The sequence below is a fragment of the Aphelocoma coerulescens genome, chromosome 10, assembly GCF_041296385.1.
Source record: "Aphelocoma coerulescens isolate FSJ_1873_10779 chromosome 10, UR_Acoe_1.0, whole genome shotgun sequence".
In the NCBI taxonomy this organism is placed as follows: Eukaryota; Metazoa; Chordata; class Aves; order Passeriformes; family Corvidae; genus Aphelocoma; species Aphelocoma coerulescens.
In genome coordinates this window covers 5,046,291-5,327,722 of record NC_091024.1, presented here as the reverse complement: position 1 = coordinate 5,327,722, position 281,432 = coordinate 5,046,291, and the positions used below count along the sequence as shown (strand labels likewise).

Here is a 281,432-nt window from a genome sequence, read left to right as displayed (position 1 = left end):
GCCCTGTCTTACAATAAAGGAAAATGTAAAGAATAGTCAAAGAGATGTTAATAACAGAGGGTCTTGCAGGGTTTCTTGCAAGAGTCTTGCATGGGATCCCCACTGAGACCCTAAGAGTATTGGAAAGGAAGGATCAGCCACCAGAGGCAGGGAATGGATGTGTTGGGGGTTTGCTGAGGTTTTAAGTTCCCATTAGAGGCAAAGGGAAGGAGATGCCCAAATACTATTGAGTCTCTGTGCTTGCCAGGCTGGTACTGACTGTTCCCTGCAGCCAAAGCTCCATCAGCAAAGCGGCAAATCACCGGGGAAGGAGAAAACAGGCAAGACAGAGCTGAAGGGGGCTTTGAAATGGCTACATTGGCAGGGATCTATGAATTCCCTTGCTTTTTCACTCAGTTGTCTCACAGCTCCTGCTGGCCTCTGCAGAGTAAGTTGAGGGGAAGAGCCCAGAGGTGGGTCTCGTAGCAAGGTCTGCCCTCAGCTTCACCAGGTTAAATCCTAAGTGAGGATTTAATTGCGTTCAGTAAAAGCTGCCCAAATTTACAGCATGGAAATGAGAGCAGAATCACGAGTGTCCTTGTTTCCTTTCACCATCAAATAGATTTTCTCAGCCTTGAGTTCTGCAAGCTGATCTCTGTAGGGTTTTATTTCATTCTCTGTCTTCATTGCCCTATTAAAACAACAGCTCTGTCCCCAAGTCCCTGTGTGTCGCTGTGTGTCGAATGCTTATCCCTGTGTATTGGGGCACAGGAATGTGGCAATAAAACTGCTCACAACCACTTGTTTGGATAAAAAGCACAGATTTGCTTACTTGGCAGTAGTTTCCCTTTTTTAAGCAGAAATGTTTGCACAGGTGACTTTTGTTTTGTCGCGATGGTTGTGGGAAAGAAATTTTTCGCCTCATGTATGTTCTTGGGTTTCTGTGTGACATTTTGCCCGGCCTTGTTTATAGTAATGTCCAGGAATCTCCTAGCTTTCCTCTTATGGAAAGCACACAAAGGTCTAGGGGGTGGATCCGACTGCAGGAGCAGTGTCGGAGGAGCAGAGCTACCTCTGCCCACCAAGGCAGGGCTCATGTGGGTTTGCATCACAGCTTTTCTCTTCTCTGACTAAGCTAAAGGACAGGAATAGTTCTGTACTCCTAAGGTGCATCTGTTTGTGTAGGAGGATGTGGGATTGTGGCATTTGGCTTTGCAGCTTTCACTGGGCTCCTCCACCAGGCTTTCTTTGGGTTGATATCTGCTCAGATTGGGGGGAACCTCTGGGCAACATTGCATCCTGCATTGCACAGGTCCTCACGTGCAAACACCGTAGATGTGCGGAGGTATCTGGCTTTGTGCGGGTCTCAGAGCCAGCCTCTTTGAGGTCTCTTTGTTTTGTCTCCCTCTGGGTATCTTGTGTGGATGCATTTGCATATATGGAAAACGTTGTCATCATCTTCTCCCCCTCCCCAGCTCCCGTTCCCGTTGCTCTGCTGGCTCTTGGGCATTTCCAGCTGAACGGAGCCTGCCAAGGCCAGCCAAGCGCGGTGGGGCTGGGGGCGAGCACCCCCCATCTGAACCTTTGCTATTTCCTTCTCCAGGCGTGCCTGGGGGTGGTCAGAGCATTGGGGCATTTTTCCCTATTTTTTTTTTCTCCTGGTATTTAATAACTAGCAATAGGCAGACAGTGGGGTCCTGAAGGGAGGCTGGTCCATCCTCTGAGCCCCCAGCTCCAACACCCTGCTGCTCTCCCCCTTTCTTCCTGTGCTGTAGCATGTCTGGCAGCAGCACCAAAGAGAGCAGTCCAAACTGTTGCGGTGAGGCTGCTCACTTGCTCTAAATCCACGAGGCCAGGTTTAAGCACTTTTTGTTCCTGCCTGAAAAAGCCTTGGAGTGCTTATACCAATAAATCTCTTGCTCCTCCATGAAGATGTCCTTCCCGGGACATTTTAAGTCCCTAATCCTCTCCAAGGCATCTCTGGCTCTATCTTCTCTTCTCTAACCTGTACCTGCCCCCCTGCTGCCAAAGACTTGAATGCCCTGAGGCTTCATCCATCCGGTCTGCCTGCTCTCTGTGCACCTCTGCGCAGCCCTGCTCCCACTCCACTGCCCCGACATCCTGCTGCCCGCTTCGAACTGGGGACAGGCTGGGCCATTGGAACGGCTGGGGGCGGAAGAAGGGGGTGGAGGAGAGACGGGGCAGCTGCGAGGCTTGTGTTAGTAAACACTTCCTTGGGTTCACATTTTAATTCCTTACCCCCCTTCCACATCTTCTCCCCCATCCTTTCCCTTTTCTATATGCTCACACAATGAGACCATTGTCAAGGGGTGATTTGAATGAGGGGTCTCCGGGCATGTTCCCAGCATTGTCAAACAGAGTGGGAAAAAAACCACAACTCCAGCCTAGCCAGGAGGACCAGACCAGACTGAGACAGATGCCTAAATTAGTGACAAAGCCTTTTGAATGTCCCCCCTAGACAAGGGTTGCCTTGTGCATGCGTGCGTGTGTGTGTGCATGCTCGTGGGTGTGTATTTGTGGCTGGGTGGCAGCTTGCATGTCTCCCCATGTTAATTAGTTTTGCATGCATGTCTGATAAGGTGCCAATGAATATATTTGTACTCCTTCCATTGGCGAAAGCTGTCTCGGCGGCGGGGGAGATGCGGGGTGGTGGGGGTGTGCTCAGTGCAGCCTGGCAGCCTGGGGTAATTGAGCTGTGCGGGGCTGGGAGAAGGGGTGAGGGTTGCATCGCCGGAGCTCGGCTTCCCAGCGATGAGATCTGCTGCTTTCGTTGCAAATCATGGAGAGTTTAAAAGAGAACTGAGGCTTTTTTTGGTTCACTGGGTCTTTCTCTTCATCTTGGCTGATTGTCTGGCTGAGGGTCTGTAGGCTCTTTCTTTTCCTCTGCCCTGTGTGTCTTTCTCTCGAGTCGCTTAAAAGGTGTTTATTTCCAATGGATTTGTATCCATCTTTGTATACACACATACACATGCAATCACTCACACAAAGCCCCAGTAACAAAACCTCCGCCTCCTTCTCCAGAAAGGGAGTCAAATCTGCTACCAGTTACAAAATATGGGAGGGAAGTGAAGCGTGTGGGTGCCAGGGGTGGAGCAGTGGAAACAGGCAAATGGAAATGCAGAAAGGAGTTGGAGAGACAGAGATAACGTGCTCTATAAAGGATTTATCAACATTTGCTCAGGATAGAGTTATTAATTACCAATGCAGAGAAAAGTCTTTCTACATCCCCAGCGTATGGACCAGCACATAATGTCATTCCTAGACTGCTGTTACCATTCATCCATCCATCCATCTGCATTCTGTAGGTTCGCACAAGAATTCATTGTATGTGTAGGGATGTAAACATCAGTTCACATCTAATTAATTTCCTGTCTAAATTAATTTTGCATCCTTTCCCTTAAATCAACAAGACTTAAGAGCCCACATACATTTCTTGAGCAGAATGGGAAGAAACTCTTGAACGGGCCAAGATGTCTTTTCTCCCTGTGGTCCCGTCTGAGCACTGCCGGATGGTGAAAGAGCAGGGATTTACGTAGCACAAGGCTGCTCTGAAGCAGAGGTCATTTTGGGAAGTCTTACTGGAGCACAGCTTGCCTCCTGTGGAGTTTGGTAGCACCCAGCTTTGTGTTGGCTCCAATTTGCTTTGCCTTCTCTTCCGTACTTGGGTCCTGGTTCAGTGAAGGAATGAAGAGCAGGAGCTGGAGCTGATACACGATGGAGTGGGGCTGGACCTGCAGGGAGCCTGGGTGGGAGATGCTTGGTCCAAGCAGCAGAGCATGGGGAGAGGGAGAAGGTCATGAACAAGATAAGGTGGCCATGGGCGTCAGCAGGGTTTGGGTTGGGTAGGGCTGATGCCTCTTCCCCCACTGACTTTGCAGCGGCACTGGGCTTTCCTCTGGTACTGGGGAGGAAGCTGGGGGGTGACATGGAGAGATGGTAGAGTAGCCAGGAAGCGACAAAGCCACCTGCCTGGAGGAGAGCTGACAAGTCCCTGGCAGGGCAGAGTGGGCGGCAGGAGGAGCAGCTCTCCTTTGTGCTCAGAGAAGTCCAGGAACACAGGCAGGGCCAGGCTACACCTCCCCATCGACCTGCATGGGACATCTATGAGGGCCAGCCCAAAGAGTGCCCCAAAATCCTCACTGCCATTCCAGCAGTAGGTACAGTGGGCAGCTCATCAGTAATGTGCAGGGGAAAAAAGGGATTCCCATGAAATGGAGGTCTTCCAGTTGGAGAACAAAGGCAATTTCATGTGACTTATCAGCGGTGCCTAATTGCACAGGGTGAATAATGAGCAGCCAGAGAGGCAGCACTGCAGTCCCTCTGGCGGGCTGCAGCCGATGGCCACGGCTGGAAACCCCAAGTCAGTGCCAGCAGAGAGTGGGCATCTTCAGAGAGGTGCAGCCCCAGCACTCTGTGCCCATTTCAGAGGTGTTTGGGCTTCTCCATTGCAAAGTAATTGTGTTAATCCCACATGGATGTAAGAGGGGAACCTGCTGTTGGGAAAAGTCGCTCTGCGGTTGCTCAGACCTTTCATTTATGCAGAGGGTGAATGTGTCATCCATGCCTGACCCAGATGCAAGGTGGCCTTTAATGACAAAGAACCAGGCACCAGCATCCTGCAAAGGGCTTGTAGTTCCCTCCCTGTCTCGTGCCTCATCTCCGAGCAGTGGCCATGCTGGGGACCCCTTCCAGCTGATCTCCCACTCCTCTGCTGTTTACACATCCCTATCTCTCCTTAATTCTGCTCCCAAACTCTGGGCAGGGCTGTGGAAACCGCTTTGTCAGAGCTCCTCGCCAGGTTGATCTGCAGAAGGGTTTTTTTTTTCCCTTTTCCCGTTGGGATGACTATTCCCACACAAGCAAAGCCTCTTAATGAATCCGTGGCAGCAAAGTAGGTAACGTGCTCGCCCTGCCAAGGCTGCTTGGCACAGCTGGAGTCACGTAATCAGGCTAGGCTGCCAGCCGGGGACAGAGTGGGAAGAGTTAAACTGAGGACAGTGCAGGGACAACTAATCCCCAACAGGAAGAGTAGCAGAGACCTCCCTGTCCTTCATCATCCTCCCCCTCCATTCATGCACTTTTCCTCCCTCTCCACCACATCCTATTCCTCTCCCACATCCTCCCTTTACTTATTTCTTCTTCCGTCTTTCTCGCCCTCCTCTTCTCCGTTGCTTTCTCACTCCTCCCCCTTGGTTTCCCTCCTGCCCCCCCCATCACCAGCCCAGTCTCCTCTCACATGCTCTGTCATGTCTCCAGAGCTGGTTTTCGAGTGGGACTGAGGGACGGTGTATTTGGGCTGTGGTGGAGGTCACAGCTATATGGGGATTGTTTAAAAGAGATTTGCCCACATCCCAGCCCATGTGACCAGCCTCAGCTGCAGGTCTCTCTTTCTTAATCTGGAGATAAGCGTGATTATCCGAGGAAGGGCTGTTCGGAGCTTTGTAACTGTGACAGGGGAGCTTTCAAGTCGCACTTTGCTGGCAGAGCAGCGTTTAAAGCCGGGGAATCAGATTCCAAGCGTGGCTTTGCATCTCTTTTCTGCTGGGAGCATGGTGCAGGGCTGGCAGTGGGGATGGGAGCTTTATTAGGACTTTGCTTATGATGCGGAAAAGGCGTTAGGGGAGGAAAAAGGGGGGAAGAAGGAGGTGAAAAAAATCCCAATTCGCCGTTTCCCCATCAGTGGTGGCGTAGGAGAGATTGGCACTGATTCAAGGGGACAGGCCAGCCTGAACCCTTGTGCAGAGCAATAAGGTTCATCAAACCTGGGGTCTGGCTTATTTTTAGCCTGGGGTTGTGTCTCCTTGCTCTGCGCTACCCCGCCTCGCTCTGTTGAATCCTTCACACAAGAGGTCTCTGGGGCCCTGTTTGGAAATGAAATGCTGTTTTAGCAGCTCCCGTGGCACAGCTTCCCCGGGAGAGATGGCAGGGCCAGCTTTGCTGCCCGATAAACACATCGGCCCCAGTGCTCAAGGCAGCCAACTCCCTGTCCCTGTCCAGAGAAATATTTGCTGGAGATGAGCCCTTGTGGAGCATCTCTGCAGCCAAGGTGGAAGTGCAGGGACATACAGCAATTGTGTAGTTCGGTATTGTATCAGTGTCTTGTATTGCTGGAGGTTGAAATATTTAACATCTCATACAAGTGACACGGTCCCAAAAGATTTCTTTGGCCGGGACAGGCATCAAAATAGGGTTTAGTGGAAATGTTCAGCTCTGGAGCAGGCGCTGCTTTGCTTCTATTTGTAGACTAGAAACTCAGAGCAGAGACTCATAACAGCGCTTCTTTTGATGGAGTTGGGTCAAGGAGAAAGGAACCTGGATGCATGCCAAGGGCGGGAATCTGGGGCGAGGTTGAATCAGGACGAAGTGCCAGCGCTTTGGACCGTCACTTGGGCAGGACTCACTGTTCTTGCTGTATCCTCCTTGGAAATGGTTCAGCTTCCAGCACAGCAGCTGAGGCCAGCCTGATCCAAAGGACACCCTGAATCCCATCTGCTTCCCCCACACCACCCATTCCTAGTGGGTGGGAATTTGCAGTGAGAACACCAAACAGCCCCTTTGCCTGGGTTTGTTCGTGGAGGGGCAGTTTCTTGCCTGTGTCAGGATACCAAGGGACAGAGTACGTCCCACTTCTTCCTTTCACATGGAGGCACATCTCGTTTTTGCATCATGCTGCCACAGGGGCCAGCCAGCCTGAAAGCAGCCCAGGACAAATTCCTGTGCCTGAAGATTGAAATGTGTCTCTGCAGGGCAGGCACAGTGTACCTCCAGTGGTTGCAGAAGGGAAGCGGTTGCAAATGCATCATTTTGAGAGCAAGCTCTGAAACATCTCCCACGTTGCCTGCCTGTCTCCAGAGCCCCACACAGCTGCTCTGTGGGTGGAAGCTCTGTTTTCCTTGTGCCCCCGTGAACTTTATTTTTTGCTATTTTTCTTTGTATGCTGCTTAGATGAATCCTCTTCAGTGCCTACAGCTTATTCCAGGGCTTTACTTAGGATCTGGCCAACACATGTAGCCTTACTCCAGGGCATGGCTCTCGAAGAAACTAAATGAATACAGTATCTTTTTAGTCTAGTGACTGTAAGACCAAACAGCCCGAATCCCAACCTGCAGCCGTGCTGTGCAGATTATGCCCGTGCCCCATTGGAGAACAAGAACTCCCCTTGAAATCCCACAGCCTTGGATCTGGCAGCGGGAACGTGGGCAGGAGCATGTAGGTGTTGGCATGTGCAGGCAGGAACACGTGTATGCCAGGGCAAGCGTGCCCATCTCTGCAGGCACAGTCCCACGCCTGTCTCTGTACCAGCCCCTCGCATGTACTGGCCTCACATGAATCTGCCCCCCACTTCCCTGAAATGAGGGTTTGGGGACATAGGGCTGATGGTAAATTAACCAGTGGTAAATGGAGGGAAGCACAGTAGATGGGATTAATGGAGAAATCCTTTTGGGATGCAGTAAGGGAAGGTTTCCTGATGGAACAAAAAGGAGAAGGAGCTGGAAAAGGGAGCAGTGTGGTAGATACGGGTGTGAGATCAAAGGCTGTGACAGGGCCAAGAGAGATGAGCAGTGGGAGCCAGGAGCAGTTTGTGTTCCTGGGTGTGGAGCAATGCTGAGGAGAGTGAAGGAAAAACACTGGCTGCTCTGAACAAAAGCCACGGAACGGGAAGGTGGGAATGGCATGGAGGGGACAAAGCAGGAGTCACAGAGCAACAAGCACCAAGCATGGGGGTGAGTGGCTTTCCTTGCTGAGTGAAAGATGGGCTGGAGAAGGGGTCTTGCACCCAGTGAGGATGTGCAAGGTGGTTGTGGCCCATGACAGGGAGCCAGCAGAGTGCCACAAGTTTGAGGCACAGAGCGGCTTTGGGACAAAGAAGCTGTCACAGTGACAGGGTGGGTGGTTTCCCCAAAGGTGGCTGGTGTTTCCAGGGTAGGGAAAGGGAGCTCTAGACCTGGGTTGGGAAGAGCCGAGTCATTTTTCCAAACACAGTGTTAGGCCAGATGCTGGAGTCGGAGCACAAGCTGGGCAGTAACACAAGCCTGGACTGGAATGCCTGCACAGCATCCTTGAGCCATACTGGGCCTGCAGCTAACCCTGCAGCTAACCCTGCAGCACCAGGACTCTGCAGGGTCCAAGGGAAAGGGAAGAGCTCTGGCAGTTGCATTTGGATTCTCCTTTCACTCACCCAAGCAGCCACCATCACTGCATGGGCAGCTGAGACCCAGGGGCAGTTTGAGCCCTTGCTATCATTGCTGTTGATCAGAGCCTTTTCTTACAATGCCCTGGCATCTCCTTACATGGCTCTGGTTTTTGTGACTGATGAAAAGCAAAACTCTTGACCAAAAGCCCATAATGTTTGCTTGCACCCTCATTGCTATAGTAACAGAGGACACCTCTGAAGTAACTCAGGAAACCTCTGAAGTAGGTCACCATGGACCCCATTTTTCTATGTCTGCCAGTGCAGCACAACTCCAGAAACAGGATGCACCCACCACAGTCCAGCTGGGCATCGTCCCGGCACAGCCCAGACCCTCTCAGGGAAGGCCAGGCTGGAGAACTGCCCTCCAGTGACAGCACCCAAGGGTACAAAGGGCTGTCCTGCACCCAGTCGCAGGAAACTTCTGTCCCTCCTGCAGCCCCAGTGCCAGCTCATGGTGTTCCCCAAGTCAGGGCTCCCTTCCAGCCTCCTGGCTCCCCATCCCCCACCTCCTTGCTGCCTCCCTCCCCCCTTTCCCCCAGCGCCTCTCCTCCTGCTTTGCATAATTTTCCATTTTCAGTGTCCCCTTTTCTTTTTCTCCTCTCCATATGGTGCGTCCCCCTCTCTGCCTGGCGCAGGAGCCATCCTTAACAAGCTCGGCAAAGCCCTCTCTCAGGGGCTGCACATGAAAAATGCTCTGTAAAAACAGAGGCTGGGATGGAGCTCCCCCTTTTTTCCCCCTTGATTTATATGGGGCTGGGATGTGGGAACGTTTCTGGGTCGCATTTTAGAGCTGCTGGGTGCTTGTGCCTGTTCTCTCCGGCCATTCAGTGCAGACCCCTAAGGCCAGCTCGTCCCCAGCCTTTGATCTGCAATGCAGAAAGAGCATCCAGGGCAAGTTTGTGCCTCTCATCCAGCCCCTGCCCTCATTTTGGCTGGCAGAGAGGGATGCCCTGTCCCACCACACCGGGGGGAGGCCATGCCCTTTCATCTCAGTGTCCGGTGGCCTTTTCCAGCTGGCTACTTTGGCTCCCTCCTACATCCCTGGCACCATGAGGGCGTTCAGACTCATGAGATCCAAGGCGCTGGGTCATGGTGAAGCAGCAGGTCGTGGGATTTGTGGTACACAGCGACTCTGCACGCCTCTAACCCACCCCTGCCCCTCTCCAGCTCCGCTGCAGATACTGGCCAGTGAGCACCCAGGTGCTGGAGGGTGCTGGGGCTGAGCAAAGGGTGCTGGGGCTGGCAACGCCTGCCCAGCATTTGATGGGTTAAGCCAGTCTCTAGCTAATTTCTCCCAGCAGCTCCCCTCCTCCTCCTCGTACTTCTGTATGCAGCAGGCAGGGCCTCAGCGCAGGTTCCTGCACTGAGCTGTTGCCAGGGGAGTAGTTAGGCGAGTCTGAGCTATGTGGGGAAAAGGCCCGGCCTGTCAAAGTGTCTGAGATGAACCATAGCCCGGTCCCCCTGCAGCTGGGCCCAAGCATGCATCAGCCCTTGTTTGGAGCCTGGGAATGGCAAAGCCCAGGGAGGTTCAAGGGCAAACTTGCTATTCATTAGTCAGGGGTCCTTGACGTTCCCACTCTCTGTCTCCCTTCTTCTTCTTCTTCTTCTCTTTTCTGTCCCTCTTTTGACAGATTCCTGGGTGCTTTTGGGGAAAACTCCCCTCCTCCTCCTCGCCCCAGCAAAAGCCCTCCACATAAACTTCCCCAGCAGACAAGGCAGGAGGACAATAACGTCAGGGCCACGATGCAAACGAGAGCCAGCGGAGCAGCCGCATCCCCCGGGTGTCCTTTCTCCCCGGCCCTTCCCGCGCTGCTGCGGGAGGCTCAGCCGACGCATTCATTTCGCTCATCTTGCCCATCGCCGATGTTTTATTATCTTGATGCTTGCAGGAAATTGTAACTTGAGATAAGGAAAATGTCAGACGCCTTCTCCTCTCTCCTGTAGCCCAAAGCGCCGAGAAGTTGCTCCGTAGGAAATGTAAATGCTTGCCCAGGTGCAGAGGATGAGCACGAGATGGAGGGAGCCTCGAGAGGCCGCGCGAGCATCTCCGTCAGGAGATAAAACTCGCGGCGTAGGCGTAACACGGAGCCTCCCTCCCGCCCCGCTGCACAGAATATTTCATAGCTCTTAGAAGCCGAAGCTCCCTTGTAATTATCCAAAGCAAACAGCACGTGTTATTAGTTTAAAATGATTTTTTTTTCCCCCTCCCCGGGCCCCTGGAGCAGAATGGAGGTGTAATTGTGCTAAGGAGTTAGCAGGGGAGAGCACAGCTTTTGGTCACATTCAAGTTGGAGGGCTTGAGCCAGGGAGGCTGGTATGAAAGGCTGGTATTTGCATAAGCAGCGTGCATCCCTACAAAAAAGAAAGATATCAGGGGCTTGCAAAATTCAATCAAGGCTGGGAGGGAAGAAAAAAAAAGGGGGGGGTGGAAGGGAGGGGGGAAAAAAATTGACAGTGAAAAAGGTTTTTCTAAGTAACACCCTGTCGAGATTAAATTGTCCAGAAAGTTTCTCCGTGTGAGCCGGTGAAGCGGAGGCTGGGCTGAGGGCAGGGGAGGAGCGGGGTCCCTCCTTCCTGGCCTCAATAGGGGACAGGAATCTGATTAGGCAGAGCGTTCTGCATCCATTTACCATTATTTGAGGTTTTTTTTTTTTTTTCTTCCCACCGCCCAGAATTGCTGTGGCAGGAGAGTTTATCAGCGTATAAACCTCGGTGCTGGCTTTGTAAGGGCACGAGGAGGTGCAGGAGCAAGTGTTGGGGCAGAGGCTGAGCTATAATTTCAATTATTTATGCAGTTTTTAAAAAAAAGATGGACAGTAAATCCACACGGAGAGGGATGTTTTCCCTGTGCAGGGCGCTGGGGAGGGAAGGCAGTGTTGGGCTGGGATTGGGTCCTGGTGGAGCCCTATTTTTGCAGGCACCTTCAGTGCAAGGCTGAACTCTGCCCGTAGAGAAAGTTCATGCAGGAGATTTGAGTTTTCCTGAGGCTTATGTCAAATCAGTCGGGTTGGTCCAGCCCCTCCTGCCCTCAGTTACTGAGTGCCAGAAGTTTCAAGCCCACCAGGCAGGCAGCGTGTGATTTCCAGGCTGGATTGCTGTCTGGTACCAACGAGCATCCTCTCTATCCACACTACAGAGGAGTTTCTCTGAGGCCTGTCCCTACAGCCTGTCCCTACAGAGGATAGGGGCTGTCCCTGCCCAAGACAGGGGGCCTTACCTGCCAGGTAAAGGCTTTTGCCTGGTGAGCACAAGGATTCAGCCACTTCCTCCTCTCCTGGGCTTGTGAAAACACCCACCACCATTCAGATCTCATCTATCCTGACCTCAACAGCCTTGCCAGCCTTGGGGGAATATTCAGGATGACTCCTAATTTCACATAGGATAAAGAAGTGCTGAGCCTTGGCTTTTTGCAGCCTGGGTCTCCCTACACACATGCCAGCATGGGGTCTGTCCTCTCAGCCCCCAGAGACAGAGACAGGCCACGGTCCTTCCCCAAACCCACGCACTTGGGGTAGGTTTGGTCTCTGCCTGTCTTAAGTTCTAGGCTTCCTTCAAAGTTGCGGAAGGGAAGGGATTTTCCTTGGATTTCCATCAAGTGCTTTATGAATATTGCAATAAAGGGGTTACAGAAGATCTATTTTTAAGAGAGAAAAAAAATACCCATGAAAATTGCAGCCTGGACCCCAGAGTGTAGAGTATTTGCACAGTTCAAAGAGTTACGGTGGTTCATCCAGTCACAGCCTGGGAACGTCGCGGTGCGACCTACAGCAGATCACATGCCGGCTACTCCCAGGGCGGCTCATTAGAGAGCCACACAGAAGATTTATCTCTTAAAATGGGCTTGCAAATATTTTATAAAATTTGCAGTATTTTATAAAATTACAATTTGGTGCAATAAAAAGAATAAATTAGCCGGCTGATGGTTCCTTTTGCAAGTGTACTCAAGGATTTGTTATATTAGTCTTTACTCCTTCCAATGTAACAGATGATGGGCAAAGCAGAGGGAGGACAGGAGAAGGATGGGACTGGTTTGGAGGCTAGGGAATACACACTCAACATGGATAAAGTGTAAAGGAAATAGAGGGAAAAAGTCAGAAAAAAGGGAGTGGAACATGCTGCAAGGTGCAAGATGTGTGGGGCAAAGCACAGGAGGCATGGGGAAAGCCGAGAGGGGGACTTTTGCTGAGTGTCACAGCTTCGGCTCCAGCTCGGTGGCTTGGTATCACTTTCTCCAGCCAGGCAAGGGCGCCGAGGGCAGGGAAAGTTAACACGAAGATTAAAACATCAGAGGGCTGTGCCTTTAGTGGCTCTGACATGCAGAGTAATCCCATGCCCCAAAGCCTAGGGAGGAAGGACAAGCGGTGAGCCCTCCCCTGGCTGGCGGTGAGTGGGGCAGGCAGAGGTAAGGGATTGAGGAGGGCACAGGGAAAGCTTGGCATCTTGGGGACCACAGTTTACCTCGTAAGGAAGAGGGTAAGGTGGTCCAGAGCCATGAGAAACGTGTGGTGGGAGGGAAAGAGGATTGGAGTTCTGCTCCATCAGTGAGACAAGTTGGTCTGTTCTCAGCCAAGCACTACTGGACCATTTCTCTGACAGAGATCATAACCACTCCATTTTTTTTTTTTCTTTCCTTCCTAGATCCCAGTGAGTGGACAAGGGACTTTTGAAGCCTGTGAGTTCCTTCTTGCAGCTGGCTACCACCTGCCCGGCCTTGACATCTGACTTCTCTGAGTTTCTCCAGGAGGGTCCCAACCTGCTTCTCCATGGGCCCAGAGAGGAGACAGCTTTGTCCTGTGAACACAGTGGATTTCTGCATCACTTCAAAACACAGCGGTGCAGCCATGGGGAGGGAGCCAGGGCAGCACAGGGAGCCAAGGGATCATCCCACATCACTCCTGTATGTTGCCTTTGGTGCCCTCAATATCCAAGAGCAGGACCAAAGTGCTTAGGCAGAGAGACCTGAGCCAGCCACTGTTTCACCTGGTGAAATACCAGCTGTGTGAAGTTTGGAGGGAGATTTTTGGAGGCTTTGCTCATGGAGCAGAGCTTGGCCCTTACTGCTCTTTATCCCTGGGTCTGTGGAGCTGTGGGAGTGCAGCCTTCCCAAGGGCACTGTGCTTGGGACTCAAAGGACCATGAGCCTGTCCAGGCCAGGCAGCCCTGCTTGCTGTTGTACTGCACCCTTTCTGTTCCTGTAAGAGAAATGTACTGCCTGTAATTCTCTCCCATTCAAATCCCCCCCACCCCATGCACTGTTGAAAATAAAACTCTCCCTTTTGCAAAAGTGAGCGTGTGATCTGGTGCAGTCTCGAGATGGAGGAGGCAATGGGCACAAAATAAACCCCGGCAAATCAACAGGGAAGCGGGAGCAGCCGAGAGCCAAGCAGCCGGGCTGTGCCGTGCCCCGCATCAGGCATATTTCCCTGAAAGCCCGAGCGAATCCCTCGCCGCTCAATGATCTTTATTTGGTCTGAACCCCGTCTGGGAAGTAACCGCTAAACCCAATGCAAACAGACCCCCGTGAAAGAATATAATGAATATGTCTCTCAAATGATTTGGAGCCCTTCTGCCTGCAGAGCAGGGTTCCCCATTGTGCCCCGCTCCCGGCGTGCTCGGGGCAGGCTGCGCGAGGTGGCCGCTTTCCCAGCTGAAATCCGAAAAAAGCAAACAATGGGTCAAGGCCGGCATTGTGCAAGCCCAGGCAGGCAGAAGGAGCGCAGCCCGGCATGGCCAAGTTCAAGGCTGGGCAGGGGGCCGGGCGCGCGGGGATGCTAATGGGGGCTGCGCGGGGGCTGCGGAGCAGGGGGGCCGGGGGCTCTGCGTGCTCTTACTCTGTGCAGCCCCGAGCACCCAAAAACCACCTTGCAGAGGGCCAATGATTGCCAAGTGCAGCGAGGGATGCTTGGGGGCACTGGCGGTGCTGGGAGGAATTTGTGTTGCTGGGGGGCTGGTGGTGTTTGGGGGATGTGGGGGATTAGCGTGGAGGAGGACTGATGCTGCTGGGGACAGACTGGTGCTATGGAGGTGTTGCGGGGGAGATGGTGTTGCTGATGGATATTACTGGGGGAACCGGTGCTGTAGGGGGGCTGCAAAAGGAGACGATGGCACAGTGCAGGGCCCTGCAAGTGCAGTGGGCGTCGTGGGGGTGATCTGGGCTTGAGAGCCTCGCAGAGGATGCAGCCTCTTTGGGTCTGCCTGGCGCTCCAGGCCCGAGCAGAGACCCCCCCACACCCCCTCATCTCCCCGCCGCTCCCCCCTCCCCGGATGAAGTGTGCGGAGACAGGCGGAGCGGCCCGTGGAAAAACACCATGGAGGGCCTGCACAAAGGGGGTTTTATTCAAATTTGTTTAGAGTTTAGCGGATTTGCATGAAAAATGTGTGAGAAAAGCCGGCTCCAATGACCTCATCCCCAGCTGCCATTAATGTTCAATTAAGTGCTGAATAGTAGCAAAGGGGGGACCGGCCGGGACGTGCAGAGAATCCAGGCTCGGGCGCAGACTGTGAGAACCGGGCGGCCCCCCCGACCGTCTGGCCCCGGCCATCCCCGACGGGGTCCCCCCGCCGCCGCCCCGCTCTGCACCGGGAGGTGCGCTGAGCCCGTCGGTTCTCAGCCCGTCTGGGTTATTCCCCGCATCACTCTCATCCTGAAGTAGAGTGCCCCCCCGCCCCGTCAAAGGTGGGTGTTTGGAGGGGGCAATGCCCCCTCTCTGCGTTGCCGGGGCTGTTGTCACTCCCCCCGCAGCCCGCCTCGCCCGGCCCGGAGCCGCTCTCCGCCTGGCAGACGGTGTCAAAGCCCAAGTTCAAGTCCACGCCGAGGGGCTCTGCCCTGGGATTCCCAGCTCCTTTCCATCCTCCGCCTTTTGTTCGCTTCTGACAATTGCTCTTTATTTCTTACACACCCCCAGCCTCCCCCCCGCACCCCCCTCCCTGCCCGCACTTGGCACCGTTTAGCTGTCTGCCTGCAAACTTAACAACCCCGGTTCTTGGTATAAGCACTCAAATTACCCTTCTTTCTACATATAAACACGGCCCGGGGTGTGCGGCTCTCCCCGGCCGCGGGGTCCCCCCCGGCACAGCCCGGCTCCCCCGCACCGCCCCCGGCCCCGGCCGGAGGAAGTTTCTGCTGCGGGACACGGCAGGAGAAAACGAGCCGGATACAGAACCCCCCGCTCTGCGTGGCTCCCCCGGGCCAGCGCTCAGGTAAGGGAACACACACCCCATTTGCTTTTGGGGGGCTGCCTCTGCTTCGGGGCGTGATGACACGGCAGGTTTTGGGGAGTGATAGGAGGGTGTCTCTCTGCAGGGGTTCCCACACACTCCTGGCAAAACCAGCCCTGCCTCGGGCACGCTGATGAGGAGCCCCAAGCCGACCTCCCCCGGGCGTGCGGACCCACCCCCGGCCGGGGTGCGGCGGGGACACTGCCTGGCGGGGGCAGTCGGAAAGCCAGGGGAGGTGGCCTTCCCAAACCTGCCTCTGCCCCGGCCTGCCTCTCTCCGCCCCCCTCGAGAGGGGAACACCCACCCGGGGAGCGGACCGAGGAGCTGGGGGGCCTTTGAGGGCCGGCACCCCCAGGGCTCCCGAGCACCGACACCTCCGGGCCCCTTGCCCTCCGGGACGGAGCTTCGGGGCAAAGTCCGTGCCGGGGGTCAGCGGCACCGTCCCGGCTGGGTCACACCTCCCTCTGCACAGGTGTGATAACATGGGGCTGGGGAGGCCATAGGGTGACGGAGGGAGGTGCTGACTGACCCCACAAATAAACCCCCTCCCAGTACCTGCGGTTGGGTAGTGCTGGGATAAACTGGTCGGGACAGGGCGAGTCCGGGGTCCTCGGGCAGATTTAAGTTTTCGGCTGGTTTTATTTTTCTCTAAGACAATTTCGGGTGAAGGAGGGGGGGATAAACATACATGCCCCTCCACTTCCCGGGGCTAAAATAGCGATAACGGACGGAAGGAGAGAACACACCTTCACCGGGGAAATGAACAAGATTTGGGGGAGTGAGAAAAGAAAGGAGGGGATAAGAGGCTGAGAAGGGACTGGCAGGAGCTGGGATACCGGGTGGGGTGACAGGAGGGAATCCCCCGAAACCCGTCCTCTAGTCCAGCGCAGCGACGCGGGCGCCCTTCACCGGCGCCTCGGGGCGGGGCGGCCCCGCGGCCCGGGGACAACGACGGGGCCGGGCCGTGCCGAGGGCCGAGGGCTGTCACGTCGCATCGCGTCACGCAGCATCGTGGAGTATAATACGGCGCCATAAATGATAGCGGAACACAAGAATATATGTGTTCTTTACATATCCATAGAATGGAGGGCACATAACGCTGTATGGCATTGCAGTCGTGAGCTGTCCCCAAAGCCCCGTGGGGTGTGGGGAGGTCGCACCGTGCCGCGTCCCCGCCGAGGGTGCGCTGGGGTCGCCGCATCCTCGCTCAGAGAGCGGGGACAGAGCACTCGCCACTCCCCAAAACAGAGCTCTTCTCTCTCACGTGCGTGTTTGAAAATAGCGGCGTGGGCGCACCTCGGGGCCGTGGGAGAGGCTGCGCTTTTTGTTTTTTTTTTTTGGTGGCTATTTAAAAAACCCACACTCGCACCGATGCCTCCAATGTCCGTCCCTTCCGTGGCGTGAATGTACACACGGCTGCTTCTCCCCACTAGTGCCCGTGGACACCTCACGCCCCTCTCAGCAGAGGAACCAGGGCCGAGCCCCTCCGGGGCACCCACCCGCGGCTCTGCGCCCACCGGGGGCTTCACACGGTGCCGGCGGACCCACAGAGGTTACAAATTGCCGGGGGCTCAGCACCCGGGCGAGAGTCGGAATGCCTTGGAAGGATGGAAAAGACTTTTCCCGCGGTCGGTGGGAAATCAAAAATATCCCCGCGCGTGGAAACAGTGAAGATTTGACTCTGGGTTTGGGGAAAGCGGGACGAAGTGGGGGGGAAAGAAGGGATGGAGGTGAAAAAGGAATGGAGAGGGATTAGGAGAGTTGAAGGAGAGGGTGGAAGGGCGGAAAGGGAGAAGGAAAGACGGAAGGATGGAGGGGGAGAAGGACGGATAAAGGGTAGAAAAGAAATGGAGGGTGAAAAAGGAGGGATGAAGGGTAGAAAAGGAGGGATGATGGGTGTAAAAGGAGGCTTAGAGGTAGGATAAAGAGATGGATGGAGTCGAGAGAAGGAAGAATAGAGTGGAAGGAGGAATGCAGGGTCAAAAAGGAAGGATGAAGAGGAAGAAGGAGGAATGGTGGGTGGAAAAGGAGGGATGGAGGGAGAAAGGAGGGATGGAGGGAGAAAGGAGGGATGGAGGGGGGAAGGGTACCGCGCCCCCGATTGGCTGCTTAAGCACAAAATCCGGAGGTGGGTTTGCGGGGAGGGGGCGCGGAGGGGCCGGGGACTGCTGGGGGGCAGAGGTGGGTGCTCGGGAGGCTGCAGGGCCCCCCCCGGCAGCCATTTTGTGGCAGTACCTGCCTTGGTGCCAGGGCTGGGCGGTGGGGCCGGAGCAGAGCCCTGCCCGACCCTCCCCGGCCCGGCGGGGCGGTGAGGGGCGCGGGGCGGGGGGAGGCCTCCACGCCACGGTGGGAAACGTATTACCGCGCCCGCCACGCTTGCCCATTGACAGAGATAAACATGCAAATCAGTCTCTTTGCATGTCATTAGCATACAGGCAGATTGCGGGGGGAGGGGCCGCAGTGTGCGCACTGCAGCGTGCTTTAATGCAACACCCAAACAGCCATTGCGGGTCTCTCCTGCCAGCAGCACCTGCGGCTCCCCGCGCCCCCCGCCGCGGGCAGTGGGACCCCATCACCCCCTCGCACCCCCCGGCCCGCCGAGCCACCACCGGGGCTGTCCCGCCGGGCACCCGGCTCGTCCAGCCTGCCCGGGGCTGCAGGGCACAAGGATACGCAGGGACAAATAAAGCCAAACCTCTTTGGAAGCGGCTCTTTTGGGGCTATTTCTGTGCTTTCACCTTTTTCTGTGTTCTTTCACCTTGCGCAGGGAAGGAAGCGGGCGGGGGGCCCTGAGCTGCCGCCTCTTGCAGCCCCGCTCCCGCCGCCGCCCTTAATTGAGTGGGTTGGGTGGAGGGGGGAAAAGGAGCGACAAAGCCGACCAGTTTGGGGAGGGAAGGTGCAGGGGAATGGGTACCCGGGATAGGAGGGCTCCCGGAGCCGGGGAGCGGCCGGGGGGCATTCTGCGGGGGTGCGTTTGCAAACGACGGGTGCGAACCCGGTGTCTGTGTCCGTCTCTGGACACGGGTGTGTCCGCGACCTCTGCGTGTGCCGCCCCGTGCGTGCCCGCACACGCGTGTTGCATCCCCGCGCCGCACGCGTGTCCCCACTCGGGTGGGTGTGCCACACCCGAGGGTCACCACCCGGGGGTGTGCGTGCGTGTCCCGCACACGCGTGTGTGCACCAGAGCGGAGGGTGTTCGCACACAGCCCGGGCACCCTTGGGGAGCATCCCTGCCACGGGAGAGCACCGCACCCACGGCCGGGGGGGTGCGGGGAAAGGCCGCCGCCCCTCGCTCGCAGCTGAGACGGGGGATCCCTCCCGGCCGGGCTGCCCCTCCATGCCGGCCGTCCTGCGGAGAGGGTGGCACCGCAGAGGGCCCCGCCGTCACCCCTCCGGGTTTTCGTTGAAGGGGGAACAGCTCTCCCGTCCTTGCGAGGAGGGCAGGCGAATAGAGTGCGAAGGGCCTCGGGGCAAGGAAAACGCATCCGTGGGGCAGTTCAACCTCAGCGGGAAAAGGAGGGCACTTTCCCGGGCACCTTCGTGCCTCGCTCCCTCCCCCCCAAATCTCCGCACATCTGCGGTGAGAGAGCGAGGAAGCGCCCTGGATGCGGGGCTGGGTGCGGGCCCCCGGCGCCCCTGGCAGCGGCAGCTCGCAGCCGGGGGGGACCCGCTGGGGAATGAACCCCAGCCCTATTTAGGGGGCACTCGGCGGGGAAGGCACCCCCTTTCTTCTGCGTGCCCCCGAGACACGGCACAGCCCCCCGTCCCACACCTCCGAGAGCAGCGGGTCCTCGCTCTGCAAAGAAACCGGCTTTTTGGTCTCGCAAATAAACCCGATTTTCATTCCTGCAAAGAAACACACTTTTCATTCTTCCAAGTAAATAAGATTTTTTAAAAAAATCTTGTAAATAAGCCCGATTTTTATTCTAGCAAATAAGCCAGCTTTTCTCCGCCTCGATGGTTTATTTCTGGCCGGGAATGACAAAGCCGGGAGAGGATGCGGGGCCGGACCGGGCAGTGTTTTGGGGAGGGGAGAGCCCAAACTCCGGCCGGCGTTGAGAAATTAAATCGCCCTGGCTCACCTCCGTGTCCCACCACAGAGGAGATAAAAGCGCCGGCGAATTTGTTTTCCAAAATAATTTTTAAAACCCCGAGTATATCCTTTCCCTGTATGTCCTCGGGAGAGCGAAAATTCACAGAGCAGCCCCGTAATGAATTTTTTTTGCTGAAAATTCCTCCCAAACCCAGTTAATAGATTATGATTACAAATAATGCCGCCTCTTTTTTTCAGCGACTTAATATACAATTGGAAATTAAAAACACCGTTGTTTTGGCATTATTATTATTATTATTATTATTATTATTATTATTATTATTATTGTTACTATTATTTATATGGTTTATTTTGTGTGTAAGGAGTGTTTTTAAGTTTGGGGTTTGGAGGTTTTTTTTTTTCAAATGTACCTGAAATGTAATTTTCTTAAGCTAGCAGCCTTTCAGAGCAGCACTCTGGACAAAATTCGGAGGTTCTGCTTTTTAAAACGACAAAAGTGTTAGGCGAAGGTTCTGGGAGAAGCCCCGTGGCACGGACAATGCCGAGCGGGGATGACTCTGTCCGGCGTGTGCCACTTACGGGAATCATCCTTTTAATTTCTGTCTCGAGTGAGAGAATTTCAAGAGTCTGAAAAAGTGATTTATGGAGACCCTGAGACCTGCGGCCGCCGGGGCTGCCCCGGCAACCCCGGCCCCGGCCCACAGCAGCTCCCGAACCCTCTCTCCATCTCCCTGCACCCGATGCCTCCAGGATCAGGACTGCAGGGACAGCCTTGAGCTGCCGGGCAAAGTTTGCAGCGCTCGGCAGAATTGCTGCCAGGGCTGTGTGGGGTGCAGGGTCCGGCCCGGCTCTGCAGAACCGGTCCCGGTCTCGGTCCGGGGCTGCCACCGTCTCGTGCCGCCCACTCGAGGCACAGCCCTCACCCGGGGCATCTCTGGCTCCGGCTTTGGGGCCAGCCACAGGCGAGGAGGAGAAGGGGGAATGCGGTTAACGAAAGAGGGCTGTATTTCTCGCAGCTCTTTGTCGCTAGGACCGGGCAGGGCTACCCCGGGTCTCTGCCACCCCGTTTCACCGTCGGGGCACGGCGGGGAGTACACACCATCCCCAGCACCGGGAGCAGCCCGCATGCCGACGAGGGCGGCGGAGGCTGACCGAGCCGCTCGATATTCATTAAAACAGCCCCTCGGCTGCATTTGCGTCCCCTATGCACGATTTCTGCGCGCTGGCGGGTGTGGTTGCGTTGGAGTGGGCTCCGACCGGTGCCAAACCGTGGCCCGTCCCCACAGCATGGCCCCGGGGCTGGACGGCCTCCGCGGAGGGTGATCCCAGCCCGGTAACGTAGGGAAAAGGAGGCGAGAGGCCAAGATCGGGCCGGACCAGGGAGGACCCCTCTCCCTCGGCCCGTCGGGACGTGGCCGGAGAACGCGAGGGCACCCGGCGGCGCCGCGCCCCGACGGCGGCCCCGCCCCTGTCCAGGGTCCTGAAACAGTCTGGGGCCGCCGAGTCTGCCGAGCAGCCGACGGGGCGGGCTCGGGGCGGAGGGCGGCGGGACCCCGCGGGGTGCGGGAGGGACCCCTCTGTTGCGGGGAGGGAATGCTCGAGTGCGGGGCGGGAGGCGTCGCTGTATGGGGCGGGAGCCGGGAATGCCACCGAGGAGACGGTGGCTCTGACGGCGGCGAGACGGGGCGGCAGCTGTAGGGCCAGCCAGCGGCCCCGACGGCGCGTTTCCATGCGCTATTCTTCCCCGATTTACTGCTTGTCACCGGCAGCTCAATGGGGGTCCCCCGTCTCCGGGACCTACGCTGCCTTCCCCCTCTCCCGCCCCCGCCGGCCCCGGGGCCGCGCAGGGCCGACCCCCCACCCCCCCGGCACACCGCTCTGCCCGGCGGCCGCTCCCCTGCGCGGCTTCGGGGAAGTTCAAGAAGTTGCCTGGCCCCGCTCCCTCCGAGCAGAGCCAGCCCAAACACCAGCGCCTGCCCCGGAATATTTCACCGTCGGGCAGAGGGAAGGGAGGGGGGCAGACGGCTTAAATCCACCCCCCCAAGCCCCTCAGGGTCTAATCTCCCATGCATCGTTACAACTGTCCGCAACGAGGCGGGGGAGGCCGGGCTGCAATTAGCTATAGAGCCGCTCGCCTTGCAAACAGAGGGGCTCGGATTATTGCAAATTCATTTCTATTTTCCAGGCCAGCGCTTGTATTCTCTGTTAGCATAAGAATAGAGCCAGGCCCTGTGAACTCCTCCGACCTACTGACCCCTCTCCCCAGAAATGAATAGCAGCACTTTCCGTCCCCCCCCCTCGCCAGCCTCTCCAGCAGACTCGAGCCACGGCCTAAATTCCTAATCAGGGTAATTTAATATATCTTAAGCCCCTGGCTGCTTTATTTTCACTCCTTTTTTTTAGTTTGTTTTAGGCATTCACTGGCTCTCACCCCGTCATTAGAGATCCTTATTTGACGGATATAAGAAGCTGTTATGAGACTACAAGTCTCTTTTTATCTTCTAAATAAGCTGTGCTTCCCCGTAATTAGAATGGTGTTCCCAGCCTTTGAGGCCTTTCAGGGCCGCCTAACAAAAAACTTGCAGGAGCTGAATAATCCCGAAGTACAGACTCCCCGTCCCAAGCAAAGAGCCGGGACAGAGAGCCGCGCCGGGCGGAGCAGGGGGGGCGGGTGGCGGCGGGGGCACCCACGCGTGGGCTGCCTCGGCTCCGCCCGCAAGTGTGCAGGGGCGGCCTCGCCCGCACGCCCCCGGAGCTCTGGGGTTTTCGGTGGGACCGGGACAGCCCCTCGTCCTTTGTTTGGGGCTCTTCTCCTCGCGCCTCCACCGCTCTGTGAGGGTCTCGCCCCCTTCCCACACCCCCCCACTTGTGTCACAGCGTGACCCAACCCCACCGGGCAATCCCGGCACCCCAGCCCTTCCCAGTCCCCGCGCCCCGCGGGTGTCACCCCCTCCCCTCGCCGGGGGATGCGACCCCAGCGCTCCCGGCGGGGCGGGGAGGTCCCGGAGCGCCCCGCGGGAGCCTCGAGCCGTCGAGGGGATCCCGGCGGGGCCGCGCCGCCCGCCCCTCATTGGTCAGCGCGGGCTGACGGGCGCGCTCGGGGCTGGCGGATTGGCTGGCGGGGGAGCCGGGCTCGGTGTCGTCACGGCCGCTCGACGGGGCTCCCCCGGGCGCGGGGACGCGACGGGCGATGGGCGCGGGCGGCCTGGCCCCTGCCGTGCGCCGCCCTGCAAAGCGGCAGCCCCGGCTGGCTCCTGAGAGTACCGTGTGTCTGAATATAGACATACATAGGTGTGTGAAATAGATGTGGAAACGCCGGCAAAGTGGCTTTGGGATAATTAGCCTTCTTGATGTGGTTGGAGAGTTATCTAATCCAGAGGAGCCTAAAGGCATCATTACGGAGACAATATTTCAGGAAATCCAATTCATTGGAGCAAAAATATGACATTCATTTTGCTGGTTATGTTATTACAAATATCCTTCAAAGCCGACATTTCACACCCCACCCCACCCCCCCCCACCCCCCAGAAAAAAAAAAAAAGTGAAATAAAATAAAATAAAATGACCAGACTAAAAGCCCCAAAGCTATGGACTGGGTACTGGGAGGAGGAGGCCGACGGCAGAGGGATCAGCCCTTAGCTTCCAGGACCCGAACGCAGCGGGCTGGATGGAACACGAGGGTCTTTGATGCTGGAGGGACCTCCCGGAGGGGCAGAGGGTTGTGGGGGGTCAGACAGAAACAGCCCCAAACACCAGACACCAGCGCTGCGGCTGTCGGGGGCTGTCGGAGGCCGCCCCATGCTCGCCTTGCGCTGGGCTGCGCGCTATTTTCAGCTCTTCCGCGGAGGAACTTGCGGTGCGAGCGGCGGGCAGCGGCGGGCAGCGGGCAGAGGGCAGCGGGCAGGGCGGCTCTGCCTCGTACGACCAATCTCGGAGCCGAGCGGTGTAAAACCACGGTCCCTCCGGGCACGGCTTCCCCTTCGCCGGCGCTGCCCGGAGCTCCGATGCCCAGGCATGGCCAGCGCCAGTGCCACTGGTGCTACTGGTGCGACTGGTGCCCGCCGGGGAGCAGCTGGCCGGGAAATGCTCTGTCGGGGTCTCCCTGCCCGGATCAGACCGTTTCCCACCTCTTGTGTGTAGGGCCGGGGACAGGTGCGGGGCCGCATCCCGTGAGGGGCTGGCTGTCAGTCGGTCTGCATCTCCCCAAATCCCCCTCAACGAAATCCGCCCCTTGGAGTGTCCCTCGCCTCTCCCCCGCGCCTCAGACCGCCGGGCACCCGTCCTGCTCTACGCCGGGGCAGGGACGCGCGTGGGCCTCCGCCGTCGTGCTGCGTCCCGCGCATCTTTTTGTAAAGAGACGGCAAAACGGGGAAGAAAAATGCTGTTTCCCGGCCCTGGCCGGCAGTGCCGGCGGGGAAGCCGGGCCGCCCGTCCAGCCTCGGCTTCCCGAGCCACGCCGGGCTCCGAGCGGCCGACGTGGACTCATCCCGGCGGGGCGGCGACGGGTGTCGGTCCCGAACCGCGCCCAGCCCGGCTCCTCCAGCTGCCGCCACGTCCCCGCTCCAGCTCGCAGCCTGGTTGTTTTGTTTAATTAAACTCAATGTCAGTGTTAATTTTCCGCCTGGCCGGGCAGCCCTGCCTTTGCCGGAGCTGGCGTGTTGGTTACAGATGTCAACGCGCCCCATCGGGGCTGCGCCGAGCCCGTGGAGACGCGCTGCGCCGGCCACGCGTGGCCACGGCCGCGGGTTCCTGGCTGTGGCCGTGGGCTGCGGGGCCGGGAGAGGGCAGGGGCCGGACTTCCCCGGGACCCACCCCCGCCACTCGCGTCTAGGTCCTGCATGGGCGAAGAGGGTGGGCACTCATCGCTGTGATGTGTGTCCTGTAAAGACCTGTCCCTGTGTGTCTCGCGTGCATTTCCAAGGAGAACAGGGTAACTGGTGAGAATCCGTCCCGGCGGGGTGGGGGCGAGACGCTGGGAAACCTGGAGGTGCATTTTGGGAGCGAGGAGATCCTTCCTGGTGCTACAGCAAAACAGTCCCCTGCCGAGGTTCATGCCTGGCTCTGGAGGGCAGAGATGCTCCAGGGACAAGTGGAGGATACCGGGCCACGCCCAAAGCCATGTCAGGTCCGGAGATGACTCACTCCGGCCCCAGAGGTGTCTCAGGCCAGGCCAGGGCACAGGACAGTGATAGGGAGGGGGCACTCTCTCTCCTGCTCTTGCCCTGCTTTCTGCAGAGCCCTCAGCCCCAGCGCGTTCATTGCCTTTCCAGCAGCCAGGCACCTCTATGCTCTCCCCGATTACCTTTCCAACCCCTCCAAACTTTTGGTCACTGCCAAAGCAGCTTCCTGTGCCAGGCAGGACCGGGAAGCCAGGCAGCTGGAGCACCCTAGCCCCTCTTTCTGCAGGCTGGACTCTTTAATTCCTCCTCGGGCGGCAGCTATTGCCCAACTCCAAGATGCCTCCTGGCCCTGCCCTGCTGCCTCCCCAGTCTTCGTGGGATGCCCTCAGTGAGGCAGGGACCCACACGGCACAGGGTGAGCCTGCTCCTCACCTATCTCTGCCCTCTTCTCTGGTCTATCTTGAGTCATTCCTGACATGCCATGTGCCTCTTGACTCTTGCCAGTGACCAGGCTAATCTTTTCAATATCCATGTCTTGGAGAATTCTTCCTCCATGGATGTAGCTGTTTCATTGTCATGTAGGTAATGGATTTATTTTCTCTGTGCTCAACACTGAATTCCTCCTTCCTTTGAAGGCCAGGTTCATTACCACGATGAGACCCTTCCACAGCCTTCTACACAGTGCCAGATTTTATCATGTTGGGGCAGCAATGGATATTGTCCTGTTGCCACTTCCTCCCTCCTCCCTGGCACTTCCGAAGGCTCACACTCCTGCCTGCTGCGGGGGCTCCGGCACTGACCGCTCTGAGCTGGGAACCCCTCGGGTTTGTTATGCCACTTTGTCTCCTAACTTTTAACCGGTTATTCATTCCCCAGCTGCTTTTCAAACTTCCCTTCTCGGCAACAGGCTCGGTCTTATTTACCAAACAATCAGGTTTATTGCTGTTTCTCCCCATTCTTTGTTACCATTTCTATCTGTTTTCCCCATTAAACTCAGGACGTTGTGGTTTTCCGGACCCCCCGTAGAGCCCTTTTGGGGAAGTTGGCTATCCTCCATTCCTATTTACAAAGACCGATTCACACAGGAGGCTAAACTGCAGCTACTGAAATAGCCATTTCATATTTAACTTCTTCTAAAAGCCTCGCCTAAATCCCATCTTTTCTCACTACTTTTTTCTGTGCACTTGATCAAGCTGTTTTGCAACCTCTCCTCCTGCTATCGGGGCCACCAGGGCATCCAGGCCCCCAAAAGACTGGGGGGTTTTCTTTGAGGTGGTGGTAACAGTATCCAGTGTGGGAGAGTCTTCCACATAGGATTCATCCCATTTTCCTCTCCCTACATTTTCTTTTCCTGCAGATTGCAAGCCCCCAGACATCCACCTCTGGTGTTTTTTATTGGTTTATTATTGGCAAGTCATTCCTAAAAATTCCCTTTGTCCTGCTTTTTTGTTTTATGTTGGTGCTGGGGAGTTCACCTTGGAGGGGAATTCAGGATGGGATCTGAGGACTATAGGGGGCCACAGCTCTGACACAAGTGACTGGTGGAAACAAGCCACCATATGCCTACCCTGCCTTGGTGGGGGGGATTTACTTCTACCACCTGTCCCTAAAACTCCCCAAACAGATCCCTCTCTTCTGGCAGTTGCTATGGTCCAAGCATCCCGGTCGTTTTTTCCAAGACAGGCATCACATCCCAAGAGACAGAGGATGGATGATGGTGGGCCTGAAACAGTAGAACCCGGAGGGGCTGCAGAGTTGGCCAGCACTGGTCCCTGAGGAGATCCAGCCCCCTGGCATGTGTCCACCCCCTGCCTTGATGGAGGTGCAGGTGTGAAGGAGATAGAGGAGCAGAACGGGTGTGAAGGAGATAGAGGAGCAGAACGGGCCCTGCCTTATTGGAGCCGCTCGTAAACAAAGCCACTTGAGTGGAGACGATTCAGAGAGCCCAACAGCCGCAGGAAACTATAATTACGTTTAAATATTGTTAGCATCATTATCTTTTATCCGCCATCAGATTAAAACAATTATGGCATTTTCAGGAATCGTCCTTGGCATTCTCTTGACCGACGTTATCTGTCAGGCAGGAAATGTGATTTTCGCTTGGAGAGGTGCCAGCCACCGTGCGGCCGGTCCCACAGCCCCTGCGATGGGAGAAGCCAGCAGCCAGGGTGAATTCCAATTTTATGGAGAAACCCGCATTCATCCCATTCCCTGTGGCCAGCCATCAGTCACTCCGGCCTCGTCCCCATATTACTCTGAGTTTCTACCAAGTGGCTTTGGGATTGCCGAACGGTGGTGGCAAGGGGAGGCAGCGGTGGGGACACCAGCCTGTGCCATCACCTCTGCCGGTGGCTGTGGCAGTGTGCCGGAGAGGGTGGCCTTGGCAAACACGGCTCCGTGCCTGAAAGCTGTGGTGAGTAATTTACCCGAGGAACTCATTTCAGGAGATCTAGTCTAAGTTAATTAAAGATGGCTGGCTGGGGTCATCGCCTTGGCAACAATTAAGGGCAGGAAAGACGCCTCATTAGTAATAGTTTTTAACAAAAACTATAATTTTTCATATCAAGACAATCCTGGGCACATAAGACGGGGGGCAGGAGGATGCTTTCTATCTGGCTTTCTCTCTTTTCCTACCCTGTCTGTGGGTTAGCTCATAAGGCAGGACGGAGAGATGGGAAAACAGGAGTGAAAGGGAAAGCCCCTTTGCAGATCTGTGTGCTGGTGAGGCTCTGGTGGCCAGTGGCCAGTGGCCAGTGCCTGGGCAGCAGCACCAGAGCTGTTGAGAAAGGGGCACATGGATAATGGGGGTTATGACTGGAGGGCAGCAGGTGAGATCCAGTTTCTTGGGAAGGGGAGAAGCCAAGAACCGGCCATAGCTGCCGTGCAGGGGCTGCCTGCACATCCCGACCCAGGGAACATCGTGCCAGGCTGCCACCCCCAGCCACCAGCGATGGGGTTATTCCTCCAGCTGTGCCTTTGTTTTTTAATTTCCCCCTTGTACTCCAGAAATCTTAATGCCGCTGCCTACTAATGCCAGGCTGGGCAGAGCAGCTTTATTTTCTACTTAATTAACTGTCATCCAGTGATTGATCAATTAATGATGGAGCCATCATGGTAATGCTCTGGGAGCTGGTGCGCCGGGGCCAGGCCAAGTCATGTGCTTGCCTTCCCACTCCTACCTGCTCCGGCACCCGGCACGCTCCCCCCGGCACCAGGGCTGTGCCGACTTCTCTCCTGACAGCAAAGGACACTGTGACAGATGGAAAATCCCTCGCTCCCGGGAAATTTGGCCATTTACAGGGCAGCTGCATGAGGGACTGGGGACCAGTGACTGGGGACCAGGAGTGATGCTCCTACCCTGCCATCCCTGACCGGTGTCTGGGAGTGGCAGAGGGGCCATTTCCCTGCTGGACACAGTGCCTGCTGCTGTGTTAAGCTCTAGCTCAAGTATTTCTGCAGCTTTCCCTTGCCTTAATGACATTTTGGCTGAGTTTGACCACCTGGGTGATGCTCTCACCGCTGACTAAAAGGAGTCAGGGTTCAGCAGAGCCAGCAGCAGGGCGGCTCTGCTCTTGGCCTCCTCCTTCTCCTCCAAAGTTGCACACATGGCTCAAACGGGAGAGATAAATATAAACTCCATTCAGATATCCATAGAAACAGAGCTGGAGATGGAAGACCCCATGCAGATAAAAACCTTTCTCCTTCCCACACACTGCTATTCCCAGTGTTACACCAGAGCATTATACAAAACCAGTGGAGCTGGGCAGGGACCAACAGAAATGACCAATAAGGTGTTAGCAGGAAAATCCCCGAATGGGGGAAACACTTTTTCTGCTGAATAATTTATCTGTTATAAAAAAAAACCAACATCAGGACCGTGCTTAAGAAGGGGTGAGGCTGCACCTGGAATAGTGGGGCCTGCCAGCACACACGTGCATGGGGCTGAAAGGGATGCAGCGAGACTCCGGCGCGGAAGTGGTGTAAGTCCTGTCGCTTAATTACTGTTTCCTCTCCGCGCCGTGAAAAGTGCTGAGATGCGGATTTGATGTGCTGAAAAGCGTCTGGCATCTTGTCATGCACCAGCCCATCTCCAGCATTCAACAGCTGGAGAATAAACCTCCCCACACACCCCCAGGTGTATTCCTGCACCTACAACAGCACCGCCTGTTTATCTACGGATCGGTCCCGATGATAACCTGTTTGTTCAGACAACTCTGACGGCTGCTAGAAAAGAAACCGAATTGGTACCAAAGGGAACCAGCTGCTGCTCGGGGCTGCGTGTGCAGCTCCTCCTCCCCACCGGCTCCAGATTGAGCTGTTTGTCTCATTACATCCCTGCACACACATCCGCACCCACACACCGACACATATATAATCCCGTGCGTACAGCCAGGAGAAAACCTTATATAGTATTATAAACATCATGCTATTTTTTGAATTAAAGCTTAAAACTGTTCATTGGAGATGACACACGCAAAGCGTTCGAGCCCAAGAATAGGTTTGGAAGCAACTCGGGAAAATATCAATATTCTCCAGCGTTTCCTTATATCCCAAACCCAATCCAACATAATTTCTGCTATCAATAATGCATGTTTACAGGGAGAAGACATTCAAGGAGGCCCATGGCTCGAGCCCTGCCTCCCTTTAGGGGTGATGTTTCTGCATTTCCCTGGGCTGGGAGAAAGATTTATTTCACCTATCCTCATGGCAAGGAGGCTGTTTGCTGAATTAACCCCTCTGGGAGTTTTTTGGGTGAGGAATAGAGCCTTTTCTCTGCCTGCTCGGTGCCTGGAGGTGCACGGTGGTGTGAGGTGTGGTGTGCCAAGAGAAGCTTAGGCAGTCCCTGGGCTCGTGCCGGCTGCTGAGCTCCCACATGTCGTGGCCATGTGGAGCCTAGAAATAAGCTGAGGTTTGGGTGGCAAGGAGGGGTTTGCAGTGTGCCAAGGTGGGGGATAAAGTGGGGAGTGGGTGGCAAAGCAAATCTCCCCCATAGTCATACAGAAGGGAGCAGAGAGCTGGAGAAATTGTGAATTCATTTGGAAAAGTAATGGCTGAGCACCCTCAGCATCTTCCTGGCTCATCTCCCCATCGGCTGCATCCGTACCCTGTCTGAAACAGGGGGAGCTCAGCAGGTCTTGGGGGGCTTTGTAGGACTGACCATGGGGTGGAGAAGGAGGAGAGGCCACAGGGGAGGCGAGCTGGCTGCTCACCCGCATAAAGGGGCCTGGCCAGCCGTGCCCGGCATGCCCTGACCCCGTGTGGTGCAGCCAGGAGGGCACAGACATATTGTGGCCAGCTCAAAAAGATGCTTCAAGGCAGAGCTGGAGCCATTTAAAACCAAATAATAACTGTAAACTGCCCTGGCCCTTGCTGTTCATTAGGCAACCACAAAGAAACTTTATTTTAGAGTTGCAAGTCCTCTTTTTTTTTTTTCCAGAGAGAAACTTTTTAAATATGTAATTGGCTCTGGGAACCAGGACCCAAAGGGGTTGCAAAAGCAAGGGAAGCAATTGCCTTAATCAGTCCAAGATCCCTGATTTATTTATGTATTTATTTCGATTTCAAAGCAGTGCTGCTCATCATATCAGAGCCTTTAGAAGCACAATTATTCTCTCGACAGAAGAGCTAACCTAGGCTGCGATTATTTGCCTTTCTGAAAGGCAGCGGTTCCCCGTCAGCCGTCCTTCCCACGAACACAGTCCCACTCCTGCATCTCTCTGAGCGATTTTAGCATCCGAGAAACATTCCCCCCAGCCTTCCCATAGCCACAGCCTGCCTGAACACCCAGCCTTTCTGCCGAGCTTCCCAGCTTCAAAGAGTGGGGCGAGCATTCACTAAATAATGATTCTTTATTCCTGTTCTTTGGCTGCTTTTCAAGCGGTGGTCGGGAAATGTGCTCACGTCTTTATGGCTTGTAAAAGACACTCGAGGTCACAGGTGGAAGGAGCTGGGCACCCCCAGGTGGGTTTTGGACCACGGGGGTTTGCTTGTGCTTCACCCCTGAGAGAAGCTTTATTTCCAGGCTGTGCCTGGGGCTGGGTTCGGAGCGGGATCGGGGTGGAATTCAGAGGCGATGCTCTGCTGGCCTGCAGAGACAGAGGGTGTTCCAGCAGAGGAAGGGAACAAGTGAAAAGGCAGGAAAAGAGGGATCTGTTCTTCGAAAAGAAACCTTCTGGAAGCTGCAGTGGGATGCCCAGGGTTGGGGCAATGTCCCCAGCCCTGGCTGCCCACCCTGGGAACACCCATCCACAGGGTGAGCGGGCAGGTCAGGGCTCGGGATGGGCAGGCTGCTTCCTGCCAGGTCAAGGGGGCCACCTGGATCAATCCTACTCTGTTCCCTCCACCAGCTGCAAATTTTGCCCCATAAAGGGACAAACCCCTTTTCAATGACCGCCCTGCAAGGATCCCCATCTCAGGGGGCTCAGCTGCCCCATCCCTGGAAGGTTCCCTTGGCAAGCAGTGATAGAGCACCGCATCCCCAAGCCACCACGGGGCTCCTCCGCGGCAGCACGAGCCATCCGTGGGCTCGGCAGAAATCCTCGCGTGTTGTTTCCCCCCCATCCCCGTCCCCACAATGCATATTTTGCGAAGGTTTAATTGGCAGCAATTATTAACTAGCACGGACCCTGGAAACCTGCCAGTCAGGAAAATAATGAACCGTTTTAATACAAATTCAGCCCGTAAACAAATGTGGCTGCCAGAGCCATTGCGGCCGCCTGGCACTGGGAGAGGCAGCACAGAAGATCAGCAGGGAGACCCAGGGCAGCCCCACTGTCCTTCTGGCACTGGCTGAGAGTCTGTGTCCCCAAGGCCAGCCCGTGTCCCTGCGGGAAAGGCCTTGCCTTTCCCTGGGGGCTCTCCACGGGACCCTAACACTGCCCTGAAATAGCAGCATCAGCAATGGAGCTGGGACCGAACCCATGCAGATTTAAGGTGTAGATTTGGGATAGTTTTGAGGGGTAGCACTGGGTCTGTGCATTGGGAACTGAGCGCAGGGGGTGCCCAAGACTGAATCCTGCAGAGCATCCTTGCTCCCTGCCTTGCCCTGCATCCCTCCCTTGGTCCCACAAGCCCAACTGCGGTCCCAGCGCCTCCACCCCCACTTGCACAGTCACAGGGGACAAACCCCCTCTCCCCTGGCTGATACCTCCTTTATCTGCCAACAGGCTCCCCCCAGAAAGGGTTTCCAGGGCATTCAGGCAGTGGGCAAACAGCCTCCTCTGCCCGCTGCAGGTGGAAGAATGAGATGTCGTGTCCCTAGAACATCGCTGGGGCACTGGCATCCTCCAGCACCCCTCGGCAACCCCCTGCTATCCAGCATAAAAAGGCAGGGCCCCCCTGCTAAAAAAAAATCTGTGGGACACAGGCTTGAAATCTTTCACCCAGGGAAATATTTCTGCCAAGGAGCCGCTTTAGGTTTATTCTACAAGGGCTACATTTTTCCATGTTATATTTTAATTTTCTCTCTCTCTTTTTCTCTCTCTCTCTTTTTTTTTTTTTTAATAGTAAAATGAGCTGATGGTTCTTTTAACTTTCAGTAATTTGTGGAAATTAAAAAAAAAAAAAAAAAAGAAAATCATTTGCAACGCGACCCAGATTTAAATGGCACTCTGAAATGGATGTCGCCTGGCTTTGTTTTTTTTTTCTTTCTTTTTTTTTTTTATGAACTCACTCCCAGAATGGTGAAAAACCTCTCAAATCTAGATCATGAAAGTGTCATGAATTGTTTTCCTAATTTTTTTAAGTGTTACTGACAAATAATTATTCTGTATCTGAAAGGAGATTAAAATAATCTTTGTTTTGCACGTAGCTCACAGAAGCATATTTTACCACTGGAAAATAAAGCAAAATTGTATAAACCAGAGAGACTTAAAATATATAAATTAGTAAAAAGGTGGAATCAGCTCTTTCCTCAGGTTCATGTGTTTAAAAAGGCATTTTTATATCTTGCCTGAGCTAAGACTATTGCTGCCTGCCTTCAGAAGTGGTTTCTTCCCTGAATTAAGTACCAAGGTAGTAAAGATACAGTATTTATAAGCCAAAAAATAAAGCAGGCACAATTTATTAAACAGCTACAATGTGACAATAAATAATTTTAATGTCAATCAAAATCGGATTATTGTCACTGAAATTTGGATTGAAAAGATAAAAGCCTGAAAGGGAGAATTGAAATCCAACGCTGGAGACGATTCCAATATCTTTGTTCCTCACAATAAATATTTTGGGTGAGAGTTTAAACCAGCTCATTCTTAATTTGGGGGAAAAAGGTTGAGTGTGGTAGACTTTTAAGAAACATACTAAGAAAATATATTCGTGCTTGGGATTGGTGAGAACAGCTTTTTTTGGGATTTTTTGTGGAAGTGAGAAATAAAACAATTTTATTGTATTTTTTAAAAAAAACTGCTTGGGTTTTAATTTTCTTTTCAGTGTCAGGCAGTGACGGGAGAGGGATGCTTTTCTTGACCTGGTGAATATTTCCCCTCCTTCCTCCTATTTTGGAAAACTCAGACTCAGCACCTCTTGAATTAATCGGCCAAAGCAGCCCATGCTTTGGGACAGGCATTTTTTGGTGCAGCCGCTCTCCAAAGGCCAGGGGAGCCCTGGCTGCTGTGGGGTGGCTCTGCTCCTGCACAGCCCCAGCCCCAACTCCCTGCCTGCCGTGCTGGGGCCTTGGGGGCAAGGGCCCCCTCTGAAAACCCTCGCTGAAACGTTCCCCTTTGCTCCCAGGGATATTCAGAGAGGCAGCATGTGCATCTGGGGAGAAAACAGCCCTTCTTCAAGGCAGTAAAGAACCCCAGTAATTCCCCTGGTGGGGAGCAGGGCATGTGGGAGAGTGGAGGTCAAAGGCAGAGCTCTAGGAGAAGCATCCTCATCACCTATTTTTTAACCCCAAAATGAGGATGATGGGGATGCTGGGGTGCAGGCGAGGCTTCTGGCCTCTGCTTGACTCCCCTGAGGGGCTGAGACCATCCGGGCAGGAGAAGGGTCCTTTCTCGATCCCCTTCTGGACAGCATTGCCCAGCTGCCCACTGGCCTCGGGCAGCGGCTCTGCCTTGGCACCAAGTTCCAACCGTGCCTGAACCGGCAAATATTCAACTGGAGTGGCCGAGGCAGAAACACTGTGTGTGTCTCTAGGGCAACGTGTTTGTTCTGCATCCCAATAACGCCCAATTCCTCCTTGAGACAAAGCTCCCAATTATTTTTACAGGGATTTGGGTGCATGGCATAAATAAATACACCCGTTTTTATATATTTAAATGTGGATATGTGCACACCAAATTAATACCCAATATTGGTTTAAAACCCAGGGTGTCAGAACATGCAGGGATGGAGGTGTGGGCTAGGAGTGGGACGTCTAAGTTTGTCCCCAGAGCAGCTGATGGATGGACAAGGAGGAACTGGTGAGGGCCGGGTGGTTTTAATCAGTGTGTGTGTGTGACAATAGTTGGGTGAAGAAGGGGACCTGACACCGGCATCCTTGATTTGTTATAAATCACACACATAAAAATTGGGGGGGAGGGGGGGGGGGGAAATTAAATCTTGGGGATCACGGTGCCTTTAGTGCCAACTCAATCCCCAAGCTGGAACAAAGCTTTGCCAGCCCTGAAATAAATGATGCTTCACCTAATGGCTCTTATCCCTTCCCCACTGCCTCCGACCAGGCAGCTTTGGGGTTTTAACGATGCCGACGTGATGAGAAGCAACGTCTGGGCCTGGTGCTGATCTTTACCAGCAAAGGTAGCCCTGCCAGGTGGGGTGGAGGCCCTGGGGGAGTCGTGGTGGGGAGGGGAGGCTCGTCCCCATGTCCCCAGGTCCCTGCTCGGCCGTGCCTTCGCTGATGCTCCGCAGCCGCCGGGCTCCTCTCTCTGCTCAATTGCACAGCGCGCAAATGGAATCGCTCTCCTCGCTGTGTTTGTGGCCACGGGAGTGGAAGAATTACATTGGGCTGAAAATAGTATTTACTTTTACTGATTGAAAAATAGATGTTAGGAAAAAAAATAAAAAAAAAAAAAGCAAAAGCAGGAATTGAAACTATAATTACAACAAACCATATGTAAACTCCCAGGTAAACACTGATTATACTGTGTCATTTCAGCCAGACTTTATTAGCGAGGGAAGAAGAGAATCTTCTTTCTCTCTCCGCCCGCGGCGGATGCAGCACGCAGGATCCCACTGCCTGCCATTTGCAGAGCACTTTTCACCCTAAAAAATCTCAGGTTCGTGGCCTGATCCTGCATAGCTCTCATCAGCTCCGTTTCCTAGGTGAGCCGTGCCATTCCCCTCACGTGGCTCTGCTGGGATGCTGCTGTGGGTGCAGGTCTGAGCTCCCCCGTGGCATCTCCTCTTCCCTGGGGAGAGGCAGGGAAGGGACTGGAGTGTGCCAGGAGAAGAGAAACTCAGGGCATGGGACCCAGCCTGCTCACTCCTACAAGGTGTCGGGATGGGATGGGATGGGATGGGATGGGATGGGATGGGATGGGATGGGATGGGATGGGATGGGATGGGATGGGATGGGATGGGGTGGGGTGGGATGGGATGGGATGGGATGGGATGGGGTGCCCCAGCTGCAGCATGCCCTTTCTCTCAGGCAGTTCACAGGCCCAGGTGCAGAAGGACAGGGCTGGCCAAATACATGCTTGGAGAAAAGCTAGAGGAGATGAGTGGCTGTAGCCTTGCCAGGCCCTTTGCTTGCTCCCCAGCAATGGAGCTGGACCCCTTTTGTCAAGGGAGTTGCATCCCCAGAGCCCAGCACACCAAATGCAGGAGAGGAGCATGGCTGGAGTATTGTTCCTGGACATCTGTGTTACACAGCATCCCCCTCACTCACCGTCACGGCACAAGGTTCCACAAAGCCCCCAGAATCTCTCCTCCCGGCCAGGTCTGGGGGAGACAGAGCAATGCCATCCCAGTGTTGACCTGTCAGTCTCCTCTGTGTCACTCTCAGGACACCTCAGAGCAGGTGGCAGCATCCCTTCCTCTGCCCTGCAGTGCAGGGGTCACCCGGCAGCACTGTCCCCTTCGGATGAATATCTGGGGGGCTCTTGCCGCAGTTTCCCTGCGGGGTGGATGAGGGGAGATGGGAGCGGAGGGGAAGAAGGAAACCACGAGTAACGTGGGTAACGCCAGGTATCCTTACACAACGGGGCTGCGGGCCCGGCGGCCTTACAGCTTTGCCATAGTGGCACCCTGTGGCAAAACGCATTACTACAGCTGGCAGGGGCTCCGGAGGGGCCACACGGCCTGGGGGGCCCTCGCCCTGGGGGCTCACACCCTTCGGGGACACTCGCTCCCCACGCATGCAGGGATGGGATGGCGGGGGCCGAACAGCGAGTGGTCCCCTCCACCGTGACATCCCAGTCCCCCGTGGCGGGTACCACCCATCTCCATGGGGTCAGGCAGGATGCTCATCCAGCCTCGACATCCCCTGGGATGGTGCTGGGATGCTGGCAGGCTCGCTGGCCATTGCACGCTTGCTCGCTTTGGGCTTTCTGGTGGCATCCGTGCGGCCGGGCGGCGCGGGCTGAGTGCTGGTGTGGAGCGGGGTGTGTGCGTGTGTTGGTTTTCTCCTCCCGGAGCAGACCCGGAGTGACGGAGCGAGCTCTTTGTCTGCCTGCGCCTGCCTGTCACGGCTCCCGGCGTTTCCCAGCCACCTTGCACGGCGCGCAGCCACTTTGGCAGGAGCTGTCTCGGAATTTTAATGCGGCTGATTAACGCGCCACGATGTAATCGTGGAGCCAGCCGTACCCCTTCCCTAGCCTTGCCTTTTGGGGGAATAAATAACCAAACCCAACCAGGCACCCCCACCCACGGTGCCTCATCCTGCGCTGAACTGAGCTAGAGAATGGGACCGAACTGGAGGCAGGAGGTGATCCCAAAGGAAGAGATCCTGATGCTGGTCCTGTCTCCGCCCAGAAAGCTGAGGGGTGTAACAGCGATGCCTCTGCCATCCTGGCCCCAGGGTGGCAGAGCTGGTTTTGGGGCCGGCACGGGGATGTGTCAAGGGTTGTGGCACTGCATGACACGACAAGGAGTTGTGGGAAGGGTCACCTCTCCCTCTGGGAGCAAGGGTGAGCAATAGAAAACTCCAGGCAGAAGGGGAAACGGTGAAGGGGGAGAGGGGGGAGAGGAAGTCTGCCTGTGGAACAGGGAGAAGATGGGAGAGCAGATCTCTGTGCCGCCCAGGAGATGACGAGGGGGAGTTATTGACACAGAGGACACATTGCTAAATTTTCAATCTGTCCCTTCCTTAGGTGGTGTTGACAGAAGAGGATGGGTAGGAGATTTCAATGGCAGGCACACGTGTTCCAGGAGAGGGTGAGACACCAACAGAGACAGAGCAAGAAATGAACCTTGGACAGCTGCAGGAGAGAAACCCAAACTTTCTTTGGAAAGTGGGGTCACCTGCAGGCTGGGGGCGCCCATGGAATACCCATCCCTCCAGACATCCTGGAAGATCGAGCAGCCGTCGGGATCTGGCATGGGTCCCATCGGCATTGGGACAGGTGCAGGGCTGAGCGAGGGGCTGGGGGAGACCCCTCCTGAACATCAGCTGCTCTGGTGGGGCTGTGCCAGATCTCCACTGCAGCCAAAAATGATCTGGGGAAGAACAGACACCAAACTCCTCTGCAGCGGGGTGGGACTGCAGGTGCCTGCCAGGCTCGGTGTGGGGACGCTCCCAGCTCCATTGGCCCTCCCTGTGGTACCCACAATTCCCATGCAGGCTGCCAAGCCGAGCCCAGCAGAGACATGAGCAGCCAGAAAGGGAAGGAAGGAAAGCGGGGGCAGCCGAAGTGACAGGGACCACAGCCTGGGCATCCCTGTGCTGTTCGTGTGCCAGCGACTGGGAGCAGTGACGTGGTGCATCTTCTTATGACACGGACATGCAAGGCAGGGTGCTCCTGGAGCAGAGCAGAGCCATGGGGAGAGGGTGGGAGGTGCCACTCAGGACCCATCACGCTGCTGGGATGTGCCCACGGATCGATGGGGAAATGTGAAAGGGACAACAAGGAACCAAGGGAACACCTAAAGTAAAGGGCTGAAGACTGAACATATGAAACAAAGGTGGTTTGGGCTCAGATGGGAGAGAAAATCCGTATCTGGAGCATGTCCTTCGGTGGGAGATGATTTCAGAGGGGTCATGAAGGTTTGAACTGGCTGAGGGTTTGCTTGGGAAAGGTTGGGCTGAGGTTTCTAGTGTGATTGCAAACAAGCCAGCTCTGCTGGGGATGGTTGTGATGTTTATTCATGGCGGGGAAGGAAGGGAGCAGCTGACTTTTAGATCCCCAAAAGCATAAAGAGGGGGAATGGGCTCTTTCCCATGACCATGGACAATGATCATACCACTTTCACCTCAGGGCTTTTCAGACGTCAGCCACATCCCAAAAATTAAATGATGAAGAAAGAGGGAATAAACCCCAATGCAAGCAAGGCAGCACAACCTCCTCCCCTGCCTTAGGGCTTACTCCCCTGCCTTTAGTCCTTACTAAAGGTTCAACTGACCCTGGTTTTGGGACCTGAAAGGTGAACCCCAAATGCAGAGCAAATATCCCTTTTTGGGCATCTCTCATTTCACCCTTAGACCAGAGATCCCCCCATTTCCACAGCTGGGTGCAGCCTCCTGGTCCAACCATCACAGCCTTTTGTCCCATGCAAGAGCTTCTTTTGGGAAGGCAAATTCATTCCCATATGCACCTTCCCTGGTTTTCTTTGGGTCTCTGTCCCCCCCCTTCCAGCATCCCTTTACCCTATTAATATCCTTTGACTGTCCTCACACCTGCAGACAATCTGGTCCCAAACCACCTCCACCTCCCCCCTTCCTCAAAAGCTTCCCTCAGCTGTCTTTAAGTCGTAGCTGAAATCTGCGGTATGTAGGAGGAGAAATTCAGTCTGACAGCAGTTTAAAACACCGCACTACTTGGCAGATTTAAATGCTATTTTAAATATAAGCTATGACACAACGGACAAAAATAGCATTGAAAATACCCTGTCATGTTCCATATTGCGAGGAATAGGGAAGCAGACCAGGCTAGAAAGGAGCAGAGAGAGGGGCCAGATGGAGAGGAGAGGTTATTTTGTTTGTTTTAAAGAAACTGGATAAATGTATTTTGTATGTGACTGAGTAAATGTGTTTTATGGAGCAACGAGCCAAAAATAAATAAATAAATAAACCTTCTCATGAAAAATCAACATATTTGATTTGATGTGGGATCTGCCAAAGCAGGTTTGCTGGTGAGAGGATATATTTGTTATCAGGTTGTTTTGGAGATGCTCAACATCAGCAGTCACCAGCTATTGAAGACCACTTGGTCTCTGCTGAGCCTTTTTCTTCCCTTTATTTATCTATGATTTAATAGGCTTTTAAAAGAAAAAGCCATCCTAAATACCTGGAAGTGACTTTTCACCTGCGACTCCCAGCTTGGTGACCCTGCATGGTAGGAGCTGATGAATCACAGTGCTTGGCTGGGAGTGTCCCTGCAGGGTCAGCCCATGGGACCAGGGAGGGATGGAGGGATGCAGTCTGAGCCGCCGCTGATTTCCCAAAGTATGTGGGGGTGTGGCTGGAAAATCCTGGGAGCTCACCTGACCCTGCAGCACAGTTGCTTGCTGGCATGGGTATGAAGCACCTGGAGCATCTGGGCCCTGAAACTGCAGGGAGAGGTTTCTTCATCATTCTTCTGAATACAACCATGGCTCCAAGCTGCTCTCTCATCACAACATCTTCCTTCCCTGTCCCCTACACACGCTGTAGTACGAGGCAGGACAAACATCTGTCCACTCTTCGGGTTTGTCTCACTGGGGTGGGTTTTGGCTCCTTCCAATCCCCCCAGTACAACCAGCAGTAAATCTGGTTATGAGAATGACCTAAGGTGAATCCCAGGGATCTGGGGAAAGGTCAGAATGTGAGCATGTCTCCGGCTGCAGCACCACGGGACATACTGGGAAGCCTGGAGATAAGGGCTGGTGTTCCACACTAGACTGGCCCTACCTGGGACAGGCACAGGGTTGGCCTCCATAGCACATCGGTGCCAGATGCCAGTTGTACCCCAAAACGGGGTAGAATTTGAGGTTCACTCCCAGTACATGATCTGAGCAGCTCTGCCTCTGGCTGCCTGATTGCAATAGCAATTCCCTGCTTGTGCTGGGGTAAGGATTTGGTCCTGGCAAGCCCCTGATGGCACAAGTTACCAGGGTGGCCAAGCTGCCAGTGCTCTGATGAACCCCTGGCAGGAATTCAGGGGCTCCCCAAGCCTCCTGCATCCACTGCTAATCCAGCAACAGCAGCTGAAACCAGGGGCAAAGACACAGAGTGAAACATTTTTGTTATCATCTTAAAAAGGTCTTTTTTTATTTTAAACCCAATATATTATTATAATAGGAACAAACAATTTGAAGAGTTTAACAAAACAGTTCAACAAAGCCAGGTTAGCATTAGAAATCAAAGACTGAGATCTTTCAACCCCTTGCAAATCACTGTGGCCTGGGAAAATGTGCCCTCCAGGCAGATTTCTCTGACCATCCAGTGGTGGATGCAAAAAAAGCAAAAGCTTTTTATTAGGAGAGAGAACAGCCCTGAATCTGTGCTCCCATCTCACCTGCTCACCACTGGGTGCCCACTCCTAGCCAGGGGCTCATGGCTCCTCCTGACCCTCTGGCTGTGGCCACCCTTGGGATTCCTGGGGACAGCAGCTCTGTGGGCACTGTGGAAAGAACTGAGACTTCAAGCACTGCTCACAGTGCCAGAAAGCCTGCGAAGCTCCCAGCTCATCACCACAAACCTTGTCTGGCTCTGGACTAAGGCGAATGACAGAGCAGGACACCCACACCTCCACATCTTGATAAAGATTTTAAAGACTCCCGGTTGTCCTGTCTGCTGCAGGGCAGAGTCAATAGGCAGCAGTTTCAGCATGGAATCTGGCTCCAGACACTCGTGCCAAGTGGGATGTTCTCACTCAGCAGCTCTCAGCCCTTGTGCACCTTGCAAAGGGGGGTGTGCACCCTTCTCGGCACCTCCCTGCACATACAGAAACCCAGAGCTAGAGGGAAACAGGAGAATCCCTGGTGAGAGGTGAAGGAAAACCCCTGGTAGGGCCAAGAGAGGCTTTGCTGTGCTACAGACCAAGTAGCATCACTGCTGCCAGAGCTGGCACTGGGCATTCCAGTCATCGACTGATTTTCGTGCCCCACTCAGAAAAGTAGAACCATTGCTCTGTAAAAGCATCTCTTTTGTGCTTCTTTTTTATTTCAGATGAAAATAAAAGCATTTCTGTGTCTTTTGATCTGCCTCACTTCCTTACTGACACATTCAGGATGCTCACAAGCATTTGGATATGGTGGGTCCCCATATCTCAACAAGGTCCCAAGATTCCCTGGGGAATTGCATCTGTGCAAGTACAACCAACAACAGAGAAGCAAAGCAAGGATGGGATGTGTCTCCAGCCCCCCTGCTTTTCCCTGGCCGTCACCCCCTGTTGCAGTATGAGCCTCAGGGTGCAGTTACTGATGCTCATGTACGTGGCAGGCCCAGCCCTGGGGGTACGCCGGGCTCCTGCCCACCTGCAGCAGGTATTGCAGGGCCTAAGATGCTCACTGGAGTGGTGGCATTGCAGTCCTGCCTCCTCTTACCGCCCTGCCCAGCTGCGACAGCAGCTCAGCTCCCTCCCTTGCTCTTTGTTAACCACTGAATTCATCTGACAACTCAAAGAGAGAGAGAGAGGGGAGAGACCCTGCGGCCCGCCGGCGCGGTTCCCCGGCTCCCCCTCTGCCCTCATTTGCAATGCTTGAGTGGGGATTTCTCTATTTACTAAGCTAACAATGTGGGTTCCCAGGGCCTGGGCTGATGATGACATCCCGGCGCTGGTGGGTGGTGGGGCCGGGGGGGCGGTGAGGGCTGGGGGGGGATTGCATAATGCCGAGGCAGGCGTGGGAAACCACAGCATCTGCGAGAAAAGTCTCTGCCAGCCGCTTTGAGCATGGCTCAAAGGGCTCCCGGGGAAGCCACGGGGCAGAGGGAGCCCTGGGGACCCGGTGGCAAGGGGAGATGCTCAAAACCACATCCCACGACCACGGCCCTGCTGGCACGTCCCCACAGAGCGGCAAATGGCCCCGCTGCCACCGCCTCCGTCCTCGGAAGGGTTAACGCGGGCTGCCACGGGTCTGCTCATTACAGGGTTAAGGGGGAGATGGCACTTGCAAATCCCTCAATTACCCGGGCCAGAAGGCTGCTCAGGAAGAGCTTTATTAACGGTTGCCGTCTTCATTAACCGCTTCTCCACAGCTGCCTAATTACGGCCGCCATTAGGCTCACTGGGTCTCCCCACCACCGCCCTGATCCCCGGCCCCCTGATTAACCTTAATTACACCTCCATCCTCCGAACCGGGTGCTCACCTGAGCGGGGCCACGGCCAGGGGCTCAGGGCTGCCTAATTGCGGGCAACCCCGGCGGGGCGGCGCGGGGAGGGGGCCGGGGCGGCCGTGGCCAGGCGCCCGCCGCACGCCAGATGTTCGCTGCTGAAAAGGCGAGGGCTGCCCTCGCACTGAGCTAAGCGGTGGCAATGAGATCGGTAGCAGGGCATTGAGGGAGGCGGTGAAAGGGTTTCCCACCTGAGCCGATGGGGCTCTGCTGGGAGGAGAACGGGGCTTGCCGGCGAGGGAGGGCGAAGGGTGAGGGTTGGGAGATGCTGTGGGTGCTGCTGGTTGTCGCCCAGAGCTCATCCTTGCCGGGAGACTAAGCATGCTCGGAATGCGGTGGTTGGAACTAGATGATCTTTAATGCCCCTTCCAACCCAAGCCTTTCTATGCTGATCCTTCTGGGTTTCCCCCCAGCCTTGTTCCTTTCTGGTTAGGCTATGGGGTGTCTCCCGGGCTGGATGCAGCGCACGTGGGTATCTGTGCCCGGATGTGGCGGTACGGTGCATGCCCAAGCTCAGCATTTCAGGCAAGGCCACAGATGCTACGGAGGGTAGCAGAGATCCCACTGCCCTCCAGCTCTGCTGTCCCCAGGGTGCCACCACTGCTCCAGGACAGCGGCAGTCTGACGTGCCACCCTGGCCTCCTTTCACAAAGAAGATGCTGCTGCTTTTCCTCTCTCCCTCACTGACGAGGGTGAAGCTCAGCTCCTCAGGCACGAGGAAAATGGAGCCGCTTTCTCCCTCTCCCATGAGATGCCCCTGCCACTTTCTTCCCCCTCCCCACCACACACCTCCCTTTTGGGAGGAAAAAAAAAAAAAAAAAAAGATAATAAAGTTCTTATTTCCACCACATTTGCCATTTCCTGGTCTAAGTAAAGAGTGTCATAAGAGTGACAAGCTAAAAGCCACTGATTACTGTGGATTCATGGCATTTATTCTCCTCGTGAAAAGAGCAAACATCAGAAATAATGTGGTCCGGCCTGCCTCGGAGCCTAACCCTGCAATTAATCAGCATTCATGTGCAGAAGGTGCACGAGCATCTGATATGTAGAGAGGGAGTAATTAAAGGCAGATGCAATCTCTGCTTCCCGCAGGCCTGGGGAGGGTAACCACGCTCCCCCCTCATCGGGGTGCAGCCCCCAAAAATCACCGCTGCTCCCCCTTTCCTTTGGAGCAGCCGGTCACGCTATCCCCATTCGCCTTTGCTGGGTGCATGGGAACAGGCTCTGCTCCCTGGAGCGAACGGGGCGACAGCGACTCCGCATCGCTCGGCTGTCGGCAAAGCGAGCAGGAGGGTTGGGGATGCGGTATTTAGGCGAGCTTCCGATGCCTTGAACCCTGACATGGCTCGGTGACACCGCGAGGTCCCCGGAGAGGGGGATTGCTGCGGGCTGGAGCTTGCCCGGGACTATCACTGGCCTCCTCCCGCCGGGGTCTGCCCCGCTGCTCCCGCTGATCCTGTCGAGACCTTTAATCCGTGGGGGATCAGCAAATTAATCCACTAAAGCATGAAGGGCCTGAGCTGTGTTTAATCGCTCCCTTTTGTGTCAGGGGACGGCTAAATGACCATACAAGAGAAAAACCCACAGAGGGGTCAGAGGGGAGGCGGTGGGCGATTAACCCCCGTCACCTCCCTCCAGGCTGCGGCGCGGGGTGAGACGGGGCCGAGCCCGCAGCCGCCGGTCCCGGCACCAGTTGAGCTGGTGTCCCCTTGTGCCCCGATGTCCCTTGGCACCCATCAGGGGTAGCACTGCGGCCCATGGCGCTCTGTAGCCCCCCCCCCCCCCCCCCCGCCTGATCGGAGCTGCCCCAGCCGCGGGCAAGATGAGCCGTCCGAGGTCTCAGCCTGGCTCGCAGCAGACAAGATGTTATCACGGCAATTACCGCCCAAAACATCCTTTGGGAGCTATTCTGGCCGAGGGGTCAGTGGTGCTGACAGCGGCCGAATGCTCCCGTTGCTCCCGGCGGAGGAGGAGCCGTGCCGGGGGAGGCTGAGCACAAGCCGTCTGCCTGCTCCGGCACAGATTGTGCCAACGCGTGGTTGAGTGCGGCGAACGCTTGCAGCCAGCACCCTTCAAAAATATCACTCGGGGAACAAATGACACCACCTCCCCCTCGCCATCCTCGCACACCAACGCCCTCGCCCAGGCAGGGGCGGCCACGCCAGCCTGGGTGCTGCGGCCCCCCGGTTTCTCCCCCTCCCATTTTCTTCAAAAGGAGAATAACCTGCAGTATATATATATATATATATTTTTTTTTTTTTCCTTTCTGGAAACTAATGGACTCCTTAAATAGCAAAAATTGCACCCTGTAATTAAGATCTTGCTTTTTAAATGATTAATCATTCTAACCCCTTCCAGCGGCATCCCACTTACTGCTGCTCTCATATTGAAATGCAGATCTGAGAGGGAGGGAGCCGAACAGGTCTGTGGAGAGGAGCAATTAAATCTTCCAGCTGTCGCTGGTCCACCCCATCCTCCATTTTTTTCGGGAAGCCCTGGGCGTTGTCCGCCGGGCTGGCTCTGTGCCCTGATCCACATCCCCCTTTATCATCCTCTCATCTTCTTCCTCCTTCCCACCTCCACCCCTTCTTTTTCTGTCGTCTCTTGGTTTCTGGGCTCAGTGACACCTTTTCACTGCAAGGTCTGACCTTCCTTTCCTTGGAAGTGCTGTCAGCTCCCCAAAAATCTGCCTGTACCCCTCTTCCCAGGTGAAAGGGGAAAGGATGTGAATGCATGGTAACATCAGGCAGAGGCCTTGGAGAACCAGCATTCCCAGTTCAGCCCAGAGCAACCGGATGCCTGTTCAGGTACTGCTTCTCTGCATCTCTGCCTAAGCCAGCCTTCGCAGCCCTATGAGGCTGCACCCTCCTGTCCTTCCCTTGGCTTTCCTCTGAACCACATCCTGCTGCAAAAAAACCAAATCCTGCAAAAGACACCCATGAACATGTGCCACTTCCCTGAGGGGGGTTTCCACAGCCTTGGCACAGCACCTCATTCACACTTCCCCAGGACCAACTACAGATTTCTCAGGCTGCTTCATCAGGAAAACTGCCCTGCTGTGTATAAACCATCATCAAAAGAATGTCTTCTGGCCTGAATACATCCCATAGATTCTCCTTGGGTTGGAGGGTATCCTTCAGGAGTTTTCCAGAAGCATGCTGTTGGTTTTTCAGCCCATTTCTGTGAAGCCACGGGTGGATGGAAAAAAACCTGGGGAAAATATATCCCGTTTCAGTCCCCAGCAGTGTCAGATTAATAGTTTGGGAGGGGCAGGCTCCTTCCTAATCATCACCCAAAGGGGAAGGACCTAGGATGTTCATTTCTGTTTCAGTGCTCTGAAATAAATCCCCCTTTCTGTCAACCCTGCAAGCCAGTCCCATGGCAGGTCCGTGAGATGGATGGGGGCACAACTTCTATCCCCATGGGCCAAGGAAGAACCTGGCACTCTGGGTCTGTTGAAAATGGACAAGAGTTCCTCCAAGAAAGCAGAGAAGGGACTCTCTGGAGTTTCTGTGTCTCTCTGCCAGTTTGACTTTTCTGATATGGAAACAGAGGAGACAGGAGTGTGTACTCATATGAGATGTGGGAGAGCAGGTGACAGAGAATAAAAGAAGAGGGGTTAGGATGGGGAGAGAATGATCCCCCAAGAACGGAAATGAGAGGAGAACACGCTTTCCCAAGGGAGCAGAATGGAAAGGGGGTTCCTGTGCTGCCGTTACCTTTAAAATACTCACCTCTCCTCTCAAATGTATCCAAAATAGAAGATTCCCAGAAGATCTGGGGAAAGGAGGGAGATTGGAGCTCCTCTGGACCATTCATCCACAGTCACTGCATGGCACATTGGGCCAGCGCAGCGCTGAGCCCCAGGGCAGAGCATGGGAAGGATGCTCCATAGTCTGGGGGGAGTGAGCAGTGAGCCTCCTCCACAGCACACATCAGACAGCGAGCCCTCAGCATCTGCACTGCTTCCACTCTGATTTTCAGGCTTATTCCTCATATTCTGGGTTGCAACATCTGGCTAGGATATGGCTATACAGCAGGACATGGCTCTCCCCACCAGATACTGACCTGTCCCAGGGCACAAGACAATATTGCCAATGAGGCCAAGGGGAGCTCCACCCCTCCACCCTCAGCCTCTTGACATGGATGTATCCAAGAGGAAAGAAGGTCCTTGCGTACTTTGTCTTGTCTGAAGGGTGTTTTGGTCTCTGTGGTCACCAGCATGTCTTTTAATGGCATGGACAACACTGACCAGGGGCTTCATTCCCCCCTCACCCAGCTAGAGCTCAGAGGCTTTTTTCCCATGGCAAAATGGAAACATCAACAAGCCACCCAAGCAACAGGGAGACACGCAGAGCATGAGCTGCCCTTCCAAAAGGAATCATTCCTTGCAGCCTCCAAACTGTCCTGACACCCTCCCTCCTACAGTCTGGATGCTCCAAAACAGCCAGTGATCCTCCAAGATTTTAAAGCATTGAATACCTATTTTTTTTCTGTTTTGGCTTTGGTCTTGCTGGGAAAAACATAGGCAACCAGGCTTGTATGGCCAGGAGCACCACAAGGGTTAACCAGTGGGAAGCAGAGTGGGATACAGATGGGTCTTGATGGGACCAGATTCCCAGAGCATCATGAGGAAAGCCAGCAAACCCCACGAAGCTCTCTATTTATGGATCCCTACTCCTCTGCATGGCCCCTTTCTTCCTCCCCTTCGCTTTCCCCTTTTTACTCCCTGCCCTGAGTTGCAAGGCGCAGGACCCCGTCCCGTCCCCAAGCCCCCTTCGTGCCGTCATTTGCATTTTCACCAGCCTTGATTAATGCCAGAGCCTGTTTATAGAGTTACAATCTCCAAATTAGGTTGCCGAAGGCATCCCGGACCAGCCCTGGAAAAATCTCGGTGGCTGAAAGGAGCCATAACTAAGCCTCAAGCAGACGTCTTTATTCAGCTGTAATTGACGTTTAACAGACGTCTGTAACTTCGTCTGGACTTATAAAAAAACCCGAAAGAAAGTTCTCCCCTCTCTTTATGTTCCCCCCTTTTATCCAGCAGTCAAAAGTGTAAGAGCCCACCACACCGGCCCCACTCGGTCAGTGTGCAGCAGGGGCCGTGACAATAGTGGGGCTGAGACAAAGCCGCAGCCCACGCTGCACACACTGGCGCCTTGTATGTCTATTTACCTCCTAGAGTGGTTTATGCTAATTTATTGGCGAGCAGCGACCACTCCTGCATACTGATGTGCCGCCTCTTCTTTCTGAGCGGGGGCCCTCGTCTGCAGGGAGGCCCGTGGGGGGACCCCCTTCCCCGCCGGCAGCGCCCCAGAAAAGGATGCTGCGATGCTCGAGGCTCCCCATGTGCTCCCAGACCATCCAAGCTCCCATTCGGATCCCATGATGGCTCTTTATTTTGGTTTCCTTTGGACATGGGGTGCTGATGCCATCCCTTTGCACAGGGATGTTCCAGGCGCTGGAACCAAGCAGGGAAAGCGAGCCCACAGCCACAGGAGCTGAGGGCATGGAAAGAAATGCTATAGATAGCTGTGGAGACAAACGGATTTTCATATAAATATATCTCCATGGTGTTCTGCTGACATGTGTGAGTATGGAAGGGTGCTCACAAGTCAGGAAGACACTAGAAATCAGGATAAAATTATTTTCTTCTTTCCTGAGTGCTTACATTGTGTACTATTCTTTGCTGCACAATGGTTTATTTCAGCACTGGGACATGAATTCTCAGATCAGGTTTTACCTGCTAGCTCTTGAAGGCAAATTTTCCTTTCTTCCTCAGGAAGACATGGTGCTGCTCAGCCCTGGTCATGGAAGAGCCCCTGTGCCCTCCTGCAGATGATCAGACCATCAGGAGGACAGTCAAATCTCTCTCCAGACCACATCCTTCCCAAATAAGGGTTCTATAGAGCATTTCCAATGTAGAGACTGCCCAGAGTTACAGAGTAAATGGGATTTAGTGGTTCAGGATTCTCCAGAGAAAAGGGAAGCCATATGGGATGCTCCTGCTCTCATCCACAGAGCACCTCCCATCACCTGCCAAGCACAATCCAAGGCAAAGCCAAGGCTTGGAAGCAAAACTTGCAGACACAATCAAGACAAAAGGAATAAAGTCAGGAGCAGTTAATTCTGATGCTGTGGACTTGCTGTATGTAGCACATGGAGCTCCTGAAAACCTGGTCAGTGCCACGACAGTGTGGAAGTCGGGGGTAGTCAAACATGGGTCTTCATATCCGTGGTGTGAGCATCGAGTCATTGTACTGCAGATGAAGAAGTCAATGAGTCAGAGAGTTTATCCAAGAGGAACAGAGGCCATTTGCAGGTTTAACCAAGCAATGGGCCAGGAAGCTTTAAGATGTATGTCAAAAGTCATTCATCCGCCCCAGGAGAGGATGGAGTTGTGCTCCAGCTCCCCTCCAGCTCTCTTGCTGCTCATTCACACAGGTGATTCCTGGCTGCAGAGCAAGGCAGGAGACCTGTCTGTGCCGTGGAGAACATGACTCATGGCTGGCAGGGACGCACAAAAAGAGTGAGAAATCTGGCCTGAAGTACCAGAGGAGTGCTAAGGTACCAAAGCTGAGAGCTTGCCCATGCCAGAATGGCCAACAGCCAGGAAAAAAGCATAACAGAGACTTAGGTAGGACTGTGTGAGAGCCTCAAAAGTCAGCAGACCTTGCCTGTGCTTTGCTGGCTCAAGCCTAGAGAGATTTGAGCATGTCCTTCAGAAATTGCGGGCTAGGAGGGATTTATTTGGGGCGAGTGCCCTCTGCCAGGAATGGAAAACAGCCCATGCAGCCATTGCTGCCCATGGCAAGCACAAACTGATAGAGCACCTGCACCATAAATCCACCTGCCCCCAGAATGCCAAATACAGGTACTTCTGTTCCCAGGAAGACTGGAGAAAGTCATCATGCCTCTGGTGTGACATAGGACAACCTCTAGGCACTGGGAAACCTGTCCCATTGCCCATGGCACTGGAGGTGGCTGTGACATCAGCACTGGTGCTGCCCCTTCAGTCAGCGAGTGACCCTCCACAAACTGGAGGAGAGCTGACTGGGCCAGAGAGGACAGCTTTTCAGTGGCTTTGTGCTGCTAAAGATCCAGAAAGGGGCTGGATCACAGCCATGGATCCAGCGTTTTGTGTTTCAAACCAAGAGGCTCAGGGTTTCTTTCCTTTCTGTGCTGCTCAAAGCAGCAGTAACTTTTGCATCCCCTCTGGCATCTTTCCCTGGGTTTTTTTGCACCAGCTGGGCACAGGGCATGGCTTGAGGAGAGGGAGCAGCTTGTGATGCCGTGCCAGAGAGGTTTATCTTTCCCGTGGAAAAGGAAACAGCCTCTCTGCATGTCTCTTCCACAGTCCTGCACATCAGTGGAATGAACCCTGGTCACCTCTATCAGGAGATCAAGGGCTTGCAGGAGTCTGAGGTCAAGCAAGACTTCCCGGGCTGAGGTAGGAGTGAGCGGGTTTCTCCAGGCTTCCTACAGCGGCGGAGAGGGAGATTTCCTGCACAGGGCTGCTCACAAGGAGCCTGAGCTGCCGTGCATCAGTAACACTCAGGGATGCCTTTGCTCAGGGCTGGCGAGGGAGGCTCGGCAGCAGCACTAGAGAGTCACTGGAGGGGTACCTGAAGGAAGGAGAGCCTCCTTCCTCCCCCCAGCACTGTGCCTGCGAGCGAGGGCGGGCAGGGCAGGCAGGGCAGGCAGGGCTCTGCGAAGGTGCCAGCCCAGGCCCTGGCAGCCTGCAGTCCTGCCTGCACCGCTGCCTTGCAGGAGAGGAGGGAGATGCGAGCACCATGTCTTAGGCGAGGGCACCTCATGCTGGCAGCTCCAGAAATAGCCTGGAAGCCTTTGTTTTAGTGATTTCCCTTCTTTCTCTCAGGGTCACACGGCTGGTGCTGACTGGGTAAGAGGGTGCTCTGGAGCAGAGTGAAGCTGCGGAGACTAAAAAAGCATCCCAAACCTGGAGATCACCCTCCTGCTTCCTCTGTCACACGTTCCCCTGCAATACCATGCCCAGAGCCACCCCTGCATGAGGCCGAGCCAGGTTTTTGTTGGACACAAGCACCAGGCATCCTCCAACGCGACATCCCCAAGCTCCCCCTGGACCCAAACTCACCAGGACATGGGGGCTGTGGGGTGGCTGCCCTTCCACAGCCCAGATAGGGACACCCCCATGTGTGGTAGCAAACCCCAGACATTCAGGGCTGAGTGCCTGACCCCAATGCCCCAGTCTGCCCTCCAAAGGCATCTGCATTTTCCCTTTCCTCCCAGGGCAAGCTGCCTCAGCAGGGGCATCCCCGGGCCTCGCCAGCGAGCTGTTATTTGCCAGCCAGAGATGGGTAAGAAAAGAAACACCCTCCCTAAAATACAAGATGTCTGGTGTGAATATCCTGATCCTGCTAACCCGAGGGCTCGGCTGGAGCCGGCCGCGTGCAAGCAGCAGCCCCGGGTCTCGCTTAGCAACAGGGCATGGAGCAGCCCGTGGCTGGCAGGGAGAAAAAAGGGTCTTTTCTTGTCGGTGAAAGATTCATCGCTGGGCTGAAAGTGGCCCCTCCCCTCTTTCAAATACTTGTCAGCAGGGAGAATACAGCTTAGATACTGGGCTGATCAGATCATGGCTAATCTGTTATTCCCGGCCATGAAAACTGCCGGAAGACTTTCAAACAACTTCACTGGGAGCGTGTGCGGCGGGAGGGAGCGGGCAGGAGGTGCCGAGCCACTGGCAGCCCCATGCCGGCATCCTGAGGGCATCCCTTGCTTGTGAGGTGTGCAGGGAGGGCAGCACTGGTCCCCCACCCCGTGCTGACCGGGGCATCCTCAGTGCCATGGGCAGGGGCAGCAGAGGGGAAGGGGTCAGTGCTGAGCAGTAGAAGATGGACTGGCCAAAATGTCCCTGTGGTGAGAACAGGCTGTCCTGGTTGCATTTTTTTTTTTTTCTTCCAAATGAGGTGGTTTGAAAATGTTTGTCACTGTTGAAGGACATTTGACACTCATGTCTGGGAGCCTCCCTGCTGCAGAGAGTACCAGAAAAAGACAGCCAGCTCAGAGAATGGTGCTTTCCTCCCTCTGGGCTGGGATGTTTGTAAGGAAAAAATCCAGACCAGACAAGTCAGACAATTTGTGTACTCAGTGCTTTGCAGAAATTTCCCATGGTGGCCCAGATTCTGTCCCTGTACATGAAGGTACATCAGAGAGATGCAGTATCCTACAATATCTCCTACAAGTCCTGCTATGCCCAGCACTGGGTGGCCAGCCCAGGGAAGAGTGGAAATACATCCTCACTGCCAGAAACTCACTTCTCCCTACAAAACCAGGGTAGGTGGAGCTGCTTTAACCACTGCCACTGCACACACAGGTAAAATCTGATCCCCAGGCCTGGCACACAATGCTCTGTCTCTCCCCAGATGCTCTGCATGCCCGTACATCTTGGCCATGCACCTTGCCCTGCTCCCCGGCTTTCCTGCTGCTGCCTTGTCCTGCTGCATTCCACTGTCAGTTTGGTTTTAGCCCTAAATCTGCCTCTTCTGGGCTCAGCAGTAGCCCGGGTTATTGTCCAGTGCATGCCATGAAGATGGACCTTTGGTGGGACAGCTCTGTGATAGAGAGGAAAACTACCCTGAAGTGGCCCAAACTGATGGTAGCCTGGTGGAGGGGGATGGATGACCAGCAAGCCTGGGGACTGGCCTGCACCTTGGCAAGCTCCTCTTAGTCAGGAATAATTAATTAACCTTCTCGAGGATCTTAGCTTCAGCCCTTCCCTGCTCATGCCCCAGCCCAGGAGAGGAGGGAGGAGGAGACGGCAGTGAAGAGGGTAGAGAATTAATTGGACATTGTGTTGGGAATCGCCTCCTGGTTGCTGTCAATCTTGGGAGTGAACAGCCTCTTGTCTCACTCAATAGGAACTTTATATGCTCCTTTAATCCTTCAGTCTGTATTGTCAGAGCTTCCCCCCTCCTCCTGTCTCTCCTTCCCACCACAGGACTTTTGATGACCCCAGCTGTCTGAGGCAATACAAAGAAGCCCCTTAACTAACACCCTGTGATCTACACAGGCAATAAAGAGGGTCCCCTTGACAAGGATTTGCGGGCAGAATATATGCAAATGCTGGGAGGTGCACGGGTGGGGAGGTGTGCCGGGAAAACCACTGTGAGGAGGGCACGGCTCCTGGCCCTGGGGATGCCGTGGCCCGAGCGGGCATGTGGTGCAGGTGAGGGGTGGCCAGAGAAAACCAGGGGTGTCTGGGGCAGGTTGGCCATTGCACACCCTGCCATGGGCTAAAGTAAACAGGAGTGCCCCGTTCATCAGGGCTGCAAGGCCAAGCCATCCACCATGGGCACCTAAATGGGGGACTCCTGGCCCATGCACCTCTGTGCTTTGCTCCTTGACGGCCACCTCCCGAAGTCAGGAGGCCATGCTCCTTCCCACATTAGCACATGAATGGGGTTAGGGGTGGGGGAGAGGTGTGAAGGGGGGCAAGCCCCCACTGTCCACTCAAGCAAACAATTTGGCTAGCAAATTGACATAATTACAAGGGACAGAGAGAAAAGAAAGGCGAGCCCCCTCCCCTGCGCTCCAGAGGGCCCGACCCCTGCCGAGTTACTTAGACCCTTTGTGCGACTCAATGCTAGGTACTGATGAGGGGACGTATGCCCTTTTCAAGGGCCCTAAGCGACCGGCTGCCCTAATCTGATTACAATTTACAGCGCTCCTTCAGAAGGGGCCGGAGCGGCGCTCACGCAGGCGTGGACACGCCGGGCCGGACACGCACGCGCTCGCTCCGGCCCAAAGGTAGGTGGATGTGCGTGGCCAAGGTGGGGAGGATGTGCACAGTGGCACCACGGCCAACGGCGTGTGAACATCACCAGCAGCACCCCCAGCGTGGTTTTCAGCGTGCCAGTTGTGCGAGGTCAAGAAGGCTGAGGGCACGGCTGTGGGAACATGCGGCTTTGTGCACGTGGGCACTCTGCCAGCAGCAGATACGCAGCGGCCAGGGGCTGGGGTGTGCAATGTGTCCATTTCAGCCCAAACCTGGGGTTGGCACCATGTAGCTGCACTCATGCACACCAACACACACATGGGCATGGATGCAGTAAGCAGGCAACCCCCCTTGTCCCGGGCAGATCCACAGATGGGGCCCCTCTCCACCCAGAATGGGGGACAGCAGAGGTGAGCAAAGGCCTTCTGCCAAAATCTCTGCAGCAGCTTACAGAAGCAGGAGTGCGAGCAAAGCCCACCACCTGCCTATTAAAAGAGGGATTAAACTACGCTGTTCCCCCCCCCACCTCCTCCCTGCTCTCTCTAACATCATCCCCTTGGGGAAACCACCACCTTTACATGAGATTTTCTCTTTTTTTTAACCTCTTTTCTGCTCCGTGCCACACAGATCCCAGGGGATTAGCAGCCAGGCTGGGCCTTCCAGCCTCCTTGAAGGCAGGTTGTTTCAGCGGCCCCCCCCCATGGGAACCTGCCCCAGGACAACTTTGGTCAATGCCTCCGGTGCTTCCCAGCCAATTTGTACCACCTAATCCCCACGAGTATCTACAGCCCCTTTCTCACACGTTCTCCCGCCTGCCAGAGCAGCCCAATCCTCTGCTCTCCACGCTCCCCTGTTGAGAAACCCTCTGTCCACTGCTGGGGCCGCGACTGCACTTCAAACGCGCCAGCCCGATCCCAGCATTGTTTGCCAGGGAATTAAAACTGCACAGCCAGCCCCAGAGAGTGATTTAGGTACTGAGACCAGACTGAGCCCCGCAAGAGCATGGGCAATAAAATGCTTCGCTGCCCAGCAGCCTGGGCAATTTAGGTGTCTTCCCATGAGGAGGAAGCAGAGCCTGGAGGGACAGGGAACTGGGTCAGGGCTTCTTCTTCCAGCACATGCACATGGGACCATCTCCCAGGGCTCACAGACCTGTCCCACAAGAGATGTGGGCTGAGCACCTCGCAGAAGCAATAAGGGTCACCCAGTCTTTGCCATTACTGAACCCCACAGCCCCTTGCAAGCTGCTGGGAGGAAAGATCAGAGGTCACGAAGGTTGGACACACAGATTATCTGGGACACAGACAGAACTCAAATGGTGTGGGATGGAGGGACACCAGTCCGGTGACACAGTAGGAAATGCAGTGCCCAAAAGGTCTGCTGCTGCTTTCAGATTTTGCAGACTTGGGGGGAAGAGTTTAGAACTCCCTTTTTGAAATGACATCTACGGTGCCTGTCAGTAAACATCCCTGTGGTGGTTTCTGATGCACTCTCTGAATGGAGCTGTGAGCAGAAAATGGCTGTTACATCCCTTTCCCAGTGCAGAGAAGCTGGGAGGAGATCTTCCTTCAGGAGATCCCTGCACAGGGAAAACTGCCCTACATTTTCCCATCCCTGTTCTGGAGAAAGGATGCAGCTCAACGTATGCTTCAGCCTCTGCAGGGATCATTCTCCAGAGACCATTTCTAACCCCTGTCAGTCCTGCCTTTGCCATCATAAAATAAATACACAATATACCACTTGCTGGCAAGAGGGCTGGAGCTCCTGATGGCCCAGCTACGATATTTCTGAATTTCTCCTTTGCCAACCAGCCCTTTCCCTGCATCACACACTGCTGTCATGCTCGAGACCAATCCTATGGAGGATTTTAGACCTTTTATTACTCTTCTTTTTTCAATAGTGAGGTTGTTTCAGGCCAAATGGAGGCAATGCGTGTACAGGAGAGAGCGTCTCCCGTGCCTGGCTGTCCCTGTCCCCGCGCCATGCCAGGGGAACACAGTGTTTCGGCACCTCCTCCTCTGTCACAATGTTTTTCAGCTCCACCAAGCAAAGTGTCCAATTAGAGCAGAGCCTCTTGCTTCCATCTTTGCCGACATTTAATTAACATGCTGCTGCTGGCAGCCGCTGACAAATTCCAGAAACATGTTGTAAAGGGTTTTTGTCTTTACTCAGCATGGAAAATGAGGGTGTCATATCCCAAGGGGATGTGAATAGCTACTTTTGACTCCCCCCCTCAGGTGTAAGAATTACAGCTAGATGCAGTGAAGAGACCTATCAGCCCTCCTACCTCCTTCCCCCCCTCTCTTTTCCTTTCCTGCTCCTCACATTATATCACCCTGGAAAACATGTAGGATTTTAGGCCTGGTTTTCATCCCCGTTTCCTCCAACTCCGTCTGAAGCCTGATGGTCCAGCTAAGAGAAAGGGAGTGTCCTCTTCCCATCAGAATAGCACCAGTAAGTGGAAGGAGCCATCTGATGACACTGGTAGAAATGGCTGAAGCCAAAAAAGAAGAAAGGATCCTGTCAGTCTGTGCTGTACATCCTAACAAGGTTCCCAGGGAGCTGATGGAGGTCTCAGTAGGGCAGTTCAAGGGAAGGTGATGGCAGAGGCCATCATGTAGGAGTGTAGTTGGACTCACAGCTGGCCCTCACACCTGCTGTGGATGGCACGATGAGTGCAGGGACAGCTGCTGCACCCCAGCATCCCCTCCTCAAAAAGAACCAGCCTGGCCCATGCTTCCCACAGGGGCTCATCACCTTCTCAATTGTCATCTCAAGGTGCCAGCTCCCAAACCAAGCGTCTCCCCAGCTTGCACTATCCAATACAGTATCTAACTAACACACCCAGCCTGTATTGCCACCGTTCATGCCTCCACTTTGTCCCCGAGGCACCAGGAGTGTCCCAGCGCCTCCACTTTGCCCAAGGCAGCCAAGAGCTCTCCCGGCAGCTGCTGTACCGCTGGCGGGAGAGACGGCTCTGGGCGACATCCCACCCCGCTCGGCCGCTGACACAAAGCAGCACAGGCCTGCAAAGAAGAACACGTCTTTATTATACCCACAGCAGCTCGTTACAAACGCGGCAGAGTAGGGCAGAGCCCTCGTCGTCACGGGCAGAAGGCGATCCTTCGGCCCCGGCAGCGGGGCGAGCTCCGGCGGCGGGGGAGGCGGCGGGGCGCGGCTCAGGGCGAGGCGGGCTTGTCGGGGTTGTGCATGTGGTACGCGTCGCTCTCCTCGTCCTCCGGCACCTGCGGCAGAGCCCCCTGAGCCCCCCGGGCCGGGCCGCGGGCCGACAGCGCCATCTCGTGCCCCCCGCCCCGCTCCCGCCCCGCGCCCCCCTCACCTCCCAGTACACGTCGTCCTCGAAGCAGTTCTCGGCCGCGGCGTCCCCCCAGATGGGCAGCTTCAGGATGCCCCCTGGAAGGAGGAGGGCAGGGCGGTGGGCAGGGGGCCGTGAGGGATGCAGGCGGCGTGCGGGTGGTCCACCCAAGGGGGCAAACGCAGCCCTGGCGCATTGCTCGGTGCCGTTCCCCCAGGATGATCGCCCCGGCCATGGAGAAGGAGCAGACGGATGCCTCTGTTTCAGCTCCGCGCTCCCCTCCGGCTTACCCACAATGGCACCCCCAGCAAATGCCATCAGCAGAGACACCACAATGCCGGCCGCCTGGAACCCTCCCTGGATGCTGGGTGTCCGCGTCTGGTACGCGCCGGTGAAGTCAAACGCCTTGATGAACCTGCCGAGGGCAGAAATGGTGACAACAGCCCCTGGCAGGAGATATTCCCTGGCTCCAGAGGAGCCATGTTGCCCTGCTCTCCTGGGAACTCTTTCCTAGCCCCATCCCTCTTCTACAATTGACCAGGAGAGTTTTGCAATGACCAAAACACTGCTCACTTCCTTCTCTGGCCCTGGCAAAGCTTTACCAAGGAGGAGCCCAAAATATAAACATTCGCTTTGTAATTCAGACTTTTAGCCTTACCTGACCCCACAAAACAATGCAGGGAGGAGGGAGAAGCACTTCCCTACCCATTGTGGCCCAGAATAATGCCAAACAGCAGGACTGTGGCTCACTTTATGAGGCCACCAGGAATCAGCTGCATAAGATGCTGCTATGTAAGATGGACTACAATTCTGTAAGCCCAACGCAGTCAGTGCACCCCATGTTTTTGAGGGACAACTCTGGGCAACTCTGAACTATTAACAAAAGCTCTTAATTGCTCCCTGCTCCCAGCCCACAGAGTTTCAGGTAAAATGTGTTCTCAGGGAAGATTTTCAAGCCATCTTACCCTTCCTTTCCATATACATCTTCCGTGGCTGCGGCTGCTGTGATGGCCCCCACAATGCCCCCAATAAGGCCTGGCATGGCATGGAGGTTGTGGATGCCACATGTGTCCTGAATGTGCAACCTAGACTCCAAAAAAGGCTGAGGGGAAGGGAAGTAGAGACAGATGAGGGAGTTGAGCGTGGCCCTGGAAAGGATTAGTTCCTTCCATGGAGGACTGGGATAAGAAGAGAAAGAGGAGTGATATTGTGTCCCAATAAAGAGCTAAGGGCTTGTAGACAAAGATGTGAACCAAACTCAAGGTAAAACAACAACAAATCCTCCAAACACACTCCTGTTGGGAGTATGAAACTTCCCGAGCACTTTGGGGCGGCAAAAGGAATCAGAAGTGCATCTCATAAGGGATTCTGGAAAGCAGGAACCATCAAAGGGAAGTGAATCCATTTCTGGTCTCCTCAGCAGGACCAGGGCTGCAGACCCCTCGAGCAGCACTCACCGTGAAGTAGACATACCCCACCGTGGACACGATGCCAGAGATGGACCCGACAATGAGGGAGCCGTATGGAGTCAGCATCATCTCAGCGCTGGTGCCCACGGCCACGCCACCGGCCAGTGTGGCGTTCTGGATGTGGACCTGCAGAAGCAACCACCCTGCCTTGGCATCTCAGGGAGATTGCAATTGCTCAGGGATGGTGCAAATGGCAAAGTGGGAGAATCAGCTCTGAAAATGTTTCCAGAGGAAATATCAGGGCACATTTTCCTGCTTGGTGGTGAAAAACAAGAAAAGAACAGGCGGCTTCTGTCTGTAGCACAGGTGCACATAGACTCCCACTCCCCGTACCACACACGTTCTTTGCATCCACAGATATGGGTGGGGAGTTGTGATGAGATGGAAATTGTCTCACCCGTGTGTCATGCAAGCTCTGCTGTCACAGAGACATGTCACCCACACATCTAACACGTACAAGTCAGCCCCCCGATTGCTCACGAGCTGCTGCGCAGGCCTGGTTTGCTGGGGAGCGCTGCCAAACACGCCCAGCAGAGCAAGTCTAGTCCCTGCTGTGACTTGGGTCCACCACAGACAGGGCATCACCCCACACCTCAAGCCCCGCAGGACTCATTCCCACTTTCTTATTTCAGAGTTTCTGCCTGGATGCTGGTTTCACCATCATGCCCTGAAACCCTGCATCTGTTCAGCAAAGCACAAGTGCCAGTTGTTTCCTGGACCCTTGATCAACCTCATTACATGTCCCCTGGGCAGTGCAGAGATCTCTGCTCCCATCTTACCATGTCAAGCTTGCCCTTCTTTTGCAGCATGCTGGAGAAGGCCATTGTGGTGAGGACACAGGCGGCCAGCGAGCAGTACGTGTTAATGGCAGAGCGGTGCTGGGCATCCCCGTGATCAGAAATGGCTGAGTTAAAACTGGGCCAGTACATCCACAGGTACAGGGTACCTGGTGGTGGGATGGGGCAGATGGGATGAGGAAGAGAAAGGGAAAAGAGAGAATACAGGGACTGAAAAAAAAACTCTAAAGAAGATACTTTTGCACAGGGGGAAATTGCATCCCATAGTCCTGCTTCCCCCGAGCCGCACCCCGCATGATGAGACCAGCATCAGGAAAGGCTGGCTGAAAAAGGGAACCAAAATGCATCCTTGTCTTCCCAGGCATCGTCTCAGACCAGGCACTGACGAAGGGAGCTGAGTAACTCTGAAAGCTGAAAGCCCTCTGGGATGCAGAGCTCCTCAACTCCATATCCTGGCTTCAATTTTTCCCAGAGACACAGGAGGAACCACCCTGTGCAGCCGAGTGGTCCCCACGCAGCAGCACCCCCGAGATGAGGGCTGACTCACCGATCATAGCAAAGAGGTCGGAGTGGTACACGGAGCCCTGCTTGTCCTTACTCTGCTCCAGGTTGGGTCTGTACAGGATCCGTGTGACCGTGAGGCCAAAGTAGGCCCCGAAGGTGTGAATGGTCATGGAGCCACCCGCATCCTTTACCTGCAGCCATGGGAAAACAGAGGTTTGCTTCTGCAATCGCCACTCATTCTGGAGCTGAGGCCTGATTTGAATCGTGCCCAGCTTGTCTGCGCACTTGACAGAGGGACCCAGTGCTCCCGAATTGCCAAGCTCGTGTAAAACCCCAGAAGATCTCCCTTCTCAGGGAAGTACGACCCACTGCCCCTCTCCTTCATAATCTGTCTACTTTTGCTGCCTGAATTCTTGCATTTTAAATGCTTATGAAGGCAGTGGCTTGGTGGAGCCATAGCAAAGGGAGACAGTTTGGAGAGGTGCAGAGAGGAAGGAGCAGAACAAAGCAGGTACTACCTAAAGCCTTACATGAAGAAGGTTGAGGAGGATGTACTCATTCACTGAAAAGAGTGTGACTTGAAACAAAGTCATGACAAGGAGCTGGATGGGGCTGGTTTTGCCCAGGATTGCCCCAAAGGCGATGCACACGGACCCCACGCAGAAATCAGCATTGATCAGGCTGGAAAAGGGGAAGGAAAATTGTGGTTCAATAAGGAAATACTCCTCTGTGAATCACTCTCACCTTCACCCAGCTCTAGAGATCCCACCTGAAGACAAAGAGGTGATTAGGAGACATCCCTGGATTTCCCACCGACCTTCCTCCCATCCTTACACACCCACATTATTCAGATAACGTGGATGATACGTGCTCTCGGCACTGACATCCGTGGTGCTTGGCTTGGCACTAAGGGGTGACACTCATCTCAAATCTCCCTTTGAGCAGTACCACCACAATGGCAGGTACCTTTGGACTAACAGGTGGAAAGCAAGTGGACGTATGTGGAGGGAAAACAACAGTTTAGAGACTGATTTGACGTAGGTGAGGGACAGGTGTTGCCAGCCGCTTGGCTTTCATTCCAGCTCTCCCACTGGCCAGGCAAGAGGTGCCATCCCAGAGCCCAACTCCTCCTTACTTCTCCACTCCAATGAGGATCTTCCCGTTCTTGAAAGAGTGGAACCAGCCTTGCATCAGGAGAGCCCACTGGATCCCAAAGGCAGCAAGGAGGAAATTGAAACCCACAGCTCCGAATCCATAGCGCTTGAGGAAGGTCATGAGGAAGCCAAAGCCCACAAAGATCATCACATGGACGTCCTGGAAGGCTGTGCAGAGGGAAGGGACTGTTAGCTCTGTGAGGACAGCAGGGCTGAAAGCGCCATGTGCATTTGGTGTTGAATAGAAACTAATTACATCAGAAGTAGTATGGGGGAAATTCAAGCAGAAATGTGTGTTTTCCTCATGTCCTCACATTTCGAAGTCTAAAAAGGGCTCAGCTTTTGGAAACTGGCTTTTGGGTAAAAGGCTCAGCCTTTAAAGTAAATGTTTACTAAAAGCTGTGTGCAAAAGAAGACCTGAGAGTAATGGAGTGTACAGAGGAAACCATTTTTCTGTTCAGATCGTTTATTCCCCTTTTGTAAAAAACTCAAAAAATATCATGTGAAATGAACAGTAAAGTTTTGTTAAAACACGTAAGTGGTCATTTTGGGTAGGTCCATTCATTGCAGGGTCCTGGTGACGGCTCAGAGCAAGGAGAGCACAAGAACAAGGAATGTTTACAAATACATTTTTAAATGCTTTGGAAATCAGCGGCAAAATACCCTTGAAACCAGAAACCCACCTTGTGAGATTTTTAGTGCTTAAACCAGAGAGACCCAGTTCTTCCCACTAATGGTCAGACCTGCTCACTCGAGCCCCTCAGATGCCCTTCCCCGGGGGAAACCAGATCTGTGTGAGCCTCTTGAAAGACCTTCTTGGTGCAGTAAACCCGCTGTACTTTTTAATGCTGCACGTTTCTATCAGATAAGCATCGCTTTGCAATTAAGTGAGCTGAAACGCTTGCATACTTACAAATTGAACCATGCAAACCCTCACACTGCAGGCCACTCAGCCCATGGAAAGAACAGGAGACCCAAGGCTGGGATCCCCCCTGGGAGGCTCCCACCAGCAAACCCATGCTGTAGGACAGATAAACACAGCACTGATGGAGTAAAACCAAAAAGTTCTGCATTTTGCAGTGCACAAATCATTGTATCCACTATATCCAGCAACATCTGTGCACCTCAGAGAGGATGTAAGCTCTGGGCAAAGGAAATTCAGTGACTGCAAGTCTGCTCTACCCCGAACCTGTGCTGAAATCCATCAGCCCCTGGTCCATTTCCACAGAGCTTGTGTCTGCTACTTCCACTGAGGGCTGGTGAAGACTTGCATGAAGTGCAGCTCTGCAGAAGCCATGACTTTCATCCTTTTGTGCTTTAGAAGACTTTGCAACTTGTTTAAGGATGAGCATTTGGACAGGCTTAAGCCATGTAGTGCCATGCTAATCTGCTTGCTCTTAAAAAATACCCCCCATGCCTATGAAATCACTCTGAAAAAAGGAAGAAGGCGAGATCTGCAGCTGGCACTTTTCAGCAGAGGTCACTTCAAAAGCACTTCTCCACATGTCCTAAGAACCAGCCTTCCTTACTCTGGTTTTTCCACACAACCCACAGACTTTCCCTCTGCAGCTGTATTTATTTCCCCTCTCTCTTTTCCAGTGTAAGCAGCACAATATACTGCTAGAATTATCCACTGCCATTTGCATTACATATTCATTCTTTCTTCCTAAAAGCAGAAATACACACGTCAGACTTAAAGCTGTGGACTGTGTGCCTTCCAGAAGCCCAGAGGATCCCACTGTGTGTTAGACCCTGTTCGAACTCAGGAGGAAGAGCAGATCTTTCTTCAAACCGCACCCAGACTAAAACATTTTTCTAACCCTTGCCTTTGTTTTCCCTTAGTAAGAATAACACTGTTATCACTGAGAGGCAGCACAGGCATTGCCGTGCCCTAAAGGTTTTGTAAGCCCACTTTTGTGGGAGGACAATTGCCATAACTATCAAGAAGAAGTGTTTGGGCTTTGGGAATGCTGCCCGGGATGAAAAATCGAATTTCTTTTTCCCTAGAGAGCAGATGAGTCACCCATTATGGAATATCCATGTGCAATCCAAAATGAGAAGGAATTGTCACACTGACTGGACCTGGCAATGGGCACCACTGACACAACCACGCACTGGCTTCCTGAAACCAGGACAACTTCCCTCTGCCCGCCTTCCCAATCATCTCTGGCTTGAAGGACCTGTCAGTTTGTCACTCCTATCCCTCTGCCATTGCAGACAGGTCCTGTGGACAGCAATGATCGAAGATATGTGGGTACAAGTGATCCTTGGGTGTTCAGCCACCACATTATTCTGAGCAGCACTGGATGGACACAAGGATTAAAATTCCAGGGCTTGGCCACCTTGTCATGCTTGTCCGTCTTAGCAGAGAGAGAATATTTCTGATTAGATAAGGGAGAAAGAACAGCTGCGCTTTTGGGCATGTGAACTCTTCCTCAGATCTGAAACAAACGTAATTCAAAGCTAAACTGAGCAGTTGCCCTTAGATTGACTTAGTTGTGTTGAATCCATGCAGCCATTTGAGGGGGAATATTTGGCACTGCAGAGCAGGAGTGGGATATGAGGACAGAAGAGATGTCACTTCCTTAGCTCCTACACGCTCTTTCTTGGACTCCTGATGTCCTCCCAGCACACCAGTGACAAGAGCAGCCCTCAGGCATTGCTTCTGTTTCGCACCAACCTGCGTGGGGCTGGTCCCAAGGGCAGATGTCCAGGGAGAGCCCAGGGCAGCCATGACCGTACATGAACCTGGAGGCTGACTGAGCAGCAGGTTTCTGTAAGCCAATCCTTTTCTGAACTAGCTAATCCTCAGCAGCCACAGGTTGCTATAGCTCCTTTGATTTAGCAGGTGTTTTTAATGGAAATGTTCTAAATAGATGCATGACTCAGGCCTGTTGCTTCCTTGGAAACAATTGCCTACAGAAGCAGCCTGTTCTGAAAGGCTCACAAAGATGACCAGCCCTGGAGATCAAAGCCACCCAAAGGCACTGCCTGGCCAGAAGGGCTTTAACCTTCTTATTAATTTCTGTGTCACTACAACGTAGAGACCCAAGAACCCTGGGATCCTGGCAGCTTAGGAGGACTCTGGCATTGAAATGCCAGTAGCTAAAGGGTAATTCACAAGTGAGGGGGTGGACGGAGGAAGAGGAGGAAGATGTCACAGGATCTCGACAGCTGTTCCTCTGTGTGCACAGAAAGGCTTACTCTGATCCAGAGCTGAGGGAGGGGGCAGCAAGCTGAAACTTTCGGAGTGCTGGGAACACGTCAACCCTATTCCTGGAAAAAATACATCACGATACCCTGCTGACAGAGCCCCAAGGCACTGGAGGGCCATGAGGCTTTTCTCTTGCTCTTTGGTGAACCCCAAACCAGCCTCAAGGCAAGAGCGCGACTTTCCAGCCATTGGTGGAGACAGCGCCTATGACAGGCTCTGCCACAGGACAGGATGGATGGGATGGGATGGGATGGGATGGGATGGGATGGGATGGGATGGGATGGGATGGGATGGGATGGGATGGGATGGGGACCAGCCAGCACAAGGATTAGGCTCCCAGAATACTCACAGGGGTATCGGAAGTAGAAATCATTCTCTATGTCACTGGTCAGGTTCATCTCTTGCTTCTCTTCCTCCCAGTGTGCATCAGCTTCGGCGCCGAAGTGCACGAAGACCCCAAAGAGGATGATCATGGCCACCTCCCAGAGGAGGCACACGAGTGGGAGCCGCCAGCGCATGTAGGTGTTCTTTGCCATGCCTTGGTGCCTCGGCCTCTCCATCCGCAGGGATTCCCGGGGGACCGTGCGAGCCCGTGTCCCCCGTGCCCGCCCAAGGCCGGTCACATATATAGGTCGGAGAGGGCGAGGTGGGGCCCAGGGAGGTGCCTCTGGCAGGATCACATTTCAGAGCACTGGAGCTTCAGCAGGGCTGTTTCTCTAAACCCACCTTCCTCCCTGGGAGGAGGGACAGGCTTCAGTCCCTTTCCTCTGAGCTGCTCCGAGCACCTCTGAGCCCTGCCTCCACGGGGACGAGAAGATGTGGAGGCCAGTGCGAGTGGGGAGTGGAGGCAGCGTGTCCAGCCCCCTGCTCTGCCCAGTCCCACACCCCTTCCCGGCCCCTGGCAGGAGCACCCTGATCCCCGCTGTCCCCTCCCTCCTGGCTCTGGGTGCTCCCCTCACCCCCCTCCAGTTCTGCGAGTGCCCTTCCCCTGCTGGCACTGAGGGTGAAGGCAGGGTGCCCTTTGCTCCAGCTCTTGGCTTTTGGAAAACCAACGGTGCTGCAGAACTGGAGGAAGAGGAAGGTGTGTGCTTCAAACCAGGTACCAAGATCCTGCATTGAGTGCACAGACACGCGACGGCCCCGCCAAGGCTGCCACAGAGCTGTAAGGATGTTCAAGTGACACATGTTCCATAATTTCCCAAAGCGATTTACCCAGAGCATCCTCCTGGCAAGGCAAACTGAGCTGGGGCTGCATAACCAGGGCAATACTGTGAGATGGTGCTGGAGGCCTGAACGTCCCCTCCTCTGGTATGAGGTTTCCTTTAATTAACAAACATAAACACAAAACTCCGTTTTTCCTACTGTTTTGAATTATGTTCTCTTTCCCCAAAGAGCCGGGCAAGTCCTTCAAACGGATCCCAGCTCCTTCCTCTGCCTGCAGATCCCTGGGTTGCTTGTCAGTCTTCAAGAGATGAAAGACTGCAGCCCAGGCAAGCTGCCCAAATTTGCTGATGGCATCTAATTGTGGCCCGCAGGCTGAGCAAGCAGCGCTGATTTTGGTGTTGATTAGGCAATAATTTGAGTTTATTATTTTTTCTTGTGTGCTTTCTTCTCAAAATGACAGATGGCAGAAAAATGCTGTGGATGGTCTTGAAGAGACTGACGGCCACACAAAATCGTTCCCCAACCTCATTTGAACCCCGTGCAGGCAGCAGGATAGAGACAGTGTTGGGAAAAAGAGAGAAGCCCATCTGCCTTAGCCCTTACCCTGCATGAGCAGAGCTCTGTGTGACTGGGGTCACTTTTTGGGGACACCTAAAGCAAGTGGATGTTGCTGTTATCGGAAGGATGAGCTCTCCCTCAAGCGATGCTGCTCAGGGTATGTTTTTGGGTCTCCCATTACACAGGGTTTCTGCAGGGCAATCTCAGCTGTACACACAAGGAAACAAAAGATCGCCATCTAGAAAGAAGCTGAAATCCCCAAACAATACTCGAGCTCGAATTGCTGGAGCACTGTTGACAGTTGCATGTTCTCATGCCAGCTATGTGGTAAGACCAGTATTCCGCCCTGCCCTAGAGCAGCCCTTAAACACCTCGAAAAAGGCAGCACAGAGGAGCATTTTAAAACAAAAGGGAACTTGCTAAGGTACTGTATCCACCAGCAGCTATGCTCTGTGATTATGGTAGCAAAAGAGTAACCACAGAGCTTTTCTAATCTATGGCACATCACTGAAATGGCAGGGTGTGCAGAAAAGCAGCTTGCAAAGCCCTTGTGCAGCCCCAAGAGGCAGCAGTTCTGCCCCTCCTGCTGTCCCCAGCCCCTCTCCCCATGTGTGGAGGCCAGGAACAAAGGCTAATGGTTTTTCTGCTGGCCTGATAGGCTCACTTTGTTGCACTGCCTGGCGCTGCCCCTCCTTATCAACCCGCAGATCAGCACTTTGTCACTGCAGTCCCATCATGGCTGGCATGCTCTGCTGGCTGTCCATGCCGTGAGAGCCCGTTAAGGGACCAGCTTCTCTTCAGGCTCCTCCTGAGGGCCAGGATAACACTGGGAAGGCTGATGGGGCTGTGCCAGCACCTGTCTGCAGCAGTGCTGGCAAGAGCACTTCCTGTGATGGGTCAGACCACCATTGCATCCACCCTACAAGATACCCAACTGTGTGGTAGGACACACAGGGCAGGTTTCACCATGCCCCAGTCATGAATACCAAGGTGCTTAAATGTCCTGTTGGAAACTCCAGGCTGGTGTGAGCTTGCTCCACCACAGAATTTCACTCATCACATCCAGCACCCAAGAGTTGCAAGGTTTCCCCAAAAAATCACTGGGATGATGCTGGGGGAGAAAGAACATTTGCCTTTCTGCTTAAGAGGTGTGGGACTAGGCCTGGCAGTGGGCAGGTCTTAGGTGCCTTGGGTGAGGGTTGTACAGTACTGGTCCCAGCTGGGTCTCTCCCAGTTTCTCACTTTTATGAGCACTAAAAATATTTGAAAGATGTAGAAACAAAATCAAAAGCACACAGAAATCCCTCTCTCCTGCCAGGAGGCCTTGGGGCAGCTTCACCCTGGATAGGAGGGAATGGGTGCTCCCCAGAATTAGTGGTCAAAGCAGCCACTACCAGTAGCCTTGGGGCACACGGGGTGGAGAGGGCACTGGAGAATGAGGATATGGGGAGGTTTGGAAGCCTTCATGCAGCACAAGGGAGACCTGGGCACTGCCCAGTATCAAAGATGACTTGTTGCTTGTGCAGGTCCTTGAGGAGTGACCTGAAAGCAAAGCATCTGAGTCAATACAAAACAAAACTTTTTTTTTTGGGGGCTGGCTCAGCAGAAAGGCAAACAAACTTTCCACTGGGGCAGGACAGAGTGGTGGTATGAGGGGAGATCAAACAAATTCACTTAAGTCTGGGCTTTCTCAGCCTTTTTTTTTAGCCCCCACCATTAAGTATCCCTTGGAGATAAATGCTGGAAACAGGATGAAATAAAGCGAGACTTTTTTAAGTTTAAAAAAATCCTATCTGGATCAAAGTGTCAACCACATGTGAGCCAAAGTTACAAATGGTTTTCCTTGCGCCCTCTCCTTCTTCCTAAGAAACAGCATTTATCAGCAAGTAAATGATTGTCCAGAAAGAACCCAAGGACTGTTTGAGAAGGAAGTCAGTGTCCTTGTGGAGCAGGCAGAGAGGGCAAATGTCTCTGTAAGCAGCACAAACACGGGACAGCACAAGAAGCAGAGGTGTGAGCAACTCTGGCTGTCACACCGGGAAACACCATCACCTGGGCTCAGCCAACACCTCTGCTGGCTTTCCCAAGAGCTGGACAGGCTTCTAGAACAAATACACTGTAGTGGGCAGGAAAGGAGAAAGGGTTCAAGTAGCCAGCAGCAGTTCCTGTGTTGGAAGCTGTCAGACTTTGCTGGGAAACTCCCCTTTGCCCTGAGTTTGTTTCTGGTCCCAGGTGGACTGTGATAAGGCAGGTTTTGGTCACACTCTGCTAAGTGTCCTCAGCGGGCTGCTGGGACAGATGCCAGTGGCTGGACAATGGCAGTGACATGGTGTGGTTGGCTCTTCTTCAGGGCTCAGACAGCAGTGATATACTTGGCAAGCAGCACAAGATGTCAACCCTCAGGCGGGAGAAGGGACCCGCGGCTCCCCAGGGAGCCCACATCCCCAAGGCTGCAGGCTGCCCTCTGCACTTTCACCCAGGGAGAGCTGTTGTCCTTCTCCTGCTCTTGGTGGCAGGTTACTCCTGCCCACCCGAGTGGATCAGCTCCTCGTGTTCCAGCCCATTAAACCCACTTGTGTTCACAGTCACCAGCAGAGCCAAATGGGCAGTTTAGTGCCCGCTTGTCTTTGTTGCTTTATAAATATGACTGGCTGCTGGTGACACTGGTTTGGGCTGGGGCATTCAAGCTCTGGAGGCGAGGGTGGAGCGGGCAGCTGGGTGGCTCTGCTCTTTGGGGATTCTTCTGCCCTTACCCAGTGTGATCACACCTTAACCACTGACACCATGGGGCAAGATGTGCTTCAAGCCCTGCAGGGAGGAGATGATCCTGGCCAGAGCAGCTGATAACAACCCAGGGTCTTTGTCCTCCACAAGTGTCAGCCCCTGTCCGGGTGCCCTGGCCCTACACTTTTTCATAGAACCATCAGGGTTGCAGAGACCTTTACGATCAAGTCCAACCATCACTGTAACCCCTAAACCACACCACCCAGCGTCAGACCCAGATGCCTCTTGAACACCTCCGGGGATGCTCTCTCCACCACTTCTCTGAGCAACCTGTTTCAATGCCTGACCACCCGAACACTGCATTTTTTTTTTTTTCTAATATGTAATCTGAATTTGAATTTCATCCATACAGGCCCTGGGCTGTCTTTGCTGCCCTCCAGGGAGGCTCGGGGAAGAGGATGCCGTATCGGCAGGACCCTCCAGCCAGGCTCTGTCTGCCGCTGTCCCCGTCCCTCCTGCCCGCGGGCGGTAGCGGGGATGGGGAGGTGCCGGTGCGCGGACAGACGCAGACCTCCAGCGGCACCAGAGCAGCCTGCCCGGGTGCAGGGTGGGCAGGATCGGGCCGGGGCTCGGCCCCGGGGTCGCGGCCGGTGCCCGGCGAGCGCTGCCACGGCCGCTCGCTCCGCGGGGTGTCCCCGCCCGCCCCGGTGACGTCATACCCTAGCACTCGGTGACGTCACCGCTACGCGCGCCCCGCCGGCTTTAAATTTTAAACCGGTGGCGGCGGCCAATCGGCTCGGTCCGCGCGCTGGCCCCGCCCCCCCCCCCGCCCCGTCTCCGGTCCCCGCCAATGGGATGGCTGCGCTCGCCGCGCGGCCGGCCAATCAGCGCCGAGCTCCCCGCTCGCCGCCGCGCGGCTCCGCCCTCCGGCTCTCCGCTCTCCGCCAATGGGAGAGGGAGGCGCGGGGAAGTGGGCGTGGCGGGCGCTCGGCGGCAGCCAATGGGGGCGCGCGCGAGGCGAGGGCGCGAGCGGCCGCACCGGGCGGGCGATGGCGGCGGCGGCGTGAGGAGGCCGCGCCATGTCGTGCTCGCACAGCGCCGTGTTCCTGCTGGACACCGCCGGCCCCGCGCGCCGCGAGCGGCTCCAGCGCGGCGCCCTGCGCCTTCTCACCCTCCTGGGCTGCCGCTTCGGCCTCTCCCGCCTCCGCTGGGCCTTCCGCTTCTTCGACTCGCTCGGCGGCCGCGGCGGCGCCTCGCGGGGCGGCGGGTTCCGCCCGCCGGGGCCCCGCGCCTGGGAGCGGTTCGAGGAGGAGCTGGCGGAGCGGCTCGGGGCACGGGCCCCCGCCGCCTTGCCCGGCCCCGCGCCGCGCGCTGCCCTCACGCACAGCGGGCTCAAGGAGACGCTGCTCGACTTCCAGTGGGACCGCCCGGAGATCGCGTCCCCCGCCAAGCCGCCCCGCAGGAGCCGCAGGACGGGGCTGGCTGCCCGAGAGCCCCCGGAGGCGCCGCCCGAGGGCTTCGTGAACGCCGTGTTCCTTTTCTCCCCCTGCCCGCACTCGCGGAGGGAGCTCCGGCAGTTCGTGTCGGGGAACGATGCCCCCTCCTCCCCTGGAGAGCCGCCCACGGCGCAGGAGCTGGCGGAGAAACTCCTGCCCAAGAGTGTCCAGGAGTTGCTTGCGGAGCAGAAAATCACCCTGTTCTGGGTGGACACTGCCGACTGGGCTCAGGTAACGAGGTTACACCGCACAGCTTTCAGCTGGGAGCACTAGCGGGATATGCCACGCTACTTTCTGGCATAAGTAATCTTCGGGTGGTAGGGAACCGCGCCAAGGTTCGCTTACTGCCACACAATCTTCAGCAAGGGACTGAAATCTGGAACGGAATCATCCACGTGCAGGCTGAGATACATCTGCAGTGGAGTAGCTGTGCAGTGTTTATTGATGGGATGTCTTGTGCTTTGAGTCAGGGGGGTGTTACAGCTGTTCAGAATTGCAGATGAGCAGCCTGATAGTTCAGGTGTGTAGACACCAGATTTTAAAAAAAAAAAAGCTTGAAAATATTGCTAGCTTTTAAATCATTGGGAATAGTATAAACTTTGTTAGGTTCCTGTGAAGGCTGATAAAGTCCATAAAAACTGCCAGAAAGCACCGTGTTTAGATGCTTTGGATATGTTTCATATACCAGCTTTTCTGAAAACGTGCAGTCTTTATTTGTTTACGTGGAAGTTCTCTCACTGCCAACCTTAACTTGAGACCTCTCTGTTACTTTTATTTCAGCTGATCGAATGCCCGGATCATGGTGGCTACTGGACAATGTTCGAAGTGATTTGTCAGATGGGAGGCACCATTTTGCCAGCTGAAACCTTGGTGCACTGTTTGAGTCACCCTAGGGCAGATGTTGCTCCTGGCTTCCTTGGGGACTCCGGGTTCCCAGTGCCACAGGCTGTGCCTTGGACCACGCTTCTGCCTCTGGATGCGACTTTGAACTGCTTGTTCTCGAGGCCATCCGTGTATCGATCAGTGTTTCCCCAGCAAGAAGGAACGTTGTTTCTCAGCATGCCTGGTAATAAAAAAAAAATGAAAGAAAAATATAGATATGTATGATAGTAACTGATCTTTCATGCAGGGTCCTTGATGAGCTTCCCTTTGAATAGTATGTATAGAAGTAATTTCAGATCTTTAAAAGCCTAGGTGGTTTTTTTTTGTTAAAGTTCTGCTTGTGCTCTATTTCCGATCTAGCCTCTTCAGTTTTCCATGCTTCTAGAAGTTTGGATGAAGAGCTCTTTGCTGGTCCCACCTTAGAGGTGTACTCCCTTTTTTCCATACGATTATTCAGTTTAGCTAAAAAACCCCACAGATTAAAAGCCCCTTCAAAATAAAAGAGATCAGCTTTAAAGCAGCATGCAGTGTGGGTGGGGTCTTTCTTTAGTGGTCCTTCCATGCACTCAGCTCCTTGAGAGCTTGGGAAGGAGGTCAGTTCTGTAACACACTTACTGCAGAGTATGTTCCTCGTTTAATCTTGGAGCTCACTTTTTTACATTGAACTTGTCTCTTCACCTAGATGGAAAAACCTTTTTTACTTGCTTTCAGACTTTGTTTTTATCCTATCCTTGCACAGGAGGGAAGAAGCAGGAAAGCTGTGCCGTGATCCTGGAACCTCTTGCTATGAGCCAAAGACACCTGCAGTGTCCAGTCAGCATCTTCCTGAAAGGAAGCTTGACAGGTTGGAGCTTGGCACAGGCTGGCCACTTCCTCACAGAGAGCTGGATACTGCAGAGCTCACAGGCTGAGCAGGGAGAGTGTAACACATCTCTGTTTCATCAGCTGTTGAGGAGTCTAGTGGCTGAAGGATTGCACATGGTAAATCTTCCTCTTTGCCTTAAACTAATATCTGCTCTGAAATGAGCTGTGACAAAAAGGGTGGCAGTATCATGTTGGGAAGACAATAATAGTAATAAAAGCTGCACTGCAAGTTGTTCATTTGAAGCTAAATTCAGAACATTTTCTCTGAGATCGTGTGACTCTACAACCTGCTTGTAAAGTATCTGTGCTCCTTAGGGCTCTGTATTTCCAGATAATGTAAACTCTTCTCTTTTCCCCTTTCTTTTTCTTTTAAAATGCAGGTTGCTGAGGTATCTGTGTCTAAAACGTGGTGCCCCTGCACTGCTGTTTTGTCACCACTTTCTGAGGATACTGCAGTTCTGACTGTGCTTGGTCCTGAGAAGACTGCTGAAATTCAGGGATGCAGCCTTGAAAGAGCTGTAGTGGAAGACTCTTCCCAAGACTGTGCTACTCACCTGCCAGAGATTGTGAATAGTGTGTTGAGTAAAATTGACATGTCAGTGGAAGATTCTCTGGCCAGTCTGGGTAGGTGTCAGGAAATGTAAAACTTGCCATCTTTTGATCATCTCCAGATCTGCAGTGGAAAAAATCTAAGGTTAATGATTTTGTCCTTGAGGGGTCTCATTTTTGGGACTTTTTCATTGTGTCATCTGTAGCTGAGGCCTTGTGATGTGATGCAGAAAGAAATCTGCAGGGGTGTAGCTTTCTGCTTTCTGGCAGAGTGTTAGTTTCCATTAGCTTGCAGCTAAAGCACAGCTACATATGCCTGGGGCCATGTTTTCAGAAGGAGGCTTCCTAAAATGTGTCACGTGGGCTATCCCTGGCCAGGAAAGCCTTTGGATGGGACTGCAGCAAGAAGGCTGCTTTTACTTGTGTGGTTTGTGTTCGAGTGACTCTTTCATCTTCTGATGTGTTAGCTGTGCAAATGCCTTTCCAGGATCAAAGGTTTGGGAACCTCTGCTTTAGAGCCTCTCTGAAGCCTGGGACCTTCTGCCACTTAGTTCAGCTTTTCTAATTGTTATGTATGTCTGTGTCTGCTTACAGGAGAAGAAACTCCAGTGCCAGAGTGGGTCCAGCGGGAACTGTCCCACACAGGGGGCTGGCATCCTTCAGTGCTGGAAGCGTGGTATCCTGCATCAAATGCTTGTGGAGCAAGCTCAGATCTGATGGAGTCATTCAGGTATTTTTCTGAATGTCTCTGAGTAGTAATCAAGGATTTCTGCTTCCAGTTAAGGGAGTATGGCTGTAGCGTTGCTTAGAGTTCTGTAATTAAGTGCTCTTAATTAGTAGTGCTTTTATTTCTGTACTCAGTTTACTGTTGGCTTAAATCTTGGTGTATAGGCAAAAGAAACTGGGAACAGGTTGTTTTGGATATCAGTTTGTGTGGATCAAAATCTTGGTAGTTTCAGGAGTTACACAGGTCACTTAAAATGACCTTAAGCTTTTTGGGAAATTACAGACTTGAGCTTTTATGGCATGGTAAGATCCAGTGCAAGATACTGAAGATGTGGTTGTGTTCTCACAGTTGGTATTTATTTGGAATGAATGAGCTTGCTTTCTTCAAAGAGCTTGCTGAGTGAAACAAGAGAGCCTAATGCAGGGTGGTTTAGAAAGCACAAAGCTGCTGATTTAGTTTTGTGGTACAAGTCAGTGCCATATCCATTGTACATTAATGTAATGCTTGTTTCCAGCTTGCCGTGACCCTTCTAAGAGGGTGCTTTGGGTTTTTTGCATCTCCTAAGTGTGTTGGGGAACAGGTGCTGGAAGAGTTACGAGTGTGTGCTACTTGCATTATATTGCTGCAGAGTGGAACCTAGAAAAACCTTGTTTCTGTCCACAGGGAAGAAGGGATATGCCTCCTATTCCCACCTTTTTTTGATAACTGTAGTGTTCTTTCATGTAGGCTCCTGCAGGCTCCTTGTGCTAACAGGAAGGATGATGCAGACCAATCTGATGTGGAGCTCTCAGAAAGTCTATCTGAGCTGTACCAGAGAAAATTCAGTGAAACTTCTGCTGCAGCTGGACCAGGAAATAACAAAAGAAGACGTATGTATACTTGGGGATTATAAGTGCATGTTGTCAAAAAAAGATAATGCATGAACTGCAGAGAGTTAAGTAGTAGCATGCTTTAGATTATTTTATTTAGGGACACTCTCATTTATCTACTAAGTATTAGGTTTGTCCTATAGTAGAACTTGAATTACTGTAATTCAAGGCTGTGCAGGGACTGACAAAGCTGTTAAAAGCAGCATGCAGTTTAATTAGCTGTTGAAACAGGGACTGCTACAACTGCTAGTAAATATTGCAACCTCTCAATTTTGTTCTAATTAGAGAAATAGAACACCTTCTTCTAGAAGAGTTTAATCATTGCATTTCTCTACACTAACCATAGTTGACTTTACCCTAGCCTCATGTATCTGCAAGTCCTACTCTGTCAGCTGTTTCTATTTCTGTGACATAAGATCGCTTCCTATATATATAAATTTGATTAAATCTACCTAAGTTCTTATGCAGAGCAATGTGCACCTGCTTTTTATTTGGAGAAGCAGCTGCCTACTGTGCTGCCTGTATGCTCATTTCATGAAGAAATGTGAACCTTTTGGGCCACGCTTTCCTCTAGGAGGTTACTAATTTCACTTCACAGTTACACAGAGTTTAGTGTTGTGCTCTACCTTGAATGGAGTTCCTGTCCCAGCATGCCTGATGGTAGAACACTTTTTTGTGGCATTGCAGGTGGAGTTCCCCGAACTCCAGTCAGGCAGAAGATGAAGACCATGTCCAGATCCCTGCAGATGCTCAATGTAGCAAGACTGAATGTAAAAGCTCAGAAGTTTCAACCTGATGCTGTGCCACCAGCAGTGAATGAGAGGGTTCCACAGAAGCTTTCAGCAAAAAGATTGGATGAAAAGGTGGAAGGAAAGGAAAAGGCACTTAAAATATCAATTGGTGTGTGTTAAGTCCTGTTATCTTTCTGTCTTGATACATCCCATATGAACTCTTGATATCCTGACATAGGAATCCATGCAGGATTTTTATGGAAGGGAGAGCAGAGGATAATAATGGAGTATTCAGTGCCAAGGAGCAGATCATTGTTTGGGTTTCTGTATCTTCAGCATGGCAAACAGTAGACATTTTTTTCCCGTCTTTCCCCCATTTAGTTTCTGTCTCTTTACAAACTAGTGTTACAGCTGCTTCTGGGGTTAGTTTCTTGCCTTGTATCCATCTGAAAAAAGCAGTAAGGATTATACTTTTTTATTTTTTTAACCAAAAAAAATAGAGGGAAGCACCCATCAACGTGTAACTGGAAATGCAGTCCTGTTTACTGATTAGGTGGAAATAAAGGGCATTTGACTGCTACAGTAGCCTAAAAGTTTGCTGACCCTAAGCTAACTTTGTTGATTATAGGATTGATTTAGCTTGTAGTATGTCAAGGGCCTGGACCTGGGACTGCTTCTGTTAGTGTTCTGTGGTCTGGATGCATCCTTGCTGGAGAAAACATTTCTTATTACTTCCTCTGTTCCCCACTTCAGCTGGGGTGAGTATTTTATCGGTGAGGTGTGGGGAACAGGCATTTAGTTAATGTAGGCCATTTCCTTGCAGACTTCCAAACAGAGGAGGAGCTGCAGTCCCACCTCACTGCGAGCTACCAGAAGGCTGTTGCTGAGGGAATTCCCTCACCTGTGTATGCCCAGAATATGATCATGGCCATTAAAAGGTTCTTGAAAATACAAGATGCCAAAGAGAAAGAGGTAGGTAAGAGCGTGTGAGCAAGGTTGTTACTGATCTGGAAGTCAGAATTTTTACTGTTTTGGGCTACCTTTCCTTCATGTTCTCTGAAGTTTTATGTGCAGTTGCACCCTGATCACTGACTGCTTCTATCTGTGAGGACTCAATAGTGAAAAACTGTGGATGGTTGTAAAGAACGTAGGAAAATCCAGTTCAGTTATCAGTTTACAACTTTGCTAAAGGTTGCAAGATGTCTTTTCTTTATATTGGCCTCCTTAAAAATTCTAATTTCAAAGACAGTATTTTTAAAAATACATTCTTGCAAACTGTATTTTAAAGAAGGTGCATCTTTTGTTTTTCCATTACATGGCAAATCTAGGCCTGGCTTTGCCAGCAAAGGGAAATCGTTCAAGGTATTTCTTACAATCTTTAGCACTATTTACAGGCTTACAACAATCTGAAACCAAAACTGGTAAACCTGTGATTAATTGAACAAAAATACCGTGAGAGACAAATCCAGAGTGAAGAAGGCCTGAAGCTACGAGCAAGAAACCTCTGTGATTTCAAGCTCTAAGCTGTTCTGTCTCATCATAACTGTGCTACTGAAAAGTAATTCCTTTCCTTGAAAGAAAAGGAGAAACTGAACTACATCCAAAAGAGTGTATTGGGTTGGGGGGATAACTGGGGGACAAGGGAGGAACCTGCCCTTCAGACAGGGAACAGAGTTGAAGTTCTTGCTGTCATTATGTGTCTGCAGGTGGCCTGTGTGGAAAGAGTCAGAAACCATCTCCTGAAGACCAGCAAAATGCTCAGACAACAGCATGGCGCACAGAAGGAGACCAAAGTCAGAGAGTATGGGACACTGTATTTACTTCAGCTTCTGAGATACTGTGGAGTTGGTTAGCAGTTTTTAATGGTGGCTTTTTTGTACAACTGGGAAAGTATTTTCATGGGGCACATGTTTCAAGGAGAATCTCTGGTTGCAGTAAAACCGTTTCATTAAATGCAAATATACCCATGCTGCGTGATAAGCACTGCAGCCTGTATCTGGAATGAGACATCTCCCTTGCCACCAAAATGAAATGCTAACTAAATTTTGCTGTCAAAAGGAACCACTTCCCTTCCCATTGCTTTTTTTGAGCACACCTTTTGCAGTAAATATGCTGTTCCCATTAGAAAAAGAGGTGGTGGATAATTACTTGTTTTCTTAGGTGCCGACTTCAGGTATTTTTGCGCCTTGAGTTGTGCCTTCAGTGCCCTTTGCTGCAAAGCAACGCTGAGGAAATGGAGCAGCTGTTAGAAGAGGCAAGTAAAGGATAAACCAGGTTGTGTTTCTGCATGGCACTGGAAATGCAGACCTGGAACCTGCTTTTCCTTTGATTTTACACTAACACTTTATATTCTTTGCTAAAATACCTGGTGCTGCAGCTGTCACACCTTAATCCATTTTCCCACCTGACTTTCTCTTCCAGATGACAGATATGCTGCGCATTTTATGTCTGACTGAAGACCCAGCCTATCTTACAAAGTTTCTAGAGGAAATATTAGAATTGTAAGTTCTTTAGCATGACTTAACGTGTTGCTGGGGACTGTGGTTTGGGTTGGATGTTGTCTGTGAGTAGACAGCAATCAATAGCTTTGGTTACTGCATCTTTGTAATACCCAGAAATTTACATGTGTTCTGTTTGTTATATTTTGATTAAAGAAAAAGTAGCTGATAAGCAAGTAAACTAATTAAAAAACCCAGTTGATATTCAGTTTGTTGTTTGTTTTTAAATTGACATGTAAGAACAAGGATTTAGCTCAAACCTTAGGATTGAAACACCAACAGTTTTGAGGAGGAGTGTATTTGATGTGGGTTCTCTCTGATGCTCCAGGTATATGAATTCTATACCGAAGACCCTTGGAGATATTTATTATGGTCTTGGTACACAAATACCTCCGAAGCTGGCATCTGTGCTGCCTTCAGACTTCTTCAGTGATGACTCCATGACTCTGGATAGCAAATCTCCAGGCCTTCCACCCTCTTTATCATCTGTCTTAACTCCCAGTGCTGTTTGCAGTGAGAGTGATCAGCTGGAGGAGCTGCGCACCAGATCTGCCAAAAAGAGAAGGTAATAATTCCAAACAGGAGGCAGCTTTTTGTTGGCTATAAAAATACAGTCTTGGTTCTCTATTTGTATCTTATGCAAAAATAGAGTTCAGGAGCATTGTCCATGAGAGGAAAAGCATGTTATGGTGTGCAGTAGCTGACCTATATTGTTAAAAGTGATTTACTGGAGATCTGTGTTGGGGATTCTGTGTTCGTATTAGCAAATTGTGAATGAGTTCCAATACCAACCTTAGATAGGAATAGCTTTTTATATTGCAAGTCATATCTTAGTATAGTAAGTGAGTTATCAATGCAGTTTGCAATTTCAATGTAGGTAAACACTTCCTATGTCTCGAGTCAAACCCGAATTTAATTGTCAGTAGGTTGATACCTGTGCTTCTGATCTTATTTTAACGTTTGTCTGTCTTCCAAAGGAATAATGTGTTAGCCAGACACAGGAGCATGACAGAAGCACCACAGAACTTGCGTCAAATTGAGATTCCCAAGGTAGCCAAGAATCCCATCAGAAAGGTAAAACTCTTCCAGAAGGATTGTGTATGAGTTGTGATGCTTGACTGCAAAAACTCTTGCTCTGTATTCCCTTAGTAAGTGTGCCCTGTAGCAGCTGTACAGAGATAAAATTGTTTCAAAGGAGAAACTGAAATAATGTGTGGTTCAGAGCTTACAGTTAATATTCATACTTAAACATAACATTGCACTGCTGCTGAGGCTGATTTCTCATTTGTTTCAGGAGAACTTGCATTCTTACCTTGCCACTGAGAAGTCCCAGCAGATGCCTTTGTTGCAGAAAGAGGCAGTGCAAGGTATATTGACTTCTGGCTTGTTCATGGAAAGGTGCATCTTCAGCACATGTTGTCCCTGTAAATTTTACTGAGCCATGATGAAATTATGCTGAGGCATGCTGGAAATCTGAAGGAAGTTTTGCTGAGTTGTGCAAAAACTTTGAGGGGGAAAAAAATACGCGATATTCTGTGTACTCATACACAGAAAACTTAAATTCTTTGTCCTCAAAAGAAAACCTTGACTCTTGAAATTATTTCCGTCTTCTCTGTCCTGAAAAGAAAATGGGGACAAGAATGAACTGTATCTGAAAATAGGATATATCCCCACAAATACTTAATAAAAATAAATCTCACGTGTGTTCTCTGAACCAAGATGTGCTTTGGTTGAGATTTTGTAGTACACCTAATATTCCACATGGGACACACTGACTGTCTGCTTTTTCTGCTGTGGCATCTGCTTGTAGCTTATTGCTGCAATAAGGCAAATAATAGAAATTCAGGAGAGAAGGCTGGAATGGATTTAGAGAAGGACATGTTCCACTAGCAGAAAAAACAACTTTTCAAAGCGTTGTAGCCTCTAAAAAGTTGTCTTTCCATGCTGGTAAATTGTTCCTATCCCTAGTGGCCTGGCAAAATTAACTTTGTATGGTTTTTTTCTTCCTTTCTTTTTTTTTTTCTTCTGCTTTTCCTTGTAATCTGATTTTTTCTTGCTTTTCTTGCCTCACAGAAGTTACAAAGGTAAGGAGGAATCTCTTCAATGAAGAGATACTTCCACCATCAAAAAGGTCGCTGAAAAAGATGCTTAGAAGCCAGTCAGTATCTGCTGTGGAAGGCCTAAAATACAAATGCACCAGTGAGGGCAGCAAAGGTAGGATATGACTTGCACATGTAAGATTGTTGTGGAAGAGCTTTTGCTAAAATTCATATTTTTGCATTCTTAGTTCTATGAAACAATTAGGATCTGTTTTTAATAAAGGAGGAGGTCATCGCTGTGGTGCTTGGGGAGTGAATAGTGATGGTGTTGAAACTGAAACCTGTTTTTTACTGAACTCTTTACATATAAAGAAAATTAAGATGCTTGGTTGAAAAAGGACCTGTGAAATAAAGATGAAGAATGAAAGTTATCTCAGTAGGTTAACTGTGTCTGCCATGGTACTATTAATAATATTGAGGGAGTGGGAAGGAGGCGTAGACACTGGACTGAAATAATGATAGCTTGTGAGTGCTGGGAGACAGCACAGTGGTTCAATATTGACTGTCATTCTTAAGCTGAAGCCTGCATGAAACTGTATTTATTTATTTATTTGTTCCAAGTGCTTATTAATTGTGGGATGTTACACATCTTGCATGATTTTTAGATCATCGCAAGTTACTCACCAGGAGAGTTGCAGAAACACCACTACATAAGCAGGTGTCCAGGAGACTCCTACACAAGCAGATCAAAGGCCGGTGAGTTCCTTCTGAATTTTTCAGTAAGTATTGGGTGTCTAATTAATGGATGTCTAATTAGTGGCTATGAGCAGAATTATCAGGTATCGTTGTGGTCAAAGATCATCTTCACTTAAGGCAGCAGGGGAACCAGCGGAGGCTAAATGCCACTGCTTAAGTGGGGGAAATACTGCTTGCTTCATCATGTAAGTCAGGCTGCTTTAATTCCTGCAGCTAATCTCTGTTTGGGTTGAGTTGCTGATTCCAGGGCTTCTTCAGAAAAGGTTCCTGCTGTATCTTGTGGACTCCAGGCTGAATTGTAGCATTTTCTTTCATGTAGAACTGTTACCTGTACAGCTAGGGAGCTACCCATACTTAATGACATGTTAATAGGAGGCAAAGTGCTCACTAACTGCTCACTTAGAGTAGCCCACAAAGCAATATATTGGTGTAGAACAGAGTACTGCTTTTCAGCCTCTGTGCAAGTTGTGTTGCTGTAAATGTGCTCAGTATGCTAAGCCCAAAATGTCTGTTGTTTCTCAAGGTCCTCTGATCCAGGTTGTGACACTGGTGTTGTAGAAGAATCTCCAGAGAAGGCCATATATGGTAAGCACTGATTTTTCATTAAAGGTGGTTTGGCTGTGTCATAGCTCGTAAAACGAGTGTGCTTTGATTTAGCTAATTCATGAGAAATCAGCCCAAAAGTGTTGTACTGTTCTGTTGGTGGAGCACAGCTGCCTCTGAGAGAACCACTTGCTGCTCATTGCTTTAACAGCTCTGTACAGTAGAGGTTAAGAAAGAGAGGTAGATAGTAAGTCTGTTAAATGAAAAAACATGAAGGACTTGAAAGGTGAACAAGATTCCGAGCTGCTATAATTACTGTCAAACCAGCACATGCTTATTTTTAATGTAACTTCACCATGTTGTGCTGTGACCCTGCTCTGATTTCTGCTGTAACAGACAGCCACTTGGCTCTGGGGAGTGTCTCTTATGTTGGCTACTGCTGTTCCTTATCCCCAGAAGGGAACAAAAAGCCAGCACGTCTGGGCAAGCAGGAAAATTAAATTGGTAGTAAAAAGAGACAAGAGTATTAACCCATCTTTTAACCTGGATATAACTTGCATTGAACATGGCTTTTCTAGCATTCCTTTCCATTTAATTGCTAAAGAGGAATGAGTGTAAACATGACTGAGAGGAGGGGGCATCATAATTTAGAAGAAGATTGGTATGCATAAATATTCCAAATTCTCAAGAAAACTGAAGCTTTTCTTTACCTGCTTGCCTTGCTGGGTGAGATAGGTATCTGTAGAGAAGTTTATTCTGAGAGTATGTTCCTTGCAGTTGGGAACTGTTCCTGATGATGTGCCCATTGTTGAGGGGGAAAGAAGGCTCAATCTCCAATGTCCTTGCCTTTGCAGAAGCAGGTTTGAGAAGAAGTCCACGCATCAAACAGCTGTCTTTGAATAGGACCTGCTCTGGTGCTTTCTATTCCACTACACAGCCCAGCTCAAAAAATTCAGAGCACCTCTGCCAGAGACAAGAAAAGGAGAGCTGTAAACTGCAGGATGTAGAAGGTACTGAGTGGGATTTGAGCAGACTGATACTGCTGATCTGAAAAGCTGGCATGGATAGCTCTGAGTTTGATTTGATTTGGCTCTACAAGAGACTGTAAGAAGCTAAGAGCTGTCGTGTAATATCTTCTGTAGACAGAAATTCATCCTCAGTAATTATTTTTTTTAATTGGTAATCTGAATTTTGAGGATGGTAAGGCAGCTATTTCTATGATGAATTCACTGCCAACTTAACAAACCAGTCAGGCCCATCTAACAGAATACCACTGATTGTCAGTCTGCATTCCTTACATGCAGTGAAATCCTTGTAAAATATGGGACAGAAATCCTATAGCTTACTTTCAGTCTACTCTGTGGCAGCATAAAGCAATGACGGATGGGATCTTCTTTGCAGGCTTTCTCAGTAGGATTATCAGCTAAAAATGGTGACACTTAGTTCTTTATATTCTACTTATTAGAATCCTTAGTCATGAACCAGAATTATCTAAAGCTACAAGCTATAAATAGAATAAGAGGCTGAGGTATTTTGTACCTTTTTTTTACCATTGGAGCACTCTTCCTACAGATGGATATTAATTTCGTAATGGGAAATAACAATAATTCTGATGAAGCTTTAACACTTGGCTAGAAAAGCACATGCCAGGGATATGAGCTTTTTACACTACTTTTCCACACATCTGATGTGATTCAGACAATTGTGGCACGTTATTCTGTATTAGTTAAATTGTACTGTTCCATATTATAGGCCTTAACCAGCATTCAGAGAGCCCCCCTGTCCAGACTCCCAAGAGGTTTTTCTTTGGTGCAGTCATTGACATGTGTAGTCCTGCAGTGAAGCATTCACCTGGAAGGAGGAGAACAAGAAAAGATTCCTTACACTTAGAGGAGGTCACCTCATGTCAGGTAGAAACAGTTACCTCTTTCTTCCCATCCTTGTTTTCTATTAATGTTTAGTCAGACCTATGCATCTTAAATGTAGTGTTCTTTAAGTCTAATCCAATGGGTTTTTTGTGTTTCAAATCTTGGGAAGTAAATATGAAGATGAGTAGATGATACTGCTGGAGTAGAACAAGCATGATTCTTTAATTTAATTTTCTCCTGCAGACTCCTAGGAAAACACCTCATAAATTTGCCCAGAAGCCACTGAATTCTGCCAGTAAACTCCCAAGGAGATCGCCTCGCATTGTCCACAGGACGCCACAGAAGCTGGAGAAGACACCTGGCAAAAGTCCAGCAGCTAAGCAGACTGTAGCTAAGTGTTTGGGAAAGTACTTTTCTCATCCTTCACAAAGGGTCAAGTCTCCATCTGTGCTAAGTGACAGCAAGAGGGTTCACTTACTGCAAGTAACTGCTGAGGACTGTTGTGCAGCACAAACACTTTCCCCTCCTTGCAAAGAGTCTGGCTTGCAAACACCAAAACGTGAAGGGTTCGCAGTGCTTAAAGCCTCAATATTACCTCCAACAGATTCAAATCCAACTGCTGCTTCTTCCCCCTCTGCCATCCAAGAAAGGTGTTTTACAGAACTTCAGACTCCAAGACGTTCCTTGAGATACCTCTCAAAATTAGCATCTCCAGGTAGCGCTCGGAGGCAAATCCTCACAAACGAAGTTCAGGTGCAGTCAGATCCGTTACCTCGAACACCTAAAAGGACTCCCAGGAAACTTGAAGATCCAGGTTCAAAGTTATGTATCATCCCACTGAGTACAGAAATACCTCAGCTTTCTGCGAGGCCAGAGCCTTTCTGCAGTTCTCCGCTCCGTGAAAGTTCCACAATCACTGAGACAATCTGCTCTCCTTCCCACACGCAGGCTGGGGAGTCTGGTGCATCTAAACCATTTTCTCAAAAGACTCCAGGCACTTCACTGAGGTCCCTGCTTCACACATCCAAGCTGGCCACACGTGATCCAGGTTCTAGAGGAGAGAGCCTCACACTTAAATGTACAACGCTTTCAGAAAATAAGGACAGTCATCATGATACTGGTGGTAACTGTTCTGTTGAAAGCCTTCAGCTTCATCAGTCTGAAAATACCCCTGTATTGGAGAAAAACAAACAGATGGATAGAGTGTCTCAAAAGTCTCCTTCAGGGGAGGACTTGGAAAACCATTTGTCTCCAAAGCCTTTTGCTGGAGGGCAGCAACATTCACAGAATGCTGAGAGAGACTGTGAGCCATCAGTTAAGGGGGAGAACTGCAGTGCAAACACCTGTGAGTCCTTCCTAAGTGATTTGCAAACAGTTAGTGATGACTTGGAAGCCAGAACTGTGCTGAGGGAAGAATATATGGGGCTGAAGGCTCCAAGTCTCAAGAGACGCTCCAGATTTGCCCTGAATACGTCGCCTCCTATGCAGAAGTCTGCTCCTGCCTATTCCTTACGCTGCACTGCAGACAGGAGGCAGCGGGAGGCTGCGGCACGGATGGGAGAGCCTCCCTTTGTAGCCAAATTCTCGACTCCTGAAAGTCGTTGCAAACTCCCTTCTGCCAGCCCACCGACGTACGAAGTGGAAATTGAAATGCAAGCTTCGGGCCTGCCCAAGCTTCGCATTAAGAAAATTGGCTCTTGCTCATCGTTGGAAGTTCAAGCTGAAGCAAGTGCCAGCAAACTCAAGGGAGGAGAAAGCCCCTTCGGTGATCTTGCTATGACCTGGTGCAGCAAGCACCCAGGAAAACTAGAAGCTGCCTGTGTTTCTCCGTCCTGCTGTCGTTCTTTCCACAGTACACCTGGGAAAGGTGCAGGACAGACGTACATATGCCAGTCATACACCCCAACAAGCTGTGCCTCTAATGTCACCTCCCCATTTCCCTTGGAAGCAGGAGTTCTCCAGACACCTTCTCCAAAGCAGAAGGGGAAGACTACTCCTGATGCCATCAATGACTGGCCTCGGAGGAAGAGAGCAGCAGGCAGCACTGCTAACGGGAGCTGTGGTCAGAGCGAGAGGAATGCTGATGAACGGACATGGGTGTCAACAGGCAGAGAGAGAACAATGAGGATCTCGGAACACTGCAGCAGCAAAGTAACAAATGCTCTTGGGGAATTTGAACTGGAAGGGATTTGCAGGCTCCAGGATCAGGCATCTCCTAGTGACTCTGAACCGAGGGCTGATGAGGACTCTGCCATGGGAACTTTTGGCTTGAAATCTCGGAAGCGGGTCTTTACTTACCTATCACCAGAAAAGGAGGAGAGTCACGGTGCCAAGAGATCACGTGCTGATAGGTGCAGCTTGGATCTCACTGACTGTTCCACAGATGAGGGCAACAGAAGCAAATCAAGGACAGACTCTGTACTACCTGAGAAACCAGGAGCATGTGCTCTCAAAGCACTGGAGCAGCACAGTTGTCTGGGGGATGATGATGTCTTCCTTTTGTCAGGTAATTAAGCAGCATGAAAGACACTCCACTGACATTCAGATGTGGTTAAAAGTGGAGGTTAGACAAAAACAAGAACCCAGTTGTTTTCTGTGTAATTATCTGAGGGAGAATGAGGTGAAAGGGGAATGGTTTGTAGATGACATGGAAGATACTTATGTGGAGAGGCAGACTGGATATGAGTATTAATAATGGAAGAGATATCAGAGAAATATGAAAGAGCAGGAGGCTGGAGAAACTAAAAGGAAAGTTTGAGAACTTGAGAGAGGATTCCAGTGGCATCCAGCTGGTGATTTGTTCAGGTTTGTGTAGATGCCACTGGCTGTTTCTGCCCAGCATCCAGCTCTGACGCCAGCAGTCTTAAGTTGAAAGCTTGGCTGCTTCAGTGTAGACTAGAGTGTTGGTGGGGTTAATCCTGTGGGGATGTTGGTGTTTATTGGTGCTCCAGTTGCCTCTGCCTGTGGTGGTGGGCCCGTTGAAAGTGGCTACCAGAAATGATTCCCTTGCTAGCAGTAATGCTGTATTAGTAGGTGTATAGGTTTAAGCTGCCTCGTTGCTTTTGCTGTGGGTACAGACGATTCAGCTGACCATGGTGAAACAGCTCTGTAAACCAGGCCTTGTGAATTTCAAATACTTAATCCAGTATTGTTGTAGAAATCACAGGGGCTTTGGCAGGTGTTCTGTAGTCATTGCACTAAGCTTTGGTGTCTTTCCTCTTGCAAGGAAAGATCTGTGTACAGAGACAGTGTCTTACTCAACATTATAACACAGGAAAAAAGGCCAAACCTTTAAGCAACATTAATCCATATTCAGGACATGAAATAATAGCAGTGTTTAGCCTCAAGATGGTCCTGTAAGAGGCATTCTGTACCTACAGACCTTGTGTTTATATTTCTAGATCATTGTGGTTATAATAGTTTTCTTCCAGGACATGTGAATTACCTGTGTTTAATACAAGTGAAGTGCTTTTCTGCTAAAACCAGCCAAGAAAATTAAATGTGCTAAGAGCTGATTCCAGACTGCCATTTACCTTTCTTGAATGCCAAAACCCCACTGTGCCAGCCTAGAGTTTGCTTCAGATAAAATATCACTTGTATTGATGGCAGTTTTGAGGTAGCATAAAGGCTGTGTGTGAGGCTTAGCACATGAGTTGAGTGGTTTTGCTGCAGCATCTCACTGTGCTTCTCCAGGCTCCACACCACCCGTGGAGAGAGGACTTTCTGCCAGCAGCCTTCTAGCCCTGACCCAGTCTCCACTGCTGTCCCCACCACCAGCTCGGAGAAGGCGTGTCCAAGGTAAGCACAAGTGAGGAAAGGACTAAGTGAGAAGTGCAGCTTCCAGTTCTTGTTGTCTCCACTTGGTATTTGGCTTCTTGGAATCACCAGTGAACTCTGGTAAATTGTGGCTCTCATGTATTCTTTCTGTTTTTGTAGAAGAGGAGTCTGATGCTGTCCAAATTACTGCCAACCAGGAGCTGTCTCCATTCCACATCATGGTTTCCAGGAGGCATCCCCTTAGCAGGACTTACTCACGGAAAAAGCTGCTCAGCTGAAGTTTGGAGCCAGGATAGCATGGGAAACTTTGTATTATCCCAGCTGTACAACACACCTTTTAACAAAGACCTGTATTTGGTGCTGGACTGGAGCTGGCTTGTGCTGGTAGGAGACTGGATGCAAGCACATGGCAGTAGAAATAAGGACCACTCTAAAAATTTATGGTTTCTTAAACATCACTTGCAGCATCTCTCCATCCATTCAAAGCCTGGCTCGGTCTTTCTCCTTGTGGAAGCTTAGAATGAGTTCTGCAGTGAAGGTTCAATTCTCCCAGGTCAAGAGGGAGAATTGTCAGTTCTCTACAGCTTTCTTGTAAAATAAACTGATATGAATCTTCATTGTGTCCCTTGATCCAAAATCTGTCTTTGGCTTCAGGGATGGGGGCTGCAGGAAGGAGGATGCTGGAGGCAAATGGGTACAGAACAAGCTGCGTGCTCCTGCTGTGTCTTGTCCTGATACTAAATGGATCCCTCTGTTAATTGCATCCAGTTTGCCACAGCTTAGTGGGAAAATAACAAGGGAATTAATTAATTAGCCGAGTGCCAAGAGTACAGAAAAGGGGAAGATAATTTAACTGGGAACATCTTTGTAGATCATGAACGGTTTGGTGTATCCGCTCCTGGCTACGGCTGGATAAGCAGATGCTGATGGAATGACTTCATTGTCCTTTTCTGCAAACTTGCAGTAAGCAAGAGAGAATTGGCTGGGGAAGTGTCCTTGAGAAGTAAAACTTGGATGGAATAAGTGGAGATGTCATTTTCAAGACTACTCTTTACCAAACCGAGTCATGGATTAAATAGTGATTTAGTTGCCCGTGCCACATTTGTGTTCTAACCCCGTGAAGAGAGCAGGAGCTGTGGTTCAGTGCCTGAGATGTAGCCTACAAGGGGCTAAAATAGTGCATAATATTGGAAGTGGTGACTTTTTTCCCTTGGGATAGTGATCTGTTTGTGCTTAGCAGGATCTTGGGGAAGTCACCCCACTGTGTCTACGGACTGCACAGGAATTGGAGAGCTATGAAGGTGGTGTGAGGTCATCCTAAAACAGGGCATGGGAAACCAGAGGTTTGTTAGGTTGCTTTAAGGCTTTGAGGGGCTAGATGGGATTGAGTGGAGCTTGTTTCCTGGACACACTATTCGTTGCAGGAAAGCTGTTCGTTTCCTGCTGGGAAGAGGGGTGGAATCCTGTGCTTAACAGGGATTGTTTTGCTTCTGGGAGAGCTGCACCTGCTTCAAGGACGTCGAGTGACAAGCATGGAGCTCTAAATCTACTACTTACTTCCAAGTAGGATGGATTTGTTATTTTCCCTATTGAAGATCTTTGTTTTCAACAGCAGGAAGTAAAGTCTCTGAACTTAATCTTGTGCAGCTCAGCCACAGCCAGAGCCCTCAGTAATATCCCCCCCTCACTGTGACACCACTACAGGCAAGGTCAATGATGCAGGAGATCAGAAGGTGGTTCTTAGAACAGATGCTGGCTTTTCATGTGCTGTGTTACCCCTTAAGTAGTGGTTGTGGTAGCTGTTCTCATGATTTCAGGCTGAAGCAGTGGCTTGTTTTTAGGGTCAGGTAGTCAAGCAGCCCTTTGCCCCTGCCCCTTGCCCTTCTTTAAGCAGATCTCTGGGCTTTCATTTCTTGCTCTGCCAGAGTTAAACTTATGTCCCCCTTCATGAGCTGTCAAGTGTTAAGATGCAGGATTATATTTAGTCTCCCTTAAATCCAGACTGGAAGTTCTCTCCAGAATATTAAAACCCTGCTTAAAAGTAGCTTACAGGCTGCAACAGAAAACCAGAACCACTGAGTTACTTTTATCATGGATGTTTCAGACAATTCTGCTGCTGGCTGGAGATGCTCTTCCTGTGGCAATTTAATGTAGGAGGCCTACTAGATCTGGCTGGGACTACTTAAAGCAGGTATTTAGACATTAGGGCAACACTGTGACAGCAGCTGACTTCCCATGCAGTGAGATTTAAATACAACTCCTTTCCTACATAGCTGGAGTACGTGGCCCCTCTGACAAGTGACCATTTCATAAAACTCACTCTGCTTTATTAGAAAAGTTATAGTAGAAATGTAAAAAACTCAAAGTTACTACAAAAATCTATGTACAAATTCTGCAGGACTGCAGAGCATCTCCCTCTGAAGCTGCCAGGGCTGAGCAAGCCCTTGAGCTGAGGATTCCAAATTGTAAACAAGTTTTTAGTGTTAAGAGGCCTGGAAGGAAGGTGTCTCCTGCTTCATAGTGTTTAAGCTGCTGAGGGAGCAGAGAAAAAGTCCCATCATTGCTGCCTGGACTGGCAGCACTGTGGAGAATGTAGGCTGGTGCTCCCACACCTTACACCCTCAACTCCCTTAGGATGACAAGTCCCATCTTTCTCAGGCCTCTGAAATGTAACAGGGTCGTAGTCAGGCTGGCCTGTGGGGTCAGCAACACCCGCTGCTCCCTGCCCTGTGCCAGGTGAGTGTTAAGGCTGTCTCTAGAGCGGGTTTTTCCTCACATCTATCATGGCTGGGTGATACGGCACCGGGCTCATGTTCAGGCTGGCTCTGCGCAGCTCCCGGCGGGTTTTGGGAGCAGGAGCCAGGCTCCACGGTGGGTGCAGCTCGTGGGGCTGCCCCGCTCTCAGCGCGTGCTCTGCGTCCCTCTGCCGAAGGTCACCGGGGCTCTCGTTGGGCAGCGAGGAACGCCTCCAGGTCGAGGGCAAAGGGGCATGAACCAGGTCCCTGCTCTCATCCCTGGCCCGAGGGCTCTCTTCAGCGACAGCTGGAGGCACGGGCTGTTCCCTGAGGCTGGATTCCTCACAGGTGCCAAGCTCAGGGGCAGCTCTGTCCCCAGCCCCATGAATGCTTCTCTCCATCCCTGCTGGGAAAAATTGAGGGTACAGTGAGGTGAGTATCAGGATCCCTACTTTCCTCATCAAAATTGGTGGCTGTATAGCAGTTGCTAAAGGACCTATACATGCACTGCTCTGGACTGCTCCAAGCTCTCACTGCCAGGCATGGGAACTGAAACTCCGTTTTAACTTGGCAGGAACAGCAAAGCCCTAGCCTATGTTTCCTCTCACCTTTGGTCTGTCCAGGATGGGGGTTCATGTTACTTAGTCTCTGGTTCAGCTCCTGGTTTGCCCACATGTAACGGCTCAGCTCCTTTTCCAGCACCTGAATCCTCGCCTCATACTGCAGCTTGCTGCTGGCCAGCCCCTCGTCCATGTGCTCTACAAGAAAAAACAAGGCTATTCCAGCCTGGGCATCCTGTGAAAGACCAAAGCAGTGGCACTGCTGCCTGTTTGGGCAGCTGGGGGTTTACCACGGCTCTGCTGCAGCAGTAACTGCATGTTCTGCTCGTGCTCCTTCTGCTGCAGGGTGAGCTGGCGATCCATCTCCAGGCGCTGGCGCTCCACAGCCGCCTCCAGCCAGTACACCAGCTGCTGCTGCTCCTCCAGCTGCATCTCCAGCTCTGAGAAGGCAATGTGCTGTCTGTGCTGATCCTCTCGCAGTGTCACCACCTGGGCAGGGCCCAAGAGGAAGGAACACTTCAGCTCCTTCATGCCTGGGAAGATTTCCTGCCCCACTGAGCCCCAGTCAAGTTAGTTTTTTGGTACAGCTTACAAAGGTTAGTACTGCTGGGATGTCAGAGCTGCCTCGTGGAGGGAAGAGCAAGATGTGGCTGGATGTGGCAGAGCCACTGCAGGGATCCATGCATTCTATGACTAGTTAAGCCCCTCTCCCAGCTGGGGGTCATGGTGCTGTGGCTTTGTGGCCTGAGTTTACAAGGCAAAACTACAGTATGATGCAAGGAGAAAGCTTGAAACTGAGGAAAACAAGAGTTTGGTCAGATCATAGTTTCTGTTAACAAGTGCTTTCAAGCTGTGTTAATTTCATTATGTGCTCTGGCTGGCTAATAATGTAATCACTAAAAGCCAGTAAATGAAATACAGCTCCCACCAGCACAGAGGGCAGTTGTCTCCCACCTTGTCAAAGTACTTGCAGAGCAGAGCTCGTGTCTCAGAGGAGGAGAGGTAGCTGAGCTTGGCCATGAGGTTCATCTCACACTGGGACAGCAGGCTGGCCGAGGCCCGCAGGACTCGCTGCCTGCACGTGATGGACTCATTCTTGTACTCAATGGCTGCATCCAGAGCCTCGATTGCCTCATCCAGCTGGAACAAGATCCGTTCTTCCTGCCAGGGCAGAGCTGCAGTTACTAGGGAGCAAAGGGTTTGCTCTGTTTCACCCTGCCCTAACCTTGTCATCCCAATAGTGATGGTGGGAAGCTGGGATATGCAGCGTTTGGGATGTGGGGGAGCATCTGCTAATGACCCTGTGCTCAGGTTTTTACTTCTCTCCTACAACCTCGTGCTCCCCAGCCCCAGCAGAGGTACCTCTGGGGACAGCAGGGTGCCCTGACGCAGCTTGTTGTCGAGCTCCAGCCTCTGTTTGAGCAGCTGGTCCTTCTCCTGGCGCAGGCTGTTGATCTCCTGGCGGATCTGCTGCTGGTCGTGGGCACTGCCGTGACGCAGCTGCCCGTTCTTCTCGCTCAGCTCCTTTTCCAGGTGCTCCAGGCGGCTGGACACACGCACGATGTCATCTGTCAGGGCCTGCAGCAGAGGATGCTCAAGGGGAGCTACTCTGAAGGCAAGTTGGGCCCTCAGCCCCGTTCTACTCCCTCTGTAGGTCAAGTGACCCCCAGGCAGACATAAGCCAAGGACTACCAAACCAACGAGCTCAGAGGCACAGCACAACCAGTCTTCCATAGAGACAGAGTTCCCACCCACTTCCCAACACCACCTAATCCTGGCCTGCAGCCCTCTGCCAGACCCAGGATGGCACCTACATCTTCCAGCCTCCACCTCTGCTGGAAATGAAGCACGGGGTTGAGGTGTCACACTCCTGTCCTACCTGGCTGGAGCGCAGCCGTTTGCTCTCCAGGCCATTCTTCTCCTGCAGCAGGGCTTCCTTTTTGGCCACAATAGCTTCCCGCTTCCTCAGCTCATCTTCCAGCTCATCCAGGGCCCGGCGCTGCTCAAGAACTTTATCCATCTCCATGTCCAGCCACTTCTTCTGTTCCTCAATTTTCTGATGGAGGGAGAGGCAAAAGGCATGTGTGTGTGCAGACAGCAGCAGCAATGCCCAGGACTGCTGGACTGAAGGGCAGTGGGGTTGAGATCAGAACAAAAGTCTCGATTTCATCTCTGCTAACCCCCACAGCCTGGACTCTGCTGGTTTTTATCCTTCCAGCTCCTCCAAGAGGCAAAGCTAAACTAAATTCTCAGTTGTCAAGGAGTTCTTGGAGGGCACATCTCCCACCACCCTTCTGCTAACAGACAAAATTTCAAAGCTTCTTTACCAATGCCAGGATTTAGGAGAGATCCTGGTTCTGGGGGTAAGACAAGATCTTAAGTCCTCTGCTACTCGATGCAAATGACATTATGGACTGTCCTTCTCAAGGGCAGGATGGGCTCAGGTCCCTGTTTTCAGATCTCCCCCACCAGCCTGCAGTCTTCCAAGCATCCCCTCTGAACAGGAATGCGGAGGCAAGGCCTGCTGTCTGTACCTGCTGCTGCTCCAGGCTGATGACAGAACCATTGCTGCCACTCCGCCGCTTCCTCTGGAAAGCCGCAATTTCCTCTGTTTTGATGCGCAGGATTTTCTGGTGCTGCTCGTGCTTCAGTTCCAGTTCCTGCGTGTGAAAAAGCAGCCATGAGCATGGAGGGAGTGGGAGGTGTGAGGGCTGAGGTTACGTTCTCTACCTCTTTGGATACTCTCCATCTTCATGCTCTCCGAGAAAATCACAGACCACACCAGAGCCCACCCGCTGTCATCCTCACAACCACCACAGAAGCACAGCTGCTCCTGCCCTCTCCTACCTTGACTCGGTGCTGTCCCTTGTGCACCTCAGTCTCCAGCCGCCGTTTCTGCTCGCTCTCCTCACGCAGCCGCCGCTGCAGCTGCCCCTGCTGCCGCCGCATCAGCTGAATGTTCCTCTCCAGCTCCTGCACGCGCTTCTCGCTCTGTGCCGACAGCGACACCAGCCTCTCCGTCGCCTGCTTCTTCCTGCACAGAACCTGCCAGGGGGTGAAAATCGCCCTTGGCCTCGGCACCTCCCTGGTGCCCTTTGCAGAGACGCCCCCAACTCTGCCCCTGCTCAGCGCTGGGGTGGGCAGAGCCCTTCCCCCTCACCTGTGCCTTGCTCTGCGCGGCCGCCACGCGTGTGCGGTACTCCTGCAGCTTGCGCTTCTCCCCGGGGTCCCATGGCTCTTTGCCCTCCAGCTCCTGGAGCTGCTTCTGGCTGTCGCTCAGCTCTGTCCGCACCTGCTCTGCTTCCTGCTCCAGCTCACTGATCTTCTGGCTGTACTGCCTGTTCAGAGCCTGGGCATCCTTACCTGCAACACAGCCCCCTCTCTCACAGCCAGGATCCTGACCCTTTCTCCCCCTCCCCAAGTATTTCTGGCTACAGACATTGAATGTTCCCTTTCCTTTAGCCACTCCAGAGAAGCGAGAAACCAGTGGGAAGGGTTTCTGTCAGCTCTGCACCTGTCTTAATGAGCTCCGTGATCAGCTCCTCTTTCATGCGGATGTTGATCGCCAGCTCTCGGATCTTCTGCTGTGCTTGCACCAGCCTCCACTCAGAGTCCTTCCCTGGCAGGCGCTCCCAGGAACCAAGCAGTGACTCCCGCTTCCCACAGACCTCTAGAACACAGATTCCCAGGTAAGGAAAGTCCTATCTTAGCAGCCAGGTGACAGAAGGATGATCTGTTATTGGATCTGTAGCCAGAGTCTGGCACAGCATTGCCCAGAGTCACCTGAAGCTTCCACCAAAACACACACCCTTGCCAGACCCTAGGAGTTCAAGTTTCTCCCTTATGAAAGCAGCTGGACTGTCAACTGCTCCATTTTTGTCCTCTGGGCTCAGGTGGGACATCAACATTACCCAGTGAAGCACCGCCAGCCCATGGAAGATTGTCCAACAACCTGTGGTTGCTACTTGCCTTTTGACAGCTCCAGCTGCTCCTCCTGAATTGAGTGGGCATTGCCTCCACTTGGCTCCTCACTCAACTTGAAAATCTCTTTCTTGCTCAAATTTTGGATCCCATTTCTAGAAGGAGAAGCAAATTAATCAATTTGGTCTGGGCAGTGCTAAAGCTATTCCCAGTAAGGACCCTTATGATCAACAGGCTTCAGGAGGAGATGGAAACAATAGCTGTGGTCAGGAGAGATGCTAATTAGCTCCCCAGGGAGCAGTGAGGTGTCTGGGCAGCATCATTGATCCCTCAGGCAGCATCTGTCCCTACATCAGACATGAGGGCAGAGCTGCAGCAGTGGGACAGCCAGCTCACTTGCCAGGGCACTGCACAGGGCTGGGACAGCCCCAACTCACCGGCGCTGGGACAGGGACCGTTTCCGTTCCCATTCCTCCAGCTCCTCTCCTGAGGACAGTTCCGATGCCTTCTCCAAGTCCTGGCTGAGCTCCCTCTGCAGCACCACATCTCTGACCTCAGGATCGCCAGCCGGGCGCTGGGCGTGGTTCGGCTGCCAGCCTGCTGGCTCCTCCTTCTGCAAGGAGGAGCTGCTGCTGAGCTTCTGGGGCACAGAATGGGAAAGAGGAAACAAGCTGTGTGAGAGCCCGTGTTAGAAAAAGCGGCTCCCAGCTGAGCATCACCGCTAGACATAAAGAAAAGCAACAAAATGGAGTTGAGGGTATTTTCAGGAGAACTGGTGTGTTGCCAGACCCAGCTGCCTGTGCTTCTGCTGCTCAGACACTGAACAAATCTGGGACTCACCCACAACATCAAAATAAAAGCCTCAGTTTTGAAGCTGGGCTGTTTTGGCCAGAGCTGTAAAACTCTGGATTTGAACACTGAGCACAGTCCTCTGGACTACGCTTCTGACAAGGGCCACATTCAACATCAGGGAAAAAGCAACTCCTACAGTGGGGAGCAGACAGGTGAAGAGGCAGCAATTCTTCAATGGCACAGCCTCGTGTCCTCACCTTCTTGCAAAGAGCTCTTCCTGTCTGCTCAGGAAGCAGCCCTGAGGGAACCCCACCAAGGCCATGGGATGGGGCAGCATCCAGTGGGGCCGTGTGAGGTCTCTGGCTGGCCGTCACCAGGTGAAGATTTTCCAGCAGTCCTGGCACACACAAGTTTGGCATTGCCATCTCCAAGCGTACATGCAGCTCTGAGATCTTATCCTGCTGCTCCTGCAGTTTGTCACTCTAGGAAACAATGAGAAAAATATGGTTACATACATGTTGATCTGAGACCTACTGCAGAGGAATCTGAAAGCTGGGCTGACCGCCCCTGGGCACGAAGGGGAGGAGTGGGGCAGGTCCTACAGGGAGAGCAGAGCCCAGAAATACCTGCAGCTTATACTGTTCCATAGCATCCTCCAGGGCAGCCAGGAAATCACGGTTCTCCTCCTCCAGGCGTTCCACTTGCCTCTGCAGCTTGGCCACTTGCTCGTCTTTGATGGACTCACACTTCTTCTCGGTGCTCACCTGCTCCGCAAAAAAAAAGAGAGGCAGCATCAGCATCCACCTTGGCCCTTCCCATGCTGAACTCTGTAAGGACACAACAGCTCTGCAGACCCAGATTTTTCCTGTGAAATACATCTCAGCTGCAGCTGAATCCAATTTCTCCCTCCCTGCTGGGATGACCATGTCCTTCTGCCTCCCTAGGGCCTCCTGGACAGGTTGCTTCTCCTCCCATCCCTCTCCTGACCCTTCCATCATGCCACGCTGGGGCTGCTGTGGCCATGAGACGAACCCAACCTCAGAGCTGTAACACCCCCATTACCTGGGCTTTTGCCAGCTTTGAGCCTTGTGCCTCAGCGCCCTGATCTTCCATGGAGGTGCTCTCAATGCCGCTATCCAGCCCGGCTGAGGTCAGCTCGCTCCTCTCACTCTCCACCGCGCACAGCCACTCCTTAAGGCGCAGCACCTGCTCCACGGTGAGGTTGCTGTCCTCCTGGAGCTCCGTGAGCAGCCGGTACGCGGCGTCGGTGCAGGTGCGGTAATGGGCGCACTCGGCCAGCAGCCGGGCCGTGGCGTCCGGCGCGCAGCGCTTGGTGCCGGCCGAGCGGTGGATGATGCGGGTCTCGGAGCGCTGCCGCTGCTCCAGCGCCTTCTGCAGGTTCTTTATCTGCAGGTGGAGCTCCTCGATGTGCTCCGTCTCCTTGCGGCAGTTCACCACCGCCTTGTTCTGGATGTTCTGAGCCCGGTTGGCGTAATTCAGAGTGTTGAGGCTCTCGTCGAAGTCAGAGGATGATGGGCTGACACAGGCTATCATCACGGTCTGGGCGTTCCCCCCCAGAGAGTCTTTCAGGATCCTAAGGGAGAGCACAGGGATTAAAATAGCGGAAATACAAAATAACACAGGAAACAGAACGTTTGCAACCCTTTTCAGAGGTTAAGCTGAAGGAAAATGATGGCCTTCCTCTGCAGGTGGTTTGGCACTAGTGAGGTGAGTGGAATCATTAAGCAGAGGATTAGCAGTTTGCACCACGGCAAGTTTCCATCCACGTAACTCCTGAGGTTGGGAGCTCCCTGACTCTGTGATTGCTGCTAGGTATGTGCTGCCAGGGCTCCTGCTGGAGACTGCAAAGGCCACCTGCTCGAGCAAAGAACTAACTGTGGACCATGAGCTGAGCCTACTGTAAGTAGTTTTTATTCCCTGCCCGGCAGGAAGGGCAGGATAACCCACAGCAACACCTCATCTCAGCTTCAGCAGCATGACTCATGCAAGCCTCATCTTCTCCAGCACTGCAATGAGCTAGGCCTGCCATTTCTATCCTGGCCTCATTGCTCCTCGAGATTCCCTACACAAAAACCTGCAGAGAGAGCAGACCTGTTAACTGAGCCCGTGAGATGTGGAAAGTCCTGGTCCCAGTGGTACCTGGTAATTTTGGAGTCCCTGTATGGGATGTGGGTGGTCTTTCTCCGAGGATCTCCCAAGGCACTGATGACGTTGCCCAAGGCCAGGAGGCCGCAGTTGATCTGGATGCTCTCCTTCAGCCTCTCCCCTGTGTTTCCCGTCTTCACAATTCGCTCTGAGCCCGCCAGATCCACAAAATGAAACTTGGACACCAGGACCTGTCCGGCGGCGGGGACAGCGGGGGGGCGGTGGTGCAGGGGCAGCCGGCCAGCCCCACGCCGCTGCTCCATGGTCACTGTGAAGATGGTGTGCGAGCGGCTCGACTGCCTGTTGATGTGGGTGGCTCCCGTGTGCTTGGCTGTGTTCCCCATCTCCAGCAGGCTCAGCACCTCATCCAGCCCTTCCACTTCTGACTCCTTCACACCGCAGAGCACTGCAAAGCAAAGGCAGCTGCGGCTGGGAGAGATGGGCTGCCCGAGGATGCAGCTCCTCTGCACAGCCTGCTGCTGTCACCCTGCCTGTACTGGGCCTTGCCCAGACCGGCTTTCAGGACCAAACACAGCAAACTGCTGCAGGAGACAAAGGGATGGAGGGAGAAGACCTGGCTCTGCCTTCATGGATAGATAACCCAACTCTGGCCTACAACATGGGGAGAAAAGGAGCCCATGCATGCACAGCCACACATACCAATGTTCCCCTTGTCATCCTCCCGGATCTGGATGTCTTTGCTGGCTGTATCCACCTGCAGCAAGTCCCGAAACTCCTCCTTGTACACTTCCAGGTAGGACACTCGGACTGTGTAGTCGATCAGGTCATTCTCATCGATGAGCCTGAAGGTCTCGGCCATGGCTCGTGGGATGATGCCCTGCTCATCTTCATTGATGGAAGCTGGCAAAGAGAGGCACACGCTCACGGAGAGCAGGGAATGTCCAGGGAGCCCACGCTGGCTGGGGACAGAGCTGTGGTCAGAAGCCTGCCTGCAGCACACGTCAGCTGGAAAGGAGCAGCCTCACAGCTCTCCCACTGCTCAGCCCTCATAGCCTGGGTTAAACATCCCACAAGACCTCTGGGCAAATCCTATCCCACTGCTGTGCTGGATTCCAGCAAAGCTGCTTGTTTCCAGTCCTTCCTCAAGAAGGAAAAAGCACCTAGCATTTTAGTGAGTATCAAACACTATGCCTGCAGCTACAGTGTGCTGTGCTTTGAAGCCAACATGACTCCACAACTTTTTCCAGCTCCAAGAAGGGGGTTTTTTGGTGCTTGGAGCTTGCTTGTATCTGACCACAGCACTCTGCTGCCTGAACTTTAAATGTTTTTCCTTTCGTCTCCAACAGCCATGTAAAATGGCAATTCCGAAATTTGGTGCAATGATAGCCTGAAATGGGAGACTGAAAACAGAGGTAGATTAAAAGTATGAAACAATTTAGTGTTTACAAATGATGCAATTAAGTAAAGATGACTGAAATATTTACAGTACATCCTCTGTAAGAAACCACAATGCCGTTAAATCAGAATGAAGAAGTTTCCTCTTTCTCCATTTCCTTCATATAAAGAAACTAACAGGATTAACACTTGCAAACCTCCCTCTCCTTCAGGTTTATTTCAGGACCTAAGACTATCACCACCACCTCCAGAGCTGGTGGAGGACCAGGTCCTGTCACTTGTCCTGCGGTGAAAGAGGAGAAACCTACACACTCTGATCTCAAATGTGTCCATGGGGGTTGGCTGCAGCAACAAAGGTAGGGGGGAAGGAAAGGCTGCTGGGGGTACGGGGGGGGGTTGGCTTGAGCTGGAGGGGCTGGCAGGGTGTTTGGGAGTGATACTGGAAGTGATGGAGATGATGATGCAGTTGGGTTTGGGTAGAGAGAGCAAAGGTGCTGAAATGGGTGTGGACAGCAGCATTGGTGAGGCTGGTGGGTTGGGAGAGATGGCTGGGATAATGGTGGTGTGGGTGGCTTGGCTGGGGATGGAAGGAGGTGGCGATGGAAGGAGGTGGTGATGTGAGGCTGGTGGGGATGCTGGTGGGACAGGGATGCTTGTGGAGCAGGGATTCTGGAGGGACAGGGATTCTGGCGAAGCAGGGATGCCGGTGGAGCAGGGATGCCGGTGGAGCAGGGATGTTGGCGGGACAGGGATGCCGGCGGGACAGGGCTGCTGATGGAGCAGGGACGCCGGCGGGACAGGGATGCCGGCGGAGCAGGGATGCCGGCGGGACAGGGATGCCGGCGGGACAGGGATGCCGACGGAGCAGGGATGCCGGCGGAGCAGGGATGCCGGCGGAGCAGGGATGCCGACGAAGCAGGGATGCCGACGAAGCAGGGATGCCGGAGGACCAGGGATGCCGGCGGGACAGGGATGCCGGCGGAGCAGGGATGCCGGCGGAGCAGGGATGCCGGAGGACCAGGGATGCCGGAGGACCAGGGATGCCGGCGGGACAGGGATGCCGGCGGAGCAGGGATGCCGGCGGGCACGGCACCTCCGGTCCCGGCGAGACTCACCGACGCTGGCCTCCCCGATGGTGTAGGTCTTTCCGGAGCCGGTCTGCCCGTAGGCGAAGACGGTGGCGTTGAAGCCGCGGAAGAAGGCGCGCAGCAGCGGCTGGACGCAGGCCCGGTACACGGCCGCCTGCCCCGCCGCCTCGGGCAGCACGGCGGCGAAGCGGAACCGGCGGCGGCCCAGCGCCACCTCGCCGGTGCTGGCATCGCCCCGCAGGCAGGGCCGGTGTCCCCGCAGCGCCTCCCGGGGCAGCAGCGGCCGCACCCGCACCGCCACCCGCACCGCCGCCGCCTCCGCCGCCATGGCCGCGCCGGGCGCGCCGCGATGGCGTCAGCGGCTCCTCCCGGCGCCGGGAAGGGAGGGAGGGAGGGAAGGAGGATGCGGCCGGTCCTCGCTGCATCCCGGGGAGAGCGGCCGGCGGCAGCGGGCGATGCTCGTGGGCTCTGGGGGTTGCGCGGCGGCTCCCCGGTGCTCCCGAGGAGCTCCGTCACTCGGGAGGAGCTCCATCACTCTTGGGATGCTTCCCCACTCACAAGGGACTCCGTCCCTCGTGAGATGCTTCGTCACGTGCGAGACCCCGTTAATCGTGAGGTGTTCCATCTGTGGTGAAACACAGTTGCCCCACCCGTGAGATGCTCCGTCAGGCACAGGGGACTCACACCTCTCATGAGCTGCTTCATCGCTGGCGAGACACCCCAGCACTTGTGACACTCCTCCACTCCTCGCAGACATTCCCACGATCACCGTGGGGAAGGGAGAAGGGGCTACCTGGCCCTGCCGAGGCACAAAGTGCTTGAGGTGGAGGCGTGGGCACCTCCTGGGATGCAGTTTGCGGAGCAGCTGGTGCAGACAGCTGGTGCTTCCCGGCCGCCCGCCGTGCTGGGGGCTGGCAGGGCCGGCTCAGCCACTGACGTATGTTCAGGACAATCTGAGCGATGACAAAGTTTTTCATCCGGCTGCCTGCAGTTCCCTCTGCACCGCCCCTGCGGCTGCGGGGAGGGGTATGGGCCTCGTGGGTCCCCCGGGTGCCGTGGGAAGCGCTGGACTGTCGGCTGTGCCGAGCGGAGTTGTACACACGGCTGGGACTGCCGGAGGGGCACGGCCACGCTCGGCATGGGGCTCCGGCTCCCACTGCGCCGCAGCACCAGCTTCACCCCCGACCACCCTGCCCTCATGGAAGTGCCCGGCCCCACTGCCCTGAAGATGGAAGTAAACGTCCTTGTCATGGGAGCAGACAACGTAGGGAAATCAGGTGAGAACTGACCGTGAACTGGAACAGGGGATTCCCAGGCTGAAAACTGCAGCGGTGTTTGGAGGACGAGTGGCAGGGAACAGCCCACGGAGCAAATTGATGAGATGGGGCTGAGCCCTGGGGTGCAGCTGTGATTCAAGGTGGGGAAGCTGAGCACAACCTTGTAGGCAGCCGGTGAATGACAGGGGAAGGTATTTTGCACTGAGCTGCAGTTTGCTGATGCTCCGGGTCATGCTGATGCTTCGGTTCGTGCTGTGCCTCTGCTGCACTCACAGACCTGCTGGTGGCTGGGGGAAACTCAGAGGTCGTTCTTGCTTGTAGGAGTTTACAACGGGATGGTGCCTGACTCTGCTCTGGATTTAGAAAAGAGAGTCCTCCAGGTTTAGGGTTATTCTGATGATTCCTATCCTTCCCTCTGCAGCTCTGACCGTGCGTTTCCTGACCCGGCGTTTTATTGGAGAGTACGGAGACATGGGTGAGTGCCAGGCCAGGTCCTGGCCAGTTCCCAGTAGGGACTGGGGTTGAGAGACAACCCTGCTTCTGCCTGTGGGATTTCATTGCAGCCCATCCTCTCCTGCCTTTCTCCAGAACCTTTGCCTGCTCGCAGGGGCTCAGTGTTGTATTTGTTCAGTGACCCATCTATTTGCTCTGGAACTGCTTCTCTGGGGTGCAAAAGGTCCAGGGTGGCAGCTGGTGACACCATGAAGATGACAATTTTTTTTTTTTCTTTTATGGGGGGCAGAATTCATCTACAGCCACAACCTGACTGTGGATGGCCGAGAGATTCTCTTCCACATCTGGGACGTCCCCAATTCCCAGGTGAGAGGGCTCCATTCCTATCACCCGTTTCAACCCCAGGGACAAAAAACCCCTTTACTGGATGTTACCTATGGGGAACCACAGGCTGGGAGGTGCAGTTGAGCAAAGCTCTCAGATCAGAGTTTCATAGGGGATGGAACCCTTCTCACCTGCCAAGCGCAGGGCAGCAGTGTTGCTGACAGGGTAGCAGTAGTTACCGTAGCCCAATGGCCCTCTGGCTGAGAACACTGGAGCTGAAGCACTGATGCTAATACAGGACTGTGCTAAAGAAGTGCAGGTGCTGCTCTGAGGTCCCCACACTCTTACCCCCTACAGCCTGCAGTGCTTGGCAGCTGGGTGAGGGTTAGGGTTAGGGTGTGATGCTGAAAGCTGAATTGTTCCTCTGTTGTGAGGTCTGCCAGGTGCTGCTCTGCCCTCCTCAGTACTCCTCTTTCTCTCTGCCCTTTTGCTGTTCTCTAGCCATCCCTGTCCTGCCAACCTCAGGAGTGCCCTCTTCTAGCAGGCAGGCGTGGAGGGAGGGGGCCCAATAAAACAGCCCTTCCTTTCCTCTTTCCCCAGGAGCAAGCAGAGGATGGCTCCTCAGAGGAGAAGCGAATCCAGTGGGCAGACAGCTTTGTCCTGGTCTACAGTATCTGTGACCGTGCCAGCTTCAACATCCTGCCCCTCAAAATCCAGTTCATCAAGGCAGCCAAGGAGGGGCAGAGCCAGGAGAAGGTGCCCATTGTCATTGTGGGCAACAAACGGGACCTGCACCACCAACGGGTGGTGTCCAGCGAGGAGGGGCGGCTCCTGGCCCTCTCTTTAGACTGCGGTTTCTATGAGGTCTCTGCAGCTGAGGCTTATCACGGGGCCCTCATGGTCTTCCATGGACTGGCCAAGCGTATCCCAGACACCAAGCTGGCCCTGAAGAAGGGTACAGGGATCCGTGGCATCGTCAAGACCATGTCGGCTGTGTTTGCCCGTAAGCGAACGGACTCCCTCTGAGCTACTGCACGGATGTTGCTGCCCTCTGTGCTGCCCAGCTGGGCCCAACCTCCTCACTGGGTGCCCATGGAGATGGTGTGTGTCTTTCCATGAGTGTGACGGGTTCCTTGCTGTCCTCCTAGCGTCAGGGTCTGGGTGTCCTGCCATGCACAGCCAGTGCAGCCGAGGACTGTAGTGTGTTACTCTTGGCTCTGCCATGGGACAGTCTCATCTCTTTGCTGTACCAGCTTTTTAGGTGCCTCCTGCTTTCTTCTCCTGTCCTCCAGCACTGGAAAACGTGGGGTGATTTTGCCAAAGCTCCAGGCAGCAGCATCCCTAGCTTCTGCAGCAGGACTGCCCAGGCTGTCAGTGAGTAGGGAAGCTATCCTGCTTTGTGCAGCACATGACTCCCTGTCTCTCCCCTCCTACCCTGGGATCCTTATTCCTCTTTAACACTCATCAGGATCCTCTTCAGTAACCCTGGAGCACCCATGAGCTGGAGAGGAGGTGGTTTCTCCGCTGAGGAGGCACTGGTAGTTCCCACGTCTGTATCACCGTGTGAGTGTCCCAGAGCCCATGGCACTGGCAGTCCTGGAGCATTTTGGTGAGGGCTGGTGCTTCCCATCCCCCCGCCTTGCTTTTGAACTCGTGGCCTTCTCCCCCACAGCCTTTCAGCGATCGCAGCCGTTTCCCTTGAGCAGGCGAGTGCTGTACAGGCTGTGCCTGGGAAAAGCCAGGCGGGGGGCTCGTTCCCAGGATGGGGATCGCACCACGCGCCTTCCCAAGCCACTCCTTCTGTAGGGCTGCCAGTCCCCGGGGAGGAAAGGAGGTGGGGAAAGGGGTTGCTGGGCTCCTCGATGAACCCTTCTCCTGCTGGGAGGTTTTTCCCTGCCTCTCCCAAACCCTTCCCTTTGAGCCCTGGGAAAGCAGTGTGTTGGAAGAGGGTTTGTGCGTGCTGAATGGACACTGATTTCTCTGCTGTGTTCTTCTGGAAATGCAATAAATTGTCTTTGGCAGGAAGCCCCGGCTCCTTGGAGCTGTGAATTTGTACTTGGGGCATGGGAAGAGACACGTACCGTGCTGGGCATGAGCACCCACTATTCCTGTGGCAGCTACCCACAGGGAATGTAACGGGATGTTTCCCACACCCGCTCCCCTGGCCCTGAGTTGGGGGTCTCACCCCACTCTGTTGCCTTGGTTGGGTGTCTCACTCCCATAAAGCAGCCGAGCATATGGGGTGAGCGGCATGTGGTTTATTATTGCAGGTTTATTATTGCAGCAGATACAACAAGGTGGTGTGGGAAGCCAGGTGATCCTGTGGGAGAGGGGCTCCAGGAGCTCCACCTGTTCTCACCAGCCTTTTTCCTGACCCCACCCGCTGGGAGGGAGGTCCCAGGGCTTTCCCACTCATGAATCCTGCTGGTTGGTGGGGATCTTCAGCCCCTCCATGGAGGAGAAATCTGTGGCCAGGGATGGGCCCTGCGAGGAGGGATGGAGGGAGGAAGGATGGAGAAACAGGCTTGCTATGTGATGTTTGACAGCTTTGCCATCCTCCCTGCTCTCTCTCACTGCTGTTCTCAATGTGTAGCCCATCTAAGTTCACTCTGTCTGCTGAGCAGGCTCCAAGGTAGCCCCGTGCCAGGCCTGGCTGGTCCCTTTCTTCTGGTCTCATGGCTCTTTCCACATCTACTTCACCTTTCTAGTCCCACCTTCCCCCACCTTCTCCTTCCAGCAGCAGAGCTTTTGGTTGCCTTTATTCCCCCATCCTGGCCTTGATGCACTCCACAATAAGCTATCCCATGGCCTGTCTACCACTTCAAGCTCCTGTCCTGGAACAGGGGTGTGTGTGGGCAGCTGGCAGGGGCCCAGGCAAAGCGTGCGGAGGGGATTTGAGAGGGGCTGGGATGTGCTTGTCCCCCTCCCCAGCTCAGTCCTTCTTGAAGACAGGACTGTAGAAGTTGCCGTAGTAGGCCCGGCTGTACATGGACTCGGGGCTGAAGCGGTAGGAGCCCTCGCTCACCCGCCTGTTGTAGGGGGAGAAGGCGGATTTCCGCGGGAAGGGGTAGTCGGGATCGAAGGCAGGGCTGCGGTAGTAGTTGTGCCGCAGGAAGAGGGGGTCCTCGAGCCCCAGGAAGGACAGGGGGTGATGGCCGCGGTGCAGCCGCCAGTCACTCCTTAGCTGGGATTTCTCCTCAGTGGAGGGGGCAGCAGGCTTGGTCTCCTCCTCCTCCTTCTTCTCTTTCTTCTCCGTGTCGGTCTTGCTGCCCCTGGATGCTTCTTCTTCCTTCACTGACTGTCTGCGGAGCTGAGAGATGGGGTAAGCACCCAGCCAGGCTGTACCCACCTGCTAGCCCTGCTCCGCCTGTGCCACACAGCCCCCCCTTAAACTGGGATAAGCCAGTTTGCCCCCAGGGTGGAGGGGAGTGGGTGGCTTGCAGCCCTTGAGCAGCTGTGGTGGAGAAATGGTCCCAGGGGAAAAACAGGCTGAGGTAAAGGAGAGGGGACAGGGTCTCAGCCTGAACTTTCACCTTCCTGGGAGCGTGGTCACACCTTGGCTTGGGCATGAACTGTGAATGTGCCACCACCGCCTGACCTGTTTGTTCTACTGGAGGCCTCACTGTCATGGCTTGGGGGATGCACAGGAGGAGGGTGGGGCTGAGGTGTCTTCAAGGCGCCCCATCCCCCAGTCTGGTACCCCCTGACAATGCCTGGAGTTATGGGGTGCTCATGGGAGGAGATTAAGCAAAATGGGGTTTGCTGGAGATGGACAGGGCCTGGCTGGGGACAAACTCACCGGCACATAGCTGTACAGGGTGCCCAGCAGATGCTTTGGGGCACTGACGAGGGTGCCCCCGAGAGCATCCACTGTCTCCATGGCCCTGGACAGCCTGCGGGGGGTGAAGAGGATCAAGCCCTCTGCCGCATCCCAGGCCACGGCTGGGACCTTCTTCACGTTGGAGATGCCAGAGGCGCAGGCTGTTTGCAGGTTGTGAGCCATGCTGCCCACCAGCCCAGGGTCCTGCCCTGCCTGCCCAGAGAAACCAGCTCAGCTCCCGGCCGTGGCCTCTGCCCCACCGGCCCCTCCAGGCAGAACAGGGGTGGCCCTGGGTTCCCTATCCCCTTTGCAGCACTGATCCTGAGAGATTTCAGCTTGCTGCTCTGCAAAACCCACCACAGCTCTTTGCAGCGGGGTCTCTCCCTGTCCCCGCCAGCTCCCCCCACTCCAGGCCCCAGGGGACCCTCTTCTCGGGGCTGTGCTTCCGCTGCAGGCAGAGGCAAAGGGCGCTGACCCCAACCTGCTGCTTCCCGTCCCCAGCTCCCAGCGGAGCCGAGGCTGGAGACTGTTCCCAGCCCCACTGGCTCACACCACCCCTCGCTGCTGGGACCACGGCAGGGGGATTTTCAGGGGTGTTCAGAGGCTCAGTAGGGAGTTTGGTGCTGACATCCCACAGCTCCAAAGGAGTTTTGAACATACAAGCTGGGACAGAGGCTGCCCACAGCCCCCAGCTTTGGGGAATCAGGGAAGGGGACAGCTGGGGCTGCCCCACTGCCAACCCCTTCTTGCCTCCTCCAAGCTGCAGTTCAGGGTTGAGCAGGGATAGGGACCTGGTCCCCAAAGGTGTGGGGGAACAGCCTCCATGCTTGCATGCTGCATGGGTAGAAGGATGCTTTGGAGCATCCCCAGCTCATTGCTCTGCTTTTCTCCATACCTTGGTGTGCTTGGTGTCTTTCTTCCCTGCCTTCTCCTGCTTCTGCTCTGGTGCCTTGCTCTGGTGCTGGCTCAGCCAGCCCGTGCTGCCCTGCCCATCACTGCGGCTCTGTGGGGCTGCGGGGACACTCGGCTTGGCCAGGCTACCCTGCAAGGGCAGCAAAAAGCCACGGCTCAGAGGGAGCTGGCTGGTCCCATCCACTCCATCCTGCTCAGCCTGAGGATTTCACAGGGGTGTGAAGGGAGCAGGGAGTTCATTTGTGCATCTGGGGAGAAACCCTGAGGGCAGATGGGAGCTCTGGGATTTTGGCACAGGCCAGGGAAGATGTTCCCACTGCAGCATGGGGTAGGAGAGGCACCTCCTTCTCCCCATCCCCTCTGGGTCTCTGCAGGGGCTTTTTGCTTTAGGAAAGATGTTATGGCAAGGCCATAAATCAACAGTTACACACTGGGAGCCTGCTAAAAATAACTTGTCCCACTAATGTGGTACATGGTTACATGTGAACATCACGCAGGAGCTGCCAGCCCCAAGCTTATCCTGCTGAGCAGGGGAAGTGTACCCTGCTCAATCTGCTCCAAGGAGCCTGAAATGTCTTGTCTGAAAGCAGAACCAGCTCCAAAGAGGACGTGGGGGAGCAGGAACCCAGCAGGTGGGTTCTGGCACTCACCAGGATGGGGATCCAGGAGGCCAACTCCTGCCCTTTGGTTTTGGCACGCTGGAGGCTTTGGGTGGTTTGCTGGTAAGCACGGTGGGACATGGTGCTGACCAAAGCGCTGATCCGGCCCAGGGTGCTGGGAGCGCTGGGAGCGCTGGGAGTGCTGGGAGTGCTGGTTGTGCTGGGTGCGCTGGGAGCCCTCGGAGCACTGGGAGCATTGGGAGTGCTAGGAGTGCTGGGCTGCTGCTGGGAGACCTTTGATGTTGACAGATGTTTCTTTTTGGGCTTCTTCTCTAAAGGCAGAAGAGTACAGGCAGAAGAATGGTGGGAGGGTTACATCCTGGTGGGACCATCCTCCTAGGTAGCCTTATGCCAAAACCCAGGGGCTGCCTCCTGCCCTGTGCACCCCACAACTGAGGAGCCACCCAGCCTGTTGTCACCAAACTCCCTCAGAGGGGATTTGGGCATCAGGACTACCTGCTTCTTCATCCTCCTCTGGCAGCAGGTATTCCATCAGCTTCTCCAGCCCTCCCAGGGCTGTGTCGACCCCCGCGGCTGCCATCTGGGTCACTGAGTTCTTCCTCGTGTACTTGGCTGTTGTTTCCACAGTGTTCTTGGTGGCCTCATAGCCCTCCGCTGCCAGCTCTATGATCTTATCCACGGAGCTGCCAATGGTGCTTTTGGCACTTTGGAGGGGGCAGGAGATGGTGTCCTTCAGTTCAGATGCAAGCTGTGGGCACAGAGGTGGAGAACAGCCCCACTGGTGTGCTTGGGGTGGCATGGGACAGCCAGAGGGACTGCAGGGACCCCATCCATGTCCATGCCAGCAAACAGCTCCAAGAGCGGCATAACACCTCTCTCCAGCCTGGGCTGGGGGTAGCTGGCAGGGATGGGACACAGGGCATTGTCAACTTATATTTGGGAGCCCAAACGGTCCTTTAGGCTGCAGCATCCCTTGGAGGAGCCCTCACTTGGAGCTGCTGTGTCTCCCAGCCAGCAGCCCTTCACCATCCAGAAACAAGACAACAAGACTAGAGAAGATACGCTGTGGGCTCTTCAGAGGGGCTGGGGGGTCTCAGATTGTCCTGTCCGTGACTTACCTTGTCGACGGGGTACTGGAGGGCAGGAATCTTCTCTTCCAGGTGGTCCAGGCCCCGGCAAGCCAGGTTGTTGGCCACAGTGACTGCCTTGGGCAAAAGCATGGTAAGAAATGCGCCTGGGCTGTGGCAGGCACATGCTTGTGCCAGCACTGTCCCACCAGGGGAGGCTCTGGTGGGGCCCCCTGCCACATCCCCCCCAGCACGTGGACTCACACTGCGGCTCCAGCCGGCGCACCACGGGCTCCATGCCCCACATGGCCAGGGCACCGGCACCCTGCACGCCCCGCTCGTACACCTCACACACCGAGGCCATCAGCGGGTGGGACTCCTTGGTGCTGCTGTACTTCCGCTGCAGGGTCTCGCAGGTCGAGCTCACCACGGGCAGCTGCAGGACCCTCTGCAGCACGTTCTCCTGCAAGGGCAGATGGACACGGGTGAGCCAAGAGCTCTTCCCTGAAGAGTGCCCCATTGCCCACACACTGGTGGCTCTCGGTGAGTGGCAGTGACCAGAGGACCTCGGCTTGCACAGGAGGAGGAGGAGGCCATTTCTCAAGCCCCACTGAGGGTCTCCCAGGTATGTTGTGTAAGGACGAGCAGGCCCGCTGCTGCCACTGAGGGAGCAGGGACACTGCAGGCATGTCCCAAGGGAGATAGTTCCCACTCCTCCAATTGTCCAAGAACAGCTACTTGGGTGCTCCCTCTGGCTTCCCACCCTGGTGGAAGCCTCCATGACTTCTGGAGGTTTGGGGACTAAATGGGGCACAGATGAAGGACAGGCACAGTTGGCAGTTATCACTTAGTCCTTGCATCAGCTCAAGGTTAACCTTTTTGAATCTGAACTATTTAATTTCAAGCAACTAAAAAGGTTTATCCTTTCCCTTTGATGATGCTCTATACTACTGCAGGTAAAGATCCATATAAAAATAACACAGGGACATGTGGGACAGCATGAGATGTGGCTGGCATTCATCCAGCAGAGTCAATACACACTACCTGGCCCCCTTGGCACATCTCTGCCCTCCTCTCTCTCCCTTTCCCTGCACCCACCTTGGCACTTCCATCCTGCAGAGCCTGAGTCTTCTTCACCGTCATCGTGGCGCATCCACCTGCAAAGCAAAGTTGGGAGCCGCAGACTCTGCCTGAAGGCAGGGCTGGGCTTGGGCTCCCCCCTCATTCCTGCACCCCCCAAGCACAGCAGCTGGGCTGACACACACCTCCCATGGGTGCAATGGACGTGGCATTGCCCAACGCTTGACTTTTTACCAGTTAAACTGTAAAACCAAAGCCTCCATGCAGCCCTGCCCTGCTCGTGTGCCTTAGCACCCAAAGATACAACAAAATTAGTTGAGAGGTATCTAGTTTAGAGAAATTATGGTATGGGCAGGATAAAAGATGCTGGCAAAGCAAACTCAGAGCAACCAGGATGCTAACAGATGGGCATGAGAATAGACTCTGGCTGAGAAGGGGTAAGAAGGCAGCACAGGAGCAGATAGAAGAGCGGTGGGTAGGGATGTGGTGAGATGTCCAGCTGAGGTCAGCATCCCCCTTGCACACATCTGCTTGTAATGCCAACACTCATCCCTGTGAAAACAGCTCCAGCTCCCAGCCCCAGCACAGACCCCCTTTTCTTAGCAGCAGATGAAATTCTGGAAATCCAGAGAGAATGGGTGATCCCTGCTCTCACTCCCTGGTCCCATGGAAGCTGACCCGGAGCACCCAGTGGGCACAGGCTACTCACCGAGGGCCAGCCTGTCCCCAGCAGAGCAGGAGCAGAGAGCAGTGTCTGCACTGTCCCTTCACCCAGGTCCTGTGAGGGTGATGCACTGGGCTCTGGCCACTACCACCACCACGAGGCCCCACCTCCCGGTTGCGTGGGCTCAGGAGCTGACGGATTGCGGTGGAAATGGGCCAAGGAGCTCCCTGAAACCACCGTAACTGAGAACAGATGATGGCAGAAAATCCCCTTTGTTGCCTTCCCTGCAGAGTCCAGAAGCTGCAGCCTGGCTGAAATGCTCCGGGGTTTAACACCACTCCTTCCACAGATCAGAAGAAGCTGCCCTTGGACCTCACCACCTCAAAAGCAACAGATCTTGAGCAGACAGGGAGAAGGGGAAGACTCAGGCAGGGTTTCCTAAGAGATGAAACCCTTCCTGTATTTCTGTAAGCCCTGTTATGCCTCATGATGGACCAGGATACGATCCTGTTGGGAAACCTAACACAGACCAAGAACATGGTTTCTCCCCAGGAGAGTTTACTAAGCACAGGGAGTAGAAGGCAGACGTGGGGAGACATATTCTGCTTGAAACAATGTGGTTTGGCCAAGTTTGCAATTTCTAAGACGATTCATGAGGCTTTTGGTGAGGAGGCTTTAGCTGACAGTCGAGGCAGACACTGCATTAGGAAAGCTTTAGGCATTTTGGGTAGACGGAGAAGAAGATCACAGTTTGGAAGTGATCTCTGGAGATCACCTCATTCAACTCTTGCTCAAAGCAGGGCTACTCTCAAAGCCAGATCAGGCTGCTTGAGGTCTTGTCCAGTCTTAAAAACTTCCAGGGAGAAGATTCTCTTCTCTCTGGGGCTCAGTTCCTGTGCTAACCATACTAATGGTTTAACTATTTTTTCCTCATGTCCAGCTGGAATTTTCTTTGTTGCAATTTGTGTCTGACATCTCCTGTCCTTGCTCTGTGCACCTCTGAGCAGAGTTTGTGCCCCAGCTGGTGCTGGTGCAGCATGTGTTCCATGCCCCTCAATGCCTTATCTCTCAATGATCCTCTGCTGGACTCTAGTCAAGATCTCTCCTGTGATGGTGGGACCAAAACAGGACACGGTTCCCCAAATGTGGACTACAAATGCTTTGCAGAGGAACAACTGCCCTCCTTGACCTGCCAGCAATGCTCTCACTAAAATGCTGCACATTGAGGCACACTGAGGACTCACACCATCATTAACAAATTCATTTGTGGTACTGACTGAAAAAAACCACACCACCTGTGAGGGCCCAGGCCAGGTCTTGGTTATTGACTACGGATGAGCCACAGTGATGAGGACAATGTGGTGGAAAGGGGACAAATGCCAGAGGACAAGGCAATAATCAGGGAGATAAGTGCAGATGAGTGGTCCAGGGCTGCTGTGTGTCCTGGACCAGCTGGCACAATGCAGGGAGACCCTTGGCATGTGGCTCACAATGCCCACAGCTGCCCAGCACTCCTGTGCAGGACACAGAGGCGGGCACCCAACACATCTCCATGGCTTTCTGCTTGTGGCTGCACTGCTCGTACTTGGGGGTGGGAGGCTTCCCTGGGGCATGGGAAAGCCACAGATGGCAGGAAAATCCCCCCTTTCCTTCCCAAAGAGTGCAGAGTTCACTGCCAGCCCAGGGCTGTGCCTGCCTTGCTGGCTGGGTACAGAGACACATGAACGTGCTGGGCTGCCTCCAGCTGGGTGCTGGGGTCAGTCACTGCCCTTGAGACAGAGGGACAAAGGCACCAGCCTGCTTAAAGGTTTGCTCTCTTGGCACTGAGATGTTTTCCAGCCCTGCTGGCCTGGCTAAAAGTGCAGAGGGCACAGCAACCTCCTCTCTGCCTTGGCTGGAGTCAGGAGCCAACAAAGCCTTTGCCCTACTAACGCCTGTGCTCATCCCCTCCCCTTCCTCTGTGGCAAAGGCTGTGCCAGCCCCGGCTCTGCAGGGCAAAGGTACCACGGCCTCCCTGCCCCACCACTCCAGCTCACACCACAAACACTTCCTGTGCTCCTGCAGGCAACGTTTAGAGCTAACAGGATCTGCAGGGTGCAGGGAAGCAGTTCCACACCCCTGCCTCTGCAGTCTGCTCTGTACTCATTCATATACCATGGCAAGGGGATGAGCCAGATCCCCAAAGCCCTGCAAGGCACCTTCTCACTTCGGTCTGTGAGGGGGCTATAGAAGGATCTGATTCATTTCCATGCAGGATCAGCAACCCCATAACCACTGCTGACAGATGTCTGCCCAGTTTCTTTATAAGGACCGCACTCCTGGGCAATCTATTTAGATTTTTATTTTACTTGCAGTTCAAAAGAAGTGTGATTTAATTCTTTGTGGCAATATAAAAGTATTACCTCCTGGCTTTAGCGACTGATTTATTGCCTCGCTCTTGGCAGAAGAGTTTTTAGACACTTGAAGACTACTCACACCCTCCCCCAGTCACACTTCCTCTACAGAACTGGTTCATTTGGTATCTTCCTGGAGATGCTGGTTTTTAACCTTTGACTGCTCACCTGGGAATCCCCAATGGCTCACATATTCCTTGAAATGTCATGCCAAGCAGAGTGTTAATGTTGGGAAGGCCTTGTCTGTAAGCAGAAGAGAAGATGACCACTCTCCTACTTGTTTCCATTACAAAATGTGTATGAGGCCACTGATCCAGAAGGAAACTCTTGCTAAAGCATTCCTGAATGCCATGCTTTATACTTTGTTCAGGAGCTGACATTTTGGAGCTTCCAAGTTCGCAAGACTCTCACTGCAGGGGTTAGGAGCTAACAGTGAGCTCAGTTTAATGGTTATCCTGGTCCATCCCTTGCCATCTCTGCTGGAGATGTTACCCTTTGTTCCCTCCCTGAACTGGAATTTGTCATTAAACCATGACCATCCAAACGAAAGGCTGTCCCTAACATGCAGTTTTACCTGATACTCATGTATTTCTTAATGTTTTTTGCAGCTGAAATGGTGACTCTAAACTAGCTGGATGAATCTGTCTGCCAGCTGGCTACTGCAAAAGGGAAGCTCCAGCACCCAACCACAGGCAATGCCTCTTTAACAGTATCACCCTTCATAAAACTCAGAGATGGGAGGAATCCTCCCTCCTTCAGCATCTCTACACCACCTTCTAAGTTATACACAGACACAGTGTCACACTCATCACAGTTTATTGCTCGTGTTCAAACACCTTGTTCTTACTCCAATTGCTGTATTAGAAACAGATACAAAACAAGGCACTAAAAGGATTTTCTCCATATGATCCTGATCCTATGGCTTCAGCTGCATTACATTAAGGTACCTTAAATCACCAGCCTCCAGCTGAGGAGCAGAAGGCAAATATTAAGTGCTTTACATCCAGTACCAGAGGTACTCCTGTATGTTCCAGCCTGCATCATGGAGAATGGGACAGGTAGGGCTGAGACAGGCTGAAAACTCACCCCCCATCTCCCACATTAAGGCTGTACATGCTAATCCACACCAGGCCCTACCGAGAGACATCAAAGCCTGGCTCAGGGCTTTGCACAGTGTTTGCCTGCAGGGCACAGGGAGGTGAAGATTGGGCTACATCCCTGTGTCAATGGCTTTCCCTGCAAAGTGTAAGAGAGCAAGAGAAAGCAGTTTGCAAACCAGTGAAAGTATTTTGTGAAGTATTTTGCATCTGAGAGCTCCTCTGAGTGGGATTGAGAACACTTTTTTTGCAATAAGATGGAATTCTGTAGACAAAAGGTGGTCAAACCTCCACGGTCAGATCATCAAGACTCCTCTTCCTTTCTTCCAGGGGTTGCTACACACTGGGATAATGATCAAATCTGACCAAGGGAGGGATGGGTTCACATTGCCAGGAGATGAAAGACAAATGGAGAACAAAACAAAAAAATTCCATTGTTATAAAGGAGAGGAAGCCTAGAATATAACATATCCCACACACAATGCTCCATTTTGGCCTGAACTGCCAGTATGCTCTACTTTTAATGCTACTCATTTCCATATAAAAAAGAAGAGCTGCTGAAGGCCACATCTGGTCTTCAAACACAATTATCTTGCCCAGCAACCTCTTACTTTTTAAACACTTCACTGGCAGGCTACCACTTCATATTCAAACTGGAAGTAATTCCAAGCCCAACCACAACAACTTCAGGTAAACTGAAGCACTGCCTCTCCTGCCTACTTAATTCCATATCCTTTGCCTTTTAATAAAGGAGACCCACACCTTTTAATTTTCTGTTTTTAGACACCATCAGAAATAATAAGAGAACACGTTGGTCCAGGTTATTATAGTCTGTTCACATCTCCTTGACAGATTGAACAAGGAGTTCTTACACCAGGAAGCAGCAGAACACACAGGCCTAACTCTGATAAAGAAAAATGTTAAATTTATCTCCTATATAATGTGCAATTTTGTCTCAGATGGTGTCAGACTGGTACTCTGCAAAGTCAGGAGCAGCAAAAACTGCATGCCATGCTAGACAGCTGGACACAGCATTTCTGTTTTAACCCAGTTACACTGCCAGCCATCACTGCCAGTGAGGTCAGTGATGAACAATAATGCAGTTGCAGGGCAAACATGAAGCGTTTTCAAGTGGTTGAACCCATTCAGCCAGCGAGGGAACACACAACCAATCTTGTGGTCATGAGCAGGGAGGATAGGGAACACCAGAGAGGAAAATCTGAACCATGAATTCCCAAATCCAGTAAAAAGCTTTTTTTTCTCCCAGGGAATTCTGATGTTAACATGACCAGCTCCATTCTCTTCCCTCCTGGAGCTTGCACAACTAGAAACACATCCTTGCAGTTTTTCTGACTCAGAGAGCTCTGAGCCAGGCTTCTCTCCTTAACAGCAGGTTCCAAAGTCCTCATTATACTGGAATTTTTAATGTTAAATTAAAAGAGAAAAACAAGGTCCTTATCACAATATGATTAATGGAAAATTGTTGTGCTTGCAGTTACAGGGGTTTGGGAGTTAATGTGCTTTCCTGCACCAAAGCTCTCAGCTGTGGCTTGCTGGAGCAGTCGGAGTCACTGGCTGACAGTCCTTGGCTCACAGTATCAAAGGAAATGAAGAAAGTGCAGATTTCGTGGGACAGGAGGTGGCACTCACTAGAGTACAGCTCCAGCACCACCAGTGCACACCACAGAGATCATCTCCAGGTGCACTCAGACAGTGCCTGCAGGACTCAGGATCCACCAACCCAAACCCATCAGAACGCTCATCCCTGACTTCAGGCCATTCTAACCTGCCTTAGCCCACTCCAGACAATCTGACTGTAGGGACCTTGGGTTAGTGAACTGAAGCTTTCCAGTGTAAACATGATTAGTCATGAGTCATATACCTATTGCAGTTGCCTATGCAGCTATTTCACAACCCTGTATTAAAATAAATGAATATTTTCTTATCTAGCAGCCAAGTTCCAAGTCCTCTTTCTGTTTGTGAAATATTACTCGGCCTTTTCCTCCCTCCACTCCATCAGGGAGTGTGTCATGGCACCAAATTCATCTGCAAAGGCACAAGGAAGGGAAAAGGGCAGAATTCACTTATTCAGAGGAGAAAATTAATCTTGAGGTTATTGTAAGACATGTTCATTCAAAAGTGCCATATGAAGATAAAAATCTATCAGAAGATCAAAGCTGCAGCCTCATACTATGCAGCTCCTTTTATGTCACTGTTTCAGCTTCAGATGTGGGATTGCTAGTGTGAGGATCCCCACCAGGGAGGAGAGGAGGCCGCAGAAACCAATCATTCCTGGGTTGGTTTTGTAGATTCCCAGCGTATCCAAAGGGCCTGAAAGATCACAGAGGTTCTTCATCAAGTCCAGCAGCAGAGGAGGATTCCTTTTCAGTATCTGAAAGAGCTGGCAGAGAAAACCGTGCAAACCATCACTTTTCACACCGTTTAGCTCCTTGCTGTGTTTCTGCCAGAAGGAATTCTCCTTGATCTTTTCTTCCAGTGCAGCTTGTTCCAGCCTCCAGGAGATCTCATACCAGTCCCTGGCCAGATTCATCAGGAGTGAGCAGTAGTAGCACTTGGTAGCCCAGTTCTGCCACTTGGCTTTGTCGATGTCCGGCTGGAGCCCGACGCTCCTGAGCCACAGCACCGCGTCGCACACGAAGTACAGGGCCCGGCTCAGGTGTGAGGCTGTGAGGCAGAAGCGAGGAACCACCTCTGGCAGCTCTGCAGTTCTCCTCGCTGCCACCAAGGCGTGCACCACGTTGCCCAGTCTGAACACTGCAAGAAACCCCACAAAGGTTAGCACGGCCTGGCCTCACGAAGAAGCCGGCCCGCCACTGTCTGCACGTACTTTTACAAAACTTAGATGGCTTTGGGCATTTCTGTGCTTAAGCGTTGGTTGGAATTAGTGAGGAAAGGGGTGTAAACATCTCAGTTCTGTGTAAACATCACCAGCCCAGGACCTACGCACGTGTTTTGTCAATAGCCAGGACTTGCAGCCTCTCCTGCCACTCTGTTCTTGCACCTGGGTGCCCTCTGGACCAGTATCACCCTCAGCTCTGCAGGAGTCAGTGCCAGCAAATAAAGAACACAAACAGAGCCTCTAATTTCAGCTGTACACCTCGCTGGATTTTACCTCACTCTGTGGACAGAAGATGTTACTGCATTAATCCTATTGCAATCATGAGCTACAGCTTTCCTAAGTATCTGTGAAAGCTGGTGATTCACGTGCTGAGCACAGAGACCAAAATCCCTCCTCAAACATGAATCTGTCAGAGGGACTTGTAGTTCCCTGCAAACTGTGTGGAACAGCGTATTACATTTCAAACTACAGCCATCAGGCAAACCTGATTTCACCTGCTGCACAATTTGGGTTTTGGCCCCTGAATGTTAATACAATATTATTCAAAACACTTTTTACACCCTGCTGCCCTGTCACAGTGGCAGATGTTGGCAGCACCCAAGCCTGGTGGAACTACAAGAGCCCTGAATTTAGGCCTGATGTCTGTGAGTGATTTGTTTAGCAGAAGCACGAGAATTATGGCTATGCTGACAAACCAATTGGCCTCCCCACTAGAAATTACCATACTCTGGAGCTAATGGAATAATAAACAAATCCACGGCAATACCACAGATTAGAATATTTGTCTCATATTGTTGCAGTTGTTCCAGGATTGAGCAATTGAGAAGTGGGTGGAAGATCAAGCTGAAAACAAGGGATACAAACATAGCAACAGCGTAACCATCGTGGATGCAACCGTGACACAGAATGGAGTGATGCAAATGGCCAGGCTGTGCGAGAAGCATGGAAGGGTATGTGATTTAGTAGGGCATAAATGCTAAAGAAAATTAATATGTTAAGTAGGATATAAAAGCCATATTGAAGGATGGTCCTTCAAAAGTGATTTTTTTGGATGATGATCTTTTAACGCTGGCTTGTCTCAACCCATCAGCTGGAAGGACTAATGAGCACACAGTGAGCCAGCCTTGCCTCGTAACCCTGCTCTGTCCTTGAACAGAGATGACAGCTTGGCCTCTACAACAACAGCTGACTGTTGACTTATTCATCTCATCGTTCCAGCAGTAATTCTGATTGTCTAACTGGAGAGGAGGCTGAGGAAGTAAAAAAACTCTATCTGGCCCTACCTAGCCTGGCAAGCCATGGCAGGGATAAGGTCTATCGACAATTTTGTAAATACACTAAAAGAGGTTTTGTGGCTTAAGGTAGGTTAACTGCAGAAAACACAAGGCCAAGAGCTGTTTTACTGGAAGGAACAAGTGAAGAAGGTCTTATCCCTCTAGACACCACGTACTTACTTTTCCGGCCAGAGCTCATGCTAGATTCCAACTGCTTGAGTTTCATTACCAGCTTCTTTTTATCGGTTTTATTCTCTATTAAATAGCTAAGTAACATGCATGTGTACTGAGTGGCTCTGGAAGGGAAAAAACGAGAGGGGGACACAGGTGAGACACAGACAATCCCGGGATGGCAGCAGCAGGACAGGTTTATTTCACAGAATCACAGAATTGTCAGGGCTGGAAGAGACCTCTGGAGACCACCCAGTCCAACCCCACTGTCAAGGCAGGGGTGACACAGGAAGGCGCCCAGGGGGGTTTGGAATGTCTCCAGAGAGGGAGACTCCAGGGCTCTGCCACCCGCAATGTAAAGAAGCTCTTCCTCACGCTGAGGTGAAACTTCTCGTGTTTTGCTTTACGGCCACTGCTCCTCGTCCTGTCGCTGGGCACCACGAGTCTGGCACCGTGCTCTGACAGCCGCCTTTGGAGCGGAAGGTGCCCCTGGCCCGCGCCGTGCCAGGGCCGGGCCGTGTGCGGGGACGGGGCCGCGGCCCGGCGGGACGGGGCTGGGCGCGGGGCCGCTGACGGGTGCTGCGGGGTGCCGAGGGGGACGCCTTCCCCCACACTCACCGGAAGAGCTGGTCGCGGCCCTGGCAGCGGTTGGTGAAGTCCACGAAGCCCTCCATGGCTCGGCGGCACCGCGGGAGCAGCGCGGGGGCCGCGGCCGCTCCGCCCCGCCGCGCTCGGGCCCCGCCCCGCCGCGGAACGCTCCGCCGCGCGCTACGTTCCCGGGCCGGGCTGCGGCACCGAGGCGCCGTTACCACGGCAACCGTCAACAACGGAGCGGCCGCGGTGTCACCCCTAAAGGCTTCCCCCGCCCGGGAGCCGCCGGCCGCACGTGCGGCGGATCCTGCCGGGAAAGCCGGAGGAGCCCGGCCCGGCCCCTCGAGCCCCGGCCCCGCTCCGAGGTCAGGCCGCTGTGAGGGGTGACGGCGGTGGGGGTGGGTCCGCGTGAGCACGGCCCCGCCGCAGAGGTGAAGCTCAAAAGCAGCCGGTGTCTTGGAAACGAGGTATAAAACTTCCAGTGGGAACACCTGATTTTCAAGTTAATTGTTGGGATTTTACCCAGGCCGAATAAGTCCATTAATGAAGAACAAGCTACTATTTTTGAATGCTTTGTCATAATTCTTACACGAGCTCGTGACAAAGTTTTAGGCTCCCTTTCCCTGTGGGCAGCCTGCAGGTCCTTGTGTGGCTGAGATCGCCAGAGCAGGACAAAACGCCCGGGTAACAGAGCTGATACAAGGAGAAATGAGCTGTATAGAACAGGGTTGCTCTGGCTATCAACACTGAAAGGAACCCCCCTTAGACATCATTAATCATCTTTTCCCCCATTACCTCATGAAAGAAGGTATTGAAGGTATCCCCTTCCTTCTTCTGCATCCAGGGTGATTCCTGCATCCGTGGTGCATTTTGCATCTGGAAGGGGAGAACCATGGCTGTGAATACATGGAAGTATCCCCTGGGGATTCCCCCACCATCTGAAAAGGACTGGCCAAAGGATGAGGAAGATTTCTTCCTGCTGGATCCTGATCGAGAGCGTGATGCATTGCCGCAGCCCTTCAGGATGATCAACAAACTGGTGATGCAGGTTTTTGAGAGTGCTATGGAAATCATTGAAAGAAGGGAGACGCTCCGAGAAGCACAAAAACTAAAGGTCCAGCCCAAGAAATGCTTCCCTACAGCTGAATTCCAGGTACAGAGCCTCTCACAGCAGAGATAGCATTAACCACCACAGCAGATTTTGTCACTCTTCTGTTCATGACCTTCCTCAGAATCCACCACCGTCTCACTGGCTTGCTTTAAAAGCCTGCAGCTTCTAAGCTTGTCTGACAGGTTCTGCTTCCCACTCAACTATCACACCTCTCTGGAAAGAGAGAAGCAGGTATTAAACACTAAATTCACCTTGTGCTTCCCAGGCTGGCTCCACTCTTGTTTGCTGAGGAGAAGGTAATTAGTCGGTAGCACCCAAGTGGGCAAGCTCAGCTCTGTGTTATGGTGAACACTCCAGCACCGTGAGCAGAATGACAGTACTGCCTTCCCCATGATTATGTGGGGGTGTCCAGGAGGATACACTGGTGTCTGCTGGTGTTCTGTGATTGCCTGGGGGAGTTCAGCATCCCATCACATCTCTGCTCTAGAATGGAAGGGCTGAGTGTTCCTGAGTTCTTGGCCTTTAAAGCCCCTTCTGTTTGTGGGAAGGGGAAAGGTGGGAGAAAACTTCCTCTTTCCTAACACAGGCCAATCTCTGTGACAGAGATGAGAGACCCTCCCCTGCTTTTCTGGGGAAAGAATGTATCCAAGTGTTTCCCTTGTAGAAGAAATCAGCATTTTCTGGTGAAAAGGCCAGGAATATATCATTAGTATGGCTGAGGTATCCTCCACTGAGAAGGCAGTCGGGTACAGTCACCTTTTCTGTTTCTTGGTAGGTAACTGAAAGAGCCAATTGCCTTGCAGTGTCTGGAAAATACGTCTTTGTTGGTCTGTCCAAGGGTCTGGCTGCCTTCAACACGTGTGACTTCAAGGATGTCTGTGCTTGGGATGCAGCCAAGACAGAGATCTGTGCCATCCATGCCTTGGATTTGGGGAACGAGTGCCATGTCCTGCTTGCTGTGGATGAAATGGGTTAGTGTGATGTGGATTTCCTTGCCCTGGCTGGGGATAACTGTGCTCTGGAGCTGAATTGACAACTGCACTACAGAAGAGTGCTGGATCAGGGGGAACATTAGGGTGGCTGACAGGTTTCCTAGAAAGCCCTTTAAAGAGGGCATTAGATAGCTAACAGATTGTAGAGTGACAGGGTGATTAGCAGAAGGTGTGGGTTTGGTGGCCTCTCTGGAGCAGCAGAGGCAGGTGCAGAGCTGGGGATCAAGCACAGTAAAATTTAGGAACATCTTGGGCTGGATGGAAAGAACTAAAAGGCTCGGTATGACCCCCTGCCTGTGACCTGTTCCTGCACCTGTAATAGTTTGTTGGTTCATCTGAAACTCATCAGTTCTGGTGGAGACACTTTTCAGACTGGCTTATCCATCTCTGTACACAATCAAATCTTTACTGGTGCTGGCATAAGGAAGCCAGCAAAGGTTTAGTGCTGGAAACAGTGAGATATTATTCCTTGGGCCCAGGAAATAATGTAGCCCTGTTCACTCTCCTGCACATGTAACATCCATCTCCCAAGAGTGTGGCTAACATTCATTCACTTTTCTCTCCCTCCTCCTGATACTTCTGTATTTCTATTTCAGGGCTTGTCTGGCTCTTCTGCTTTCACAAGCAAAGCTTCCTGCTCGTTAAAATCCTGAATGAAGTGGTAAGTACTGAGCTAATTCCGTAGACTCTGGGCACAGGCTGGGAAGTAATCAATCATGAGGAGTACTAATTGCCCTCAGAAATTTATTCATAGGCAGCAGCACTCCAAGACTGCTGCCCAATATTTATTCTTGTTCTTCCAACAATCTGCCTGGCCTTCAGCCTGTGGAGAACCGTGTAAGGCCATGGAGCTCTCTGAATCAGTGATCTTGCTTTGATGCCAGCCTGTTTTTCCTTGGCAGGAGGATATCAGCCAGAGAAGCACTTGTGTGGAGGAGGTGCTGTCCCGAGGAGGTGATTATGCAGGAATCCTGCTGCAAGGCAAGTGCAGGAACGTGCTGGGTTTGGAGACTCTTGTGGTCTAACGGAGGGGCAGCAGCAATGTTTTTAAAATGCTTCAAGTGGTGTGGGTACCCAGGGATTGTATTATAACTCTCCCAGTTCCTCCTCCAGCTTAGAGAGCTGCCCGTGCCCCTCCGTGTCCCCTCCTTGGTGTGGATCAGACTGATCCCAAAAGTAAGCTGTCTGGAGCTGCTCAGTGCAGTCCCCAGCTCCCAGGAGACTCAGTGAAAGCAGGTTTCCCTCCCTCCAGAAGTACCAGACTCAGTTCTTCCTCTGGCTTGCTATGGCTCACTTTTACACTGGAAAGATGTAGACCTGAAGATTTTTCTCTGCAAACATAGGCCAGAGAGCATAGAGAACCTCTAAAAACACTACAAGAAACTCCTTGCTACAACATTCTTCTGTTTCATGGCAGCTGAATCCATGGCAGGCAGGATTTCTGGCCCCATCTTTGGTGGAATCTGCCTGGACACATGTAGCATCCACAGAGAACTAATGTGAGACCATGTCTCCATTTCTACTTTCTACTCTACTACTCAGAGGCTACAAGTCAGATTCTTGACTGAGTAGCTTCATGGAGTTTCTTTGGTGGATGTGGGACCTTGAGGATTTGAGCTGAGCTATCAGTCTCAGTCAAACATGTCAAGCATTAAGTGGGAGAAGAGGTGAGCTGCATGGAGTTCACAGCGACTTTACATTTCAAAAAACGCACAAATCTTTTTATAAGAATATAAGATAACAGAGGCTGCTTGCCTGAAAGACCTTTTCTCCTCATTTCCAATTGCTTAACATGCTTTCCCAATGCAGACAGCACAAAAGCTTGGCTGGAGATCTACCAATTGCCTAAAGATTCCTGGCTGAGAGAGATGGAAAAAAACTCAGGAGCTGCAAAAGGGCTGGCTTGCAGTGAGAGGAGGTCAAGCTGCTTATCTGAGGTACAAAACAGTTCCATCTCCCTCTGTGCTATTTTCTCTTACACCTTTTTGCCCACAGGTCTTCCCCCAAGCCTTGCTGCTGCAGACAGTGACAGCAAGACACAGCCTGAACACTCCTATTGGCCCAAGGGGATGGTGTGTGTGTGTCTCTGCAGCCACCCATCCCATGTTTCATAAGGCCTCTGCTACTGGGACATGTTTACTCTCCCAAGACAGGCTTTCCAAAGAGATTTCCCTGGTCCCAGGGTTAGTGTTCCTGCTGCCCCTCCCTGAAACTGGCAGCTCATTTCTGAGCAGTGTTGCTCCATCTGAGGGGGCCCTGTGTAAGGGTATTCCCACAGGGCTTCTCCCTTATGTTACTGGGGGAAGGTGAAGAGGAGTGGGGATCAGGCAGGATGCCTCTGTTTGGGAGTCTGGCCCTGAAGCAGGGTTTGTGTTTTAGATTACATGCAAGAGGAGCCTGAGCAGGGCAGAGCCTCTGCCTGTGTGCACTAACCACTGTTACCTCAGGCTCTTTGCCAGAAAACTCAGGATCTGCATGGAGATGGTTCTGCAGAGATGGTCACTGGCCTCAGTGACCATCCCTGAGCTGTCACAGGGAATTTTAAGTGCTGAGTCAGTGCTTAACCCTCCCCTTTCTCACTTTCACCCTGCTGGATTTCACCTCTCAGCACACAGACACCTCCTGCCCAGCACTTTGAAGTAACCCCCTGGGATAGTTGCCTCCTCACTCTTTCCTCTTCCTTCAGCAAAGACTTGCCTGGACATTTAAGAGGGAGCTGCTTCTCAGCCTTGTCTTTTGGGCAAACACCCCACTTAACTTAGCCAAGCCAAAACCAAACACTCAGGCATTCCCTCTTTGCTGATTCCATGTGAACTATCCAAGTTCCTGCCCCTTCCTTCTCAGACATGTCTGATTATTAAGCCAAACCTTTTTTGTTTAGCCCAATGTCAATGTGTGTGGGGTGGTGATGGTGGTGGGCACACACTGGTGTTGGCCCCCTGTTACAATTTTCTATTCCCAGCCAAGCATGTATGTGACCTCCTCCAGTCCTGGGCTCTGTGAAGTAAAATCTGGTTCTTGCTTTCAGCAGACACTCTTCAACCTTTAGTCCTGCTTCTTTTTTTTTTTCTTTCCTTTTCTTTTTTTCCCCTTTATTTTCTGAACATTGCTCTGACTCACACAGGCCTGTGCTGCAATAGGAATGATTCAGAGATGGCACAAAGACAGGAGTCTGGGCAAGACATCCTCAGTGATGTAGCTGAAAAAGTAGTGATCTCCCTGAAGCTTCTGTGTTTTATCCTGAAGAATGAGCCTAAACCCTGTATCTCCCAGATGGTGCCAGCCAACCTTTGCATACACAAAGGAGTTTTTCCTAAATTCTTAGGAAGCATTTGATTCCTATGGACAGGTGAAACTCATCAGTGTAGCACACAACACAGTTCTCAGGTGGGCACTTTTCTATTGCAGGAGCTTCCTGTGTCTGCAATCCAAGCTGATGTAGAGCTGGATCTCCCAGTGCTGCTGCTGACAGTGAGGCCACCCAAACCCATTACAGGTCAGGACTGATTCTGTATGTGCAGCCTGCAGCCCGTTTCAGGTGGCAAAGGAATCATGGCCCCTATAAATACAGAACAGGTCAGAAAGTTTCAGTAACGTGCTCCCTGGTCCTTTCCTGACCTGTCTTTCTAACTACATGTAATCCTGCAGTGGGAGTTGCTTCCTACCAGACTATCTCACATGTCACCTTTGCCAGCACAAAATACTTCAGGGTATCTCAGAGTGGGTGTCATTACACCCTTGGCTTCAGTGTCATTGGAGAGGGAGGAGGCTGCTTCCTAGATCCTAGCAGCACCCCTAGTTCATCACTGAGTCCTGGATTTATAGAAAAATGCCAAGGATGGGGAGGGGACAGACTTTATGCTGGGAAAAGGCCACAGAAAGGCAAGGTGAGCAGGATCCTCAGAAGTCTTCCCCTAATCCCTGCCTTCAAATACTGGAAAATGGACTAGAGATGTGGAAAGTCCCACCGAAGATAAAGTGTGTCCTGTGTGCTTCAAGACAATGCCAGCCCCAAATACCTTCGTGGTGTCTGCTTCTCCAGGGCTGTGCCTTTTCCCTCTGTGTTCCCAATCCAGGCACTAGTTTTAAAGACCCTTTGGATGCCTTGAAGGAAGTGGATGATGACAGCATGCTTGGCTTGGGGTACAACCACCTAATCAAGGATTCCCAGTGGGAGCTGCATGAAGCAATCTTCTGTAGCATTTACCGGGAGTATCTGGAGGGTCAGGGTGTGACCAAGGAGGAGATCCCCAGGTGAGTGGGACACCAACCAGGATTTCAGTCCATGAGTCATCCACACAGGGCACTGGGCACTCATAAATGGAAACCCCTGTCCTAGCTTTGCTTCCTTCATCCCAAGGCTTCAGGGCAGGGGGCTGGAGCCATGCCAGGGCTTGTCACAGTGCTGCCTACTTATCAAAGCCTTTCTTTTACATATATTTCTTCCTTTTTCCAGACATGCTACCTTTCATTTCCTCCTGCCTAGCCGGATCCTGATGGGACCAGAAATGGAAGTACAGCCAGGTAATCCAAATGGACAAAAAGCTGTTAATCTGTGAAGCATGGTCGTTGCATGATACTGAGCTCCAGTGAGAGCTCAGTGGGTCTGGCTTGCATCCACTCTGTAAATTCCATCTCCAAGGACATAAGCCTTGGTAAAACGGTCAGCTCTGAGACTTTTAAGTCAGTTATCAGCATGGGGTAAAAATCTCCGTAGTTTAAAAAACCCCCACTACCTCCCCCCTGAAAAAGCACCAAGCAAGCCCCCCCCAAAAAATGAAAAAGAAGGCATATAGTCAAGGTAAAAATGACAGAGGAGAGGTTATTCTGGTTTAGTTTCTGTGGGAGCAGAGCTTCTATCAGGGGGACTATGAAAGCTCTAATGAGAGCTTTCTAATGGTGTTTTGGTGTCCTGGATTGTTCCTTTCTTTATCCCCAGTCTTCTTCTCTTTTTGTCATCCCCTTCTCTGTACCAGATATTCCAGTTGGCATCGGTGTGCATTGGGATGGAAACCACAATTTCTGCTTGTACTTACTTAACCATTCTCTCAAGGGGAAAGCAGGTAAAAATGTTTTGCTTTTTCTAGCAGAGCACTCTGTGGGGAGTGGGAGTGTTCTGTGGCCAATGGCTGTCATTCTGCCAGGTCTTCATGATTCAGGGGAATGAGGAATTGGGAAGAGAGCTGACTCATATCTTGTGGGTTAGGCTGGCATTTGGATTGTGGGGCTCAGTGTTGCACAGGCTGGCAGTGTTTTTAGTGAAGCCACTCCGGCAGAAGGCTGCAGAATGGGGAAAATGGATGTTAGTAGCATGTGAGGGAATGTTCTACACCTTCTCACACCTTCTCACAGTTGTCTCTCTTCATGCCATTCTGTTTAGATTCTGATCTGATGCCTGATGTTGTGTGGCCATGTGCAGCTCCAATTGCATGCTCAGCTATCAGTTCCTGCTCCAGGTACCTGGCACTGGCAGGTGAAGATGCAACAATAACTATCTGGGATAAACACCTAGGTGAGCTTGCCCTTTGGGACTGTATATTGGGATCACTGTGGATAAATTAGGTCTTTGCCTAGGAGTTTGAGGCTCAGACTTAGTGTAAATTAGGGGCTGGTAGTGAGTCTACAAGCAAATCTGAAAGTAGTTTGTATTCAGTTGTCCACTGGATGCTTGGCCAGAAGTTTCCAGCACAGAATGACTGCCCTGGCCCTTTCAGAACCATCCCCATCCAGGGCAAGGCAGGGCCTGGAACTGCTGCAGCAAGGACTGGTCACAGTCTTTCCTCGAGGCTGTGAGACAGTGATGGTCACTGCTTTGCCACTGCACTCTCAGGTCATCTTTGAGAGTGTTGTGTCATCACAGTTCAGGCTGCCATCAGTGCTGGTGTCATCCTGCCATGATGCAGGGACTCTCCTGGCAGAAGAATCTTCTTCTGCCATCTGCTTGTTCTCCCTCTGAGCGGGCCACACTCCAAACTAAGCTTTGCTTGGATAAATTACCAGTTCCTTTTTTCTTCCTTCCTCAGGATACCCACTGTCTGTGACTGCCATTCTAGAGGAACGTTTCATCCGTAGTATCCACTTTCTGTGTGGTTCTGCAGCTGCCAGTGATGAAACACCTGGTACAGATCCTGTCTGTCCTGGTGCAGATCCTGTCTGTCCCATCATACAGCTTCTAGTGCTGTGTACAGACAGCTCTTTCTATTTGGTGAAAGCACCCAGGGCTGGGAAGTCCAGCATCACACTCCTGGCAGACAGGTGAGGTAGACTCTCACAGACCTCACTTCAGCCATGGTTATAGTGGTCAGGTCTAACAGGGAGCCCCAGATTTCTGTGGAGTAGAGAGCTTCCTACTGCTCTTACCCAGATGGCTCTGCCATGCTGCTGTCAGCAGCAAGTGTGGTTTTGTTAGTGCTAAAATCCAGTGGTTTGCCAGAATTAAGGGTGTTTCCGGGTTCTTCTGTGCACCAGCACACAAATACTTCCAGCACAGCTCCAGGGCTCATGTTGAACTATTTGTATCTGTGCCAGGTACCCAGGGGAATTTTTTCTTCTCTCTTCTGCCCGTAACAGAGTAACTTTCCCCTAGAAGTCAGAATAAACATTTCTTGCCATCTTACTATCATTTTTTGGGTTCACTTATCCCCTTGGTTTGAGGAGAAGGAAAGCTATTGCTCTGAAGACTCTGGATTCATGCCTCCATGGCATTTGTATCGCCAATGTAGTTCCTAGGCAGGTTTGCACAGGGATGGGCCTTGGAGGTTCCTGCCCAGGAGGAGCCAGGCTTTGTCTCTAGAGGGAAGGGGCTTTGTTGGGACTTTAGGTCACCCAGCATGCTTCAAACTGCCACTGTCATTATCACAGCCTCTCAGTACGTGCCAGGTACATGCAATAGCAGCATAAAGCTGTGTCTCTTTTACAGGCCTGAAAATCCAAATCTTACTATCAGTGCAGTGGTGCCTGTCCTGGCCTTCCCCAGTGCAGTGAGTATTACTGCCAGCTCTCTTAACACCTGGGTGGGAACACAAGTCCAGCTGTGCTGGGATCTTGTTTCCAGCAAGGATGATAACTGGGTGCCTAGAAGATAAAGACAAGGGCAATTAGATACAGTTCTTCCTTCACATCCTTTCCCAGCCTCCAAATATTTTTAGCATGAAGACTTCCTGCACCAGTTACAGGTCTGTGTGTAGCTGGTAATGCTCAAGGGAATTATCTTCCATGATGTTACTCAGTATCCCCTTGCACCCATGTCCTCTAACTGGCCACTGAGGTGCACATGGACAGGTCCAACTGGGAGGTGAAAGGGTTCAGCCATGAAGTTTCAGGCATCAGGGTCAAATATGAGAGGGCATCCTGGGGAGGAACACAAGTCCAGCCAGACCTTTCAAGCGGCCTCAGAAAGTTTTCAGGCATGAGAAGGAAAGGACACTCACCATAGCAGCCATGCAGAAGGCTGGATCTGGCTCATTTCTAATGTATTCTGTTGCCCTTTTCCAATCCCAACCTTCAGCATTTTCAGTCCAGGTTCCCTGCTAGGCCTGTTCTTGATCTGCTGTGGCCCTATGACTGTGGGGCAGGCAAAGAAAACAACATCATAGTTGGGGATATGAAGTCCTGAATGTCATCCCATGAACTTTACAGAAAATGTTTCTCACTTCTTTTACACCTACGGGTCAATTTTGCTGCTTCAGGTCCTGATCTTCTCCTGGGATGGCACAGTGTCCCTGATGAACACTGACACATCACAGACTGTTTACTGCTTCTGCACTCCACCTTCTCATGCTGTAGCACCCCCCTGGCAGCCAGTGTTCACAGTGGACAGTATGAACTGCTGCCTGCTGCTTCGAGGTGGGTGATACCTTGGGGTGCTCACAGATACACCATCACTGGGTGCATTCAGCTGTGCACTGATCCTTGGTAGTTCTTGTTGGATGACTCCTGATGCAGTAGCTCACTCTTCTTGTTTCTGTCTAGGAGATGAGCAGCAGCAGGAAGATGAATTGGCCCAGAGCAAAGCCACTCAGAGCACCATCTTCCTTTTTGACTTCAATTCCTACCCACTGAAGGAGGCTTTCCCAAAGAAACCAGATTTGTCTCTCAAATCCTTGCAGGAGCTGAAGTGGATTGAGAGATGTAATATTTTCTTACGTGATAGGTTTCGCTTTCTGCCTGAGAGGTAAGTGCACCTGCATTATTGTAAGCTGTGGTGTTGCTGAGTTCATGCAAGGTCTCACCCTGGAGCTTCTGGGTTGTTCTGAGTGCTGTGACAGATTTGTGTCTGAATAAGGGTGGTGTACAGGCAGCTGGATTCCTGACAGCCACCCAGAACCCTTCCTCCTCTCCCTTCTGTCCTTCCTAGACAGCTTCATCTGTAAGTCAGGATGCCTGGAGCAGGCTTGTCCTTCCAGGTAGAGAGGGCTTGCAAGTTCTAATGTGTTTTTGTGCAAAAGTTTGTGCAAGTTTGTCAAAGGAACATGATCCTCACGTGTTTGCATACTCCTTTTGATCCCACAGCCAGGCAGAGCTGGGATCTCTTTGTACCTCTCTCTCCCGCTGCATTCCCGGGTTCGTGTGGTGTTTAAATAGGTTTGTGTTGGAGATTCCTCGGTTCGAGAAGGTCCCTGGCAGCCTCGGGGATGATGCATGGCGTCGATGCCGTCGTTAGATGGCGCTGTGACACCTCTTTTTGGGGTCCTTTGCCTTGAATTCTATTGGGAACCCGGCGCTAGATCCATGTCAGTATCTTGCATCTTCTTTTCACTATGCCTTAATTCTCCAAATTGAAACGGGACAGGTGGGTGCAGGTGTGACCTTATAGCACATACTACCTGGTAGCCTTCCCTAATTCCTTGTCTCCAGGGTGAATCCTGTGGAGTTGTCTGGTTAGTTAAGTGCAGAAAAGTGCCATCCTGGAGAGGAGAGGAGACCCTTATCTGCCTTATACCAGAAAACCGGGCAGACATCACCTCCAGGGATATCTTGCTCCCTGGGAACTGAGAGCTGAAGCCAGAGCAGTGCAAATACAACTGCAGTGCGACCTGTGTCTACAGACATCTACAGACAACAGAAATTCAGAAGTCCTTGCTGTCAGGAACAGTAAACTTGAGTGATGATTGGCATGAGGGGATCACTGAGGTTTTTCAGACACAAGAAATAGAACTGCTTAATTGGTAGTGAGCCCCAGGGGCCCTTGGGGGAGTTGTCTGAGCACTGGGGGAATGTCAGGGACTGTTTTTGTTTTAACCACCCTTGTTTCCCCTTTTTAGGCAGCAGGTACTGCTGGAAATGGAGGAGCAGGAATACTGGGATTGTCTGCAGGCACAAGCAGCTGCCATGGACAATGAGAGAGAGAAAGTGAAGGGAGAGAAGAAGCAGTAGCCAGCCTTGCATCCTGAGGGCCAGGCTCATGATCCAGCACTGACATTTTGATAGACACTCTATTCCAATCATCTCTCTCCCAGCGACCTGGAGCATCAGAGCAATCTGGTATGTTACAATAATACAGAGGACCTTAATAAAGTCTTTTCTCCATTAAAAGTCTCTTGCTCTTCACAGGACTGGCATTTCTTCAGACTCTGATTTTCTGTCCTTGTGTTGCTGGAGCTCACCAGTGGGTCTCATTTTCAGCTCCTACCCCGATGGGCAGCCACCAGCATCCTTGTGTTTAACCAGAGACCTGGTCCTTTCAAAGGAGGCAGCAAATTGGCTGTGGAGGTGTCATCCCCCAAAGCATAGCAGTGCTAAGCAGCAGTGACACTGCAGAGTGTGACAGGCCTGACACAGGATGTTCTGCAGTTGTTTCTTTTGGCTTCAAAGCAGGAAGTTTTGGGATAAGACCACTTAGGATTACAGCCTGGAAACCCTATGAGAAAGCTTCAGTATTTTTACAACTGATCATGCTTCCAGGATGAGTGCCTAACCCACAAAGAATCTGACAAATCTCCCAGGAACTACTCCAATCTGTGTGCATGGGAGAGGGTTTTTTTCCTGCAGCTCTCTCTCTAGTGCCTCCCCCAAAGTACAGGAGCTCATCAATGCAAGGTGCCAGGGGTTTGGCACAGACCGAGCTGTGTAGACGTTCCTATGCCAAGGTCCCATTTCAGTTTTTTACAGCAAGTTGTCTTGTTTTGGGCCAAATTTTGATGAGAGCTTTCAGCTAATCCCCTGGAAATAAAGTCAGCCACTCTGTTGGGGAGGCAGGAAAAAGGAGAAGCATTTCATTTGTTTCACAGTCTCACGTGCCTGTCTTTGCTCTGGAGAAGGACAAGATATTTGAATTGAACCTTCCTATTTGCTACCTTTGTGAAGGCTCTGAGGGCTGTAGTAAAAGCTTTTGTGCTGTCATTTTCCATCTGCCACAGATCACAGCTTCACAGCTCATCTGATTGTTACGGATATTGGGACTGGGCTGTGTGAGCTCTTGCCATCTGCCTCAGTGCGAAGTCAGGTGGGTAAGCCCAAAAACCACCCTCAATTCCTGTTTAAACCAAGCCACCTGGGTCAGCACTGAAGTGAACAAGGAGCAATCCCTGATCCTTCCTTCTGTTCTTGCTGTGGTGGCCCTACAGCTCAATTATTTTGTTTCTATGGTACTTTCAGGAACAATAGACCTTCTGCCATAGCCAGGCATAGGGGATGACTCAGGGCAGGAATTCCTATTCCTACATTGCTTCCCATGCTGCAGAAAGCCAGAACAACTGATATGTGGCCCCTTGAACAGCACTGGGTCTAGTTCTTGCTATTTGTGCAAATATAAAGGGCCTGGGGATCTGTGCCATTAATCCTAGCCCATCTGCTTTCCATTCAGAAGAGGAGCAGGACTTTCCTGGCATCAGAAGAGGCAGGACAGGATCTGCTGAAGGGTTAGATGTACTGTGCATCCACCAGTTTCTGTGCATTCCTCTCAAGATGTACTTGTTTGTTTGCAGTTCGAATTTGCTCTAAGATTCTAATCATGTGCTTGGCCAAGATAACCAGGAGCTGGCAGGCTCCACAGAGAAAGGAAAACAACAAGCAGCTGCAGGAGGCTGATGAAGAGCCTTTGTTTTAACTCATGATTTCAGTGGGGGACCATTTGTTTCCTGCTTCTTCGAGGGATACAGAAAAATTGGCATGATCAGTGTGTTGACATGTGTGTTGGTGATGGAGCTCTGTGCTGAGCTCCACAGCATGTTCTGGAGACAAACACAGGCACCTGACTGCTTATTCAGAGACAATGCCCTTGGCAGCTACGCTTTCATTCCCGGTCACTCTACAGCCCTGGACAGCTGTGGGTCTGTTCCAATTTCAGCTCTTCTGCTGCTGGAAACTACTGAAAGGCCTTGAGTGTTATCGTATATACATATATATATATATATATCTCACCATCAAAAGATGAAACTGTGAGTTCTGGCTGGGCCAGCTCCTAGCTCAGTGCCAAGTTCAGTGAACTCAAGGTGCTGCCAGGGTATAATAGGAGCAATTTGGCTCTGTATTTTAAAAAAAAGTAAAAGAAAGGTAAAAAGATCAGTTGATGGATAGAGAAGGCTGTGAGGGAGGAAGAGGGGCTCAGAGCCACAGAGAGGCGCTCGAGCAGCATCATTCGAGCAGAGCGAGGTTCCTGCCCAGCCGGGTGGAGATGGTTTCTCTGCGCGAGAAGGGAGACGAGGCTGTCGTTTAATCTCGCTAAATTATCTGCTGTTCTCTGCAAGAAGCCAAATGTCATCTTACTTCTTTGCATACTTGCTTTTTCTGTGAAGGCAGAGGAAATCAGAGGCTGATCTGATCTGATTCCCCCACTCCCGGGGCCAGCAAAAGTTTGGGCTGTTTGGGTAAGCCACTTCTGTGTCTATTGGAAGGAGTGTGGTCCTCGGAAGAGCTGAAGTGCTGTGTGCTCCAGGATCTGCACTCCTTGTTGCCTGTGTTGCCAATTTTAATGCAAAAATCCACGTATCCTGTAGTGTCTAACCACATAAACCTGAAGCCATCCTGAGGAGGAAGCTGCAAAGACCTCTGTGTCCTACCTGGGGGAAATAATGTCCCTGCAAGACACTGTGGGACATGCAGTGGTGCCTGGGGCAGGACAGTCCCAGCAAGCTCTTTCTCAGTTTGCTCTGAAGTAGCAAGGGAAGGTCAAGCTGCCTCCCTTGCTCTATGAATTTGTGTCTAGCTATAGGTAGACCATGTACTGCATCCCATTCCTAATTTCTGAAATAGCTCTCCTTGTCCAAACTAGTGTCGCCTCATTACCTCTAATGCCAGTTCCCTGTACCAGGGTGCAGTTTCTCATCTTCCTCTGAGTCCAGGCTATCGCTGTTGGATTGTGCTGTTCAGCCAAGCCATGCAGATCAACTCTTTTAATCTTCCCTAATGCATTGTGCCAGACATCTCAGTCTGGTTTAATTTGGGGCTTCTGCAAACCCTTCCAGTTTGTCCCTGTTTCTGTTCCAGTATGATGGTGACCAGTGTTTCTGGTACTGCTCTGTCTAGGGCCTGGTACAATGTTTGTGTGTGGTCTCACATGGGGAGCCAGGTTCTTCTGGCCTTGATACCAGATTTTGCAAGAGCAGGACAATTGGCTGGGATGAGAAAAGAGCCATGTTTTTGAGGCCAAGATACAGGATGAAGTTGGCTGAGCTTAGCTGAGGGTGCTCGAGAGGTAAGAGATCTGCACGATGAGGAGGGGGATGCTGCGTTTTGGCTCCTGCCCCATTGGATTTACAGGCACTCCATGCAGCTGAAGACAAACAATGCTTGTGCTCTGAGGAGCTCACACCCTACACAAGCCAAGTGCTGGGCCTGGGGTGTAGAGGAGCAGACTCGTCGTGCTGTAGGGAGGGATTTGTCCTCGCAGGAGCCAAGCCTTCACGTGGCACACCTCTGTGCGGTGCCATGTGTTGGCTCGGCCCCAGGAAGGTCCACGGTTTAAGAGAAGGGGAAGGGGAATGACTCATGTCACTGCAGGGCTGCAGATCAGACAGGAGGGAAATGTACAGTGTCTGAGTAGTGAATTGGCTGTGCTGCCAAGTTTGAAACACTTCCACTGCCTCAAGCTCGTCAGACTGAACAGTTCGTTTTATTAGAAGCTTCAGGTCAGCCCACTCGGGCAAACAGCAGCTCTTCTTCATGTGAAGGGCTGGATTGTTGGAGGGAGAAGGAATAAATTTGTGTTGTGAGAGAGTGTTCACAGGAAAAGGAGATCTGTAGGGGCAAAACAGCAAGGCCTGCACTCAGCAATGAGGAAGATACACTAATCAGGCAAGGAAGACGAACCTGCTAGGTTGCAATCCTGACCTAACAACCAATTATAGGATAATACAGCACAGAAATACAGGGTAAACACTAAGTGGAGGATGCTTCCGAATTAATTCAATTTTGAAACACAGCAATCATTTAAAGACATCCGGCATCCTAATTTTAAGCTGCCTATCACTGACGCCAGCACAGGCTGTGGTCAGTTGTCACAGTTTTTAAACAACCTGTGCTGTTTGAATTTGCACCCTGTTTCTGATCTGGATAGGTCACGTTCCAGCCTCCAGCTTGTTGGGTCTCTGGGAGATGGAAGACCCCACCAGCAAAAGGTGTGGGTTTCATGGAGGGACTTTAAGCCGAGTGTGGGTGCAAAGCAGATGTAGGGAGACTAAAGAGGCCACAGTGTCCATGGGGGACCTGAGCAGTGGGTTCAGGTTAGAGGTGAGGGGAAATTTGCACTGGCTGTGGAGGCAGCATAAGTGTGTATTTCTGGGGAGTCATGCAGCATACATGAAGTGGAGGGATCTCTCCTGACCAGGGAGACTCACTAAGACAGGGGCACTCTTGAATTTCTTCTAGCCCAGGTTCCCTGTGATTCTCAGTTTCTAGAAGTGAAATGGACTGGGTTCCTGAAGTGCTTCCCACACATTCTGCATTTGGGTCCTTTCTCTCTTTGAAGGCTATAACATACAGAAGGAAATGAGAAAAGCGTTTCATACGATTCTTGGGACAGTGCAGAGAGGCAACAGGAGCAGGAATACAAACCAGGAAAAAGATTTGCAGTTGTCCAAATGGGAATGGGATGTTCAGTTCCATCTAGCAGCTTTTGCTCTTTATGGATCTCCCCCAGTGACAGACTCCTGGCAGAGACTGAGGCAGCAGTGGTGGATGAGACAGGACTAAACAGATCTGCCAGGTTGTACTTCCCTCCTGGTTCAATAACTCGGATCCTTTGTGCTTCCCAGTGAGCAGGCAGTGCCTACTATAGTTTTGTCATTTTTTTCTCCTGCTCCTGTCTCTGTGGAAGTTCATATTTTAGCAATTCATTTTCCTAAAATTATTTCGCTAAAAGCATTACCAGAAAGTCCCTTGGCACTGGCAAGTGTTTGCAAAGGCTGAATTGTGTTGATCAGCGTTGCAGACAAGTCCCCTTCCAGCAGATTAAATCAGAGCCAGTGTTGCTGAGTGGAGGAAAAAGGGGTAAGGCAGGTATGAGTGATAAAAGGAGGAAGCCATGAGTTATTTGCCTTTGCTATGATCACCGTAATCAGTGGTTTTCAGGAACAAGCTGTATTTTTCTTCAGTGCACATTACCAGTGTTGTAAATCATCATTCCTCAGGGATCAGAGAGGCTGAAGTTATTTACTTGTTGGAACCAGAGTGAACAAATAGAGACTTACACATTTCCTTTACAAAATGAATCTGAATCAGAAGCCTTCCTCTGTATATTCTCCACCTCTTGAGGGAAAACCTGAAATCCAGATCTGGACTTTACACTTGCATCTTGCTATGATCACACTGATCCCCATCTTCCAGACTGGGGAAGAAACTGTAAAGCCTAGCTGCCATTTAGGCTACCTGTTCTGCTTTTGTGCTTCCATTTAGGCAGCCTTAACAGCAGTTTTTCTTTCTGAATGCATTAAGACAGTTTCATTACAGCATAATTATTTTGTGTAAAGACATGCATCTTCTTGTTGCCTCATACCAGAGCTTCTGGAGGAAAAATGCTAATGCAGCCTGCAGTTTGATTATCATTGTGGTGACAGTTGTTTTCCCATTTAATTTTTACTTTGCTTTCATTCTCTGGGAACAGAGGGATGGCTGGAGCCCCTCTCCCTCTTTCAAAGATGCCATGCTGCAGCTAGGAAATATTTAGCAAGGCACTGGGGCAACACAACAGACACATAAAAGGCACGTAATGAAATACAATGAATTGCTGGTGAAAAGATCAGCCAATTAATTATTTCAGCTGTTACAGCACAAAACGCCCATATTCCCTTCCCCAAAGGTAGATCAAGTGCTGTTATGAATTCCTAAATCCTCTTTAGAGAATTTAAATGCATCATCCAGCTCTAAGCTGTGGACTCACGTAGCATTCCAGAAATAATATTTTCCCAAGGATGAACTGTTCCTGAGCAGAATGGCCACTGAAGTGCATTTCATATGTAAGGGATTTCAAGTTAGCAGGAGCTTATGGTTCTAGAAATAAAGTTTGTATCATCTGTCAGAAAGCTAAATATTTCCTCAAAAAGTTTGTAAAAAATCCAGTGGTTTTCAAATTTTGAATAAAACCCCCGTGTACTTTTACTTGTCTTCATTAACATATTACAGACACAGGGTGAAGAAGGAATAAGAACTCTAAGGAAGAAGATTTATTTTTAAAAAAATTTTCTCAAAGGAGAAATACTGCTGCATTTTGTTTCATTAGTTAAAAAAATTACAATCCTTTTCACTGGAATCGTCTTTTGAGCAAAACTTGTTTCAGTGCTTTCATGTACATCCTCAATACTTTAGGAAAGAGCAGAGATGTGGTTTGCAAAAGAAATGAATGCTTTTGGATGCCTTTATCTCACGTACTCAACTAGAGTTCCTTCAAATGGACTGTTTTCCCTGTACCCCAAAGGCCTCCTTCAAAGCAAATCAGAGTGTCTTGAGATTTTCAGATGAACCTAAGATGCATTGAAGATTTGGCTGTCATTCATGTGAAGAAAGAACCAAGTTTTCCACTGCCCCTTAAAATTTCCCTGGGCTGAAGCTGCAAATGCCATTGGGCAGTTCCAATGTACACCTGAGCCTGTGACATGAACTTCCCTGGGTCAAATTCACTCCTTGAATGTGTCGACTTCAGTGGATTTACACCATGGAAAAAAAAAAAATTTCCTATTTAAATCAACAGGAAGGAACTTCAGCTAACTGCAGCCGTGCTGAGGATTTGTAGGTGGGCAGAAGGCAGGTGCCTCCATACGTCCCTCAGACATTGCATCAGGGGTGCATTTGCAGAGCCATTTGGCTTCACTGCTTCAGAACCAGGGTGTGGTAATCTGCCATGGCTCTCTGCATCTCCAGGCCAAGGCAGAGCCTCGTGGGCTTCCACCCAAAGCCCCTTTGCTGGAGCACCATGGCCACCCCAGCTCTGAAATGCAGCCAAGCAATGATTCTGTTTGTCAGCCTACACGAACATCAAGTTCTCTGAGCTGAGCCTTGCGTTTGCTGCAAGTCCTTGGGCAGAGCCCAGGGTCTGGGATCACAGAAGCTGAATGGGGCTGAAATTGTGGACACATCTGCAGTCACTGAGCCCACAGCCCTCCCTGCTACAGCTCTGTGCTGGTGACAAGTGGCTCGTGTGAATGAGACTGTCTGCCAGAGACAACACAGCCAGTGCCCAGGCAGGGGCAGGAAGCTGGAAATTGCCTCCCACTGGCAGCACATTGCTGAGATAGTATGGGGAGGTTGAACTAAACCTACTGGAAATTCAGAGGCCTTCTGGGAAGGATGCTGAAGAGGGCAGGGAGCTGCAGGATGTCTCTTTTTGAGGAACAAATGCGTTTTATGCAATCATTTTAGACCCCCTCTTGGCTTCAGTGCCATCCCCACAACAGAAGCTGATTATTTGTGTTAATGTCCTTATCTCTGGTGAACAATATTGGTGCTATATTTAACATGAGAGAGGGTTATTACAGTATTATCCAGAATGAGCCATAACCATTATAGGTTGCTCTGTGTCTCAAAGCTAGTTTTAATTAAAGATGCCAATAACTTTGGAGGTGTTTGACTTCTGGAGTTGAGACAAAGAAGATGCTCAGGTAGTTTCATTTGGTTGTACGATGAATTATTAGGAGGGTGGAATCAGGTTCACTGACAGCGGAGCCCTGCACTTTCTGTGTTATCTGTGAGAGTCCACAGAGCCTGACTGGCCTTCCCAACACGTGCAGATATTTGAGAGCAGATTATCATTTCCCACAGGCCCATGGAAGGAGAGATGCTATCCTCCCTCACACCACTCAACTTGATTTTATTATGAGGCAAAACATGAAGTGGGACTTTATGTTGCTTGGGGTGCCATTTGAACAAACTCCCTGCTAGCCAGGAAGAAAGAACTGGCTCCTCAGAAATTGCTTGGTTTGAAGTAAATTCTGAGATTTTCCAGCTCCCTCCCAAGCTTCAGCAAGTCTGGACATCACATCTGCTCTGCCAGCACATGCAATGGAACACAAGGTCACATCTCCCTTTACCTGCAGCAAGTAGAAAAGCTCCTCACAAGGGTGCTATTAAAAGACTGAAATGAACATGCAATTAGAGATCAGAGAAGCCTTCTGCAGGAAAGTGCTAATTACTCCAATCAGAGATTCCTGTGTCTCTCTCTACCTGTGCACATCAGAGTTCAAGCTTTTGGTAGTCGCAGCAAACTTGGAAAATCCATTTATATCCACATCTGATGGCTGGTATAAGTGACATAATCGATCTGCTTTGCTTAGACCTTTGCCCATGTCCTACACAACCTCAACAGTCAAACGCAGCAGAGGTGAGCTCAGGGCTGAACTCAGGCAGTTTGCAGTTGGATACGTTCTTTGGTTTGAAATGATTCCCCCTTTTACCACGTACCTCCACCACCCTCTCACGCTCTGAGACTGCGGATGTGCCTGATGAGTTACAGGGCACATTCCTAGGAGGGAAAGGGAAAACAGTCTGTGATTTCATGTGCTTTAATGCAATTTTGTGAAGAGGGGACAACTTCAACCCTAGAACCAAAAAGGAGTAATGAAGAATTAAATAACCTTTTCCACCCTCTTCCTCTGCCTGTGCTTTTTCTCCTCAATATCACATGGTATGTGACAAGATTTCTTCCCTGATGGAAGTCACTGGGCAATTTCCCCACCTCAAGTGCTGATAGGTGCCCTTCCATATGCCAGTATGCTTAGTACTGTAATCACTACCTCATCTCAGGTTTACACTTCCAGGAGTTTTACACTCAGATTTTCAGCCTGTCCCTTTCCTTGTAGTACAGAAACAATCCTGCCCCATTACATGGTTTGAATAATCTGGAATCCTACCAAGTCATCCATCTCATTGTTGACATAATATCATTAGAGGTCTTTGTAAGAAACTGTATGAACTTTGGCTTTATTTTGGTATCTAATCAGTACACATTGAGTCAGAATTAGCACCATAATATGAGGAAAAAGACAGCGCATTTGTTTGGGAAAATGCAGGCAGGCAATGATGGTAGGTGTGAGTGATATTCTTTCTTAGCTGTGCCATGAAACCATTTTTTCTGAGCCTGAAACTTCAGTCTCAATTTCCTTAATAGCCAATTCTTTCATTTTGTTCTCCTTGTTCAGCCTTAAAAGTTATTTACAAGGTACTTCTAAAAGCATGTGATTTAGGCTGCTCTAATGCTTCGTTTGTTTTTGTCTCATCAAATTGCCTGCTGCCCTGCAAGTAGTGGCCAAATCAGACTGAAATTAAAAAGGTGGTGGAATATGCCCCAGTCTCTCCTCAATCAATACCAGCCTAAATTACTGCAAACCTGGAGCCTTGGTGCATGTAATACATCATTTTGTAACCCCATAAATTGCTTTTAGCCAGTCTCTTCTGATTTCTCTCTAATGGCCTTTCAGCTGAGATCAAGTGTAGCATCAGTTCTGCATCAGCTGTGTACCCTACACAGGGACCGCCCCACACTGGCACTGGGATGAGCTCAGCCAAATTGTGAGAACTCCTCGATGCTGGTCATTTGGAAGCTGCTCTGAGATGCCTCCCCTCTGTGAATCGCATTCAGAGAGCCAGTACCTGCCTGCCACAGACTGTGAAGTCCTGCCCAGGGCTAGGTTCTTATCTCATCCTTTTTTCAAGGAAGTGAGGAAGAGAGGTGGAGAGATGACACTGGAATTTGTTATTTAACCCCTGGATCACATGGCCCCACAGCACTAGCCCTTGCCATGATTTCTTCTGACTGAATGGAGCAGTTTCAATCCCCAGTGGGGACCTCCAAAAGCCACAGCCCTGCAGAGCTCTTGCCATGGTCTCAGCAGTCACAGCTGGAGAGGCAGCACCCCAGGCAGTGCCTGTCCTGCTCGTGGATCACCCCTTTGTTTGCACGGAGCCACGTGTGACTGGAAGAGCAGGTGTTGAGCCTCCCCTCCTCCTGAGAGAGCCCTGCAGCTTCTGCTGAGATGGAAGATCCTTGCCATCTGCCAGTGCTGCTGGCCTGGCCACGCCACTCTCTTCCCAGCAGGATTGTGCCTGTGTCACAAATCCCACAGCGAGAGAGGCCCTGCCCTGCCTGTGGACCAGCCACCTCTGCAGCTGAGCTGAGAAGGTGATGGGCTCTGAGAGAGCAGCTTGATCCCTTCCACTGGCCCTTCCCAGACGCTGTGTCCACAGAGTTATTGTCAAGTAACCTTTGAGAGAGACGAGTTAAGCCCAACCCAACCAGAAACAGGACCAGCACTGCATCTCTTCGAACAGGACTCTTGCCTTTGACACCTTCCCCCATGCTCAACCCCTTCTCTGTGGCTGCTTGCACAATAATCCCAGTTTCTGGAGACACCCCCTCATTTCCCATGAGCTGTGTTGCAGAGAGACATCTGCTCTGGGTGCAGCCCCTGCACCCACCCGTGCCCCCTCCCTGGGACACCCACAAGCTCCCACTTGCTTCTGGGGTGACCCACTGGGGACTCGCAGGCTCCTTGTTCCAGAAAATACAGTAAAAGGAAATTGGACAGACTTTGCAGGACTCCACCGAAAAGAAGTATTTTTACAAGAAAATAACGAGAACTTTAAGAAAAGGTTTAACTTTTGGCAAAGAAAGATGTGTTCTGTGTGTGTCTGCTGAACTGCCAAATATGCATGGCATCGAGAGCAGCTCCTCTTCTTTTGGCTCTTCTGTTCCACTTTTCCCTGGTGATTGTCTTAAAGAGCTATTAGTTCTGGGAAGAACTATGGAATAAGCTGTAATTTAAGTACAGCCTTGGTCTGTGTTGGTGCAGCGTGCAAGTCAAGTGATTCCCTGGGCTGGGAGAGATTCTATGAACTGAATTACTCATAAGAGGCTTGAAATTTGTTGACTTGATCAGTGCAACTTTTAACACTCTGAAATGTCAATGTAGGCTGCAGAGCTCAAAACACTTTCAGATGTTCAGAGATGGTCAGAGATCAGCTTTCCCTATCAGAAGTATCAAACACCCCCTCCTTCTACCAAAACACAATCTTTTAATAAACATCTTAATAGGAAAAACATGCTTGTTATTGGAGGCCAGAAATGCAAATGTCCTATTTGAAGTTGGCATTTTAAAATGAAATGAAAATTTCCATTTTGGTTTGTTTTCAGTTTTCCCAAGAGGAGCACCATCATTTTCCCACTGGAACAGCTGCCTTCCTTTCAAATGATTTTTACTTTGGAAGAAAACTAATTTTTCTCTTGGGACAGGAGATATAGGGGTCAGTCTCAAAGAAAACAAATAATTTCTGAGACTCTGGGAGAAAATGCCATGTTTCCCTCTGTGTTCCAATGCCTCTTTTCCTGCATAAGCCATGTGTACATAAAGAAAGACAAAAAGGGGCAGTGTGTGTGTTGGGGCAAGACTCATGCAAGCAGTGGAAGAGCAAACCATGAGTAACTGGCCTTTATTTTTCTAGGAACTGAAAACCAGATGCAACCCAAATCAAGTCAGGGTGGGATTTCCCAGCTCTGGCTGCTGAGGGAGAGAGCAGTGTAAACACTTTGAGGTTTGCTGTACTTCTGCTGCCTTTCATCAGGAGTTGACGGAGGTTTCAAGGTGACATGGAGAGGTCATTCCTGTGGCCTTTTTCTCTTGATGGACTTCAAGTGGATTAAGAGCTGCCCAGAAGTCACTGCACTTTACAAGCAATGCAGTCATGGATGCAGGGATGCTGCTGGTGGCTTCCAGTGAGGGTGCTACTTGTCACTGTTACTGCAGGGAGTCTAAAATCTCCTCAGATCTTCTGTATCTGAATAAAATGTACATGCAGCTACAAAATTAATTCATTTTCCTTTCTCTCTGAATGTCAGGAGCAGCATGCTAGTAGGGTAAGCCCTAATGCTTTTTTTCATATCTTTATTTGAGGCTGCAGTATTTAAAACTTTCTGTTAATAAGAGTAAAGAGGCCTCTTAATTAATAGAGCTTGTAATAGCCACAGTGGCATACAGAGCGAAATTTGACAAGAGAAATTACTTCTGCAGAAACATTATAATGAACTTGTGTGCAGATCACAGTACTGATAGGCATAATGTACTGCATCTGGTTTCAATTTGCAGGTCTGACCTTTCACCGAAAATGAATTTTAATAGGCAATTGACTTAAATAATTCCTATGTGCTCAAATCAATACTGGAACGTGATGGTTAAGCGGTTAAAATAATTGTGGTGTACAAAAGGGGTTTTTAAAGGCTTTCAGATGCCCATCACAAGGCTGGTGTTTGAGGAGTTTGGAGCTCAGGTCCGTGGCTGTGCTGTCACTAACGCGCCGTGTGTGGCCACAGCTGCAGCAAAAACTGCTTTGGTGCCTCCTGGAGCCCTCCCAGCCCCACAGTGCTCCCTCCCCCTGCTCTTGCACAAGGGGTCATGGAGCTGAGTAGGATGCTGTGCTCCCTGGACTGCCACGGGAGGGAGAACCCAGGTGCACATTCACGCATCCCACACCGCTGACCCGAGCTGGCCACGCACAGGGGGTTTGAGGCTCCAGTGCCTGTGTGGTCTCAGTGAGCTCATCTTCTGCACGTGCAAAGGAAAAACATGTTTTGCACAGAATCGTTTCTGCAGTGGTCCACAAGAAGGTTCCCTTTGACTGTACAGCACGGCTGTTACTCTGAAATTCATTTGTGATGCGTGGATAAGAGTAGGGGGTGTCTCATTGCAGCAGATGCTCTCAGGTGTGTAGTGCTGGGGACCTGTTCTTGCTTCTGGAGCTAATGCAAAGAATTCAATCCTGCATACTGAAACAGGGGCTGAAAAGTGAAGGGTGAGACAGCACACCATAGTCTGGGGCCTCATTCTGACAGGTTCTGACTGCAAACCTGCCTTGCTGGCCACTGCACTGGGTGACAACACCAAGCCCTGCCCTTCCTGCCACCCCCAGCCCGGCCACAGTGAGACCTTTCTGCACAGGACAATTGTGTCAGTGATTTATGAGGTAAAGGAGAGTCCAGGGTTATTTTTCCACTGCTGAAGAGCAGAGCAAGACTGATGCTTTTATTACATCTGTACAAACATATGTTTTTTTTAGTGCAAGATATGTGTTTTGCTGCTGACTTGACCCCTAGCACTTTTATACTCTGCATAGAAAAGGTTTTCTTTATCCATAAAACAAAAAACCCAAAACACCAAACATTTCCGTTTGTGCCATCCCTTTTCTCTAGGTTGGCCTCTTCTCTCTCTCCTGTGAAGGAACACAAATGTTTTGTCACAAAACTCACACATCTCCTCCCAGGGCAATCCAGGAGAGTGGGGTCAAAGCTTTCAGGTGGGGAGGATGAGTTTTTTGGTGCACTGAATTTGGACCACCTGACAAAGCCTTAAGGGCCATGAGTTTATAAAAGGCTCTTCCCCAGCTTGGAGAGTGGTGGTAGGTGGGGAGTTTAGGTTGGAGGATGAAGAGCATCTGCAAAGGAGGAGCATGGCTGTGGGAAATGGAGCCGCTTGGGAGCCTGGATGGAAAGCTGAGGTGGTGTCTGCTCTGGTTTTTCTTGTGCTTGGAAAAGCTGCTTTTGTTTGAGGCTCAATCTCTTGTTGAGGGGTGCTGAGCAGCAGCAGAGGGCTTGTATTTAGGCAAAGCAAGTGAGAAAGCAAACCTCCTCAAGCATATTTAGGGAGAGAGATTTGGGCTAATGCAAAACCTTGCAGTTCAAGCAGCTTTCAAGCAGTAGAGTTGCTTCACTTGATGCTGGGGGAGTCAAGTGTGTTGACCTGAGTTTGAAACAAGCACCCAGGAGAGACTTTTCCAGTGTAAAGTGCAGTGCTGAGCCTGTTTGTAAGTGGTAAATGTGTTCTGTGTCCTGGCACAATTTCCCTTCTGTTGAGCATTTATATCAGGAAGAGGAGGCTGAGTGGCAGAGCTGGGTAATGTGCCTGACTCAGGTTGAGGGATTGAAGGGGAAGGGCTGTGGGCTTTGGCTTTTGCATTTATAACAAATTTTGCCTTTTTGTGTTTTACCTGTCAGCTTATTTTTGGCAACAGAGAGATGGAACACACACATGTATGTTTCAGCTTCTTAAAGATAGTAAACCCCAAAATCGAGGGGCTTTTGCTGCCTAAGGATTTGTGATAATGCTACCTCAAGTCAGATGAGTGGCCTTGCAATGCTTCCTGTCTGTCTGGTGAGGCTGTGGCTGGTGGGGACAGCCCAGGGAGGACTGTGGTGTTGCTGGGGACCACAGGCTGTGTGGTGCACGATGCTGATGTGCCCCAGTGTCCAGAGAAACCCCACATCTCCAGGGACGAGCTGAGCCTGCCAGGAGGCATCTCCCTCTCAGCACAGCAGCCTCAATCAAGGAGAGTTCTGCTGCAAATTCTGAAGCTAAATTTAAGAGTTCATTTGAAAGGAGTTGCCTCTTTTTTTAGCCCAGATCAGTTCCTCAGTCTGCTTTTGCTGTGCAGCTGCATGTGCAGCTGTAGTTGGGTGATGGAGGGAGCAGAACAGGGCGGAGGGCAGGGGAGGGATCTGCAGGGCTGTGCATTGGCTGTGCTCAATTCATGTGAGGGCACTCAGCTCTCCTTGCACTTGAAATTGGAGGGAAGGGTAAGAAATTTGGTCTCTGGGGCTGCTGTGATGCTGGTTTGCTGCTGCAGTTCTGACATGGCCCTGAGGACCTTCTGCTGTCCCTATAGCTGGCACCAGTGTCTGCTCACCCCAAACTGGGCAAGGCTCAGTCTCACCTGGGAAACCAGTAAGTGCAAGGTGACTCAGTGGTGGAGTAAAAAACTTGGCTGGACAAATGGAGCAAGCTGGGGGTGAGCATCATCTGACTCCAAATGAGATTTCTCTCCTCTTTTATCTGCTTTTGATCTTAGAGCTGGACTCTCATAAGTAGACTGAACAGTGACAGCAACATCATTGTATTTTAGCACATGCTTCATACTTAGGAAACTCTTCATCAAAAAGGGTAGGCAGGAGCTGGATGACAGTGAGGAGAAATGTGTTTTGCATGTGCATTTTTTTAAGAGTTGGAAATTCTGCAAAATACAAAACCTTTTTTAGCTATATTTGCTCCCACAATGGAAGAGCTGCCAGCTCAAATATTTTTGTGGTGCTTCTGTAAATAAGGTTCACAGGTATGACTGATATCATCGTGCCAAGTGGCTGATCCACTCTGCGACTGCAATTTGATCCCTATGCAAAATAACTTCTTTAATATACAGGGGAATAATCATAGGCTGTTTTCCCAGCATATCCCTTCTCTGGGAAGATAAAGAAAGTAAATCTTTCCATCAAACCATGTTTCCACCTAATTAATGCATGTGCAGACCCTTTGGTGGAGTTGTCCTTCCCAGGCGTGACGCTGATGAACGCAGCAGTGGATGGCAGATGGGCCTGACACGGACAGAAAAGGAGCAGGGGGAGAAATTTTCCCTTTTCTCTGTGAGTAACTGGACATCCTCAGCAGTGCATCTGTCATAATGCTGCCCAGATAATCTATCTTCTGCAGCCTGAAATCTGATAGGATTTGAGACTGACAGTGTGGAAAATAGAAACTGTCTTGGCACTGAGCAGGCTGGCAGGGAAACCTTTTCCTGGGGGTGGGATTGACAGCGTGGCAAAACCAATTACCCTGGACCCCAGCCTCTTCTCTCCGGGGCTGTGACTGCAGACAACACTCCTGATTGTGATGGCTCTGCTTGTGCTCAGGTGAGCAGTTGCCATATGCTGAGGGTTGCTGCTTTCAGGGGTTTTGTGGTCCTGAACGGCTCTGTGGAGCTTGCTCTTACAAACTGCTTTTTGCAGCTCTGCATGATGTACTCCAACGCTAAAGCAATGCCTGGAGGAGCAGTGCCTTCTGGAAACATCACTTCACTCCTATATCTTCTGGAAAGTTCATTGCTGCCTTGACAAAATTCAGTTTTTATTTAAAATGATTAATGTCTATGAATTTAATCAAGGCGTGTTCACACAGCGGTGGTTTTGCTATAATAGCTCAATTTTAAACAGCTTGTGTCCTGATGCGTGAGGTGCGTTATGTTATTTGACAGCAGTGACATTTATATTTGTAATTACTAAATGGTGACAATCCATTGGAAAGCCTGCCCCACTTGAGGGAAGGAAATGGATGGAAATGCAGGGCACTGAAAAGCACAAAGTGTCACAATACATCAGTGCATCCCGAGATTAAAAAAGCCATGGATGACATTCTCCTACTGATGAAAGCACACATGTGTTCCCAAATAAATTGCTGAGTTTTAATTATTTCTTTTGTGTTCATGAAATATTCTCTTCCTGCTTGTTGCCTGGCACAGCTACCTCTCTATTTCATAGCACAGGAGGAGCAACTTGAAAAGCAGAAGATCTCATGCCCATGGGTCATGGGCCTCTCGGGGTTTGGTGGTTACAGAATGCTGAAAGATTGGGCAAGTCAAGCTGGAGCAGAGAACCCAAATCTGGTACAAATCTTGATAAATTGGTCAGGGAAAAATGTTTGGAGCTGCTGTTTGTGAAGTGCTGAGATGTAGGATAAACTTATCAGCTGGTAGACGCTATTTTGAAAGTGGCTTTAGACTATTAACGCTGTGCAGATAGGATCCCTCCCCCTGCAAGAGGAAACTCGGTATTTATCAAAGCACTCGAGAGTGGGTTAGCAGTGAAAGGAGATATCCTCGGGCCTGCAGGTAATTAATGGTACTTATCTCCTAGTTAAGAGGCGCTGCTGGACGAGATCACTATCTGGATTCTGCAGGTGGTGCAAGAACAAGGAGCTCTAAATGAAATTCATAACTTAGGTGGTTTATGTGACCTGCTGGGGTTCCTGGCGGCACTGGGCTGTGCTTGTCCTTGACACCAATCTGCTCTTCTCATCTGCTTGGTCTATTAAAACTTCTCCTGCCCGCTCTGGGTCTCTGTCCTGTCTGCACAGCAATGCATGGGAGAAAACGGACTCTGGTGTTCCTACAGAAACAGGCAAATAACCTCCTGCAGAATTGTTTCTCTGGCAGATACAACACTTCTCCCTGTCCAGCCAGCCCTTTCCAGGAGCTCTGGCACGTTAACCATCAGCTGGGAAGGATGGTGCCCTGATGGGTGTACACCCATCTTCAGGCTGTGTAAGATTTTAGCAGCTTTGGTTTTGTTTTGGCTTTTTTTTTTTTTTTTTTCTTCTTTGCAAAACTCCCGTTGCTGAAGAGGTCTAGCTGTAAATAACAACCTTGTGACTTCCTCAAGTTCATGTTGCACCTGGAATTTTTCTGATAGTCATAATAGATATTTTATTTTCTTTCCTTGTGTATTGGATTTATCCTTTGCAGGAGCTAATTTATACTGATTGCAGCTCATCAGTCTTGCATCTTGTCTGCCACAGGGTTTCTTATGCTTTCTGATTTCCTGAAGGAAATGGGTATTGACAGCTCTCAATGAATGCCACAGTACAAGGAGGTGCATGTGGTGCCAAATCCGTGTGGAGTGCTGAGTCCCAGATACTCCCCGACAATGCCTAATGGTTTTAGACTCAAGGAAATGTTTCATTGTATTAATCCAACAATGGCAAAAGTAGTCCTTTTTTTGCCAAAATAAAAACACTATTGAAAATAAGTGACCTATCTATCATCTTATCATAGGCTCTTCAGTAGGTGGCAAAAACTGTCCTTCAGATAAGACTGAAGTACTCTTCCTCAAGTGGTTTTCTAGTTTTTAATCAAACTTTCCATTTGGGAATGATCTATAAACTCTATCAGTACTTATGTAAAAAGATGTTCATAATTCAAAATGAAGAAATGAAATATTTAGGCAAGATTAATCCTGAAAACATCACTGCTTTAGCTGCATAGTCATTCATCTTATGACACGGACATATTTGCTTGGCTACAAACTTTTCCTTTGAAAAAAACCTAGTTCCATTGTAGCTTAAAATATTAAAGTGGGGAGAAAGGACAAGTTTTGGGAAAGGAACAATATGGGAATAGAAGCTGATGGCATTTAAACTGAAGGTAAAATGCCGTATGTCTGGCACAGGAGCAAGGATAATTAAAACTGCTGTGTTTTGAAGGTGGTCCCTGACCATGTGTACCTACTCAGTGCAGCTCTACAGGTTGCTGTCCGAGATGTCCTTGCAGAGGCAGCAGGACAGAGTAGTTGTGCTGCTTTTCTCCACCTGAGGGAGATGCTCCAATGGTCTTTTTTTTGTCCTGAGACAGGTTAAAAGTTGTAAGAAATACCTGAAGGGCATCTTTGCAGCAAAGAAATTACTGATGTCTCTGCCTTTGCTGCCTGATGGGTCCTTCCATCCCCGGGGCTTTTGGGGTGGGGCCACTGCAGAGCTCCCACAGATCCCATCCCCACCTCCAGTGCATCTGGTGTGCCCAGCTCTGCTAGATGGAATTGAATCTCCATTGTCTTGAGGCTGGGAGGTTTTTTGCTTACTTGTCTATAGCATTTCCCGAACTGAAGCCTGATTGCTGTTGTGGCAACCTTGAACTTTTGCAGTTTCTCATCTTCCAGCTAAAATGATTCAGTCTGGCAGGAGTCTGGTGAGGCTCTGAGCTGCTTATGAATGCATAGCTTGTAGCAATAAGGGAAATTAATAATTCCTCAAAACCATGCAACAGTTTAGTCAGCTGTTCATTTTTCTAGTGGCTTTTTAGAGTTGAAAGGCACTTTGGAAATTTTACCCTGTGTGGTTTGGGGGGACTGGTGCACAGACTGAGCTTGAGTGTTGAGTGGGGTGAATGGCTGGCAGGGATCAGTGTTCCTTCAAGTGCAAGGTCCTGTGAAATCTGCTGGGAAATAGATAACAGAGTAGGAAGGTTTCACTGAGCAACTTCGTGTGAAATCAAAATCCACTCAGATCTCAGGCAGGTGGAGCCACAAGGATCTTCCAGAATATGCTGAGTGCCCATCTTGGGACAATCAACTCAAAACAGGGCTTCAAATAAGTACCAGGGGCACGGGGCTAATGTGGAACAGCTGGCACATTGAGCTCAGGCAGCTGTGCAATAAATCTCTAGCCCAGAAGATGCACAAAATATCTGTCACAGATCCCTATAGACCCGAGAACTGAAGTACAGCATGTCTTGCAGGCTTTGCAAGCTCCAGCACTATCTGCACTGTCTCCTGGGGTCAGATGTGGCAACTGCTTGGTACACAGCCCTGCCTTTTTAAAAATAATTTGGGACTGGTCTGAGCAAGCTGTCTAAATCCCGAGGATGCCTTAAACACCTTTCAGAGCGAGGGGATGGACCATGGCTTTGGAAAAAGGAAAGCTGTTCTCCTGTCCTCTTGATGAGCAACAACCACCGAAACTCTGAATTATTCCTGTGTGGGGGACACTGTGCTGGAGGCCAAGCCCAGCTGAGGCTTCCCCACCCTTGCTTTGCATAAGTTGATGCCCACTTTTGAGAGCAAAGCAGTTGTACAGAACAAGAAAGCAAATGAGCTCTCAGGTGCTGTGCATATCTCTGAATTATCCTTGGAAAAGAGCATCCTGATGTCATTCCCAGAGGGAGAGCAGCTGAAGCCAGTTGCTGTATTTACAGCTTGTGGTGCTCTGCAGCCTGACCTCTGCTCTGTGGCAAACCCCTTTCATGATGCAGGACGGTGCTGGCATGGAGGTAAGTTAAAGGTCTGAGGGTTTTATTAGCCTATGTATGAATGATGAAATTGCACTGGCGTTCCTGCAGTTGTATAATTTAACACAAGATTCAATTAGTTTTATCCTGCCCCTAAATTTTTAATTTTTCAGTATATTAAACTTCCTTCCCCCCCATCCCTCTCTGAAAGACTTGGAAATGCTTCATGGAAATATTCAGGGATGAGGAGACTGAAAAACATGAACAGATTTGGAGATGCTACTGGGGATGTTGGTATCCACACAAATTGCTGTGTGGGGTCAGGGAAAAAGGGAAGCAGCTGAAAGTTTAACTCCATGTCTTGGCTCAAGGAAGGATCCCAGTCCTGCTCAGAGAACTTCCAAGCAGGTGGGATCCTTTTGATAAAGGATGCTTATTTCTCCCTCTCCTAAGGGAAAGCTTTTCCAGCTATGCCCTCATCTAACACTTAGACGTTTAACTCGCCAATGTATTTGTGCTGGAAATTAAATGTAAAAAATACCTCTTGTGCCCAAACTGCTTTTTGTCTTGCACATTGTTGGTGGAGTCAGGGGTCACTCCAGCTCTCAGGGCTCTCAGTGTAAAAATAGGCAGGGTCTGATGCTGGTAATCTCCCTGATCTCTTCAAAGACTGCAATTGTACCACTAGACTTTTCATTTGCAAACTGAAATGAATTATTTTTAATCTTCTTTTGTGAGATTAACTAAATATGTATGGTTCTTTTTACCTGTTACCATCTGAATGAGATCTTTCCTAAATTGGGATGCCTGAGCAATGACACTGATCTTCGGCTTCTCCTGTGCAGACCTTCTGTAATAATTGCAGAAACTCATTAGCTTTTCTTGTGGCCCAGTCACATCATCAGCTTGTTCTATCAACAAATACACAAAGGATGTCATCTTCCCAGGGCGTCTATTACACTCAAATAGAAACTATGTTTTCCTGTGGGTTATTTTTTTTCCTATTCTTGTTTCAACACTTTCCCTGACACGAATACCTGGTTGTTTCAGGATCTCTACGGGCATGTGTGAGATTGGCAGCCATGGTATTGTGTGTCTGAGAAGCATCTCAGGGTGAAGGATATTGGGGCAAATTTGTGAGTATTGCTCAGCAATTCTGGTTCCTGGACAGCAAATCTGAGCAGCTGTGTTAAGGGCAGCGTCTTTCTGCCTGGTAAGGGATGGAAGCACTGCACTGGGATGCTGGGAAGATGCCACTGTGGAGATGTTTTTTCTCTCCCTGTGGGGATATTTCTGCAGAGCCTGCAGGTGGCTGGAGGGAAGGCTGGTGTGGGCTTTCCAGCCTTTTCCCTAACTGGTTTAGGAAATGGTGGAGGCAGGAATTTAAATGTGTGAAGGTGACAGGATGAGAGGAAATGGCCTCAGGCTGTGCTGGGGAGGCTTACAGAATAGATGACAGGAAAAATTTCTTCACTGAAAGGATGGTCAGGCAGTGGAACAGGGTGCCCAGGGAAGTGGTGGAGTCACCATTCCTGGAAGAGTTCATGTGAAAGTGGCACTTGAGGACAGTGGTTTAGTGGTGAACATGGTGTGCTGTGTTAACGACTGGACTCCAAAATCTGAGATCTTTTCCAGCTGTAGTGGATTCTGTGATGTTAAAGTGGGTCAGGACTTTACCGCTGATCTCTGACTGCCCAGAGACTGTGGTGTTGTCTTTTAGAGTAAAGAAATCAAGTCTTTGTTTCTCCTCTCAGCAAGGCTTTGGAGGAGACACTGTTGTGAACTCAGGGGGCTGTGTGGCACTGCTTGGGTTTTCATGGTCCAGTCTGCCCTGCTGTGCTGCAAGCTGTCCCAGTTTTAAGCTATTTAAATAATAACTATGGCAGTTCTCCTGCAGAGCCAAATGCAAAGCAAGTGTGTTGTACAGTCATTCTTAGGCAACAGTGGGTGCTGAGTGATGCTTGAGGTCAGGTGGCCTCAAGTACCCAAAATTGGCCACTTGTAGCAAGGTACAGTTGATTTTTCTTCTTCTTGCACTGGATGAAGTAACACAAAGTATTGTCTCTAATCATCAGGTCAATTCCTGTGAAAGGAAGTCTGATCAAACCCTTAATTTATCTTCAATTGATTAGATAGTACTGACACGTTGAGAAGACACTTATAAAGACTACTTCAACCTTAATAAATTCCAGAGAAAAAAAGGCAGTTCTTAATTTTCCAGTTGGCTACATAGAATTTGTTAAAGCCACATTCTGTGAAAATTGGCTCACCCCAGATAGCTTCAGGTCTATCACATTGTGCCTTAACAAAGGGCCTCAGTAAAGCAGCAGATGAGTATCAAAGATTTGAACGGCTGAGTGTGGTGGGGGGGTTAAAATTACATATTAAAGGAATTGTTATTGCCCTTGTGAGTGGTACAGCTCTTTTAGAGCTTTTGGTGCTCTCAGAAAGGAGACCTTGGCATCATGAGGAGGAAATACAAATCGATTCAGCCAGGACTGGTGATTTTTGAGTCTGTAACTTAGTCCTTTTGTTTTTTCCTCTTGGAATCTAGCCACCCAAAAATGCAGAGGGGTCTGTGCAAAGGGCCTGATCCTTCTCGAGGGTGTGAGGACCCACAGATGTCTGCTCACAATTCCCAAGGAGTCAGTCCCTGAGAGATAAACAAGGCATAGCTGCTGTTGTGGGCACTCATTTACAAATGAGACCCTTTGCACTGACTTCAGTGAACGGCCTCATTCCCTAATGGAGCAATTACCTTACCAGCAACGGGAATGTGTGTGTTCCTCATGAGTTTCTTTTGTGGATGTCTTGCAATAAATCTGCTTTATGTTGCTATTGACTAAGCTGATACCCACAGAGGGGGGATGATTGCATAGCAAGGGTATTGTGGAAGGAGAGTGCCTCATGTCTGGGGATGATGCACCCTCCTTCCAGTGCTGCTCCTGATTCCAGCTCTGTGCAGGGCTGTGGTGTTTGTAGAGCAATCCTTTCAATATTTGTTAAAGCTATCAACAGTACTGGGCAGGGCTTCCTTTTTTGTTGGAATAGAGTTACTGAATGTATGCACGGAGATGTTTCCAATAGGATTATTTTATAAAGCAGAAAATAAAACAGAGCCCTCTCCAGCTTGAGAAACATACTGTTTTTTTTTTTTTCTTGAATTCTTACTGAAGGTAGAAATTAAAGCTATTCTTAAAGGAAAAGAAGGTTTTTATTTTTCTCTTGCATGGCCAAGTCTGATCTTGGTGCCATCTTTTCACTGATTTCAATGGGCACTGGGTCCTAACTTGTAACCACAAACTTTCTACTATGTGAGTTAGAGGTAATTAAAACCTAAATGGGCTGTTTCTGGCTGAGGTCTAAGGACTTCAAATACTGTAGCTGCAGAATAGAACCTCTTTTAATCAATTGTAGTTGATCTTTTCTCCTCTTTAGGACTTGGGGGAATGGGAATTTAGTAAAAAAGAAAATTATTTTTAAAAAAAACCCCTTAATTTTGAGGGCAGATGTTCTTATTTATTTTTCTTTTTTTTTTTTCTTTTTTTTCTTTTTTTGCCATCAGTGTTGCTCTTAGTGAGAGCAGGTGAATGAAGGCTGTTTGTGAGGAATGGGGTGGATCCACCGGAGTGGATTAGGAAACTGAATCTGTGGTTTACTTTTCAATTCACTTGTGATGGCTTGAAAACAAATCCAAGTGGAAAACTCAAGGTAAACTAAGCTCCTCTTGATCTAGTGGTTTAAAATCAATGATAGGGAGGGCAGGCAAACACCTAAGGAAATCACTGCCTTGATGTGGAGTGTGGCACTTCTGTCTTCCAAAGGCATGTGGGAAAAAATGATGTGAGATGAGCTCTGGCCAGATCCTGGATTTTCATCCTTCCCCACCTTGAGCAATACATTCTCAAGGACAAGCTGGAAGCACTGGAGCATTTTGCCTATACTGCAAGTGTCACAGTAATGAAAACTTCAGTTCAAATCACTGCATAACTCCAGGACAACTGGAATTTTTTTCATTTAGAGCAAGTAAATTTCTAGCTCTTGTGGAGAGAAACCTTGAGCTAAGTATAGCCTAGAGCATTTAAACAGACGGCAGATGAAAATAATGCAATGGTTGCAGCTTTTTTAATAATGACTCTTAGGGCTTAATTCATGACTTTAAAGCTCTTGGGGTTGGAAGTCTGAGGACTCCTGAGGTCTGAGGCACATCAATAACAGTAATAGCCCCTCCATGGATTGATGAGCTGAGCTGAGCAGTGAAGGGAACCAGCTGGGTTCAGTAATGGTGGCAGATACATCACAACTTCCCAACAGTGCCCTGTCTGCAGCACCTGGGATGCTTTTACCTGGGAAACAGGTCCTGAACAGATCAGCTGGGGCTCCTGACCTCATGGGCTTCAATTCTCAGATGAGTCAGACTTCATCATCTCCAGCATGTGCGTGTCCTTAAGGAAAGCAGACCTCAGGGATGGTTTCCAGGCTCTTCACAGTGCCCCCCACTTCCATCGTTGCCGTTTGTCTAAATGTAAATTCGAGGTCTTGGTTTGTGCCCTCGACCCTCCCCACACCAGAGCCATCACCTGGGGGTTAATACAGCTTCTGCATATCAAAGGGCTCTGCTGGAGGTGCACAAAAGTAAAATCTTTGAAGCTAGATGATTAATGGTGGGGGTTGTAGCTGCAAATCCCTGGATTTTGTTCTTAACAAAAGTACTAAGGCAATATATCCTGGCTGTCAGGGCAGTAGTTCGGGCAGGGCTGCTACTGCTGGAGTGGAAAGCTGCTCCTTTCCAGCAAATAGCTGTATGAGATTCTGACTCCCTCCTCATCTGAATGGAGGAAAAAAAAACCCAACCCACCCTGTTTAGCAGGCAAGTCAGCTCTCTGGCAGTCTGATAAATACTCCAGGCTTGATAGTCTTGCTTCCCCCACAGCAGTGCTGGTAGCCATTTGCCAGCTGCTTGCTCTGACCTCCAGTCACCAGTGTCTGTCAACACACTGTTTTTCAGAGGTGGCAGTGTGAGATCTAGCAACAATCCAGTAATCTGCACCATTGCCTGAAGATCTATTGGGCAAACCCAGCGAGGCTAGAGCCAGAGCTGGAAATTTCCTAATGCTTCCAGTCTTAACTGCAAGAGGCTTAAAAAACAAGGGAAAAAAAAAAAAAAGGATTTTCAAGTCATATAAAACCGCATTCATAAGCCAGGCTGCCTATGAAGAGCTTTTATGAGAGCATCTATTTGGCCTAATGTTGATTTGGTATAAATTAAAATATAGGAGGGAATCAGAGCTCTTGGATGGGCTTTAATGTGCTTTGTGCATAGGAGCAGGACAAGTGTGTGTTCCTCTGGCTAAACTGAATGTCAGATTGTTTTCCCAGGTGAGAGTTGTTTGGTTAACAGGAACTCAAGAACATGGATGAGTCTTGTGCAGCTCCCAGCTGTTCTTGGCAGTCCTGGTCCCACCCAGAAGGGCGAGTTGGCCCACTTGAGCAGCAGATGTGTGTGTTGGGACCTCTGAGAGGTAACACCTTTGTCCCAACAAAACTTCTGATGGGTTAAAGGCCTGTGTGTAGAAAGAAGTTTGAGCTGTGCTCTGTGTGTGTTGATTTTTTTTTTTTTTATCCCATCCCATAAATATTCTGCAGCAAATAGCAGTGGCTATAAAACAAAAATGTATATGATTTCGTTATCAGCAAAACACTTGCACTGTCACTTGAATTCTCAATCAGAAACTTTGCCAAACCAGCAATTTTTTTTCATTGTTTCAGCCGAGAAAGTTTCTTGGAAACAAAATCACACTCCAGAATTAATAAACGCTGATCTGAAAGTTCCCTTTCAAGGGGATGGTTTGCTGGGCAGGAATTCAAGTTCTCTTGTTTGAATGAGGCAGCTTGTTCTCTTCTGGAGCGCTGCGAGGCAGCACCTGTGCCACCAAGGGTGGTTCCCACTGGGCTCTGGGACACCAGCTGCACCAGGAGCGGGATGGCAGCACATGGCTCAGGGTCCAGCTCTGCAAAACAGCTGGTGCCCTCAGTGGTCTGGCTGCTGGGCATGATGCCATGAAGATTTTTTGTCTTTTCTTTTATACCCCTGTTATACCTTTTTACAACTCCTGTATTCCTAGTGCTTTTTGCCTACGTCCTTGGACTTGTTTGTCAAGCTGAGAGACTAAACATTGTAGAAGCTTCATAGTTAGGGATCAGTGTGCCCAAGACCCCAAGGTCCTCTCCAGAACACATTCTGTAAACCAAGATAGAACCATCCAGGGGAAGGTTCATTGGGGAGGGGGGGCTCACTTGAGCCTCTCATTGGGGAATCTTTGATAGATCTGCTAATTAGTAAAACCTATAATGTTACACCAGATCTTTGAGGGGATATACTCGGCGGGGTGCATCTCGATGCACCTGGACGTGTGCACCTAAGGATCCTTAAAATAAATACCAAGGTAAAATCCCTTTTCCCCTTCTAACTGTGTATGACTTGATTTTAAGACCAGGGAAAGGCATCAGGCACAGCTTGCTGTTCATTCAGCATCTCCTGCAAGAAGGAGGCTCAGGTTCTCCTCTTCTTTGCCAACAGCTCTGATACAGTCTAGGGAAGTGGATTTTTCTCTGCCCTCCTGCAGTGTTTATTCTCCTTAGGTGGTGGTTGGCACTGGAAAGCCTCTCTGTAAGGGCACAGCAGGAAGGCAGCACAAACTGGATGCATGTTGGTGCAAAGTGTGCTGCTGCAGTCCTGCTGGCCTAGGTTTTGGTTTGGGGTTTTTTCCCAGCTGTGTAGTGTGAAGAAGGTACTAGAAGCCCAGTGTGGTTTTGGAGCCCCGAGCCTCTCTGAATGTTTTCTTTCTGCCCCTCTGGGCTCCTTGCACATCAGGTAAGGGTTGGCCAGCACAAAGTCAGTGGCCTCTTGGGTGCTGTGAGCTTAGGGCTGAAAAAGCCATTTTCTGTCTGGATGTGGAGCTGGTGGCACAAGGCTGGCACAATAAGCCAGAGCTGCTGCATGAAGAGAGGCATCTCCCAGCTGCTGCAAAGCTAAGACAGAGGTTTGTGGCTGCAAAGTCCCTGCCAGGAGTGCCTTGGCTGATCTGGTTTTTCCTGGTCTCCCTGTGTTGTCCTTTCAATACGAGCTTGCAGGAAAATGTTCTTGCTTGCTTGCCACTCCCAGCTGTGCCCAAGCAGCCCTGTTGGGATCCTGATATGCAAAACAAACTGGTGGTGGACCTGAAAAGCTAATTTCCTCCACCCTATTTAGTGCTGACACCTGAGGTCATTGGCTGTCTTGTGTTAGACCCTTAATGAACTTAAGTTCATTTACCTCTGTTAAGCTGTTCCGGTGTCTCTGCCCATAATTACATGGTCTGCATCTCTAACACACTCACTTTCCTTACTCATTTTCTCAGCCTGTTTTGAGCCTTCTGCTCAAGTTCCCATGACCCTGGGTAAGCCCAGTGGTCCCTGTGAAACACAACAGTTTGATGAGAGCTGTCTGCTGTGCTGGGTCTTAGGCTGGCTGTCCCTCTCTTGTCCACAGCCTGTGGCCCTAATTTGAGGTACCTTATTGAAATGCCAAATCTGCCTGCTTTGGGGTCACCTTTTAACCCCTTCTGTCTGCTAATAGCTCACCTGATGCTTCTGCACCAGATACTCATCCTGTCCAGCAAAACCCAAACTGAGCAGCCATTGCCATTTAATTCTTGGCCAATGAATTGTAGACTATCCTGAGCTGGAAGAAACCCACAAGGATCATCCAAATCTAACTGGTCCTGCCCAGGACCACCCCAAGAATCACACCACGTGCCTGAGTGTTGACCAAGCCTTTCCTAAACTCTGGCAGGCTTGGTGCTATGCTTGGTGAATGAGCCAGCAGTTTCCTTGAAAGCAAGTGCAGGTTTATTTTCTTTGGGTTATTGTCATTTTTTTTCTGTTGTATTGCTTCTACACCCATAGCCTGCAGCAGTAGATTAAGGAAACAACTCTACTCTGTGAGATGCAGCAGAGCCTCTGGAAAACAGCCTGCCACCTCCATGCAGGGCAGTGTCTGTGTTGTGCAGAGTAATCTGCACCTAGTGCTTTGGGGTGTGCTTGGCACTGGCTGCCTGTGTTAATTTGGCATCACTGCTGGAGCCCTAAAATGCCTTAAAGACACAATCCAGACTCACAGCTTTCCACTGTTCCCTTTTTGTCTCCCTGAATTAAACAGCAGAAGTCTGTAATGGTGATTTTACATGTGCTGTATTCCCACGTCACACTGCAAAGCCTTTGACACCGCAGGGCAGCTCACTGGCACCGAACAGGGGCTGATCCTTGGAGTGCCAAAGGGGGTCTGCTCCACCTCTCCACCCAGGCTAACACTGATGAAATATGGATATGGGGGCCTGGCAACATGGTGTGGTTAGAAGGCTTCCCAAAGCTTCACCTGCTGCTTGAGACCGCTTCTCCTGCTGTTACAGATTCTTCCCTCCCTCAGGAAAGAAGAGATAAACCACAGTGACTATTAATCTGTGTCTCGTTAGTGCTTCTCTGCCTTTTACTGATATTTTCCAGTGGCACTTTCTAGGACGTTATGTCTCCATCTCACCATCTGATCTGGTTGATGATGTCCCACCTTGATTCCTCCTGGCCCACCTTTGACTCAGGGAAGTTATACCAGGACAAAGCTTCACGTGAGCCGACAGAATTTGCTGCCCTTTGCTGTGCACAGCTGCTGACTCCAAAAGAGGTCTGTGCAAAGGATGCTCCTTAAGAGTTGAGCACTGGGATGCTTTTGACTGGCTGTATAAATCAGAACACAGGCTGTGGCTGAGAACCACCCAGCTGTGAAGCACAGCCCAACCAGTGACCATGTGGGGTGCACAGCTTGGAGGCAGATTTAGAAAAAAGACCTGGATTTGGTCAGTTTGTGGCCATTCAGAGACCCCTGTCTCGTTGTGGGGATGGGAGGTGAACTTGGACCTGTATGTGCTCAGCAGCCATCCTTCATGTGCGTGGGGAGGGGAGAGCCAGCAAGGGGAACCCTTTGGGAGGATGAACTCTGGACTTCTGCATATGTAACTTCTTTTGCATCCTTTAATAGCTTTTTGGAGCAGTAAGGTTGTTCAAGAAATGTCTTCTCTAGTGTTGGCACTAATCTGAAGGAAATGTTAGATTACATCTCCCACCAGCAGATTTTAATTTGAAGACACACTGTATTTCAACAATCAGGAGTGTTGTTTGGATATAAACAAAAAATTAATTCCAGTGAAACTTACTGAATCAGCATTAAATATTTAGAGTTCATTGAGTGTGATGTAGATTGTTTTCAAGAAAGCCTTAATTTAAAAAGGAACTGGAGATTTTTAACTGCTTATCTTCCAGTCTTGGCCAATTATACTCTGTAGCCAGAATTAAAAAGCATTAGATAAAATATTTTTCCTTTGGAACAGAATGAACACGAAGAAAAGGAAGAACCTTGGAATATCCTTGCCTTGAATTTCAAATAAGCTTCTTATCTGATAAAGCTGGAGATACTCATCCAAAGTCTCTGAAGTCAGGAGGGCTGGGATGGTTGTAAGAACATCCATAAAATATTACCCTGGCCTCTCTTGTGTGAAGCATTTGCCTGAACACTGAAATTGGCATTTGATCAAGGGAGAGTTTTGTCATCCTGTCTGAACAGGACCTCTGTGTCAACACTGACCAGACCTTGTACCAGCCTGCCAGCAGTGCCAAAACAAGGAGGCACTTTCTGCTCTTGGGCTGAGCCTGGGGAATTGGTTGGACTCGAGGATGTTCAATAATCCCTCTTCCAACTTAATCGCCAAGGCTTTTGGAAAGACTTCCACACGCACTTCTCAAATCCCTAAAACGCTTTCTGAAAACTCTTTGCCCACTTTAAACTGCTGTGAAGCATTTTCAGGACAAAGTTATTTTCCTTTCAAATACTACAGGGGTTTAAATCCTCCTCCCACTCATTCCTTGGGCCGTATTTTCTGCAAAGAAATTATCAGCCTTTGCTAATTTTTATCAGCATTATTAAATGCTTCTAGTCTTAAGTAGATCTTAGTGAATACTCAATATTTAAACCCTCTTGCAGTCTTGAACTCTGATCCTGTTGTACTCCTTTACTATGTCTGTGTTGGATGGCAGATTTGCACCAGGGATGATGTGCTGGTAGCTCTGTAGCACTTTGAGCTGAGCTGTTCTGTAGTGCCAAGGAGACCCAGCCCTCCTGGATGGTGTCACAGCTTTCCTGAGGATGCAGCATGGCTCTCCAGGGCTCAGGATGAGGCCCAAGTGGCCTCTCCTGTTGAAAAGTGTGCCTGGCTCCTGCTCTCCAAACTGATTCTGTTGCAATGTTTTGCCAGGCTTCTCATCAGCACGGTGTGCTGAGTCAGAAAAATGTAATTCACCATATATTAGGAAGAATAAGCAATTATCCCTTGTCAATTATGCCTTCAATCAGTGCATATAAACAGCTGGTGATGCAGAACAGTCTTCACTTAAAATCAGAGAACCTTTTAGGAGAGTTGGTTCATTTCCATATATTTACCAAATTCTCTTCCTGTAAAAATATCGTGTCTTTAAAAAAAAAGAAATCTGTGACTTAATCCTCTTGGTCTCTGGGGCAAATGATGTATTTTTAGGTGTGACTAATTAGCAAACGTGCAGAGGGGGGATTTTAAAGCTGCTCTGAGAAGAGCTCTGTCACTTGAAACGTTGAGGAGCTTGTTGCTGGTTATTATGTCTCTCCAGCTGTGTCTAGCTCAGATGGACAAGGTTGGGTCCTGATCCACAAGTGTCAAACTCTTGCCCACCAACTTTTCTGGGAGCCTGATGCACGGGAACTCTCTGCAGGCAGATCCCAGAGGGAGCAGCATTGGTGCTGTGTGTGGGGTGATGCTCCTTGGTGAGCATCACTAATGAGCCATTATAAGGCCAGGCATAGCATGCAGGGCAGTTAATTTTGACTTTAATTTTATTTAATAGTTCATAACATTAATTTCAATATTTAACAAGCTTAAACAGACTGAACAACTTGTGTGCTTTTTATGTTAATTGGCAACATTTTGCTGCTGACTGCTCCTGTGCTCTTAACCCTCCTAACTCTTTCCCTTGACCTTAGTTGATGCTCTCCAGGCTTTCTGCTGTGACACAACTGAAATTTATTTCTTCTGGTTGTTACTGCATTTGAACAGAGAATATTCACCAAACTGAGGGGAAATGACAGCTGAGTCACTGGCGATGCCTCCTGAGGTGGCTGTGTGGTCTGGAGGGGTGTGTGGTCAGCAAGGCACCTGCAAAACCTTTGGGGAGAATGTTTGCCCTTTCCCTTGAATGGCAGTGCACAATTTTAATTGCAGACAACCAGTACTTCCAAACATAAATGCTTTGAACCACCTGAGGCCAAGTACAGTTTGCAATTGCAGGCAGAGGGAGGAAAACTGCAGATTTTTTCCATGACTGATACGCTTCATCTACCAAAAGAAGTTGGATTCATTTTGCTTTGCTGAATTGTTGCTGTTTTAGGCCAAAATGGACTTTACCAAGGAGTGGAACAAATGACACCATTTTGTGGGTGTGTGCAATGGATGGCTTGGGACATGATTGGCTTTGGGAAGAGGCAAAAAAGAACGAACAGCTCTCGGAGATGGTTTTGTGGAGAAAAGGCCCTCAACCCTTGTCCCCAGTGTGGCATTAACTTTTCTCTGCCACCAAAGCTAAGCAAGGACTGTTTTTCTCTTGAGGGATGATGGGTAAAACAGCAGCAAAACCCCTACTGTGCACTGTCCTCTGATTAAATTTTAGTCAGAGGACTTCTTTCCATCCGTGGCCTCTCTGCCTATCACTTGTAAAGCAACAGAGTACAGTGATTTGTCCAGCCTGTGTTCCTCTTAATAGAGTCCATCATATTAGAGGGTTTAATGGGTACTGGGAGCACTTCTACATAACTCATCAATATGCTTATGGAGTGCACCTTCCCTCACCTTTCTCCAGGGTATCTATAAAAGTACAGATATGCAGTCTGTGCTCATCATTAAACCAGAGGTAGTAAGTGCTATTTCTTCTCATGGGGTTGTGAAAGTATGGGCTGTGTAAACTCATTTGCACCAGCCAGAGGTAGAGGCCTGTATCTAAACTTCAGCTTATCACTGGAGTTAATACATGGTGATAGGTGCAGATAGCAGAATGATTGATTGACTGAGGTTAATTTGTGTGCTGACTGAGAGATGTGGTAGGGAAGGGAGACATCCATCACAGGAATGGGTTCTATATATATATGTGTGTGTGTGTGTGTATTAGGATTAACTGCTGCTGCTCAGGTTATCAGGAGGAGTAGAAAATTGAAGCTATGTCAAACAAAACCAGAATTATTTGTGTCTCTGTCACTGCTGCTCCTTGTCTTGGCTGGATCAGCCTGTACTGAGTTTGAGACCTTCATGTGTTGGGATGTGGAGGAGCTGTGCCTGGAGGGTTCCCTGAGATGGGACACATCTCATCCAGTGTGTGCAGAGCTGCTCGTGGTGCAGGGACTCACCAGATCTGCCCTTGCCCTGCTCCTGTACCATCAGTCTCTCTGCATTAGCAGCCTGCAGGGATCACTCTCCAACAGCCCCAGTCTGGTGGTGTCCCTTCTCCTGCCAGAGGAAGATCATGTGTGGAGAAGCATTGATTCTTCTTGCTGCAAAATGAGTGTTCCCACCAGTGAAGTCTGCAGCACATGGGCAGGTAATACCCAAACCACTGTCTGAGGCTCCAGTGATGCTGACACTGAACAAGCGTGTGCATTTTGCTTGGCTGTGACCTTCAGAGAGGGACACTGGGCAAACCCTCATAATCCTTACCGCTGGGATGGCATGGCCCTGGCAGCAGGGAGGGGCTGGTGGTCTCTCTTCCTTCTGTTCTTCCCTCCAAGCATTCCTAGCTCCTGGACAGAAATGCTTAAGCCCCGTACTGACCTGCAGAGAAGAACAATTCATTGCTCCTCCCTGGGCTATGAGTGAGTGTCACACGAGTGACTGATGCCACGAGCCTCCACCCTGGTGTGTTGATGGAGGGCTTGGCAGGACTGGTCCTCTGCTTGGGGCATTTCTGCTGCTCAGTTCACAGCGAGCTCAGCTCTCGGCAAGGGAACAGAACAGCTCCTGGGTGGGAGAAACGTGGACCATGCCAGCCAAAGCTGTTTGTTCTCTGTGGGAAGCAGTGTTAGCAGAAATTGGAATTTACAAGGCTTTGCTGCACAATTATTTAAGTGTATATTGGTCTCTCCCCTCTCCTACCTCTTTTATGGGTTGGTGCAGTCCCTGCTCTGCTAGGCTCCAGAGGAGCCAGATGACCACTGCCAGCTGTAATAACTCTGTGAGCAATAACAGGAGCTGCTGCAGTTTAGCAATTGTTAACTATGTTCTTTATTGAATTTTGTTATAGCTGTGCAATTAAGCTCACCTTAGTATGTTACCCCTAATGTGTTTATTAAGAAATCTAGTGAACCAAAACAAACACATCTATACCATCTGACAAACTTGTTTTCCACCAAAGTTAATTAAAGAGGAGGATTCCTCCCATCTTAAATATTTTCTTGCCTTGCACCTTAAAACCAGCTAATTTTAAACTAATTGGATTGTTAACCATTCTCAACAGAGAGCAGTTCTGACTGCAGGGGTTTCCCAAATGCGTGGGGACATAGTGGGCACCATGCAGGTTAAGCAGGACCAAGCCTGGTGCAGGGCAGCAGGGCAGGGAATATTTTATGTATAGGTCAGGCAGCGAGAGGGAGGTTGGTTCTCCAAAGCCAGGAGCTGAGATGTCTGAAGAACCCCCTGGGGGATTTTGGCTTGGGTGAACTCACTGCTAACCTGGAGGGCACTGGCTTCCTCTGAACTATTTTGTCTTTGTCTTGGGGGAATTTTGCAGTCTCTGCAGGACTGTTCAATTTAGCAGGCATGCTGGGTTTTGATGGCAATGTCTCTTTCAGGGGGATGTTATTGCACATGCTGTGGGAACTGTTGTGTCAAGGCGGAGCCAGGTCAGCAAATTCTGCAAATTCTTTAAGTGTTCATATGTCTAGAGAAGGTTTGCAATATCTGTATTAATGTAAAAGGAGGCAGTGAGGAAGGCTTCCAGGCAAGTGTGTTCCTTCCTATTTTGGTTTTTATTATTTTTTTTTGAAGCTGAATTGCTGTTCTAATAAAATACAAAGCTTCCAGGAAGAAGCACTGTCTCTCTCTTCACTCATAGACCAGAGGTTATTGCCTCCCTAAAATCTTCCAGGGGGAAGATGTGCCAAAAAAGGTGATGGGTGGAGGCAAGGTTGAACACCAACAGCTGAGCTGCACTGGCTTCCCCAGTGCTGGAGGACAGGCTCTGGAGAAATGAGGGATGTGCTGTGAGGGACAAAAGTCTCTATCTGACCATTTCCATGGAGAGCTAGTCTTTCCCAGAGAGCTTCTGAGACAGCAACTCTAAAGTTTGCAAGCAAACTTTGTTTTCTAAAGAGCACTGAAGAGACACTGTCAGCTCTGTCATTCTGCTCAGTTTAATACTGCAATCTCTTTAAAAGCCATCATTACATCTGCTATCTGTTAAGTAAGTGATTTTTTTTTAATAGTGAGAAAGCTGTTTACTTATACTTGAATGCCATCTAAGATTAAAAACTTTATTCAATTACCTTCTGAATGGTACCTAAGTATAATCTGATGATAGACAAGTAGTAATGTGAATTGATTTGATTTTGTCTGAGAGATTCATCACAGGAGGTGAAAAACCAAAATATTCCTCAGCAGTAAATTAATATTCCTTTCCTGCTCATAAAAGATCAAATGCTTGTTGTATTCATATATTTTAAGCTTGTTAAGATTCAAACTGTGGATGGTCTTGTAAAGTTTTCTATTGCCCTTTGTGAGGAGTAGCTGTTTATTCATTATTTCTGTAATGAAAAGTGAGCTCTGGCTCATCATCACTGATTTCCATTTCACAATGTCTGAACCTCTGGTTTCAGGGAAGGCAGAGGCGTGAGTTGCTGCATGGCTAAATCTCTTTTAAACAGTTAAGCCTCAAATTACACCAGGACTGGACCTTCTTCTGTCTCCCCATGGAAAGACAACTTCTGATTTTACATGCTGCTGCTCTTTGCAGGTGCTTTCTAGGCTGGATCAGCACCTTCCCCCCCCCCGTTCCCAGTGTCTCTCCCACTTTCTTCACTGTACCCAAAGGCTGAAAAACATGCTAGAGTGCAATTAAACCAAATTATCTTCAGCATCCTTGAATGAGTGATGCCCTGGAAAGCCTGGTTTGGCTGTACTACTCAGATCCTGGCTGTGTTGCTCCTGTCTGGTTCCTGCAGCGGTGTATGGAGATACCAAAGCACAAAGACGTGTTTGGAGAGGGCTGCAGACCCTGCTGAGGCTTTTTGGTGCTGGACTCATCTCTTCTGTAATCTCTCTGATTGTTTGTGTGCTGCTGGTTGTTCCTGCAGATAGCTGCTGAACCTGAGATCAGGATGCTTTTGATTAAGACATGCTGGGATGGAGACAGAATGTGCCTGCCTGATGTTTCCAAAATAGGAAAACTTCCTAGCACTGCCACATTATGGCTCGGAGATGGGAAAATTATGCACTGGCTTCTCAGGAATTGTCATTTTTTTTTGCCTCTTTCTCTGTAGCACTTGAGTCACATTCATTTAGTAACCTTATATGGGGTGGGTTTGGGGGGAATTTTGTGCAATGCAGTGCAGCTTAATTTGAATTTTATAGCAGTTTAGCACCACTTGGTGTGTGCAGCCTTTCTGGGTTTTATTCCTTTAATAGCCATACAGACATTTTCCTGCTGACGAAGTATCTGCCACTTTGCCCATACAGGGAAAATTGTGCTTGCAATGTCGGAGCTGAAGAGTCACTGTGCTGGGGAAAACTCAGGTTGGGAATGTGCTCCTGCAGTGTGCCTTTGTAGGTGTCCCAAAGGGCAACACAGCCAGCTAAGGTTCATGCCAATGTCACTCCTGTTTGGTACTGGACTTTCCAGGCGTGGCCCAGGGAAATTGTGCTTTGGGCTTTTCCACAGTAAGGTTGGGTTTGACTGGTGCTGGGACTGTACTGATTAACAGCCCTAAACACTGAGCTTCTCTGTCTGCTGGCAGAAGAGTGGTCCTAGCCCTTTCCTTTGCCAATGGTTGTACTTTTCTAAACCTCACCTCAGTGCTGCTGGTCCTCGTGGGGCAGGGGATTTGGCACATCTTTGGTGCCTCAGGAGAATCCACAGTGTAAAGCTGGAGATGGAGTATCTGGGCCTCCCCTTTGTTGGCATGAAGCAAACTTCACACCCTATCATTGGCAATGATGTGAGTGAGTTTGCAGAGGAGAGGGGATGGACTGAAACTATGTGAAGAAACAAAGTTGTGCTGCAGCTGTGGAGAGAACTGCAGGCTTGGGGAGCATCAGAAACTGGATGGTTTAGGACATAAAATTTCTACAGAAGTTTCCTGAAACTAAGGACATACACACCACTGTGTGTCTACTTCAAAAGACAATGAATTGTTACATTCCTTAAAAAAACCCCCCTCATTTTGTGTGTAGGCTTATTAAGTACCTAAGATGTGAGAATTGAATTTCGTCAACCATAGAAACTCAGATTAACCTTAAAAAATTAAGCCATGGCTGAGATAAAAGATGGGAGGGCAAGAACATAGCATGTGTGTATTCTGGTCACCTCCTTGGAAAGATTCTTGCTGCTAATAATTTTTGTAGCCCTCCCCCTTTTTTTTTTCTAGTTCCAACCAGCACTTTCTCATGCAGTTTTATTTCCAGGTTCCTTCCAGATGTCCAAATAGATTAGACTTACTGCATTTTTCCCGTTGAAAACTGGTTATCTTTTTAAAGGAAGATATTGGATTCAGTCTGGCATGAGCTTCTCTTTGTACACCCATGCTACATTTTATACTGCTTTCCATTAACCACCATATCTTTTAATTATTGTTCCCTTCATAACTTGTTCAGGAAATCTTCCACACTACTGCAGTTGGATTAATGGGCTTCTCTTAAACATAGTTTTATATTTGCTGTTTCCTAGCACACACTGCCGTTTATGCCTTGATAGATTTAATTTTTTTAATTATCATTATCCTCAGGAATTAACCAGTCCCCAGAACCTGATTGTGTTAAGCTCTGGCTCTTACTTTCACTTCAGATGGGAGTGATTTCCATTTCTATTAACTCATTCATATTAGTCATCCTATTTGTGCCCCATCACTCAAAATCCACTTTTTGGAGTGCAAATTGAAGTTAAATTTTCATTTAGGCTTGAGATTGTACCAAGTTATATTTATTTTCTCTTCCATTCTTGTCATGCAAGAGCCCCCTCCATGGTAGATGCTGCACTGAAGAGGCCTCAGTCTGTGATGGTGACCCTACAGGAGAAGCAGGGCATGCAGTGACTCTTTCCTGGTATGATCTTCCAGTCCTCAGTGATTTGCTTTGAAGGTGCCACGAGGAGTCCTGTGCCTTTTGGCCATCTGTTTTACAGGCTGAGCAGCATCTCGGTGCTCCCTCTGGTTTGTTTGGGCAGCAGTGCCTGCAATACCCTGTGGCTGGCTCTGGGTCCTGCCAAACTCATCTGGGTACTGAAGGCTCTTGCTCAGCGTTGTTGTGTTGTCACACACGTTCCTTGGTGGTTTCTCACCTGCCATATTCAATTCCATATTCAGTTCCCTCAATGAGCTGAAGTGTTGTTAACTCCATCACCACCTTGAACGTGTTGCTTGCAATGTCCCTGGGGTGTTTCTTCACTTCCCCTCCCTGTGCTCAGGGATCTTAGTCCTGATTTGGGTGGGGAAAAGCAGCACTCTGGGAATCCTCTCATCGTTCACCTTGTTTGAGATGCAAGAAATCCCCAGGTCTGCTGTGACACTGGTGTCACTTTACATTTTACATTTATTTTCTTCCTTGCACTTTGATGTCTGGCCTTATTATCACTGCAGGGCACTTTGAGCCTTTACAAGAAGTGCTCTCCACCCATTTCCACAGACTGGACCAAATGGATAAGGGACATGGCATAGTAAAATCAATTCTTTGATGAACAGTTCTCTACACACAGTGAGTTTTCATACTCCTTCCTACAAGCCATGGCTTGAGTGGTGAACTGTGGGGATGCCAGATGGGAGTGGTAAGTTCAGAAGGGTAGGAGGATGGAAGTCCCCAAGGAAGGCTGGTAAATGGGATGTGCTTAGGGAAGGGGACCTGTGTCTGAGCCGGGGTGGAGGGAGGAATGACTGTAATTGGGGAAAACGAGGGGAAAACAGAGTTCTCCTGCCAGGACTTTATGTAGGTTGCTGTCATGGGAGGTAAAGAAGAGGTTTAGAAAAACCCAGCACCCACTGGAATACTGAGAACAGAACACTTTCTGCTAAACCAGAGTCTCCCATTCCCCATGCTTGGCTAGAAAACAAGTTTTTGTTAAAAGAGGCACTGGCACTTTGCCTCAGAGCAGAATGAGAAATGCCTTGGGGTTTCACCAGGGAGAAGAGGAGGAAGAAAAAAGCAATTCTTCCTAATTTGATATTCAGTGCAGCTTGTCCTGTGTTTCTTAACACTGCCTTAACACACTCTGGAAGAGGCCATTCCTTCCACGCTGCTGTTATTTGCTTTATAGTTATCATTTATTTCTATTTATGCTATCTAAACTGCTCCTGCCCTGGGCATAAGTACAAGACACATTTTAGAAAGGGAGGAGGATGATAATCTAAACTGTCTGAGCTTTTCCTGAGCAGGGAATGGCCTTGAGATGACAGTGGAGGTTTGCTGGGTCAGGCCAGCCACAGGAGTGGGATGGATCCAGAGGCAGGAGCTGAGCCCTGGGGCTGTAGCCCCCTTCCATATTCTCCCTGTTCTGAGGACCAGGAGAATCTGGTCCTGAGGGAAAGGCAAAGACCTTCATGAAGCCCCCTTTCTGCTGGGGTTTGCTCCTGTGTATATTTGACACACATCTTGCTCCTCATGATGCTCCGAAGGCTCTTTCCCTGGGGTCAGGGAGGGAATTTGTTGGTGAGAGGCAGGGATGCAGCCTCTATAGATCCAAGTATTGACAGAGGTGTCAGGAGTTGGAGCAACTCTCCTGATCTCACTGACAGAGGCCAAAATCTCCCATTAGATGCATCTGAAGCCCCTGAGAAAGGGCTGGGATACTTTAGCTCCAGGAAAAACCTTTCCTTGCATGAAGGAGACTATGCTGTTTCTACATGTTTCTCTTTGGATGGTTTTAGTAGATTCTTTGCAGGCCCAGTCTAGACATGGGATTGTGTTTACTAGAAAAAACTATTTTTCTTAACAGCAGCTTAAAGAATGTTCTGGCTAATGTAGTTTGCCCCTCACAATGGCAGAGAGGGTAGTGTTATTTAAGACAAAGATTTCAATTTTGTATAAGCCTGAAATCTACCCTGAAAGAAACGTGCTTGCAATTTTATTTTTTTTTCCTTTCAGCCAGGAAAACATGAGAATGCAGCCTGAAAAAGACCAAAGTCTTATTGTGCTTACAGGCTTTTACTGTGATCAAAACCAAGTCCTTTCAGCTCAGACAGGGATCTGCTTTATATCTAAGTCTGATTTACACTGAGGTGGTTGTACAATGCCCCAAAACATGTTTGTATTGGTATTTTTAAATAATTAATTGAGGGGTTCATCGATGTTGTTGTGTATGTTAAAATCAGTTAGGTTAAGGGAGAGCAACCAGCTTCACAGCAGTGTTAATTAGGAGAAGAGGAAAGAAAATTGCAACAAGTAGAAAATCCTGTTAGCAGCCTCTAGGGGATGGATCTGTTCTCAGTCACAGCTGTACTTGTAGGGCACTCAGAGGGTTGAAGAGGCAAAATAACCATGACTGTAGGACTTTCTGTGCTCCACAGAGTAACAGTGGAACATATGATTGCAAAACACTAGCTTGGAACTGCTTGTGCACAACCATTTGTCTGTATGTGGAGGGTTTTCTTATAACAGCTGGGGAGGCTATGATGAAAGGACACTTTTTATTTGAAATAAAAAGAAGTGGCCTTAGTCTAGCTCGGAGTTTTTTTGGTACAGAAAAAAATTTCTGCTTGCTGGACCTGCTGAAATGAGGATTCTGGGGAAGTTGTGCGAGAGGAGGGTGGGGATGCAAATTGCCTTGATGAGATTGGGTGGAGTAAGACAGAAACAAGTCCCTGAGCAAAATGTTACCTAAAAGCATGCAAACAAAAACTGCAGAGGGTTGCAAACTGGCAGCTACCGTGTGATGTTAGTGGTTGGCTGGAGCAGTGCTGTGGGTTGTAAAGCTTCCTGAGCACTCCCCTCTGGACCTGCCTGCCTGGAAGCACCGCTATCTTCTTACTGCTCTAAGTGAAGGGATAATTCATCTGTGTGTTTTTCTTCCTTTTTTTTTTTTTTTTTCTTCTTTCTTAAACACTGCTAACCCTGCAAATTAAAAAGGGACCCATGAGTAATTAGGCTTTTCTTTTTCCTTTGTTAAGCAAATAAGTGATGGTGACAGCTGAAAAATGCATGTGGTCTTTCCATCTGAGTCTCCAGACCTTGAAGGTCCCCAAGTACAGGAGAAAATGTTTTGAGATACAGATTTTCTTGGATTCCCCATAGAATATTTTTCTTGGGATTTTCAATTGTCTCTGTCTACACAGGTTATACATCTAGTTCAGTAGAAGCAAGACAAATTTTAATGGAAGTTTTTGTTTCAACTAATTAAACATCTGTCTCCCTCATCACCACACACAGAGAGAAGATTAACTATAAAATAAGGGCCAACTTCAAATTTGAACAGGAATTTTGGAAGACTGAATAACTTGCATTCACCTTTTGCTTTATCAGTTGCTGTGTTTTCTGGCTGTTACAGGAAGCTACTGGTAACTTAGGTGTCCTTGGTCACTTGCAATGGCCTGCAGAACAGACACTGGCAAGCATTCAAGGAACAGAAACTAATTGATTAAGACCACTGTCTCCAAGAGTGATTCTTATTTCCTTAGTCACATCTTCATCATCTGCAGTTTGCAGATGAATCTTGACTTCACACATCATAGTTCTGTCAGAAACCACACCATCTGTAATGGAAATGCTGGGAGGCACTTGACAAATTTGGATCAGACACCTTTATTTCCCTTTGACATTTTGATGTAAGCAAGGCCTAATTGGGTTTCGAGAGCAATCGCTCTTCCTGTGAATAATATCTTCCCACAAGAGATGTTCAGAGCCCCTTGCCTTGTTCAGCTCTTAGTATGGACAACAAGAATCTCTTGTGCTTCACTGCACCTTCTTGGCTGTTCTTGCTCTTTGCTCCAAAAGCCCCATCTATTACTTGTCTTTGATGCTCTTGAGCCAAAACTTGGTGTTGAGTTGCCTTCAAAGTAGGCTGAGCTGGAAATGAGGAGCCTTCTCCAACAGATGGTCTGGATCCAGCACTGGCCCCAGCTACAGCTCTCTGCTTTCCCACTCCTCATCCCCACCTGCTGATGGGAAGGGGTTGCTGATGGTCTCCTGAGCCCGAATTTGAATGGATCTACATTTGCTTGTTTTAATTCCCAGCTATCACCACACTTGTCCCTTGCTCTGCTCTTGGACATCTGCAGAAGGCGTTGTTCCTCTAGAGCCTGGGGTTATGATTTAGGGTGGTGAAATGCTGAGAGTAATGTCCCAAACAGGACCCCTGTTCTGGGGCTGGCAGGGAAGGAAGGGTAATTCCAGCTCCTGAGAAGAGCTTGGATTCTCATGGATAATGGAAATGCCTTGGGATCATAGTTAAGTTTCTTCAGACAGACCTTCTGTTCACCTTTTTTTTTTTAATTGTTCAGCATGTTCTTTTAGTAATTTCAGTCCTTTTATTCTGTCCAGATTTCAGCTGTGAAAGTCTTTCAAGTGATTTTGGCAAGAAATCCTTGAGAACATTGGCTTGATATTCTCCCAAGTTTAATATTTTGATGTAGTTTTTTAATTTCCATTTTTTTCTTTCTTTTTCTCTTTTGGCTTTTCAACCTTCATTTGTTAAAGAAACCTTTAAAACTAAAGAATATTTCTCATCCATAATGGCATGAATAAATGAATGTGAGCTCTGTGATTAATGTGCCTTTATGTAGTTTTATATAGTTTATCATCCCAGAAGGGGGGAAAAGTGCTTTGTACTTGTTTTCTAGAGAGTGTGCAGGGAGCTTGAGACAGAGTCCAGTACTTAGGGAGAAGGCAACAGAAACAAAAGAATGAGGATGGTCTGAATGCAGAAGGTAGTTATTAAAAGAGAAAAATCATTCAATGAGCCCAGGACTTGTGCAGGGCAGAGGGTTTTTCCCTCTCTCATTTGACAGAGCTGCCATCTTCCAAACTGAAGTTGTGATTGCAAGTTGAGATGTAAGTCCTGCTGCTGCACCACCAGCATTGCTTGGTCCCACTGTGCTGGTGTGTGATGTCAGTGATGTCTGCAGTCATTTTGGTACAGAAGGGAGGCAGTGAATTACTCTGGGAATAATTTTCCCACTGGTATATTCATGTCCCCTGGAAGCACCAAGAGGATGCTCTCAGGACATGAGAGTGTCTCCTTCCATGACAGTGCCCCGAGTACTTAGGCTGGCACTCGCCCTCCAAAGGGCTGAGGTCTGTGAGCAAGCAGAAACAAAACAGAAAGTGGCACTTTGACACTGATAGAAACCAATAACATGGTGCCAAATCAGAGCAGATCCAAATCCTGTAAAAAAAAAAAAAAAAAAAAAAAAGGCTGGAGCCAAGATCAATGTCTGTGACATTCAGCTGCTTTTAGCACAGAAATCACATAAGATATTCACTTCGTAGGAGGCAAGAAGGTTAAAATGGTTAGCTGAGAGAGTAATTAGGCAATCTCTGCTGTTTTTTGGGGGGGTTTTTTTGGTACTAAACAAAAGCAAATTCAATTTTCTGGCTGTGCAGGCTCTTTTCCATTCTTTGTGCCCGAGTGAGGGTGTGGGATCAAATGTCTCTGATTTGGTGAGTCTCCTGGTGCCTGTGGCAGGCAGGAGGGAGCAGCAGCAGGGGATGGGGCACTGAGGTGATCGTGGTAGGGAACCTCAGGCAGGAAGGATGAGGCTGCCTTGGAGCTGCAGCCCACGGGGCTGCTTTATCTTTAGGTGCAGCTGTTATTTGTCCACAGAGGAGATTTCAAGCTGCTGGGGCAGGGGGGAACGGGACCTGCTCCTGCACCAAGCTCTCTTTTCAGAGGAGGAGTTGGAAGTGTAATCGTGTAATCTCTTAATTAGTTTGTTCCTCTGCTGTAGAAATGCCTTCCACTTTTCAGGGCTGGAGTCTGTACTGCAGAGGTGAGCTAGGTATGAATTATAGATGTGAGGACCCAAAACCAGTGCAATTCACTGCGCTCTGGCTGTAGACCCTCTTGAAACTGAATAGATTTCCCCCTCCTTTCCACCTTCCCCCATTAAATCTAAGCTATTATGACATTTCAAAAGACTTTTTAAAAAGGCATGATGTGGTATATTTTGCATCGCTTGTTATCCTGAGGGATGGTGTATCTTTTGCACTCATTTCCTCGGCTTTGTCTGTGATGGATAGAACTGCCTTCGTCTCAGTGAGGTCTTTGAATCTAGCAAGCCTTGACATCTAATGCAATCTGAATAATCAACAGAAACAAATAATGAGATGCCAGTGTCGAGAGGAAAATTCCCACAGCTTAATGTCCCAGTGCAGAGCATGGTGTACCAGCTTTGTAACCTGCTAATTTAATAATGGAGCCAACCGAGCTGTACACATAAAGCATCTTCCAGTGCACCTAGAAATTAACCTTTAAAAGCCAGTTGACTTTGTCTCTCAAAGTCTGTGATTTTAGGCCTGTGGGTTTTCTGTAAGATTTAAAGGTTTTGGGTTAATTAGGTAGAGGGGAGCTGGATGAACCGGGTTTGCCCATGAAAACTCAGGTGAGGATTTTGTTGTTGTTTTTTTTTTTTTTTTTTTTTTTTTTTTTTTTTTTTTGTTTTGTTGGTTTCTTTGTTTCAGTGCCCAGAAATATGGATCAGGCTGGATCCCTGAAAACCTTCCTGTAGCCTTAGTATCTGCAACTGTGAGCATCCAGAAAGGCACACAGTAATGTATGGCAACAGGCACATCTCTGCTTTAATAAAATCCTGCTGTTTTGCCTAACAGCACTTGAGAGCTTCAAGCTGAAGTTTACCCAGCTACATAGATCCTCAGTTTTCTTTTTTTTTTTCTTCATAAAAACCAAACTTTCAAAAGAGCTGTAAAATATTTCCAGTCCATTTCCAGTGCAGCATTAAAATGCACCAGCTGGATAAATATTTTGGCATCTTCTGGGGAGAAAAGAAACATGGGGAACAGTGACAAGTAAGGACAGCCTTTCAGCCTCTCTCTTTCTGGGCATTTGGTGAAAGACAGGCCAAGTTTTGTGCTTGTTTCTTTACTGAAGGTCCCAGCAGCTCCCGTGCTCCATCTTTCTCCTGCTGTGAGTGTGCACCATGTAACAGGATTTGCTCTTTGTAGTCATGGAGCCAAATCCAGCTTGATCTGAACAATTTTCTGGGTTTTCCATCTGTTTGAAATTCTGATGCAAACTCACATGTCACTTGTACAAGAGGCTGCAGATGCAGGATGGGAGAAAACTCCTCTAAACCCGTTGGACACAGGTGAATGATTTCATTATGCTTATGTGGGTGTCCTTAGTTCATTTGGGCTTCTAATGCTTAAATTAATGTGTGACAACATTAATATTGATTGCTGACCAGTGTGATAACCACTAGTACAATCTCCAGTTGTTTTTCACTATTTTCTTCTGCTGTGCTCTTCTATTGGCAACTGATCTCTTTTAAGCTACATATAAAAACATCCTCCTTCAAAATAACATGTTTCCTTTGGAGGTATTTCAAACACATTTAAGAATAAACTTGCTCCAGTGACTTATTGCAAGCCCAGAGGAGTTCTCTAACATTGCAGCATCTTTTCTCTCTCTTTAGCAGCTGTTTTCTCCTTTTTTTCTCCCTGTGAAAGGCAGCCTTTGTGAGACAGGCACTCATGGGAGCTGTTGTGTGATTAACCCTCCCAGCACCATGGACAGCTTGTGCCCAGCACATTTTTTAAGCTCTCCCACACCTTAGGCTGCCTTTTGCAGCCCCACATCAGCTCCCCTCACTCAGGTTTTCCTATGTGCTCCCAGGCATCTGGGTCACCTCCTCACATGGTTTAGGTCTAGAGTTGGTCCATCAGATCCAGGGGATTGGTTCCTTTGGGCAGCTGAAAACCATAAAATGTAAAACACTGGCTGTGCATAAGGGGCTTGTAACACTCCCTGTCTCCAGGGCTGTGTTGTGCCAAATGCTCCTGAAATATGGGAACACTGCAAAATTCTGAGAACAGTGCTAGATACTGTATTCCCCTCCAGAAGAGCCTGGGAGATTAAGAAGCCCAAAGTCCACTTGGAATTGTCCATGCCTCTGTTGTTTTTGGGAACAGGATGCAAGGTTCATAACTGCTGTTAAACATCACCCTGTCATTACCTGTTCAGAGTCCAGGGTTTGCTGGAGGAATAATTGTTTTGGCTTTGTTAGCAAGTGCTGCCAGCACCATTCCTGTCTGGGGGAGAGTCCTCCTGGGGAAAGTGGTGATTTTTGGAAGCTGGGTGCCCACGTGCTCCATGGTGTCCCACTGACACGAGGAGAGCATGAAAGACCACCTGATGGGCCCAGGGGTGCTGCTGGCTGCAGTAAAGGTGGGACTGCGAAGAGAGCTGGGCTTCTGCTGATCAGGTTAGCTGAAAATAGGTGAGGTTGCATTAAAGACAAGTTTAATCACATTGAGAAAAGTGGTAATAACCTAGTTTTGGGCAGGCCCTGGGATACTTTTCTGCAGTTTTTTTCTGCAGTTACTGCCTTATGAGAAAAAGAATGGGGGAGAGAAAAACAGATGTCCCAGATACAGCAGGCGTTTCTGATAACTTGACTCCTAAAATAATCTTGCTTTATAGAAATTGATTTTGTTCTTTTTCTTTTACAAAGAACAACAGAGAGAAGGAGTTCATGTTTCCACAAATCCTCTCTAAAGGAACAGTACTATATAAATCAAACTCTGGTTTATTTTTTTTTAAATCTTTAATATTTAATTTAAGCCATCAGTTTGGACTGACATCTATTTGTCTTGAAAGGGCATAGGTTTTTTATTTTCTATGAGAGAGTGGTATTTTCCCTTTTAGTAGACCCTTTATATCATGCTAGGGAAAGAGGAAGAAGCTACAATATTGCCCCAAGCGTATCACACTCATGACACCTTGTTTTCTCTGCTACAGATTCAGACTAAAATAAGGTCCTTTAAGTTTTTTCCCTTCTCCTAAGGCCCTGGCACGTTAGGAGGATTTAGAGTCCACCAGAATAAAAGCAAGGGCTGGGATGTGTGCAGCTGCCTTTGCTGCCGTATTTCCCAGCTCCTGGTGACCACGGCATCAGTTGGAGCTGTCGCTGACCCGTGCCCCAGTTGGGGTTTCTGAGTTGATGCTTTGAAAAAGGAGGGAGGATGTGGGTCCTGAGGTCCTGGGACCCCCTGTGCCCCTGTCACATAGCATCCATCAGTTTCAGAGAGAAAGTTCCCAGAGCCAGAAGAGCTTCTGAGCAAATACTCTATTAGTATTTTTTTTTCTGAAGGTTTTCTTTATGTAAAAGAAAACAGGCTTTATGATCCAGCAGTATGTATTAAAATGAAGGTGTTTCTTTTCCAGGAGTTTGTTCAATGTGCAAATAAAATCAACCTTCATGCACAAAAGTCTGGAAGGTTTCAATTTAAAATTCATTGGGTTTTCAAGAGCAGAGTGTGGGGCTTTTCTCTGCATGTGCAGTAATGTAATAAAAGATCCTCCTCTGCATAACACATCAGAGAACAAATGCCAATTATGGATTCATAGACTAGCAAAAAATGTTATTCTTGATTTACCCTTGTGATAAGATTTATAAAGCACAGTGATAGTCTATGCTAAAAAGAGTGACTCCAGTTGGTATAAATGAAACCAATAAACTTGATGGTAAAAGTGATAATATCAGCCTGCAACATGATCTGAACAGTATGAGGCAACACACAAATTGGTAGTTGATGTCCAGAGGAGAGGACTGCATTTCCTATTTGCACTTGAGGGATATATGAGCTCATTTGGGTCTGCAGGAGAGTTCTCGTGTGTGACTCAGAGGAAGAGCAATGAGAATTATTGCCCCACTCTTTGAAATAGGAGTTTATACTGAAGTCTCCACTTCTGAATTTAACTTGCTCATTGCAGGATAGGTTGGCACTTTCCAGTGTGATATGCAAGGACTCAAAATGTACATCTCAGGAGCCCTCCATCTAATTTTACTGCAGACTGCAACAAAATGTAAAAGCAAAGTCCCACATTAGTTGTGTGTCATTAGAGCAGCTCTGCTGTGATAATGTAAAAACACTCCAGAAGATGATGTGTTTGCCCCGAGAAAAAGCTGCTCGGAGATGCTAAAATGTATTACGTGATGGAGGAGGGCCATCCAAGCGAGTGTGAATGTGCTGCACTGAAAGCCTCAGCCTGACAAAACGCCTTCCTGGGGTGCTGTGCCTCTGCACAGGGAGGGAGGTCGTGGCCAGGGCTTGAGCAAAGTGCTACAGAGCTGGCAAAAGCTGCTCCTGATGTCTGCAGGTATCTCCTGCCAGTGACAGCCACGACTTTTACACCTCTTGTAAGGCTAGAGCAGGATAATTTGACTGAAAAGGAATCATCAAAGTATTGACCAGTTGTGGCATTTACTTTCTGTGCCTCAGTTTCCCACATACTGTTTAGTGCCATGGTATGTGATGATTTAGGCATGGTATTTTTTTAAGTTAGTATTGCTACTGTGTAAGTATGGACAATGGTTATTTTCTGTGATTTAAAAGCCTGCTCTGCCACTAGCAAAAGGACTGAGCCAAGCATCATGGTTTCTGATCCCCATGAATGTTAAAAATCCCATTATTATGAGCTCTCCTCTGTATGAATCTGTCCTGGCTGTCAGCAGCAATCAGGACAGCAATCAGCAGGTTGGTCCTGCAGGGATAGAGGGCCCCAGGTGTTTGTGTGCACATCAACAGGTTTTGGTTGCATTTGTATCACTTGCCTGCCAGGGTACAGGGCAGGAGCTCCATGGTCCTCCTGGCCACTGGCCTGAGACCAGGAAAACACAGCTGTGGTGAAAATCCCACCATTTAAAAAACTGAAAGTATAAAACTCTTGGAAATTCTGTGGATGGTATGGGCTGAATGGAGGCTTGGAGATCTCTGTGGTACCAATTATCAGGTCTGGTGTCTGCTTGGTGTGAGAACCTAGACCTCAGAGCATGGCTTGGGAGCAGCATGCTCTCATGCCACCCAAATGGGCCATACAAAGCTGCTCAGCAACACAGCAAGGCCGTGGGGAGAGAGGGAGAGCTTATTCTCCTTTCATGTGTGGCTATTTCAAAAACTCACGTTTCTGAAGAAGTTTTTTTTAGTCCATCAATTTACATTTATTTGTTCTTGTGCCAATATTCTCCTTCAGCTGAAATAGCTCTTCTCTCTCCCCTGTGTTTACCCCCTTGATGTATTTATAGAAAATAATCACAGCCCCTCTCAGGCTTCATTTTGCAAAGCTAAATGGAGCAGCTTGTCCACTTTCCTCTTACAACACTGGCTCATCCCTGTTGCTTCTTGCACTGAATTGGGCATTGCTGAGCACAGGAGACCATGTGGGGCAGGGTTTTCCCAGGGAGATCCTCATCCTTCCCAATGATCTGTGCCCTGCAAATGTGTCAACACTCTCCCCAGTAGCTGTGGGCAGAGCTACTCACCCCATTCCCTTTGATTTTGTATGGCCACAGCCTGTCAAATGCTCGTAAGCATCCTGTGCTTTGCTTTTCCCCTTCCTCCCCACTGATGAGCTCCCAGGTGCTCACAGATACTCTTGCTGCTCCTTCAGTACAGAATCATAAATGATTTTTTGTGTTTGACTCATCCCTCAGCCTCTTGTTCTGTGCAATTTCTCTAAGAATGCTTCTTAGCTCTCTGTCTAATGCCACTGAAGGCATTAGTGCCTTTCTGCTCTGTCTACGGATAATTAATGAAAATAGTAACGGAAATGGGTCCCAGACACAGAGGAATTCCTCTAATAACCTCCCCCAGCCTGCTCATCCTCCTCTTGAAATGGCATGTCAGCATCTCTCCTACAGGGTGGGTGGAGAAGTAGTTGTGAATTAATCCAAATAATTTCCAGTGAACTTAATTTTCCATGTCTGCTGTTTTGCTGAAGTCCTGATAGGTTATATGTGCTGCTTTAAAAAATGAGGTTTTTTATCAGAGAAAGATAACGATGTCCCTGGGTGTGATTTATCTTGGTGCATTTTCTCCTGCCACCATTTGCTTCCAGAGCCCTTTTCTTCAACGTGTATTAAAAAGCCTCACTTGCCTGTGAAATCAGACTGAAGAACCCGTAGCTGCCAGATTGCTTGTCTGCACTTCTAGAAAAATTGGAATATCATATTTTCTCATTCTATCTGATTGCACAGATTTATTAAATAAATCCTTGCCTTGTAGCTATCTTGCATCCAGATTTTCAAACCTGTGTTGGGAGGATGATGGTTCTTTCTTTGATGAAATCTATTGAAAACAGACCAGTAAATGAATCCCAGTCACCATGCATTTAATAACAAATGCAGGCAAATAGAACATCCTTAGGGACTCTCATTTTTCAAGCTCTGTATAGGTAGCATGGCTTCAGGCTGCAGCACTGTGTCTCAGTGCATCTAAACACCCTGTCACCTGCAAAGAGCAGTAGTTCAGATACACAAAGCATTTGGCAAAGAATGGCTGCAGAAAGGTTTGCAACGAGCTCTGTTATCACTAACAGGTTTGTCATTATAGTGGAATATCCTGTATGGATACTTCAACTTTTATCATTCCTCAGAAACAGAAAGCTAACATGGTATTAACTGAACTAGTATGATAGATGGCTGTGTTATAATTGAATTAGTTGGGAAGCATTGACCTTTTTGATGTATAATGTCTCTGAATGTGAACAACACATACAAACTAATGCTTTTATGACTTTGCTGGGTGAGTTTAGTCATCAATTGGCTTGTGATAAATAAGACATTGTACGCTCCAGTCAATGGAAAACATGTTTGCAGCTCCTGTGCTTATATTTCTGTACTCTGTGAAATCAGCTCTGCCGGCACATGTTACTCAGGTGTGGCTTTTGTATTATGAGCTGGACTCAAATGAGAATTCAAGTCCTCAGAGGACCTTATACTTGCTGGATAATGATAAGCCCAGCAGCTAGTGCTTGGTGTTAATTGTTTTCTCCCTTACTGTGTGGCCAGATTAGCTGACAACGACCTGAGGAGATTTCTGCTGTTTCTGCAGCACCTCTCCTTGTCAAAATAGTTGTAGATCAATAGCTGTTACCTCCACAAGCCATAGCGAAAGTGGAGTTAGATGGGAAATGCAATTAGGAGAGAGGAAGCTATTTGCAAAGAATTCATGTGGTTTGTTCTTTTTCTGTTTCTACACCTTGGTCCTTCCAGATCCAGAGCAGAAAATGAAATTTTTCTGCTTTTTATTCAGTTTGGGCTTGACAGAAAAATCACTATTGCTCTAACCTGGGACATTTTATTAGTGTTTATCTGACCGTGATGAATTTACGTATTGCTGCTTGCCACTGGAGCCAAAATAAATGATCTCCAGTGGACAGGGTGCGTGGGGTACTGATGGATGTCTGATCTGCCTCTTCCAGTGCAGCCTAGGTCAGGAAACCTTGTCATGAAAAACACTTGTCTTATGCAAAGTGAACTGACAGGTCTCACCCCATATTTTGCCACCTCCAGAATGGCATGTCCTGGCTGCAGGAAGATTGCCCACTACCCCTTGTGCCTATGTGTAAGAGCAGCTAATTCCTGGTGGCTTTGATTTTTCTCCACCTCACTCCCAGTTTTGTGCAGTTTTCAGGTACTTTCTCGCACACAAGAATTTCCAAACCCCTTTCCAGGTCTGAGACTCAGCCACAGCCTAAGAGCTCGCAGCTATAGCAGCTTTCTCATAGTTACTATTGATTTAGGTAAAAGTATAAACGTTGCATTCTTCCAGTTTGTGTGTCTGTCTCTCGCCTCAGGCTCGCTCTTTTCCTCTGTAGGATCAATTACCTTTTTATCCTTGGATGCAGTCTGGCATGCCCTGCTGGAGCACAGAAGCAGGGCTGCTGCTATGACAGCTCGGATCAGAAGAGCCCCTCCAGTGCAAGACCTTGTCACCCCGAGGGCCAGCAGCATTTTGGGGAGCACTGCAGAAATGCATAGTCATGGCTTAATTTTCATCTAAGAAAACAACAGATATATTAGTGCCTCCACAGTGAGGTCAGAGCAAGCCATGAAAGAGCAAAACCAGACCAACCAGTTACCAGCAGAAATTAAATTTGTCTCATCACTGCTTTTGTACTTCTGTGCCCCACTCTCTATTTTTGGGCATCCTCCCAAAACTCATGTATGATTCTGATGCTTATCACTTCAAGTCTAGATAGTATAATTGTCTAGAAGAGACTTTAAAAAGCTTTTTTAGCTCTTAACCTTTGGCAATACTCGGTGGTGGTGAAGTTTTACAGTACCAATACTTAAAGGAAAAGGTCTCCTATACCACTTTCTCTGGATCTCAGCATCAGTGTTGGATTAAATGAAGATATTGTAAAATAATTTCGTCTTGCAAATTCAGGAGCAAGTTCTTGCTGGGCTTGATGAAAATGTTCAGTTGTGACAAAGGGAGAGTGCTCAAAAAGCATTTCAAATGCAGCTCAGGGGTGAAAGTGCAAAGCAGGGTGAGCTCTGCTCCCTCCCTATGCACAGAAGTGGGAGGCAAGAGCTGCATTTCCATCATTCCCACTTCAGCTGGAAGCTGAAAACAGTGGCCATGGCATCACTGCCTGTGAGGTGCAGCTCACAGGGCACGTACATCCTTGATCTTGGTGCTCATTGCCCAGAAGCTGGCACCAGGAGTCAGGCTTGACTTGCTCTTGGTACCTTCTTGCACTGAGCAAACCTGTTCAGCTCCAGCCCAGCTGTGAATAGATGCAGCTTCTTGGCATGAGGCATTCCCTGGGATGCTGCTCCTTGGACCTGTCTCTGTACCTCCAGGCAAGACTTTCCTCAGTCCTCGTGGATTTGATGCACAAAAGCAGGTCAGGTATGACACACCTCATGGGTCCTCTCTGGTACAGAGCAGAAGAGCAATTCCTTTAAGTATTCCATCTCTCCCATGAGCAAAACAAATTGTGTCAAAGCTGCCACGTAAAATGTGGTTCTACATGGTCCCCATTGATAAAGCAATTATGGAAGAGCTGGGCTGCAGTGTGTGTATAATCCCCCAGACATCACAGGGCAAGAGTAAGGACTTAGAATAACTCACACAGGGAGCAAACGTTGCAAACCTAATAAAATGCAATACAGATACAGAAGGAAGAGAGATTCTTTCTCTCTACGACCTGCCCATGGTCAATGGGAGAAAAGATTAAATGCTAGAAAGGTTTCAATCTATTTGTTGTGGTTCAGGAGCCTTGTACAGGATGTGTCACAAACAGTTCACTGTCTCCATAATGTAATTTAAGTTACTGTGATCCATATGGGTCATTCATCTGCTGTTTTTCCCAGCATGGAGAAGCATGACTTTTTGGCTTATAAAGACATCTTGTTATGATGCATCTTATTATATCATGCAGTACCTCCTGTGAATGAGCCAGTGACACCAGGGGAGGAATACAAGAGAATGGGAATATGTGAAGACACTGTTCCCTTTCTGTCCAGTGGCAGTCAGATGGTATCACACCACGTGCTCCAGCCTTATCAGCTACTGGAGAAATCCCAGGGCTGCTGAGATCAATATGCTTTTTGCTGACAATTTCAAATGAAGAGAGTGATTTAACCCCACCAAGCCCAAAGGCACAATCTGATGTGTGCTGCTGCCTGGATCTTTGGATTGCAGCCAGGGAATTTTGCACCACATTGAGGTACAAAGTGGCCTGGAGAAGCCAGCAAGGAATGACTTTTTTCCATAGATATGTTCTGAACTATTCTTCACTCTGGGAGCACAAAAACTTGCATCGCCTCAAAGGATTTTAAGGCAGACAAATTCAGCTCAGAGGTATGGATACTAGGAGCAGGAAACAATTTAGAGATTTGAGCTGAAACATGTGAAAGAACTCCTTTAGAGCTTCTACAAATCTCCTCTCACAAGCCTTCTTCTGGTCCCCTCCCAGGGAACCTGACCTTGGCCCCCACACAGCAGTTGTTGTTGCAAAAGTTCACTTTTGACTCTCTACTTTGCATGGGCTCAGAGAAAATATATTGTTTCATCCCTGAAAGCCTTGGAGCATCTGGTTAATACATGATCCTTATTCCCACAGTGAAGATCCAGGAAATGGTTATAAATAAAAGCACGGCCAAAGAAGCCAAGGTGAAGTGGAGGTGCATTCCTGCCCACCATCAGACATGAACAAGCTGGACCTAGGACTGTTCCCACAATGTGATATTGTTCCCTGGAGCAAAACTGACAGAGGAGATGGGGAGCTAGAGCTCAGAACAAGCAAGACAGAAATACTGAGGGAGAAGAAGGCAAAGCAGTGCAACTCATGATTCAGCTGGAGAAGGAGTCAGAATTAAACCACTCCATCACAGCGATGGTTGCTTTCCTCCAACCCACCTGGCAGAAGGGAGAACTTGTCCTTTCTCTCAACAATGATTTGCAAAGATTCTCCCTTCATTTTCCAGACTGCAAGGCTGGAATTAGGATGAATAGCTCAGTCCCCTATGACAATTCAAGGCATTTCTCTGCAAGACACACTGTGTCACACTGTTCTGGGGGATACAAACCTGTGAGGGTGCTGGGCTAGAGATGTTGGTGCTCCCCAGCCAAGTGTCCAGAGGTATTCAAAGGTGGGGGGATATTCTGTATTAAATACTTCTTACTTTTAAACCAGAGATTAAGCACCAGATAAACCACTGATGGTTTCTTAATTTCTCAATTTCTTCAGTGGAGACTGCAGGCTTTTCTGGAAGATACTTTTTAATCAAATGCTAACTGCTGAGCTAAACACAGTGGTTATTGAGTGAAATGCTACAGGATAGGTTATTCTGCAGACCGATGAGCTAATAGTCTCTGCTGGCCTTAAAACCTGGATGGACATTTTAAGGAGATTCTATAAAAAGGCCATCCCAATAAATAATTACTCAGGGCTGTAAAAGCTAAGGCATTTGTGAATTCCTTGGTGACCACAAGAAATCTGAAGACTGTTTAGTGTATTACTAAGTGCCAGTGAGCACAATCAGGCATCCATCGATACGACTGGAAAGTCTCCTCTGGCTTCAGTGGACATTTGGTTAGGTCACAGTTGTGGAAATGTGAGGGCTAAAGCCAGCAGGGAGGCAGAGCTGTGCCACCCTCCATCACAGAGCATCACTGGATGAGAGCTATCTTCCTTCAGGGTTTTGACTCTCTTGAGAACGTTATTTTGATTTTCCTTTCGAAAACCTTGATGGGCTTGGGGACTTGGGGATGAGCCAGTAACCAACAGAGAGACAGATTGCATAGAAAATTCACCTGAACGTGCAAGAAATCAGCACGTGCTTTGCACAGCTTGGAAGCACCTTCACCTCTCTGGCACTCAGTATGGAAGGTAACACCTTCCCAAGAGCTCACACGGAACAAATCTGTCTCCAGCGCTGACCTGAGATCCTCCACAGCCTGTTGTGGAGCTGTGCTGGAGGGAGCCTTGCAAAATAGCAGGTGGTTACCTGTCACACTTGCTGCTGCCTTCACCTGTGCGATCGAGAGGAAACGGTGCCCAAAGAGCCGGAGCGATGGCGGGACACAGGTGAACGTGAGCCACCGTGGCTCCATCTGCCTGGCCCTCCAGCCCTCACTCCCTCCTGCAGGCTGCACTTGAAAAGCAAACCCTTGATTATCTTTTCACTCACTTTTGACCTAAAATCAGTTGCACCCGTGCTTTTGTGCGTGTTCACTCCAGAAAGGGGAGTTTGTGCGTGCCGTGACCTGAGAAGTGTCTGAATTGTACCCCTTCTGCTCGTGGTAAGTAGTGCATTCACAAAGACCCAAACTGAGAAGTGAAGGCTCATTTGGAAAAGTATTGGTCGTGAATATAAATAATAAAATTGTTCTGGTTTTGAGTTTAAGTTGGTTAAACAAACTTAAATGTAACATTTCTTCTCTCTGATGGATTAGCCCATGGCCACTTTAATCATCAGTGTTTTTCTACATGGTTTTAAAAGTGCACTTTACAAATGCTCAGACATGCAGTATGGGGGGGTGTGTATATTTTTCATAGGTGTTTGTGCCAGCGAAAGCCAGTTGTTCCCACACCCACTGAAAAGTAATTCAATATAGCAGAGGGAAACTCATTAAAAAATTTAGACCAATATTCAGAAAAATATTCACCCTACTCCACAGTTACTGTTTTTTTTGTTTGTAAATACATTGGGGGAAAAATACCACTTCTGCCTAGAACTGCTGTCAAGTTGTACTGCTTTGAAGAATTTGGCATATTCTCCAGTCAGCACATCTGGTATGGGTGGATGCTCCTCAACAGACTGATTTTTTTAAATTTTTTTTTGTTGTTATATTTCAAGTGATCCTGTGCCAAAGCCCGTTTAGCTGAACAAGAGGTTTGCCCATTATCAATCACTCACTGATAACTGCTGCCAGCTCCAAGATGCATCCTTCCAGGCACAGCCTGCGTGCACACTGGCTGCAGGAGTCAGCTTCAGCAATATTGAGACCCTGCTGAGATTTCAGAGGAAGTGCAAATACGGAGTACTCGATAAAAATAGCAATCTGCAGGCTCCGTATTGCTAAGTGCTATTTAACGATGCAGAAAGTTTTAGTATTTGTCTTTCAGCTAGGAGAGGATTCCATGTTTCACCCAGACCGTGACAGAGAGGAAGAAAGCAGTGCTCTGGGTTGTCTGGCTCTTCCCCCAGAGGTTGCCTTGCTCTCCCAAATCCTGGTTAAAGAGTTCAGGGAGCACAGCAGGCTCAGAGAGGCTTGTCTGTTTGGAGTGTAACTAACTGTAGTCCCAGCACAGGCTATGCTTTGGGCTTTAGATTTTCTCTTTCTCTTAAAAGCAAGCCCAGAAGAGATTAAGGACTTGCTACTGAACACTGGAAAATATAAACCAGTCTCTGCACTAAAGATGATACTGGCAAAGGACTGTTTTTTCTACAATTTAATACCATTAGAATGCTGCTAGCTGTTTAAGAAATGCCTGTGCTGAAGAAGGTGCTAGGCAAGGTCATGTCCCAGTTAAAATGAAATTTGTTTTCTTTTACCTCTTAGGAAAAGAGATTCACCAGGAAATGGTTTGGGGGTTCCTGAGAGCAGCTGAAACACCAAATTGACTGAAGGATTTTTGGTCTTGCTTTTCTAATGGCACAAATTTGCCCAGAGGTTGCAATAAGGAAGGTGAAGAAAAGACTTGCCGCATAAAGAGTAGTTAGTGCTTTAAAACGGGCCCTTGGGGCAGTCCCTTTGCTGTCACTGGGACAAGCAGCTTGGTTTGAAGTTATAAACACTTGTATGAGTCTCTGTGAGGAGGAGCACATAGCAGCTGTGTGGTGCTACAGCCACGGGCATGAGGAAAGGCAAAGTGAGAGCCCTGAGCCCAGGCTTGCTGATGTTTATGCTGGCTCATTGGATGCACACTGCTCTAGAGGGGTCGCAACAGAGAGGAAATTTTGCAGGAGACTGTGGATAAGACAAGAGTGGGAAAAACCTGCCCCTCCACAGGGAGTTACTCACATGGGAAGGAGGCCAAAAAGTTTCAGAGAAATATCTAGTGAGTGTGGCAGTGATGAAAATCACATTTTCTTTCCTAGACCTTACCCTCAACGTTTCCCCTTCTGCATCCATCAGCTTCAGTGTTTCCAACCCTGAGGAACTATTCTGTGCACAAATAAAAAGCACCACTGCTGCTGTGAGAGAAGACAGTGGCAACATGTTCATTTTTGTGTAGCTGGAATCAGCATCATGTAAGAAGGAGGAACATGCCCTGACAACCAAATTGGGCTGAATTATCTTTATATTAGGGCTGTGCTACAGAGGGAAGAGACCATGAGGAACTGGGCACCATTTCTGCAGCACTGTGATGCCCATCAAATTGGGAAAGGTGGGTGTGCTCAGTTCTGGACACCCCTGGCTTGAGGAGACATCTCCTACATCCCGTGTTTAATTTGGAAGGAGTTGCTGAAGCAGAGGGGAAAGGAAGACAGGAGGCCTGGAGGGCAGGTGGAGCCAGACGAGGTAAATGTGCCAGCTGCTGAAGGAAAGAGGAGATGAAAGGGAAAATAAGAGTGAAGAACAAAGCAGAAATGTCAAGAAAAGGTGGGGAGGGGAGACAGGAGTTGATGGTGCCAAAATTAGATGGAGAACTGGGACAGGGAGTGCTGATCTGGTGCTCTCCTCTTGGACGAAATTCCCACTGAAGCTGCTGTCAGACGTGGCCTGGGGAGGGAGGAGAACTGGAATCCAAGAACTTGTTTTCCAAGATTGGAAAACAAGAGAAAAGGGAGGGGTGGTGGCAGGTGCCACTGCAGACCTGGAGCACCCCAATTACTCAGAGAGGGTTTCCCCAGCCCCAAGGGGAGCCAGCCCTGCTGCCCTCGGGACACACCACCCAGTGTAAAATCAATGTGTTTATGAGTCTGCACCGTGTTCAACTGTTTCAAACCAATTTTTGCAGGTGATTCCTAATTATATGCTGCTAGTCACAGCCCACAAAAAGCTAATGAAACCCTTGCCATCAATTAAATGTAATTTCCGCATGCTGAGGCAGAAACAAGGAAGGTAAAAGACGAAGTCACCAAATTTTCCTCTGGCTCCAGTTGTGGGAGCCAGCTCTGGAAACCTTTCAGAACCCAGGCAAAACCAAGTAAGATCACCCAGACCTGAACGAGGGGTAAGAAATGTCTATTTATTCTCTGGTGTGTGCAGTTCTGAAGGGTACAGAGACCTCTTCTCACTATTCTGATGACCTGAAGGCATGTGTTCTAGGAAGAGGTGTAGGGCTGAAATCGCCCAGCCATGAAATTTGCAAGTAAATGGATACTTACAGACTAAAAAATCTGACAAAAGCATGGAAAATGAGGCCCAAGGACACTGCCTCTTTCAGTGCTGTTAAGTAGTGGTAAGAATAATGTAGTATAAACAAGTTTTTTTCCATTTGCAAGGATGTATGTTTACCTTCTCCTCTTGTATTAACTGCTATATGTGTTAAGTGTCTCTACAGATGTTATGTATACACTGAATCACACACAATATTCTTCCAAGCCAGTGGAAGAACTCACCCATCAGTGGGTTTCAGACAAAAACCCCTTCCTGACCCCTCGTTTCTCTCAGGAAAGCAGAGAGTTCTGTTCCCAAGGTTGTCAGAGTAAGTAAACCACATAGTTTCAGGCCACTTTGTCCATAGTGGTCTGACAGCCGTGGTGTGCTTGTGCATACAACCCTTCAAATTAGTTCATCTAGGAAAGGAAAGCCGATAGTCCGCTCCCCAAACAGTGCTAGTGAGAGGAGAAGTCGAGCCTTTGACATCTTTCTGCTTTATTTCACCCAGCAACACCTCTATTAAAAACTCTCTGCAGTATTTCTGCGTGGCGTGGCCAGCCAGCCAGCAGCAGGGGAAGAGGCAGTGCTCTGATTGAGGTAAGACCTTGCCTGCCCAGACTGAGAGCGTGAGTGTCGTGGTGCTGCACGTGCACCGCAGCACACCTGGGGTGGGGACTCCCACACCGTGCAGCCCTCACAGCCCCTTCCTACACCGCCAGACCCCATCCCTGCAAGGACCACTTGCCTGAGGGGGGTGTGGGCAGCTGTGCAGTACAGGGACAGTGCATCGGTGGCCTTGGTGCCCTGGGGGCGGTGGGCATGCAAGGTGGGCACGGGGGTGTTGTCATGGAATCAGAATTGTTTAGGTTGGGAAAGACTTCTAAGATCATCAAGTCCAACTGTTAACTCAGTACGAAACCATGTTCCTAAGTGCCACATCTACACATCTTTTAAGTACCTCCAGGGATGGTGACTCCAGCACTTCCCTGGGCAGTCTGTTCCAGCCTTCACCTTTCAGTGAAGAAATAATTCCTAATATCCAACCTCAGCCTCCCCTGGTGCAACGTGGGGCCGTTTCCTCTTGCCCTATCGCTTGTTACCTGAGAGAAGAGACCGACCCCCACCTGGCTACCACCTCCTTTCGGGCAGTTGTGAAGAGCGATAGTCACCCTCGACTCGCCTTTTCTCCCGGCTGAACAGCCCCAGCTCCCTCAGCCGCTCCTCCTCAGACTGCTGCTCTCCATGTCCCCGACTGGGAAGAGGCTCCTTTCCCGCTGGGCACCCCCTTTCCTGCCCGGACAGCGGGGCTGCCGGTGCGGGGAGAGCCGGCCGCTGTCCTCCGCCCCGAGGAGCGCCGGGACTCACACTAATAATAAAAATAATAAGGATAATGGTTTAGGGAAGCGGAGTCTCGGCCCCGCCGCCTCCCGCCGCGCCCCATCCCTGCGGACCCGGGGCCGCCGCTGCCGCAGCGCCCGGGGCCGGCCGGGGCAGCCCCGCCGCGGGATCGGGGGGCGGTGCGGAGAGGCTCGGCTTGTGTAGCCCCCTCCCTCCCGTCTCCCCTCCTTCTCTTCCCTCTCTCCTCCCCTCCCTCCCCTCTCTCCCTCCTCCCATGCCAACCTGCTGCCGCCTTTGTCAGCGCAGCCCGGCGCTATGGCATCCTGCTGGGGCTTCAGGCTCGGGCTCTTCCTCCTCCTCCTCCTCCTCCTCCTCCTGGCCGGGAAGCGGCTGCTGCAGCGGCAGATCCAGCCGTGACGGCCGCGCTCCCCGCGCCAGAGGCAGGCGGAACCCGCAGGTGAGCCCCAGGTGCGGGAGGGGGGCGCGGAGGGGTGGGCTGGGGGAAAGGGGCGCCGAGGACAAGCGGCCCCCGCTCTCCAGCCCCAGGGATGCTTTGGGCACCGGGGGTGCAGGGGAACAGGCTCAGCACCGGCTCCCCGCGCCGGGCTGGGAGAAGGAGGAGTAAGCGCAGGTGAGAGACCCCCCAGCCCCTGTGGTCCCCACCGGTACCGGGGTCCTGCCTCTTTGTCAGGCTCTCTGGGAAAGGGGGTACTCCAAAATCTTGAAACTCCGTCTGGGACTTTGGCAGCTCTACTTCAGTCCCGCACAGGTGGATCTGCCCGAGGGGAGCAAGTGGGTGACCCTGGGCTGAGCCCCAGGGTCCCCCAACCCCAAGCAGGGAGTCTGAAGGGATGGGGATCAGGGAAGCTGGACCCACCAGGATGAGGGAGCAGTCAGGTCCTGGGTGCCAGTGAGATTGTTGTAGGTTTGCTGTGCAAAGATCCAGGTTGCCCACAGATGGGATAAATGGCTCACATTTAATTCAATTAGACTTTTTTGTGTCTGTCTGTCAGTATTTTCAATGGTGTCTCCTTATGCAAAAATTTGTGGTAAAAATGTGGCTTGGATGCGCTCTAATAATGCATTGGGAGGACAGTATTTGTGTGTGTCTGTGTGTCTGTATGGGCCAAGAGTTGGCAAAGAATTACCAAGAGTATATGATGCAGTAATAATTCAAGTAATTTATTTCACAGTTTTAGATTGATTGTTTGCACTTTCCCAGATCGTAGAGATACCTTAACCTGGATTGCATAACTGAACCATGCAAATAATCAGCCTAATGTTACTGTGCAAGAAAAATCAGTGGCAAACCCTGTTTGACTTGAGCCCTGACACAGCTGTGAGGGTCCGCTGCTTTTATCCACAAGTTCCCTGTTAATTTATGCACTCAGATCCTTTAAAAACCGCTGAATTCTGGGGTGTTGGGAAAGCTGAAGTGTTGTGCAGAGTCCTTTTACAGCAGAGCTTGCCTCTGTTAAGGAACTGGGTTTGTAAAGCGCGGTTTTCCTGGGCTCATTCACACAAGGCAAGAGCCAGAAAACAGCAACTTCTTCCAGTGCTGTTCCCAGCGACCCCCGGTGAACCTCGGAGGAGGCTGGCAGTGGGATGTCCAGGAGGGTGCAGAGTGTGCATTGTTCCCGTGCACAACAGCAGCGAGCCACTGGCGAGAGCGGGTGCACAGGCACCGTGAGCTCCCTGCATGCAGGTGTTCATTCCCTTCGGCTTTGAAGGAATGAATAAAAACCACACTGGCGAGGCAGGGAGGCAGCACCCACCTCCTGCCTGCCCCAGGGACTGAGCCCACCCTGCTCCTGCACAGCCAAGGCGACAGTCTGGAGGAGACAGCCTGTGTCAGACTGGTCAGGAGGACTTTTCTCTTCAATGAAAGGTGGAGAGGAGCAGTTGCCATTACAGGGCTCCAGAGTGCGTGTTTTAGTTTTCTTTTTAATGAGCAGCAGAAGGCTGGAGGGAGGAGGAATAAGGTGTGCGGAAACGGGCATTGTTTCCCCGAGCGCCAGCTCCCGTGTCTGTGTGCAGTGGAAGCCAGATGGGGCTCGAGGTCCCCGTTCCTTCATCAGAAATTTCTTAATGTTTTGACAGAGAAATGGATTTGTGAGTGTGGGAAAAAACAAAACTGAATTCCATCTCGATGGGTTACGTTTCATGTGAGGCAAGTGTTGCCTGCCTTGTTTTATAGTATCTGGTGTTGGGAAGGCAGGCTGAATGATTTATGAGCTCGAGTTAATAGTAAAGCAGCATATTGCTGTATTAATGTTCTCCTGTGCTGAAGTAGCTGGCTCTTTCTGAGGGAATTTATGCAAGGATCACTCGCCGTCTGCTGTTGCCGTAGTGGCATTCTAGGGTGGCCCGTTAGTCACTGTGGGGGGGACAAAACAAGGATGCTGTTTCCCTCTGGGCTGGCAAATCAAAGGGAGAGGGGGAATGATGACTCCAGCAGTCACATCTGTGTATTAGTTGCACCTGCTGTGGATATTGGGAAATGGGGAGAGCAAATGTCAGTGGCACAAAGAGCAGGGAAGGAAATGAAGGAGGAAATAAGAGAGGAAGAGAACGTGGACTGTCTGCCAGTGGCCATGATTCAGACTCGTGCAGGGCACCTTGCCACCCTGCAGCTGCTCAGGGAAGTCGAGTGGTGGGACTGTCTCTTGAATCCTCTGCTGGGGTTTATCTGCCCCAGTGTGTGCAGCCCTTAGACCATTTGGCAGGACAGGGTTTGGGCTGAAGGAGTAACAGGGAAGCAGGCAGGGCAACTGGGAAGCAGTACTAATTTCAATAATTCCTGTGGATGGCGAATTTATAGGATGTGAGGGGACCACCCCCACCCCAGTGCTGGTTTGGGAGGTGGTGAGGAAGGAAAGTGCATTCTGGCTTTTCTGTAAGGAAGCAAGCTGCGTGAAAGAGTCTGCAGGTTCCCCTGGTTTGGAGAACCACAGGGGGAGAGGTTTCATGGAGGCTTGGCTCCTAAAGACACCAGAAAATAGAATAGTATATTCCCTTTGTGCAGCAGAAAGCTCCACTGGGGATGGAGGTTGCAATCGTAATATTCTTGGACTTCTCCTCCAGAGGCTGAGACAGTGGGTTAGTGGTAAGATGAGAGCTCAGTTCATTGCTCCTGGTGCAGGGTAAGAAGACATCGATTTGTGGTGAGTCTGGAGCTCATCTGCGTGCAAGGAGAACCAGCCCCCATCGACTGGCTGTGCAATGTGATGCTGTACAAGTCCATGCTGGGATATAATTGTGCTATTAGAGCAGCAAACGTCAAATCTTGGGAAGCTGAGTCAAAGCAACCCTTCCAGTGTTAATATAAGAAAATCACTAAGGATGAAATGTTAAGTGGCTCCTTTGGTCAGAGATGGTCTTGCTGAAGATAAATAAGCTAGATCCCATCCCTGTGTCTAGAAAACTCCATGTGTCTGGAGACCAAAGTAGTTTGAGGGGGGCTTTGGAGGGTGTGTGTGGCTGCTGGCAGTGAGGATAAGGCACAAGGGCATTGGTGGAATTGAGGCCATCTGAGAAGACCCTGTGCTGCTGCTCTTGCTGTGGGTGCTTAAATTCTCTCTGCTGCTTTTGATTGATTTGTGACCCTGTACCCTCTTTAAAAGACCTTCCTGTGCTTATTTCAGAGCTCTGCATTTATGTGCCATGTCTGGGTCTATTCTGGTCCTGCTTTGAGAGATAATGAATGAACGTGGACATAACGGCTGAGATGCTGCACGGCCAAGTGCTTGGCACCCGGGATGTGGCAGCTCCTGGGGTGGCCTGCCAAGAAGCACCTGTCTCTGTTGCAGGCTGTTAGGAGACTTGACAAGAGACAGAGCAGCTTAATGTGCCACTAAAAATTTTGACACTAGGTTTTTACATCCCTGAAGCAGGAAACAAAATTTCAAGGTCCTTATATATTATCCTTATGGGGTATTACATCCTGTTCTTCACAGCCTGAATCTGTTGATGCTCCACTAGCAGCAATGTTTGGGATGCTCTGGCACAAAGGAGCACCCATTTTCATGCTCAGGCTGAAGCCCAGAGACACCTTTTACACCTGTAGTGCTCTCACACCAAAAAGCTGTTTGTGAACAGCCAAGGGGTGAAGAGGAAATTATTCCAGCTCCTAGCTATCTTTCTTTTCCTCAAGGCTTAAATCTGATTTTGCAACCTGCCTTTTCAATTTCCACCTCCCATAGCTGAGTCTCAGTTGAATGGACTGGCTGAATTCCCACCTGAGCAGGTTCAGCTACTCTCCTGGTCACCCTTGTCTCAGAGCCTCTGTCACCTCCCTGACCTCTCACTGCTTTATAGCTGACTGCCACCTGCCAGGCTTGGGTCTGTGAGCACAGGGTCTGCACTGAGCTGACCCAGTCTAGCAGAGCTCTCCTGCTTGGTGTCTGTGCTTTAGTGCCTCTGCCTTACTGCAGGGTATGGATTGGGGTCCCCAAAATAATGCTCCTTGTTGGTGCTAAGTAGAAGCAACGTGAGATTAGGGTTGTGCAGCAAGGCTTCATCTCAGTTTACTGAACTCGTCATCACTCAGCAGCCTTGCAGATCAGGCTGCACCTGAGTTTTACCAGATTCATAGTGTTTAGAAACCTAAATTGAAGTTAAAACCTCTGGTGATGCTAAGAATGGCTTGGTACAAAGCAAAAAATTTCAAGAAGCTGTACCTAGGATATCCTCACTGGGATGAGAGAGTAAAGACAGAGAGGTGGGGAACAAAATGGGTTGACGCTTTTCAAAAATACATTATCGCAAACTGGCTTTTTACTGTTTTTTAGCAGGAGTGTGAGTGGGGAGAAGGCAGGCTGCTGGCAGACCAGTGCAGGGAGCACAGTGTTCATCAGGCTGTGAAAATGCATATCCAGGTGAGGGGTTTGCAAGAAGCTGTGAATTTACAAATAGGAAGAGATAGTTGCTTTTGCTGGTATTCAGCCTGGAGGTGACAAAAAGACATATTTTCACTCCTGTCCCAAGTGTCAGATATATAACACGCAGAAAATTGACTTGCAATTCCAGTCCCCTGGTAGCTGGGAATGTCTCTGAGCCCCACATGTAAAGTTTATTCTGTGAGGATGACCTAGGTTACAATGTAAGATCTAACCAATAGTATGTATTCTCTTATCATCTTCACAAGCTGTTAAAGTGGGTGGGGCACTGCTCGTTATCTCCTCCCATGACTCATCCTTGATAACTCCCTCCAGGTGTTATCTCTGTTATCTCTTTTATCTCTGTGGGCAATCAAGGACCCACCACGTGACTCATAGAATTACATCAGCCCATTGTGAGGTGCTCTACCCAGTGGGAGGAGCCAAGTGTTCACACCTGGATCTAATCTGGGGTTTGGAGCAGCACAAGCAGCCCTTACTGGATTCCCAGAGGACAAGAGCTACCATTGGACCTTTGGGTGAAGACCAGACCATTTCTTCCAGGACCACTTCATCTGGACTGCTACCACCACCCTGACTAACAGGCTGTCAGGTTGTATCCTGACTCTGTCACTGTTCTTGCACTATTTTAATTTTCCTCTTAAATTATAACTCTGACTTGCAATCTCCCACTGGTTTGTTTTCAAACTAGTACAGAGGACTTGGTGGCCTTGGTGGTAACTAGCTGGGAGTGTCATTAATGGTGATATGTCAGAGAAATACAGAGGCTGTGAAAGAGGCTGTGCCTCCAAGGTACATGCTGCTGAGAGAAAAAAGATACAAGTGCTCTCCTCCAGCCTTTAGCATGACTTTTTGGAGCTGAGCACAGAACAGTAAAATATTTTTTCTCCCTGAATCCATTCCGTACTCCGGCAAAAATCCAGTCCGGGTTTTCCTCCGAATCCATTCCGTACTCCGGGAAAAGTCCAGTCCGGGTTTTCCCCAGAATCCATTCCGTACTCCGGGAAAAGTCCAGTCCGGGTTTTCCCCAGAATCCATTCCGTACTCCGGGAAAAGTCCAGTCCGGGTTTTCCTCCGAATCCATTCCGTATTCTGGAAAAAATCCAGTCCGGGTTTTCCTCCGAATCCATTCCGTACTCCGGGAAAAGTCCAGCCCGGGTTTTCCTCCGAGTCCATTCCGTATTCCGGAAAAAATCCAGTCCGGGTTTTCCCCAGAATCCATTCCGTACTCCGGGAAAAGTCCAGTCCGGGTTTTCCCCAGAATCCATTCCGTACTCCGGGAAAAGTCCAGTCCGGGTTTTCCCCAGAATCCATTCCGTACTCCGGGAAAAGTCCAGTCCGGGTTTTCCTCCGAGTCCATTCCGTATTCCGGAAAAAATCCAGTCCGGGTTTTCCCCAGAATCCATTCCGTACTCCGGGAAAAGTCCAGTCCGGGTTTTCCCCAGAATCCATTCCGTACTCCGGGAAAAGTCCAGTCCGGGTTTTCCCCAGAATCCATTCCGTACTCCGGGAAAAATCCAGTCCGGGTTTTCCCCCATGCCGTGCTTTGGGACGGGCGTGCCACAAGCAGCAAATCCAGGACAAAGCTCTTCTCCTGCGGCAGCGGCGGGGGATGGAAACCGGGCTGAGCACGTGTGTTCCTCGTTCTCCTGAGCTGCGGGATTTCTCCTGCGGCAGCGGCGGGGGATTGAAACCGGGCTGAGCACGTGGGTTCCTCGTTCTCCTTCGTCACGCAGGGCGGGATTTCTCCTCCGGCCAGCGGCGGTCGAGGGGTGTTTGGTGTGATTGTCATGTGACATAAACTTGGCCGATCCTACACAGAGCCCAGCGATGAACAGGTTTTCAGACTTCTTCAAAGTGGCCTCACCACTTCCACCTGCTTCACTTTTTAGTCTCCGACGACAGACTGATATCTGACACTTCACATTAAAACTTTCCTACCTCTGTGACAAAATACTTTTCCCAGTGCCAATCAACTGCTCTGGTCACAGCTGGTTGAAATGGGGTTTATTTATCCTTTAAGAAGTGCTCATGCAAACTGTGCCTGTATCTACATGCTCTCCTTACAACCCAGGAAAGCATCAATTTAGAAAATTCAGCATCCAGCAATATTCAATGCTATAACAACATGCTGAATTATTTACTGCATCTAACAGAATTAGTTTCAAAAAACTGCTATTCTGATTATTGCCTGGATCCTGCTCACTTCAGGTTTGATGCATTTAACAGTGAACTAGAACAGTGCATTAAATTCCTGATTATTGGCAAAGCAGCTCTCCTATTTTTCACTACTGCTCATGTGAATAAGGAAAACTTGGCTAAGGCAGGCTTGCAGAATTTGAAATACTAGCAAGAACCTTTCATCCAAAAAAGCTGAAGTACATGAGGCTGGACCAAAACAAAAGGGTGAAACAGCAACACTGGGATGTGCTGGTCCTCTGCAGCTGCTGGTGTTCAGTCCCATCCTGAGTGCCACCAGACCTCTGACACAGCCAATTTCTCTGGTCTTTGAGCATGTCAGATTAAGTTTCACTTGAATTGCGCAGAGCTGAATGTACATGCAACTGCAATTCATGTTAAGTGTAACTTCACAAATACTGAATCTGGAAATACTGTCTGTTACACTCGTTTCCTTTACCAATTCAAAATTTCACATTTGGTCTCCAGTAGACTAGGAAAAAACCACTGAAAATATTCCTTAGACTATTCCTGAGCGATGTTTTTATGTACTGTAAAATATTCTACTTTGTTATTACATTTCCTAATATTCTCACTCTTTAAACTACATCTGAATCCATGCTTTGAAATTTTACAAAGCTGAAGATCTGGTAGGCACAATGAAAGATAGAAACAGCTAAGCATCTTAAAACCAAGATGAGCTCACCAAGAGAAGTGCAATTTAGCTGTACACATAATGTACTCTTTAGTATTTGCTGCTTTTTCATTTTTCATCACGATGTGAAGGATCCACTTGCAGAATCTGGTCCATCAGACCTCAGCTCACATCTCATGAAGATTGTGACTGAAAGCTGAGGAAGAAAATATGCTGACCAGGATGTTAAAGTGAAAGTAAAAAACTTTAGACTTGTTTTTTATTCGTTTGGGTGACTATTTGTTAACGAAAACTGAAGTACTCTGGCTTCTGATACTGATAGGAATCACTGGTGTGTAATGTCAGGGCAGGAGATGAAACAGGAGCCCTGAGGTTTTTGACCAGAAGGTGACTTTTAGAATGAGTAATAATAAACCTTGCAATGTTGACTTCAGTGCTTTGCCATTTGGGTGGATATTCTGCACTTGATGGAGGAGAGGCCATTTCCAGGGGTCATCTAAGGGTGGGAGTGAATGGGGAAAGATACCATACCTTTTTGGGAAAGGGAAGAGATTTTTGCTATTCCTATCAGTAAGAATAACAAAGACAGAGTGGCCAAACATGGCAGTTGGCAAACTGCATCATTCTGTGCTCTTTCCTAGTAGCCAACAGCAGAGACACCGACAAGGATATTCACAATAGAGAAGGATGAAAAATCAACATCCTTTCCTAATCCATAATAGCTGAAGGTTGGTTTCAGCTCTGAAGGTGCCAGGAGTTTATATTCTCCCCAAGGTGTTTGCTAGGGTTGGCTGTGCTTGTTCAAGCTGTTCCTGTTATCCACATAAATGTGCAGCTTTTGCTCTTCACCTCTGCCCTGTCATTTCGGAATGGTGAATGGAAATGCACTTCTAGACCTCACTGGGAGTGCATCACTGAAGAGGATATTCTCTGTCCTTGATATTTCTCTGTCTTCAAATCTATCCTGATTGGCAGCCAGCCCTCTAGCATCTGCTGGATTGGTTTCAAGGTTCAGGAGGATTTTTATTTAACTCCTTCTGTTCTTTGCTAAATTTTGGCCTTAAGACCTGAAATGGGGCTCAAACAGACTTTTCACATGGGATCTGGCAACTTTTCCATTCCTGAATCTTATACTTAGGAAAATGTATTTCTGGAAAAAATATGTCAAGATATCCAAAGGAGATAGTTCAGAGTAGAGGAGAAAATAATGGTTTAAAGTAAGCAAGATGGTAATTATGTGCTCAGATAGCTTCTAGAAACATGTCAGAAGTTTATTGTCAGAAAATCTGCCTCAGAGCCATTTGCATTTCAGACACGAAAACATGTCATGGTGCAGTAGATCAGCCCTGGTTAGGCTAGGACTGGAATTATTGCAGTTTGATGCTCAAACTGTGCTTTGAACCTCTCACAAGTTGGTAAGAAATTCTGTGATAGTCCCATAGCAAGCAGGCTGGGATTGTCTATTTGCCATTAGTTCAGCCTCTCCAAAGCTTCTGCTATGTATTCACTTGGTTGCTTTAGTAGACATTGGTATAACGGAGCCTTCTTGGATAAAACCCTGATTCCATTTAAGTATTGATTTATTGGATGCTAGGATTACAGCCTGAAGTTCAGAACATGAGGGTGGGTTATAAAAGCAAGCCCTGGACTGCATGGTTAGGGAGTCAGGCCCCATCTCTGGCTGAATTGCAAGGCCCTGGGTATTGTCTGTGAGTGACTTACAATCTTTTCTGTGTTGCTGTAGAAGTGGAACGCAGTTTCCAGGCTGAACGGCAAAATACGCTTAAGCCATGGAGTCCAGCCAGGAATCCTCACTCTTCCTGGTGAAGATACTGGAGGAGCTGGACACGAAGCAGAATACTGTTTCTTACCAGGATCTCTGCAAGTCCCTGTGTGCAAGGTTTGATTTATCCCAGTTGGCCAAGCTCAGAAGCGTGCTGTTTTACACTGCTTGCCTGGATCCTAATTTCCCAGCGACTTTGTTCAAAGACAAAATGAGATGCACTGTAAACAATCAGCAATCAAAGAAAATCATGGTTGCAGCAGATATAGTAACAATATTCAACCTCATACAAATGAACGGGGGAGTGGCCAAGGAGAAGCTTCCAGTAGCAAGGCACAAAGTGAAGAAGAAGGAGTCCTTTGAGTCCTGCAGGTCTGACACAGAGATCTGCAATCTGGCAGACTGTGTGCCTGACTGTGTGCCCAACTGCGAGCTCAACGACCAGGACTTTAACCGGGGCTTTCCAGTCAGAAGGTCTTCAAAATGCAGAAAGATGGACTGCAAAGACTGCCAGCAGTTCGTCCCCTCATCAGAACCTAACTTCTTGCTCGGTGTTAATAAGGACATGAAGGGCCGGGCTGCCTCTCTGGACAGGCTGCAGGCACTGGCGTCCTACTCCATTGCCACGTCCCCACCATGTGAGATGCAGAGTACGTACTTCCCCATGAACATTGAAAATGAATCTATTTCAGACCAGGATTCCTTGCCTATAGGTGCAGGCATAAAAGAAACTTTCATTTCAAATGATGAGCCTTTCGTGATGCAGTCGTGTGTCCAGAAGAGAAATATATTCAAAGAAGATTTTCATAATCTGATTACAATATCTCCCAACTTAATACCATCCAACAAAACACCAGAAGATGGACACAGAGAGCCTCAGAACAGGAAAGAAAGCTCTAAGCAGACTTTTTTCAACCACAGCTTTGAAATGCCATACAGCAGCCAGTACTTGAATCCAGTTTATTCTCCTATACCAGACAAAAGGCGAGTGAAGCATGAAAGTTTAGATGATCTTCAAGCTTCAACGTATTTTGGCCCAACTACTGTTCTTGGGCCCCAGGAAACCAAAAAGTGGAGTGGAAAGCCAACGAAGCAAACTGCCTGGCCAGCTAAAAGCTGGAGTTTAAATACTGAGGAGGTCCCTGACTTTGAACGCTCATTTTTTAACAGGAAGCAGTCTGAAGAGAAACCACGATACCAGAGTTCAAACAACCCATCTCCAAACTTTCCTTCAGTTGACAGGCATCAGTCCTACCTAAACACAAAGGATCAGCAACCAATTATGCAGGCAAACTATGCTGTGAAACCCAATGGGCATAAACCTAAGGAGATTCCTTCCATTCTAGATGTGGAAAAACACGAGCCAGTCAAAAAGTTTAAGGATAAAAGCATTAACTGTACTTCTGTGCAGATCTTAAGCATCGACAGGACCATGAGTGTTGGGACACAAACAGAGCAGCAGGTTCTGGACCACAAGAAGTGCAAGGATTTGTGTGCAGCAGGCCAAGCCAAGTACGGTGAGCGGCACTCTCTGAAGCAGTCGGATGATGACTCCGAAATCGTGAGTGATGACATCAGTGACATTTTCCGGTTTTTGGATGACATGAGTATCAGCGGGTCCACGGGAGTGATGCAGTCCTCGTGCTACAACAGCACTGGTTCCTTGTCTCAGGTGCATAAATCAGACTGTGATAGCTCACCTGAGCACAATTTGACTAAGATCTCCAACGGGAGTGCCTGCAACAAATTGGATAAAGTGGTCAGGGCGGATGTCAGTAACACAGATGATGAACTGAAAACGAGTGTCTGCAAATTAGTCTTGAGGATTGGCGAAATAGAGAAGAAACTGGAATCTCTCTCAGGTGTCCGAGAAGAAATCTCTCAAGTCCTGGGAAAATTAAGCAAGCTGGATCAAAAAATCCAGCAGCCAGAGAAGGTCAGTGTACAAATAGATCTCAACTCTTTGACAAGCGATGCCGCATCAGATGAGAGCAACTCCCCGCAGATATTTCAGTGCCACAATACTCCTCATGGAGGCAAGCTGGAGAATAATCCAGAATGGTGCTGTTCGGATGCCAGTGGAAGTAATAGCGAGAGTCTTCGAGTAAAAGCCTTAAAAAAAAGTTTGTTTACTAGGAGATCATCAAGATCATTAACAGAGGAAAACAGTGCAACCGAATCCAAAATAGCAAGTATTTCAAACTCTCCCCGAGACTGGAGAGCTATTACTTACACCAACCAAGTTGGCATTACAGAGGAGGAGATGAAAGAGAGAGATGGAGGAGAAAATAAGGACTGGCACAGGAAATCTAAAGAGGTAATTTGAACTTTAACTCACATACTAAATGCTTAAAAATAATGTGGTTGTGAATATCTTCCATAGTTATCACAAGCCTCGGGGTATGACAATCTTTGCCCTGCCATGTTATGCCTGCCTATATTGTTACCATAATTGAGTGATTTTGTACCTGTAGGTTCTTGCTTGGCAGCTGCAAATGGCCAAGTGGCTCCTTAAAAGCTTTGCTTTTTTGTAAAGGGAGGGTGGTAATGTGGGTGGCATGTTGGGAAGATGATGGTATTCTTCATCATCAGTAGCAGTATAAGGAGGCCTGGTAATTACCTTGGTGAAAAGCGTGTGGGGAAAATTGAAATTCTCTAGTGATTGTTTTAGAAGGGATATTTTGGATTTGAATTGTGATGGCTTTTATCAGAGAAGTATGTACATATTTAGAAGCCAACAAAATAGATTCATGGATTTAAATCCCTCAAGGAAAAGAGCCCTTGTATGTGTACCGTGAGAGGCTCATTGTAGTTGTGTTCTCTCTGTCTGACTTTCATGGTCATTCAAATGACTCTTAAGCCCCCTGTTGAGGAACTACAGCGTAGCTGTGCTCTTGGTCTTGCTGGGCAGAAGAGCTCTGCCCATCCTCCCAGCAGCTGCCCAGTGCCCCCTTCGCTGACCCCATGGCTGTCCTGGCTGCCCTTGTGCAGGGCTCTGGGTGCTGCTCTGTTGAAAGTGCACAGGGTGGGTGCTTGTTTCTGTTTGGGGAGGGGCTCCTGCAGCCCCTTGTCAATTGTGACCACACAGCAGGCATGCTGTGCCTCCTTACAGTGGGCTGTGAGGGCAGAGAAGGTTGAGAAGACAGAGGAAGAGATTTGATGGGAATAAGTGTGGTTGGGTGAACAAGAAACCACAAACCATGGGTTATTGCTAGACTGCAGAGGGGGAAGAAGGCCGTCCTTAGTAAGCCCAAACCTTGGCTTTTCTGTAGATTGCTCTGCTCAGGATGACATTCTGACTTTGGGAGTCCCTTACAGACTCCTTCCATGGACTGTGGCTGACACTGGATGGTACCATGGGTGCTGCAGTGTCAGGCTGGGTGTATCCCTCAAGACTGCTTCATGTTAGGATTTGATCCAGAAACAGAAACCCGGAAGCCTGCTTGTGTCTCTCAGCTTTTGCAGATCAGTTGGGCTTCTCTGGATGTCAGGGCCATGTTCAGAATAGTTTTTTGATCTGTAAACAGCACAAAACCTAAATTTCTTCTGCTGCATCAGCATTGTGTTTGTGTTCTAGTGAATGTGGAGTTGTGTCTGTAAAATACCTCTTTGGTTTGGCTGTGGGAAGAAGGGGGGCAAGTGGATTAAGGCCATCCAAAACCTTTGGCTTAGCTGGTAAATTTTTTATCATATGGTGATTCTGAAAGGAATAGCTCTGTCTTTTGTGTTTAACTCCCTCATAGTCTTGTTTTTTTCTCTCAAATTCTTTTGAACCCTATTGCAGGCAGACAGGCAATATGAAATCCCACAGCCACATAGACTCTCTAAACAGCCAAAAGATGCTTTCTTGATTGAACAAGTCTTTAGTCCTCATCCCTACCCTGCATCACTCAAGTCACACATGAAAAGCAACCCACTCTACACAGACATGAGGTTGACAGAGCTGGCTGAAGTGAAACGTGCCCAGCCATCGTGGACCATAGAGGAATACACGAGGAATTCGGGGGATAAAGGCAAGATCGCAGCCTTGGATCTACAAGTGAGTCCCATTTGTTTAATTTGAATGGCTTGATTACAAAAGGATGTTGCCAGCATATGCATTTAAGAAGGGACTTGGATAGCTCAGGAAAGAGCTGTGAATTGTTGTGTCTCTAATCTTGCTGATCCCTATCCATCCTGGCCAGGGACAATGAAGAATGGGACTGTTTCACTGCTGAATGGTGATCCTTGACAGGTTGATGCTCCCAGCTAATTCTGCAATGGAGAGATGTCTTCTAAGCCATTGTGGCTTTAGTAGCTCTAAAGAAGAGTTAGAGAATAAGGAAGTGCAGGGGTGAACTGGTCCCTAACTGCAGCAAGGCAGAGTGGTGCAGGAGCTGGAACTGCTGCCTTTTCCTTTGTGTTTGTTCTCTCTGAATTATTCACAGGGAATTGCAGTGTTAAGGTTTTATTTTTTTCCATTTTACTAGGAAGATGAGACATAAAATACTTGCAGAAGATGTTCAATACCATGACTGGTTTTGAAACATATCACTGTTGCAGCTTTGAAGTGGCTGTTGGAAACCAGCCAGGCAGCTGATGGTGTGTCTAGTTTGCATTTTGGTTCAGCTTGTAAGCATGCAGGCTCTTGTGCAACAAGCACAGGAGACAAATTCAAATTTTGCATTTACATTTTCCCAAGACAAAATCACAAACCTGCCATAAAATGAGCACCCACACTGGATACCCTGTGTAGTCTGATAGTCACAACATATCTTTTAGGAAGGAAGGTAACCGAGCAGAGGTTTAAAGAGGAAGCCTGAAGAATGACATCCAAAATGTGTAAAGACCAAAGAAACGTTGCATTTCTTGGTCTTGAAATCCAAATGTGTCACACAATGAAACCCACACTGATGTGCAAATAACTGTGTATTGTTTATATGCACTTTGACAGTAGAATGTAGGACCAGTGTGGGGGTCTGGTGCTGACCTCAAGTATTTTGGGCTCTGTGGCCAGCAGTCTGTGGGGTGCAGCTGTGCTCAAGCAGGGAGTCTGCTTGTCTCCACAGCTTGTCTGCCAGGGAAAGTGGCATGGAAGAGTCTGAGACCTTGGTGCTCCATGCCAGCCCTCGGTGGCTTGGTGCTGAGGGTACCTAAGCCAGCTCCAAACCCATCAGGCTAATCCCTAGGAAAGCATCAGGGTGCTGTGCCTCAGGACCCCAAGTTGGCTCATTTGATTTGAAACCATCACCCACACAGTGTTGTAGTGCAACTCCCGTGAGTGTTTCTGCAGGAATTTGTGCACAACAGATTCACCTCCTTGCTTGGCTCATGCAAACTTCCCTGTCCTCATCAGCCCCTGCTCCTTTCTGTGCCTAAAGTGCAATTGGAGAGAAACCAGGCAGCACAGGGACCAGGCTGCACCTTGCCTCAGCTCCCTGCTGCTTTTTGGGTTTTAAAAGCTTTAGAGGGCTTACTGAATTCCTAACCCTGGCGTGGCAGACTGTATGCTAGAGTAGAAATAGGCTGGAAGAAGTTCCTCTGCAGCAGGCAGTCACAAAGCATCCTTTACCTGCTGTGTGAGCCAATAAGGGAGGTGATATTTGGGAGCAAAACCCCTCTGGGAGAAGTGTTCTCCATCTGCTCCTCGTAGGGCTGTTTTGTTCTCTGTAAGCAGCTCTGCATAGCTGTGAGCAAACCAGAGCAATCGGCTTATTGCCATCATTTATCTTTAGGATAAAGGTGATAGAAGTTTACTGGTTTGATTCTCTCCCTCCAAAAAGACTGTCAGAATTGCATCTACCCCGCAAAGCCCACGTCTAGACTTTATAATGGAGCTTAGTGACAAACTTAAAAAATAGACACAGACTGATGAGTGGGGTTTTTTTTTCCCAGTGATTAAGTTTATTAGAACTGAAAGTAAATACATTATGCCTTAATGAACATTCCTACGTCTGGCAATGAAATGGGAAAGGAAGCTGATTAACAGTAATGGGCCTTTTTAATAATGCATCTTCCTTCTGAAGTAGTTAAAAGGTCAATGCCAAGGCAGAGGAGTCCAAAACTGCAATTTCCTTGAAGCACAGTATGCCTATCTTTGGGAACTTTCTACCTTTGTTTACTTAAAATTTCTCCTGGAGCCTGACAAGTCTGCTGGGTTTTCCTCCAAAAAAAGAATTGCAAAAGTAGTCATGCCCAAAGCTTGTCCCAGGTGTGGGCTGTGTGTGAGATTCATTGCTTTGCTCTGTGTATGATGATCCACTGGGATGAAACAGTGTCAGGCTGTTTTCTGATGCCTTTAGAGATGAGATTGCTTATTTTATTCAGAAGGCTGGAACAGGTAATTCAAAGCCCAAATGGTACAATCACAGATGTGGCTGATGGCCTCTGTTTCAGCATCCTAATGCTATCGTCCAGCTGTCCATAAAATGATCATAAAACCATTGCTCGATTTTCATTGTTTATTTCTGAGATAGCCATAAACTCACTTCTTTTAGTAGTTCTGTACATAAAGCAAATGCTGCTATCAGGCAAAGCCAAGTTTCAGCCAGTAGCTCATGGTCACAAAAGCTGAATTAGTCAATTAAAGGCTTAGTCAAATCCCTCTCAAGTCAGCTGGAATTTCTTTGCAGGGTCCAGCAAGCTTTGGATCAGGACTTTTACAAGGACTGAAATAGTGTGTGTTAGGGTATTCTCACTGTAATATTTTTATGTGGATTTTTTTTTCATTTTTTTAAAGAACTAGACTTTTGGAGCCCCAGATGAAGGAGACAGCTTTGGGGAAATGCTGTCATTTTTCAAAATGTTCTTTTTGCTTTATTCCTGTCTGCTGATAAGTTCAATATAATATGTAGTGTTTGGGTTTCCCCAGTTTTCCCCCCATTTTCCTCTAACACAGAAGTTAAAGGGGAAAAAAACAAGCAAGGTTGAAATGGAAAGCTTTAAGAAGTCATAAATACTTAGGAATAAAAAGCTGTGAGAAATAATAAATAAATAAATTAAAATAAATAAATAGTGGAAATACTGATAAAGTTCTGCAGGTTGCCTGGGTCCCCAGGCATTGCCATTCCAGAGGGGAGGGGGTCTGCAAATTGCCCCTGCAGAAGGACTGGGTGCTGGATGGGCTGGATAATCATGCCCTGCAAGCAAGTCATGGTACCAAAATTAGGGTTAGATTTATAAAATGTAGTGCATGAGGAGCATATATTAAGAGCCTTTCCCATCAGCTGAGCTTTAATAATTTAAAAATTATTAACAGTAACAGGCCAGCACTTGCTGACATCTCTGCTGTCAAGCAGATTAAAGAGATCTTATTTAAATGCCATCCAAGGTGATGAAGTTTCTGGTAAATCAGAGGTACGTGAGGGATTTTGGAGCAGAATCTTACTGTTGCAGGAGTCTATTTTTTGCAGTATTTTCTTACCACTTTCGTCAGCTTTATGGAATTGGGACCAGGAGATGAAGGGGTGCGAGAAGTGGCAATAACCCACTTTATCCTGACAGCAGATCCAGGTGCAGCTGGGAGGCCTTCAGGCACATCTGCTTTGTTTATTTACGTTACTAATGGCAGACCCCAGGCAACTAACAACTGTTTCCTTCTAATTTTTAGACTCAAGAATCTTTAAACCCAAACAACTTAGAGTACTGGATGGAAGACATTTATACTCCTGGCTATGATTCCTTGTTGAAGCGGAAAGAAGCCGAGTTCAGGAGAGCAAAGGTTTGCAAGATCGCTGCCCTGATCGCAGCGGCCGCCTGTACGGTTATCCTGGTCATTGTGGTTCCCATTTGTACAATGAAATCCTGAACCTGGCCACAGACCTGTGACTCCCAGCCACCTGTGTCTCGGATAGCTCACGCTGTGTGTCAAATGTCTGCTGGCAAAACTGTAAGGAATTCGCTGAGGAGCAGTGTTCTGAGGATATCCTGGTGGAGAATGCTGTAAATGAAGGCAGAACGCAGAACAGCTAGAGGGACATTTTTGGAAAAGTCCTATTTTAAATAACAGACTTTGTGGTGAAGTTAATGGGAACTCGGTTCAATTTTTATGCATTTTTAAGAGTGCAATATTTTTTTTTTTTTTCCTAAAGAAATGATATAATGTTTTACAGAATCAGAGACTGATGAGAATCCAGGCAAAAGAGGAAGGTTGTCTGAGCTATGTTGCATTTAAATGAAGTGTGGGTACATGGAGGTAGCACTGTATAGAAGGGAATGTTCTATATGCATTACATCGGGGAGCTAGGGAAGTCTTAACAGCTCTCTACAATGTAGAAAACTCTGAATGTATTGTATTTATTTTATAGTATTTATGTATTTCATGATCATTTGTTTGAAAGCAGACTGTGTAGCTGTGAACAGAGTTCATTCCTATGTTCAGATTAAAAAGGGCTCTTTGTATTTGGTCTTGCCCTGAGACCCACTCTATCATCACTGAGTACTTAGATCTAAGTGCAATGTGCTGCAGACCAAAAAGGTTATGTTTTAAAGCAATCACAAGAGGTTTTAGTTACTTCTGTTAAATAACATTTGCATAGAGCTGGCAAACTTGCCTTGCCAAAAGGGTATTCCTTACCTCTGCAGACAGTGAAGTTGTCTCAATTTCACTCCTGCCAGCAAGCAAAGCTGGCAAATCAAAGCAACGCTCTGTTAAAGTTCTTGGAAATGTAATCTGAACAGTTACAATTTTTTTTTTTTCTCACAAAGTCTTTGTGCCTTTTTTTAGACTGTAGGTTAAATAGAACTGTGTAATTTTTTGCTATTTTAAGCCCATAACATAAATCACGGCATAATGGGTACTAATGGAGCTTCTTTTCCCACAAGCCTTCTATACAGCTCCGAGTGCTCCTCAAGCAGCAGGGCTGGTGGTTACTGAGCACTTATATTAAGGGCACAATTTCTCAGCACTGGTAGAAACTTGCTGCTGATGCAATGCATCCAGCACAGGGAGATCTTTTGCTTCCCTCTTGCTAATGTACTTAAGAATGATGGTTGAATCTACTGGGCAGCAAGCAGTCTGTATCCCATTGGAAATGTCCATTTGATGCTTTATCCCAAATGCAAATAGCAGGTTCGATGGAATTCTCAAGGTAGGACAGAAATTGCCTGTCATGGTTAGTGAAAGCAAAAACCCAGACAGTATTACTCTTCTGTCAAGTTTAGGAAAAAAAGACAAAAAAAGTATTTTCAGGAAATAATGTGATCTTGCTGGTCCTCTAAGGGAAAGGAGATTCTTTTAGTGAATGCTCTTTATGTAAGGTAATTTGGTTTCTTCAGAAGCAGCTTCCCTACACAATGACACAGCAGCTAAGAAAGGATTGGATGCTCCTTCCTCTGGCTCTCTGGGATGTGCTGCACTCACTGTTTGTTTCTGGCTGGTTTAAAAAAAGTATTGAGGGAAGGGTGTGTGGGAGGCGAAGGCTTTGTTGTGACTTTAGATGTGTGTCAGTTCTTTCCTGCAGCTGGAGAGCTGTTTGTGTGCTGCTCATGTGCTGTGCTTTATTTAGGGATAGGTGATCCCTGGGACTGTTGATCTATCAGAAAAATAAGCGTGAGCACAGGGTTGGATGTCCCATCAGCAAAGAGAGAACAAGAATAGGCCCACAGACAAAATCTGTGCCTGCCTGGCCTGAATCCTGACCCAAATTCTGTGGCTTTGGCCCATTCTTTATACTAAGATAATTTCTCTTTCCTCCCAGATGCTGGAGGATGGAGTCACAGCAGGGAGGGAGCAATTCACACTGTCTATTTTAGGCTGCCTTTGATTATGGTGTGATTCAGAGCACCTGAGTACAGGAGCTCAGGATCCATCCGTAGTAAATATAGACAGGTAGAGAAAACCTCTGGGGACAACTCAGAGCTGCCAGCAAGATATCTAATATTAGACATGTGAAAAACACTCTGGAGGACACTGCTCTGCAGTTTACCTCCTGCCCAATTTAGGTTGACTGTATATGTAGAAAAACCTATTCCTATTTCAGGTAACGTCAGAAAGCCCTCTTGACACCCCTCCTTGGCTGGTGACAGCAGCACGGGCTGCTGTTGGAGGGAGCAGTGTGGGGGCACAGTGTCAATCCCCCATCTGCCCACACCAAGCAGTGACAAGACCCTTGGAGGGGCAGGATGAGTGGGGACAGACCCCCTGCCTTCACCAAGCCCTCTTGCACTACTGTGAATGGTCTGGCCCTGCTGCCCCCAGCCCCAAATCAGCACTTTCTCCAGGGCATTTCAGTAATCTGATTTTAGAAAATACCAGCCTTAGGGGAGATAGGAGAAGGGTGTGGGAGGTGCTGCTGATCACAGGGTTTGTCTGTGCAACTCATCCAGCTAGCACCAGATGAGTCTTTGCATTAGAGATGCCCAGAATCCTGGGAAGGCTTTTGCAGGTTATGGAGCTGTGGGTGACGTGAAGCTGGCCCAACCCAAGCACTCAGCATCCCAAACATCCATGCTGCTCCTAATTTATTGAGGTGCTTTTGCCCAACCTTACTTTGCACAAGCAGCCAGTGGCACCCACTCCATTGGTCAGTAGTTTCCTTGCACACCAGACTGTGGTTTGTCATGAATTCCCTCCTGGGGCTCGATTTGGCTCCTGCAGTCTCTGGAAGCATTTCCATGGTGCCAGGAGCCTGAGGGGAGCTTGGAGAGCAGAGCCTGACTCCCTGCTCCACAAACACCTCTGTGAGCTGCTACCTTGCTGTCTCCTCCCCTCCCTGGCTGCCTCTGGCAGCTCCTTGGCACCACTGGGATGTGTATCCCAAGCCATTCCCAGTGGGATTTGCATCTGGCACAGAGCCCTTCTTAAATAGGCAAGGAGATGGAGTGATGGGATGCTGCTGCTGGAGGAGAGCAGCCAGGGAAGGAGGAAGCCTGCACAGAGTGTACACACTAGGTGAAATCCTGACATATTAACCTGCAAGAATATTGTGATCCACCTTGTGAACCAGTTACCAACTAGAATACGCTGTATACTATATGATAGACTTTTGTATAAAAAAAAAAAAAGAGAAACTAAAGCTATAGGTACATTGTAATCCTTGGTGTGATTGAAAAAGTGTCCTAGATTGTATTACTTAATTAAAATTATGATGAGCATATTGAACTGTTTTTCGTATTTATGCCTTATAAACTTGATATATTACACACGATAAAATGAAACTGCAAGAACTATAAGAAAAGATACTCCATTTTGGGGGCAAATCCCATTTGCTTTTCCTAAAAAAAGAGTGCTGCTTTAAATGAGCTTAATAAATCATGTGTGCAGAAGAGCAAGAGTAGGATATGTCCCCAAATGACTTTTTAGGATTTTTTTTTTTTTTAAATGGGGCTTTGGTTAATGTACTATGTAATAATTTTATTTTATAATGTTACTGTACAATGTTGCCTTTTGGTTCATTTAAATATAACACCAAATAAACTTGAAATTACAGTGTCCTAAGTTTTAATGAAACAGTTATAATAATTTATTACTCCACTGCTTTTCCAGTTGTTTTTTTTCTTAGGGACATCAAGATAGCCATGGGATGTGAGTGTCTCAGTGTTAGATAACTAAGTTATCTAACAGCCTATCCAGTTCTTGGCAGAATTGCTAATGGATTTCTAACTTGTGAAATAATAAGATGGCAGAAGATAATGAAAAATGAGTTTGTTTGGTTTCTTTTAAGAGCTCCTTTGCATCACATTGTTTGGGCTTCTGGAAGATTAGCTCTTGACACTAATCATAGTATTTCATTTTATAGGTTATTTCATGACTGAGTTTTGCCATATCAACTGTTTTATGACTAATATTTTGGTACCTGTTTAACTTACATGTTTATGCAACCACTGCCCCTTTTATGTCAGTACTACAGATAAGTGCTTATAATCACCTGTGAACAGGCAGTCAGTTTGCTTAGGGTCCCTGTATGAATTTAATTTGCTGCTTGTGAGTTGTTAATTGCCAAAGCAGGTTGTCTTAAAATTACAGGTATTGAAACACAGGTAGAGCTGAGCCTACCACTGCTGGAGGTTACAGAGGGCAGCTGTGGAAGAAGACACATAAACAATGAGCAGTGACTTGAAAACACAGTATTTGAGACCTTGATTTGCTCCTCTCTGCTGCACAAGCACCTTCAATGCATTGCTTTAGCAGTTCTGGACAGGATGGGGAGTTCTGAGTGCTCTCTGCAGGGCCAGACTGCCAGCTCCAGCCTTGGGTGCTCACATGTTGCGAGTCAGGCTGCAAACCACCACAGGTCCCCGTGGAGGGATTGTCAGTCACAATTTGGTGTTGGTTTCAGTTTGGGAGATTGTTTTGCATTCATTTGCACCAATGGTTTATCATGGGTTTGCATCAATGTCAGGTTTTTCTCTGGTACCCATCAAGTCCAGAAGCTTACAAGTAGGAGTGCCATTTCGATTTTTACTTGGAATCCAGGAGCAGGAACATTCATAAAAATGCTAAGTGGGACCAGGCTTATGCCAAAAAATCCTAAGCACTCTGGCACAGCATTCCTCAGTCATGAAGCTGTGTATATTGGATATATAGATCTCATCTGGGTCATTGCTGTGCTGGAAGATGGAGCAGCTGCCAGGTTTCTGTCTGCTGGATGGAGTCACTGAGTCTCAAGGTAGAAGAAAACTCCTACACACAATGTTGTATTGCCAACCAAGCCCCAGCCCCACGAGCTCGGGGCTGCTTTGAATGTATCAGAGCAGTCGATTGTCCTGGTTGAATAAATCCTTGATTTCATATCTAGCTCTGGTGAATGGCTCTGCCTGTTGCACAAACAAGTCACAAGCAGAATATTGGATCTCAGGGCCATATACTTCCTTTTGAGGTGCTCCTGTGTCTCCATTCCATTGCACCTGCAAACAGAAGAAAGGAAAGTAGGCAGTGCCCTGTCCATAGCAGTGTGCTCCTTCTGAAAGGAAAGGTCAGTTGTGTTGGTGTGCACTTTGGGAAGAGACAAGCACCTGGGGAAATAATTATGGAGATGAGGTAATTTTTTAAATTTCATTTTTTCTTTGCTATCTTTTCAGGAAAGAACACTCTGTCTCGTAAAGTGCTGCTCTGCTGGTGGTTCTCCGGCAAACTTGGCTACTTTGGATGACTTCTGAGACACTGGATCACTTGATATCTTGCAGGCTGTTACATAAATCTACAACATTCACTTAGATACTGGAACAAAATCTTCCAACAAAGAAGAAGTGGGCTGTCAGCAGCCAAACTCCTCCGGTGAGTAAGTTCCCTATGGTTTTATTTATGTTCTTTGATACAGTACAAACTATGTGTAGGAGAGGCATGAAGCTCTTCCAGAAGCAGCTGTACATCCATACCTTCCCAACTGCAGCAGACTGAGATTTGCAAGGGAGACTGGATCGTGGTCTTGGATGAGCCCAGCACATGAAAGCAGCTGTGCTTGGACTGTGCACAGCACCACAAGGCACTGCTGGTCCTGGTGGAGCAGCAGAGGATGTGAGGAGATGAGCAAAGTGCTCTCTGGACCAGAGGAGTTTTCCACAAGGCTTAACCCAGTATAGGGTTGAGGAAATGGTGGGTGTCTGGAGACACAGTTGCTGCTGAGGCTGGAGGCTTTTAGAAATTAAGAGCATTGTGGCAGCAATTACCCATCTCCAGTCCTGCTTCTCCCTGCCCTCCTGCACCCTGGATCTGTGGATTTTGGGATATTCCTCTGAGGCACTAAAGCAGGTCTCTGGACATACAGTGAAGGCTCAGATCTTGCCTTTTCTCAAAGTACCAGATTTCCTCAGTAAAAAGAGGGAATTTTCTGCCAGACATTGATGCTTTGGCCTCAGCTAAAGAAAAAAATCCCAAGGTCTGTGATCTCCTTGTCCCACTGGAGAGGCTGGCAGCTCTTACGAGAATGTGACCTGGCCCCTCCTCTCATCACCCCCAAAACATCATGAGAGCACCCTGGAAATGGCAGGGCTACAAAAACAAGTCCCATTTACTTTTTTGTTGGGCTTTGTGAAAGCCACATTTCCTGCCAGTCTCTGCAGCCAGAGGGCTGAAAACTGATTTCATTTATTAAAGATGGAAATATATGGGTGATCTCCTCAGGTAGGAGCACGCAGTTCTGATTGCTGGTTCTCTAATAAAAATGTAAAATCCTGCTATTTGCAGCAGAATTGCTCTGTTTTCCTTGCTCATTTTGAGCCTGTGTGCAGCATGTGCTGTCTGTATGTTGTCCCCCAGCACGTGGTGAGGCTCCAGACTGTGTCCACAACAGCAGGTGTCCCCCTGGAAGAGGGGGAAAAGAGGGACTAGAGAAATGCTAATTATTTTGCCTGTCCCTGGAAATCATGTGGAATCTGGTCCCTTTTGAAAAGCTTTGCTGTAAACTCTGCTTTAGTGACAGATGTATCTCCTCATTGAAAAATCCTCTTGATCTGCTGCCCTGCTAGACAGCCACACTTCCAACAATAACAGAGATCCATGTTGTGCAGCGTGTTTTTCCTCATGTAGTGTGGGGGGAGAGGAGAGAACCAAAGAAGCTGAGTCGTTTATCTTCTTTGCTTGTCATGGTAATGAAGTATTGCTGTTGAACTTTACCCTGCTTTTCCTGTTACTAATTTTTTTTTTTTTTTTGCAATGGTTGCCGTTTAAGAGGCTCACAAAATTGCATTAGTAAAATTTATGACTGTGCAGCAAATATGTGCATATACATTAATTCTGTTCAAGGCCAATATCTTGTAGCTGCAAAATTAATGTTATGGTGCAGTTTCTAAGTATGGCTAATGGCTGTTCAATAAAGCAGGGCTTGTGTTTTCCTTACCTTACAGCTCTTAATTCCTTGAAACAGTCCTGCCTTGAAGAGTTTGCCAGGTAAAAGTAAAAAAATGGTACATGCACAACACACAAATATGTATTTTTTATACATTTTTGTTTATGCAATTAACTCTTGAAAATTTTGGCCCTGTGAGTTGGTTCAGTTGGGTTTCTGCTCCTTTGCATGGGTCTTAGTTCCAGGTTTCAAAAGCAGATGTCTATGAATGCAGTGCATTAAAAATGGGCCTTTTAGCCATTATTCTGATCTGGAGAGACTGAACTGGATGTTAGTGTTACCCTGAGGGTTACACCTCCTGCTGTTTTGGAGTCAGTGAACAATAACTGCTCAGTAAATAATAAGTTAATTGACATTACTTACATTTAAATGTTCATTTTCCTACTCTGTAAAAAAGCCACTTTCTGCTAGAAGGATGAATTAGTATTTGTAGTCTTTTTACCAGTTTAAAGGTAGTTACTAATCTGGTATTCAAGGTTGAAGACATAACAAAAGACAAGTGACCGATGATGAGGGCTTGCTCATGTGATAGTTGGAGAAAAGAGGTTGGAGAAATATTTTCAGGATGCTGAGACAGGAATTTAGAAGTATCTGACAGCACCTGTTTACTTCTTCAAAGCTTTGTCTGACAGCCGGAAGAAAGCTCCATGCTTGTGATCTGGAGCGATTGCCTGATGTTTGGGATGTGATACGTGCAAGATCACTGCTGCTAGAGGTAAAAAGCTGATCCCTTGGGACTCAAAAGTATGAAGTGCTGAGGAGCTGAGGTGGACTGGAGCTCCAGGGCCGCCAAATGTCTGGGTATGTCCAAGTCAGGCTATGCATGAGCCCACTGGTCCCAAAAGTGGCTCCAACCACAACAGACCCTGGGCTCACGTCCGACGATCGCTTGGCAAAGGGATCAGTGGCAGCAGCCTGCAAAGCTCTGGTGGAGGACAAAAATATCCATTTACCTTGTCGTAGCCTCTGGGGACAGGAGCCATTGTGGGGGAGGGCTGGGGGGCAGTGACACTTTTTTTTCTCTGCTGGAAGAGGTGAGCTGCCAAAAGCAAGGCATCTGTGGGGTGGAAAAAGCGCAGTGGGAAAGCTAATTTCATGTGAAAGCTCTCAAGGCAGTACCGTATGTCTTCCAAGTTTTGGGACTAGTTGCTTGATCTCTGTGGGCTTTGGTTTCATGCCAGTTACTCACTGTGTCTCTCTCCAGGCATTTTCTTGGAATAGAGCTTGTCCCTTGCTGTGGGGTCATGAGATGCCCAGGAAGAGAGGGGCCAAACAGGGGCTGAGAAATCTTACAAGCACCACCTTGATGCTTATGATGGTGTTGCCACTATCGTAGATAGTTACAGCCAGATCAGTCATCAGATTTGTAACTCTGGTGGTAATCAGTGATACGACACCAGGGAGGTGTTTGGCTCAGCTTGTCAAAGTGTTTCTGTATTGTGAGAATGATGAATGTCACTGGGAAAGCTTTTTGGGGAAGATAACATGAGAGAGAAAAGCAGGGGAAGCGTGATGCCCTGCTGGGAGCATGGGGAGCATAGGGAGAGTGGGATTAGTGCTGCAGAAGATGGGCAGACAGTGAGCATCTGCTCTGGGCTACCAGGATCAGAGCACAGCAGGACTGAGAAATTCTTGGACCAGTTATCAAGGAATTGGGAAACTCCAGGATACTGTACTCAAGGGGGATTTTTATTACCCAGACATCTGCTGGGTAACAAATGCAGCTAATCACAGTGATAATGTACAACCCTAATTCACTATAAATTCTCTCCCATATGTTTACAATTGTATTTACAGTAGGAAGTGAGGGATAGTTATTCATGAATCAAGGTGAAGTGAGCTGCTGGGGCAGAGTCAGCCATGTATTGTGGAAAATAATGTGTGACAGACCTGAACAGAATCCTTCTGAAAGCATGGCTCTATTTCAGGTGTTTTAAGTAAAAGAAAAAAAGTTCCTGTAATTATTGGTTGTTTTTAAATGTGCCAATTGAGCTACTCATTTCTCCATAACCTTTGCTGACCTCGAAGAACAAGTTCACAAGTGGAGTTGAAGATTTATCCTCCAGATGAAATACACTTCTTCAGATCCAATTCTGCTGATGAGGAGGTGGAAAAGGGTTAAGAAAAAAATAAGAAAGGAACCATGATACTGGCTGCTTAGCTCATCAGTAGCACATGAAAGGATGTTGTTTTATTGATATACTTCTATGGCCTTTCGCCTGTTGCAGGCCATAATTTTGCCCTCTAACTCACCATGGACCCAGAAGAGCACTGTGAGCTCAAATACACCTGATATTGAGGGGGGCAGGAGGTGGCTCAGCTGCCGGAGTTCAGGGCTGAGCACAGTTAGTTACTGATGAATTACGGTGCCTTTTCCTGCCGTTCAGCAATCCCTGCTCCCTGGCTGTGCTTGCCCCCGCGCTGCCTCCTCGGCGCCGTGGGTTTATTTTGGTAAGGATGTGTAAGCCGAGCTCTGGCTTCGGCCACTCAGAGCCCGGGGATTTGCATAATGGCATTACTGCTTATTCCTCAATTACAGTCTTTGAATATGCAAATCTGCTGATGCTGGTTACTGTAATCCTCCTGCCCTGGCAGGTCCCCAGCTGGGGAAGTTTTTGTGCCATTTATTGGCAATGAGAGTTTTCCTCGTGGGTTTCTTATTTCCAGCTGTGGGTAAAGGGGAAAAGTCCTCAATCAGCTACCTGAAATAGAGGAGAACAAAATTCAGAAAAATGAAAGACGATTTAAAAAAAGAGCTTGGATGCTTTTTCCCCTGTCATCTTCCTTGCAGGAGCTCATGTTCATGCTGGTGAGGTGGGATGCATCAGTTTGCTCTGTCCTACACACCGCAGCAGGGTTTGTCCTTGCAGCAACTGTCCCCTGTTCCTCTCTGCCCTGGCTGCTGCCCACCTGAAATTTGGGTTCAAAGCAAGAGATGAGAGAACAAGCAGTGGTTTTGAAGGTTGCCTGTCCACTTGCTGCTCTTGGTGGCCTCCTGGCTCTGGAGGGGTTAGGTCACTGTAAAGCAGGAGAGGAGTTCAGCAGAGGACCTGCAGCCTTGGGTGGAGAGATGGGAAACCTCAACTCACAGCAGCTGAGCACCTGCCCCAGCTTTGACAAAAGAAAATTTGGTGAATTGCAGTGTTTTGCTGAGCTGAGCTGTATAAGCATGTCGAGAGCTGCAGCTCTTTTTATTAAAGCATGACTTGAGTAACCTTTCCCATTTCTACCCCCAATATTTTTCTAGTAGTATTTTCAGCTGTATTTATTTTTCCCCCCGTGTCTTTTCAAATAAAGGGGAGAGTTTTTTCAAAATTTTATTCTCAAGTAAGAGAGAGTCCAAACTGCTTTATTTTCTGGAAGAAATAGATTACAACAGGAAAATCAACACCTTTTCAATGGCAAGTCCTACTTCCCAGGTTTTCTGAAGAGGCAGCACCTCACCCACCAGGCCCTGCAGTTTAACCTCACTCAGTGCCATGGGGGCCAGCACTCAGCTGGCAGAGACTGTCCTTGGATTCAGCTGCTGGGCATCATCCTTTCCTTACAGCTTCAGTCCCCTCTGCTCAACACCCTGTGCTCCCAGGGCATTCACTGTAGCTCGTGTTCTTCTTCCCTAGCCATGGACCAGCCAGCTCCATCTGCAGACACAGCATTTGTTGAGGAAATCAGCTCCTTTGCATCTGAGTTGATGACTGTGCTGTGAGAATGTCGCTGTCACACAACTCAAAATGTCCCGAGAGTGGGGTATCTGGACAGATCTGAGAGGAACACTCCTGCCTGTGTATGGGAACGTGTCCCATGCCATTGTGTGTTAATGGATATGATTTATTTCAGAAAAAAAACCAAAAACCAACAACAAAAATCCAGAAGGACAAAACCCAGGCAAATGCAGAACAAATGATTTATGGGAAACAAAACTGTTTGGAATATAAATACAGACAAGCACCATATTTGTTGCTGATGGTGCTATGTTCCCTGGGAGAGCAGTTTTGTAACTATTTGTCTGTGTCTTGAGCTTGCACACATTTAGTCTCAAAGTTTTTCATTTCTAATCATTTCATAATTTCATTACCTATTCTAATCTTTTTCTAGGATCAACAAAAATGGTCGGACACCCATTTGTAGAAGGCTGCATTGTAATGTATTGGTACATCCTGTTCCCAAATCAGTTTCTTCAGTTCTCAGGAGTTCCCCAGCAATGCTTCATCAGCCAGACGTGGGAGATGATGCCTGGAAATAAAGATGTATCTTCTACCAGGGCCTGCAACTGAAAATGTCCTGAGCATTCCTGAGCTCTGCTTTGATGCCATACTTAGCAAAAGCTTGTCATGCTCCTTTCCTAGAAGATTAGTATGAACTGAAACTCTTGGAAAGAAATTGTTCTTTGCATGTTTTTCACCCTTTAAGTGAGTAATACATTTGGAGCTTTTCATCTTACTTTCACTGCAGGCATTTCTCCTATTCCATAAAAATAACAAAAAATAGCCAGGGAATGAGATTTAACCTTATTCTACGACAAACTACTACACAAGAATTATTTTTCCCTCTGTACAAATGAACTTTTTAGGTAAACCAGATTCCTGGAAGGGAAAGAACCTCCTGGGAACTGAAGAGCTATGTTTAGATCAAGTAAAGGACAGCATTGCATTTATGATTTTATCATCATGTACCTCTAATCTGGAAAAATTCCTCTACAAACCTTTAGGAATAAGAGGATAATCTAGTGCCTGCGTTTATTCAGTATTTGGCTTGTCTGATGAGATCAATGAGATGTGTTTATTATGTTGATGTTTGCAGGAAGCTGAGGTGATATTGCTAAAACTCTTCAAGGATGTAAAATGCCAAGGTTACAGGAACTCTTTATGTTTCAGAAAAGGTGCAGATAAAATATAACCATTCAGAAACACTGCAAAGAAGGGACATGCGACCATTTTTGTGTTGTGGAACAATATGGCAGTGTAGAGCAAGAAGCAGTCCAGCAAAGGACAGGACATGAGAGATGTCACTTGATGTCCAAAGTGTCCCACCTCTCTTCTTGTTTGGATGCAGCTTCCTTGTAGTAAAAATATAGTAGTCACTGTGAGACCTGAAATGCATTAACCAAGGAAGAGATTTCCCCACATGTTGTCAGCCTATGAAGCTGCCCAGCCTTTCTGTCTGAATTTTGTTTTATTCAAGTCTTCCCCCAGTAACAGTGGGTTGACTTTCCTACTCCTGTTAGTTTGCCATACATTGTAACTGGTAGGAGAGAATAAAATTCTTCCAGTGAAAGTTCTGCTGCTGCAGTGATCTGATTTACTTAAATATGTGATCAAACGAAAATGCAGCTTCTGAAGAACACTTTAGAACAAGAGCAAAATCTGGCATGTTGTTAGATGCCCTCAGTGACTGTAGACTTACCGGAGGCTTTGATCACAGCTTCCTTCATCTCTTTTCATGCTGCTTACAAAGTTACTCTATGTAAAAACGTAGTGTGTGATTTACTTCAACCAAGGAAAGACAAATTCATTCTGAAGGCGGGAGATGGTCAATCTCTGAGCTCGAGTTTGTGTGTAGATCTTAAAGGATTTTGGAGCAGTTGCTGTGGAGAGGATGTCGCAGGTGACTGACAGCAGAGCCACACCATTGACTACAATGAAGTGGAAAGGTGACCTTCTGCAGTCAGGTTTCATTGTGGCAGAGCTGGAGATTGATTTTCCCCAAAATTGTGTGGTATAGGGGGTATCTCTGCACTAACCTTTCCACCAGCCCTGTCTATGCACATTTTGAGCTATCTGGAAGCTCTCATGGGCCAGGAGCTGTGCCTTGAAGCACAAAAATCTTCTCCAGGGGAGCTGTGGTGGTTACTGAAGGAATTCAGCCTTTATTTAGTCCATAAGAGACTATTCCCACCACTGCTGAACTGCAGATACTGCTCAGTTGCCCCTCTGCAACTGCTGCACTACATTGCAGTATTTCAGGGGGAAAAGTGGAGAATGATTTTTCCATTTGAAGCCATACGAGGGGATTCAGACAGACAGCATGTAATTGCCCTAGCTGGAGCTGGGCCAAGGCAGAGGATCTGTGGCTCCCCATCTGCAGGCTTATTTTCAGCACTTCAAATGAGGGATTTCGACGGAACATGTCGAAATTAATGAAACAAAGTTAGTTTCTGTCTGGATATCTCCTCCATCATACCTACATCAGACACAAGTAGCTCACCTGCCCTGGACTGCCCTTCAAAGACTCATCTTACAAGCCCAAATGAAAGAGCAGCTGGAGGCGAGGAGCCTTTCCTATTCATTCAGGTGAGTTGTGAAGTGGGTAATGAAAATGCTATTGTTTTCCAACACGGCCAGAATAGGTTATTGAGGAAAATAAATTCTGCCCGTGACTCTTCCTCTTACAACACAAACCATGGCCCTAATCCAGTAAAGCACTTTTGCCTGTGCTTAACTGGAAATTTGTGAGCGGCCCTGCTGATTGCAAGGGATCAGCTCTCGTGCCTGAAGTTAAATATGAGGGGTGGGAGCTGGCAGGTGGGCGGCTGAGCAGGGCCATTGCCCCGGGGGCTTGGCTTATTATCTGTGATTATATGGGCTTAGCGTTCGGCTGGAGCTGGGCCCTTTGGAACACAGGAGAGGGATTAGCAGGCGTGCAAAGAGGGAGCAAAGCCAGAGGATTCCAGCAGTGTGGAACACAACTTTGTTACTCTGACAGAATGTATAAAAGTGAATGAAAGGGCTGTATGATTGCTGTTGCCATCCTGTTAATTAGGCTGAACTCATGGTTCATTAGTGCTACAATATGCTTCCATCCTTAACAAAGCCCTATTGGGTGTATGGAGCCACTTTACTATTAGTAAAATGAAGCCTTATCAGAGAGCCCTGTAATTCATTTTGTAAGACAAGTCATGACATATATTGTGTTGAATTTGCACTGAAGAGGCAGATTACTTGCTTAACATTTGCTTTTCCTAATGAACAGGAAAAGATGTTTCCAAAACTAAGTTATTTGTACTATTGGGAGTTCTTCTGACCTGGTGCCTAACTACATCACATAGTCACTTAGCAGTGTTTCAAGTAGTTCCTAAATAACCCAAACTGAACTGCTTTTGCTCTTGCACATTCTCTCAGTGACACTGTGAAAATACCATCAAGCATTAAATTCCTTGTTTCTTGCTGTCACCGTGGTGAAGACTTTAGTGTATAACCAGGACAGTTTCCCTGCAGCAGGAATGCAGCAAAAGCACTAGCACAACCCCCATTCCCTGCTTGCAGCAGTACTGATTAAGCAGCATAGTGAAAACTTGACACAGGAGCAAGAAAGAACAAGTACTCACTGCCCCCAAGAAACCACTGTGCTCCCCCAACACCGCTGCACCGTGGGCAGAGCACGTGTTTGCAGTAGTGTTATGATAGATGCTGGCCTGGCAGTGATTTTTCTATGGATTCCCTGTGCTGGGAAGGGAGTTTGGATGAAACCAGGGCACAGATCCACATTAGCCTCAACCAGAGAGCTGACTGAAGCCAATCCTGCCCTACCAGACATCCCCAGAGTGGGTCATGCGTGGTGTAGTTGGATTCAACTCCACCCTAACTCTCAGGTCTTCCTACCTAAATGATCTAAATTTGTGATTACTGCTCAGGGAAGGGAGATGTGTGGCAAAATCTTTTTATTTTCATGTTTCTTCCTTGTACCATTCTTCCTTATACCATTCTTTAGTAAACATCCATGCTTACTCATGTTTTTCTACAGTAGGCCTAAAAATATCCCCCTCTCTCCATTTCAGTGCTATAGCCTGCAGACCTGAGATGACCCAATATAAGAGAGTCATAACAGCACAGTCTAATGGAGAAGAAAAATGGCAATGAGGTAATGTAGCAAAAACAACTGTCTGAAAGAGCATCTCTGAACTGCTCACCAATTCTGGTTGCTCTTACAGCTCAGGCTGCTTGTATTGTCATCCAACTCCAGGGCTAAGGGCATGTCTTGGTGTAACCCCATGAAATCCATGGATTTCATCCCAGGGCAGCTGCAGTCATTCAAGTGAATGCCGTGGATGATGGGCACAGCCTCATATTTGTTGCACAATTGTGCATCCCCAATGAAGTCAGCACCAGCCCTGAGGACCCAGGGGAGCTGCACGTGGTCACCCTAAATCAGATCTGCCCCAGAGCTCTGAAATCAGCATGGTGGTGCAAAATTTGGAACAATGACAATTGGGAACCAGAACTGGTTTTGCAGAAGGATTGGTATTTACTTCTTAAATAGAAATATCTTATTCTTACGGGCATGGAAAATGCTGCACTACAATATACTTGGAAACATCCTGTAAGATTTTGTTCCAAGATGCAATAAGGCCTTTCTTAATGCCTTAGGGCCACCATAAGACACAGTTGTTGGTTTTCATCAGGGTAATTTGAATCTGGCTCAGATCCCTTCTCTGTTTTGCCATGCAGCTGTAGAGATGTTTGACTGAAATGCAGGGATGGGCCGGGATGAAGCAAGGCAGGGCAGGAACAGCTGTTTTGGTGACAGAGCCAGCTTACAGTGATTTAAAGTGATCACAGAGCTCATACAAAATAGGTGACCGCTCATGTTCTCAACTGCATGTGCTCAAGGACACACAAATGTCTGCCTGCTTAACCAAGTGGTTTCCTCAGCTCATTTTTGTGTAGGCTACATATATAACAAGAAGTGAATAAAGAAAACTAATGTGGCAAACAACAGGAAATTGTAGGGTTTAGCATATAGAGGCCATAAGAACATCTAATTTCCCATTCTTCTCACTGTGTTTGTAAATGTGAATATGAAGTAAGCGACGCATTGTCAATGCTCTCCCACAGAATGAATTCAGCAGCAGTACAAGATGCAATCCACTTGCCAATGTCTAACCAGGTTATTCTGTGGGGTTATTTAGACAGCCTTCACAGGGTAAATTACAACTCTTTAAAAACTGGTGGTTAAAATGGTTCACATGTTGAGGAGCACAGGCTCCCCTTCCACTTCCCAGTGCTTGTGAGCTGAGTTTGCAGGGATGGTGGGTATCGTTTGGTATTGGGTATATTTTGCTTAACCTGTCATATGCCTTAACCCATCACAGTGTTTTGCATCTGGGTTGGCTGTATTTTTATCAAGCATTAACATGCATAAGAGTTTGCCAGTACTTAATAAAAATGCTGCTGAAAACTGCATTCTTTCACCTGTTTACTGAAGCATATTATATTGTGTTTGAAATGTGTTTGAACTGAAGGTACACTCATGTGAAAACTGTTATATTCATAACCCACACCCAAGCAATAAGAAGGAGCTCAGTTAATGAAAATCACTCAAAGGAAATCACTGCTCACCCCTTCCAAGACCAATTAGGAAGATTATTCCAGCATCCCTAATGCTGCCATGCTGCTGTTAAGCTCCTCTTCCCTCTGGAAGACTAAGGTAAGGAATTTGACAATAATGTGTAATAAACAAAGCATTTATGATACTATTACCAGTGTAAGTTTCTACAGCAAAGGACAACACTTGGACAAATATAAATATACAAAGTGTAAATATACAAGGTCTCTGTGAGCATCCCATTCAAATGAGCACAAAAACAGAAGATTTGGGATCAACCAAAACTGGATTGGTGAGTTTGAGCTGCCTTTTCAGATAAAGGCTGGCAAAGCACTTTCCCAGTGGGTCTTTCTCTTTGGAGGCCATCTCAGTGTGGCTTCCTAATGCTCAGTAGAGCAAGGATCATCTGGAAGGTGGCTGTTTCTGCAAAGAGAGAAGAAAACATCCTTTCTGGCAGTACCCCAGCAACTTCAGATGCTATAATGGCACAACAGATGGAGTCTCTGCCAGAGAAGAAATACTGTTGCTGAGTTGCATGAGCATGGCAGTGTGGGCAAAGCCTTGGCTGCTGGGACACAGTGATGTTCCTCTGCCTTTGGAGACATACAGCAAATTATACCTGTTGGGAGCCTGGCTTTGCTGTGGATATTTCAGTTTTTAGCTGTGTTTGTTCTTCCCTTTTTCCTCTCCTCTGGTATCTCTGCTCACAGCAACAGGTTTCTCTCAGAATTTATTTTTCCCACTGCATAGAAAATGGGCCTGAGCTTTAATGTGCAGAGCTGTCTGCTTGAGTTTCTTAATAAGTGGCAAAGGACTTAAAAGCTAAGACTCTTATATTTATTGATAATGAGAAACCTTCAGAACTGCTTCGAATATTTGTCTGATAGTAAATGTTCTGCCAAAAATATCCAATTCTTTAACTATATGAAAAAGGAGTATTGCTAAAGCGTTGCTTCACATTGCATAAAATGCTCCAATCCTTCAAACACCATTAGAGATATAATTCATTGACTTATGCAGATGAAAAATGTTCATAATAATTTTGGTAAATATTTCCTCTAGTGTAAATACAGAGCCATTTTAAATTGCAAACATATGCAAAGGCAGGTAAGGCTTATTTCAGTCAGCTCACCACACAAAGAGCTGCAGCGTTTTTCAAGTGAATTTTCTTTCTGCCCACATCTGGAGGCTAAAAGGGAGGAAAGAGAAGAGAGCGAACTTTTTTCTCCAGTGGTTGTGACTAAATCACTAAATAACTACTTTTTTTGCTCTTTACAGCAGGGTTTTTTTATTCAGAGTGATTCATGTGCTGCACTATGAGGGGAAAAGTGCCCCAATCTAAAGAGCTAGAAAATAGAAGTGCTAATCTTAACTACCCCTGTGTTTAAATAAGAGGATTTACGGAGCACAGCAGGAAAATGTGAGGCACAGGTTCCCTTTGACGTAAACCCCCAGTTTTTTGATCTCCAGCCATACATACAATTTGTTCACCTGACACATTCTGATGCATCAGTTTGGCCATGTTAATTCCTTTGAAATATGTTTTACCCCACTGTACCTTCAAAATCACAAAACAGTTGATTTAACTTTACGTGCTCACGTGTTACTGGAAAGAGAGGACGTTTCCCATTTGGCTTTGTAGAATTCACTAATCACAGACTTCAGATTTCTTGTCTGAGCCTTTAATAAAAGCTTATGAACCTCTGACTCGTGTGATTACAGTCAGGAAATGTCTTTTTTAAACACTGATGTTGTTTGCTTTTGTCAAGCCAGAAAACAGAGAAACTCCCTCTAATTCCCTCCACTGATCATTTTTCTTTCTGTCATCTGAGGATGCTGCTGAGTGCTCAGAGCTCTCAGTGGCTGCTGGAAACATCTATGAACAGCTTCATCCCTGCTCCTCTAAGAGGTATCTCATTATCTGAGGTCCTGCACAAAGCCAGGAAGAAGCCAGTATCCCCTCTGGTTCCCCCCCCGCAAAGCAATGTGGAAAAGAAGCTGATACAGGGTGTGGACTTCTCCCTCAGCCAGAAGTTGCTGTGCAGCACGGCAGCAGGACCAACAGCCAGGCTTGTTGGCATGAAACTCCCAGGAAAGCTTGGAAAGTGAAATCCTGCTCACCAAGGACGTTTTACCAATAACTTCAGCAGACTCAGGATATCACCCCCCACCCTCTCCAGCAGTGAGAGATGGGGTCCTGCTGGCCTAGTGCTTTGCTCAGCACCTCCAGGCTTGTAATCAATCATGTGTTTTTGGATGCAGTTTTAGTCTGTCCTTAAGATTTCCTGGAAAACCTTAGACAAGCAGAGAGTGCCTACGTGATTTGTAATGCAGAAGAGGAACAGCCACGTCTCTCCCATGGGAGTGGGAGAACATCACTGCTGCAGAGGACACCTCCTTCCATCTCCCTGTGGCTACGGGAATCTGGGGAGCAGGGCCACGCTCACTTTGCAAAATGTAAATAATATCCAGACTGCAGGCCATTGTTTGGATCTGCTGCCTGCCCCTAGAGAGGCACTGCAGGCTCTGCAGAGCTGGTGCTGTGCTCAGAACTCCCAGCTCCAGCCTGACACTTCTTCCTTTGGCACCTCACACCATGATGGTACATTACAGCTGCACTCCAGATGTGCCATACTCCAAGATCTTGCTCTAAGTGTTCCCTGGAGATGTACACAGCTTTTCCAATTTTTCAATATTAATAGAAGGATTAACAGCATTATTTGTTTGGTTGATATTCCCTCTCTGATGCACACACATGTCTGAGCAGAGACACATAGATGGGCTAGGACTTTTTTCTCTTCTAATTGGGGCAGCCCCTAATATTCTCATCCCCTGCTCCTATGAGGGATTTAGCAAGAAATCACTCATTTCATTACAGTTTTAAGATACAAACTTCAAAGTGGTCAGCTGTGTTTTTCTAGTGATTGGACCAGGATGAGGGAGACCAAGTGGTGGAATAGGAGGATCTAAAAGGGATCACATGGATTAAGAAGGGATGGTCTAGAGGAAGGTGTGTAATATGAAAGGCATGACTGAGGCATTGGGAAGGTTGGGGCTGGAAGAAATTTTGGTAGAGGCAGTCAGAGCTCTGAACTGGAGCAGAACACAGGTTTGGGCAGGACACACCAATCAAGATGATTTTTCCTAAGTGAAAACACATTCAGGACCTGTCTCCCAGCACACAGCTCTGAGCTGTGCCCTCTGTGATGTGTGGATGTGCAGCAGCTGAGGCTGCTTAACCTGGCACTGTGGAAGAAGGATGGGAGCTCTGCTCCTAGCAGGGGATGCTCCTCAGGACCTTTCCAACTGCAGCTTCTGGGTAGGTCCCTGCTCTGGCCAGGGTTTAAGTGTTTTTCTTTTCTTGTACAGAAAGATAAAGATATGAGCAGATCCCTCATTCCTGTTTATGTAGCTCTATCCAGAAGTGCAGCAATCTTGCTGCCCCTCCAGGTAAGAGACAGGTGTCTGGCCAGGGAACTGAGTTGGGCTGATGATAAAACCAGTGCCTCAGTGATCATCAGGTGCAGTCTTCACCACGAGGAAAAGGATTTCTGCGTTTCCCACCTTGGTGAATGCTGAGGAATTGTCTCTGCAGATCAGAAAAAAGCTGACAAGAGCATGAATCTCTCTGTTGTTCTTCCTTCTCGTTAAAAGGAGAGGTAGCTTGTACCCTCAGTTGTTCCTCTGATGGTACCAAATCAGCCAACTACTGCAATAACAAGAAAATGTCATTTCTTGCATGATAAATAGGGATGTTTCATCCTAGAAAGGATACCCAAGTGAAAACTTGCCAGTAGGATGACCCAGGCTCACTACCTATCAAAGTCAAGCTCGCTGGCAGGCTGCTCATGGGTTTCAGAAGTAATCTAAAAGCAGAGCAAAAGCTCAGCCTGTACCTGAGATTGTCAAACCCGATGTGAACAGAAAAGCTGACAACTCGCATATCTTAGAAAATCACTTGTGGGGGTTTTGTATTTTGTTGGAGCCTCCTCAGTGGTTTAGAAAAATAAATATAGATGTACTGAAGAGGTTTGCTTAGGCAGCATCCTATGCTGCATGGAGCCTCAGCACAGGATGATTCTTTTGGAGGTTTATGGACTTCTCCTGTGCACATAATGATGGCTGCAGTGAAAGGAGAGCGTCTGGGAAGAGACCAGTAATAACCCAGTGCCTGGCAGAGGTGCTCCAATAAGCCAGGTTTGTCTCACAAAGTGAGCCTTGGCACAGCCACAGTGTTATATTTCAGATGAGAGAAGTGTGAAGAGGAATAAATTGAGAGGCAAAATAATAAGCACATGCAGTAGAAGGAAAAAGTTTCACTCTAGAGAGTCTTGCTCATCTGTGAATGGATAACTCTCCTTTCTGTGATTAATCCTGGCCCTGTAAATGGCATGGTCAGTGGTTCATTCTCAATCACCATACAGAAGGAATTCCAGCTGGGGAAAAAGCAGCCAAGAATGACAAGGCAGCAGTGCTGGTGATAACCATGGAGTTGTGTGAAGCTGCATTCACACAAACCCAGCTGGATCCAGACTCCAAAGAAACCCATAAGTGTCTCCTGCAAAGCTAGATGGGCAATGGCAGTTGCCAAAAGATGCTGAAGTACTCAGGGATGTTAAGACATTTGATATAATATTAGCATATTTGTTTAAAAAGTTGCCAATTTATACTAATAGCTCAAAACTTACCTCTGCAGTGTCAGAAGCCTGAAATTGCAGGAAACTCCCTCAGGTTTGCTCTCTGTTACAGATTTTGACCTTTGACTCAGCTGCTCAGACACTGCTTGGGTTTTACATTGGTTTACCTCATAATTGGATGAAGCTCAGCAGTTTCAGCTGAGTTTATGGGTAAAATCAAATCATTATATGTGTGAACTCAGAAACTTACCATGAAAAACCTACTGGGAATTCACATGGCAGCCCAAAACCCAACCAAATAATTCTCAGGAGAAGTGTTGAAGTGGTGTCTTGTACAGCTGCCCAGAGGAAAGTGTTAAATATCTGTGGTGCTTTTGACATGCCCCAGCTCTTGCATCCTGTGTCCCTGTCCCTGCCTCTGGCTTCCAGTAATTGCTTCCTGCTCCAGACTGCTCCGTGGAGATCCTTAGCTTGCACTAAGCTTGATCTACTTTTTCCCAAGCAGTGCAATAATTTAGTCTCCTGGGGAAAGGCTGCATGAGTAGTCTTGTGTTCAGGTAAAAAACTCAACTTTTCCTTGAAAACTTGTTTCTCTGCACTGATGTGTGCAAGTAACACAGCACAATGTTTATTCCCCAGAAGCCTCCTGCCTGCAGTTTTCCATAGCAAACCTGCCTCAGTTCTCCCCTGTCTTTGATTTCTGCCTGGCTGACTTATGGGTGCAGGTCATCTGAACAGTCACAGCAAAGGGAAAATGTGAGAATATGGTAAACAGGCCCCAGCTTGTGATTAAATTTTTAAATACTGTGTCTCACTGGAAGTAGTAAGCTGTTGCTATTTAAATGGTAGTGTTTGTTATTTGGATGTACCTACAGAAGACTTTGGTCACCTGTTTGGTTGGTTGGTTGGTTGGTTTGGGGTTTTTTTTGTTGTTGTTGTTTTGTTGTTGTTGGTTTTTTAAAATTTAAATAATTTGAAAAACAGCTCTGTCTCTGTGTCAAATATTGCTTTTGCATTTGTATTCTGTATGGTGATAAAGCGTTTCAGTATTTGCAGTGCTTGCTTGCAGTTAATGCTATGCCCCTGGAGGGTCTCTTAGCAGAGAAAGCATTTTCTGTAGAGGAGCCGTATGTGTAGAAAAGATAAGATTTGCAATTGCATATTTTAAAAAAAAACCCACATAGGTCAAATGAACAGCTGGTCCAACTCGGTTCTCAGTGAGCTTCTCTGTGGCCAGGCTCAGCTCAGAGCATTTATGGAAAGGTGACACCCATTACAGCACTGGTGGCTGAGCTGTTGTGAAGCAGTTAGTAGGAAATAGCCCAGGTGAGAGACAAGGATCACAGGGAAAGCCTTGCAAGCTTGTTTAGTACAGCGAGTTTTTCCGAGTTAACCTTTTCACTGGGTTACTGGGCCTGAAGGAACAGACCTTGTGGCTGGTGCAAGTTTCTCTGTTGGTTTTGAATGAGCTGGCGAGTTCTATATTGGAAAAGTGCACTGAAATGTTGCTGTTGCTCTGTTCTCATCCTTGTTTTTCATGCTTGGGGCCAGGCAGTTTAGGAGGTGAGTGATGGTTCCTATCCGTGCTGGGACTCATGTCACGGGAAGAGGATGGAAGTGCTGTGTGCCAGCTTGGGAGTGGGATGTGGGGCTGGGGTGCCCTCAGACATCAGCTCAGAGCAGTGCTCTGGGGGTCTGCAGCACCTCCCACCTGAGCACAGGAGATGTCACAGGGCTGTGACCTCGGAGGGTTGAGGAGAGATCTGCTGGTGGCTCAGATCTGCTGTAACTGTGTCTGCCATTTGGATTGCCTGGTCTGGAAATTACTGTTCCACGAGTCCTTGGTCAGAAGGGTTAATAGAGAGATTTTCTACATTGTAACTTACTGATTTCTGAATCACCCCAGCATCTCTGAGCTGAGCTCCAGGGCCAGAGATGGCCCAGCTGCCCATCAGTTTGCACAGGGATTCGCAGTGCACAAGTCCTACGAGTGTTTGTGTGGTGAGAACAAGTTTGGCCGAAGTTTTCAGTCCACTTCATGAATTTGAATTACTCATGAAAAAGAATTGGAAAAAAGAGGTCCAGCCCTCTGAGAGGGTGTCTGGAAATTGTGGCATCAAGGTTGCTGGAGGACAGATTTATGTGTTTTCATCATATGCCCCATTTCTCTTGTGCTGTTCCTTGGCCAGCTCATTTGCTGAGATCCTTCTGATTTAAGATATAGATTGTGCTTTCTCCTCCCAAGCACTCCCCTGCTGACAGTGACATGTTTTTTTGAGAGAATACCTGGGAACACAAACCCATCAGGAATTTCAATGAGAGTAGCTTGTTTGGAAAGCAGCAGCTCTAAGTTTTGTACATCTGTCTCCTTACAAATACACGCTCTTATGTGTATGAAAAAGCAATGCTTCTCTGGAGAGGTGTTCTTGTGTCCTCTGTCTGAGCTCCCTGCTCTGAAAGGGGCAGGATGGAATCCAGGTCCCTTTCAAGTGATGAGAATCCTGCTGTTAAGTATTTCTACTTCATTTCCACTGGCTTTCCTCTGTTTTGATGGTAACATGTTTATGGCACCTTCTCTGTGATCTGTTTCTCTGCTGTTTTCTACCTCAGGACACTAAATGCAAGGATGGTGCTGCTCATTTTCTCAGATGAGAAGTGATAGCTGCATATTGATTTATTTATTATTTTTTATAAACACAGGAAATGGATGGTACCAGTTAATTGAGCTCTGCAGTGATCAAGGAATGTTAAATACCCCAAGCATTGTGTGCAAGTGGTTTCTTGGTAAAGGGCTGGTCAAATTTAGCCTTAATTGCTGGGTTAATAAGGTTGTTGTCAACAAGCTGGGATCCTTGGTGCCTTGTGAATGTCCTGTTATCCCTGAATGAGGATGGATGAGGAAGGATTCCCTTGAAGGTTGTCTGTAGCCTGCCAGAGACCTGCCCGGGTGATCCAATAGGAAATGCTGGAGAGGGAAATTTCTGCAGGCTCTTTGCTTGCTGGTGCCTTAAGATCCTCATCTAGGGTGCTTATCTTGCCCTATTTGGGTTCTCCTTCCAGTCCCAGATCCTGGAGGATGGACCTGGCAGGTGCTGAGGGAGGAGGCAGGGGTGCTCCTCTTGGTTTTGCTCACTGCTGTGATCTGAACCTCAGCTGGGGATGGCAGAGACCAGGGGACAAGTCCCTGTGTGCCTGAGGGGGACCAAACCCCCCTCTCCCAGCACCCTTTTTGGGCAACGCAGAGATCTCTGGTGTCAATTTCTAGTAACTGTGGGGCACTCATGTGAAGGTTTATTTGGATTGCTGGTGTTCACCTCCATGGCACGGGGCTGGGGGGACACGGGGACACTGCCCAGGAGGAGCCCCCCAGATGCGAGGAAGGCTCTGAGCCGTCCTGCCAGGATTCCAGCAGCCTGCAGCTAAAGCAGGTACAAAGAATAGGGCACAAGGGAGTTTGGAGTGTTTATTGAGGGCAGCTTTGAGAACAGGCACTATGAATTCAAGCACCCAAGCTGTCCCCACCCAGTGCTTTGGGCTGTCGACCCCTTTTGTTGGTCTAACAAGGGAAGAGGTGTGTGCTGAGACAACTGCCAGGCACCCTGCTCATCCCCCATGCTGATTTGAGGGAAAAAAGTGTATTACGGAGTGCTTCTTCCCTAATTCATTTTCAGCTGGCACAGCTTGAAAAGTGCAGCACGTGTAGTTTGGGAAGGTCTCAAGTCGCAGTGGGAAGAGTTAAACTGCGCTTAGTTAGTCTTGTTAATCTGATTTATTGTAAGCAAAGGCACTCCGAGCAAAACAGCAGTCCTTTAGATTTTTGTAAGAGATCTGACAACTGTTTTGCAGAGGCTCATGATAACATTTAAGAATGTTAAAAAAGCATATATAATTGCTTCCTAGGAGAGGCATTGTGCAGTGGAAGTCAAGAGAGTAGAAAGTGACAGATTTGATGACTAACAGTAAAGAAAAGCTGAACTCTCAGAAAAAATATTGTGAGAGTTTGATATCTAAAGACTATTTTCACACTGGCAAAATATTACACAAGTATTTTTAAGGAGTAAATCACTTGTTTTCAAATTCAGAATTTATTCAGCAAGAGACACAGACTTCTCACTTTCTTGAGTAGCAAATATGGACCTTATCTTTGTACTTTAAAATTCAGTGGGCAGCTAAGTAGATCAGATCTTAGCATTAAAGACAGGGGAGAACCTTTGGCTGGTGGAAGTTTGTTTTATTTTATTTTTAAAAATCCAATTGACCCTGAAATTTGTCAAAAATTTGACGTTGATCTGAACATTAAGAATGTTCAAATCAGGGTACAAAAAAAGAGGAAATATATTTATCTTGGAAGAGTAATACATAGAAAATTAGTTCGGGATGGGAAGAAACATGGACTTACTGGGTGTGTATCTGTGGGATGCAGTTGTTGGGCTCTACAGCCTCATTCTGGGGCTTTACTTTAGGTCTGATGGCTGCAGGAGTCCTTGGGACAATGCTGCAGGGGAGCTCAGCTCTTGAAGGGATCGAGAGGATCCATATAAAATGGGAGATGTCTGAGATCCTTTCTTCTAGCTGTTCACCCAAAGAGAGGATCTGTGGAAAAATTTCCTTCACCTGACATCAGATCAATTTTTCGAGCACTTAATATATGCAGTTTGTCACCCATTAACTTTCAGAGAGTCTGTTTAGCGCCGTGGGTCTGGCACACACTAATTCTTCAAAGGCCTTGAAACTAAATAGGCTACTCTGTCAGTGACATGTGAAACTGTTAGAAAGATGGATGAGGTAGAGTCCTACAGCATCCAGACACTGTAGCTCTTGCTGTCAAGTAGCTCTTTGAGAAGGCAGCAAGGCTGTGGGGTTGGAAAACCCTTTTCCATGGGAGCAAAGTGTCCTGCGGGGATCCTGCAGACCTTCAGGGGCTCTCAGCCTGATGCTGGAGCAGAATTTGTCCTAGAGCTCTTAGCTGTGAGAGTTTCAGGTGGGCAGGATGAGGGCTGGGCACTGCCAAGTCTGACCCAAGAGCCCCCCTGTCACCGTGCAGCGTGGGGACCTCAGACTCCCTGTCCAGCTCTGACCCTTTCCCATGCAGAGAAGTGACCAGTCCCAGGGTAATGACTTTCATTTTCACCCTGAGAAAGCTGTTACTTAGAGTTGAGGTGGTTTTGTGTGGTTTTATGGTTTTTCTTTTTTCTTTGTTTAAAATATGAGCTTCTCTTCCTTCCATTCTCAGATTAACTTCAAATTTTTCTGAGGCTGTGGGAGCTGGAACTTGTGGGGACCAGTTGTACTTGATACTGTTTTGAATATCTTGAGGTTAAGAAACACATAAAATGAGGATTTATGTCTTATTTTAAAGGCCTATAAGGGGGTAAAAATGGTGGTGAAAGGAAGTTTTTAGATGGAATTCTATGACTTGATAACACCTTCAGCCTCTGTGAGTTCTCTCACGGGTTAATATTTTTATACAAGTTAAAACTGTGCAGTTCAGACAGTATAATCCAAAAGCCATTATAGAAGAGGATAAATCTAGCTTCCAACCTTTAATTTAAAATAAAAAAAAAAATGTCCTAGGGAGAGTTTAATCGTACTGTGCTAATCGCTTTCATTACCACTGATACAAGCACAAGACACTGCAGAGTTCTCTAAAGAGCAACTCAGGATGTGCCATCAGCTTTTACAGTTTTGGGTTGCTTGTCGTAGCTCCTGTGAATATGCTCTGTGTGTATCTTGGCTCTTTGGGGATGCAACTCGTGCTTTATTTCCTCCTCCCTCTAACACAGAGCGCTCTTCCAGGAACTGCCTTAATGACAAAACCTCGGAGGATCCACCAGAGTGGGAATTTTGGGGATTCTATAAAAATTTAACAGAGTTCCACAGAAATGGCTTGAAAAACCCCAGATAATTGGACTCTGTCTGTGGGGGGTTTAGCCATCTAAAACAGGTCTCTTGTGGGAATGGAAGTCTCTTAAACTCTACTGAATATTTTCCTGTAGATTGTAGCTTTTCCTGTTGAGGTCCTGAAATTCCGCACTGTTCCACATAAATGGAAACCCAGCTATTTTATTCATAATCTCCTTGGCCCTTTCAGACTCAGGGTGTTCTGAACTGGACTCTGCAGCAGAAGGCTCTTTTCAGTGTATTTTTCCTCCGTGAATGAGACAACTCCAAGAGCTGCTGTACCAGAAACACAGTGCAGAGCCCCAGACATGCTGGAGACGAGGCTGCCTTCCACCACCCAGTGCTCAGCACCACATTTCAAGTGGTATTTGAATTCTCTTTCCTGCTAAAGCCCAGGGAATTAAGACTTTCAGAAATGGTTAATCTCGTGTCAGTGGGGATGCACATTCCCTTACAGCCGGGGGTTCTAAGGCAGGGCACAGTGGTGTTCAGCTCTGCAGGACTCAGGAGGTGTTTAGGCTGCACCCTCACCAGGTACAAGCAAAGTTAGCCCTGCCAGGCAGGGATGATGGCTAAAATCAGGTATCTGTAAATTTTAGCACTATATAGAGCATCACCCAAAGGACCAACACTAGAAATATTTAAATGTTCTGCAAAAGCTGAATTTTAGTACTGCGCTATTGTGCTTTTTGGTGGTTTTTTTTCCCTTAAACCCCATTTGGGGCCAGTCTCCTCACTGATGTGCATCACTCTGACTTTGTGAAGCTGTGCTAATTGAAAGCAGAGGATCAGTCTCTCTTGTGTTACGTTTAAAATATTCATACAATTAAACAGCGCTTTGAAGTTCTCCAGAGCTAGATGCTCTCTGCTTTACTTTGGGTGGCCAGGAGATGAAAATGGAAATGTTTTAATTGGATTTGGTCCTAAGAAACTGTGCCATGTCCTTGTTGGAATTTTCTTGCTAAGCAATACTACACCTCCTCTCAGCTCGGAGCGGTCGGCCCTGTGCAGAGGGGACCAAGATAAATGGTTCATTTTAATCATCTCCACTTCGGAGTGAATTAGGAAGGAGGGGCAGGCTTTATTCACTGAGCTCTATTACTCCACAGAGAAGGATTTGTACCAAGGAAAGGACCCAAATGCATCTTGGCTGTAGGACAGGTTTGGATTTGTTTGTTTGTTTTGTGGGTTTTATTTTTGTTCTGTTTTTTACAGTGGAAAAAGCCCATTTACTCCAACTTCTTGCAGCTACATAATGAGGTGCCATTTTCTGATGTGCAATATCTAAAGGTCAGAGAAAGCCTTGCTGCTGTAAAGCAATGGTTTATGCATTTACAGAGCCTATGAGCACAAGAATTTCCTCTCTCCACCCCGAGCTCCAGCCCAGGTGCAGGCAGGAGCTGTGTGCAGGGAATTGGAGCTTTGGAACATTCCCCCCACGGCTGTGCCTGTCAAGAAACTGCCATCACTGGTGACATAGCACTGAATTTTAAAATTTGTTGTGCTTGTGGATGGGTGTGTTTGACATACTCGTCTCATTTCAGATTAATTTACAAATCGTTCAGTCTGTTTTCGCAGAGCTTTCACTCAGTTGTCACATTCGCAGGGTTTGTTGGGTAACATTTTGTTGGTGATATACCTCAGGCATGGCTGGGAAATAACAGCAGATGAAACACATGTAGCTTTCCCTCTTTGACAACAGCAAACATTGATACTTTTCACAAAACCCCTTTTTTTTTCCCTTCTGGAGTCCTACAGAATGACGTGTGTGTGTATATTAAAATAGTACGTGTGTGTATACCTAAGTAAAATTACATGTTATGTGTGTATATGTGCATTAACCACTTGGTGATGTTTCTGGAAGGTTAGGTGACATTGCAACCACTCAAAAGTTTACTTCCTTGAAAGTTTAAGCTGTAAATCTGCAGGTAACATTAAATCCACTGCCTTTAGTCACCAAATGAACTTGCGCCTCAAATGTCTATTTCTGTGACACTCTCCTTCCACTGCAGGTCTGTTTTCTGATTTTATTTTCCTCTTTCATCTTTCAGCTGCTTATCTGTCCTTCCAGATTCATTACCTCTCCTTTCCTTTCCCCTTACTTCTTCCCCTGCTGTGTTCCCATTTTTAATGATTTATTTTACACTTTATTTCATAATGTTTATATCTGCAGAATGAACTGGTTTTATAACCCCCCAAAATGAATACTATAATTTATTTTCCTCTCAGAGTCAATGCTCAGTGCTGCTGAGCACCCACTTGCTGGTGCTGATGCACACCCTGACTCTGATGCCAGGTGACTCCTCTGCAGGTTTGGGCTGTGTCAGAGTCAGGACTGGATGGTGCCTGCGGGGAGGTGACCAGGCTGAGGGAGGAACTTAAATAGTACCCATTGTGAATCAGAGCAGTCATCCTTCCATCCCCAACTCATGCCTTAAACAAGGTGCTTAAACAAGAGTATGAGCTGGAGAACATGCAGAGCAGCACTTCCCTAAGCATCCAGCTCCTCTGCTCCTTATTGTAATCAGAATTTGGTGATTTTCTAAGCATCAATTGCATCTTGATCATCCCATTTAATAGCCATTCTTTGGTCCTGTCTTCTATAAATTTGTCTAATCTGCCCGTGAATTTATTTATCTTTCAATCTCCATAATTCCATGGCAGAGAGTCACTCAATTATGCATGGCGGGGGAAAAATATTTTCTCCTGAATGTTGTAAACCTGTGGCCTGATCATTTTACTGGGTGCTTCCAAGTTCTTGAAGTGTGGAAGAAGGCCAGGAACATGCAGTGTTGGGTTTATTGTGGGTTATGAGCTTCAGTTCAGTGTCAGGAACCTTTTTTCCTGCTCCTCAAGGCAGAAACACCTCACTGCCAGCTGAAAACTGAAGTCCATAAATGCATAAGCATGAGTGAGGGGGTGCAGAAGGGCTGCAGAGGGTGCATAAATCATTCAGAGTGTTTTTAAATAATAGCATGTCTCACTACATTCATCTCCCCTGAGTTTATTCCTCAACCCCTAAGTACATTTTGACATTCAGAGCTAATCATACCTTCCAGTCAAAATACACCACACAGAACCAACTTGGAAGAGAGCTGCAGCTCCCTCAAGCCCAGGCTGGGGATCGATAGGGGCCAGGCAGAGCCAAGGCTGGGCTGATGTTGTGGATTATGGCACTTAAATGGTACCAGCTTCACAGCATCCCTGGGAAATCCCAGTGGCAAGCAGCACAGCTGCTCCCCTGGTCATCCCTGTGCCTGGTGGGAGCAGCTTGGTGCTGGACTCTGTGTTTCTGCTTTTCTCTTCCTTTCTTTTAGGACAATTACTCTGGTCACTGAGCAGAGGATGGGAATAAGTGGGTGTGCATGATGGTCCAGTGGGCTGGAGTCCAGCCCATGGGGGTCCTAGTTCTCATCCTGCATCCCTGACCTCTGGCCTGGGATTTTTGGGTTTTTTTCTTACCTGGCCTGGTGTGCAATGAGAACTATTTTATCTAAATGCAAGTACAGAAGCATCTCGAAGCCGGAAGGAAGGGAAACTGCCTTCAGGAGCAAGATGTGATTCCTGGTGGTCTTCACCTGGGTTTTATTGGAGGACAGGTTTGGCCTGTTTGACCACCCAGGTCCCAGGCACTGTGACGTGGTTTGATGGCAGAGGCAAAATGCACATCTCCCACTTGATCACCCATCCACACTGAGCTTTGCTGCCAGTGCCATGAAAGAGCAACAGTGGGAAGAGCAGCAAGAGGCAAGCAGTGCACTCGCTTCCAATTTAGCCAAGCAGGAGGAGCAGAAAGAGAGGGATGATGAGGTGGCCTGCAGTGCTTTGTGGAAGGGAACATCTTTTTCAATTATCCATGTCTGCTGTGTGCAAAGTATCAGGAGTCCCAGCTCGCACTCCCCAATATCCCACTTATGTCAACATAGATCAGCTTAATGCACAGATATGTTATGGGATAGGAACAGCTTATTCAACACAGCAGATAATTGCTGGGTGCTCCATCCAACCCACAAACCAAACTCTGGGAAGCCTCTGTACTTTGGCTGTGACCCTTGGGAGTGATTTTAAAGCTCAAAATCTCCTTTATCTCCTCCTGCAATTAGGAATTAGAATTATTTTCAGGAGTCACTCAGGCTAAAGATCCACTCTGCAAAGAGACTTTGCAAGGAAAACACCAAAGGTGGGCAACCACCTCAGAAATATGGGATAACAAAAGGAAAAGCTGTTGTGTGTGGCAGCATGTAAAAACATTTCAGTCAGAATTTCTCTCTGCTCTCTGTAGTCCTGGTCTGACACACATCTGCAGCTCTCAGGTTAAGACAGACAGAAATTTTCTTCCTGCAAAGCCCTGCAGAGAAGAGCATCGTCAAAGCCTCATAATATAGCAGTGTCTGGCAAAGACAAACTCTCTTTCCTCTGTGTTGCCTCTTGATTATGTTGGTATATAGTGCAAAATAAGATAAAAAGTCCTCTTAGCATCAAGGACAGTATCTCCCTAGCGATTCAGTACTTACCAGCCTGGGAAGCAAGACCAGATGTGCTTTGTTGCTCTTGAAGTACCAAAAAAAGCTCTGTCTGCAGGGTTATTAGCTTAGGAAAGTTGTCCATCCACTGAGAACCATAAATAATCCACGACAGCCTCTCTGCCTGGCTCCACATCCCATCTCCCCTGCTTACGCTGGTTTGCAGCCAGATGAGATTCTCCTCCTCACAGCTGTCCAGGAGATTATTTTGGGCAAAGATGTGATGAACTCAGCTGGAACCACCTGCTGCCTCTTTGGTTCTTGTTATCTCCACACAGCTCTTGGAACTAGACTGGGCTGTTGTTTCTGGGAGCAGGGAAGGCTGGACAGACCTGACTATAGTCAGAGACTACTGCCATCTTCCTGAGGATGACAGCCAGAGACATGCACTTTGGTACTCTGAAAGGGGTTCCTGCCAGCTGTCACTTAGATTTTGGGTGATCTGTCACTGCCTGGTGGTCCTGGAGGTGGGCATCTCCCACCTGCTGCAGGAATATTGGTGCCACTCCATGCTGCATCTCCAGCTCTAGTGTTTGGGTGCTGGCTTATTGAACTCTGATTTCAAAGAGATGAATGATGGAGAAGGGGAAAGAAATGAAACATCATGGTTTGATAAGATGTTGTACCCACATAAAGTTCTTGTCATCTCTGATAAAAATACGATACCAGAAAAAGCCTGCTTGTTTCTGTCTAGATTTCAATTCTTTTTTCGTGCCTGATGCTCAGACATGGCCTTTTCTTGCCTACATACACATGCATCTGCTCAGATGGCACAAAGCCTACTTGCATGTTAGCAACATGCCTGTTGCACTGGGAGAAAATACCTCTTTACACTTACCTTCGATGAGGAGAACTGCCAAAAGAGGCAGAAACAGCTTCAGCATTTGCTCCAGCCTTTGCTTCTGCCTTTGCTGTGTCTCCCTGATCTTCTACTTAATGTGAGAGACTTATAAAGGTTGCTGTGAAGAGGAGGAAAACAATCTTTTCTTCTCTCCAGACAGAGAAATGGCTTAAACTTCAGCAAGGAAGATTCAGACTAAATGGGAGGTAAAACATTCTAATGGCAAGGATGAGGCTTTCCTGGGGAGGCTGTAGGGGTTCCACAGCTGGAGGCCTCCAAGCAGAGGCTGGATAAATATTTATCAGAAGTGCCATAGCCATGGCTGAGCTTTTGTGGGGGGAAAGGACTAGAGAGAGTAAATTGCTGAGATGCTGAGGTTCTTTCCAGACTTTCCAGCAGGCAAGAAAAATTTCATTCAAATAAATAACTAACTAACTGAATAAATAGAATCCTCCAGTTCTGCTGCTCATGCTGCTGCTGTAGGGCACAGAGTCAGGATATGAATTACCTGTGCCAGGAGCTGTGAGCTGAGCAGAACAGAACAGGACAGAATAAGCTTTCCCAGCCGGTACAAGTCGGCAGCTGCGATGTTGCACGGCGGATCAGCTGCACTTTCTGAACCTCTTTACTGCCAGTCCTAAACCCAGCAATAGGGCACTAAAAGGGAACAGAAGTTCTGATCTTTGTGTTCATGTGCTCGTATCTTTTTCTGATATTACATTAACTTGCTGAGATAGTTAAAGCCACCCTTAGGAAATACAGCTGACAATTATTTGCTGAATTTACCTTTTGTTTCTCTTTGCATTTAAAACTTCCTGCTTTGGTTATTATAAGTCCTATATGCACCCCCTTGGTCTGCTCACACTGTACTTGTCACAACTGCCCCATTTAGTATTTTGCGTGGGCAGTTCATGTGCTTTGCCTGGCCAATAAATCTGAGGTTGAGGATGGTATCAAAGCTATAAAACATCTTTCTGTCATTACCATGGAGAAATGGCTACTGGGTGGACAATGAAAGAGGGGAACCCATTGGGCTCAGGAGCCACCTGACATGTCAATGTGCCTCCCTGTCCTGGGAGGGCAGAGCCAGCAGCTGGCCCAGCACACATTGCCCCGGCTCTCTGGGACAGCTGGACCATCTGCTGCCTGCGAGGGAAGGAGCTAAACCTCTGCTTCTTGCAGGCAGAACAATCACCAGGTAGGGGGGAGATGGTTCTTTTCACTCCACAACCTGGTGTCCGAGGTGTGGGTGGCAGGATAATGATGCACCCCACAGTACAGAGAGCCCAAATTCCATACCCACTGAGCACTCCTCTCTGAGAATGTACGACGTGGTTTATTTTCAGGGAGTTGGCACAAAAGGAGCCTGTGGAAATTCACTCAGTAATCAGCACTTGTTTTTGGCAATGGCTGTTACCATAGCAGATGAGGCTTCTATGACCCCAAGACCATCCATCTTCTTGAACAGGGGAGATGCTGTGAGCACAGGGTGAGGTAACTGGGTTTTTTTCCATTATTTTGCCATGGTCCCAGCTGCTCACAAATGGCTGTTGCTCTTCTCTCAGTTGATTTGGAGCCAACTGCTTCCCATCCAGATCTTATTTCACCTGGAGAATGGCACTTTGTGGGTAAATCTGTGTTAGTCACAGCTCTGAAGAGAAGAGAGGAGCACTTTGAGGCCAGCAGAGTGCTGGAAACCTGTAAAGCTTTGCAAATTTTTCTTTAAACTGACAGCCCACTCATGTGGATGTTGTCATTGCTGTAGGTCATGAATGTATCCCTTCAGGTTGGGTGCCAGCCTGTAAGGATACTGATTTGGGACTGAAATAATGGCAGTTTTCTGGCATTGGGCTTGGCTGTGTACCTGTGTCCAAAGAGTCCATCATGGGGGAAAAATGAGTAGTGCAAAATAACTGAGGGTAATGAACTTCTGCTTTATGAGGAGAGACTGGATCTCCCCCTTGGGAGAGAAGAGAACATGGGGGAATACAAGAGATTTATACAAATTTAGACAAATTCAGAGTGAAGTGAACTCAAGACTGTGATTCCCAACATTCCACAGCACAGGGAGGAACTGGTGTGGGAGGTGGGCTCCAGGGAGGTGATTCTCATGCTTTTGTGACCAGGAGGAGCAGGGCTTGGCTGTGTGGTGGCAGCAGCCACCAAAGCTCTGCTGGGACAGGCAAAGAAATCGCCTACTTTGTCAGCCAAACAGGGACAAGTTGGGCAGTACTGGCCCAGATGGGAGTACTGGGCCAGCAGCTGACAAAACCAGTATGGTCTGTGTTGTGTGGGTGTGGAAAATACTCAGAACAAAAATTTCTAGGGGTGGAGCCTCCAAACTTTGCTGTACTCACGTGAAAGCCAGGGCTGGAGACCAAACATGTATAAACATAATTAATGATGAAGGTGGATGCCATACCTGATGGGATAAGTGATGGGAATGCAAGCTGAAAGCTTTCACTGTGTCTGTGTGTGGTAGGCCTGTGCCAACGCAGCCAGTGATCAGTGTTCATAAAGCTGGTCTGGAGTCTGCTCTTAATTTCACAGAGTAGACAGACAGGGAGATCATCATCAAATTAACCTGCCACCAGCACCACGTTATTGCCAGTGGATGAGTTCCATGCAGGCAGCAGCACTGTTACTTCAACAGAAAAACCTACAGCTTCAGGGAGATGATAGGAGTTGCACAGCTCACCTGCTTTAATATTCACTCCCTGAATTGCTCTCCTGGAGGTGTTAATTCCAGAAGCCTTTGTCTGCTGTTCTGCTTTCCTCTCACAAAGCCAGGAAAGAATAAATAACAGTGTAATGCAATGTGCAACAGTATAAATGCCCTCCAAAGAACAACTGCTGAGACTGTTGACATGAGAGTTTGTAAGAGAAACAAAGGAAAATATGCTGATTCTGCTGCTTTGCTGCCTTACTCATGCTGTGCCTGACTAAATGTTATTCCAGAGTTCCATTGCTCATGGTTTTCCAACGTTTCACTGAGGAATAAGCGTCATTGTTTAAGTTAAATCTCAGGTTGCAGGGTAGGAGGATTCACCCCTCTTCCATCAACCGTCTGTCTAAACATGCTTTAATGAATTGCAGACATTAGGTGAGAAATCTTACTTTGCTTCACAATATTCTGCAATTATTAAGAGGAGGAGAGAGATACACAAACCACCCCTGACTGCAGAACAGGGCACCATCACCCACCCTGCTGTCAGCTCTGCTCAGCATCACCCTGAAGGGGGGATCTGCCTGTGGGAGGCACCAGCAGGGCTGGATCCTCACCTGGTCAGAACTAGTGTGGGACCACTGAGAACTGGTTCACAGCCAGGTCAGAATCCAGGAGGAGGTTGGTTTCAGAAAATAGTGCAAAGATACTTGACACGTGGAAGTGTTTAATCCAAGGTCACACAGCAGGCTGGTACTGAAAACAAACTTGGAGCCCAGGTTTGAGCATGGCTTATTAAGACACAGCAAGAATACTCCCTGATTCCTCAAATGCATGAGGAGCCCATAATCTTACAGGGCTGCCCCACTCATGGTGACTTTTCCCCCCCAGACCGTAGTGCTTCTCATTCATGTTGCACTGTAGAGCTAAAATAGTAGTGCCCTGAGTGCAGAATTCCAAGTGACACATATTTAAAAGATGGGCTGTGGAAGGGTTAACATATTAATTCACTTTAGAAGTGCATTCTCATGGCGGCCATGAGACCCATGAGTCTTCTTTCCTCTGAAACAGTTCTTGTCTGGAGAGTTGATGGTATTGGATGAGTGTATTACAGCAGAAGAAATTCCTTTGCAATTAATGATGGGAGATTAATAAAGTGAGAAGCTTAAGGTGGTCATGCCTCCATGCTTTCAGCCCTGGTGACAGCCAGTGCCACCACATCCAGGGGTCTCAGTGGAAACGTGACCCCTGATGGACTGCAAGGAGCAGATGTTCCTAAGGGAACCCACAGAGAGGATGAGTCACCCCCACGTTGAGAAGCAGAGAGTAATTCAATGTCAGTGACGGAGATCTGCAGCCACCTTTCCTGTTTCAGCCAGGTGCTTGCTTAAGACCCACAGTCTCTCTTTCCCATTACATATTTTTATCTTCCCACCTAATTATCTAAGGCTTTAAAAAGTGGAGCAAGGCTTAACTCCAGAGACACTGATGTTAATAATAACTTGGCTTTTATCCGGCATTGTCCTGCGCTGGGAAGCGCTGGGCTGATCCTTAGTGCTTAATGATATTGGTTACCCTCACGTATCAGTCTGGGAGTTTATCAGGGTGCAAAAGCATTTGGTCAGTAATCTCCACTTAAAACTACCATGGACCAGCACATTACTTGGATGCAGGCAGTCGGACTGGGGGGGCTGGGTGGAGCTAAACGGGGTATGGGCTCACAATCTGCTTCTGAAGCAGATGGACACAAAGCAGCAGAAACTTCAGGAGAGTCAAACTGGCTCTGAGGATTTACTGCAGAGAGGTTTTGGGTACTTGGTGCGGGGTAGGTGCCGGGATTTTGTAGTCTGACTGCCCGGGTAGGTGTACCCAGTGGCATTTTTGCACACCTGGTTGTCTCTCTTCGAGTGAGATCTGCAGAGGTTTTGTGTTGGGTGAGATAAATCCAGAGCTCAATAACGATGTCTCGAGAACTTTGGAAAACCCCAAGCCAGGCGGAATGTTTCTGCCCTGGGGCAGTTTTACCACAGCCTCTGACTAGGAAAGGAAATTCCTTCAGCCCTTGGAGCAGCTGCTGTCCTTCCCTCAACCTGGTTGTTCTGGCCACTGCTTGGGAAAAAAGGGAGCAGTCCCTGTGCTTGGAAGTGGGCTGGGATTTAATGGCTAAGTGGTCCATCTAGGGATTACCTTTGGCTGGGGAGGATTCTTGATCAGCCCTAAAATAGACAGATACCATCTGATCCACAACAGGCTTCCCAAGTCCCTGTGACAGCTGAATTAATTGCACAAAGCCGCTCACAACAGCAGCACCTGCACATGTAAAACTGAGTGGCAACTCCTGTTAACAGCATCTGGCAGTTTCAAAAGGAGTGTCAACAATCCATGCAAAGGTTATTGGAATTAAAGGGAATTACAGAATTGGTTCTAAAAACTTAATAAGCTCGTGAACTCAGAAGATGGGATACACAGGCCCTGGTTTTCAAAGCTGTTCTAGTGCATCCTTCTGGCAGAGGTTATTTCTTTGACCATCTGTGAATGTCGAGCACAGAAATAAGGCTCTTGGCAAACTCCTTTCACTCTTTCCTGGAGCAACATTGTTTACAAGTTCCATAGGAGGAGAAGGAAGTCATTAGATAGAAAAAGGTAACATGGGGTGGGGGTGATGCAAAAGTCCACATCACTTCATGTCACAGGAATTTTGTCATGAATTTCAGGGATTTGACAAGCATTTCACTTGTGTAGTCTGCTTATGAACAAAGTGCAGCACAGCATCAAAAAAGGACATATTTTCGATGGTTTTTGTTGAACTCCAGCCCTGTGCAAGAAGCCTAACAGCCCTGAAAACAATGGAATTTTTACTGATGAGATCCCTAGGATTTCATCTATTGACATCTGCCTGATTCTGAACTAGATTCTGCAAACTTTTTATCAGCCGGGCTGGTTTTAGTGGCAAAGGGATTGTCCTTCCTTCAGAGTCTATTTTCCTTCATAGAGAGAGCAGACATGAATAAAGGCTACTCACTGATGGAGAAATTCTCTGAAACTCCCCACATGCTTCCAGGCCAGGTTTCATCATTCCTTTCTCTGCTATATTAAGTACCCACCACACACAATACAAGAGCTGCAGAGGAAGTCTGGGTGCCCCCATGTAAATCAAGCTCCTGGAGATTTACCAGCAGCGTGAATATGAAAAACCTCCTCTGCAGTGTGATGACAGTGATATATCCCCATACCCGTGCATCTCACCTCTAAGCCAGTTCCTTTGTTCCTTCCAAAATCCTTCCCAGCTACTGCAAAACCAGGCTGAGCTACTCACAGGGTGCTCATAGGCTTGATGTACACACAAACAAGAAACAACCTTGTACTCCAAAATGCTTAACAAACTGCAAACCCTTCCTAATTAGAAGCAGAAGAGATGCAAGTTCCTCTTGCATCCTCCAAGCGATGAAGGATGGAAGGAATGAAGGAGTGACTGTTCAGCCTCCTCCCCATCAGCTCATCAATCTCTCATGTCTGAGGCTGTCATCCTAAGTGTTTCTATTTTTTATGTGGAACAAAGAACAGATTTATGGGTAAACAGGCAAAAATAAGTAAAAGGAATGGAAATGAATTACCATCCTTCATTAGGCCACTCCCTGGGTCCTTCATGCAAACATGAAATACGCCAGAGTAAAGTCTTTGTTGCTTTGCATGCCTGCTTCAGGAAACTTCTTGCAAATATTCCCTTTAGTATTTCTCTTTGTAAACTAAATAGCTGAAACTTAAATTAGTATTTCTAACAGAGGCTGCAGGTAAGGAAATGCCAGCCTTCTTGGCCTGGGGAAGCAATGCCTCTTTCAACTCTGCAACAGCATAAAGTGAAGGGAAGGGACCATGGGCTGCTGGTTTCCACCTACAATTTGGCACTCTTGTGCTGTGTAGCCTTGGGCACATCATTTAAACTTCCCGTCCTGGTTTCTTCTGTTGTAAAGCTGCAGGATGAATACCTGCCTTCCCTGCCGCTCTCTGCTGCCAGGGGTTTTATACTGCATAATAGGAATGGGCTCAGTTTAATAGAAAAATGAGTTAAAGACCCAGGCAGTACCACTCTCCTTTTAGCACTGAGTTATGTGTCCATCAAGCCCAGCTTTGGGCAACGAGGAGAATAAAGCAGCAATGTCATATTGCTTAGACACCTGGTAACTGCACCATTTGTAAAGTTTGCCCAATATTATCAGGGAGAGGGAGGAAGAAAGGCAAGAGTTTTGGTATATCTGCAATTTGTGCTTTGCTGCTTTCACTGTGAATTCTTCTTGAAGTAGCTGAAGGTCTGGTTGGCCTTGAATATTAGAAGAAAAAAGGGAAATCTCCTGCTTCCTTTTGATACATGTTTCTTCTGTTTGAAAAAGTACAGGGGAAAGACAAACATTTGGAATGTGACTGTAATCTGTGCCCTTCCTCTCACCAACTGGCAGCAGAAAAACTAAATACTCAACTGACAGTATTTCAATGAGTTTTTGAATTTTCAGTTGGAATAATGTCATCACTGTGTAACATTGCCAGATTCTCTGATCTCCACAAAAATAAACTGTATCCATAATGTTAGAGAACATTTCTCATTTGCAAAAAATTTGCATCCCTAAGATGTGCATTAGAAAGGCAGAACTCGTTGCAGAACTGGTGTTCAGCGTGTGCAGGGCTGCCCAGTGCAGGCACGTGCTCACAAATGCTGTATTCCTAAAGGAGCAGGGAACAAACAAGGGGAGAAAATAGTTTCCAGAGGCCCTTGGAGAAAGTTTCAAGGACTAACAGAGTTGGAGGGTGGGGTGGTTGTAGAGCAGCTGCCTTGTGCCTCTGGAGGGTGTCAGAGCTGGAGGCACGGCCAGCAGCAGGGCTTTGCTGCCTGCTGGATCACTCTGCTGGCTCTGTGTGATCTGGAGCCCAGGCTGGCTGAGGAAACGATCCCACCAGGACCAGGCCACCCAGGCTCAGCCCAGCAGTGCCATGGGGAGCCTTAGGGGTCGTTTCATCTCCTTCCATAAGTGATCCTCAGAAATCCTGTGACTGCTGCCCCCAGAGCAGAGAGAGCAGGCTGTTGTGATCCTGGTTGGATGAAGAAGAATGAGGGATTTGCTGTGGTTAGCATGGTGGGAACTACTTGTATCTGCTTTAGTAGGGGTTGAGGGACACCTCCCCTGGGCTGGGTCAGTGTCTTTGTTCTGTGTTCGGGTTTTGAGGCTGTAATGACATTGGGGCACTTGTCTGGAGTCCTGCTTGACATGTCTCCTAGCAAAAAAATGAGTTTTTCAGCTGCACTGCTGCAAAATGTGTGCCTGTTTTTTAAAGTCAAGGCTAATAAATGCAAAGCAGATGGGGAGGTGTCCTCTTCACCCCTGAGAGACAATTCCACCAGCTGCTGGCATGCACAGCAGGTCACAGCTTGAGCAGAAACGTCGATGTCCTCTCACACCTTTTGAGCTGGTGGGCAAGGACAAACATCTTATTTGCTTTATTTATTTGTGCATAACAATTTAGGGATGCAGTATCTGAAATGAACTTTGGCTACTCCATTCCCAAGGAAGAAACAAACTAATTTTGTTCCCAGGCTCAGACTGTGAGCCTGGTTCCAGTGCAGACAACAATTTTTAAGGAAACTTCTTGAAGCAAAGATTTTAATGAGTTCTCAACACCATACCACATCCCTTGGATTTGAACCATATTTCTGGAGGTAATTTTTCAAAGTGTTGCACATCACTTTGTCTGCACGAATGCCTCTGCATGAGTGATTCATACATCTAAACTGTGGATGTACAAAAGGGGTCCAGGCATTTGAACAAAAAAGTGTGGCAATTTTCTTCTGTTTCCAGCGGCTTATCCAGGGAAGGTCAGTTTATCATTTGTTCAGGAGAAAATTACACAACTGTTTTCATCCTCCCCTGGGACAAAGACTGTCTTGGACTGCAGAGTGTTGTGCCCTGCAGAACAGGCAGGCTGGGGGGGCTGCACCTCTTGTGTGTGCTGTGCAGAGGGATGCTCTGGGACCCTGTGCCATGAATGCAGCACACTGACTTGTCTGATGAATCCATGCCTAATCAGATCCCCAGCTTGCACCCTGCCCAGGAACAGTGGAGCTGCCTCGGAGGCATTCATTAAATTATTGTTTTGCAGGAGGTTATCAGAGATCCTGTGGATGGAGATCTGCTCTTCCCTGTGCCTTCATCTCTCTTGTCTCTGGGGTATGTCCACAAACTGGAGTTTGCTCTGACACCTCCAAACAAGAAGGAAATCTAGGAGAGCACAGCAAAGTTTCGTTCACTAATGTAATCACGTCCTAAAACAAAATAGGCCTCTTGTCCTGGAAATGGATCCATTAAATAACTCTCCAGTGTTCTCAGTTCAGTGTTCAGCCTGAGCATTTAAATCCTTTAGAACAACTAGGGAAGCCATCTGATTTCTCTGTGTCAGTAATGATGCTGCAGCTTTGAGAAATTAATTTCTTCCCCACTGTATGCTCTGTTTGAGAAATGATATCACATTGTGAGGTACTGCACCAAGCTTCACTGATCACATTGCATAACAGGATGCTGGCTAATGATCCAAGATAATAGAAGGCGAAAGCTGAGTACATTTTTAAAAATCATCACATGATACAAAATAATGCCAGTACTTGGTACTGTGCAGGAGAGGAGGAACTCTTCTAAATGTGCTGCCCAGATGCTCCACCAGAAAAAACACATTTTCATAATCTAAACTTGAATGATTCTATGATTTATTTTTTTTTTTTTAATGGTGGGATAAACAAAACACCTTAGGCTGGATGCTCAGCAGGTGTAAATCAGCAGTGCTCCACTGGAGCTGATGGATCATTATTTTCTACTGCTGGAAGAGGAAACTAAGAATAGACACAGTCAGCAGTTAAAAGTTCTCTAGTCCCAAGCAAGTGCCTGCAACGCTGGCATCGAGCAAAAAAGCTGCCCTCGCTGTAGATGAATAGCAAATTCCCATCAAAGCCTCGGAATACCTACAGCAGGGGCCCCGGGTGGAATCCAGGCGGCGTCCGTCAGCGCGGGGGGAATGGAACTGCCGGTGCTCACTGGGAAGGTGAAACTTTGCACCAAGGACACTGCAGCTGGCACCAGCCCTGCCTCGCCTCGCCTGACCCTGCCTTGCGGCGTGTGCTGCACGCTCCTCACCAGCATCACCCACAAACTTCAGCGCAAATCCCAACTCCCGTGGAAACCCAGGGATCTCCCGTTTTTTTTTTTTTTTGATTTTACAAGGGTGAGCATGGGGAAATCAAGAGGACAGGACAAGAAGAGGAGACAAAAGAAAGGGGTAGCTCTGAACTGCTTTGCCCAGTAAAGCAGCCCAGTCCGGTTTTGGCCCTTTCCATTCCTCACAGCTCTTTGGGTGAATGGAATTTTTTTTCCTGTTCAGAGTAATCCTCAGATCTTCTATTGAAAAAATTCAATCAAACAGGAGTATGCTGGTTCAGTTTTCCCCTGGAAAAATTTCAGAGTAATTAGGAAGCAGAAAGAATACATATGGCTAGGCATATAGCTGGAATAATAATCAAGAACAGCAGGGGGGCGGGGAGAGAAAGAGTCAGACAGAGCTGCCTGTGAGACAGCCCGGGCTGTTTGGAAACTCTGTGCCCAAACAGCATCTGGTCAATTATAAGAAATGCATCAAATGGAATTCAAACTCATTCAGAAATGAATTAAGATGAGATGAAAAGGGAAACATTTGCAAAGTATCTAACTGGAATGAATAATTCAGTCCTACCTTGCTTCTTCAAAATACTGTACAAATATTTACTCACTTCCCAGGCACAGGACTGTGGTGTTGCCCACCTCACTGCTGCCACCATGGAGGGGTATCTTGGGGTTATTCTCCCAGCCTGGTGCGTTGTGTGCTGCAGACTAAATCCCTCAGAGTTACCAGGTTGCAGAGCATTTATACATATACAACATGCAACAGGAGGGAAAGTTACCTTGTGGCCCTATGCAGGAAAAAATATCCTGTGGTAATGATGACAAGGCTGAAGGGTCTCACTGGGGGTGTGTCCTCTGTGTGCCTGGGCTGGGATCACTGCCTGAGCCCAAGCATCCCTCCTGCTTGCTTTGGAAAGTGTCTCCCCATGAAAGCCCCCAGATGTTCATCGCCTGCAAAACCCCTTCGATTTAATGGGTGGTATTTGGGTACCAAGTGGGGTAATCAAGGTCAGCAAAGAAGGAAAAGCCTGGGCAGAGATTCTCTTTAATGAGATTCTGACTCATGTAACATAGGTGCTCCTCTTTCTCCTACCCCCACTTGCAGTGTGCTGTTATTCAGGATGGTGCTTCTGCATGTACTTGAACTCCTGCAAAAACAGCTTAATTTTAAACATAAACTTAACCATCATCCTGAACCAGTGCTGTGCTTGCTCAGCACAGAAAAACTAGGCACCCTGTTATCAAAGAGTGGTTAAAGAACAAAGACACTGCAAATAAGTGTTTAGTTTTAATATTTCCTCTACTGCCTGTTTCCCTGTCCCTCCAGGGTCCGGCGCAGAACCACACCTCCTGCACTGCAAGCTCATTAGCCTTATTTCATCTCTTGAAAGGATGGATACAGATTCTGACATTTGCCATGGAAAAGCAGAACTTCAGCACCAATCTCGAGATTAATTGTTGACATTTCTCTCCCTTCTCCCCTTTGATGTGTGTGGAAAAAAAATAAATATATATGAAGATTTAAAGGGAGGTGAGCGGGAGAAGAGCAGCCCAGCGAGAGGACAGCCTGGTGCTGGCAGAGCAGAGGCCACCGTGCTCCCCTGGGACATGAACAGTCTGGTGATTGCTCCTAATGAGAGAGCAGTGGTGAGCGAGGTGAGGCTCACAGAGCCCGGCTGAATGTGGGAGGGTGTCAGAGCAATCATTCATCCCGAGTTTCCCACTGTTCCCTCCAGCATATGGCTCAGCCGGGAAGAGGTCCCTCGCACCAGTGCTGCACGCACGGAGCCAGCACAAACAAGTGCTGCCTTAATGCTGTTTCTTTCTTGCCTCCTGCTTTTTTTCTCTGTAGGGCAAAAGGGAGGACCAGAGCGCCTTAGGGTATTTTTGATGTTTGCAGCAGCCTGGATGAGTGTTTGTGTGGTTTGGTAACAATAGACAAGGGCAAATTGCAGTTCAAAACCAGCTAAACTGGATCCATCACTCCAGTCACCTGCACTGTACTCAGGCAAGCAAAGGCAAGAACAATTGATGATCAAACATAGCTTGAAAGCCTGGTCCTGCTGAAATTGGTATCAAACAACCAAGCTTCAGGGAGTGCAGGATTTCCATGGGAATAAGGTCTATCTTGCTACCCAGTGGCAGCCCCAGGGCTCAAAACCCTGCCTTGGAAGGCTGGGATGGGACAGCACTCATTCAGCCTAAGTGCTAAGGCAGGTTTCTGACACATAACAGCTTTAAAGTCCTGTCTTGGTGCAATGAATGAATGCATGAAACCAGGTTCCCAAAATTTTATCCATTTTGGACCCTCCTCTCAGGTAGCACAAAGAGAAAATGTGTTGCTTCATTGTAGGTCCATAATTAAGATTTTTTCTTGTTGCACATCCTGCTGGTTTTCAGCCAGCACAGCAATGTCAGAGCCTCTCATTGCTTCTAACCATGACTGTCAGGCACTTCTTTCAGCACTGGAGCCGAACCTTTCCCAGGAAACAGCAGATGTTTGCTGACTGTGTCCTCCCAGAGCATCCCTGATCTGCCCATGGGTTGCTGCCACGTGGCACTGACAGCATGAAAGTCAAATGGTGCCTTCAAACACAAAATCACTCCCAGGCAAAACCTGCCTCACACAGTGGAATAGCACCAGGTGTGATCTTTCCCTGATAAAACACTGTGGATAAGGATCTGATCTACCCAAGAACAGGAAAATTCAAAAAGTTGCTGGAGGGACTGAGAACCTAAATCTTTTAATGAGGAAAAAAATTATCATTACTGTTACCGTAGCAGACAGGAAGACATTGCCAGACAGTAAATCTGTTGTGGTGGTTATTGCCATTTAATATTGAGTCAATATAAGTAATGTCTTGGAGTCTTTCCACACAAACTGATAAAAGAGCCAGGACATGGGCTGCTCTCCAAGTAGCAAGTAGTTTGAACTTGAGATTTCTGCAATATTTTTTCTCACTCTGTGTTGAGGAGGAATGGGTAGACTTCAAGGCTAAGGCATTTTCTGGAGAACTGGATTGAAATCTTGGCTCTGGCTTTGGCTTCCTGTGTGACCTTGGGCAGGTCACTTAAACTCTCTGAATTGCTGTACAAGAGCGATCCCCCATTCTGCCACCCTGGGTGATTTATTAAGGGTGTCTCAGATACAAGTTGTCTCTTATTATAGTCAGTAGCATCTCAGTTTGATCCAAGATCTGATGCATTCTTGGATATGGAAAACAGGAGACATCTGTGAAAACATATATGTTCCATAAAATCCAGAGACCATAAATCTTTGACCAATTCAGAAAAATCTGGTAGTGAATGTGGCAATGCCATCACTTTATTTAGTTGTGCAGAGTCTTGGGAAACTCATCAACATGCCTTGACTTGGGGTTGGGTTCAAACTGTGCAGCTCATTGCTGTTGAGAAGCATCCTTGGTGCTGCAGCTGTTGTAAGGACTTTTTGCTGTAAATTGTATCCCAAAGTAATTCCCAAGAAAAGACTCTATGCAAGAGTCTTTTTCCCAAGAAAAGATCACTTTGCCACTGACTGTGCCAGGAGAATTAGGTCCAATATGTCTTCAAAGCACAAGGATGGAAAACTTGTGCTGGAGAAGGGGCTCAGAGCTTGGCCCAGAGCGGATGGGGAAGGGCAAGTGGAGGTTTTGCAGCCAGGGAAGGGTCTCATGCCAGGCAGGGGTGCACACTGTGACAGTCAGTGGCACAGGCAGGCAAACCCTTCTGCACTGCTCCTCCTCCCTCCTCCCTCCTTCCCCCATCCTCCACCACCCCAATAAATCAAGGCTTGCCACACCTGACCTGCCACAGCCTTGTAGGTCCTGGGGAACCACTTTCAGCACTAACACAGGATTAAAAGGAGGAAGGAAGCACTAGGTTGTGCTTTCAGTGAGCTGTGGGGTTTTCAAACTGTGGGTGAGTCTGAGTCAGACACAAAGTCTAAGGCTAGAAAATAAGCCAAGGAACCAATTGAGAAAGACAGTGGTAACAAACAGAGCTTAAATACTGTGGCATGCTGTAATCCACATCCCCAAGTTCACTCCTCTTCATCCAGCAAAACCCACCTTGATGGTCCAGAGCCCCTGCAGCCACACTGATGTGGGGTACAGTCACCCTTCCTCCACTCTCCCTGTGTGTACTTGCTTGACTTCTTTGCTGTTTTCCCTTCTCTTTTCCCAGCCATCTGCACAGTGGGATTCCCTGTAGACCTGGAGGGAGGGCAGACACTGCTTGTTGCTAAAACTGCTCGCCTTCAGCTGCCAAATTGCCCTCCTGCTCCCTGCTCGTGCCCGTGGCGGGTGGTCACCAGCCTGTGGGGTGATGCTGAGATGCTGCACTCAGCCCCAGCCACCTCCTGCAGCTCAGGCTGAGCAGCAACAGGGACATGATGAGACTCAGATTAGTCTTTGTTGCCTTAAGAAATCTTTGCACTTTCCTTTGTTCAACATGTCCACGAGCTCGACTCGACAAAGAGCTCTAATGGGGTAAACTTGGAACACACTCAGATAAAACAGTCCCAAAGGAAAAACAGCCTAAATCTTTCTGGTTTGAAAAAGCCTCAGTCAAAGGTTTTTGTCAAGATATTGAATTGATGTAGCAGCTTAACTGTTATTTAATATTTATATATTCATGTCTAGCATCCAAATAGGTCAGGAACCTACTGTGCTCCATAAGGCACAGACACATTCACATGCACCAAGTCTCCAGCATGTTTCAAAAGCATCACTGATACCTCCAGACTGTGGTATCCCCAGTACTCACCTAATGAGAAAAATGGGGTTTGAAGGTGCTTCTTAACACAATGAAAACCCTTATTTGGCTTCATTGAAGCATTCAGATGATTGAGTTTTCTCTGTAATTCTGGTTTTGAAAGCTTCATTTCAGACAAGGAAGAGTTCTGAATTGGCGGTTTTTAACTCCCGTCTCAGTGTGAGCATGTTCTGTGTTTTAGTCATGACCCAGCCATGCTGCACTCAGGGCTCTGGTCTGGGACTGTTCCAGGAGCTGTGCACCAGAATTTGCATTTCTCCTTTCCCTTCCTTCTGCCTTTCTCTGCCCCCAAACCTGTGCTCAGGTTGTTTACATGCTCTTGTACACGACTGCATGCAGGCATTCCTGTATTTTTATACAACAAATATATTTATAGGATATAAATATAAATAGGATGATGCTGGGCTCTGACTAGTTTGATGTTATTGTGGCTGCACATTAATTTAGCAGCCCAGACCTTTGTGGCCCTTGAATCTGTGGAGGTAGAATATGCCCAAAGGGAGCTGTGAACCTGCAAATTCCTGGCAGAGGGGAAAGGGAAAAAGAAGGGAGACAAACCATCTCTGGGCATGGCTCCTCCTTGATAACAGCACAGCAGATGGCAGAGGGTTACTAGACAGAAGTTTCTTGAGGCTTAGCATAAGCCAAGAAACAATAAAAGAAAAGGGAAGAAAAGAAAATAGAAAAAGGAATTTAAACAGATTGTCGTGTCACTGTTTTATTCCTGCCACCTCAGCAGGAAATTAATCACATAATGTCACGTAAAAAAGATAGCCCTGAAGGTCCAATGTGAAAATGGCTCTGCCTGAGGGCAGGAGTGAATCAAACCTCAAGGGAAGGAGAAGGGAAAATGAGGATGAGGGAGGGCAGCACTGGCTGTGCTGGGAGCCAGGAGCAGCCCATCCAGCCAAAACCCAGGCTCAGATCTGTCCCATCCATGCGTCCAGTGGTTCTGAGAAGTGGGAGATAAGAGCTGCAAAGTCAGCCTGGGGAGATGCGGCTCCCCTGTGAAGGGCTTTTTTTGCCCTGGGTGGGGGTGGCAGTCTGTGGGGCTGCAGAAGGGAAGGGGAGAGGGGTTTGTTGGCTGAAGGAGCCTGCCAGGAATTAGCATCTTGGCGTGGCAGAGAAGCAAATGGACCGTTCTCTTAATTGCAGATTTACAGCCAAGATGGGTACTGACGAGTCCATATTTCTTCAGAGGAGTTGGATGGCCGTGGAGAGAAGGCTCCCTGGAGAGATATCCAGGATATGGATGGACGTTACCCATAAATACAGTGAAATAAGTTTCCCATTAGATTTAAATCCAGTGAGGCGGCATGAATCACCTTAAACATGCATATAACTCTCCCTTATATATCACCTCTGCTGAAGCATTAATTAACCCATAATATCCATCCCTAGATGCTCCAAAAGATCTCATTCCTTGCTCCATTCCAGCATAGCAGCTGGAGGAACAAAATAATGGTTTCTGGGTCAGACCACAACCTGTGTGTTTGGCACTGCAAAACCCTGCAGTGAGTCCTCTACTCTTCCTCTGGGAAGTGGCTAAGGACCTGTGGGACCACATGGCCCAGGTGAAGGTGTGGATTTGAGGGATCTTCTTGGTTTTTTAAGGTACTCATATGCTCAAGAATTTTGTGTGTTCAGTGCTGCTTCTGATGGCAGAACCCGGCAAGCCCAAGAGACTTGCCTGGATTATGATTAATTTTACTTTTCATTTATTGGCTTTATACAACTCTGCCATTAAAAAATCATGTTGGCTTGCATAAGGTTGCACAGATTGTTTTGAACTGGACTTCCAATGACAGAGAGGCAGCTGAAAGAGTAGAGCAAGGGAAATAAAGAGAAGGCACTAAGCAAATAAAAGGGCTGTTTAAGGTGGCTGCATCCCCAACTGGAGCTCCTGGTACTTGTGTTGGTGCCAGGAGAAGCAGAAGCCAAAAACAGAGAAAGAAAGGAAACTAAGTGGAAAAGAGAAATTAATCCTCAAGTAACTGAGACCAGGTGCTTCATTTGGGCTGTTGGATGTGAATGTGCTGCAGTTGGTTGCTCTATCGACAGGGGAATTCAATAAGTGAGTCTGGTGCACTGATGACAGAGCTCAGAGAATGAAAACCCATGTAAATTAACTCCCTTCCACCAGACTGTGCTTTATTAAAAAGCACAAATTGTCAAGGTGATACCTTGAAGGTCACAGCTCCAGCAGCTTGGGCAAAAAACCCTCAAACCTGAACCTCCTGAATGTGCAACTAAATAGACTTGAGTTAAAATCCTTTATTCCTCCTCTGCTGACAGGGGGCTGGTGCCTGCCTGACTCCCATGATGAGAATGTGCTTGCTGGGATCTCCAGGCCATGAGAAAAGATGAAGGAAAGGTCTCTAGAGCTTCCCTCACTACCAGGAGGGTGGCAGAGGAAAGCAAGCCTTTGCTTGGGAGGACTCAGCTCCAGAGGCATGCTGCTCATTCCAGGGCACCCAAACCTCTGCTGGAAGTGCTGTAAGGATCTGCTAAAATGAGCCAACAACAAATTGCTTCCTCTGCTCCCAGGGCAAGGAAGAAGCAGATCAGGAATGGCACCTCCCAGAAGGGTCTCCAAGCAGCAGTCCTAAGCAGCAACCCTTGATTTAAGTTTGCAGCTAAAGGAATAGCCTCCCCCAGTGGGTTGTTCCTGTTGAGCTGGGGCCTCTGTGGGGCATCCAAGGGGAGCTGGGAAGAGCAGCAGTCACGACACCCCCATGTCCTGCTGGGGTTGATCAGACAAAGCAAAGTTACAGCATCCTGACTCCCTTCAGTGCAGGATGAGGTTTCAGAAAAGAGTTAAGAGCATCATGTCAAATATAATTATGAGACAATAACAGCCTATTAGTTCCAGTGCCTAATTTTAAACCTCAGACTGTCTAGAAACCCTCAGTCTGCTTTTAGAAGAGCTGTCATCTCCTCAAGTTATAAATAAGAAGCATAGAGAATGAATAATCTCTGCCTGTCCTAGGGCCAAATACCACCTTCCAGAAAAGGTAGAATTCCCATTTCATCATTTACTCATTGGAATTTTTATTTCTGGCTAAGTGTGATCAATTTCCCCTGGGATGAGCAGGCTAACACAAGGACTTTATCTGCTTTGACTCTGAGCCATTGCAATTACTTGAAAAGGCAAAGGTGTAGGAGAGAAGCACCATCCTCTGAGCAGCTCAATCCGTTCCTCACTTATCCCAAATTTGAGCAGTTCTTCCTTCCTTCGAAGCATCCCCTCTTTCATCTCCCCCCTCTGTGCACTCTTGGCATCCTGTACTCACCCTGACTCTTTGCACTGGAACATCCTGGTCAAGTTATCTACGGAGAAAAAGCGAACTGGTCACGTGGGCATGAGCTGATAGCGAGGTTTTTATTGTTTGAAAGTCTTTAGTGAATGTTACACGTATGCAAATAAAACCCTCTAATTTTAAAACACTGTTTGGATAACTGTAATAAAGTGCTACACAAAATACACTCCCAACAAGCCTGTGATGTGGAGTTGAATATTGTATGTATGAATGATGCATCAAAAGTAGCCCATATACTGAGTCAGGATATCTTCCACTAATGAAGTCCCTAAAGAAATGCACCACAGACCTTCTGCACTGAGATAATATGATGGTTTGGATTTATCAAGAGATAGCTAAAATAGTGTTAGATATAAGATCTTCCTAGGAAAATTCACCAAAGAAGCACATAAACATCAAAGAGCCTTAACTCGTAACTGCTATAAAATATTCTTATGTTTGGATTGATAAGAAAGTAGGGTAGTGCCCTAGATGCATAGCTATGAGGAATAATGTGGCCTTAAACTGTTGTGCCTTTGTCTTCCAGAATTACAAACATTTTGAAATGAATTAATTATTTCCTTACAAAAATATCTCTCTTTTTAATTTGCAAATCTATAGTGTGTGGTCAAATATAGTTGATTTTTCACTGTTGACCAAACGCAAACAGTAATAATGCTCAAAGGTTGCATATTAAATTGATCTAGAAAATGTCTGATGTTTGCTCTCAAAATACTCCTACTCATATAAGTGACACAAGCTAATTCTTTATCAGACCTTATAATATGAGCATAGTCCCTGTCACAGACCATTCCACATGATGAAATCATAAGTTCCCATCTTCATTTCTTATCATGAAATAATTAGAATATTTCATTTCTGCACACTGAGTCACAAACAATGATAAAGAGCCAGTAATTCAATTAGAAAGCAGATTATTTTTTTAATGAGCAGCTATGCATTGTGATATCAGAATTCAAGCACAATGTTAAAAAGTAAATGTTTACAGGCTTGCTAGCAACTTTGCTGAGCTCCCTGGAAAATATTGACTTTTTGGTGCTCAGCCTGGAATGTCTCTGGTTAAGCTGTGGGGCCCTGCTCTTGCAGGGTGCTCAAGGTAACATATTCAGGTCACATTTGGCAACTGAAAATTAAGTGGTTATGGAAACACATTTCAGTAGCAACTCTGTGTGTGTGTGTGTGCTTTCCCAACCCTCCTCCATGCTGGAGGTGCTGGGAGCATTGAGCACCTACCTAACTGCTCCTGGGGACAAGGAGCTGAGCCTTGTCTTCTGCCTGCCCTGCACTCCTTCCCCCAAGGAGCAGAGCAATCTGTGCTCTTGCATTCTGAGTATGTCTTCTCCCAAAAATTCCTCGTGGCACAGCCGTGCTGGGCGAACAGGAAAGGTTCTGCTGCGTGTGCTTCAGCATGTGGCACTTGAAAACAAAGTTATCAGAATAAAGCTTTTAGCTATAAATTGCAGGTATTAAAGATCCATGTGATAATTGTCTTATCTGGCTCCAAATGTGCTTATGATGCTGAGAGAGGACAAATTGGATTATGCCTGAAACAGGCTCTTCCATTTTCATAAATTACCCGGCAAAGCAGCGGGGGCTCAGAAATGCAGGTGCCTTTGCTTTTGACAGCCTGTGATTTTGCTGAAGGATCTTGTGGAAGAGAACAAGCAAACAAATAAACAAACAGCCAAAGGTCTTTTTAGGAGGAAGGGGTGGAGAGTTAAAAAGCAAAGTGGCAAAAAGTCAAATGAAAGCAGCAAGGCTACAACAGAAGAATGGGGAGAATATTATAGTGAATATCCCCAAAATAGGAGAATTTTTGAAGGTATGATTATCAGAGGAGAACTAGTCTGTGTCCCATAACTCCCATAATCTGGAGCCCTCAGATCTAGCTATTTTTCTCCCCCCACTTCTCTGTATTTTGGTGCTTGCTGCTGGAATGTGCAGATAGAGGCAGCGGTCAGCTCTAGTGTTCTGCTGCATGGAACCATTGCCTTTGCTCCCAGTACCCCGAAAGTCACAGGAAACAAAATATTTCACTGAGTTTCTTCACCCTGGAGTTCATTTTTTGCCCTGATCATGCTGGCTAAGTCATGACTCTGACAGAACCCACCATGCATGGGCAGAACCACCAGCATTATGAAAAATGCTGGACCTGGTCTGTGCCTCAGTGGCACTAAGGAAATGCAGTGGGTGTATGTTATTTTGCATATATTATTCTAGCTGTTGAAAGGCAAGTGGGAACAAAAGTGACAGGAGATCTGAATGGTGTTTTAAACCATGGAAGCTCTTTCAAAATACAGTAAAGAATTAAAAATAGCTGTAATAAATATGAAAGCTTTTAGGGCTCTGTTATGCATTAAATCTTGAAAGTGTTTGGTTAGCGATTTGCCATATCCCTGACACAGATGATTTTTTCATTTCTCCATCTTTCTTACACTTTCAACCCCTCTTTTTGGAGAAGAAAGGCTAAAATATTTATCTCAGAACAGGCTTCTGAGTTCGTAAAATATGTTTTAAGTTATTTCTCCCCTTTTGTCTGCTCTTTGCAAAAACTGCTTGGTAAGGTCTTTGGAGATCCTAAGTGGATTTTCCTCTCATTGGTTTGCTCACAGCACTCATTGTTGAGCATTATTTGTATTAAAAAAAACCCCAAAAATCCAACCAAAAAAACACAAGTTATTAGGAAGAGAAACTTAGAAAGGAAACCCGGCTAGAACCAGGAAAGGGTTTGCACAGAGAGACCAGGGATGACTGGGCTGATCCCTCTTTCTTCTGCTCACCTCCCACTTGTGCTAAGGGAAGCCAGGCTAGTACATGATACTGAAATTTTACTGTCTTCAAAGCTGCTCTGTCTAAAGCCAACTGCTTTCATTTTTAGGGCAGTAAATTGCTGGCAGCAGAGAATAAAAAGACTGAACTTTCTTTATTAGCCTGAATTTTCTTTATGGGTCTGCCAAAGGGCTGGGTTTTTTCCATTCAGTTCTGGCTCTCTTCATGCTCCCTCCCCATTTTCTGCTGATTTTCTGCATAACTAAAGTCCTTAAAAATTAGTATGGGGCTTGTTTCTCCCTGTCACCTACCTGCTTACTCTAGACATAGTCATTGGCACCTGGCAGCACAACAGCCATTGAGCAGCTGAGCAAATACACAGTTTATTGCTGGTTGTTTCCAGGTGGGAGAGAATTGAGCATCAGGGCCTCATAGCTTCAGAGTAATCCTATTTATGTATTAGGAATTTATATGAAAAATACCAGTTTCACAGACAGGGAAACCAGAGTAAGAAGTGCTGTTGCTATGCCCAGCACCCAAAGTGACCCAGCAGTGGCCTCCAAAAGCTTCATTCCAGGCTCTCCTGCAGCCTTGTTTGTGCCATCATCTCTGTAATGCACCTCTGCTCCTCTTCTTCTCTTTCTCACACACTTAAAGCACCCCTTGCTCATCACCCACAGATATTCCAAACAATATTAGTGAAACCCCTTTTCCCACGTCATTCGTGTTCTCAAGTATCCTTGTGGCAGTGTCTGGGTGTATTTTGGGGAGGGGTCCACACAGACCAAAGGAAATAGAGCTGAAGAGAGCAATTAGAGACAAAAACCAGCAAGGAGAGGGTGCTCTGCTTAAATCTTTGCACATTTCCCTCATTCATTCCCCCTAAGGCAACATCTTTATTGTGGTCTTTGCTCCTACACAAGCCCACACATCATTATAGTTGTTTACATACCATCACTAGTAATAATAATAATAGCTAAGTAATAATTCTTCATTTGAATGTGATGAACGACTGCATCTCTCAGTAAAAATAAATACATGGGGAAAGGGAAAATACATCATTGTTACTAGCAAATGAGGCATGGTGCCAGAAATTAAAATATCTGGCTTATGGAGAAACAGGGGAAAACAACCTTGCAAGGAAGTGTTAAACCAACAGGCATAAAGGATCATTTATTGAACATAAGAGAAATTAATAGGGAATAGGGAAAATTAAGAGAGATATAAATGTTTGCTGAAGTTCTGTATAAGTGAGTACCAGCAGGCATAAAATTAGAGCTCAAATAAGAAAATAGGTTACAGTTTCATTCTTCAGCTGACACACTCAATTTGTACAGCTTTTTTTAAAGTTTTCTACACTTTTGAAGGATAAAACCCATCCCATCGGGAGAGACCCCATAAGTTTCCAAAGACTCAAATTCCTAGCTCTGTAATACAGCAGACAAAGTTAAAATTCCCCTTTCTGAACTGCAGGAAGACCTATGCAGCTGTCTGAGCTCTATGGCAGTCACAGCCCTGCCGAGCTCCGAGGGCTGGGTCAGCATCCTCATGACCCCTGCAAACACGCTCCACAGGGCACCAGTCCTCCTCTACCAGCAATTTCTCTATCATTTGTGGAGCAATCAAAGGGAGAAGACAGAGGAAAACATCCCACCTTGGGGTGCTCCATGCTCTCCCCCTGTGCCAGGCCCTTGCAGCACCCTGCCTGCTGGCCAGGCTTCCCCGTCTCATCCCCAGTGTCCTTTGACAATCCTGCTGGGCCAGGCAAAGCCGAGGATTTCAGGGGTTAATACCCTATCAAGGTTCAAAGGCAGGTCAGGGAAATGCTGCCAGTGGAGAGCTGATAAGGCAAAGCTGAGCCTGCTCAAGCTCAAGGCGTTAGGAGGAAAGGAAGGAGAGGGAAGCAGCCTGTTTGCTTGGGGCAGGGTGATGTGGGGTAGGAAGAGAAGAGTCATGGCTCATGTTATTTGCTGCTCTTACACCTTTCAACACTTGGCATTGGCATTTTTGGGCCAAAGGTCCATGCAGCAGGTGCTCTGGCCAGATTGGTCCCTCTGCTTTGGGCAGAGATGATTTTGCTCAGACCCTGCTGTAGGGTCACTGGCTCCAGCCCTTGCCTCCGTGGGCTCTGCTGGTCTCCCTCTTTTCCTCCTGCAGAAGCAATTGTGCTGTACTGGGGGCAGAAAGGGTGCTGGGCAAGGGGAGATCGAACCATTAGGGCTCTTGAGTGCTCTGGGCATCTAGAAAGTCAAATTATTCTCTGATGGGATCAGGTTGTAGTTTTCAGTCCTCAAATGTTTTGGTTTTATCTGGTGATGTGCCAGAGAGAATTTAGCTCTCTCTCTCTCTAAAGCTGGTGTAGCTGGTTTCATGACTTTGACAGAGCTGTCTGTACCAGCAAGGGGGGAAAGCACATAGGTTGGAAATATTCATTTAATAGCACTCTAAAGCAGCTTGCCCACAAACTGCTGCACAGCCAGAATATGTAGTGGTGAGGGGGCATAATGTTTCAACTTTTTGTCTTTTTTCTAATTGCTTACAAGCTCATGCTGAAAAACTCTCATGCTTGTACTCTCTAGTATAAATATGTCAATATTGAAATCATGCTGTTATTATACTTCTAAGTATTTTTCAATAAAGAGGCTGCAGGATAACTCTGCCAGCATCTGTCTTGAAGAGATGAGCTTTAACACAGCAGAAAGCAAGAACCTAAGACTTGTTTCATCAAAGGGAGTCTATATTTCTGTTTAATGTTTTTCTTCCCCTCCTGAACCATTTACAAATGGCAATTTAGCCCCTGGTCTTTTTCAACATGTTCCAGCCACAAAGCCTTCAAAAATGGCCAGAAGTGCTCCTTTCTTTTTGCATTAGAGATAACCATACTGTTTGAAAACAAAAATTCAGGACTGAGTCAGAGGCATGAAAGCAAGTGATAACAATTAGGAACTGCTACTCATTTTGCTGTTCAGGGAATTATTCACTATTTGTGCAACTATCCCAAGCCCTGGTTGTCCTGTGTGTGGGTCTGGTCTGGAGGGAAGGCAGAGCACCAATCTGTCTCCATTTGCAACAACATGGAGAAATAAATTCAAGGGCTACTGAAGTGAATTTTACATAAATGTTGCAATAAAGTAGCTTCTGCAGACATATATATTGACACCAGAAAGCAAGAGAGTTTTAGCTGTGTCTCGGGAGCGTGTGTCATCAGTTGCTTTACTATTGCTATTATCACGTGTGAGTATATCCATGCTGGAAAAAGGCTGAGATTTCTGAGTTGTGGTAAACAGTGGTAGAGTAAAAGAATTAACATCCATATTTAATGAAGCTACATTGTATCCTTATAACACTTTTTTTCTGAATTAAACTGCTCTAGCATTAGATTGCCTTTATGTTAGCAGGCAAGAAATCTCTCGTGGTGCCTGCAATTAATCATGAGCCCAGACTACACTATTTCATTTTGGCAGAAATCTAGAGCATGCATATTCGTTAAAACTTAGTTCAGCCTTTACTTTTCTTTCCTATTTTATTTCCAGAGAACTGGGAAAGGCCTCTTTACCCCTGTAGCAATGGAAAGGCTGGATCAGGCTGGGATCTTGCTCTCCTGGCATTCTGTATCGAGCACCAATTTCTGACTGAAAAGTTTTTACTATAACAACACATGATAAGTTGGGTGCTGTGATTTTGTTTGTTTGTTTGTTTGCTTTTTTTTGTTGTTGTTGTTTTTTTTTAAATAAAGTGAAGGCATCAGAACAGGAAAATGAAGACTCCTTAGTTTAACCATGAGGGGAAATATGGCGTACAGGGAGGTTAAGCTCTGCAATAAAAATGGAGGAGCACAAAGTTCAGTGATTTTATTAAACACAAATAAAAACACAGACTGCGGCCTTTATCTTTCAGGGAGCAGAAAAGTCTCCTGTTAGGGGTGAATTTGCCACAGGTGTCTTGTAAAAGGAGATGGGACACACTGCCAGGTGGGAAAACAGCACGTTGGCTCCAGTCTCTCACATGCTGCCACACCAGCTGTCCCAAGCAACTTGGGATTTCCTGTAGTACATTCACAAATCTTGGACCCTTTGTTAAAATGGTGTTACTTGGACAAAGGTTTCAGCAGAAGCAATGTGCAGAACTACTCCCAGTCTGTTACATGTGGTGACAATAGGTGAATTTATTCTAAAGGCCTCCCTGGACTTTAGGGCTTGTAGGATTCCTCACTGTCACCTCTGTGCCTCCATGGCTCATGTGTTCTCCTGCCTGGGTCTCATGGTGCTGTGTTCATCAGTGGTCAATACCACATTTTAAAAGCTTTAAATCTGGCAACCATATGGTTACTGCAGTCAGAGAAGATACAGAAACTCATAATTTCTGTGTGTCTTCCTTCACTCACTGCATCTCAAAAATATCCCATCATTTCCTCTCCAGCATCACATGGCAGAAGTTGCTGTGAGATTAATGAAGACATTTAGCCTTAGTAAATAAGATTGTTGGGCCATCTTAATTTTCTCTAAGGACTTCATAACCCCAAATTTAAATCTGACTTAGAAAAGGTCACAGAAAGAGAAAACCTAGGAGAGGAATGGGGTGGCAATTAGGAGCATGTAACTGGAATAATTCTTCAATTTCCATGCATGATGAAATGAATCTGTCCTGGCTAGCATGAAGAGAGGATCTGTTGCTGTACGTGTTTGTGGAATGTTTGTATCATCCAGCAGGAAAGACAGAACTATTTGTGTTAGCAGCCTGTTGGCAATACTTCCACATTTGATCTGTTCCCTAAAAATGTTTGGATGTGTGGTTGTGCCAAGGTCCAGATGGTGGATTCACATCCATATCAGGAGAAAATAGGTTTAGGCCCTGCTGAGGTGTTAGTTTTTAAGCAAGTTTAAAACTGCTCAGAGCTAAGAATACTCTGCAGGTGAGAGTCTTGCAATAGTCTAAGGTGAAAAGGCACAGAATATTCCATAAAACAGCTGCATCGTGAGCCTTAATTCAACACTGAAGAAGGGCACAACACATCCCTTGGTTTGGATCCCGTTAAAAAGATGGGAAACAAAATCAGCTGAGAATGTGCGATCACAGAGTACAGAACAAAGGTCCTTCAGGAATCATGTAAGTGAAGTTGGTCACACCTTGGAGATAGATGAGAGACTCCAAGATATTCCCATTCCTATTTTCCTAAGGTTCACGAGGATGCTCATGAATGGCACCCATTAGACCATTGGGTCCAGAGGACATTTAAGGGCAAAGGTTTGCCCCTTTCCAATGTCCACACGCACAGAAACTCACAAGGTTCAAAGCCTGAGGGGGTGGTGGGAATCAGAATGGATTCTCTTGAATAATTATCTTTTCTGGAACATGATCCACCGAGTTAAGGGAGTTTTTTGCAGTGGTTGGCAGCTGTGGGCTTCTCAGGGCTCCTCTGAGCAGTGTTAGAACAACTGCTTTGGGGTTTCTTGCTGTTCAGGACTAGTATTGGGTTATTTGTTGTTGTCCTTTTTGATGGTTTTCTTTTTGTTTGCTTGTTTTTAATTTGAACCCTTTTTGAGCTTCTGAAATATGACCCTTTTCAGCGCATTGAGTCCAGGCTGTACCTGCTTTTATCATCTCTGACAGCTCATTTGTACTCTTGTAAGATATTGTATCCCATTCTCAGCAGCTGAAAGATTAGTTCTGGGAACTATTTACCCTTTTCCAGTGGATCCTAAGGCATGTGATCCATTCAGTCATGATCAAGAAGCTGTAATAAATGGGGTACTTCTTTCACTGACCCTCTCTATCCTCTTGATGTAGCACTCTTGCAGGTTTGCTAAGGTGCTCGGTGATTAATGTAGACAGGAGGAAACCCAGAGCAGGGGCTCAAGCTTTACCACTCATTTTGATGTAAAATGTGTAGGAGCAGTAGTTAGGGTGACAACCTGGGATTTAGGAAAGCTGTGTTCAATTCCCTGCCTCGCCATGTGTGACGTTGCACCTCTGTGCCACGGCTCCAAAGCCATAGAATGGGACAACTGTATTTTCCTACTTCATGTGGCTCTTGGGAGAATAAATGTCTTTAAATCTGTACAGTGTTCAGATAACCTGACAATGAGATCATATAAGTGGATTGCATAGAGAAGGCAGAATTCAAAGGAGGTGGCTTTAAAATAATGTTAACATCTATCTTCTTGAGTTTGATTCTATGAGAAAAGAAAGTTCTTTATCAGTATTTCAGGCTATTCATCATCTTCCTGATCCATCCATTGTTCGGGATGTTCCCCGGCCCTGAAAACCCATAAGAGCTTTGTCATGAACTGCATATTAGAAGAAATATTTCTTCCATTTGACACAACTTCTGGAGCTGACATTTTCTTTAGGATCTTATATTTTCTCCTAAACTAACAGCAGTTAATAGAATACAGTGATGATTTCTACAAGGTGTTCTGTAACTCAGAGGAATACTTCTCAGATCTGAACTTTGCTCATCTTTCTAGATGTCTTTCCTGGGCTCTAGAGATAGACCAGTTGCAGTGATTAAGAAGTTCTGTTCGTATCAGCACTATTCAGATTTTCGGCTGCTTTATCTCTGTCGTGCTTTCAGTCCCAGCTGAAATCAAGAAGTAGAAAGGCAAATTGAATGAGAGTGATTGTTATTAATTAAAAGAGAAAGTTAAAGGGTTATTCAAACTTTTTTTGGTGTCTCAAAAACCCCTCTTTCAGATTTGTGATGTCTCAAGCTTCTTGAACAAGTGGATATCTATCCCTTCTTTATCTGAGTCCACTCGAGCATGCCACTGAGTTGTTATGGGCCCCATGTAGCTTTATCTGAATCAGTTCTCCCAAAGTCTTAAACTATTTAATTAAGCTCTTTTTAGGGACTGGAAAACTGCCACTAAATTTGAAATCTGTCGTGGTAATTTCAAGGCTAAAGGAATTAAATTTAACAGGAGATATTATTCCTAATTATTACCCTATCTCCAGCCTGTTGCACTTGCCTAAATTCTTAAAAAGTTTTGTTCCTTTCATAGCCACCTGATCATCAGAATTTTAATTAAGGCTAATCAGGATGTCTGAACCATGACTGCCCATAGATTGCTCGCTTTGGCTTAATGGTAGGTGCTCATCTCAAAGCCTCATTGTGTTTGTTACTTGGGGTGACACAGCTGTCATGGTTTCCAGTTTTGATATAGCTTTCCCTTAAATTAGCTGAATTGAACGAACTGAACTGAATTTGCTATTTCAGAGTAGATTACCATTTTTTTCTATGTTATGGCAGTTTTGCAACTGGCTACAGCCTTTTTGGAACACTGACTGTTGCCACTGATACCATATTTAGATGCAGGGCCTGATTTTTATCCCAGGAAAGTATAGATGAACTGCTTATACTGGCTACTTTTTTTGTTAGTAATTTAGGTTATTGACTCCTGCAAATATTTTCATTGATTCCCTATAATTGCTGGTGTCAAGTTTTTCAGTGGTATTTAATAAACTCCTCTGAGATTCTTAATACTAGAAGTATTATTACAAAGAATAAATTCACATGTGTGAAGAAGAGAGTGGGATCTGTGCTTCAAGGGGTGAATGTCCATTAAAGAACAGTGATTGCACATCACAGCTCTCTCAATGAATAGGAGAGGAAAGGTTGGATGGGACAGATTTGTCACCAGCTTATTCCCATTTATGATGTTGTTGCCTGTCCTTTGTTTTCCCGTGGCAAACACTTTGCTTTAGAGCCATTGTTTTCTCTTGATTTCATTTCCAGTAAAGATGCCATTTACAGAGGAACATGAGGACAGCTGTACTGGTTCTGATGATGGTTCCCATTACCTGACTGTCTCTGGGGTCAACCAGGAACAGGCTCCCAAGGCACAGGGCAAAGACATCTTAACAAATACTGGTATATTCCTAATATATTCTCCCAGCTCTTTGTAGTCAAGACCAGTAACTTTCTGAGTTGGAGGCACATTGTACTGGTCTTCAACAGCCTAAAATACATTTTCTTCCCTGAACTTTTCCAGAGGGGTTGTTGCAAGACATTTGACCATGCAAAGTGGTGATTACTAAAGTTTTTTGAAGGCAGTATTGAAAATGGGAGTGTTTCTGCAAAGGAGGGGCGTGTTGGGACAGTCTGTGCTGCAGGATGGGAGGTAACTGTGCCACTTCTTGGGTTTTATTCTCCAGGGGTTATAATGAGCAGCTTGGCACTGTGGCTGCTCTTTGTAAGTGATACTCAGGGAAACACAAAACTTATCACCAACACAATATATTATCTGAAGTTGAACAAGAAAGCAATTATGGCACCAGATTGCCATTAGCAGGTAGAAAAAAAAACAAGCCCAAGGTTTCTCCTGCATCTCAGCTTGTGGGCTGACATTCAGATAAGATGAAAACATCATAACTTCCAGTGATTAACTGTGAAACATTGGAAATGAGTGTTCACAAGTGAACTGGTCCTCAAATACAGCCTTAAATACTTTCATCTAGGCACTTCTTTTTGAATAGCACAGCCTTCTGCGACACCATGGAGCATTTTTATGTGCAGACTTAATTGAAACAGTCTTATTTATAGCTGTGAATATTCATTCTTCCTAAAGGTGATTCTGAGGGAGGCTAATAAATGTTCTCACTTTCCTTTGCATTAGCTAACGATCTGGAAAACAAATATACTGCCATTCCCTGGGAACCCAGTCTTGCTGTGCTGGACTATACTGGATGAAAGTTGTATTTCACCTTCCATTTATTAATTATTATTCCCATCTCTCCAGTGCCTGAGGTTCCTGCCGTGAAGCATCAGGCACAGCCCCGATGTCCATGTCCCAGAGCCGGGAGTTTAACTCTGAGGCAGGAGACGACAGATGGAGCCAGAGAGACAAAGAAGTACAAGGAGATAATTAGACAGAATCCATCAATGCAACTGCCCGTGGTCTTTGTGCACTGCCATGGTGGCAAAGGATTTTGGCTGAGGAGAGCTAAAGGGGAGTCCTGTGAGATGCATGTGATAGACCATGCCAAAATATTGCCTTTGATTCTGAGAAAGATAATTTTAATCAGTTAGCTATTTTTATCACTGATCAATAATTGTTCTTTGCAGCTCTCGGTTTAGCCATGATTTTTCAGGTTAAAGCTTGGCTTATCCCATGTCAAAGGAGACATCAACCCTTCATGCAGCTATAACACAAAGTGGAGCTGCAGCTTTTCCCAGGATGAGGCACCACAGCATGGACATATGAACTGTCCAGAGCTGCAAGCTGACTGTGCCTTTCTGTGTAAATTTTTGCTTCTGCAGTGACGAGGTGTCACCATTTAAATTGCCAGAAACAACCAGGACACGTGGCAGTATCCTTTAGCTCAGTTCTTTTACATAACTGAATGCAACATTGCACTGCAGTGAGGGATTTGGGGAATCTGAGCCTATCCCTGGCACTTACTGCCTCCTTTCTCAGCCAAGGAGAGAGGAGTGATACTGGCATAGGGAGATGATGAATTCTGAGATTTCACGGACCAGTGCTCCCGTGAGCTGCCTCAAGTCTTAAACTGTGTTGCTTGGAAAAGTTCTGCACTGGGGCTACTCTTGCATGGGGTCCCCAGCTCCTGCTTAGGGAGGTCCCTGGGTAAAATGAGTAATAAAGGATGAAAAATTATCTCAGTCAGCACTCTCCTCTAATGACTCTGGGCAAGTGATTTCAGTCTGCCTCATAGACATGTACTGAACCCAGCCTCCATTCTCAACAAAAGCCTTGTGACAATAAATGTTATTAAACCAGGAAAAGTGTAACACAATGAAATTCAGAGCCTAATGCTGGGAAATAGCTGCTGGCTTCCAAGATTTTTCAGGTACCCAGTGTTGCTCTTCTCTGAAAACAAGAGGTGCAGGGCTTTCAGCTGTAGATGTAATTTTGTGCCTATGGTGAACTGAGTCCCGGTAATTTGGCTGAGACCATCTTAGGGAGCACCAAAATGTTCTGCTTCTGCCTCAAACCAGAGAGCTCATCTGAAAATCAGGCTGGTGTGAGGACTCAGTGGAGCTCAGTGCACAGGAGAGCTGCCATTCCTGACTGGTCCTGAGCAATGGCCAGGGTGTCACAGGTATTGACAGACCCCAGCAATGTCTAACTTTTGGACATTATATCAAGCTCTGACTTGAAACAACTTTGGAAAGTCATGAACAGACCAGCAGTGGAACAAAAAACCTCTTAACAGTAAATCCAACCTTGCTCACACCTTCTCTGATTCTTCTCTCTCCTTCCAAAAGTGCCTCCCTCTGCAAGCTTTTGCAATTACCTCTCATTAGCCATTGACAATGCAGGAAGAGAAAGCATAAATGGGAAGCATGAATCATATCCCAATTTAGGCTGTCCCTTCTGCTAATAAAAAAGCATATGCTTCTCAGATACTCCTCTGCATTAAGGCTTAGAAGGAAGGCAGTGGAGGGAAAGTTGAACAATACAGTCTTTTACAATGAAGTGGTTCCTGTTTTCCTTTAACAAGAGAATGATAAATTAGAAAATTTTCTTCTTAGAACTGTCTTCATCTTGTTCCAGGTATGTGCCTAAGCCAGTTCTCCATATCCAAACGTGTAGAAGGAAGTTTGGTTTCTGGTGATGTGTCTGTACATCTGGGTGAACTCTGCAGCTCAGGTCCAGATTGTGTGTGCTCAATCAGGTCAATTGTGTGAGCAATCCTTACGTAATAATTTGCATTTTACAGCTGAGGAAATAGCAGTGCCCTGGCAGAGCTCATGGAAAGGGTTATATGAGACCATTGCAGTAGAGGGAACTTGTCTTTGTCACCTGCAAAATCCTTCTAGCCCTAAATTCCTGAGCTCACAATCTCAAAAAGAGCATTAATATTTTTTGAGGGCTTCCAGCACCATGATGATGAAATAAGTCAATGGAACAAAAGGACTTCTTTAAACAGACAGTAAGGATCTAAGAATCCAAACAGCATCAGCTCCAAATATTCAGTCCTTTCCAGGAATCAGTGGAGGCTGTGTGGGTTAGGATTAGATTGTTGTAATGCTCAACTGGCAGTATAAAGCCAGCACTTACGAGAACATGAAGAGATCTTTCAAAATCGCATGAAAAACACCAGTCAGTGATGATATCCTAGAGAGAAATAAAGTAACCCAGATAGGCTGAGGGCATAGTGGAATAATCCAAATTTTTTGCTGTGGAAAAAAAATTTTAATTGTTCTGCTCTGGTGTTTGGTAGAAGCTTCCTGTTGTGTACTAAAGTCATAGACTTTTCTGCTTAAGATCCTTACAACTACCACCTGATAAGTTATGAAACTCCATATTTAGTTTACAGAAAGTTTAAACAAGTCGAATCTATTCCACAGAAAGAATCAGGTATCAGTGAAAACAGATGTGTAGTATCAAGATGCAGATTAAATATTGATGACTGCCCAAATTCTACATGGTAGCAAAACAACCTTTGATACTCAGAACAACAACAAGGCCACTTAGAAACAACTCAGTAAATACTCAGGGAAGATCTGTTGCATGGCAAATACTTTAAAATATGCAAGCTGTTGCGCCAGTTAGGTTATTGCACATTTTTAGGGCTGAAACAAAAGCAAGGCAGTTGATTGTGTGCTCTTGAAACTCTATTTCTTTTCTCTTATGTTCCTACCGATGTATTGTAGAATAAGAATCTCTCAGTTGAGTAAGTGCTAAAAAAATGAGCTTCTGGAAAATGCGTTACAATTCAATGCATTACGAATTCCAAAGTCTGACAAGAGTTGCAGTCAGTGGTGTGCTGGGAACTGCCTGGGAAGAAGGCAATGAATGCAAAAATCATGGTCCCTGTCTCTCTGGTGAGGCAAGCTGAGGTCCTGATGTGACTACAACAAAGGGCATTTGACCATACTAAGTAACAAAACTTAAACCCAAATTCTGGGGCATAATTAGCACTGTCTTGTGAAAGTGTCCTCACTGCTCCCCACAGGCAAAAAAAGTCCCTTTCTTCCCAGAGTGACACAAGCAGCCAAATGAAAGAACCAAAGGCTTGGGACTGCATCTTTTCCTCTCTGATTCTTCTCCTACACTGAAAATATACAGAAGTGAAAGTAAATTGAAAAGCACATTTTCTGAGTATAGAAAGTCCAGTCCTGTCCTGGTGCTCTCCAGTTGTGTCACCACTGGCCACAAAAACCAGCTGCTCTTAAGGAAGTGAAGCTGTGGTGTCTTCTCCACAGGGTTTTTCTCTTTGCAGGAAAACTTCCCTTGGACTCCACCTGTCTTTGGGTCAGACCTTCTGGAGTCCCAAAGGCTCTTGGAGGCTTGGAAAGGAAATAACAACAGGAATGAGCCTTTCCCATTTCACAAGTGACAGAAGAATCCTTTTGGCAATGGCTGGGTAATAACAAGCAGAACAGCTCAGATTAGAAGCCCACAAATCCCCTTGACTGACACAACTCAGGTCAGCAGCGACAGATAATGAAAGTTATTTGAAATAACTGTGCTTATTTTGCTTATTTTAGAAGTTGATGCTTGTCTTCATCTCCTTTAAGTTCTTTTGGTGAAAACTATAAACGCTCCATCCTTCCAGGCCTGCTGCATGGAGGGTATAATATGCTGATATTTAATGCTTTTTTTTCAATTTTATACTTGAAAGGCTGAGACCTCAGCTCTAATCAGCTAATGCCTGACGCTTCTGGAGGAGACACCATGCAATGAGCCCTGAGGTGAGACACTCTCTGGAAAGCTTTCTGGATGTTTGGGTTCTGGAGTACTGGCACTGATTGCCCAGGGAGATTTTTAGGAAATAGCTTGAGAAATTTTTGTTGGAGAAGTTTTTCTGGAGTTGTCTCTGCTGTGAACAGCTGCTGGACTAAGGAAGCTCTGAGGAGGTCCAACCTCCTTTCCATCATTTACCTTTACTTTCTTGCCTTGGTCACGGTGGTTTAGTGTTTTTCGCTTCCATGATGGTTTTTAGGAAATAGTAGCTAATGCCTCAGTGTCTTTGGGACATCCCCTTGCTTCACACATGGTCCTGCAGCCCTTTGGACCAGGCAGGCACAGGAGGAAAACCTGTCCTCTTCACGACTGAGAGGGAACAGTGTGAGCTGAGGGGGTGAAACAAATCTTGTGCTTCTCCTCTATTTAAAAACTGTACAGGAATTCCCATGCTATTTAATTAACAGATAAAAGCTGATATTATCACCTGTCATGGGAAAAGAGGAGGAGGACTGGAACCTGCTCTCCTGGGAAATACAAAGCGAGAACCTGCATCATGTGAGCTGTTAGGTGGATCCAACAGACTAAGTTTATTTCCTTTTTCATGAATTTCAAGGGATAGCTAAATAACCCCCCTAATGAGATCCCTGCTGAAGGGCAGCTGTTTTCAGATCTTTAAGAGTTACTGATTTCAGCCTTAAGTTGTATTGAAGCTTCTCTTAAAGCAGAGATTTCCGCTCCTGCAAGTGCTACAGAAACTTGCCTCAGGCAGGTGCTCTCTCTTCCAGACCTCAGCAACTGCCTTAGCTTGCTGCAGCTCCCTCACCTGAAGTGTGAAAGGACAAAATCTGTCTGGCTGCAGAACATCCATCCACAAGAAAGGGAGTTTAATATTCCCCGAGTGCCATCCATCAACTCAGAAGTTCCCACTTTCAGATATGAATTGATTTATTCCTTTCATTGTCCAGAACAAGCGTGGCAGACACCTTGCTCTTTCTAGGCTGCACAACCCATCCAGGAGGCACTGACAAGCTAACAGGGTTTGTTTACCACCTTCCCTTATTAGATAATCTTCAGCCAGCTGGGAAGATGTCCTGGGAATGGAATGAGGGTGGGAGCCCACAGGAACCGCGTGCCCTCGACTTGAGGCACAGCAGCTCAGGGCACACAGGGATAAGGAAGGCAGAAGCTTCCCATGGACACGCTGGCACAGCAGAGATGTGGAAACTTTTGTATCACCAGCACAAGAGAAAAGGTTTCCTTTCCTATGCTGCTCCTACCTATACTCATGTGAAAGAAGAGGACTAACCCCAAACAGCCGCAGCAAAATGGTCAAGGATGAGATCACTATTTAAAAAGATCAAGAAAAAAACCCCAGTAATGACTTGGCCACTGCTGCTGGGGGTAAGTGTGGGCTGGAATGGGGTTTTTTCTCCACAAGCACCTGAGGAGTATTAATTTGCTGCAAAGCATTTTCTCCTGAATGCTCAAGATCCTTTGAAATGCTGTCGGGAATGAAGCCAATTCCCACCTCCAGTTCCCCCTGCCTTGTCCTTTCCCTGTGGGCTGTCCTTCCAGCAAATAAACACAAAGGGAGGGGAAGCTGCTCCTGCTGCCTCTGAAGGTCACAGACACGAGGAGGTTCATGCCGGCTCCCTGGGACAGTCAGCATCTCCTGCTTACTGCACCTATTGACAAAAAACATATATATTTGTCAGCACTTTGGGAGAATAATGTTAATATTTGCGTGGTCTACCAGACTGATCAAGAATCAAACACTCAGCAGGTGGAAGAATAAATGGGAGCAGACAGAAAAAATTGACTCAGAGACCTGAAAACAGTGAATCTTTCCTTTGACATTCTTTCAGAGTGTGGCTCGTATTAGTGTCTCTCTGAGGATGGACTGATATGGATGAGCTTTAAACCAGCAAAATGAAAGAAACTTTAAGCCAGCTGCAGAGCTTGTATGGCCAGCTTGTACATCACTCAGACAGCAGCTCTACTCCTGTTTTGGAGGAGGATGCACATGGTGATGAGAAAACCATGGGTACCATAAGTCTCTAGCAGCTTTTACAAACCAAGGCCATTTAAAGCAGCCTGATGGTCGTTTCACTTTGTACTGGTGGCACATTTGGCCTTTGGCCCATGCCAGAATCAGAAAGAGTGGGAAATGTCTCTGTCTGTCTTTGTCTTCCTCCTACAGCTGCACCAGACGCCTCTCTCCCCTTAAATCTGATTTCCTCGGTGCTATTTCTGGTATAAAAGCAGGGGGTCGTTGAAACTACACTGATTGCAAAACCAATGTAAAAGCGAGGAAAATGAGGTCTTTCTGTTAGCCAGAGTGTAATTCTGAACTGGAGTGAGCACGTAGCCACCAACCTGTCAGTGAACACAATGTGCGGCGATCAGAAATACCAGGGGACGATGCGCTCACTGAGGTGTGAAATGCCTCGGCCGCCACTCCAGCGGTTCCTCGCAGCTCCAAGGACAAACAAGCAGCACCTGTGTTAATGTTCTGTGCAGCACTCAGCATGAGGGGCTGCATTTCAGGAGGAAAGTTGTGGAGCGAGCCCCTGCTGCTCTCGCATCAGCTGTGTTTTTGCCTCTGTGCCTTCGGGAAGGTTTCAGCACAGTTGTTTTTTCCCCTCACCCAACACCAGCTCAGCCCAAGTAAATCTCATTCTGAGAGAGACACAATTTTGGTTGCTGTAAACCAAGGTTAGATGTTTCACACTGTAACCAGAACTGGCAATTCCAGTGATCTTCGTTACTACTTAAAAGCAGAATTGATTGTATAGTAGTGAGGCTGAGATCATGAAGGAGCAATTTCTCTTGCACAGACCCATCTGGGGTAGTTAGATGACCTGCTCTGTGAGCTGAAATTTAAAAACAGTGGGATAGACATCTAAACATGCCACTAAACCTTAAAAGAATTTCTAGGATCCTCCCAAAGCCCCCCAGCACACATTAAAAAACCCCACTGCTTGTGGATTTCTGGATATAAAATTCTGGCACTCGGAGCTTTCCCTGTGCAGTCAGCAGATGTTTTTTGTTGTTTGCAGTCTGCATTCATCTGTCTCTACTCCGTTCTGCTCATCTATAATCAAGTTCTGGAGCTACAAATGTGTTACTCGACAACCCACAGCCTTATGTTTGTATCATAACCCATTAATCCTGGACATGCTCTAGGGGGTTCCGTTTCTAGAACGGCAGAGAGGGGGTTAATGGCTGCTGCACACTCAGCTTTAACACAAATATCTTGTGTTAAAGCTGGGCAAAATCACATCACTCAAGGTGTTATTGGCAGCAATCAGCTATGGTCATAAGTAACATATTGACCTGCCAGACTGTATAGCAATCCATAACATTTGATTATCCATTTCTTGAAATAACTATTAATTGTTCATTAGCCCTTTATAAAGTATTTATATACTCATATTTCATATAAAGCATGACTGTAATGATAATGTATTTGACCTTTAAGTACAATCAATCACAAAAATCAGTAAGAAACAAGGTTTTGGAGCATTCACACCACTTTGGCTGAAAGACCTGAAGATCTGTGCCTAGTCCCAGATTCATTTGGATGGGGGAGACTTTCTGTGTCTAAACACTGTGTCTTGCTAAGTTGTTCTCCTGTGTTCCCTTTCCTGATGGAGGAGACACCATGGCACTGTCAGAGCAAAACAGACTGAACCCCTCGATTTCAGATCCAGAATCGGGATGAGTTGAATCACTCTCTGCCTCTTGGATGGGCAACATGGAGATCTCCAGAGAGCTGGGGTGAAGTGAGAGCATCCCCACCCTTCCTGGCACTGAAGGCTGCTCTGATCCACCAAAACACTTGAGGATATTCTTAAAGTGAAGAGCTGGATGGAGCAGTAGCATTTAGCCAGGACAGGGAAGGCACACGACTCTGTGAGGGGAGAATTGTGAAGGGAGCAGTGTGGTTTGAAGGGCATCTAAGTGCGTGGGCAGCCTGAGGGTATTTAGATGTCCACACATGGAGCCAGGAGCTTAGATACCAGTGCAGTACACTCTTTTTCACATCAAGAGATGGGAGGAACCTTGGAAATTTCAGCAGGACATTCAATTGTGAGGCACATTTGTTGAAAGATCTTTCATCTTTGACTGCAGTAACTTTCTCTCTGGCTCTTAGGCCTAATAACAGCAAAGCCAGATAATGCTTTTGAAAATACTTTGTACAGTGTCCAAGCTGGGCACTGCACTCCTTCTGGTGCATTTACACTCCTTCTTCATCTGCATGTCCTACCTCATCAGGCAGCAATGTGTCACAGGATTACACATCATGAATTAAGCCTCATAACAAGCTGTTCTGAGCTGCAAAAGTACAAGAAATATATTTTGGCAAATTGTATGAGACGCAGAGGAGAATAGCAGATGTTTCCAACAGGCAAACATTTCCAGTTTGGCCATGAGTCTGTACTCTGGACCAGTCTCTAGATAACATCCTCCAGCATCATGCCACGGGGAACAATGGCTTTTTTGATCCCAGTGCTGTCCTGGTATCTGCAAACTCTGGAAGAGCTGGCTCAGATTCCTTCCAACCTCATCTTCATCCAAAGACACCCAAGAATTTCTTTATTCTCTGTCCCTGGCTCTCCATGGCTATGATCCAACACCTGCATTTGAGCCACTGGAGGCAAAGATCCAAACTACTCACGAGGGGAATGGAGTAGTGAGAAGGCGAAAGGCAATCTGCCGTGATATGAGGTGGGTAATTCCCTACCCACGCCTGAGCAAACACACAGGCACTGTGGCAGGGAGCCTGACAGATGGTTACAGCAGAGCAGTGGGCTTCTACTCACCCAGCCATGGCTGCCCCCAGTTTCATCTGGACACAAAGATGTAATGCAGTTATCACTTCTCTGCTCCTTCACTTGATGGGGCCCGAGTCCAGTGGATGGAGGTTCACATGGGGTGCACTGAAGCCAGGCAGGGTCCTCCTGCTTCTGTCTCCACTTCCAAAAATGCCAGCCCCTGTGTCCATCCTGAGTGGGTTGCTGTTTCCAGCCCACCATCCCTTTTGCCGTTGGCACCATGAGCCCGGTGCCCAGGCCAAGGACAGCTCAGGTGCCAAGGACACAGCTGCTGTGCCTGGGCATGGCACTGCTGCCTGATTGCAGCCTGGCCTGGGCAGTGACAGTGCTTATGTCCCCTTCAGGGATGCCTTTGCTGTTGTGGATGCTGTCCTGCCAGGGGATGCCACAGCTCCTTTGTCCAAGGGTAGGAGAGCACCTGCCACCAGCCCAGCCTCCGAGCAGGGAGGCAGTACAGGGGATGGATGGGGAAGAGGGCTGACTTTGTTCCCTTTTCTTTGTAAATCTACGTGTGTGCAGGCTCAGGCAGCCCTCTGGGGCAGAGGCAGACAGCCCTGCAGCACTGCTCTGAGCCATGCTCTGCAGGCAGAAAATACTCTGAGTGCTTTTCTTTAGCTCATTTGCTCTTTTGTTTCATCAAGCCATCAGTGCAGGCAGCCGACCTCTGATGGCGCCTTTCAAATGATTTCCCTCGCCACTTTCACAAACATGAGTTTATCCCTCCTAGAGAGGTGAACTGGGGATAAGTTTAATATAAAAAGAGAGAGGCGAGGTAATCAAACACCTGCTCCCACTAAAACAAAGCCTTTTCCTCTTCACAGGCTGTTGAGCACTGATGAGGGAAGGTGAAGGCGCACAACAGCCCCAACCCAGCACAAGGTCCAGCCTTCAGAGTGGGCAAATCTGGGTTGTAAAAGCAGAAACCTGAACCACCCTGTACGCTCCTACCTCAGCTGCTCTGCCCAGGTCAGAGAAGGCTTTGCAAACATTTCCAGTAGAAAACTGCAGGTGCTTTCCCTGCTGCCTGTTCCCATCGTCAGAGGGGGAAGCACAAGTGTTAAGAGGATAAACTTAAGAAAAATTGCCTTTGTTATTCGTGTTGGAGACCCCCTGGGGCTGATTTACCTGGGCATTGAAGCTGCAAATGTCTCACTGTCTCAGGCCAGAAATATTGCCACCCTTCTCCTCCCCTCTCTTTCTCTCTTGCTGCCCACATAACACGTATCCATGACTCCCAGCATCGCCCCAGTTGCAGCTGGGGGAGCCCAGCTTTCAGACAAACCCATGGGATGGGCATTTCTTGCTTCCCTGGAGGACTTGTTTCAGGTTTTCTGACCTTCACAAGCAGCTAACCTGTGGCTTCAGGCGATTTGGATTTTCTTGGAGAATGATGTTCTACAGTGTGTGTTTTTTCCCCTCTGCTGAGGGGAAAAAAGGACATGGCAAGAGGGAAAAACCAAAACCCACCACCAAAAGCCAGGGGGATTTCTATATCTCAACTTTGCCACCTTTCATGTAGCAATGACATTATGGAAGCATCTAAATAGTCTGGCTGACCCTAATACTCCTTCAGGTGTCCTTTGCCTGCCTGGTAAAAGGCAGCAAAGCCCTCACAAGTGGTTGCCCACCAATTTGAGATGGTTTCTCATTGCCTCTAATGGCTGATGTACAGTAACAGGAAGGAGCTGCAGATGATGCCCATCAGCAGGCAATCAGACATCTCATATTTCTCCTCCAGCACAATTCTCCATGCAGGATGGTCATTTTCTCTGGCCGGGACTGCAAGTCCCCTTGTCCTTTGGCTGTTGCCTTCTTCAGGTCTGCAGCTTTAAAGAACAACTTTCTGCACACCAGACAACTGTTAGGACCCAGTGTCACGGAAATAAGCATATCTGTATCATGTGGAGTCAGTGGCATCAGCCCTAGAGAGCTCTTTCCCAGTGCAGATGCCCAAAAAACCCCATCTGATGCTGACTGCTCTGCAAAGCTCAGGATGCAGAGGCAGATATTTCAGACAAGCAGCCCAAATCAAATCTGTACAAGCCTCTGTAGACTGCTCTAATGCTTGAATCGTAACCAGAAGGAAATAGGCTGCCAAAATCTAGCAGGGCCCAGGGATGTTACACGCAGTGCTGGTTTATGTACCCACCTGCACGGAGAGCACTGCACACCACCCATGGCACCGCTCTCCTTCCAGCCCATATTTCATTACAGGGTTGCCATTTCCCAGTGTGTAAAAATAGGATGTGCTGGCACAGCTGAACTGGTGCTAAGAGCACTGTGGAGAGGCACAGCTATAGCTGCAAGGGACACGAGGAAACAGAGGAGTTCTCCCGAGCAAAGGGCAATATCCAGCAAGTGCTGAACTGACAACCTCTGCTGCTGAAACCAAAGTGCCCTGGCAAAAGCCACCACCACAGACATATACACAGCTCTCAAGAGGACAGCACATCTCAAATGCACTCAGCAAATAAAGCCTCAGCTGTATGTTGTGCTGCAGACAGGATAATCCTGCTGTTTTACCCATCTGAGGAAAGGTAGGTTTGGGTTTGGAAGGCAGCTTTCCACGGGTTCCCACCTCGTTGATTCAAAGGCAAATGGCAACACACTGGTGCAGGGATCACAGCTCCCCAGGGGCCAGGATGGTTCGAGATAACCGAGAGGGAGCTCTGCAGGGCTGGATTCTGAATGCGCTGTGGGTTTGCTCTGCTGCAGAGTGGTGCAGAGCTCAGTGCTGCCCAAGACACCCAGCTTTCACCAGTGGTGCTTCCCACACAAGGTGTGCTCCTGCTGGCCTTTTGTTTGACTTTGGGGCTGGTCTATCCAACCTCAAGGTGGTGGTGCTCAGGGAACAGAGACCTTCTGCTCTCCGTGGGTGCCCCGATGGAATAAAACTGTGTGTGGCTGGAGGAAAAGGAAATAAGGAGAAAATTGATTGGAGGTGAATTTGGAGACTCGTTTGCCAGGATTTAATATGTTTTGGATAACTGACAGCTGGCCTTCCATAGGCAGAATTTTGTCTCAATTCTTTTTATTTCCTCAGGTGATATTTATCTCTGCTTTTTAAACAAAATACAGTGAGACCCAGACTATCACAGTGCATACTGATTGCTTTCAGACAGCTGTCCAAGCCTCCTAAACATGTTAAATCCCCCTCTTCCTGGTGAAGAAGGATGCAGTTCTGCCAGAAAGCATTAGTGAAAACATGAACATTCACAAAAACTGCTCAGTATTTCTGGGCTGAAATTACCCACAGCAATGTTTTTCTAATTCTGTTTTTAATTTCTAGTAGTGGGCACAAGAGTCACCTTTTCAGCTGCATAGATAGCTTTAGTTGCTACCTAACGTGGTAACAGGTTTTCTTTCCAATACTATTTTGTCAACAATAAATACCAACTTTGTAATGAGAAGGATCCTATTTATGCTTCAGAGTAAAACGTTGTGGGGTGTTTAACATGTAAAGCTGAATCTCATGTACAAGTAGTAAGGAATAAAAAGACAGAGTTACTTAAGATGTTTAAGTTAAGGGAGTGATGGAGAGGATTTTTTGGCTGGAAAGAAATATTCATGGAATATCTAAAATTTCCCAAAACTAGTACGTAAGAGATCATTTTCCTCCCTTTTTCTTCCAGGGTATTCAAATCCCTGCAAGTGGATAGGAAAGGGGACTTTGAGAGGCCAGTGAACAAAAAACCCCGAAAATCTCTGGACCTGCTGGACTGGCTATAAATGTGATGAACTCATAAACGAGAGATCCAGACATGAAGCACTTTGCTATCAGCCTGGGGAATTCAGTCAGACACAGTCCAGCAAGCTCATCCATAGTTGCTCTGCACTCCCCAGTACTATTCTCATTTCTCATCCTAAACACAGGAGATTGAGGCTGTAACAAAATCTCAGCATCCCAGAAGCAACTTGCCAGGGCTGGTACATGGTCAGTGATTCTCTGGTATATAGATACTTACTGCTATAGAGGCTTTTTTCTCCTGCCAAAAGTCCTCAGCAGCTGCACATGCTGGATTTATCAGGCTTTATGAGATATGGCACCACAGAAATTGGTCTGAGGCCGCCAGACTATTTACTACCACTCTACCAGAATAATTCATATGCTTATTCCCCATCCTGAATACACCCAAACCTAAACCTCCCAGTGAAGCTGCACTGATTTAAAGCTAACCATAAATCTGTTGACCCTTGGTAAACCATGCCTGTGCTTTTTCTTTTTTCTTTCTTCTTTTTATATCTGTTTGGTGCTGAGAAAAAGAAAGCAATTTTCCAACCATATGCCTCAAGCAAACCTCCAGATCCTTTCCATGATGCTGTCCACTCTTTTCCTGCTCCTCATTTGTTTTTAGCTCCCAGAATTTTCAAGAGTCTCTCCTGTTCTTCCTGAAATTTTCTCCCTCCTAGCCTCTTGCATAGGGAAAGCCAGGGATAGAAACGTGCTGGGTTTACTTGTCCCCCTCTAAGCAGGGAGAACAAACAAAATGAAGCCAAGTCCTGATGTGTGCCACACATCAAAGCTTTTCACCGCTGCCCTTGATCCAGAGCTCTGCAGGAGGAGGCAACCTGCACTGCTAGCAGACAACTGACGGTTTTATTATTGAGCTGCTAATTTTGGGGGGCTGGGACAGGGAATTTTTCCCTAGCCTGAGTCATTTTAAAGCTTGTTTTCAGCTACCATTGTTTTCCCATTAAGATTTTATGTGGTTCATTTCCATGAACATGAGCCTGTGTCATCCAGTGCTTCTCTGTCCCTTCCTCCCTTCCAGACTCTTAGCCACTATATTCACTTTGGACAAGAAAAGGAATAGGTCTTTGGTAAACAGAGTTCAGAGAAATCTCTACATTCATTTTACTGGTTTATTGCAATGGAAAAGAGATGTTCACACTGTGCATGCATTAATATATTCTGATTAGCCTTGAACAGTGGAAGGAGGAGATAAGATAAGCTCTCAACATCTTTCAGGAGTAAACAGCAAAGTGTTAAATTGGTTTAACAGCTTTTGGATGAGTTTAAATGAGGCGTCTTTTTTTTTTTTAAATGACATATTTAGAAAAAAATTAGCCCTTTGGTTCTTTAATGACACATTCACTTATGTCACTTAATGTTGCATGCTCCTTCTTTTACAGCCTTTGCTGTGCAAAGTGCTGGCACCGTTGTGATCCAAAGGAAAGAACTACTTCCTTAGCTATTCTGATGATTAGCTGATTTTAAAAGTGCAGATTTTCTTCATGAAACTCTCAGCTGGAAACGGCATCAACAGCAGTCTTTTGTGCAGCTCCTCCAGGCTGAGTGATAATAATGAATTCAGATGGGCCAGACCAAAGTAGCTTTTCTCAAACTATAGCATTTCTGCATGGAAAATGGGCCTGATTAAAATACTTCACCCCACCCTCCATGTGTTTTCTCCTCAGCTTCGAACACTCTCTGTAGACAGCAGATAAAAGGATTCTGTCCCTGTTGCCAACATCATGCAGTTATCAGTCTCCATTCTGCCGGAATGCCCCCCGTACTCCGGGGCCAGGCGAGCAGTCCTGCACTGCTGGCAAACACAGGGAGGTGCTTGACAATGTCTGAAGAGCAGGTTGGAGGCAGAACTTGTTTTTCATTGCAGCCCTTCCCTTGGGAGGGTCCTGTGAGACCTACTGGGATGAGGCTGGTGGGTGGCAGCTCCGGCACCGACTCCTCTCCTGGCACGGCTGTGATCCCAGGAAGAGACAGGCTGGGTCCTGCAGAGTGCAATAAACAAAAGAAACCCCCAAACTCCACAGACTAATTAGGTTAGAAATGTTGTCCCCTGTGTGAGGGAGTATTTGGTGGGTGCTGAGAACTGCCAAGGTTAAAAAATCCAGATCTCCCACAGGGAGTTACACAGTCTGAACAAATTTCTTCTCCATCATACTTTCGACAAGGAAGTATCAGCTTGTATTTTTAAGGAATACTGAGAATAGGAGAAAGTAATACCTTTTTTATTTTTTATTTATTTTGGGGTTAGAGATTTATAAAAACGTTATTGGATAAATTGGATGAATAACTGTATCATCTCTATTTTTCCCTGTCTTTTTTAAATGTCAATAAGGAGATGGGAGCTTTTTCCATGCCTTTTAGGAGATTATTTCACAGAGATTTTGTACTGTTTCTTAGCTCAGACTTTCCCTTCTGTCATTTTTATCGTGCTCTCCTTAGCATCACATTTTTGTACACACAAAATCATTCTTTTCTGTCTGCCTGAACACAGTAACCATAATGCTAGTCATCACTCAGTGAAGGTATATATATTTAGTTCATCATCTTTTCTCATAAATCAGTCTTTCCAACCCCAAAATCATTTTAGCTGCTCTTTGAATTGTCTGCAATTTTGTTTCTTTCCTAGTAATGAGGTGGCCCAGAACTGAATGCTGTATTCAAGGCAGGCTGCCACCAAAGTAATCGGAACCTGGATGACTTCCATTATCTGCTGTTTGACACAAACCTTCGTCTGAATACAATGCAAGAAAAAGTCTGTTCTTGCAAATGTTATAGTGCTGAAAACAGACATAATCTTTATGGTCTGCATTAAATGCTGGGGCTCCCAGGCATCTGCATTTCCTGGATTGTCCTCTTTTTCAATCCTGAAGGTTTGCTCATTAAGAAAAAAAAGGGGGGGGAGATTTGGCCTTTCAATCCCCATTCCAGAAGTCAGTGTCCAGGTAGCCGAGGACTGAAATACGGAAGCTCTCGTCCAAACTGTGTACTTCTGGTACAGGT

At 48.4% G+C, this 281,432-nt stretch overlaps 8 protein-coding genes and 1 long non-coding RNA gene across 13 annotated transcripts; 5 read left to right on the top strand and 4 right to left on the bottom strand.

The window, feature by feature from the left end:
* Window positions 1–55,779: 55,779 nt before the first annotated feature.
* Window positions 55,780–63,949, bottom strand: RHCG (Rh family C glycoprotein). Its single transcript, XM_069025390.1, has 10 exons — window positions 63,556–63,949; window positions 59,974–60,160; window positions 59,369–59,519; window positions 58,882–59,029; window positions 58,317–58,483; window positions 57,526–57,663; window positions 57,034–57,170; window positions 56,359–56,483; window positions 56,093–56,166; window positions 55,780–55,997 (listed from the first exon to the last, which is right to left on the bottom strand). The coding sequence occupies exons 1-10, from the start codon at window positions 63,764–63,766 to the stop codon at window positions 55,932–55,934; spliced, it is 1,404 nt and encodes a 467-aa protein (XP_068881491.1). The 5' UTR covers window positions 63,767–63,949; the 3' UTR covers window positions 55,780–55,931.
* Window positions 63,950–68,690: 4,741 nt separating this feature from the next.
* Window positions 68,691–85,868, top strand: TICRR (TOPBP1 interacting checkpoint and replication regulator). Its single transcript, XM_069025388.1, has 22 exons — window positions 68,691–69,379; window positions 69,929–70,214; window positions 70,770–71,011; window positions 71,275–71,518; window positions 72,038–72,173; window positions 72,897–73,039; window positions 73,727–73,939; window positions 74,594–74,742; window positions 75,477–75,571; window positions 75,931–76,024; window positions 76,192–76,271; window positions 76,597–76,833; window positions 77,246–77,342; window positions 77,563–77,635; window positions 78,342–78,482; window positions 78,973–79,063; window positions 79,587–79,648; window positions 80,461–80,616; window positions 81,359–81,516; window positions 81,718–83,980; window positions 85,168–85,272; window positions 85,411–85,868. The coding sequence occupies exons 1-22, from the start codon at window positions 68,732–68,734 to the stop codon at window positions 85,527–85,529; spliced, it is 5,832 nt and encodes a 1,943-aa protein (XP_068881489.1). The 5' UTR covers window positions 68,691–68,731; the 3' UTR covers window positions 85,530–85,868.
* Window positions 85,869–87,330: 1,462 nt separating this feature from the next.
* KIF7 (kinesin family member 7) lies at window positions 87,331–98,197 on the bottom strand. 2 transcript variants are annotated; one of them, XM_069025911.1, is made up of 18 exons: window positions 97,897–98,197; window positions 96,086–96,286; window positions 95,420–95,831; window positions 94,322–94,853; window positions 93,886–94,023; window positions 93,517–93,741; window positions 92,905–93,107; window positions 92,516–92,622; window positions 92,061–92,216; window positions 91,707–91,909; window positions 91,394–91,591; window positions 91,081–91,206; window positions 90,426–90,602; window positions 89,909–90,124; window positions 89,501–89,707; window positions 88,837–89,035; window positions 88,595–88,744; window positions 87,331–88,392 (listed from the first exon to the last, which is right to left on the bottom strand). In XM_069025911.1, the coding sequence occupies exons 1-18, from the start codon at window positions 98,195–98,197 to the stop codon at window positions 88,007–88,009; spliced, it is 4,137 nt and encodes a 1,378-aa protein (XP_068882012.1). In that variant the 3' UTR covers window positions 87,331–88,006. The 2 variants fall into 2 exon arrangements, with proteins under 2 accessions (XP_068882012.1, XP_068882013.1); XM_069025912.1 differs by having other exon boundaries at window positions 87,331–88,389.
* A 741-nt stretch (window positions 98,198–98,938) lies between these two features.
* On the top strand, window positions 98,939–101,936 carry LOC138116449 (ras-related and estrogen-regulated growth inhibitor-like protein). Its single transcript, XM_069025785.1, has 4 exons — window positions 98,939–99,146; window positions 99,568–99,621; window positions 99,889–99,965; window positions 100,524–101,936. The coding sequence occupies exons 1-4, from the start codon at window positions 99,008–99,010 to the stop codon at window positions 100,947–100,949; spliced, it is 696 nt and encodes a 231-aa protein (XP_068881886.1). The 5' UTR covers window positions 98,939–99,007; the 3' UTR covers window positions 100,950–101,936.
* A 230-nt stretch (window positions 101,937–102,166) lies between these two features.
* Window positions 102,167–108,236, bottom strand: PLIN1 (perilipin 1). Its single transcript, XM_069025910.1, has 9 exons — window positions 108,132–108,236; window positions 107,441–107,499; window positions 106,607–106,805; window positions 106,394–106,476; window positions 105,771–106,023; window positions 105,306–105,586; window positions 104,639–104,785; window positions 103,723–103,956; window positions 102,167–103,233 (listed from the first exon to the last, which is right to left on the bottom strand). Exons 2-9 carry the CDS (start codon window positions 107,483–107,485, stop codon window positions 102,856–102,858), a joined length of 1,620 nt encoding a protein of 539 aa, XP_068882011.1. The 5' UTR covers window positions 107,486–107,499; window positions 108,132–108,236; the 3' UTR covers window positions 102,167–102,855.
* A 4,690-nt stretch (window positions 108,237–112,926) lies between these two features.
* PEX11A (peroxisomal biogenesis factor 11 alpha) lies at window positions 112,927–116,610 on the bottom strand. The gene is made up of 3 exons (XM_069025879.1): window positions 116,500–116,610; window positions 115,891–116,006; window positions 112,927–114,351 (listed from the first exon to the last, which is right to left on the bottom strand). Exons 1-3 carry the CDS (start codon window positions 116,553–116,555, stop codon window positions 113,786–113,788), a joined length of 738 nt encoding a protein of 245 aa, XP_068881980.1. The 5' UTR covers window positions 116,556–116,610; the 3' UTR covers window positions 112,927–113,785.
* A 270-nt stretch (window positions 116,611–116,880) lies between these two features.
* WDR93 (WD repeat domain 93) lies at window positions 116,881–128,071 on the top strand. The gene is made up of 16 exons (XM_069025880.1): window positions 116,881–116,939; window positions 117,317–117,625; window positions 118,359–118,554; window positions 119,172–119,236; window positions 119,478–119,560; window positions 120,389–120,512; window positions 121,984–122,071; window positions 122,652–122,829; window positions 123,032–123,099; window positions 123,552–123,638; window positions 123,956–124,087; window positions 124,599–124,830; window positions 125,495–125,555; window positions 126,264–126,420; window positions 126,547–126,748; window positions 127,839–128,071. Exons 2-16 carry the CDS (start codon window positions 117,365–117,367, stop codon window positions 127,948–127,950), a joined length of 2,046 nt encoding a protein of 681 aa, XP_068881981.1. The 5' UTR covers window positions 116,881–116,939; window positions 117,317–117,364; the 3' UTR covers window positions 127,951–128,071.
* A 13,328-nt stretch (window positions 128,072–141,399) lies between these two features.
* On the top strand, window positions 141,400–144,223 carry LOC138116484 (uncharacterized). Its single transcript, XR_011154173.1, has 2 exons — window positions 141,400–143,668; window positions 143,765–144,223. It is a non-coding gene; the product is annotated as an uncharacterized lncRNA (long non-coding RNA).
* A 2,572-nt stretch (window positions 144,224–146,795) lies between these two features.
* MINAR1 (membrane integral NOTCH2 associated receptor 1) lies at window positions 146,796–207,866 on the top strand. 4 transcript variants are annotated; one of them, XM_069025839.1, is made up of 4 exons: window positions 146,796–147,573; window positions 196,444–198,799; window positions 200,267–200,521; window positions 204,071–207,866. In XM_069025839.1, the coding sequence occupies exons 2-4, from the start codon at window positions 196,490–196,492 to the stop codon at window positions 204,266–204,268; spliced, it is 2,763 nt and encodes a 920-aa protein (XP_068881940.1). In that variant the 5' UTR covers window positions 146,796–147,573; window positions 196,444–196,489; the 3' UTR covers window positions 204,269–207,866. The 4 variants fall into 4 exon arrangements, 2 of the variants coding, with proteins under 2 accessions (XP_068881940.1, XP_068881941.1); XM_069025840.1 differs by lacking the exon at window positions 146,796–147,573 and adding an exon at window positions 191,803–191,845; XR_011154171.1 differs by lacking the exons at window positions 196,444–198,799; window positions 200,267–200,521; window positions 204,071–207,866 and adding exons at window positions 178,663–182,600; window positions 183,864–186,375.
* The last annotated feature ends 73,566 nt before the right edge of the window (window positions 207,867–281,432 follow it).

Excerpts from the sequence above, each read along its gene's own strand:
- TICRR (XM_069025388.1), top strand. The coding sequence starts at position 68,732 with ATGTCGTGCTCGCACAGCGCCGTGTTCCTGCTGGACACCGCCGGCCCC. Across the intron at positions 73,040-73,726 it reads AGGAAATAACAAAAGAAGAC|GTGGAGTTCCCCGAACTCCA; the intron begins GTATGTATACTT and ends GTGGCATTGCAG. Across the intron at positions 85,273-85,410 it reads TCGGAGAAGGCGTGTCCAAG|AAGAGGAGTCTGATGCTGTC; the intron begins GTAAGCACAAGT and ends CTGTTTTTGTAG.
- LOC138116449 (XM_069025785.1), top strand. The coding sequence starts at position 99,008 with ATGGGGCTCCGGCTCCCACTGCGCCGCAGCACCAGCTTCACCCCCGAC. Across the intron at positions 99,147-99,567 it reads AGACAACGTAGGGAAATCAG|CTCTGACCGTGCGTTTCCTG; the intron begins GTGAGAACTGAC and ends TTCCCTCTGCAG. Across the intron at positions 99,622-99,888 it reads TGGAGAGTACGGAGACATGG|AATTCATCTACAGCCACAAC; the intron begins GTGAGTGCCAGG and ends TATGGGGGGCAG.
- MINAR1 (XM_069025839.1), top strand. The coding sequence starts at position 196,490 with ATGGAGTCCAGCCAGGAATCCTCACTCTTCCTGGTGAAGATACTGGAG. Across the intron at positions 198,800-200,266 it reads GGCACAGGAAATCTAAAGAG|GCAGACAGGCAATATGAAAT; the intron begins GTAATTTGAACT and ends ACCCTATTGCAG. Across the intron at positions 200,522-204,070 it reads TCGCAGCCTTGGATCTACAA|ACTCAAGAATCTTTAAACCC; the intron begins GTGAGTCCCATT and ends TCTAATTTTTAG.
- RHCG (XM_069025390.1), bottom strand. The coding sequence starts at position 63,766 with ATGGAGAGGCCGAGGCACCAAGGCATGGCAAAGAACACCTACATGCGC. Across the intron at positions 57,171-57,525 it reads TGGGGTATGTCTACTTCACG|CCTTTTTTGGAGTCTAGGTT; the intron begins GTGAGTGCTGCT and ends CCTTCCCCTCAG. Across the intron at positions 55,998-56,092 it reads AGGACGACGTGTACTGGGAG|GTGCCGGAGGACGAGGAGAG; the intron begins GTGAGGGGGGCG and ends GCTCTGCCGCAG.
- PLIN1 (XM_069025910.1), bottom strand. The coding sequence starts at position 107,485 with ATGACGGTGAAGAAGACTCAGGCTCTGCAGGATGGAAGTGCCAAG. Across the intron at positions 106,806-107,440 it reads TGCAGGATGGAAGTGCCAAG|GAGAACGTGCTGCAGAGGGT; the intron begins GTGGGTGCAGGG and ends CTGCCCTTGCAG. Across the intron at positions 103,957-104,638 it reads AAGACACCAAGCACACCAAG|GCAGGGCAGGACCCTGGGCT; the intron begins GTATGGAGAAAA and ends TTCTCTGGGCAG.
- PEX11A (XM_069025879.1), bottom strand. The coding sequence starts at position 116,555 with ATGGAGGGCTTCGTGGACTTCACCAACCGCTGCCAGGGCCGCGACCAG. Across the intron at positions 116,007-116,499 it reads GGCCGCGACCAGCTCTTCCG|AGCCACTCAGTACACATGCA; the intron begins GTGAGTGTGGGG and ends TTTCCCTTCCAG. Across the intron at positions 114,352-115,890 it reads CATGAGCTCTGGCCGGAAAA|TGTTCAGACTGGGCAACGTG; the intron begins GTAAGTACGTGG and ends GGTTTCTTGCAG.
- WDR93 (XM_069025880.1), top strand. The coding sequence starts at position 117,365 with ATGGCTGTGAATACATGGAAGTATCCCCTGGGGATTCCCCCACCATCT. Across the intron at positions 117,626-118,358 it reads TCCCTACAGCTGAATTCCAG|GTAACTGAAAGAGCCAATTG; the intron begins GTACAGAGCCTC and ends GTTTCTTGGTAG. Across the intron at positions 126,421-126,546 it reads CTGCTGCCTGCTGCTTCGAG|GAGATGAGCAGCAGCAGGAA; the intron begins GTGGGTGATACC and ends GTTTCTGTCTAG.
- KIF7 (XM_069025911.1), bottom strand. The coding sequence starts at position 98,197 with ATGGCGGCGGAGGCGGCGGCGGTGCGGGTGGCGGTGCGGGTGCGGCCG. Across the intron at positions 92,623-92,904 it reads CGGTCCCTGTCCCAGCGCCG|AAATGGGATCCAAAATTTGA; the intron begins GTGAGTTGGGGC and ends TTCTCCTTCTAG. Across the intron at positions 91,592-91,706 it reads CCGCGCAGAGCAAGGCACAG|GTTCTGTGCAGGAAGAAGCA; the intron begins GTGAGGGGGAAG and ends ACCCCCTGGCAG.